This window comes from Camelus dromedarius, chromosome 32, assembly GCF_036321535.1.
Source record: "Camelus dromedarius isolate mCamDro1 chromosome 32, mCamDro1.pat, whole genome shotgun sequence".
In the NCBI taxonomy this organism is placed as follows: Eukaryota; Metazoa; Chordata; class Mammalia; order Artiodactyla; family Camelidae; genus Camelus; species Camelus dromedarius.
Genome location: NC_087467.1, coordinates 22,952,108 through 23,230,638, shown reverse-complemented (window position 1 = coordinate 23,230,638; position 278,531 = coordinate 22,952,108). Strand labels below are relative to the sequence as shown.

The 278,531-nt window shown below is 54.0% G+C and overlaps 9 protein-coding genes and 1 long non-coding RNA gene across 54 annotated transcripts in view; 4 read left to right on the top strand and 6 right to left on the bottom strand.

Moving 5' to 3' along the window:
• Nucleotides 1-32,788, top strand: part of SPIRE1 (spire type actin nucleation factor 1) — a 140,924-nt gene extending 108,136 nt beyond the window's left edge. For 2 of the 5 annotated variants that reach the window (XM_064481646.1, XM_064481648.1), the window contains 12 exons: nt 1,545-1,631; nt 2,741-2,870; nt 8,011-8,052; nt 12,790-12,962; nt 16,895-16,985; nt 20,209-20,351; nt 22,569-22,742; nt 26,449-26,586; nt 27,112-27,182; nt 27,702-27,729; nt 27,818-27,954; nt 29,497-32,788. In XM_064481646.1, the coding sequence (XP_064337716.1) occupies nt 1,545-1,631; nt 2,741-2,870; nt 8,011-8,052; nt 12,790-12,962; nt 16,895-16,985; nt 20,209-20,351; nt 22,569-22,742; nt 26,449-26,586; nt 27,112-27,182; nt 27,702-27,729; nt 27,818-27,954; nt 29,497-29,755 (1,473 nt within the window). In that variant the 3' untranslated portion in view covers nt 29,756-32,788. The remainder of the gene's footprint in view (nt 1-1,544; nt 1,632-2,740; nt 2,871-8,010; nt 8,053-12,789; nt 12,963-16,894; nt 16,986-20,208; nt 20,352-22,568; nt 22,743-26,448; nt 26,587-27,111; nt 27,183-27,701; nt 27,730-27,817; nt 27,955-29,496) is intronic. The other 3 variants (XM_031439240.2, XM_064481647.1, XM_031439241.2) reach the window with 3 other exon arrangements.
• Nucleotides 32,789-38,069: 5,281 nt separating this feature from the next.
• PRELID3A (PRELI domain containing 3A) lies at nt 38,070-84,181 on the bottom strand. 22 transcript variants are annotated; one of them, XM_064481652.1, is made up of 10 exons: nt 84,066-84,178; nt 72,595-72,923; nt 64,043-64,211; nt 63,459-63,548; nt 62,720-62,874; nt 62,291-62,393; nt 49,939-50,007; nt 49,655-49,718; nt 48,910-48,981; nt 38,070-46,724 (listed from the first exon to the last, which is right to left on the bottom strand). In XM_064481652.1, exons 2-10 carry the CDS (start codon nt 72,607-72,609, stop codon nt 46,712-46,714), a joined length of 750 nt encoding a protein of 249 aa, XP_064337722.1. In that variant the 5' UTR covers nt 72,610-72,923; nt 84,066-84,178; the 3' UTR covers nt 38,070-46,711. The 22 variants fall into 22 exon arrangements, 20 of the variants coding, with proteins under 20 accessions (XP_064337722.1, XP_064337719.1, XP_064337723.1 ...); XM_064481649.1 differs by having other exon boundaries at nt 38,070-46,822; nt 84,066-84,174; XM_064481653.1 differs by having other exon boundaries at nt 38,070-46,822; nt 62,720-62,790; nt 84,066-84,172.
• A 230-nt stretch (nt 84,182-84,411) lies between these two features.
• On the top strand, nt 84,412-108,241 carry AFG3L2 (AFG3 like matrix AAA peptidase subunit 2). Of its 2 annotated transcripts, XM_031439226.2 has the most exons (18): nt 84,412-84,639; nt 88,317-88,416; nt 88,959-89,027; nt 89,826-89,932; nt 90,066-90,218; nt 92,005-92,079; nt 93,237-93,361; nt 95,117-95,390; nt 96,521-96,658; nt 98,802-98,955; nt 99,897-100,004; nt 100,098-100,223; nt 100,891-101,001; nt 102,311-102,426; nt 103,624-103,824; nt 105,107-105,301; nt 106,699-106,780; nt 107,569-107,704. In XM_031439226.2, exons 1-17 carry the CDS (start codon nt 84,523-84,525, stop codon nt 106,765-106,767), a joined length of 2,238 nt encoding a protein of 745 aa, XP_031295086.2. In that variant the 5' UTR covers nt 84,412-84,522; the 3' UTR covers nt 106,768-106,780; nt 107,569-107,704. The 2 variants fall into 2 exon arrangements, with proteins under 2 accessions (XP_031295086.2, XP_031295083.2); XM_031439223.2 differs by lacking the exon at nt 106,699-106,780 and having other exon boundaries at nt 84,416-84,639; nt 107,569-108,241.
• A 1,724-nt stretch (nt 108,242-109,965) lies between these two features.
• On the bottom strand, nt 109,966-116,813 carry TUBB6 (tubulin beta 6 class V). Its single transcript, XM_031439227.2, has 4 exons — nt 116,685-116,813; nt 116,305-116,413; nt 114,795-114,905; nt 109,966-111,455 (listed from the first exon to the last, which is right to left on the bottom strand). The coding sequence occupies exons 1-4, from the start codon at nt 116,739-116,741 to the stop codon at nt 110,392-110,394; spliced, it is 1,341 nt and encodes a 446-aa protein (XP_031295087.2). The 5' UTR covers nt 116,742-116,813; the 3' UTR covers nt 109,966-110,391.
• A 1,346-nt stretch (nt 116,814-118,159) lies between these two features.
• LOC105086477 (uncharacterized) lies at nt 118,160-130,803 on the top strand. The gene is made up of 5 exons (XR_010378717.1): nt 118,160-122,283; nt 123,495-123,712; nt 124,315-124,486; nt 124,815-129,813; nt 129,971-130,803. It is a non-coding gene; the product is annotated as an uncharacterized LOC105086477 (long non-coding RNA).
• CIDEA (cell death inducing DFFA like effector a) lies at nt 127,505-141,908 on the bottom strand. Of its 5 annotated transcripts, none has more exons than XM_064481642.1 (6): nt 138,599-138,807; nt 138,285-138,495; nt 132,317-132,500; nt 131,214-131,360; nt 128,354-128,535; nt 127,505-127,652 (listed from the first exon to the last, which is right to left on the bottom strand). In XM_064481642.1, the coding sequence occupies exons 2-6, from the start codon at nt 138,299-138,301 to the stop codon at nt 127,505-127,507; spliced, it is 678 nt and encodes a 225-aa protein (XP_064337712.1). In that variant the 5' UTR covers nt 138,302-138,495; nt 138,599-138,807. The 5 variants fall into 5 exon arrangements, with proteins under 5 accessions (XP_064337712.1, XP_064337713.1, XP_064337714.1 ...); XM_064481643.1 differs by adding an exon at nt 135,591-135,811 and having other exon boundaries at nt 138,285-138,769; XM_064481644.1 differs by lacking the exons at nt 138,285-138,495; nt 138,599-138,807 and adding an exon at nt 141,098-141,908.
• Nucleotides 141,909-147,024: 5,116 nt separating this feature from the next.
• Nucleotides 147,025-177,116, bottom strand: IMPA2 (inositol monophosphatase 2). 3 transcript variants are annotated; one of them, XM_064481640.1, is made up of 11 exons: nt 176,894-177,116; nt 168,051-168,184; nt 163,266-163,370; nt 161,221-161,266; nt 159,340-159,448; nt 150,702-150,810; nt 150,014-150,165; nt 148,889-149,000; nt 148,663-148,726; nt 148,426-148,505; nt 147,025-147,427 (listed from the first exon to the last, which is right to left on the bottom strand). In XM_064481640.1, the coding sequence occupies exons 1-10, from the start codon at nt 176,987-176,989 to the stop codon at nt 148,431-148,433; spliced, it is 1,002 nt and encodes a 333-aa protein (XP_064337710.1). In that variant the 5' UTR covers nt 176,990-177,116; the 3' UTR covers nt 147,025-147,427; nt 148,426-148,430. The 3 variants fall into 3 exon arrangements, with proteins under 3 accessions (XP_064337710.1, XP_064337711.1, XP_031295097.1); XM_064481641.1 differs by lacking the exon at nt 147,025-147,427 and having other exon boundaries at nt 148,293-148,505; XM_031439237.2 differs by lacking the exons at nt 147,025-147,427; nt 148,426-148,505 and having other exon boundaries at nt 148,558-149,000; nt 176,894-177,114.
• Nucleotides 177,117-194,130: 17,014 nt separating this feature from the next.
• Nucleotides 194,131-209,229, top strand: MPPE1 (metallophosphoesterase 1). Of its 11 annotated transcripts, XM_064481628.1 has the most exons (14): nt 196,361-196,637; nt 197,407-197,470; nt 197,997-198,164; nt 199,286-199,409; nt 199,496-199,613; nt 200,530-200,640; nt 200,843-201,118; nt 202,792-202,900; nt 204,457-204,560; nt 205,057-205,131; nt 205,712-205,820; nt 205,958-206,026; nt 206,103-206,225; nt 206,800-207,225. In XM_064481628.1, the coding sequence occupies exons 6-14, from the start codon at nt 200,609-200,611 to the stop codon at nt 207,223-207,225; spliced, it is 1,323 nt and encodes a 440-aa protein (XP_064337698.1). In that variant the 5' UTR covers nt 196,361-196,637; nt 197,407-197,470; nt 197,997-198,164; nt 199,286-199,409; nt 199,496-199,613; nt 200,530-200,608. The 11 variants fall into 11 exon arrangements, with proteins under 11 accessions (XP_064337700.1, XP_064337701.1, XP_064337699.1 ...); XM_064481635.1 differs by lacking the exons at nt 197,997-198,164; nt 199,286-199,409 and adding an exon at nt 207,778-209,229 and having other exon boundaries at nt 196,364-196,637; nt 205,961-206,026; nt 206,800-206,940; XM_064481634.1 differs by lacking the exons at nt 197,997-198,164; nt 199,286-199,409 and adding an exon at nt 207,778-209,229 and having other exon boundaries at nt 196,365-196,637; nt 206,800-206,940.
• On the bottom strand, nt 206,931-278,179 carry GNAL (G protein subunit alpha L). 3 transcript variants are annotated; one of them, XM_064481638.1, is made up of 13 exons: nt 277,665-277,784; nt 261,138-261,379; nt 260,815-260,887; nt 260,085-260,139; nt 259,813-259,932; nt 233,670-233,767; nt 217,689-217,743; nt 216,320-216,393; nt 215,885-215,943; nt 215,460-215,580; nt 213,725-213,855; nt 212,397-212,464; nt 206,931-210,276 (listed from the first exon to the last, which is right to left on the bottom strand). In XM_064481638.1, the coding sequence occupies exons 2-13, from the start codon at nt 261,277-261,279 to the stop codon at nt 210,130-210,132; spliced, it is 1,143 nt and encodes a 380-aa protein (XP_064337708.1). In that variant the 5' UTR covers nt 261,280-261,379; nt 277,665-277,784; the 3' UTR covers nt 206,931-210,129. The 3 variants fall into 3 exon arrangements, with proteins under 3 accessions (XP_064337708.1, XP_031295079.1, XP_064337707.1); XM_031439219.2 differs by lacking the exon at nt 277,665-277,784 and adding an exon at nt 261,931-261,955 and having other exon boundaries at nt 261,138-261,382; XM_064481637.1 differs by lacking the exon at nt 261,138-261,379 and having other exon boundaries at nt 277,665-278,179.
• On the bottom strand, nt 223,136-225,360 carry CHMP1B (charged multivesicular body protein 1B). The gene has a single exon (XM_031439222.2). The coding sequence runs from the start codon at nt 225,224-225,226 to the stop codon at nt 224,627-224,629; it is 600 nt and encodes a 199-aa protein (XP_031295082.1). The 5' UTR covers nt 225,227-225,360; the 3' UTR covers nt 223,136-224,626.
• Nucleotides 278,180-278,531: the final 352 nt, after the last annotated feature.

Genomic DNA, 278,531 nt, shown 5'->3' with positions numbered 1-278,531 from the left:
ACTGCCTCACAAGTGCCTCGCGTGCCCCTGCAGCGGGGCCTCTGCTGTTCCCTCCCCCTGGGGCCTCTTCCCACACGTCTGCATAACTTGCCTCGACTTTCCAGGTCTCTGCTCAGATGTCTGCTCATTGGGAAGGTCTTTACCTGCGTGTGTCAATAGCTCACGTTGCCATGTATTTTCAAGTTTACTGTGTCCCTTACAAATGCAGGGACGTGGTGACAGTTGCTTCTTTGTGTTGCTCTTCTTGCTGAGTTTGTTAGCTCTGACAGTGCTCTCGATGTGCCGTTTAGGATACTTTATTTTACGTATATGCTCGTATCATCTGTGAAGAGAGGTACTTCTGCTTCTCCCTTTCCTACCTGGATGCCCTGATTGGAACCTGCGCTTCGTTGTTTAACAGGTGCTGCGAGAGCAGGCACCCAGCGTTGCTGGATCTCTGATCATGGGGGAGGAATCAGTCCCTCACTGCTGAGTGTGATGTTGGCTGTGGGTTTTCATAAATGACTTGATCACGCTGAGGACATTTTTTTCCAGTCCAAGTTTATAGCGTGTTTTTATCACGAAATTGTGTTGGGTTTTGTCAAATCCTTTTTCTGCATCAGTTAAGACAATCGTGAGTTCTTGTGCTTCATTCTGTGGATGTGGCACTGAGTGGTTTCTGTGTGTTAAACCACCCTTGTGTTTATGGGGTGAATCCCTCTAGGTCGTGATGTATAATCCTTTTACTACCCTGCTGGATTACTGGCTGGTACTTTGTTGAGGATTTTATATTCTTACTCAGAAGGGATTTGGCCTGCTGTTCTCTTGTGGCATCTTTGTCTGGCTTCGTATCAGGGTAATGCTGGGCTCAGAATGAATTGGGAAGTGTTACCTCGTTTTCTAATTTTTGAAATAGTTTGTGAAGGACTGGGGTTAACTCTTCTTTAAATGTTTGAGTTGAACTCACCGGTGGAGTCTTCTGGTCCTTGGCTTTTCTTTATTGGGGGGTTTTTGATTGCTGATTCGGTCTCTTTACCTGTTATAGGTCTGTTCAGATTTATTTCTTCCCTCCCCCCTCCTCAGGACTCTGCCAAACTCTTCTACTTACTAATTCTCTGAGTGTAGCAGGACCTCCTTGATCAGAGCCTGAGTTTGTCTCCAGAATGTGAATCATGTTCCCATTTCTTCTCATTACCCTGGTTTTGTACAAGGATGAAAATAAGAGGTAAAAGACTTTTTGGATTATGAAATAATTCAGTGTAGTATTATTTATTCCATTCATAGTCATTTTAGACACTCTCTGTTGGAAAATGTATCTCAACCGTAATTTCCCAAAATGATAGAGCTAAGTGGACTTGAATTTTCTTCAGTTCTACGTAGTTACTTCTGCTCTGAATCACTCAGTACTTAACTCTCCACTTTATTGCTTTGAAGTGTGTCCTTGGTGGAGCCAGATTACACTTCCATAGTTTTAAAGTGGCATACTTGACGTAACAGCTGAACCCAGGAATTTATAATGAGAATCCTGTAGTCACGTGAATCTTGCACTTTTTGTCTCCTTTCAGGTGAATGGTGATATTCCCCCTCGGCTAAAGAAAAGTGCTCATGAGATCATCCTGGACTTCATCAGATCAAGACCTCCTTTAAACCCAGTATGTCGTCCGGCATGTTCCCTGCGGCTGCAGAGCACCCCAGGAGGCCTTCTCCTCTGGCGAGTGGCCCCAGGATGCAGCTCTTACCGTAGTATTTACGGGGAGCTTTCCTTCTCAGAGTTCTGAAGCCCAGTGTATATGACATTCTTAAGTCAAAAAACACTGAAAATTACTCAATACAGTGCTATCTTACGATGTTTTAACTCAAAACAACCCGAGTTATGGCCAAAATCTGGCCAAGTACCTTCTAGAGTAACGGTTAAATATGATGCCAAATGGTTCCTGGTGTGGGCTGCCCACCATGTTTATGGGGCAAATACTCCACCTTGATTAAATTGTCGTTTTGATACTGTTTCACAGTCAGTCCACCCTGCCGTACCGCCCCCTTTGCCAGGGTTCTTTCTAGGGACTGTGGAGTTGGGGTGCCCTGATCTGGTGTGTGAATGTTGGTTTGTGTTTCCTCCGCTCTACTCTGACTCCCCTGGCTCCACAGCCAGCGCCTCCCAGCCTCTCAGGCTCAGTAACTAGAGTGGGAGGTGCTTCCTTCTCAGTTTGAGTGCGTCTAAAGCGTAATTAATGACCTCTCTCATAAGCCCTTTTAAGATAAGGGAACGGCCACGTTGAAAGGAATGGTACGAAGGCTGGTAGGTCACGGGAGGGAAGAGAGAGCCTGGAGTCAGAGGAGCCCGGGATCCGCACAGCAGCTCCACTGTTTGGTGGTCACGTATCTGAACAAGTTAATCGGCCTCCCTGAGCCTTCGTTTCCTCCTCTGTAGAGCAGATGATAACCTAAGGAGGCTGTGATGACTTACTCAGGAACAGTAATAGTAGCTGGTAACGCACAGTGTGCATCTCACCTGGTTGCCCGTCATGGTAGCCGATGGAGAACATGATTATATCTGAGGCAAAACTGACTCCTTAAAGTTAGTTGAGCATGTGGGACTGACCCACTGTGAAATCTGGTAATCTCCCTATTGCTCGAAAATAGTCTAAGTAGTGTTGTAATCAATAAAATATAGTTTCATGATACTCTACTGTGTGAATGGACTTCAGTAAAAACTAAGGGCAACTACTCAAGCGTCTTAATTGTTCCATTTCTTTTCCCCAAGGTCTCAGCCAGAAAACTGAAGCCAACTCCACCGCGGCCACGGAGCCTCCATGAAAGGATACTGGAAGAGATCAAAGCAGAAAGAAAGCTGCGGCCCGTCTCCCCAGAGGAGACCAGACGCAGCAGGTTAGGTGAGTGGACTGCTCGGTGCTCGCCTGGCCTCGGGTCACCCCTTGTAGACAGCGCTGCCGTGTGGCCGTCCCCCTGCAGAGCACCTTTCCTTGCTCTTCTTTCCCCCCATCCCCCTCACACAGCCTCACACTTGAAGATTATACTTGAAATCCATAGAATTCACGAGCGTGTCATGGTGTAATGGGAAGGACTGCCGGTCTCCAGACTGTGGTTTCAGGACAGTCTTTCCCTCTCTGAGCATCGGTTTCCTCATCAGCAGAAGGGGGATAAAAGTTCCTCCACACCTTTGTTCTGGCTTTCACCTAAGGAATTAAATAGGATTATGGTCAAAATACTTTATAAACTGTATGTGAACATGGGTGAGTTACTATGCTTTAGAAATGTAAACGACAGGTGCGTAGTTTTACTTCAGATGTCTCGTCTTAATTGTGGCTTAAAGATATGGTATTATCTGATGAGAGAATCAATTATTACTGATACCACTTAACTTCCTTTATGTTTATTGTATTTAATGATTTTTATAAGCACGCATTGATTTTCGTTTATAGCAAGACCATATTATGAAACGTAAGCATTTTTGTTGACACACCTCTCCTCCGATTTGTAGGATTAAAGATGCCCAAGGAGCTCAGGGAAACTTCCTTTAGGAAAACAGATTGCAGTGGCGCCTGAACAGGGAAGGAACCGGCTCTGTGACACCGTCTTCTGGTTTTCTCCTCTGGTCTCTCTTTCTACCTCTTTCGGGCTTTTCTTGGTCCTTCAGGATTCTGTCCCGGGCTCACTTCACCCTGAGCAATTACACCCTTTTCCATGGTCTCTGTTTCTGGCTAGAAATGTCTGCTCTATGGGGCCACCTCACCCCTGACATGCAAAGCAGGCCCATGGTGCCCACAGGTAACCTCACCTGCCTTCTCAAACTGTCTCCCCTGGCTCCCCATCTCAGTGTGACCAGGATGGAGGCCTCAGCATCACTTTTGACCCATACCCAGCGGCCAGGCCTGCTGATTTGACTTCTCCTGGGTCTTTCTAGTCATCCCTTCTTTGAGCCCCACAGTGGCGAGCGACCCTGGCCCCACCTCTCTTCTTATCTCCTGAGTCACATCCGCTCTGACCTCGCTGTCCGCCTCCCGTGACTCCCAGTCATCCCACACTGATGCGCTCCTGTTTGGCTCTCGGCTCAGTGCACCGTGACCCGGGCCAGCAAGACCCTGTTGTGCCCGGTCTCCACTGCAGGGCTGTAAGGAAAAGCGCTCCCGTAGGTGTTAAATAATTGAGTGTGTCTTCTGGTCACACAGCTGCAGAGTGTGCAGGGGCTGTGTGGGTTTATCCCTGCCTCATTCTTGTGGCAGTAAGTGTTTTCTCTTTAAAATGATGTTTAAAGCATGCTGAGTGACAAATCCATGGGAGTGAGCACTGATATAATAATGAGCTGGAACATTTAACCATGTGAACTGAGAGTTCTTATCCTAGGAGTCCCTGAGTGAGCCTGAGCAGGGTCTGTGAGTCCCCTGAAGTATAAAAAATGTGTGCATATTTCACAGAGGGTGTGCATGTGCATTTTTCTGGAGGGAGGTTCCATTGCTCTCCTCAGATTCCTAAAAGAGGGTCCACAGCCTCAAAAGAGTAAGAACTTACACTGTGGAAAAATAAGGAAGTGGTATCGTAGGATGGCAGCTGAAGACTATATTTTTAAAAAATTACTGTATTAGAGAAGGAATAATGGAGGTAATAAAAAAGACTTCAACAAAACTATAGGGCAGAACAAATATATTACCATGAGAAAAGTAAGCTTCAATATAAATAGACATTTCTCCAAAGAAGACATACAGATGGCCAGTAGGCACATGAAAAGATGCTCAGTATTGCTAATTAGAAGAGAAATGCAAATTGAAACTACAATGATGTATCACATCACTCTGATCAGAATGGCCATCATTAAAAAGTCTACAAATAATAAATGCTGGAGAAGGTGTGGAGAAAAGGGAACCCACCTACACTGTTGGTGGGAATTTAAATTGGTGCAGTCACTGTGGAGGACAGTATGGAGGTTTCTTAAAAAACTAAAACTAGAACCACCATATGGCCCAGCAATCCCGCTCCTAGGCATATATCCAGAGAAAACTTACGATTTGAAAAGACACATGCACCCCAGTGTTCATAGCAGCACTGTTTACAGCAGCCAAGACATGGAAGCAACCTAATTATCCATCAACAGATGAATGGATAAAGAATTTGTGGTGTGTGTGTGTGTGTGTGTATACATACACAATGGAATATTATTTAGCCATAAAAAATGAAATAATGCCATTTGCAGCAACATGGATGGACCTAGAGATTATTATGCTAAGTGAAGTCAATCACAAAGAGAAAGACAAATAAGCTATGATATCACTTGTATGTGGAATCTAAAAAAGGGATGCAAATGAACTTATTTACAAAAGTAAAATAGACTCACAGACATAGAAAACAAATGTTTGATTACCAAAGGGGAAAATGGGGGAGGGACAAATTAGGAGTTTGAGATTAGCAGATAGAAACTACTGTTTATAAAAATAGATAAACAAGTTCCTACTATATAACACAGGAAAGTATATTCAGTATCCTACAATAAACCATGAAGGAGAAGAATATGAAGTTCAGTTTTTTCTATGACTGAGTCACCACACTGTACGTCAGAAACAAAAAAGCACCGCAAATCAACTACACTTCAAAAAAAAAGGTAAAAAAAGGTAAGCTTCACAATTTGCAGGTGTAGAGAGCAGGGCTTATAAACTTCAGCGGAAGAGGGGGCGGGTCAGGCGTGCTTGTGTGGTTTCGGGTGATTTTTGACACACAGTTCCTTCATTTTTGTTACTGAAGTACAGGCAGGTTATATACTGTTATGTCAGTCTCTGGTGCAAGGTGTAATAGTTCAGCCATGCATACACACGCAGATTTCCCTTTTCATATTCCTTTTCATTGTAGGCTATTACGAGATACTGCATATAGTTCCTCGCGCTGTACAATTATAAACTTGTTATTTAAGTTCCTTCATTTTTACAAGTTTTTTTTTTAACCTTTATTTTCAGTTAGACAACTATGTCAGCAGTTGGGGTAGAGGGATGGGCATGGTGTATGTTCATTGCACGGTGGGTCCCCACCGGTGCAGCCACAGTGGGTCGGAAGGCGTTTGGGTGGCTGTGGAAGGAGTTTGCAGAGAGACCGGCAGTCCCTGGCACTGCCAAGGGGACACATTGCATGAAGGGTCCTCACAAACCTTTGTCATAGACATATTCTTCTGTTTCATTTTAAACAAATTAGATGCTGACTAACAGTAAACCTACTTTAGAGTAATTAAATACCAATTTTATGTTGAGTTTATCTTACTATATTTTAACCTTGTGAATTGGTGTTTCACAACAACCAGAATTGAGTTGTTACAGAAAGTGATTTTTCTATGACAGTCTTACCTTTAAAACTGATCTTGAACCTGAAGTGGAAAGGGAGGGATTTGTCTCACGTATTTTCTGCAGGTCTGCATCAGTTCTTACTATGCAGTTCTCTGCCTTGCGGAGTTGGATAAAGTTGGTAGAATTATCTTGAGGAGAAGTTTCCCTGAACAGCTTTATAACCTTTCACCTCCATGTCAGTGCAAGTAGAAGCCCCAGGAGACACTGGGGAGATGCGACAGTGTTTAAAGAAGAAATGTTACCCACAATTTCAGCAGCAGAGGTGTCTGCTGTCGGTGCTTGTGTGTGATGGAGACAGGACTTTGTGCAGTGTTCTTGCAACATTGTGTGTGGCGTCAGCACCTCCCCACAGCGTTAAACATGACCCAGAATTTTATTGATAAAGACATGATTCCTGACACTAACTCAGTTGTCTGTTATTCACCTACTTCCCTATTATTTTAGAGTTCCTTTTTTTCCACTATACTTAAATTTTTTAAAAAAGGGTAAATGATGTATAATGTGCGTGATGCATCAAAAGATAAGATGAATTAATGGCTAGACTGAATGAGTAAGTTGGACGAGATATGTCTGTTAAGCCTGTGTGTTAGAGCTCTGCTGGCAGTCTGCCTTGGAAACGTGGACTTGGGGGGGGGGCGCTCTGCCTGTCCGTGGCCCCGAGGTTCCCCTCTTCTGACTGTAAAGGCACCTGTCTTCCCTGAGCCCGGGTTGTAGAATAAGTGGTACTGGTGAGAATTTGGGGCTGCAGTGAAAAATACATTATTTCTCTCTCTTATGAATACCCAAATTCATCAAATCTTTGTAATAGCCTTTTTTAAAAACAGCTTTATTAAGATATAATTTACCTACCATAAAATTCATTCATTAAAGGTGTACAATTCAGTGTTTTTAGTATATGTAATAAAATTTTGAAAACAAGTGATTTCAACAGGAAATAAATGCTTATTTTTAAGAGATTATATTGATTAACTTTTACTATATGCTAAGCACTGTTCTGAACACTTTTTTTTTTTTTTGTATGGAAACATTTAATCTTCATAACAATCCCATGAAATAAGTACCATTGTTTCCATTTTACAGATGAAGTTACTGAAGCATAGAGAGGTTAGGTAACTCGCCCAGAACCACACTGCCTGTAAGCGGCAGAGCTGAGGTTCAGACTCGGACGCTCTGGGTCTGGAGGCTGCTCCTCAGCTGCAGGTGGCACTGCCTGCAGTAGATGGTACTGACACGTGATGTTGTACCTGAAGGAGACGTTTACAAAGTGTCTCACCTGCATGCAGAGAGCCGAGTTTCCATCCTGAAGTGAATTATTTAAGAACACATTTATTCTTAAACTTTAGAGATTTTGTATGTTCCGAAATCATGTTTTAAAACATGGCTACTTTTGATCTAATTTTTAAGTAAAAACTCCTGTACTATGATTCTAAAATGTTTCTATCTTTGTTTCACTTTTGACATGTTCTTTAAAAAGTTATTTTTTTCTTGTATTGTTTCTCCATTTCAAGTCCTGGTGATGTAACTGAAACTCAGCCTCATGGTTTTATTGCATTTCAGATTTACTTACTGCCTCCGCCTTAAACTCTGAGATGCGCCGCTGCAGGTCTTGAATCTTCTCCCTTCCTCGTCCTCCCTGTGTATTCCTAACAGCTGAATTATTTTCTTTTTATTGTTTGTTTTCTTTTTTCAGCAATGCGGCCACTTAGCATGTCTTACAGTTTTGACTTGTCAGGTAAAAAAAAAAAAGCACTGTCACACCTGACGTGGGTTTTGTGGTTTTGTGAAACACATTTCATGCGTCTGCTTGCTCAAACATGTCAAAAAAGAGAATTGAAAGGCTCTAGGCTGTGGTCAGTCAAATAAAACATTCTGCTGCTTTGAAAATAATCTTCCTGAGGAAAACGCAAACCCCAGTCACTCGGTTGCCTCCCGGGCGCTGTGGTCACGGGACGTGTGCCCTCCTGTGGGCGCCTCGCTCACCCGTGCGCTCGTGAGGCCGTGCCGGCGAGCCCAGCAGCTCTGCCTTTGGCGCATACCCAGCGATTTCAAGAAACAGTTTTGACACTTCTCTCTCAAGCGCTCAGCGTTTAAGTAGCTGAACGCAAAGCTGTCAGCTGCTTCAGAGTGCCGCTGCTCCTCAGCTGGAGGGCAGGAGCTGTCTTTTGTCCCCCAGTCTCCATGGTCCCAGAGCCTGTCCCGGGTGGTTCTGTGAGCTGGAAGGAGTCTCACAGCATGCGAGCGTTGTGATGGCTTTGGCTGTAAAATACAGTTATGTGTCCGGGGTTTGTAGGACGAGTTTAGACCCCTTTTGTTAAATAGCGGGGATTAACAGTGAAACAAGTAGCTCTGAATGACTAAGTTTGGTCTGTAATGTCAGCCTCCTTTTTAACCTGAGTTTTTAAACTGTGTATGTGTGAATTTTCAGAGTCAACTTAATCCCAATAAAATATATTGCAAGGTGGAATTTTTATTTTTGGAAGCTGCTATTTTGAATGTAAAATGAGATACAGTGTTGGCACCAATACTTCCTTCCAGAACATTCTTTTACATGCCATGGAACTGTTGGCATGCCTTTATACAAATTCATATTTAAAGAGCCAGAGAATTCTAGTCTCATGTCCTGTCTGTGAATATTTACTGAGTATCTTCCAACTACTACACTAGTTCCCAACTCCTTTTTTTAAAAATTTCAGTTTATATTTGTAGTCAGGCATGACTAATATTTGCACTTTCAAGAAACTCAGATAAATATTTGAGTCTTCACTTACTACTTTTGACTGACCACTGAAGGGCCTTTTCTATTCTCTTTATCCATTTGATGATTTTTATGTTGTCAACCATTTGCAGAGTGATTTTGTGGAAAGAAAAAAAAGTTGATCTGGAAAATAAGCTCAGAAATGTTTAGAGCACACGTGTCACCGCTGACCTACAGAGCTGGCAGCACGTGCTCCAGATGCTCTCTCTCCTGAGTCCCTGTGAGAGGCGTTCCTCTCAGGCGGACCGCGGGGGGCGGCTGGCTGCCTGCACACTGACTGCTGGCCGACGAGGCTCGGGCGCAGGGGTGGCTTAGACGGCGTGGCCCCCACACACGCTGCGTGCAGCTGTACCTTGTGCCTTAGCGCTTTTTGTGTCGGGAAGAAGGCTCTTGGTGCTTAGCCTCCTTGACGTAAAAGAGAAGCCAAAAAGTTTTGCTTTCCCTGCTTATCATTTGCCATAGTTGATTTTGTACCTGAGTCCACTTTGTGATTTCTACATGCTTCATTCTCGATTTCTTGTGCTACTTTCATGTTTTCATTGTTGCATTTTGACCAATCAATTTAAATGTCCCAGATTATAAAGGGAAAGATTGATCCATTCTTCTAACCTAAATGCAGAGATTGGAATGCATTTCTTCTCCAAGCTGAGAAATTAGCAAACTGAGAAGTAAATATTTAAACATGTAGTATAGAAAATGCCTCTGAACTTAAGTATAAAGTAAGATGTGTGTGTTCTGCTTCAGATATGTTTAGGCAATATTAATTTTTAATACTATTCAACAATAATTAAGGTGAGTATAATTTATTTTTCCAATGCAGATACCAAATATATAATCTGCATCCAGTCATATTTCCTCCAACTAAATATAGCAGCAGCTGCGTCTGTCTGACACACAATTACTAGACTGTGTAATGACAGGAGTTATTACATAAAGTATTTAATATCATGGTTCTGCAGTTGAGATTCTAAACATGAGGTGCATGACCTCTAAAGCTATATGTAGCTTCTTAAATATTTTGCTTACTCATAATTCCATCACCAGAAATTCTATGGTGTGGTTTCCTCACTGAATACATTGAAGTAATAATGATGTATTATTCATTTGAACAGAAAAGTATAAGTAATCAAACTACTTAAAAATATGTTCAGCTGGCCTTTTACAAATACATAGTATGAGGTCAGATCACACGTGGCAGTTAGCTTCACACGTGGAGATCGTTCTGAAACCTGACTGTGACGTAACAGCTTTCCACCAGCCCCGTCTAGTCCCGGAGCTTGGACTTAGGGCTGGGTGCTTATTCCAGCAGAGGCAGCCAGTGAGCTCAGGTGTGCAGGCCCCCTCCACACAGTGGGGGGCATTTAGAGAGCCGGGGGGTGATTTCTCAGACCCCCGCCCCGAGCATGAGGCCATCTCGCGGCGGCCGCCGTCCCCTCACAGTGTCCCCTGAACGTCAGTGGAGATGACGCCCTCGTGATTTCTACCAGCCTTGAGTGCCAAGGGTACCATTTAAACTTTTTAAATCTGCCGTAAGTGTCTTTTAAGCATTTCTTAAGCAAAGACATCCATAAAATCATGTGTCTGATACCGTAATTACACGTTTCCTGAAACGTCACTGTGAGTATGCAGCCACCGAAGTGTCCTGCACACGCCACTGGCGGCCTCGCCCTCAGGGCCGCTCTGACCTGCTGGGTGGGAGCTTGGGCCGCTCGGGTGGGAGGCGCGTGTCTTCACGAGGGCGGCTCTGGTTTTGGTTCCTCCACTCTGTGCTTCCTTGTGGAAGACTCACTGCTACCAAGACGTGAGCTTCAGTCTTCAGTAGGAAGTGCAGAAAATGAGATACACTGCAGACTGAGGCTTTTCAAGGTATACTTCCAGACCGTGTTTAAACATTAGCTTTTTCTTCAGTAGGAATGAACCAGTTAGCCCAACCGTTGCCTCCTCTGCTTTTTGGAAAATTTACTCTCTTAGGTGTGGCAGCCTACTGCTCTGCACGCCTCCTTATGAAGGATTATTTAAAGATTTTAGCCTTTATAATTTGTGTAAAAACTTGCTACTTTTGCCCTTCTGTCCCCTTCAGCACACCCTCTCCCCCAGTTGTATACTTGTCCCACCTCCTTAATACCTGGAAAGGTAATAACAAAATTAACTCCTGTGCTGTCAAGTTTTCTACTAAAAATATTATGTAAAATGATAAATGATTGAAAGACAAGTCTTCTTCCCTTTTTCCTTTCCTCCTTTCCTGCTTCCTCAGACCTTTTCTCCTAGTTCACAAGGCCAGTTCTGGTTCTGGCCTTCTTGATTTCTAAAAATGAGCAGAATTTGTAAATATTAAGAGTTACATATGTATCATTTATAATAATTTACATAATTCTTTTAAATAATGTCAAAGAAGACTGGACTAGAACACAATTTCATTCTGAATGTTTCCTGGAAGTCCTGTGCATCATATTGGGGGAACAGTGACAGACAGAACCCGCTTGCATTTGACAGCGACTCGGGTGCAGTGCCTCCCCCCGGAAGGAGCCCTCGCCTGACTTCTCACTCGCTGCTCCTTATCCCCTTCTCCCTGGTGAACGACAGGGCTTTCTCGGCCTGCTCCAGCGACAGAGACCAGTTCATGTGATGGTCTGCGCGTTAAATTATGCAGTGGCTACTTTTGTCACTTTTAAGTAGTCTACTTTAGTAGTTAGATATTAAAATTATTAGTTTCTGAAATGCTGAGGAAAATGAGTTCCACTTGCACGGGAAGGCGACGGGCTGCAGCGCAGCAGAAGGGGCCTCCAGCGCCAGGCCTGCCACACTGCCAAGCCTTCTCTTCCTCACACAGGGTGGCAGAAGTCAGAGTTAGTGGTCGCCATCCCTGACTGCACCGGTGCTCAGTGCTGGTGTGTGGCTGTCAGCCTGCTGACTCCTCACAGCAGGCCCACGACTGTGCGAGCCCCGTTTTACAGACAAGGAAATGGCATGTAGCTTGGCTCAGGGTCAGACAACCAGCAGCAGAGCTAGACTGTGAATCCAAACCGTCTGCACGTTGCTGTATGCCGGACACACTGACCTCTCTGCAGTGGGCTCTGTGCTCTGTGTGTTGTGCACTGTGTTCTCTGTACCCTGTCCTCTAGAGCTAGACGCCATGCCCTGCACTCGGCGCTGCCACATTCCTTTCACTGCCTTCCCGTCCAGACTTGAGCTGTGAGTAACTAGATCAGCTTTATCAGAGGGAATGTAGCCCAGACTCTTCGTGTCCATGTTCATATGTGTATAGAGTATTAGCTATTTTTATTTTTCAATCAAACCATTTTCAGATCTTACAGCCGTATCTTCATAAGGCTTTGTGCACCCCCTCGCTGTGAGCTGCTGACCACTAGCTCTTTAGAGGCTGAGAAGTGAAGCTGGCTTCTCTGGGCCTCTGGAGAATAAAGAGGTGGGAGTCCGTTACCGATGGGATTTCTTCCAGCTCTAAATTTTAATCTACAAATGTGAACATACAGTTACTCATTTGAAGGTTTTGCTCGAACCTGACATAATCTAATAGAAGTGTTTTGTATGCGTAGGCGGGACGGTGTCTGTCCTCTGCGTCGTATTTGTTCGACATAGAAATGCCAGGTCTCCTTGGGTGTGGTTCCAAGTGCAGGTACTTGGAAAAGTGCATTTGGTCCACTGATTACCTTTCTGGGCTCAAGAAAGGATAAGCTCTCACCTTTGTTTTACCAGATGTAACTACCCCTGAATGTCCAAAGAATGCTGTGGAATCATCAATGGTGAATGGAGGTGTAACGTCACAATCAAAAGAAGGTGGGTCGGGTGCCCGGCCGCAGGTGCCTGTGCAGCGGAAGAAGCTCCTCAAAGCTCCCACGCTGGCGGAGCTGGACAGCTCTGACTCCGAGGTGAGGCCCCAGGCTCAGGGTGCGGGCGCCCTCTGGCCTAGTTTACTAGTCTTGGTGCTCCATCTCTTCTCTCGCTCCCATTTTCCAGTCAGTAAAGTTAGGGCTGAAATTGACTTGTTTGGCAGGAAATGAAACAGTGGATTACTCACTGTTACTTAATACAGGCCAGTGTAGTGACTATAGTTTAAAAAATAGATTATGAACTCTGTATATTCTTAGATTGTAGTGGGGTTGAAGTCAGTCAGCAACTTTCAAACCTGTATTATCCTAAATACCTTTCCCTTTGTTTAGGTGAAGGAAAAAGAAAAAACGTATTTCTATGGAGCTTTCCCTCTCTAAACACACCCCCACCCCCACATCCCCCCATCCTAAAGCTTGTTCTTTCTGTAACGCAACAGACAAGCCTCTGAAGAGCACACTGTGCTGGTTTCCCACAGGGCCTTCCATGACCCCTAATCCAGCAGTATCAGTAATAACAGGTTTGCTGCTGAACATCTTTTGAATGTTGAAAATAATAAAGAAATGCCCCTGTTACTGCCCGACTTCAGTGCGTGCTCACTCTCATCTGTCATATCTCACCTATCTTCCTAGCTTCCCCAGTTCCATCTTGCAGATACCACCAGAGTCTTTGTCACTCCTCCTTGGAACCTTTGAAGGCTCCCTGCCACTTACAGGATTAAGTTCATACCCCTAAGAAGCGTCAGAGCTGTGCACTCCAGGGCCTGCAACCCTACTCCGTGCCTCGGTTTACCTTTCAGCCCTACCTGGCCCCTGTTCTTTCCTGTTCAGCCCTTATTCCTCCGCTCTGTGCATCTGCGTCTGCAGCCTGCCCAGCCCAGCTCTTCTTTTCCCCGACACCAGTGACCCAGCAAGACTCTTTCTCTGTGATTCCATCATAACCTTCCCATTGGCCTGTTATGTTAGAGCACGTGACCCTTTATAATAGAATTATCCACTCATCAGATAATAAATAGTAGTAGTTAAGTAATAAGCATTAACTGCAAGCTTGAGTTGTTGTCTTTTAAAAGTTTCTAGCTGTTAAACTGGGCTAGTAGCAGTGACCCAGAGACCGTGCACCCTGCTTCCGGCCGTGGGGGTGAGCTGGCGCTGCTCGTGTTTCTTACTGCACAAAATAGCATGAGCATTTTCCAATCTGATTAGTCCTTTTCCAGCATGATGCCTAGTATTTGTGTGATCTTCCATCATCATAATCTGCCATCTGTATTTAACCAGTCCCCCATTTTTGAACATTTAGGCCGTTCCCAGCTTTCCGTTACTCTAAATAACAATAGCGTTGTGAACATCCTCATGACACGTTTTTGCTTTGAATTATTCTTCAGAATATTTCTGGAAGAGTGTTGGCTAGGTGAGAGAATGTACATTTTTATAGATTTTGATACATGTTGCCAAGTTCCTCAAAGAAAGCTGTAGTGCCTACTTTTTATTGCGCTAACTCTGTGCTGAACTCTAGGTGTTACAAGTTCGTGTCTTCGCAAAGACCCTTGAAGCAGCTATATGCCCCTTTTATATAAAAGATAAGGAAACAGACGCACAGAAAGGTTTTATCTTTGAACTTTGACTGTTAAAGAGCTAGCAAATCACACAGTCGGATTTGAACCCCAAGCCTAACCTCAAAGCCTGCATATCGCATAAACTTTCTAGTATTCCAACTAGCAGCAATGGAGAATGCCCGAGTGAAAATAATTGACACTGGAGGGGGCCTTTGAAATCCTGTTCAGCATCATTACTTTTTGGTGAGAACACGAGCCCCTGGCAGAGAGAGAGACCTTAAAACCTCCCAGTAGCAGGGTCCCTGCGGAACGAGACCTCCCGACACCAGACATTTTTCCATCTTTTTTCCCTCTTCCTAGAACTTTAATTTCACTGCTTCTTGCTTATCTTCAGTAACCTCTGCTAGCCTATCCCAGGTAACATTTTAAACATCGAGATAAGCTTTGGTTGGAGCCATATGAAAGCTTTCAGTCAGAAAGCTGAGCAGATGAGCTGTGGCTGAGCCTCCACTGGGCTTCGTTTTGGGAGAAGGAGGCTTTCCTTCCTGTTACGTGAATGAGGTGCCCAGGCTGTGTCTGAGGTGATGCTGGCAACCCTCAGTGACGGTGCCGCCCTGGGAGCAAAGCCACGGGACTTCTGACGGCGACCTCTGTGCAGCCCAGACCTGGTTAAGAGTCACTGGTCAGGACAGAACTAGAAAAGGCCTAACTTAGTGAGTGTCGGAGACTAGTAACTGGGATCAGACAATACAAACAAGCATATTTCTACAGCCAGGCTGTGGAAATGGATGTTCCAGAGATGTCAGAGCCCCATCAAAGCCCCTCAGCCAGGCAGGCAATGTCTGGTCAGTGGGAGGAGACGTGGCAGGCAAGGTCCCTTCACTCCCTTCTGGGTGTCTCCGACTCCTCTGGGCCAGGAACTGAGCTTGAAAGTGGATACAGCTCCCTGAGGTGGGCATGCAGGGACGGGGGACCATCGACAGCTTCTGGGAGCAAGCCCCAAGAGGCCCTGAGCCACATCCCTGCCCCACAGTGGCCCTGTCCCCACGGCGGCCCTGCACACTGACCTGCGTCCGCCCTGCCTGCCCAGGACAGGTGCTTGGCTGTTCTCTGTGGGAGCAGCTCAGACCAGTAAGGAGGAGTGGAGTGCAAGGTGTGGGCAGGTCTCAGGCTTATGTGAAGTTCAGCTGTGAAAATGAGTGTGAGTGGGTGGGCTGAAGAACGTGATGGGGGAATGGTTTGCATCAGGGAAGCACCCGCTTCGTAATCACCGGCAAGTCCTGGGTATGACTTCTTTTCCTGTTCCTACAAGACACTCTTGGCCTCTGTGTCCTTCTGACCTTCCGTAAGCAGAAGGGTATCGTGCTAGCTCTCGCTGGCTTTTCTCGTGACTGTGTGGCCTGAAGCATGTCTGGGGTGAGGCTTTGTGTACACTGCGTGGTTGGTTCTCGTGGTGAGAACCAAGAGTGCAGGGACCTTCTCTGCCTGCACTGTGTGGTTCACATGGCCTTCCTTCTTCTCCTGTTCCTTGGCCAGATCCTTTGTCGTGAAGCTTGTTTGAAATTAATGCTTTCAGCAGTATGTTATAGTTGAGGCCAGTTTTTAGTGAATGGCTAGTTCCTGAAGTTGCCTTACCTAAGTATGTCAGAGAATTCTCACTAACAGTTTATCTCACATAGTCATAGATTAATATATTAACCTAATTTTTTTCTTCTATATTTAAAAATATTTCGCAGTGTTCTATAGATATCGTGGAAGTAAGTTGTCCTTTGTTTAGTGTGTGTCCCTATCATGTGTAAATAGTAAGTTTTTCATGAATAAATACTGTGCTTCATTTTGGTGTAACCTAAAGCAAATTAAGGTCTCTTCTCACTGGTAATAGGAATTTGAATTTTCTTTGGTACAAGACAGACATTTTTCTAGACTCATAACTCATTTCATGAAATGTTTATTTTCATCCATTCATTCAGCTAATACTTACTCTTTTCTTGGCAAGTCTCGTCTTTGGTAACAACAATAAACAAGACACACTGCATGCACCCTAGTTGTTTTTCCAGTCTGTTACTTTCATACATGCGTGAAATACTCCACTAATAATTTAATCACCGTTTATTGTGTGCCAGGTAATGTGTTAAGCATTTTAAATGTATTATCAGATCTATCCTTGTCACAACGCTGTGGAAATCATGAAACTAAGATGACAAACTTGCCCAGTGTCACGTCACTCTAATAAGGGACGAAGCCGGGACACAAACCCAGATATGTCTGATTTTAGAGACCTTCTAGTTTGTCTCTAGCTTGGCTTGAACCTTCGACGTGACAGTTCGGCGCCTCGTGTTAAAATGCACGTCTGCCAGTAAGTCTGAGCAGGTAGCAGGAGAGCACTGGTGTCTGAGGACGCTCTGCCTGTGCCGTTCTCAGGAGGAAGCCCTGCCCCGGTCGGCCAGCATCAGCGGCGCGTCTCCCCACTTCCCGGAGGGCCCATTCCTGGAGGCTGTGTCCATGAGGAAGGGTGAGTGTGTCAGGCACCTTACAACACACGTCTGACCTGAAGCGGGAACCCCAAAGTGCCTCCTGATGATTTGGGGTGACCCGTTAATCACAGAACTAGCCCTGGGATTTCACTAGTCAGGAGCAGAAATGCTCGGTTATTTTCCTACAATGACCTCAGAAGGTGGGGCTAGACTGGTGACTGTGTCCCAAATTCTCAACTTACAATAAATCAGTCACCTTTGGATTTACAAGTAATAGTTGTAGGGAACATGTCAACTGTGTGTAATTGTTAGATTAATTACCTCCTTATCTGATTTAAGCCAGAAGCCCTAAATAATCAGATTTGTTATCAGCCCCCGCCCCCCGCATATCCTTACCCACACATGTGTAGATAGTAAAAACACCTTTATAAGTCTTGAGACAATAGGTTCTGAACACAGAATCTAAAGGTAAGTGATTTCTTAAAATACTGTTAAGTAATCTTTTCATTTATGAGATTATTACAAAGGATTAAAAATTACATATTAAGGGGGAGGATCCTGGGAAGAAGGCAGAGTAGGAGCACCAGAAATTGGTCTTTGAACTTAGACAGTAACTGTACTGGCAGAGTCTATCTGATGGAACGATTTTTGCAACTCTTTGAGTCTGTTGAATGTTTACAACTTTCAGGGGAGACTTGGATGCTAAATTGTGGTTCGTTTCAGTAGATTTCAGCTCTTAGCTCAGTGGTGGCTACATCACCCCGCCAGCCACATGCCAGCGCTGTGTGCTGTTCTTGGAACAGCCTGCAGGAGCCGGGCCGGGCCGGGCCAGGAGGAGCCTGTCCTCTGGGCCCTGAGGGCCGATGACCACGCCTGGTTGCAGAGGCGCAGGCAGAGGCTGGCAGGCGTTGTTGTTGCACTGCCACCAGCCCCAGCCTCTCCTCTAGCTGAAGTGGTGCCTTTCCCCCAACCCCTTACCTTTTCACTTCTCCCCTTTTGGAGAGCAAAAACACAAGAACATTCAAAAGATGACTGCATCTACAGGCAAAGTTAGACAGGGACTCTGAGTGCCCGGGGGCGGCTCCTGAAAGACCCGAGGAGGTGCTGGGTTGCCCCTCAAGCTGATGTTCAGCACAGAAACGGCCTGCGACAGTTACAGAAAACAACGGAAGACAGCAAGCCCTGGGGGAGGGGGAGCGTCGGACTTCCAGAGTTAACGCAGCATGAGATTCCAGTGTCCAGTGTTCAGCGCACAAGCACGAGGCATATAAAGAAATGGGAAAGCAGGGCCCATGCAGAAGGAAAAAGTTAGTAACCAGGACCCGTCCCAGAAAAGGCCTGATGATAGACACAGTAGACAAAGACATTAAAACAGCCATTTTATTAAAGCATAGTATTTTACACCAACTACAGTTCAGTTTTAAAGAAAGAACTGCTTAGGAAGTAAGCACGGGAGTGAAGTCCTTGCTCACCGAAAACCGCAGAACGTCGCGGAGAGAAACAAAGGAGGCAGACAGATGGGAGCACATCTCATGCACGGATTGAATGCCTCAGTGTTGAAAAGTCAGCACTGCCCAAAGCGCTCTGCAGGTTTAGTGCAGTCCCTGTTCCAGTACCAGTGGCATTGTTTGCAGAAGTAGGAAGACCCATCCTAAATTCACACGGAATCTCAAGGGACTCTGAATATCCAAAACAGTCTTGAAAAAGAACAGAGCTGGGGGACTCACACTTCGTGATTTCAAACCTTACTACCAAGCTGCAGTCATCAAAGCAGCACGGTGCTGGCAGAGGACAGACATACAGGTCAGTGGAATAGAATGCAGAGCCCAGAGTAAACCCTCACAAAACAGATGGTTTCTCACAGGTGTGCCAGGGCTGTTCGGTGCAGAAGGAACAGTCTTCTCAACAATTGGCCCTGGGAAAACTGGATATCTGCCTGCGAAAGAGTGAAGGTAGACCCTCACCTTACACTATATACGAAAATTAACTCAGAGTCAACAGAGGACCTAAGTAAGATCTACAGTAATAAAACTTAGAAGAAAACATAGGACAAAAGCTTCACAACATTGGATTTGGCAGTGATTTCTTGGATGTGACACCAGAGGCACAGATAACAAAAGAAAAACTGGACAAATTGAAGTTCATGAAAAGTAAGAACTTTGTGCATAAAAAAACACTATCAGCAGAGAAGAAAAGCAACCCACAGAATGGGAGAAAACACTTGCAAATCACGTCTGCTGAGGCGTTTATAACCACAACATAGAAACTGTAGGAGCCGACCTTCGCTGTTACCTGTAATTGGTACCAGACCGAGCCCATTAAATTTATAGAGACAGTCAAGTCACATGATAGATTTCTGTACCTGTTCTTGATCACGGAAGTTGTGCCCTTTGTTTTCCCTCAGTGATCTCTAGGTAGGACAGTCCCGGTAGGAGGGTCACCCGTTACCTCTGTGCGTTTGCTGTTCCCGCCGGCGGCCCTGAGGCAGCCTGACCAAGCGCTGAGTAGCGCTCTGACGGCACAGTTCACTCCCGACGTCCCCCTCATGTTTCAGAGTGTGAATCGTACCTGGACACTCTCCTTTAAACCCTGTTCCAGACTGTTACTAGGCAGAGGGGCACTGGTAGACTATTCAGACATCAAAGCTGGAATTCGATTTTTGAAATTTAAATACAGCCTAATTTAAACCTGGGGATAAAATGTCTTGATCCACATCAGGAAGGAAGAGGTTTCCTATTTTATTTTAAAAAGGAGAATGTAAGCGGAGGGTGCACTTGAGAATTTGGGTGTGAGTCTGTAATTTTTACATGGTTTTAAAATAAAGCTCAAGATCTATTCCTTGAAATTTTTTTTTCCTTAAAATTGTTGAATACAAGGCTTTTGCTACCCCCTGATTTTTTTAATTTAAAAATTTTAGAATAAAGCCTGAGACTCTTCAACTGCAAAATTTTGTGGAAAATAGCATGTGATTTGTATGTACAAACCTGAGACCGTATTTATATTGTATTTTATGCATGAATTTGAATGAATATTAAAAACAGTTCTTTTCCTTTTTCCTTGCTATTTCTGCAGCAAGATTGTCTTACAAAGATTCTTCTGTAGCAGTCCTTACACTGTCCCTCTAAGGGCCTCTGACCCCAATATACCTCTCCAGCGAGACAAACACCTGATTTCTGAATTCAGTGTTTGTCACAGGTGATGTGAAATCTGAGGTTTTTGTTGTGGGAGTTGATCTCAGTTTGGTTAATTGCATTTCCTTAGCCCCTCCACAGTTCTTGCCCATGTCCTCCACGCCCCAGCCAGAGAGACGGCCGCCACCCCAGAGACGACACTCCATTGAAAAGGAGACGCCTACCACTGTGAGGCAGTTCCTGCCTCCGTCCAGGCAGAGCTCCCGCTCGCTCGTAAGTAACGGACTCACGGGCACTGCACGATAGCTTGCCATCAGTTAGAGGGTCTTGAATCGTTAGCTTTCTTGAGAAGCTTCCGAAAGCTGCAGTGAACTTAAATAACCTTACTTATTTCTAATAGCCAAAGAAAACCAACCCGAACAGTAACCTAAATGAAATCTGGCCATTATTTATTTGTTCAAGGTACTTTTTTCCCCAAAAGACTTATTAATGGTTAAAAGTATGGGTCTTTATTAAAGGAAGGCTTTCTTCCTTTCAGAGGACATTAAGACACTTAAAAATTGTTAAAAGCTAAGCAAAAAACTTAGCCAAGTCTGACGACACTAGACTCTTTAGTTGGAGCAGAAGTACAAGGGGGAGAACTTTGATCCGTGAAAATCCTTTGCTCATTGTTTCCAAGTGCATTTTATGATCCTGGAGCCAAAGCTTCTGTTTGGATGGGTTGACGGTTTTTGCTGTTTTCCAGAGACTTCCAGGTTCATGTGGTGGCTACTCATTCCTCAGACAGTGGGATGTAGTACCGAGACCCTTCCAGGAGGAAGGGCTGGATTTACCAGCCCGAGGAAGTCTGCAGAGATTCCTTTTGTCCCACTTGACTTCCAGTATGTTTGTAGGCGAGATGTAAGGCCTCCGTCAGTAATTCTGCCGGCAGCTAGCCCAGTGTCTAGCGTTTCTTCAGACGCTCAGGAGTGAAATGCTGGACTGCGTGTGGTCGACTTGTTCAGGCTGCAGTGATGCAGCAGGGACTCGGTGAAGCAGTAACAGGTCCTCCCTCCAGGCACAGGGAGGTGGTGTGGAGGGACGGGTTCGAGCTGAGCTCGCAGTGTTAAAGTGTGACCAGTCGTCTCTACTTCCAGATAATGCCACTGAAGGGCTAATGATTTTGTAGCGATTCCTATTGGATTTCTCCAGCCCCTAATTAATCACCAAATCCTGATACGTGTTGGACTACAGCTGAAAAACAGAACTCTGACCAGAGAGGTTCAAAACTTTGCCATCCAAAGGTTTTTGTTAGTGTAAGCTTATTTGCAAAATACAGTTATTGTCACAACTTAAAAAGATGTAAGAGGGAGCTTTTTTATGATTTTTTCCCACATGTCTGGTACTTAGGACATTGTTTTCTTCACACAGCTTTCCCTGACAGTCGGTTTATCTTTCAGCTGTGTGCCGGGCCTTGTGATCACGTGACATCGTTGTTAAGACTAGACTTGAATGAAATTTTAAAATTATCAATGTGAAGAAACTGTCAGATCAACTGCAGGAGCTTTTGGCTTGTGAATAGAAGCGTTACCCAGGAAGACACCCCCCTCCCATCGGGCTCACAAGGTGTACTTCCTGGTGAGGGGAGCGCAGGGGGTGCTCGGTCAGGATGTGAGTTGTTTTTGTGGAGGAGGAGAGCGAGATAAAACCAGTGTGCAGTCACGGAGCGGGTCTGTGAGCCTGCAGTGGGGCCTGTGGTCAGTGCTGGGGGCTCCGGATCCACGCAGGACTAGGCCCCCTGCAGTGCCTCCAGGTGGAAGTCAGGACTTTTCTTGCCAGACTTCTCTTGGGGATCCATAAAGTCACTACTTTCCTGGTGGTGTCCTCTAGCTTGGTAAGTATTGTTTTTAAAAGTATGATCGTTTAAAATGTTATCTGTACTTTAGGAAACATGGAATCACTTTGTATTTATAACCCCGCCACTAAAAATGGCAGAAATGTCTTTGTTATTCCTCATTGCATTTTTATTGTATGTCCCTCCCTTTCCTTCAGATGTTGAAAGTGCAGTTTTTTTTTTCAGCATTTGGTCGAATGGTTGAGGGTGCTCGCCATCGAGTGAGGACGGCTTGTCTTTAAGGACCTTCTGGGGCGGGGGCAGGGGGCAGCTGCTTGGTGTACACCCCCTCGCTTTCTGCGGTTGCCCCGCCCTGCACCCCGGCGAGCCCCGTGTGGGAGACTCAGTGCTCACAGCACAGCCGAGTTATAGAAGCTGGGTCTTTGCTGTGTGAACGCTGAGTCTCTAGGCATGACTTCACGGTCTGATTCCTGATTGATACATGCGGATACAGACGGACACGCGTGTGGAATCTACCGTTCATGTCCTCGTGGTGGTTTTGTTCTGTTTTGTTATTCTTCCGTGCTCTGTGATCACTGTTGGCAGGTCACTCACGTTGAGCATCGTTTTCTCCTTTCTTTTCCCCGCCGTCGTCCTCTCCCTTCTGTGTTGTTCAGGTTCCTGGGGTGACCAGAGCGTGGCCAAGGACGCCTTTCCGACCACTTTTCTCTGCCATACAAACAGCTTCTCTGCTCAGCTCTCATCCTTTGGAGGCAGCCGTGTTGGGGGTAGCAGGGGCTGTGTATTATCTGTGTGAGAGAGCTTTTACCAGCAGGTGGAGATCCGCAAAGGTTGGCCTCTTTCTGCTGGTTCTGGAATCATTTTCCTCTCTCTCTCTTTGGCAGTGATACCTCAGCCGCTGCACTCTGCAAAGATTAACAGCTTAAATGGACACTTGCTTCTGACTGTTGATTCCAATCTTTGGTAGGATGTGTGGGTCACACGTGATCCCGATTGACAGGGCAGTAGCTGAAAGGACAACAAACTCAGAATGCAGCATCGGATTAGAGCGGCCTGATGGAACAGCGGAAGGGGTGCCGTCCCCCGTCAGGGTCAGGGCGTGTCCCCCCAACGCCAGGCCTCCCCACCCTCAGGAGAGCGCGTGCTCGCACACCCAGCTGCCAGGCCTGCGGCCGCGGGGGACCCGCTCTCTCCTCCGGCAGCTTTAAAGCTGTGTTGTGATGGTCAGGATGCTACGTGGTTTTCGTGAAAACCCACTCTGCTTCTCTGTAGAGAGAAATCTGAAGTTGTCTTTTTATTGATGTGGTTATTTACAATACTTTAAAATTCTCATTTAGCATTTTTTTTGAGATTTTCGTACAGAATATATCTTTTAAAGAAAGCATAGTAATTCCGAAGCCTCAGTGGAATAAAAAGCCCCCGAACTGTACTGAGGCCCCCCTGCCCCGGGGCACGCGCTGCCGCCCCCCAGACCCTCCCAGCACGTGAGCCGGCAGCTGCTTCCCTCGTTCCTCTCTATGGCTGTCCTGGTGAGGAAAAGAGGCTCCGAATGTAAATGAGGCACAACACGTTCCGTTCTGTTTGCTGTGAAATGCAGGGTGAATCTTCATTCTTTTCTCATTTCAGATCTGGCCACGTGAGCACGTGGCCAGGCACTGGGGTGGCACTTTAACTCCTGCCCCTCCTCCTGCTGTTTCTGAAAATCTGCCAGCATTTTAAATTTAGTTGTCCCCAGTTTGTATATTAAGTCTACACATGACTTTAGACAAAGAATTCACTTTGAGTTTTAAAGTTGAACTTGAAAAAAGAAAATTGTAATTAAATTTAATATTTGCATTTTTATTTGAATCTGCCTTCCTTTTCTTTATTAAAAACTCATGAAAACCAATAGTTGTTTGGATAATTTTCAGATATCTGCTGTTGATTAATGAAGTTTTTGCTCATTGAGAACTCTGTATAAAATGTGGCTGTTTCCCTTTCCGGGGCTCAGTAACCAGATTGTACATCACGCTCAGGTCTGTGCTGCCTAACTCGGATTCCTACTGAATGGCAGATACAACCAGAATGTTAACCAGAACTCGGCGATGTTAGTGACACACACAAAAGCAAGTTCTGAAGGCACATCTGCTCCTGTAGCGTATGGTAACCTTTGTTAACACTCTCTAAGATTTAGCTCCGTTTCCTGAACTTGGGAGTCATGTGGACGCACAGAGCAGCCAGAGAGTCAGAGCTGGGCTGCCTGGCGCCTGGAGTCCACGCCCAGCTGAGACAGGGGGGTGCGCCGGCCCAGTAACGACGGGGCGGACCCTGCGTGCGCTCGCGTTTGGAGCGTCAGCATCTCAGCAGGAACTGCTGAGGTTTGGTTTGGCTTTGGGGATGTCGAATTAATGTTTTTTGTCAGTTGAAAAAATAATGAAAACTATTGTAGTAACCACTTACTACTTTTTTTCATGTTGCATTAAAGTTTTGTTGTCCTTGAGAAAACACCAGAATTAAACATTAGCATTTGACCTGATGGAACGTACTTTATGAAACGGTAATCTGCTTCAAATTTGAAAAAAGAACAAGAGCACAAACAAACAAAATCCACAGTGTCTTATAACATCCAGTGAAGCCCTGGATTTGTGCACGGTTCAAAGCTCTAACCCTTTAGTGACCTGCGACCAGGCGAGGGGCTGCAGGCTGCTGGGTTTGTGCTGTGTGCTGGTGCCCCGCCATGGGAGGAAGGGTTCCCGTGGGCCGAAATGCCCACCCGCGCAGGCCTAGGGAGGTGGTCGTGAGCCGTCTCCCTGTGTGCACAGCAGCACCTCTCAGGTGGTGCCCATCTGGTTCCTTGCTGGATCCATACGTAGCCTGTCCCAGCTCAGCCGCTTGTCACACGGTGAGCCATCAGAAGATGCAGTGCAGTCCCGCTCGTCACTGGTGGATAAAAATGAGCGCAGGGAAACTGCTCGTGGAGCATGTTACAGGCTGAGAGCAGTCGTTCAGACGTGCGCAGCCGACGGTGCTGTCGTGCACAGTCAAGTCCAGGGGCGAGCCTCGTTCCCAGTGGACGCCACGCTTCTCTCAGGGTTGAGCAAAGCACAGTAAGTGCTGGACACGTCAGCTTCATCCTGTTGTCTTTGAAAGCTCTTCCCATTGAAAGAAAAAACGATGTGATGGTGGTTTTGTCAAGTGTTTCAGACATCCTGGAGCACACGTTATACTCTTCCCGAGCATACTGTCCCCCCACCCTCCAAATTATAAGCTTTTCATCTTAAAAATTCAATTGCAGGACCTTTTCCAAAACATTTTTAGTAAATTTAACATTCCCTAATTCAGCTTGAAGAGAGATGGCTTTAAATTGATCATTAGGAAGAAGCAGTAGTTCTGCAGACTACTTTTTTTAGTAAATGCTAATGTTTGTCAAGTTTGCAAGCTAGATTTGTTTTTGTTTTTCTCTGATTGAAAGACAGAACTGAATGTTAAAACTGTAAACTGACAGCATTCATAGTCCTGTGCTCTGTCGTTTGGCTTGTGTGACCCCAGAATGCCTGGGAGCAGCGCTGTTGCGTGTGTGGGAGTGAACTGCAGTGTGTGCACCGAGAACACTGGGTTCGTGTCACTGCACCACAGTGGCCCTTGTGACGCCTGGCAGGGTGCGAGCGCCCAGGCCAGTTCTGTCTTTCTGTCGGACGCACCACCAATCAACGCAGGGCCGGGGCGGGGGGGCAGGCGGTGGGAGGCTCTTTACTCAGTGGGTCAGTTACACCCGCATCTTCCTCGGCTGTCGCTGGGGAGCCGTTAACCTAGGACAGCCAACCTGAGTTTCCCTGTCAAAGTCTCCTGAGCGTCTCCACGTCGCTCCAGTGCTGGCTGTGTGTTGCGCAGCTGTGTTAAGAGGAGTAACAGGCCTGGAGAGTGTGGGCCGGCCTGTGGCGGTTCCCTCCGGCTGCAGACTGCACCAGTAAATACTTCCACGTTCCGGTTCCACTTGCAGCACTAGGATTTTTCAGGGTGTGCCGATGTAACTTACCACTAAGTAACGCTTCTCAGATCAGTTACTAACCACCTTCTTCGGGCTGCTCTGGGCACCACAGGTCAGTTTTACAAACGGCACCAATGTTGTAGATTCGCTATTTATTATTAGCAGATACATACAACACAGAGATAACGTCTGTGTAGTCGTAGGAGAAACCTGACGTAAATCTGGTTTGGAGCAGCAAAATTTTTTCCCACGATTTTGGTGCAGAGACACACAGCTCCACGTACTGACCTAGAGATACCTGAGGCAAAACGTCTGAGCAAACGTGAGGAACTTCTACTGGTCAGAGATTTCAGTCAGCTCCAGGTTTCACGTGGTCCCCGAAGTCCCCTGTTGTCTGTCGCTGTCTTGGTGAAGCGAGGGGCGATGTGGTCCCCAGAGTGTGCCAGCCCTGCTCATGGTGGTGGGAACCCTCTTCTCTTCTCTGAAGCTACTAACAGGTGACAGATCTGATGGGAGGTGTCCCCGTGCCGAGGGGGAGTTTCTCGCTCATGTGGAGTCTTGAATTTCAGGAGGAGTTCTGCTACCCGGTGGAGTGCCTGGCGCTCACGGTGGAGGAGGTGATGCACATTCGTCAAGTCCTGGTGAAGGCAGAGCTGGAAAAGTACCAGCAGTACAGGGACATCTACACCGCTCTGAAGAAAGGAAAGGTAGCGTGTCGGCCGTGGGGCCGCGGCCAGTGCAGGCGTGCCCCCTGCGGGCGCTGTCTGCTAGCCGGCGGGGCCGGGCTCTGAGGGGCTCTAGGGGGTGAGAGGCTTACTCTCCGGCAGGCAGGCCCACAAAAGCGAGTATTTTTATTTCTCCCCTGGACAGTGAAAACTGGAAGGTTTAAGCCACCATCATAAATAACGGTATGCCTTCAGAAAGTGTCTTGCTTGCCCTTAGTTGTTACACTGTTAAAGGATTTGTAAAGAAAATGTATTTTGAGAAACAGGAGACTTTTTCAGAACCGCCTTCTGATTGCTTCCATGATGGTGAGACTCAGGTGACTCTACCTGTAAAAGTAGAATTATAACCAAAACCAGAGCCCAATTGTAATTATCACAGAGCCAGACTTAAGAGAAGGGTCTGTAAGTCCTCTCCCTTTGTCTGCTGAACTTCCGCACATACAACTTGCAGGTCAGGGACTCAGCTGTTGGCCTTGCTTTTCTCTCCTTTTAAACCTGTATTTTTAGCTCTGCTTTTGTTGCCGAACCAGGAGGTTCTCCTTCTTCACCTGGTCTCACACCTGCCAGTTCTGCAAGAGGTAAGGCCTCCTGTGACGGTGACGGTGGTGCTGCCATCGTGCTGCTGTTCTCATGGGGACGGTGTTGGGAACGGGCCAGTCTGTCACCCTGCTGTGCTGTGTTTGTGTGTTAGAGACACTGATTTTTTTCACGAGTGGCGTGAACAGTTGTTTGATACTGAGCCTGGAAAGTGTTTTTATGCGTGTATTTCTTCTGTGTATCCAAGATAGCTCTACTAATTATATGTCACGTTTGAACAGAAAGCAATAGATGTGACTGTTATGTGATCCCAGGATAGACAAGTAAGAGAAGTCCAGACACATGTCAGCTCTGCCTCCAGAGGGGACACAGTGTCAGAGCTAGGCTTGGCAGGCCGGCTGTCTTCTCGGCAGTCCACGTCGTACAGTCCGTTACACCAGGACAGAAGGCCCAGAGCGTTCGGGCCATTACTGTAGAATTCCCGACCGCGCAGCCCCGGCTTCTCTAGCTCTGCAGTCGCGTCTGTGTCGTGCTGGTAACACTTGTGATTTTGTGTGCAGGCCCGTGTGCTCGCAGTGCTGCAAAAAGGTAAGCAGGCCCCGACACTCCCCCTTGTGTCGAATTCAGAGACTCGGCCTCCAGCCGCGCTGCTCATTCTATTTTATTTGGGTAACAGATGCGGCTGCCCTCCAAGCCATACTCCACCCTTCCCATCTTCTCGCTGGGACCTTCAGCCTTGCGAAGAGGGGAAAGTTGTGTGAGGCCAGAGAAGCCCCCTGCTGGCCACCATCGGCCACTTCAGAGCATTGCCAGGTGGGCAGGGCCTGGGTCTCCTGAACATCCTTTGTGGAGGAGGACTGTGGTGATGTGGTGGGGTTTTGGCTCGAAGGGGTTTGGGTGGGGTTGGGTGGGTTGGCTCCTTGGTTTTAACATAGCTTTGACTTGCACACAGATCTCCAAACTTGCCAGAGGTAGCGTGCTAAGGGATAATGGCTAGGTCCTTGAAAGATACTTAATGTCATAGTTAAACTTTTTTTCTACTTTGGAAATAATTACTTCAATGTATCCTTTAAAAGTCATCTTTAAAACTGACCTTGTTTCCAGTGGAGTTGAAAACTTTAACGTTAACAGTCTAATGTTTCTTTCCTTCTTTAGTTTAAAAAGAAAATCTGTTTAATCCTGTGTGTGCAGTAGTCTGCAGAAGCTGCAGCTTACTTTACTACTGCAGAGGCAGAAATAAAGCTGTGTGCCAGGAGCTGGCAATTTAAATAAAGCATGTGCCTGAGTATCAATCACTTTGCGTTTAGTGCAGAGTAAGGTTAGTGTTGGTCCTTCAGGAAGACAGGGAGGGGTCAGGCCAGCTCAAGTCACACGCTGGCAGGGCCGAGAGGGTTGGGGTTTTATGCACTGGCCCCCCTCTCCCCGTTCTGGGAGGGACACTGGCCTTGGTGCCAAATGCTGGACAGTGGCCACTGCTGCGTGTCAAGGCCTGTGGGCAGTGAGGCAGGGAAGCTGTGATCCCAACAAGAAACTCATGCCCCTGGCCCCAGACTCCGCTGGGACGTTGCTGCCCCAGCAGGACCTCTGACCGTGGCTGTGTCCCTGGGCTCAGGGCCCGCAGGTCTGATGTTCTCTGCTGTACTTACTCTGAGCCTACGTTCCTGTCTGGTTTAATTAAAACAGGAAATGAGTAGATGATTCCTAGTTGTTTCCAAAAGTGACCAGAAACACTTGCTGTGATGTTGGTCTAGTTAACTCCAGCTCTGGGGAATCCAAATAGCCAGTCACCCAGATACAGAGAATCATTGTGAAGGGGTGGCTTTGATAAATACAAAAATGACAAGAAAGCTGGTCCAAAGACAATTTTCCCAGGTGTGTCATAGGATCAGGATAAACTTACTTCAGGTTCCTGTAGTCTGACCTGCCGTCTACAGCCGTGTTCAGTAGCCATGACACAGCGCCGTGGAGGAAGAACGCGAAGGTCTGCCTGCGTCATCAGCAGGCTGCCGGCAGCACGCACTTTACTTCATTTCAGCCGTTAGCGTTCAGGATCTCTATGTGCATAGTAATCAGGTGAATGAGCATCTGATTTCCAAAAATTCTAGATGGGTGCTAAGTTTTTAGCAGTATTATTTCTTAATAAAACATGCTTCTTGGTTTTTTAAAACTATTTTAAACATTGTTGCCAATTATAGCTTCCTCTTTAGAGGAGCATGACATGACTAAATCACTGGCTCATTCCATAATGATTTGGCAACAAGTTTACTTTTTCTGCTCGTATTTTCTTAGTATTACAGTAGAACTATAAGTAAACAATACTAGATGTTTGAAATGTTTGGGTTTTTTTTTTTCCAGATTGTCCTCAAAATCTAAGTCTGTAGACAAATCAGATGAAGAACTACAGTTTCCCAAAGAGCTCACAGAGGACTGGAGCGCTATGGAGGTGTGTGTGGACTGCAGAAAGTTCATTTCAGAGATCATCAGCTCCAGCCGGCACAGCCTGGTGTTGGCCAACAAAAGAGCCCGATTGAAAAGGAAAACCCAGTCTTTCTATCTGTCCTCAGCAGGCGCCTCGGAGTACTGCCCGTCCGAGAGGACCATCAGTGAGATCTGAGCCGCGCGCCGTTCGGTGGCTGTGTGTTCAGAGGCGAGGTGCGCGCGGGAGGACGCTGAGCTGGCTGTCTCTGCTTGCCGCGGTCTTAGTTAGTGGGCTTGAGTTTGCCTAGGTCAGGTCTTTGCTGCAGGACACCGTTCCGCAGACTGAACGCTGTGTTCATACTGAGGACATGCGGCAGGCCAGCCGTTTGCTCGTCTGCGCCGGGGGAGGACAGTAGTTTGAAACTTGCTTTTGTGTGCGTGTTGGTTTGGAGGTCGAAACTTTTTCCTTTGTTCAGTTCTTTACTGTTCCTCAGATAATTTTCTGACTGAGGCAGAAAGCTTCTTGTGTGAGATACCAGTCTAATACAGGCGTCGACATCAGCACAGCTCTGAGCAGTAAGTCACAGTGGCATTTCCACCCTACAGTGTTCCCACCTCGTGTACACAGTGATCTGGGCCCCGGAGGCTGGGCCCAGCAGCTGTTGCTCACAGCGCGAAACCTGCAAGGGTTTGTGCATGCCCTCAAACTGATGTTAAATTATTATTGCTCTGAGATAAAGACCATGGGGGGACCTTACGCCTGCACGCCAGTACAGACACCTGATCGAGCTGCCCCCCGGTGGGTGACCACCACCTCCGCATGGCCTTGTTTGCCCCAGTGCGGCCGAGCAGTGTCTCCTGAGGTGTTTTTGTTGCTTACCTTGAATGTATTATGGTTACTAGTAGTTTTATAATGGAGGACGAAGAATTAAAGTTTTGTGGAGTTTTGGGGTAAAGGGAGGCTAAAAGTTGGTCCAGAAGCTGAGTTTTTCAGCTGACTGTGGAAAAGGCTGCCCACCGCGGGGAGTGAGCCAGAGCTCCCGTGTTTCCAAGCACGGTTTTCATAACTTTATAGTCTCGCCATCACAACTAACTTAAGCCACAATTTGGTACCTAAGGTCTCAAGCTGAAATTTATTTATTTTTATAAATGAATTTTAAAAGAAAAACTATTGTCTAGTTCTTTTAAAATTACAAGAAAATTAACCTGCATGTGATAGGCTTTTTGGATGCTTTTTGCACACGTTTCCCTTGAAAGCAACTTGAATGAGTAGTGTGGGGTTTGATGCGGGTAGTTTGGAGGGCAGCGTCGTCACCTGTAACTTCCCGGTTCCCTTGGCCCGTTGCGTGGGCGGTCTTGTATCACTTCATGTGCTTGGCAGTGAGCAGCCAGTCCAGCTGCCACTCATGCTGGGACGGCCAGCTCATGCCCGCGCACGGCAATGTCCTAAATCCCCGGGCACATCTGTGGCCGCAGGACGGCGGCCCTTCTTCATGCCACACCGAGACATAGTGACGTTTCTGCAGTAAATTCACAGTAATACCTCAAAACTGCTCTGGTAGTGGTTGTAGTGATTGAGATTTATAAATCAGTAACTGGCTTAAAATTACTCATACTGATAAAATAAACTTTACCAACTGACTGAAGTACTCCACGTTAACAGTTTGTATTCGCACATGGAAGTGGGCCGCAGGGAGCCCTTACCGATTATGGAGATGTTTGCATTGTTTTCGAGACTCTTCTTTGAGAGCTTTAAACATTACACTGAGTGACTCTCATTTATAAAATTTTGAGAGGGACGATTTGAACCCTAGGCCCCAGGTGGTTTGGCAGGAGCCACACGCTTCGAAGGCCCCGGCTGAGCCTCTGAACCAGCTGCCAGGAGGGGAGCGAGGGAAAGGAGCTGGTGTGTGCACACGTGCACAGACCTGGCCCAGAAAGCGGGCCTTTTAAAATAATGACTAGCTTACAGTTGTTGTTAAAACACAAGCAACTAAACTCCTGAGTGAGAATCCGGTCCACATTCACGAGGCAGTCTTCGCCACCCCTTCCTCGGGTCTGTGATGTAGGGTAGCCAGTTGAGTGCCAGGAGCACCTCTCACCAGAGCCCTGGAAGGTGAATCCTTTCAGCAGCGCTGACGGGTTTGCCAAGTGCACTGGGGAGTTTGAGTGGGTGGTAGGTCTCCTTGGGACAGTCTGCAGAAAATGGAGGAGAAAAGGGCACAGAACACAGCTGCTGTTGTGGACAGCAGGTCAGCATCACTTTCCGCTGCCAAAACAAATCCCTGCTCTGGGCCCTCCCTTCTCGGTGGCATGTCCCCAGCCCCGCAGCCAGATAAGGCACTTCCCAGAGGGTTGTCGATGGCAGCTTGTGGAGCGTGCTTACAGTCCTCAGACTCGTGCGGTGATACCTTCGCAGCGTTCCTTTGTCCTGGTGTCCGCATGTACTTCTGGTCTGACAGCAACAAAAATGTCGTTGGCTGGCTGGTCTCGGTGGGAGCCCGGCGCACCCTGAAGTCCCTCCTGCGCGCACCCTGCCCTCCCACCCTCACTCCCTCTCAGCCTGTACCTCACGGACTCACCCTGCCAGGAGATCCCTGTTTCCTTTCTCACAGCTTAACTTTCTATCAGTGTCAGAACAGATGAGAATGTTTGTAAATACTGTAATATATTTATTAATATTTGAAAGGCATTCATTCATTCAGTGGACAGTGAGAATTAACTCTCCCAAGGCAAGTAAAGTTTAAATCAAGTAACTGATGTTTACATCAACTTAGCAGTTTTATTAGATTTCAAGTCTTAATTAAGCCTTTGAAATAAACCAGAAAGTTGTTATGTAGGAGTTTTTAAATGATCTTATGTTTCATGAAATCCCATAAACTTGCAAGCTCATACCATGTGATTCGCACCGTGAACTCATACCATGAAGTTTTTAAGGCTTTTATTTTTCTAACTGTGTTAATAAATGTAGGACTGGAGTTCAGGTGTCACAGAGGAAGCCTGACAAGTTTCAATGGTGTTGCTATTTGTTGAAGCAAGGTAGCAGACAGCTTTGCACAGGAGAACTGTTGAGGGCCTGTTTGTGGGGAATGTGTGTACTCTGACCTGGTTTCCTGTGTGTACGAAAGGCAAGGTGTTGCTGGCCTCCAGCATGACGTAACCGTTCTAGACCTTCTCCATTAGAGTCTTTTATTTTAAAACCGGGGGGAAAATAAATGACTTTCCATCATTCCTTCTGTGTGGAGTTCCTGCTGTAAAATGATGCTGCCTTTTGGTGACTAGCCTTAGAAACCACCTGGATGGGGAAGACAAGGTACATTTATGTAACATCTGCCGTTTTCGGTCCGTTTGGGAAGTGCAGTCAGCAGGGACCACACTGGGAGCACAGACGAAAGTGAAGCCACCACCGTAACTGCTGTCACCGCGCGGCCTGGCTCACCTCACCTCAGCCGGGTGGGAGCCAACATCTATGAACAGGGTGTAAGTTTCTCGTGGAGGAAGTCACATCTGTGGAGACAGATGACATGTAGACAGATGAAGCTTTTATTCCCTTTTTTCTGAATAGAATTCCTCAAAGGATATATTCTTGAAATGTCCCATGAAAGAAAACTTCTTGTTACCGCTCTCAAAGCCTTGAGAAAAAATGAGGACGAGTAAGCCCAGCATGAGTTTAGGAAAGTTCTTACGTTTTTACGTTGACTAAATGGAGAGCGTCTGGCCCTTCACAGTTCTTACACATTACATGACACTGAGTTTGTTATGAATTCATTAACACGACCTATTTCCTTATTTGCTAAATATATTCTAGGATCTTCTTCTGCTGAAGTTTCTCTGTGAGTGTGTGTTACGAGAGATCAGCTCATAATCCAAACGTTCACCAGCTTTCTGTGTCCAGGTCAGAGCCCTTGCCCCTGCCTCCTGGATTCCAGGCTCGGAAGCTAGATACCAGGAAGGGGAGAGCTCTGGGTAGCCCTGACTTAACCGTATCTGTCTTTTTCTTTGCCAGCTCCTGTTGAGGAAAAGCTGTCCTAGTACGCGTCGTCAGAGTCTAGGGTTTCACAGGGAAAACTTGCAGGAAAGGGCTCAGTTGCACACACGACGTGTTTCACGGCTCCAGTTCTCTCTGCAGAGTGTGTGTGTGCATGCACACACGTGTGCACGCAGACTCACTGGAATGCTCCTCCCCGCGTGGCAGCCTAACACCCATGTCTAGAGACAGCTCCCTTTGCCCATCCAAAAAAATGTTAGAGCTAAGAACCTACTTAATATAAAACGCTGCTTGCACTGATTGAATGCTCAGGTGCAGTCACTGGCAGACTGAATTCCCACTGCTGTTCTGGCTTGTCCGTTAAAGTGTGTGATGTATTTAGATTCGACTTTACTGTGTAAAGCATCCTGCAGCTTTGTTTCTGCTCTTGGACTTTGATGCTGGTGGCAAAACCTGGGCCCCTTCCATGTTACTGAAGGCTTCAGGCCTGACAGGACACAGTTCTTTAACAGTGGGCTCTTGAAAACTGGGCCATCGAGAAGTTCACTTATGTCCTTAGGACTTAAAAACTGAGGGGTGGCCTGGATGTTGGACACAACCCTGGGGGCCGGCCGCTGGCTCCTCTACCAGGACTGCTGTCAGAGCAACTGGATGTCAGTTTCTCCCATTTTAGAGCAAGGGTGTTGGACGAGGTGGTCCCAAGGTCACCTGTAATCAGGAGAGAGGGACGGCACACTGGATCCAGCCACCAGGCCTGCAGACACTCAGCAGTGACCGAGGGAGAGCCTGAGCCGGCTGCAGTGAGAGACGGAGGAAACACCTTTGCGCGTCGAGCCAGCCCTTCGACTGAGGAGAAGTGTGAAATGACTGGTGAGTCACTATTAGACAGTATCTCTGCTGATGGCAAACCCGATTATGTATATTATGTGCATGCAAGAAACAGTGCGAAATATGCTGCATTTATTTGAGACCTGGGGAGGCAAAGGCAAGTTCAGTTTTACTAATTGCTGTGGAAACCTAGTCCATCTCCCAAAATTTAAAAGAAAACACAAAGAGCAAAAACCAAACCAGCCCCTTTGCACCAGCCATTTAGTGTGACTGGCGGTTCACCTCTCAGCCCTGTGCCTCGGTGCGTCTGCCCCACGGCGTGCCGTGGGCTCCTCTGGGAGGTGTGGAGAGAAGCAAGGAGCTGGCGGCGACGTCACATAACAGTTTTAATTGCATTAAGTGGAAGCAGAAGTACAGACAACACTGCCTTCAGCTCAGTCAGAGAAGTAATTACACCGTCATGGGGGTCCCATATATAGACCTCCCCTGTGTAGTAACGGGGCCCGCGGCCAAGGAGCTTGTCTCTTGCCCCCTCTGTCCTGGAGACCCCATCCCTCTGAGCCCCTCCCCGCCAAGTCTGATCTCTCCCGTTGGCTCTAGGAGCTCAAAGTGACCCAAGGAGACGTGCAGTCCGCCTTCCGGCCAACGGCAGGCTCTCAGCCCTGGCTAAACACCTCCGGAGCAGGCAGCTCTTACTCTCTGCCGAGTTCCATCACTGAGCAGAGCCAGCAGTTGGGAAGTTCAGCCCTCGTTTGACCCCCTCCCATCGCTTTCTCCCCGGTTCTGCCTCGTGCGGCTCCACAGAATGAACCTCCCCGTCCGAGTGGCCGCTGTAAACAGCCCGCCATTCCCGAGTCTGCGGAGCTGCTGCTCCGCCTCCACTGCACTTACGCTGGTGCTCAGTAGGTACTTGCGGGGCGAATTGATGAATGAGCAGCTTCAGTATGGAAATCTGTGAGGAGTACACAGGTGGAACCATCACGATGTCTTCAGAACGAACTGGCGTGGGGCGCGGTCTGTGCTCGTTAACCCGGAAGTGCCGCCGCGCACAGCCTGTGCTGCTCCTGCAAGCCAGCAAGCCGTGCAGCCCTAAGGCGGCGGTGCCAGCAGCCCACGCAGACCCTGCCGCCGCCCTTGTGAACGGCCGTCTCCAGGCGGCGTCCACCTGCAGAGCCGCGGGGTGGAGCCGCCGCGCGCAGCTCTGCCCCCCGGGCGCCGCTTCGCCCACCTGCAGGCTGGCGGCCTGCGGCAAGCTGCCGCGAAAACGCCGGCGCGCCCCCCGCAGCCGGGAGCTCGTGTGCTACACGTTTCACCGCTTGCGCGTCTTAGGTGGGGCGCTTGACGCTCGCTAGTCACCAGAACGTTTTGATGGAAACCTACGTGCCAACTGGGCTGAAACTTAAAATTCTGAACTATTTAAACTTGTTGTATTGAAACAGTTTGGCCCAGAAGAGAGTAAGGGGAGAGGTAAAGGTAAGCTACGTGCGTGAGTCATTTTGTGCTGTGTCGCTGCCAGAACATGCAGCTATTTTGCTGGTTTTCAGTAGCCAACGGTGGCTGCCAGTTACTGCGCACGTCGGCAGACCACGCCGGGCTTCGTTCCCCTGACGCACAGTAGTCAGTCTGCTGGCCGCCGGTTGCGGTGAAGGCAAGCCCAGCATTTACGGCAAGGCGTCCGGCCTGGCGCCAGGCAAGGAGAATGGGCAGCTCACGATCAAAAGCCTGAAACTCCCGGTGGCTTTCGGGCACGGGTTTTAACAGCAGGGGTTGGGAAGGGGCTGCAGGGGCTGACCAGCCAGTGGACCTCCTTCTGCTGATGGCGTGGTGAGGGCAGCGGGAGTCAGCGTCATCCACCTGCTGGCTCCAGACACTCGGGGGTCCGCGTGCAGCCAGCGTCTCCGCCCGGCGGGGGTTTCAGCACCTGCAAAACGACTTGGGGATGTGGCTCGGGGTGCGTGCGCTCCACAGCCCTGAAGTGGAACCAGGGCCCTGATTTTGTTACATGGCTAAACTATTATTACTTTCCTCTGTTTTTGCATTTCTTCCTTCTCTAATTTGCTCATTGGAACTTGGGGAAAAAGCCTAGGAGGCTAACACTTTTCTACAAACAAGAGCCGAGGAGCACGGGGGCTCCATTCCCAGGAAAGCCCCGCAGGGTCCTGCGTGGTTTAAGTCCCTTTTCTTCGACAGTCCTCAGTCCTGAGGGGAGCCGGGGTGAAGGCTGCTCTGACTGCTTCCCACTGGATGGGGGCAAAGCCAGAGTTTCAGGATCAGAGGAGAGAAGGTCATTGAGTTTCTTATTTTTCAGTGAACTATGGTTGACTCACAATGTTTCAGGTGTACAGCAAAGTGATTCATATACACACACACATTTTTTTCCAATTCTTTTCCATTATAGATTATTACAAGACATCAAACATAGCTCATTGTGCTACATAGTAGGCCCTTTTTAATCTGTTTTATCTACAGTAGTGTGTATTTTTAATCACACATTCCTAATTTATCCCTCCCCTCACCTCTCCCCTTTGTTAACCATGGCTTGTTTTCAAAGTCAGCGATACTGTTTTGTTTTTTTTTTTGCCCATTGTTTTAAATCGAAGTGTAATTAATTTACAATGTTGTATTAATTCCCAGTTATACATATATATTTATTCTTTTTCAAAATTGTTCCATTATAGGTTATTACAAGACTTCGAGTTCCCTGTGCTATAAAGTAGGTCCTTGTTTATTTTATACATTGTAGTGTGTATATATTAATCCCAAACGCCTAATTTATCCCCTTCCCCCTACTTTCCCCTTGGGTAACCATAAGTTTGTTTTCTGTCTGTAAGTCTATTTTGCAAATAAGTCCATTTGTATCATTTCTTTTAGATTCCACATATAAGTGACAACATATTTGTCTGACATACTACACTTAACAAGACAAACTCCAGGTCCATCTATGTTGCTGCAAATGGCATTATTTTATTCTTTTTTAGGGCTGAGTAGTATTCCACTGTATAAATATACCACAGCTTCTTTATCCAGTCATCTGTCCATGGATGTTTAGATTGCTTCCATGTCTTGGCTACTGTAAACAGTGCTGCTATGAACATTGGGGTGCATGTATATTTTCAAATTGGAGTTTTCTACAGATACATGCCCAGGAGTGGGACTGCTGCATCATAGGGTAAGTCTATTTTTAGTTTTTTAAGGAACCTCCATAATGGCTTCACCAAATGACATTCTCACCAATAGTGTGGGAGGGCTCCCTTTTCTCCACATCCTCTCCAGCATTTACCGTTTGTGGACTTTTTGACGGCCATTCTGACTGGCTTGAGGTGATACCACTTTGTAGTTTTGATTTGCATTTCTCTAGTAATTAGCAGTGTTGAGCCTCTTTTAATGTGCCTGTTGGCCATCTGTATGTCTTCTGTGGAAAAATACCTATTTAGGTTTTCTCCCCATTTTTTGATTTTTTTTTTATATTAAGCTGTGTTAGCTGTTTGTATATTTTTGAAATCAATTCTGTGTTGGCAGCACCGTTTGCAAATATTTTCGTTTTGTTTATGGATTCCTTTGCTGTGCAAAAGCTTAAGGTTAATTAGGTGCCATTTGTTCATTTTTGCTTTTATTTCCATTACTCTAGGAGATGGACCCCCCAGATATACTGCAGTTTATGTAAGAGTGTTCTGCTTATGTTTTCCTCTAGGAGTTTTTTTTTTTTTTTTTTTTTTTTTAATTATTGGAGTGTAGTTGATTTACAATGTTGTATTAGTTTCTGGTGTACAGCATAGTCATTCAGTGATACGTGTATCTCTCCAATTTTGTCTGTATATCCTTTAATATCCTTTTTGATTACAGGTTACTACAGGCTGTTGAGTATATAGTTCCTGTGCTCTACAATAGGTCCTGGTTTATTCTGTATATAGTAGTTTCCGTCTGCTAATCCAGACTCCTTATTTATCCCTCTCCCCCCGTCCCTTTTGGTAACCGTAAGTCTGTTTTCCGTGTTTGTGAGTCTGTTTCTGTTTTGTAAGTTCATCTGTCTCAGTTTTAGATCCCACTGCATCACGCTATCTTAGGTCTTCAGCCCATTCTTTTTAATTGGGTTGTTTGTTGTGTGGTTCGCCCCACCCCCCCCTTCAGGAGAGTGTGTTCCCAGTGGGGCTTTTTATGGCAGACCCAGCCTCACTGCACACACCCCAGGTTCTTCCCATACCCCTGAGGCTGTCCCACGCAGGCAGCCCCAGTCCCCTCCCTGGGCCTGTCCTCTGAACCCGAGCTTCAGCAGCCGGTCTCGGCGCAGGCCCACAGGCTCCTGTCTGGGGCTGGGGCCGCGCAGACCCTTGACAGCTTCTCTCTGCTCTGCCTCCCCTTCTGTCTGGCTGATCTCCCCGCGGGTGAAGGGGCTTCCCAGGGTGGGGGCACTTTTCTTCTTTCACTGCTGCCCCCGGGCACAGCTCCCATCCCGGTGGTGGTTGTTTCTTCCTATCCAAGTGTGAGGAGACTTCTTGTAGCTCCGCTTGTGTAAGATCTTCTGCTGTTGTTCAGTAGTCATTCTGCGAGAATGAGTCCACGTGTAGAGGACCAGTCCACAGACGTACATTTTTGATGTTATTCGTGGGAGGGGTGAGCTCTGCACCCTCCTGTTCCACCACTTGAGCCCCTCCTCTCCTGGGAGGCTCATGGTGTCTGGCTCACACTTCGGTCTCTAATCCCTTCTCAGTTATGTTTGTGTGCGGCGTCAGAGAGTGTTCTAATTTCATCCTTTCACAGGTAGCTGCCCAGTCTTCCCAGGTCCACTTGTTGAAGAGACTCTCTTTTCTCTCTTGTGTATTTTTGCCTCCTTTGTCATAGATTAATCGACCATAAGTGCCTGGGTTTATTTCTGGACTTTCTATCTGTTGATCTGTGTGTCTGTTGTTGTGCCAGCACCAGACTGTTGTGATTGCTGTAGCTTTGTGGTGTGGTCTGAGTTAGTTCGGGGAACATGATTCTTCCAGCTCCCTTCTTCTTCCTCAAGATTGTTTTGGGTATTTGAAAATTTGTTTCTGTACAAATTTGAAAAGCTTCTGTTCTCCTTCTGTGAAAAAGGCCATTGGTATTTTGATAGGGGTTGCACTGAATCTGAAATTGCCTCTGTAATATGTTGGTCCTTTTTTTTTTTTTTTAAACCAGTATTGATTCTTCCAATCTAAGAACATGGTGAGTCTTTCCATCTGTTCGTGTCTCCTCCGACTTCTTTCACTTGTGTATTACAGGTTTTGGAGTGCAGGTCTTTTTGCTTCCTTAGGTAGGTTTATTCCTAGGTGTCTTATTCTTTTTGATGTGATGGTAAAGGGGACTGTTAACCTTCTCTCTCTTTTGATATTTCATTGTTAGTGTATAGAAATGCAACAGATTTCTGTGTATTAATTTTGTATCCTGCACCTTTACTTAATTCATTGATTTCAGAGCGCTAGTGGTTGCCTGGTGATGTCTGTAGGGTCTTCTCTGTATCATGTCATGTCCTTTACTAGCAGTTTTACTGATTCTTGTACAGTTTGGATTCCTTTATTCTTCTTCTCTGACTGATTTAATATAGTTTGGGAAGTGGTCAGAGTGGGTATTCTCGTCTCGTTCGGGATCTTAGAGGATCTTAGTGCTTTTAGGTTTTCACCACTGAGGAGGATGTTAGCTGTGGGTTTGTCAAAAAAGGCCTTTCTTAGGTAAAGTTATAGTCCCTCTAGGCCCACTTTCTGAAGAGTTTTTTTTTTATCATAAATGAATATTGAATTTTATCAAAAGCTTTTTCTGATTCTATTGAGATGATCATGTGGTTTTTATTCTTCAGTTTGTTAATGCGATGTATCACTGATTAGCAGATACTGAAAAACCCGTGCGTCCCTGGGAAAAATCCCACTTCACCATGGTGCATGATCCTTTTAATGTACTGTTGGAGTCAGTTTGCTAGTATTTTTGTTCAGGATTTTTGCATCTGTGCTCGTGATACTGGCCTGTAATGTTCTTTTTTTGTGATATCTTTGTCTGGTTTTGGTATCGGGGTGACGGTGGCCTCACAGAGTGAGGTTGGAAGTGCTCCTTCCTCCGCAGGTTTTTGGAATGGTTTCAGGAGGACAGGTGTTAACTCTTCTCTGCACGTTTGGTAGAGTTGACCTGTGAAGCCATCTGGACCTGGACTTTAGTTTCTTTGGTGAGTGTGGTCAAAGGTTTATCAGTTTTGTTTATTTGCTCAAAGAACCAGCTTTTAGTTTCACTGACCTTTTCCTTCATTTGTTTTTGCTTTGATCTGTGTGTCTTCCCTTCTTCCCTTTCCAGGTTTTGTCCTCTGTCCTGGCTCCTTTAGCTGTGAGGCTGGGCTCTGTGCTTGAGGTTGCCCTTGTCTCCTGCCTTGTTGTGTCCCAGGGGTTTGGATCGTCCTGTTCTCATTTTCACTGCCCCTGGGCACGGTTACGTCTCCTCTTGGACGTCTTCAGCGGTCCACCGGCTGCTCAGCGGCGTGTTGTCCGGTTTCCGTGTCTTTTTGTTTCTTCCAGTTTTCTTCTCGTAGCTGATTTCTAGTCTCTCGGAGTTGTGGTCAGAAAAGATGCTCGGCGTGACTTCACTTCTGCTAAATGTACTGATGCTTGCTGCATGGCCCCGCATGCGATCTGCCTTGGACAATGTTCTGTGTGCACTTGAAAAGAATGTGTATTCTGCTGCTTTCAGGTAGAATGTGCTGTAAATACCAATCAAAGCCATTTGGCCTAATGTGTTATTTAAGGCCTGTGTTTCCTTATTTTTTAAACTTTTTTTTATTGAGTTATAGTCAGTTTACAATGTTGTGTCAAATTCCAGTGTAGAGCACAATTTTTCAGTTATACATGAGCATACTTATATTCATTGTTGCATTCTTTTTCACTGTGAGCTGCCACAAGATCTTGTATATATTTCCCTGTGCTACGCAGTATAATCTTGTTTATCTATTCTGCACATGCCTGTCAGTATCTACAAATTTTGAACTCCCTGTCTATCCCCCCCCCCCCATTTCCTTACTGATTTTCTGTCTGGATGATCTGTCCATTGCTGTAAGTGGGGTGTTAAGGTCCCCACTGTTACCCTGTTACGGCCAGTTTCTCCCTTTACGTCCGTAACGTGTGCCTTGTGTGTTGAGGTGCTACTGTGTTGGGAGAGCTGCTTCTTGGGCTGATCCCTTGATCACTGTGTAGTGTCCTTCTTTATCTCCTGTAACAGTCTCTATTTTAAAGCCTATTTTGTCTGACTGTTGCTGCTCTGGCCTTCTGATTTCCATTTTCATGGAATACCTTTTTGCAACCCCCCTCATTCAGTCTGCATGGCTCTAGATTGGAAGTGAGTCTCCTATGGGTCTTTTTTTTTTTTCTTTTTTTTTTTTTTTAGTGTCCCTTTAGCCAATGTGTCTTCCAGTTGGAGCATTTAGTCCATTCACACTTAAGGTAATTGTTGGTGTGTGTGTTAGTGCCGTTTTGTCGATTGTTCTAGATTTGCATTTGTAGGTTTTTGTTCTCCCTTTCTTCTTCATTCTCTGCTCCTGTGACCTGATGGCTGTCACCAGTGCGATGTCTGGATTCCTTTTTCTGTCTTTGTGTTTATCTATTACTGACTTTTGCTTTGTGGTTACCATGTGTTTTTTTGTATGGCAGTCTCTCTGTATGTGATTGTTTTAAATTGCTAATCTCTTAATTTCAAATGCATGCTGGACACCCTGCATTTGTACTCTTCTCAGTTTCTTTTTTAGCTGAAGCACAGCTGGCTTACACCACTGTGTCAGTCTCTAGTGCACAGCATCATGTCTCAGTCATACATGTACATACGTGTATTCGTTTTCATTGTAAGTTACAAGATGTTGAATATAGTTCCCTGTGCTCTACAGTGGAAACTTGCTGTCTGTCTATTTTCTATACAGTACTTAGTATCTGCAAATCCCAAACTCCCAATTTATCCCTTACCAACCCCTTCCCTCCCTGGTAGCCGTAAGTTTGTTTGCTATGTCTGTGAGTCTGTTTCTGTTTTGCAAGTAAGCTCATTTTTAGATTCCACATATGAATGGTATCATGTGGTGGTTTTCTTTCTCTGTCTGGCTTACTTATTAGAACGATAGTCTCCAGGTCCATCCACGTTACTGCATCACATCTGTTTTTGATACCAGATTTTACATCGAATTGTTTTGTGTCCCTTACCTGCTTCCCGTGGACACGGATGGTGTTAGCACTCGCATCTTTTAACTTCCGTACCAGTGCTGTGCGCGTGATTCCTTACCTTCATGTTTGCCTCACCAGTGAGGTTTCCATTCCATCCTTCTCCTGTTTCTAGTTGTGACCTTTTATTTTTCACCTAAAGAAGTCCCTGAACATTTGTTGTAAAGCTGGCGTGATGGTGCTGACATTCTAGCTTTTGCTCGGCTGTAAAGCTGCTGATTTCACCATCAGCCCTGAACAGGAGCCTTGCTGGGCGAAGTAGGCTTGGTTGCAGGTTTTTCCCTTTCATCACATGAACTATATGGTGCAACTTCCTTCTGGCCTGCAGAGTTTCTGCTGGAAAAGCAGCTGGCAGCATCCCAGGAGTTCCCTGGCATGTTACTTGTTGCCTTCCTCGTTGCTTTTAGTGTCCTCTGCCTTCAGTTTTTATCACAGTGTCTTGGTGTGCTCCTCTTTGAGTGGATCCTGTGATGGACTCTGTGCGCTACCTGGACTTGGGTGACTGTTTCTATCCCTGGGTTAGGGAAGGTTTCAGCTATTTACTATTATCTCTCCAAATATTTCCTCAGGCCCTTTCTCTCCCTCTCTCTCTCCTCTTGCTGGGGCCCCTGTAATGCAAGCATTAGAGCACGTGGTGTTGTCCCACACATCCTTTAAACTGTCCCCATTCCCTGCACTCTTCCTTCTCCTCGGCGGCAGTGACTCCCGCCGCTCTACTCTGCCGCCTCTTTTGTGGTCTGCTGCTTGTGCGCTTCCCTTCTGTTTGGTTGTTCTTTGTATTTTCTAATTCTTTCTTTAAAACTTGTAAACTCCTCATCTGTGCATTCTTTCTCCTCCCAGGTTTTTTGATCATCTTTATAGTCATTACTCTGAAATCCTTCTTGGGTAGAGCGCCTGTCTCCACCTCACATAGTTTGTCTGTGGTCTTTGTCCTCTTTCTCTGAAACATCTTTCTGTCGCCTCATTTTGTCTAAGTTGCAGTTTGCATCTTGGTGTATGTGGTAGGTCAGTCATGTTTCTCAGCCTTGCAGAAGTGGCCTCTGTAGGAGGTGTCCTATGTACCCCAGAAGTGCTCTGCCCTCTGGGGACAGGCTGCTAGTGTGTTCGGTCCCTAGTCTGGTTGGTTGCTAGGCCCCATGTTGTGTGGACGCCCTTGGCTGATGTTTAGCAGGGCCTGGTCACCCCGTGGGTCCCGGGGCTCATGCTGGCTCACTGGTGGGCTGTTGCCCACCCACCGGCAGGTGAAGCCAGATTCGGGGGTCAGTGTCAGATTCCTGGCCAGCAGAGCTGGTTCGTGGAGTTTGGCTGCAGGGCCCAGGCATCCCAGGGCTTGTTTCAGGTGGTTGGGTATGAGTTCCGGGGTGTCCTGGAGGTTGTGCCGACCTGCTAGTGGGCAGGGCCAGGGCCCAGATGGTCCCAGGGTAGGGTCTGACCTGCACTGCAGGATCAGAGTTTTCTTGCTTCTAGGTCTGCTCCCCAGTGGACCAGACTCCTCTAGAGGTTGGTGCAGGCTTCTGGGTTGGCAGGCCCAGTGCCTGTCCCCCAGGGGGTGAAGCTGGGTCCTGGCGCTCTGGTGGGCTGGGCTGGGCTGGGCCTGAGGGAGGGTCCAGAGGCGGCCGTGAGGTCTTTAGTATCTAAGCAGCCTGTCTGCTGACAGGTGGGGCTCTGTTCCTGCCCCCTTACTTCTTTGGCCTTAAGTGTCCCTGCATTGGCACTTCCAGGGCGTGGGGTGGGGCCTGGTCTTGGTGCTAATGATCCAAGATGTCAGCCACCAGCCTCAGCAATGTTCTCAAATAGGTCTATCCCCAGGGTGAGCCCCCAACCCCTCTCCAGGAGACTCCAAGACCTGCACACATGTCTGGCCCAGGCTCCTATCAAAATTACTGCTTTTGCCCTGGGTCCCAGTGTGGGCCCTTTCAGAATGAAGTCTCTGTCTCCCCTGACCTGGGCTCCTGCAGTCAAGCCCTACTGGCCTTCAGTGCCACACGCCCTGGGCTCACCTTCCCAGTGCCAGACCCCCGGGCTGGGGAGCCTGACGTGGAGCTCAGCACTCTCACTCCTGCGGGAGCAGCTCTGGGACGTGACTGTTCTCCAGTGTGCGGGTCACCCACCCAGGGGCGTGGGGTTTTATCTTACCACGGTCTGCCCCTCTTACCTGTCTCCTTGTGGCCCCTTATGTATTTAGGTGTAGAAGAGCTTTTCTGGTGAATTCCAGTCTTTTTCATTGATGGTTTTCCTGCAAGGGCTGTGACTTTGCTTTGCTCACGAGAGGGGGTGAGCTGAAGGTCTTTCTACTCCACCATCTTGGCTGCCAAATCTCTCCTTCACTTTAATTGCAAAGAAATCTTGACTCTCAAGCTTAGCCTCAGTATTTTGTATTGTGAACCTATTACCTGTTTGATTGCTTTGTCATAGCACCCGGACAAACAGCTGAACATTAGTCATCATGTTAACAGTGAGGATAATGACCGAGGATTTCTAGTCAAGCTGGTGGAGCGGTAGGACCACGAGCTCGCCTCTCCTCACGACTACAACAAAACCACAACTGACTGCTAGACAACCATCGAAAAAGACAAACCTAGCAGAAAAGATTTTCTTCAACTGGAAACATAAAGAGGGAACCACAGCAGGACGGTAGGAGGGGCATGCTTGCGGTATAATCAGGCCCCACACCCCCGGGTGGGCGACCCACAAGCTGAACAACAGGCAGGCACCGGCATCCACGTGGAATCTAAAAAATACAACGACATAGTGAATATAACTGAAAAGAAACGGACTCACAGATGCAGAGAAGGGAGGAGTGGTTCCCAGTGGGCAGACGGAAGGGGGAGGGGCAAGATGGAGGGGAGGAGGAAGAGGTGCAAACTCTCAGGTATAAAGTAAGCCACAAGGATGTATGACAGCATGGGGAACGCAGCCCGGATTTTATAGCAACTACGAACGGAGTGTAGCCTTTAGAAATTGTGGGTCGCTGTGTTGTATACCTGTACCATATATTGTACATCAACTATACATCACATAAAAATACTGTGTTGTAAAATAAATACATAAAGTTAAAACTGGGGATAATAATCAAAATGCACTCACAGTATTCCCTGAAAGTGTCCTCCTATTCTAGACAGCAATCAGGAAAGGTAAGTTTTGAAGTGGGTCCGCTTTATGTATATTCTGTAACCTAGTGGCCTTTTAAATTATTCTATTTATTTGGGTTTCAGCTTTTCCAGGGGTATTTTGTACACAGCGGGGGCTACTGGCCATTACACATCTCTCTCCTTTTTTTTGCTGAGACCTGAAGCAACAGTACTGTCTGGTGTGATTCTGGCTGAAGAATCTAGTGCCTCCTGCGGGGCGGCCACGTCTTGAGGTGGTCTCACTTGCCATTACCGTCCCTAACGTGAGGGAGCAGTTTCACAGTTGCAGGAGGAGACCTTGAGCCCTTCAGGCTGGGGCTGCTGGCAGGCACCGCGTACAGCCGGCAGTGTCCTTGCGTCTGATGTAGCTCAGGGAATTCAGTGACACAGGAGCACGTCTGAAACCACAGCCACGGCGGACAGCCAGCTCCCTCTTAGGTGCCTGAACCACAGTTACTCCTTTCATTTTAAAAAGATGCGTTCTATTGCATGGTCACAGCAGATGCACAGTGCATGTCTGGTAGGCCCTAAGCAGGCTGTTTTGCTTAGTCTCAAGTTCCAGTTAAATCGCATTTAAGCCAGAGTGACCCCGCACCTCACCTTTTGCTTGCACATCTTTCTAGAAAGCACAGGTGATCAAAGTATTTGTCCCTGAGTGACACGGTGCTTGCTGCCTGCCCCGGGGCCACCACGTCCCTCAGTGCTGGGCCTGCTTCTGTATGCACACACACACGCCCAGTCCCCCACGACGGGGGAAGTAAAGCTCAGAGGCAGATTCGTGGGGAAACAGGCTGCGCATTTTTATCACCTGTACTGAACTGTCGCACGAACACTGTGCACGTCCTTCTAGCGGCAACGCCAGCAGCGATGCGTGTCTCGAGTGGTGGTGCTCTGTGACGGCCTTGTTAGAGACGTTTCTTTCCATTTTGATAAGGAGACAGACATCTGGTAAACAGTTTTGTGAGCTCTTCAGGGTTTCGATTAGAATTCTTTAATTTTTTACCAGCTCAGCAGTACGATCTGAAAGTTACCAGAAACCTGTGCTTGTCAAGAAATCCTTTCTGTGAATCACCTTGAAGATGAAGCAGTTTTGCAAAAACATCAGAGTGAAACAGTAACTGTGAATGACAGAAGACGTAAAAAGGTCTGGTTACAGATCTGATCACAAAGAAACTTAACCAAGTTGCCGTGACAGCATTTTAATGACTAGCGTTGACTGAAAAATACTAGGACATACTAAAATTTTAGGAACTGCATGTAATTTCTAGGCCACTTATCCATACAGTGCAACCTAAGAGTGCTCATCACCGCTCACGTGCCGGTGCTTCTCGTGTAATGTAACATACCAGAGAGTCCCCGTTAGTTTTTCTCGGAGACACTGTAGGGGCCCTTTGAAACACCCCAGCGTCAGCTACAGAAAGAAACTGATGAAGCATACGATCTGTTACCAAAAGCAGCTCAATATCCCAGGAAAACTTTGTTTTCCTAACAGAGAAAGCCAAACTGCAGTCTTGCACTAGCCTACTTTTGATAACAAAATTTAATTAAATTCAGTCTGATCTTAGCCAGTCTTGACCACAAACAAAACTCTTTTCTCAACGTTCCGTTTCCACAAACATTCCGTCATTTTCTATATCCGTCTCCGTTTGTCCCTTATTTTCTTTCCCGTCTGGAAAGAAACAGCTCTGGGATGAAATTACTTTTTTCCCTTAACAAAAATATCTCCGTTCCTTCATGCCTCCTCCCACCAACAACATGCACCTTTCTTTACAGAGTGAACGCTTCCCTTATTATTTTTAGTACTTTGCTTATGTATGTAACTTGTAACTGTTAAAAACCTTATTTTCTAGCAAAAACCAAGAAGTGTGCAATTGTGAACTGTTCGTTACGCCAGCATTTCCTGAGTGGCAAACTTAATAAACACATTTAGTAACCTTTAAAAACATACATTTTATCACAGCATAAGTTCTTTCTTTAATGTGGTACAAGATGTTTGTCTAACAAACCAAAGCTCTTCAGTTTTTCTCCCATAAGACAAAGGCCGGCGACTTAGACTTGCCCGGGAGTCAGCATCACAGTGCTGGTCTGGACAGTGAACCGTCGCTGTCTGCCCTGACTTAGTAACACTCTAAAATTTCAAGCTACCAATCTCTGGAGAAACTAAAACATAATTATCCCTAAAAAGTTCACCTAAAAGCTTCTATCCTGTTTATCTCCAGCTCATTACTGACGAAAAACATAATATGAACTTACTTGGCTTCTAGTAAACCTAGATACAGTAAAAGTATCAGACTTACTACTGATGCCTCTAAAGACATATCTGTATTAAATCAACAAATGTTAACTTTAATAACATTAATTCTGAATACTCCCCAGATCATGTGACAGTTTCTGCTGTATTTCTGAGAATTTATAAAGCATTTAATCTCCCTTAAGTAAATATAATAGAGCTCACTTATAAATGCAGTTTTACATATCCACCGAATCACAGCCCTCATAGCTTCATTTTAAATCTCAGTCGGGGGAGAGGGCACAGTTTAGTGGTAGAGTGTGCGCTTAGCAGGCACGGGGTCCTGGGTTCATCCTCGCCATTTAAAAAAAAAAAAAAACTATTAAGTAAATAGACTTCATTACCTCCCCCCCAAAACGAACAGCTTAGTCATGAATTAGACGTTATAAATTAATGAGTCTTACAATGTCTGATTCATAAGTAAGTTTTGTTTATTATAAATAACATGGAATAAGTTTAGTTTACGCCCTTGAATTTAAAGCCTCCTTTCCCTTTTTGTCTTTCAGTTTCAGGTTCTATTAAGTAACTGACCCAAGGCTGGAGTCTCAGGCCTTGTGGGCTGTATCTGCATTCTGAGGACATAAGAGTTATAAGTTCAAGCTTTCTCCTAGAAATACCTTTGTTCTCTCTGGGTCAGAATTTTGAAAAAAATCTTTTATCTAACTGAGCAATAAAAAGAACCAGCTTTGGAATTTTTCTGCAGAGTCTAAAGAACATTGTGGCCACACTGTCTCAGAAACACAGTCTTCTTTCTCTTCATAGGAGCAGAACCAAAGATCTGCCAGTTCTGCACAATACACCCCAGGGGCCCAGCAGCTGGAACAGGCGCCAGCTCCCCGCTTCCCTTTCATACGGCCGGCGCTACCAGTACCAGACCAGAGCCAGGCAGGCGTTGTCTTACCTGCAGTTTCTTACCTGCCGTTCCAGACGGGCGTCTGACGGAGTTCTCCAGGGGCTGCTCGGCCCGTCTGGAAGAGCGAGGTCCTCCTGGACCCAGAAGGGAAAATCTTGTTAAAGTGGCATCCCACTTAAAACCAGATGACAAGTTGGATGTCTTTCCCACCAAAAAGGAAAACTCCAATCAGGCCAGCCAGCAGGGAAGAACACTCCGGGGCAGGCACACAGGAGGGCCCACCACGTACCAGAGTTGCCTCACAGGCCAGACCAGACCAGGGCCAGAGCCTCGTCTCCTTCACTGTGGGACCAAGTGGGCCCTGGGCCAGCGGCTTCCAGTCAGTGGTAAGCACTGGGGCTGCCCCTGAGACGGGGCCCATAGGCAAGATGTCCCCTCGGGGTGGGAGGCCCATCTGGGTCATCAGAGTTGCCCCCAACTAACTTGGGTCCACTCATCCAATGAGAGTAAAGCCAACCCACTGACCTCGGGTTGTGGGGAAGGAAGGTGCAGCATTTACTGCAGGCGCCCACCACGGGCCAACCAAGGAGAATGGGCAGCTATTTCTCAAAATAACCCAACTCCCCAGTGGCTTTCAGACAAGGGTTTTTAAAGGCAGCATTAGGTGTGAAGCTTGCAGAGGGCCTGATCAGCTCGTGGACACCCCTGGATTGTGAGGGGTGAATAACTGGGGGAAGGCCACATCAGCCACTGGATCCAACCCGTCTGGGGTCTACGTGCTAACTGGCGGCACGCGGCCAACTTCACCTGGTGGGGGTTTCGCATCTGCAGAAAAGCTCAAGGATGTGGCTTAGGATGTGATCTGTAGCCCCTGCGGAGGAACGAAAGGTCCTTCAATTTGTTTTCACGGCTAAACTATTATTTGCTTGACTGTTCCCCTGTTTCTGCATTTCTCCTTTCTCTGATTAAACCTGCCCTCTGGAACTTGGGGGAGACTAACGCTTTTCTGTAAACGAGTGGTGGGGGACAAGGGAGTGGGGCGTCTGCCACCATGAAGGCCCAGCCTGGGCCTGCGGGTGTGAGGCACTCACCGTGCGAAGCACCGTCAGCCACATGGTCTCCTTTAATACTCAGCTCTGAAGTAGTGCCGTCCAGACCCCCTGTTACAGTGAAGTAGAACAGCAAGGTGACCTCTGCCCAAGGTCAGACCACAAGCCCAGCAGCACAGCTGAGGACGCCACTTCCTGTGCTGGGCCCGGGACCCTGCTGAGCGTCCACCTGCTTCTCCCCCCGAGGGCTGCGATTCTGAATACAGCCCTCAAGTCACCTGGTGCTCGGGGTCGGGCAGAGCTGTGCACGCAAAGTACAGGTCTCGTATTAGCTCATGAAGAACTCTCACTGGCCCAATGCTGACCTCGACAGTTAAAAGAAATAGTCCAAAGCAATATAAATCTCAAGGAATTTACAGTAAGTCATGAGCTGGTGTCAGTGAAGAACACCTTCGAGGAAGCAGACCTCGGCGTGGGTTCCGGGCGGGGGGACCCAGCACCCCCAGAGTGCAGTCTGACGCCACTCGCGTCAGGCTCGGCCGGACCAGGCCGAGGCCTCGGTTCTGACTTCCTCCAAAAACGAATGAGGAGGCTCTCTAGCTCTTTAATCAAGGGGATTTACGACAGGATTTTTTTTTTTTTTTTTGAGTAATTGGACAGTAAGTGGAGCAGAAAGAAAGGGAGGCCGGTTCAGAGGTGCCTGGAGTTAGCACACGGGGGCGCATCAGCTCGTAACAGCAGTATCAGTAACCGTGCCCTGCCTCGCGCTCCTGGGCGTCAGGAGGTCGGGAGCGCCGTCGCTGGGCGGGTCTGGTTCTGGCCTGGGTCTTTGCTGTGGTGGCGTCAGCTGGAGGCCTCACTGGGGCCGGCGGCTCAGCTTCCAAGACGGCAGCCGGCTGGCCCCCAAGCAGGTCTCCCTGACGGCCTGGGAAGTCACGCCCCGCACGGGCTGTCCTGCTCGGTGGAGGAGGACGCGTGCGGTGTGGGGGCTGCGTCAGTAAGCGCCTGAAACAGACTGGGGTGGTGGGAGTGAGGAGACACAGGACTGACCTTGAGACCCTTTAGAGCAAGACTCGGCTTCCAAATGGCTGCAGCGACAGGGAGGGGACAGAAGTCTCAAATAACTGAGATTCCGTATGTGGGAAATGGAAGTGGCACCAGTGAGAAATGGCGGGGGTAGTATGTCAGTGGAAAGACACACTGGGATTTTTAAGAAGGGGGCTGGCTTTATGGAAACTTCTCGTGCGAAGGGCCAGCCACTAAGTATTTCTCCGGCCTCTAATAGTCTCTGGTGCAGACTTGTCTGCGGGGAGGGGTTTACTGACAACTCCTTTAAAAATGGAGAAGCTAATCCCAGCTCACAGGTTTTAGTTGCCAACTCCTGCCCGAAGGAACTTCTCTGCACAGAGCGAAACACAAGCACAGATCTCGAGGAAGAATCTAGCCCAGAAAGCCCCTCAGCGCCCCGCAGGGTGGGCTCACTCCCTCCTGCCTGCCTTTTCCCTGTAAACTCTCACCAGTCATTGTAAACATTAAAGCCCCAATTAGGAAATAAGTAAAATAGAGATTTTTTTTAAAAAACAAACCAAGAGCTGTTTTTTTGAACGAGTCAAAAAAATTGACAAACCTCTGGCCAGGCTCGCCAAGAAGAAAAAAGAGAAGACACAATCAATAAAATAAGAAATGAAAATGGAAAAATTACAACCAACACCACAGAAACACAAAAAACCCTGAGAATGCCATGAACAACTATAGCAATAAATGGGACGACTTACAAGAAATGGACACGTTTCTAGAAACGCACAGTCCACCGAAACCGAATCAAGAAGTAAGATCACTTGAACAGTCCAGTCACTAGACATGAAACAGAATCAGCAAGAAAAAGCCTCCCTGCAAACAACAGTCCGGGACCAGACGGCTTCCCTGGGGAGTTCTACCCACCATGCAGCGAACTAGTGCCAGTCCTTCTCAAGCGCTCCCAGAGGACTGAAGGGGAGGGCACACTCCCAGACCCACTCTAGGAAGCCACCATCACCCTGACGCCAAATGCCAAAGGCTCCACCCAGAAAGGAAAGCACATCGGCGATGAGCAGGGATGCAGACGCCCTCGACAGCGTCAGCAGCACCAGCAGCACACGAAGGGCGCACAGCACAGTCAGGCCGGGCTCCTCCCAGCGGCACAAGGACGGCTCACCACACGCAAGTCAGTCAGTGTGGTACGTCACGTCCACAAGACCCAGGACGAGAATCACACGATCATCTCAATACCTGCAGAGAGCATTTGATAAAATTAGGCACCCACTCGTGATTTCAGAAAAAACGCTTACCAAAGTGGGCACAGCGGGATCATATCTCAACATAACAGAAGCTACTTATGACAAACCTGCAGCCAGCACAGTGCTCCACGGTGAAAGCCGAAAGCCTTCCCGCTGAAACTGGAACAGGACCAGGATGCCCACTGCCACCACCTGTATTCAGTACAGGACTGGACGTCCCAGCCACAGCAGTCAGACCAGAAAAAGACATAAAAAGGATCCAAATTGGAAGAGAAGAGGTAAAACTGTCACTACATGAAGATGACATGATCCTATATATAGAAAACCCCAAAGGTGCCACACAAAAGCCACTAGCGCTGGTAAAAGAATTTGGCAAGGTAGCAGGACCCAAGAGTCATGTGCAGAAATCACTCGCATTTCTTGACACTGACAACTGAATTAGCAGGAAAAGAAAGTAAAGGAACAATCTCTTTTAAAATTGCATCCAAAATAGCAAAATACTCAGGAATAAATGTGAACCAGGAGGTGAAAGACTTCCACAGGGAGAACTGCAAAACGTTGGTTAAGGAAATTATAGACGACTCAGAAATGGAGATAGCCCGTGCTCTTGGATTGGAAGAATCAGTATCGTTAAAATGGCCGTACTTCCCAAGGCAATCTACAGATTCAGTGCGATCCCCTAGCAAATCACCCAGGTCTTTGTTCACAGGACTAGAACCAACAATCCTAAAATTTATACGGAAACACAAAAGATCCAGAACTGCCAAAGCAATACTGAAGAAAAAGAACAAAGCTGGAGGAATAACCCTCCCAGACTTCAGACAGTGCTGCAGAGCTGCAGTCATCAAGACAGGGTGGCACTGGCATAAAACAGACATAATGGGTCAGTGGGACAGGATACAGCAACCAGAAATAAACCCACAGACCTCGGGTCAGTTAACCTTCAACAAAGGTGGCAAGAAGATACAGTGGAGAAAAGACAGTCCCTTCAGCACACGGTGCTGGGAAAACTGGACAGCAGCATGTAAGTCAGAGAAGCTAGAACACTCCATCACTCCATACACAAAAATAAACTCAGAATAGCTCTACGACTTAAATATGAGACAAGACATAAGAAATCTCCTAGAAGAAAACAGAGGCAAAACATTCTTTGATGTGAATCTTAGCCCTGTTCTCCTAGGGCCATCTACCCAGGCAACAGAAATAAAAGCAAAAATAAACAAATGGGACCTGATTAAACTGATAAGCTTCTGCACAGCAAAGGAAACCATAAGCAAAACAAAAAGACAGCCTACAGAATGGGAGAAAATACTTGCAAATGAAGTGACTGACAAAGGCTTAATTTCCAGAATATATAAAGAGCTAACAAAACTTGAAAGAAAAACAAACAACCCAATCCAAAAATGGGCAGAAGACCGAAACAAGCAATTCTCGAATGAAGACATACGAATGGCTAATAGGCACATGAAAAAAATGTTCAATGTCACTTATTATCAGAGAAATGCAAATCAAAACTACAATAAGGTATCACCTCACAGCAGCCAGAATGGCCATCGTTAAAATGTCCACAAATGACAAATGCTGGAGAGGCTGTGGAGAAAAAGGAACCCTCTGTCACTGCTGGTGGGAATGCAGTTTGGTGCAGCCACTGTGGAAAACAGCATGGGGATTCCTCAAAAAACTAAAAACAGACCTATCCTATATGATCCAGCAATCCCACTCCTGGGCATATATCCGGAGGGAACTGTAATTCGAAAAGTTACATGCACCCCAGTGTTCACAGCCGCACTATTTACAATAGCCAAGACATGGAAGCAACCTACATGTCCACCGACAGATGAATGCATAAAGAAGCTGTGGTATCTTTATACAATGGAATACTAGTCAGCCCTAAAAGAGAATAAAACAATGCCATTTGCAGCAACATGGATGGACCTGGAGATGGTCATTCTAAGTGAAGTAAGCCAGAAAGAGAAAGAAAAACACCACATGCTAAAGAAAAGGAAAAAAAAAAAGGACATTATGAACTCATCCACGAAACAGAAGCAGACTCACAGACACAGTAAACAATCCTGTGGTTACTGGGGAAAGGGGGTGGGAACGGATAAATTTGGGAGTTTGAGATTTACACATCAAAGCCACTAGAAATAAAAACAGATTAAAGAAATTTCTGCTGAACAGCACGGTGAGCTAGCTGTGTTCAGGATGTTGCAATAACCTTTAATGAAAAAAACGCAAACACATGTATGTACCTGCATGGCTGGGACACTGTGCTGTGCACCAGGCACTGACACGCTGTAACTGACGGTACTTCAATGAAGAAAATTTTTTAATTATTAAAAAAAACAAACAAAAAAATTATCAGACTCAGGTGGTTCTACTAGGAAATTTTATCAAATTTTTAAAGTATAGATTATTTCACTATAACTTACCTTGTTCTAGAACACAATAAAAACATCCTCTAAAAACTTTCACATAAATCAAACATGATACTGGCACCAAAACCCAGTGAGAATTGCCCCAAATAAGAGCACTGGCATAACCTCATTTATGAATACCAAGACAGAGCCAAACATTGTAAATACAGTGCAGAACACGAAGAATCATACTAGGAGTTTAAGGATGGTTCAGTATTCATTTATCACTGAGTATGGGGTTATGTTAAGAAAATCTAAAGGGGCAAATTACGTGATCATCTTAATAAATGGTAAATAAACATCTGACAAGATTCAATATATATTTTGATTTAAAACTCTTAAAAATAGATGAAAACTTCTTGAAAAAAATATAGAAAAAATCAATCGAACCAAGAGCTGGTTTTTTGAACGAGTGAACAAAACTGACAAACACTGACAACTGCCCTCGCCCTGAAGACGCTCCCTTCCTCCAGAACCTGCAGGAACCTCTGCAGAGCGCTCCCGGGAGTCTACCCGTCTGCACTCTCATCCCTGCTCCAAAAGTGTGGTTCCCACAGGCTCACGGACTCCGAGAGCCAATGGGAGGCTACCAGGGGGTCGGGCAGGGGTGGGGGCCAACACAGTGCCACATATAAGACAGACGCCACGAGGGTGTACTGTGTAGCACGGGACACAGTGTTTTATAGTAACGATAAATGGAATATAACCTTTAAAAATTGTGAATCACTGTGTTATGCACCTGAAACATACACTGTGGTAAAACAACTACATCTCAATAAAAACGTGTAGATTTTAAAGAATATTTACACGGTTTCCACAATGACAGATTTCCACGCCTCCCGCTAGAAGAGAACTCCCTCCATGACCAGTTTTAGGCCATTACCTCCAGGATTAGCTACCTAGAAGCTGTGGGACCAGAGTGTCACAGTGGGGAGGACGATGCTTCATGGGGTGTCAGTGGGAAGAGTGTCCCGGAAGCCCCCCCCTGCACGAAGGGACATGGGAACGCTCCTGGTACGCTCATCTCTAGAGACGGGACGGAGGGGACCACGTCTGGATGCAAGGACAGGATGGTATGACATACAGGGGTGACTCCGAGATTTAGAACAGTCCGCCCAGTTGACAGTTACCGAAGGAGCTGGAAGGTGAAGTCCGGGAAATCCCCCAGAGGGTGGAACAAAGAGGAAAGAAAACATAAGCATATTGCAAAATCAATCCAGACAGCTTAACATAAGACTAAGAGGGTGTCAGAAAAACGGGGAAGGGGGGACGGTGGGGAAATCAGCACCGAAATCATTACCAGAACCGCAGGGACCATCGAGTTCCCAGCACAGCGATGTTTTCTTAGATGTCTCAGCTTTATGAATGCTCACGTGTGTATTTATTTATATTTCCCCCTCTTTACTGAGGTGAAGTTCACAAAAGTTAACCATTTTATAAAGTGTACAGTTCAGTGGCTGTTGTGCACCCATCACCTTTATCCAGTTCCAAAGCATTCTCATCACCCCATTCTCATCACCTAAACGTTCTGATCACCCAGAACATTCTCATCACCCCATTTTCATCACCCAAAACATTCTCATCACCCAAAACATTCTCATCACCCAGAACATTCTCATCACCCAAAATATTCTCATCACCTAAATATTCTCATCACCCAAAACATTCTCATCACCCAGAACATTCTCATCACCCAGAACATTCTCATCACCCAGAACATTCTCATCACCCCAAAACAGTGTCATCACTCCAAAAGGAGATCCTGTGCCCATCCCCACCCTGCTACAACCCAGATGCCCTCTGTCTGTGTGGACTCACCCAGCACAGGCACTGCGTTCACGTAGACTCATACTGTACGGGGCCTTTTGTGTCTGGCTTCTGTCACTCGGCATGATGTTTCAGAGATCCATGCACACTGCAGCAGGTGTCAGTACTTCATCCCTTTTCATGGCTGAGTAATAGTCCACCATGTGTGGAGACCACATTCTGTTTATCCGTCATCACTTGAGAGACATGGGTTGTGTCCACCTGGCAGCTAGTGTGACAACTGCTGCTATCCTCATTCCACTACAAGTATTTGCACACTTGTTTTGAAACTTTTGGTTACAGAACTAAGAATGGAGTGGCTACACCGTATTACATTACCAGCAGCACGAATTCAGACTCCAGTCTCTCCACATTTTTGCCAATGCTTGTTACCTTCTGTATATTCTGTGGAGAAATGTCTGTTCAGATCCTTCGGCCATTTATCGATGGGCGTCTGTCTCTGCTGCGGAGCCCTGTGAGTTCTCACACATTCTGGACAGCTGACCCTTATCAGATGTGTGGTCTGCAGTTTTTCTCCCATTCTGTAGGCTGTCTTTTCACTTTCTGGAAACTGATGACGTCCTTTGATGCATGAAAGGTTTTAATTTGAATGTAGTCAAGTGTATCTGGTTTTTTTTTCATTGCTCACGCTTTCATTGTCATGAGCATCCACTGCCAAATCCAAAGTCATGAATATTTATCCCTGTGTTTTCTAAGTTTTACAATTTTCACTCCTACGTTTAAGCCTTGATCCCTCACGTTAGTTCTGTACGTGGTGTGAGTAGTAGTGTAACTTCATCTTCCTGTATGTTGGTCTCCACTTGGCCCAGCACCAGTTTTGAAGGCTGTTCTTTCCCCCAGTGAGTCATGCTGCACCCTGTTCAGGATCAGCTGACCACAGATACACGGGCTTACTTCTGGACCATCAGTTCTATTCTGCTGGTCGATATGTCTGTCTGTATGCCAGTCCCACAATGCTCTGATCGCTGTGGCTTTGTAAGAAGTTTTGAAATGGGGGAGTGAATTTCAGTCAAGATGGCAGCGTAGCGGGACCAGGAGCTCACCTCTCCTCGCCACTACAACAAAACCATCACTGACTGCTAAACAACCATCAAAAAAAAAAAGAAAACTGGAACGTAGCAAGAAAGATCTTTTTCAACTGGAAACACAAAGAGGGAACCACAGCGGGACGGTAGGAGGGATGTATTCACGGCATAATAGGGCCCCACACCCCCGGGGGGGCGGCCCACAAGCTGAAGAATTTGTCACAGAGGCTCTCCCACAGGACAGACTTCTGAGCCCCACGTCAGGCTCCCCAGCCCGGGGACCCGGCATCGGGAGGAGGAGGAGACCCCAGGACATCTGGTTTTGAAGGCCAGCGGGGTTTACCTCCAGGAGCCCCACAGGACTGGGGTAAACAGAGACTTCATTCTCTTGGGACGCAAGCAGAGTCTTGCATGCACCAGGTCCAAGGGCAGAGGCAGACCTGCCTGCTGGTTCTGGAAGTTCTCCTGGGGACATAGGGGGTGGCTGCGGCTCATTCAGCGGACAAAAAAGCTGGTGGGAGACATTCTGGGAGTGTTCATCTACATGAGCTTTCCTGGAGGCTGCCTGGATCATTAGCACCAAGACCCAGCCCCACCCAACAGCCTGTAGGGAAGCCTCAGGCTGAACAACATACAGGGTGGGGACACAGCCCCACCCATCGGCAGACTTCCTGAGCCACAAATGACACGGCCCTACCCAGCAGAGGTCCAGGACCAAGCTCCACCCAGCAGCGGGCAGGCACCGGCTCCTCCTGCCAGGAAACCTGCCTAAGCCTCTAGTCCAGCCTCATCCACCAGGGGCAGGTACCAGAAACAAGAAAATAGTAATCCCAAAGCCTGTGGAAGGAATCCACACACACACAGGCCAGACTCTACACTGGGACCAGCTGGACCCTGGCCCTTGGGTGGCGAGAGAGGAGTGCACTGCTGGGACGCACAGGACGTCTCCCACAGAGGGCCACCTCTCCAAGGTCGAGAAACGTAACCAACCTAAAAATACAAATACAATGACAGACAACATGAGGCAGCAGAGGACTCTCCCAGGCCAAGGCACAAGATAAAATCCCAGAAGAAACAAGTAATGAGGAGACAGGCAATTTATCTGAGGGTTTAGAGTAATTCTGGCAAAGATGTTCAGAGAACTCAAGAGTACAGATGCACAGAGCGAAGCTTTTAGCAAAGAGTTGGAAAATATAAAGAATACCCAGAGTTGCAGAATAAAATCACTGAAATGAGTAACACTAGAAGGAACCAAGAATAGACTAACTGAGGCAGAAGAGTGGATCAGTGAGCTAGAAGACATAGTGGAAATCACTGGAGAACAGAAAAAAGCCAGCCACCATATGGTGGCTCTGTCTTTAGGTATTTGAGAAGCCTCCATTCCGTTTTCCACAGTGGCTGCACTGATCTGCATTCCCACCAACTGTGTACAACCAAAGTTCCCTTTTCCCCACATCCTTGCCAACATCTGTTATTTGTGTTCTTTTCCACGATGGCCATTCTGACAGGCGTGAGATGGTGTCTCGCTGTGATTCTGATGTGCATTTCCCTGATACTAGTGATGCTGAGCAACTTTCCACATCCCTGTTGGCCACCTGCACTTCCTCTTTTGGAAAAGTGTCTGTTCAGTTCTTCTGTCCATGTTTTAAGTGGGTTGCTTGGTGGTTTGCTTTTTAACTGAAGCACAGCTGATTTACAATGTTGTATTAGTTTCTGGTGCACAGCACGGATGGACCTGGAGAGCGTTATGCTGAGTGAGATAGGTCAGAGAAAGACAAACACTGTAAGACATCACGCATACGTGGAATCTAAAAAAATACAACCAACCAGTGAATATAACTGAAAAGAAACGGACTCACAGATGCAGAGAAGGGAGGAGTGGTTCCCAGTGGGCAGACGGAAGGGGGAGGGGCAAGATGGAGGGGAGGAGGAAGAGGTGCAAACTCTCAGGTATAAAGTAAGCCACAAGGATGTATGACAGCATGGGGAACGCAGCCAGGGTTTTATAGTAACTATAAATGGAGTGTAACGTGTAAAAATTCATGAATCACTGCATTGTACACCTGTAACATGTAATACACACCAACTATACTTCAATTTTAAAAATATGATATTGTAAAATAAATAAATGGTTTTAAAAAATGGAAAAAAATGTTTTGAAACGGAAGTGTGAGCCCTCTCACTTTTTTCTTCTATTTCAATATTGTTTTGGTTATTCAGGGTCCCTATAATTCCATATGAATTTGAGGACTGAGTTTTCCATTTCAAAAAAAAAAAAAAGTTGTAGGAATTTTGACAGGGACTGCATTGACCCTGTACAAGGTTTTGGGTAGTACCTTAACAATATGAAGTCTTCCACTCTGCGAGCAAGGGATGTCTTTCCATTCATTTACATCTCCTTTCATTTCTTTCAGTATGTTTTGTAATTTTTAATGTACAAGTTCTCCATTGTCTTGATTTATTTCTATGTGTTTTATTCTTTTTAATTGAAGTCTAGTTGGTTTACATTGCTGTCAGTTTCTGGTGTACCGCACAGGGGTTCAGACACACACATTCTCTTCCACACGGTTTATGACAAGCTACTGAATGTAGTTCCCTGTGCTGTACAGCAGGACCTTGCTGTTTACCTGTTTTGTGTACAGTAGTTTGTATCTGTCTATGTGTTTCATTCTTCTGAATGCAGTTGTAAACTGGATGTTTAATCTCCTTCTCAGATCGTCCATGGCTACTTAGGAGACACACGAGTATTCACGTGTTGGTCCTGCACCCCGTGTTTGCCGACTCCCCTCATCAGCCTTCTTGTGGGGCTTCTGAGATCGTCCACACACAGGACGTCCTCCATGAAAAAGGCAGGAGTTTTACTTCCCTTCCAGTTTGGATGCCTATTTCTTTTCCTTTGTCCAGCTGATCTGGCCAGAACGCCCAGTCCAATGTTGAATAGCAGTGGTGACAGTGGGCATCCTCATCTTGTTCTTGATCTTAGAGGAATGTCAGCCTCCACCGCTGAGTAGGGTGTAAGCTGGGGGTTCTCCTAACTGCCCTTCATCACAGGGGGAAGTTCCTTTCCACTGCTCCTAGGATATTTCTAGAATTTCTCTTTCTACTGCCAAAATAGTGTTTTATCACACTCACCGCACCGCACAGACATGCAGCACACACCACTCACAACACACCCCCTCCACACACACCAGACACAACACACACCACACACACAAACCACGCACGGCGCACAAACCACACAACACGTGCACAAGCAGGGCGCTCAGCAGGCAGGCGCTCTGCCTGTTACCCTAGTGGTGCCTCCGAGGAAGAAGATGGTGACCTTGGGTTCAAGGTGAAGGCCTCTGGCAAAACTAGGCTCCAGCGGCTCAAGGAAAATCAGCAAGAAGTTCTTAAAGAGGGCTGACCCCGGAGGCCAAGTGTGCACACGTGCTGCAGACAGACAGACAGCGGAAGGAGGTGAAGGCAGGAGTATCCGCGTTCCCTGAACGAACGGAAGGAGCAGGAACCTCTGACCTTCTCAGGCGGCGGGGAGTCCGCGCTCACACTCCGGCCACTCGGCCTGGGAACCAGGGGCGTCCGTGAAGCTCGGGGAGAAGCCTTCCCGCTGCAGCCCCGACGTGCAGACCAGGCGGACACTCTGGACCGACGCCGGGTGACCAGCTCCCCGCGTCGGGCCGGCCCTTCACAGCGTCCGCTCCTACTCATCAGTCTCTCCGAGGCCCGGGCCCCGCGCGCCCCGCGCTGCGGACGCTCAGCTGCCTCACCTGCCGGACGAGACGGCGCAGGGGCGCAAGTCCTGCCGCCAACCGGCCGGCGAATCGGGAGGAGACGGGCCTCCAGGACGCCCTCCGGCGCCCTGCCCGCGGTCAGCGCCGCCCCGGGCCCGGCCCGAGTCCGCGCCTGGGGCTGCAGGCCTCGCTAGCTCACCGCGCGCTCGGGGTTCTCAATGATCCACTCGATGGCGGCCCAGCCCTGCAGCGACACAGCAGGGCCCGCGGTCAGAGGCCGGGTCCCGCCGCGGCTTCCGGGCCGCAGAAGTGAGGCGGCGCGGGGTCCGCCCAGCGTTCCCGCACCGGCTGGAGCCACGCGGGCCCGCCCCTCCCCGGGCCACCGCCGCCTCCCCTCCGCCCCCTCTCCAGGCCGCCGCTGCCCAGGCCCCCCCGCGGGCCCCCCACACGCCGCCCCTGAAATAAAGGGAAACGAAGGACCTTCTTTGGCCTGAGTTTCCCGACCTCTCTCAGGGAGGCGTGAGGCGACTCTGGCCTCACCGGGCTGCCTGCCTCCCAGGACGTTCCTTCCTCCCAGGGCTCAGACCCTGGCGCACCTGCCCGGGCTCGCGGTGTGGCCGAGGCGCGCGCCCCGACTCCCGGGGCCGAGCTACCGCCCCTCCTCTACCCGGCGCGCTCTAGAAACAGGCGGACGGCCAGCGACAGACCACGAGCCCACACGCCGCGCGAGGGGCTCCGGGCTTCGCCGGGACCCGAGTTGCGGGAGGGAGGCCGGACGGCGGAGGCGCCTTCCCACCGCCCCGCAGGGAGAGCCTCTTCTGACCAGAAATCGAGGTGGGGGCGCGGACAGCGGGCCGCCTGGACCCCCAGTCCTGACACCGCGCTCCCTCCGCCCGGCCCCTCCGCGGAGCTGCTCCCACGTCCCGCCCGAGGGAGGCCGCGGCCTCCAGGCAGACTCCGCGGGGAGAGGCCCGGCCGGAGCCACCCGACGCCGCTGAAACCCCGCGCGTCCTGCCCGCCTCGCGAACACCCGCCCTCGGACCGACGCGGGCGGCGCAGAGGCGGGTCCGGCCCGCACGGCCCTCCCCAGACGGACGCGCCGCGGCTGCGGGTCCTACCTTCTTTGCGTTGGACGCTATCGTGTTGACCATCAGGCCCTCCAGGTGGCTGCCGAGGCCGATGCCCCTCACGGTGATGACGGCTTCCTGTGTGAGCACCGTCCTGGGGGAGCGGGGAGCGGGAAGCGGGACTCAACCCACCCGCCCCTGGTCCGGGCCGCCCTCCCCCGCCCTGGGTCCCCTCACCCCGACCCTGGACCCCCTCCAGCCCAGGGCACCCCCGCCCTGGGTCCTCCCCGGCCCGGAACCCCCGCCACCGCCGACTCCGGAACCTCCCACGCCGACCACAGAGCACCCCCCGGAGGACCCCTCCCCGGCCAGGACCCCCTCCAGCCCCGGCCCCCACCCCTCCCCGCCCTGAGTCCCCCCCACCCTACACCAGAGCTCCCGCCCCCCGGCCCGGAGCTCCCCCAGCCCCCGCCCGCTTACCTTCCTGCGTTCTCCGGGTGGGGCGTGTACACCAGCCGCTCGCTCACCGACACCACGTTTGTGAGTGTGAGCTTCGGGAAGGAAACAGCGCTGCAGGTTCTGTCTCTTGCCTTTCTCCCCAGACCACTGCCCAAGTCTCCCATCTCCCGCACTGCCTGGAGCAGAGGACACACCAAGGCCCAGGGAGACGGGTCCGGCGCCCCGCGCGCCCCGCACGCCTGAGCCCGGCTGTCACTTTATGCCCCTAGCAGTGCTGTGAGGTTTTCCTCCTTTTTTTTGCCGAAGAGGCTCAGGAAAGGTCTTACGAGCGCCTCCGCCACGCCAGACCTCAGGGGCAGGAGACGCCAAGCTTCTGGAGGGAGGAGCCGGGGGAGGAGGCGAGCGAGCCGCGCGCGCGTCACGTGACGGGAATGGAGAAGCGGAAGCACCTGCGGGGCTTCCGGACTCGGTGCAGGTGGAGACCAGGAGCGCACGTGCTCCCAGCACGCGGTCTCTGAATTTGCATTCAGCCAATATACACCTTTTAACTGGGAGACGAGAGAGGAGGGAAGGGCAGGGCCTTTTTCCAGCGGCTGCTGGGAGCCGTGTTCACGTCCTCGTGTGCGTCTTCTACACATTTACTACGTGGGACTGAAAACGCAAGGAAGGCCCGCCTCCCCGTGAAACATGAAAGGCCCCTGAGACAGCGGGGCCGGAGGCGCGCTCGGAGCCCACGCGCGTCTCCGGGGCCGGCGCTTACATTGGCGGAACACAGCTCCATCCTCTTCTCTGCTGGGTCCACGACAGAGCGCTCCTGGACGTACGTCATGGTCCTGCCGGTCCCCAAAACCTGAAACAAAGCGACACTAGCACAGCGACACGCTTAAAGCGGCTTTTTACCCCACCGCCCCTCCCCATCAGGGGCTGTCTCTTCAACTGGGGGCGCAGGTGCGGCGCCTTCAGGCGCTTCTGCCGCAGGTGGGACGGATGGACAGAGGCGTGATGGAGCTTCGACCGAGGAGGAAGCCGGCCGGGGGGCAGGTCAGCTGCGGGTCGACCAGCCCCCGCCCCCCCTCCCCGCAGTGCGGAGTCACCTCTGGGCCGCACCTGGTCGCGCAGGAGTTGGGGGGGTCGTTGGGGGCGGCGGCCCCCCGCAGGTGGTTTAGGCGGCGTGCTGAACCGCGCAGGTGGATGATTAACTCAACTGACAGAGAAACAAACCATCTCTCGGGCTTCCCAGAAACTCCCAAACGGGAAGGTTGTCACTTCCTGCATATAGGTGCCAGCCTGGTGGCGGGTGTAGACCGGCCACACGGCTGTAGCCGGGCTCAGCTGCGGGCTCACCGCTCTCACGAGGCCGGGCAGCCCCCACTCGGTGCTGAGGAGGCGGAGACTGTGAAGCCGGCCCTGGGCGTCCACACTGCGCTCCAGCACATCCACGCCCACCACACAGGGGTTCATCGGATTCGGGTACTTCCTCATGGCAGCCTTGATGACCGTGTCCCACGGGTGGCTGGAGGGAAGCATGACCACCAGTATGACTGACCCAGGTCCCTGGTCCCTGGTCCTCCTGGGACCAGGGGGCGGTGGGGGGCAGACCAGGCTCAGGCCGTGCCCTCCCAGGGCTGTGCGCCCAGCTTGGCTGAGGCCCCCAGATCCTAAAGATGCAGAACTTTTGGTCTGGGGCTTCTGGGCAATGAGACAATGTCTGGCTCCCCTGCCAGTCACCGCCCGCACCCCTCTGCTCCACGGATGGAACACAGGGCGGTGACCGTTCCCACCTCCCACTGCAGTGGACGAAGGCGCGGCTGGCCCGCCCAACCGTGTCCTGACCCCCGTCACAACTGTGGCTCCTCCACAGGGCAGATGACACCCACCCGACACCCCAGCACTGATGTCCACAAGCTGCTACTTTGTTCCAGCTTCTAAGGGGTCTGTAACTTGAAGTGGCTACGTATTTTTCTGATTGTAAACAGTGTATTCAAACTTTGGGAAAATACGAAAAGCATGCAGAAAACAAAAGCGCCCACAATTCCACCCCCCGAAGACGGGTCTGTGGGAGTCCCCGGGGTGTCCTCGTGCTGGCCCTGGGCCCTGGAGGTGAGGGGTGGACACCGCTGTCCCTGTGTGCTGCCTGCCCTTGGGGAACTCACAGCTGGCCCTGCCTCCTGGACTCTGTGCCCTTTAGGCTGGAAGCCCGAGGCCGCCCGGGGCTCGGAGTCCGGGCACTCAGGGCACAGCTTCCTGAGTCTCCCTTCAGAGCTCGTGCTCCCAGGAGACGCCACACGGACCCCTGCAGAGTCTGTGTGTCTCAACACCACCATCCGTTGCCCAGACTGAACAGCAGTGCAGACACGCTTACAAGCTACACTGGGCTCCCGCTGCCCATGCCACTGACCGTCCACGTTGTGTAGTTCACAGACGGTGAACAGTTCCTGCAGCATGAGGCTGTCCTCAGAACTGTGATTCTAAGTAACCACACAGCAGGTCAGCCTGCAGGCGGGGATCTAACCAGTCCCTTCAGGCAGGTAATTCCAGTCACGGCCAACTTTCAGGGTAAATTTCTAAAGTGGAATTACTAAATTAAACAGCAAAGATTATGAACATATTGAAGGTTTTTGTTCCACGTTTGACGTTCTTCCCCATGTAAACTATTGACCATGAATTTACTTTATCCTCATAGACAGAATGCTCATCCTAGGTCAGAAAGTTAGCCACAAACCCCAGACTGGAGCCAGGCACCCAACCCCTCCTCCATTTCACATCCCACGGGCTCCCCCCACCCCCCTGTCAGCTCTAAAAGCCCTCTTTAACACAGAAATGCTTTCTCAAACCATGGAACCATGCCACTGAGCTGACGCATCGCATCCACTGGCTTTAACGCAGAGGGATAGAGGCACAGAGGAGGCTGGTCCTGCTAACGCTGCAGGGGACACGGAGCTGCCTTCTCTGGGGAAGAACTGTCAGGGCCTGGACAACCAGGGTCTAGGGAAGGAGAGAGCATCACATCCACAAGGGTGGGGTTGGGGGGTTGCTCAGCGAAATGAGCTGCGAGCTTTGCCAGTCGAGTTCCCCGGAGCAGTTTCCATAAAACCATTACTTCCAGCACAACAGGCTATGTCTTCTTAAAATCACTTAAAACCATCTAAGTTGACAAATATTTCTATTTAGCATATCTCACACCATACTGCTTTTATGTAGAAATCTTGCATCTTTCTGACAGATGATTTCAACTGAAAACAACCTACTTAAAACACATAAAAAATAATTCCAGACATCAAAAGAACCATGGAGAAAAAGTGCAAACAAGAACATTTTTGAAATTACAAGGCTCAAGCCCACAAGTCAGTATCACACTCTTCTTGCTTAAAGAAAACAGTCCGATACTCACTCGGCTGACGAAAGCCGAGAAGTCTGGTGCTGCCGGTGCTGGTGAGGGCCAGGGAGCGGGAAGCCAGGCCCACGGGTGGACATGAACTGCCCCCCACCGAGACCCTGTGTAAGGCAGAAGGGGACTTGCTGGAGACTCGTCCTCGGGATTCGGGTCCTGACGTTGACAGTGGTGACCTTGGCCGAGGCTCACAGTGGCCACGGTGTCCAGGGCTCGCCAATGAAGGGGCAGGAGGGGAGAGCAAGGCCACTCCCCACAAGGCCAGATGCCGGGTGTGGGAGGAGGAAGTGGCCTGAGGTCAGAGGGTGCCTTGTCCTGCTACGACCCCCCAGGGAAGGAGCAGCAGGCATGCGAGACCCCACAGCTGGGAGAGGGGCCTGGCCCTCGTTCCTCTGGTCTCCACTTCTGCAGGCTTTTGAAACAACCACAATAACGAGTTAAAAAAACAGTAAGATGAAGGCGAAGTGCCCAGACCTTCCGGGAGCTGTGCCTGGGGAGCTGCTGGCCCCGACACCCGAGAGCCTGTCCTCTCCCCAGAGCGGTCACTGCAGGAAGCCCACTGCCTCCAGGTCCATCCCAGCTGAGAAGGTAAAAGGACCCAAGTTCCTCTGCGCGAGGACATGGGGACATGAGGCCATGCTGGTCCGGAGCGCAGGGCGCAGACTGGTTACTCAGAGCAACCGGGCTCCTGCGCAAAGATGGAGGCGGGCCTGTCACTTGGTGGGAAACACCGCACATCTGCTGCCAAAGATAAAGCTGGAGCTTCCAGGTGAAAACTGGGTCCCAGGAAGCCTGCGTCACCGTCGGGGCCTGACGCTGGCCCGGCGGCACCCGGTGACCCACACATCCAAGTGACACTGCGGTCATCACAGATCACATAGGAGACTCACTCAGCTACAGCCCAGTCAGGCTGGTCCTCGTGGGTGTCAGATTCCACACCGCTATGACCTTGACAAGTCTGCGTGCTCTGCAGCAGTAGCGAAGAACTGCCTCGACTATTTACAAAGACCGCTGAAGTCCTCCCACGCTTCCCAGCCGGGCTTTATTCCCAGACCGCGGGAGGCTGGGTTTTAATCACTTACCTCAACAAAAACAACGGGCTGCAAACACTGAACGCAGAACAGACGTGGGCATCAAGTTATCTTCCATTCAGCCAACATCATAGAAATCGACAAAAAGTAAATAAAACAGTAGCACTCTGTTTGGTGGGGGTTGGAAACCACAGGCTTCCTAAGTTTAAAATAGTGTTCTCTGTTAATCTAAGGATTTATTATTGTTAATTTTGATGAATTAACAAATATTTTAAAATTTATCAGTTCTAATTTCTAATATGGTAAACACTAGTAGATTTAACCCACATAAACAAAAGTTATCTGGGGCCCCCGGTATTTCCTAAGAACGTAAAGAGGTTCTGAGGCTGGAGTTTGAGGATTTCTGGCCCAAGCAGGCCCCTGATTAAGCAGACCAGAAACATACACAGCAGTGGTCACTGCAGCGTGATGTGTAAGAAGGGGGAAACAATGTCCCTTCAATCAGAGAAGGGACTAACGGTGACATATTTATTCAATGGACTGTCACACAGCTGAGACACCAACGTGTGTGAACACACACGCACATCCCAGGAACACGCTGCTGAGAAGAAAGGGAGACAAGACGGTGCCACTAATCTCCGCTTAAACAACAAACAACATCGTGTTGTGTTTATGGATAGACACCACACGCAAGTGTCAAAGGACCTTCAAAGCACACAGCCTGAGGAGGCCACCGCCAAATTCATAATCACGACAGCCTGCGGGGAGAGTAGGGGACAGCAGGCACTTCAGCTCCTACCTGGAGGGTTCAATTTCTCATGTTTAAAAAAGGAGGGGCACTTTCCCTGCTCCTGGCCAGAAAGCAAGCCAGCCTTAGGGCGTCCTCTCCTCCAAACCTTTGCCTCCCTGAGGCGGACCCTGACCACTAGAGACCTTTCCTGGGAGCTGCTGGAATCCAAGCAGGGGATGTCCGGCCTTGACGCTGCAAGAAACACACACAGGTCGGCTCTGAAACTGGAGATTTTGTTACAGGTTCACCTGAAACCTCAGTCCATGCTTGCGGATGAGATTTATAAACCTGCACTTTTAAGCCTGTGAATTTTTAAGTGCCCCTTTATCTCTGTTTCAATTTCAGTCCTATGTTTTCCACTATTATTTAAACTACCTTAACCCCCGGCACACCCAGCTCAGACGGCCTTCCCATCTGTGGGAGTTGCTACTGTTCTCCACCGTGTCTGACCTCCAGTCCCCAGGACTTCTTCCGTGGGCGGACACTGGAGGAAAACTGGGTAAGATGGAAAGTTTTTATGACTGATTATTTTCTGGCTTTCAAGAGTAAATGTATTAATTTCCAATAAAATATTCAACAAGTATATAAAAAGAAAACAAGCACAGAAAGAGAAAGAAACTGTGTAGTCCTCAAAGAGAAAAACCCAGGGATTTCAAGGCACCAAGCAAGGGGACAACTCCACGGCTTCCAGCTCTGGCCTGGCCCCACCGGTGGAGCCCCCACACAGCATCGGTCACCTGGCCCTGCTGTGCCGCACAGTCCCCAGTTCTCATCAGGGAGCTTGGTCCTTGGCTTTTAAGTTCAAAAATCAGTGTCAGGGGGCCCATGCCTGGCCCATGGCAGCTCATTCTGAGCATCTGGTCCCCAGGACAGTCTTCAGACCCTCACTGAGCACCTGCTATGTGCCAGGGGACAAAAACGAATGAGGTGAGGACTAAAGTGGGGTGCACGCGGACACACGGACCAACTTCAACAATCACGCTGAGTGAGGGCAGCCAGCTAGAGACCATGTGGGGTAAGACTGCGCTTTCTTGGAATGTCCAGAACAGGCAAATGGAGAAACAGGAAGCAGGTCAGTGGTTGCCGGTGCTGGGGAGGGGAGTGGAGTGGCTGCAGGTGGGCACGAGGGATCTTCCTAGGATGAGGAAATGTTCTAAAGCAAGCCGTGGAGTTGTTGTACAACTCCGCAAATTTACTAAGTCATTGGATTGTACCCTTTAATTTAAATATGTGAATTTTATCCATAGTGACCTTTCACAGCTGACAATTCACTTCTGCTTGCCACCCGCCGTTTCGTGACTTCCTAGTGCGGTCCTCACCCCACCCCGACGCCAGCACCGGCCTAACGTCTCCTCTCTGCATCCAGAGGTGCCCGGTAGGTCGGTCCTCCCGAGAACTGATAACATCTCTGTAGTCAGTCTGGGAACCGAACCCCAGGTGAGAAAGGGTGCATGCTGAACAAAAATCGACATAAGTTGGATTCCATCAAGTCTAAAGATTTCATTAAAATTATTTCAGAGGTTTTAAACCCACTGATAATTACTATAATTTTACATAAAAAGGCCAAAGGATGACAACTCTATTTCATGCAGTATTTTTTTTTAACTCAAAACTGCAGTGCTATTTTAAGTGGGGTCAGGGAATTTAAATATCTTTGTTCCTTTAAAAATTAGGAATCTGAGGTCAAAATGTCACAGATGAAGTGACAAGAGAAGATGCCACTTGGGTCACGAGGGCATCTTTACTCAGCTGGACGCATTCCACGCGCACCGCGCTTTCGGGGCCAAAGACCCCCACGTGCCCACGCTGGCCCCCTCCCTAGCCGTGACCAGCCTCACGGAGGGTCTCGGCCCCCGCCCCGCGCGACTGCGGTACGCGAGGCGAGGCCAGGCCTGCGGGACCTCGGACCGCGTCCCCGCCGGCCCTGCGGCCCCGGAGGGATAGAGCCCGCCCTCTCGGAGGCGCGGCCCAGGCCCAGGCCGGTCCGGACCCACTGCAGCCGCAGCCGGCTCACCTGAACACGTGCTCTGAGCTCCAGACCCTCATCGCCGCCGCCGCCGCCGCCGCCGAGCGCGGGTTGGGGATGCTCGGCCCCGGGATGCTGCAGCCGGGATGCTCCGCTCCACGCGGGGCGGGGCGTGCGGACGCGAGGGGCGAGGCGGGCGGTCACGTGTGCGGCGGGCGGGGCCCCGCTGCGGGGACGGGGGCGGGGCTCGTCCGCGTTCCCGCGGCTCAGGCTGTCTGAACGCCCCCAACCCCCCTGCAGCCCGGCGGGTCCCCTGGGGGAAGGACAAAGGAAAGGTCGCCAGGAGTGGAAGAGGAGGGAACCGGTGTCGGTGGTGGGTAGGCCTGCTTTTGACCAGGGCGCACGCCCCGCACAGGACTGAAGGCCCAGGGAAGCCCACCCCTCGTGGACCAGGCGCTGCGACCCCCTCGTCCCCGCTCTCCGCGAGGGGCCGCGACAGCACCTGGTCGGCGCGCACCCTCAGTCCGCCTGGCAGTGGGCGCGGCCACGGGGTTCGCTACTGTTTCATCCACAGGGGAAATGGAGGCTGACGTTTCAAAGGGATGGCTCCCACGTCTTGGAGAGAAAACAATCCTGGGTTTGCAACTGGCAAAAGGCCTGCGCAGCCTTTACAAACGTTTACATCCGTCTCAAAAAGACAAGGAACTGACAAGTGTTGGAGAGTAGCTGCTCCAAGCCCGGGGAGGAGAGGCTCTTCCCCTTCTGCACCTGGGGAAGTCCTTTTTTCCTTGTTAGGCCTGTAACCCTGCGCTACCACAAAGCTGTCGAGTGCACTAAAGCGAGATGCTAGTTTGAGAACAGGGTGGCTCCTGCAGGGTGGCCTGCGGCAGGAGGCACAGACTCCATCAGCTGGCTACTGAGCCACTGCGCGACCCTGGGTGGGCGTGGGGAGCCCACCTGCGCGGGGAGTGAGTGAAGGGGAGACAGCAGGGGGCAGCCAGAGGCCTCACTGGCCGTTCCCACCCGTGACTCTAACCTCCTGGTGATCCTCTCAAGGTGCTGTACTAATGAGCAGGCGGGGTTCACGGGGCTGACACAGGCAGAGCTCACAGGAGGACCGCGTTTGTGAGGGTCCCCGTCACGGCCGTGCTGCAGTGACCAGCGGTGTGGCCAGGCCAGCTGTGGAACACACCCTGCGTGAGGCTCTGGGCTCAGGGCTGTCGTTTTGGTTTTAAAAAGCATCATTATATACAATAGGCATTTTGCACAAACACGTACTGAGCATGAGGCGGAAGAAATGGGGCAGGTGGTGAGGATCAGAGGACACTGGAGTGAGAGTCTGTGGGGAGGTGAGGCCCTGGCCAGGAACCTTCTCAGCGCAGACACTCCTCCGTGGCGGAGCCGGGGTCCCAGAGCAGGCGTGACTGAGGGTGGCCCCCAGTCTCGCTGTCCCTGGGCCTGCCATGCCTTCAGGTCTACCTGGCACACGGCTGTGGGGTCCGGCCAGCCACACCCGGCTCAGGTGTCAGCCTTCTGCGGTGACATCACCACTTGTACACGCCTCCCTCTGAGACTCACCCCCACGTGCTATGACCGCCAGGAACTTCCGAAATACAGCAGGCACACGTAACTGACTGCTGAGCAGTAACCCTGCCTCAAGTCCGGCACTGCCACCTCCATTTTCAGTCAAAGACCACCCTTCCCCGTGAGCAGCCACAGCATCTTGCGGGCTGCGCCCACTCCTCCTCTGCACCTGTCAGGGAGAGTCCGCACCTGCCCCTCCCACTGCCCTCTGCCGTCCACTCCACAGCCCACCTCCTCCCAGAGGAGGGCCTCCAGCCCCTCCCCCGGCCCGTGCTGCCTGAGAACTGCTGGGCACTCTCTCCTGGGAACTGCGCCCTCTCTGTTCCCCATCCTTCTCTTGTCTCCCTCTGTACCTTCTCCCTGAGCGGACTCACTGCGTGTCACAGTTTCCCCAGCTCCCCAGCCTGCACCTCCATCCCATCTCTCCCCACCTGCCCAGTTGCCCGCAGGCATCCCCTACGTTCCCCTCAAATGCATCATTGCCAAGCATCCCCGTCTTCCAGGATTCACTGTTCAGCTTCACGGCGTCACCCAGGCGCCCCGAGCTAGAGCAACCCTGACCCTCCATCCAACCAGTCATCCTTTGGGATTCACCTCTTACAGACTGTTTCAACCCATCCCTTATCCTAGATTCTGGAAGAGCCAGTATGATGTAACAGCTGTAGCTGAAGGTACGGGTTTGAAGAGGAACAAACCTGGGATCCAGTCCTGGCTCCCCTTCTGCAAACTGCTAACCTCCCCTGACGTGAGTCACCACCCATGACACGGGGACACTAATAGTAGGACCCTGTGGGACTTGTGGGAAAGAATGAGGGCGGACATAAAGTCCCGAGAGCAGTGGCAGGCGTCGCCATGACTGTGTGAGGACGCCAGCCCCACTCCAGCCACTGTCACCCCTCTCCAGGTTACCTGACAGCCTCCTAGCTGGCCCTTCAGTGGTGTCCCGCCAGCCTGACCCCCGAGCTTTGTCTGGCCATCCCCGGGGTGCCCTTGCTCCTCGGTCCTCCTGGGGCTGCTCCCCACACCCCCGCCGATGCTCCACGTGCTGTTCTAGCATCTCCGCACCTGTGTGTTCGTCTCTCCCACAGGCTAGAGCTCCTCAGGAGGCAGGTAAGAGCTGTGCCTCTCTCTTACCTTTGCAGTTGGCATCTCTGGGGTGAGATCCGGGATCAGGCTTTGTTAATGGGCAGCTGGGGCAATCCTGGGGCCATAAGGTCTGGAAAGACGCCCTGCACCAGACTGAGCTCTGGGAGGGACGGGCCTGGCTCAGTTCTGTGCGCCCAGGCTCTGTCTCAGCAGCTGGCAAACAGGATGCACTTGACAACCGCTTGCTCAGGGAGCCGAGGCTGGCTCCGAGGGTACCCGGGAGCGGCTCGGCCGGGGCGGGAGGGGCTCCACCCCTTGTCACCACTGCAGAACCACCTGGTTGAAGTCCAGGAAGCCCTGGTGCCTGCGGGGATCACCTGTGGGGTAAATCGAGAGGTTTTTCAACCAGCAGTCCTAATGTTTGTTTTTTTCTCTATTCGTGTTCTATGTACTAAGTTCTGTGTCCAAATTTCACTTTTACGAGTCTGCTGCTGAGAATAAGTAAGTTTGAAGACTACTGTAGCAGAATAGCTTTTTAATTTAGGGACAAAAATCCATTTCCCAGCAGGTAAGGGGCCCGGTCCTTACCCACTGTCAGCGAGCGGTGCTCTTCACTAGGCTCTTAGTTTGCTTGATCCTCAGATGCAGTGATCGGGAAGGTGTGCTTTCCAGGGACCCCCTCACCCCGCTGGCGGTCAGGGCCGGAGGGCAGGAGGCCCAGAGCCTAGGCAGGAACATTACTGGAATCCAGGGGCAAGTTCTCCAACCAAAGTCAGAACTATCCCGAACCTCAACACAGCCGAGACATTCTCACATTTTATTAAAACAGAGTACACTTCTGACCTTTTATTTTCTATGGCACGTGCTTCTATGTCCCAGCCTTACACACAGTTCCTGAAGCACAGCTCCAGCATACAGCCAGACTGTCACTCCTTATTTCTGCTCCTGGGCACTTTGTTCTGTCCAATCCCTTAATGCCTCTGGCATTGCAAAGACGGCTTATGACCAAGGGGACTGGTGTCCGAAACAGTTCTCATTTTTCTCGCAAGAAGATACAACTAGGAAAAATCTAGGAACTTTATGATTTTTGTGCACTACTGTGGCCAGCAGTTTTAGAAGAACACCTGATCACTGCCAAGTGATGACTGGGGGTACTCTGCCCTACCATGCGCGGAACTTGCATTGCTGGGGTCTGATTCACTCTGCTGCTCACTGTCACCTGGCAGGTAAGGACACTGCTCTCTCTAGGACCCTTCACTGGGGCACATTTCCCAGGCACGGCAGCACAAGGTCAGGCCAAGCGGGCCTTCGGCCTCCCTGCCCAGCCGCCTGTAACGGAGCAGAGCCCTTTGTGAACAAGCCTCCTTGACTTGGTGCCAGAGAGGCTCTCCGGGCAATGTATCTGGTTGGAGAACCCCAAGTCCCACTCGCCTTCACCCCGTCTCCAGGGACTGCTGAGAGCACCCCCTGCATCGGGACCTCCTACAGCCCCAGGGTGGGTCCAGGAATGTCTAACCACTGAGTTGGGGGGGCCCTTTAACTAAGGCCCTCTCAGACAGTGTCTCCCCTTCCAGCCCCCCGAAGACGGGGCCGCGCTTCAGTGAGCACGCCTAGACCACTTGGAAGCGGCCACCCTAGGAAGAGGCCGCTGGGAGGGTGAAGGCAGACCAGGGAGCCCGCCCGCCGCCTGCCAGGCCACGCTGAAATCCACAACAGGAGCAGCTCCGGGAAAGGACTCATCTTCCCCTGCAGGTTCACTCCTTTCCCAGCTGTCAACCTCTTGTCACAGACACAGCTGTTGTCTAGACGCTCTTTTTCAAAACCCAAATCCAAATCCAAACAAAGCCCACTAAGAAAGCAACAACAAGGAAGGAAGGAAGGAAGGAAGGAAGGAAGGAAGGAAGGAAGGAAGGAAGGAAGGAAAGAAGGAAAGAAGGAAAGAAAACAGACTAGAAATAAGGAGTCTATCCCAATAGCCAAGCCTCTAACCAGCAAATCTGCCACAAGCGTGCGCGGTCGGTGCCCGGAGCCCCGGGCCAGCACAGCCAACCTGCTTCCGTCCGCGTCACCGCGTGGCCAATACAAGCTGGCGGATGCAGAAAGCTGGCTAACCGACGGCTCCCTGAATTATAATATCACTTTTCACTTGGACCTCTGTCGCCAGCATTTGAGAAAATAGGAGGAGAGCCCTTCTACCCAGTTTTTCATGGTGCTTTGCCAAAACAAGGGCCTCGGTAAGAAATGCGAGGCTAGTTCAGATCTCACTCCCTGGTGCTGCGTCTCAGCCTGAGGGTCCTCTGACTTCCTCCCTCCCCCGGGGGCAGCCGCTTCCCCTTCCGATGGTTCACCCACATCTACCTGACCTCTCCTCCCTCACACGCACCTCCTCCCGACAGGAGGGCCCCTCCCCAGCTCTCCCACCCCCATCTCGGCACGGGGACAGGTCCAGCGCACCCCCACCCACAGCGGCGCTCAGCACCAGCCCTCTGGGGTCGGGAGGCCCCCAGTGGAGAGGTGGCTGGCCACTGTGCCCACGCCCTTCTCATCCTCAGATCTGTACGACTGGAAGGGTCCATCTGAGGGTTTGGGGTGGAGGGGAACCCGAGCGAGTCCTTGATTTAGACTGGGGAATATTGCACACCCATTTCCCCACTTGGGCGTGCGGCCTAACCCTCCTCAACATCCTGCTCTCCAGGGAAGAAAAGGCACTGATTATAAGTACTGCAAGGGAGGGACCTGAGAAAACAAATGGAAAAGGTCCAGGGCACGCTGCAGACCAGCCTGGAGGCCAGGTTGTTCCCGACACCGACACTGGGTGGGGCCATCGGGAAGAAAGCAGCGCCTCACACGTTTCAGACGTCTGACTCTCAAGGACAATCAGTCGGCCGGGAAGAAACCCTGAAGTTGGAGCAGGGTTCAGGGACCCAACCAAGGATGGAAGGAAAATCCCTCGGCCTTCCCCGAGAGCCCCAGGGAGTGCCTCCGGGTGTGCATGAACGTGAACCCAGAGTCAGCGGAAGGGCAGGCCATTCTTCAGTCCCGTTTCATTCCCAGAGCGCCCCAGACTTTAGGAGAAAGTTACAGAGGTTGGAGCTAGGGCCCAGCACACCCACTTCCTGGCTGATGGGGCCCCCACTCCTGCCACTGCAACATCGAGGAGTGTCCCCAGGATTCAGAGACCACACCTGCAGTGGAGAGAGGGCCTCAGAGCCATCAGTGTGCACACTGCACGCAGCAGGGCCACTGGCAGGGGCGTCTCCAGACATCCGAGAGGAAGCTAAGTGGACTGCGTGTCCCGGCCACCCTCACTGGTCTCGCACAAGGAAGAAGAGGAGGACTGGAGGGGCCCAGGGCCTCCTCGGAGAACCCTGGAACTTACCCCCGAGGAGCCTCGGCTGACCCTGACTACAGGGGGCGAGAAGGTTGGCCACCTCCTCGGTCTTGAACACCCGACGGCAGGATGTCCAAAGGTAAGTGTAAGACACAGGGAGTGGAAGAGAAGCCCCAGGGGCGCAGTTTTCTGGAGCCCCTTGAGTGCAACTTGGAAGGGAAAGTGTCATCTCACTCTCTTATGTGTCCCAAATGCCCGATTCCCCTAATAGGAAGAGACATTATACAAACTGGGAGCCACAACCTACCCCTAAGACAAAACCCTGACCATCAGAACACCCCACTCCCCTCCATCCTGCAGCCCCAGCGCTGCGCCCTCCACCAAGAGTAACAGTCCACGTAACCTTGAGGGGTCCGTCAGCGTCAGCGTGGGCCTGCGACACCACCGGGCGTAGGGCCAGGGGCACCACCAGTCGTAGTCAAGCTGTGACCCGGTCACCAGCACCCAGATAACAAACAAGAGGCCTTAAGCAAGGAGGCCCAGCAGGCATTAGCCCCAGAACAGAAAGCCTGCTCGAACCACGGCTCCTTAGACCCCCAGCCCTGTCGGCACTCCTGCCCCCAGGAAAGGAGCCAGTGGGAGAGCCAGCCAGCTCAGGACCTCCGGCCGAAACTGAAACCACTGAGGAGATTCACCCCCTGGTCCCCAGCCGCCCCCGGCTTTCCACCCGAGTCCCTGAGAGGACCTGGTACTCAGGGCTGGGTTTAAAGGACACCTTCTTTCGTGCGCCCTGAGCTCTGGAATATCCTCCCAAGGGGTGTAAAAAGCTCCCCGCCCTCTGAGGAAAGCTTTCAGCTGAGGGCTTTGATGGCCTGCAGTTAGAACAAGGTCCGTACCTCAGTACCTCAACGTGTGGAAGACATTCGAGCCCCCAGCCCTACCAGCAAGCTTTCTGAGCACAGCTGACCCCTTAAGCCATCCAGCTGAGGCGGGATATAATGTTTCGAAGGAAGAAGCCCTGCCCTCCCCCAGCAGGCAGGACGTCGGGCTCACCGCAGAGAGGGGCCCAGGGCGCTGCCAGGGAGAGGGAGGGGCTGGCTGCCAGCGGCAGCCCTTGGGCGCCACAGCAGCTCCGGGCTTCCCTGGGCCGCCGGGCTCTGCTGCCCACGGTTCCCCAACTTTGGCTTAAAGGCTAAGCCCTCGTATGAACAGCTAAAAGGGAAGGACCCTGACCCTTTCGCGTGGACCCCCAGTTGTGACTGGCCGCTCCTGGAACTGAAAGACCAGCTCGTGAGCCCCTGCGTTACCTTCACAGCCTGAGCCGCCCCTTCGTCTGCGTGGGGCTCACACAAAACTGGGGCCTCTGACTGGCGCCTGTCTTCCTAAGCAACCGGGCCAAGCGCTGAAGGAGGCCTCCGTGCTTGCGGCTGCAGCGGCTGCCTCCCAGCGCCTCCCAGAGGCCAACGAATTAGCTTTGGGACAGCCCCTGACTGTCCGGACCCCCGCCACCTCCAGCCCCTCATTAGGAGAGGGGCCAGACCAGTTGTCCCCTGGTCGAACCCTGCATGTCCAAGGTGTGCTTCTAGACACCCGTCTGTGACGTCCCTGCGACCCCAGACACGGCCAACACTGACGCGTGGCCGTGAGGGAGTCATGGAGCAGGTTCACGCCAGCAGGCCGCCCCAGAGAGCTCCCCTGTACAGAATGCAGAACTGAACAGTCCACCGACGGGAGTTGCTAAAGGCAGGATACAGGGTGGTTTCCGTCACGGAAGGGGGCTGCCTGTTCTGCCCGGGAGGCCAAGCTAACTGCTCTAATCAGGTCCCCAGAACTATCTGCATGGCTCTAAATGTGCCTGTTCAACACTATACTCGTAGGGCCATCTGCAGGGAGAGGGGAATGCTGACCTCAGGGCATAAACAGATTAAAAGCAGTGGGAAACCCATGTGGCTGCTGGAGGCTGTATTCCTGCCAAAGGAGGTTATCACTGCGGAGGCCGCCAAAAGCGAGAAGCAGAAACAACAACAGGAAACAACAGTACAGAGAGAGGCATACGTGCAGGTCCAGTCTAGCAAGCTGACTTTACAGTAATGCCCTGGGCGCAAGGAAGTTTCAGATACTTGCTGTTTTTGACAGCCGCTCCTGCTGGATGGAGGCACCCCCACCTGAACTGAGACTGTCTGGGGGTCTCTAAGGCCCCGCCCAAGGAAACAGCCCCTCAGCTTGGGCTCCCCAAGTCCATCCAGAGTGACAGCGGCCCAGCTTTGCTCCCCAAGTTACTAAGGGAGTCTCCAGAGCCCTAACAACAAACGGGGTGTGCATGCCGTGTAGAGACCACAACCCTCAGGAAAAGCAGCAAGAACACATCGAACCCTCAAAACAAACTCCAACAAACTACGTCAAGAGAGCCATCAGCCCCGGCTCTCCCTTCTGCCCACAGCACTTGGAGAACGTGGAGAGCCCCCATAGGAAAGCGCAGGCTCAGTCCACACGCGCTCATGTACGGAGAGCCACCCCCGAAGGACCAGCTGCACGGCCAGCCTCGGTGTGGGGGGGGCGACTGAAAGACGCCCACAGGAACCCGGAGCTGCCTTCCCCTCCTGATGCGATTTTACATCCTCTCTCCCCTGGGGTCTGGGTTTGGGAACATGGAAGGCTGGAAATCCACAGGACCAGGGAGACCCAGGTGGACAGGACCTTAACTAGTGATCCTGACTCCTCGTTCTGCCTTAAAATCACAGGGCATGACCCCCTGGGTGAAGACACTCGGTACACCTGGAACCTGTCACAGACCTTACGTTACTTTTCAAAAGGACAAACTTACCAGTAGCTGAGTCGCGTTGGGGACAGACTTAGCAGCTGGCCTTACTTGGCTTCTGCTGTTTTGCCAAACCCCCTCCCCCGTCCCTGCTGGGTGCTGGGGACATTAATACTGCGAGTAGTACACGTGGCCACTGCTGTCTGTTCTTCCTTATCTGCTCCCCCTCTTACAGCCACCAGGCGGAGAGGGGACTTAACACAACAGTAAATCACAGCCCACGGACAGAACCTGTTCCCGTGCTGGATCAGTCACCCCCACCCTCAAAGTGACATTTATGGATTAAAGTTGTTACGTTTTACCCTGAGAACAACCACCTCACTCTCACCTGGGCTGACAGGTCTGCTACACCTGTCCCTCCTATACCCCGTCCCTAATGCACCTGCCCTGCCCCCACCCAAGGTAGGGACCTGCAGGAACACCCTGGGGCTGCTCTGGACTCTGACCAGTGCCTCTTCCACTGTTAGAACTGGCACGTGGACAGACAGGAGCAGAGAAAGGAGCGTGGCCAGGCGGCAGGAAGCCACACATCTGCTGAACAGGGCTCCCTGGGCAGACAAAGAAAAGCAAGAACCTCCGGACTGACAAGACATCATATGTCATGAGGTGACAGGGGTCTCAGAGGCAGAAAAAGGTGGGAAAAGGCCAGAATCTCTGGTGTCCGAATGTAACCTTTTGCTCATTATGCCCTCATTTTAACACGATCAGCCTCCCAAACGAGAAGTGCCCATCATGTGCCAAGGCCGAGATACGTTCGATCCAGACTAAACAAGGACAGAAATCCCTCCTGGCCTCCCTTCCTCCAGAAGGTGCAGCGGGATGAAAATCAGGGAACACGACAGCAGGCCCCTCCATCCCCGTGAATATCCCCCCCCCCGTTCATTTTCCACCCCGTGTAACTCAGGGCAGCGGCTCACCACTCTGAGTGTGCTATCGCAATAAACCCTCACTCTGCTTTCTTCATCTCCACGTCTCGTCTCTGCATTCCTTCTGTGATGAGACAAAACCTTGCTCTCCGGTGACACCATCGCCCCTCGATTTATGTGCCCCCCAGGTTCACTCCCTCTGGACCAACTCACTGAATACGCACAGGAACCAGTCAGGAGGTGCGCTCAGTGGGGAGGGAAGACGCCAGCTGCCAGGTGTTTAGCATATGGCCCGCCTAAGGCCGGGGGGGGGCGGTAAAAGCCACTAGGCACGAATCCCCAGTGGCCCCGCTGTGCAGGCGGGCCTCTCTCCCCACACTGCAAGGACACTCCGCCTCGGGCTGGCTGCTTACGGAGGTGGTTCAGCTCCTCAGAAGTGCACCACGCCTGTACACCCCCCCCCCCCCGTGCCGGATCTTCTGCGGCCCGAGAGTGAACCAGCTGTCTCATCAGAACACCCCCAAGTCCTCTGTCCCTTCACCGGGACGGGCTCTGGCCTGTCCTTGCTTAGATAAAGCCCACTTTGTGCACAACGCACGCTGGGCCAGGCAAATTCCAGGAGCCCAGGTATGACCATTCATAATGTCACCCGGCCCTGACTTAAAGGGCACCAGGACCCAGCCTGGCAGGAGTGGGGTTGCTCTCAGACTGGGGGGAGGTTTCACAAACCATGAAACCACTCTACAGAATCTCACGCCAGACCTTGAGAAATTATCCAAAAATACGACGGATGCCTTGCAAGGACCCTATACTTCTCTGGCCTCACTAGCAAATTTCGTTCTCGACCACAGGCCAGACCTGGACCTTCTGGTTGTGCGGGGGTAGTACCCGCAGCTACTCACAAAACCCGCGGCACGACGTCAATGCCGCTGGTCAGACTGAGGTAACCACAGAAGCAGACAAGGAGGCTCCACAGTCACACAGGCACAACACACTGTGAAGGAAAAGCCCAGATGGGCTAACGAGCTAAGTCACAAATCTAAGTGTGGTAAGTGTCGGTTTACTGATATAAGTTCTGCCGGGCTAACTCGTAAATCTGAAGTTTAGTGTCCGTTTACTGGGCTAACAAGCTAACTCGTAAATCCAAGCTCAACAAGTGTCAGTAACGTGATCTGTTCCGAACTGATAAGCTTCAGTGTACTGATTCCTTGCTTTTTGTTGTTTGAACCTTATTGGCTAATAGCCCCACACTTGTAATTAACCCTATAAAACCTCATGCGCATGTCTTGGAGGTGCTCAGAGCTTCGGAGCAGAAGCCCCTCTGAGCCCGCCGGCGTAATAAATCTGAGTACTCCAACCCTCCGAGTGGTGCTTGTTTCTTGGCTGGCCTGTCATTTCCGTAACAACACAAGGTCCAGAGCCAACCTCCCTTTGCAATATGGTCACAAAGAGCCGCCCTGTTACCCCAGCATGTCTGGGGGCAGAAGTTTCTCTCAAGGCAAGGCTGACCCCACACAGTTTTACCTGCTGTGGGCCTGGCTCCTGACGTCACTACACACCCTCACCGTCAAAGTTCACAGCCTGCGTCCTCCCATCCCAGGGTCCTGATGTCACAGCTGCGTCCCCAGTCGCAGAGTCTCTGATGTCAGAGTGTGCGCCCTCCCTGCAACACGTTCCTAACGTCGCAGTCTGCACCCTCCTCATAATAGGGGTGGTGACATCACACACTTCACCCTCCCTGTCGCTGGGTTCCTGAGGTCACAGTCTTCGCCCTTATCTTCCTAGGCTTTCTGACGTCACAGCCTGCGCCTACTTGGTTACAGGGTTCTGTACGTCACAGTCTGCGTTCTAAGTCGCAGAGTCATGACGCCACCATCTGCATCCTCAGTCGCAGAGCCCCTGACATCACATTCAGCGCCCACCCGGTCTCAAGATTGTGTACGTCACAACCTGCGCCCTCAGTCGCAGAGTCCTTGACGTCACAGCCTGCGTCCTCAGTCGCAGAGTCCATGACATCACCACTACGTCCTCAGTCGCACAGTACCTGACATCACACCTGCCCCCACCCAGTCGCAGATGCCATGATGTCACAGCCTGCGCCCACCAGGTCGCAGAGTCCTTGACGTCAGAGTGTGCGCCCTCCCCGCAACATGTTCCTAACGTTGCAGTCTGCACCCTCCTCATAACAGGGTTCGTGACATCACACACTTCACCCTCCCTGTCGCTGGGTTCCTGAGGTCAGAGCCTGTGTCGTCAGTCAGAGACCCTGTTGTCACAGCTGCGACCTCAGTCGCAGACTCTATGACGTCATAGCCTTGCCCACCCAGCCGCAGAGCCCCTGACGTCACAGTGTGCGCCATCCCCGCAACATGTTCCTAACTGTTGCAGTCTGCACCCTCCTCATAACAGGGTTCATGACATCACACACTTTGCCCTTCCGGTCGCCCTCCTTGTCACAGCCTGCGTCCTCAGTCACAGAAGCCCTGACATCACAGCCTGCACCCACCTGGTTGCAGGATTGTGTATGTCACCACCTGCGCCCTCAGTCGCAGAGTCTCTGACATTACAGCCTGCGTCCTAAGTCACAGAGGCCCTGTAGTCACAGCTGCGTCCTCAGTAGCTGACTCCATGGCGTCATTGCCTGCGCCCGCTGGGTCGCAGGGCTCTGTACTCCACAAACTGAGCCACGTCGCACAGCCCATGACGTCACATCCTGAGCCCAATCTGTCGCGGTCATGACGTCACAGCATGCGCCGTCAGTCTCAGAGTCCATGACATCACAGTGTGCGCCCTCCCAGCAATACATTCCTAACGTCGCAGTCTGCACCCTCCTCATAACAGGGTTTGCAACATCACTCACTTCGCCCTCCCTGTCGCTGGGTTCCTCAGGTCACAGTCTTGGCCCTTCTCGGGTTTTCTGAGAGTCATAGGCGTCAGTGTGTGCCCTCCCGCAACACGTTCCTAACGTTGGAGTCTGCACCTGTTACAGAAACGACAGACCAGCCAAGAAACAAGCACCACTCGCAGGGTTGGAGTACTCAGATTTATTATGCCGTTGGGCTCAGAGGGGCTTTTGCTCCGAAGCTCTGAGTACCTCCAAAACGTGTGCATGAGGTTTTACAGGGTTAATTACAAGCTAGGGGTATTCAGCCAATAGGCATGGAACACCCTGAGCAGCATCATTATCACAAAAGCAGAGTCAGGGAGGCAGCAAACCGACATACCAAGGCCAGATATGTCTCTCTGAAAATTTAGCTGACTAGCAAAAAAAAAAAAAAACAGGAGCAGGGAATGAGCAAACCAACACACAGATTTATGAGTCAGGCCAGCAAAACTCAGGTCAGTAATCCGACACTTGTTAAACTTTGGTTTATGAGTAGGCCCAGCCCGGCTTTTCCTTCACACACCCTCATCATAACATGGTTCGTGACATCACTCTCTTTGCCCTCACTGTCACGGGGTTCCTGAGGTCACAACCTGAGTCCTCAGTCGCAGAGGCCCTGTTGTCACAGCTGCGTCCTCAGTCGCAGAGTCCCTGACATCACATTCAGCGCCCACCCGGTCTCAAGATTGTGTACGTCACAACCTGTGCCCTCAGTCGCTGAGTTCCTGAGGTCACAGTCTACACCCACCAGATCACAGAGTCCATGACGTCACAGCTGCCACCTCAGTCGCAGTCTCTGGCGTCACAGTGTGCGCCCTCCCCGCAACATGTTCCTAATGTCGCAGTCTGCACCATCCTCATAACAGGGTTCACGACACCACACACTTCGCCCTCTTTGTCGCTGGGTTCCCGAGGTCACAGTCTTCACCCTCCTCTTCCTGGGGTTTCTGACCTCACAGCCCGCGCCATCAGTCGCAGGGTTCCTGACGTCACTCTGCGCTCTCCCCATCACAGTCTACACCCGCCCCCATCGCAGTGTTCCTGATCTCAGTCTACACCCTCCCTGTGAAAGGGTTCCCAACATCACAGTCTATTCCTTCTCCATGGCCAGCTTTCTGATGTCACTCTACACCCGTCCAGTCGCAGGCCTCCTGACGTCACAGTCTGCGCCGTCCTATCTCAGGGTCCCTGACGTCATTGGCCACGCTCCATCCTCCCAGAGTCCCCGATGAAGGCCACGCCCCCCATCTCAGAATTGCTGGTGTCACTGGTGCGCCAGCCTCGTCTCAGGCTTCTTGACGTCACAGTCTGCGCCATCCCAGTCCCCAGGTCCATGACGTCAAGGCCTCGCCCTCCTCCCCCAGGGTCCCTACGTCACAGGCCACGCCCTCCCCGCTTCAGTGCTGTCGCTGTCAATGTCACTGTGTAAGCACGCCCCGTCGCAGGGCTCCTGACGGCCTCACTGTCTCCCTGGGCTCCGTGGTTGTGACACTTGCACTGCTTTCTGAGAGATCAGGGAGGTTCGTTCTCGGCTCTTCCAGAGCCTAGGACGGACGGAGCCTGCCACAGAGACGGCGCCAAGGAATGGACGCTCAATAAAGTATTTGACGAAGGACCTACCGAGAGAGACCGAAAGTGTGGAAGATGGCCTCCGCGCTGAAGGAGGAGTCATTTGTCGGGTCTCAAGCACCTCTGCATGGCCCTCCCGTGCTCCAGCCGTTCCAGCGCCGCCGCACGCGCCCGGCCCCGCCCCTCCCTTAGCCCCACCCTCAACTCCGCCCACATCCCCTCCAAGTCCCCCGCTAGGCCCGCCTCCAGCCTCGCCCTCGGCCTCTGAGCTCCTCCCCTTAGGCCCCGCCTCCGTCCCTGGCCAAGGGAGGACGCAGCGGAGGCGGACCCGCGTTCCTGCGCGCGGGGGCACGCCCCCGCGCGGCTGACGTCAGCGCGCCGGGGCGGGGCGGGCGCGAGGAGAGCGTGGGGTCGCGGGCGCGCCGTCCCGTGGGCACTGCTCCTAGCCTGCCCGGCGATCCGAGGCCGCCTGCTCGTCCGGCGCGGCCCGAGGAGGCCGCCGGCGGCCATGGCGCACCGCTGCCTGCTGCTGTGGGGCCGGGGCGCCTGCCGACCCCGCGGGCTGCCCCCGCTGCTCGTTTCCGGCGGCCGCGCGGGCCCCGCGGAGCGGCTTTGCATGCGGACGGTGAGTCCGGCGCGCGCGCCCCGCTTCCGGCCCGGCGCCGCGTCAAGGTCACCGGCCCGGCTCGCGGCGTCGGACCCCGGGCCCGTGGTCGGGCGGGTTGGAGCGCGCATCCGGACGGAGACGGGCCTCCGAGCGCCGGAGCACCCGGGGCCCGCGGCCTTCACCCGCCCCTCCGCCCGAGCCCCGCGTGCCCTGGGGGTGGGGCTACCGGCGCTCGGCCGACACCCTCACCTCGCGGCTCGTGGGCGTTGTCCGCTCCAGAGGCCGTCTGGTGGTGTGGCCGGCGGCCTCGGGCCCCGGGAGGGGGCGCCGTGCAGGCGCGCGGCGGGTGCGGTGGGATCCGGCCACACGGAGCCACGGGCGTCAGTCCCGGGACCTCCCTGGTCCGGCCTTGAGGAAGTGTTCTCAGCCGCTCCGCGGGGACAGCAGTGATAGTACCTGCGTTCCTGACGTTTGTTTGCTCCTCGAAGCCCTGCTGCAGCCTGGATGTCTCTGTCCGTCTCCCACTCCGTAATGCCCTACGCCACGCCTCTCTGCACTTTCTTCATTGCGTCCATTTCCCCGTCTTACCTTGCTCTGATCCCTCACCGTTTGTCCCTTCTGAATGTTGGACTCTGACGTGGAACGAGCGGGTGGGATCTGCTTTGTGAGTTTGTGAGGTTTTTTGTTTTGGGTTTTTTAAATTTTGGCCAGGAGTCTTACCTGAGCCCTTCATCCGAGTAGCACCGTAGTTCCTATGAAATCGTCGACGCTGAGGTGCAAGGACTAGCAGCTTGTTTGGGGGTCCGTGACACTTACTCCCTGCTACTGCCCTGAAGGTCTCCGTGGGGACACCGGGGCATTACTGTGCCACCTGCAAGGGACTCTGAAAGGACAGATTTTCCTCTCGAGCTGTGCTGCTGTTAAAAGCCTCTTCTAACAGTGAGGTTCCTGGGGGAAAGAGTTTGATGTGTGAGGTGTCCATTCTCAGGTATAACCCTCAAGAGGACTAAACAGATGATAAAGCAAGTGAAAAGTACTCACGTTGTCGAGTTAACAGCTAACCCTCTAAAATGAGGTGCTCTAAACTTAAACTTTGCAAATTGGTATGTTTTATATGTGTTTTTTCTTTGAATGGGCTTGGGTTGGATAAGCAGAGGGAAAAAAGTTCATTGATGGGTCTCCTGTAGACAACCGCGTCGGCATCCCTGCAGTCACAGGGGTTGTTGCTGCGGGTGTTCCGAGCCTAAAGGGAGCCTGTTAGTCCGCAAACTGGAAGTATTGAAACAAAAAGAAGTGGTGTTTACAGAGTACATACCTTGTACCCAGCTCTGTTCTGTATTGTCACACGCAGACTTGCTTTATGTGCTGATACGAAGAACCCTTGCTCTCAGATAGCTTTCAGGATGATTGGGAATGATCGTTTAAATGGCCGCAGCATTTTTAAAGTGCTTTTGCATTCACTTACGTTTGATCCCACGGTAGTACTCCTGGGAGCTGGTTGTCTTCTTCCACTGCAGGTGTGTGACTCTGAGGCTTCCAGTCTTGGGAGATAAGTCGAAGATCATCGTGCAAAAAATACACATTTCCAGCTTTACCAAAACGGGAAGTTCTGACACTGTTTGCCTGGTAAACCATAGGTCCTGCAGGTCCCAGGCTAGGCATCACTTCCCTTGCAACATCCCTGGTCCCTCAAACACGTACCTGCTTCTCTGCACCCCCTCTGTCCTTACACTAACACGTTTGTATTGCACGGAGGGTGCCATCCTGTGATTGATTTGTCCCCGGGACTCTCTTCCTCACTCTCCTGAGTTCTCTAGGGGCTGTGGTGGTTCTGGTCCCCCAGGGATCCCCCCCCCCCCCCACCGCTTGGCAGCCCTTGACCAGGAGCAGATACTCTAACTTGTCTGTCCAGCTGGGATAACAGGTTGTTGTAGTCCACACCCTTCGTGGATTTGGCACTGGAGAATGTGTAATCACTTATGACACACTCTTATCCAATATCAGCAGTTATTCATAGGCAGGAGTTCCCAGCTGCCAGAAAGGGCCTAACAGCAGAAGCTCCGAATTCTCTCAGACCTGCACTTGCTGTCAACCAAGAACAGTGTCAGTGTTTCTGTCCTATTTTGCTGTGTATTCGTTTGAAGTTAAATCAGCTTATCATTTTAATTGACATTTTAATTCAGATATCATAAAATCCATTGTTTTAAAATGCCCTGTTCCATGGTTTTTAGTGTAGTCATAAAGTTGTGCAGCCATCACCACTTTTCTAATTCCAGAACATTTTCATCACCCAAAGTAAGTCCCTCCCCACTTCTCCCCAACCATTCCCCAGCCTCAGGCACCTACTCACGTACAGTCTCTATTGATTTCGTATTTTGGACATTTCACATAAATGGAATCATATGTGAACTTTTGTGTCTGGTTTCTTTGACTTAAAATAATGTCGTCAAGGTTTCATGGTAGCAGGTGTCAGTGCTCCGTCCCTTTGTTACAGCTGAGTGTTCCATGGTATGCGTATACCACATTTTGTCTGTTCCTCGGTTGGTGGACATTTGGGCTGTTTCCACTTTTTGGCTACTGTGGATAATGCTGCTGTGAACATTACCGTACAAAGTTTTGGGTGGACATAGGTTTTCCATTTTGTTGGGTAGGAGTGGGCTTGCTGGGTCATGAGAATGCCAGGCTTCCCCATAGCGGCTGCACCAGGGCGCGTTGCCCCAGCGGTGCCCAGGGCTCCAGTGTCTGCACGTCCTCCCCGACACTGGCTGCTGTCTCTCTTTTTGGTTATGGTTGAACTAGTGCATGTGAAGTGGTTTATGTGGTTTTGTGATGTTTTATTCTTCTCATTGGACCATAAAGGAGGCCAGTGAGGATGGAAACTGATTCAGATGAACTTCACTTTAAACATTCCCGTTTGTGTGCAAGAGCTTGTCCTTGTGAAAAATGGTGGTAAATTTTCACTTTTCAAAAGGATAAGCTGACTTGAAGTTTTTTACTGTCAAGTTTGGATGTATCCCCTCAAAGCACCTTGCCATTGATTGCTTTTAATTGTGCAGCTAAATATTTAATACAGAGCATGTTCAGTTTGTTTACGTTGTACTCCCATTTATCAGGACTGTATTTACAAACAATTTTAGCAACATGTTATTTAAAGCAGAGATGTATCTGTAATGGGGCTTGCGTAATTGGAGTTGTCACCAGAATGACAATATCAGATATCTTCTGAAGATATCTGCTACTAGTATAAGGATTATATCAGTGATGTTGGACCATAACCTTCTTATCTGTGAACTGAGATCAACGTAGTTTAGTGGTCCCAGGCAGCACTGTTGTGTAATTTCGGGAGAAGGAGCTTGCAGTGTGATACACCCTGCAGGTGAGACAGCAGATGCCCGTGTCGGAGTTTGCAGGGCTAAGTACACGATGCCCGAGTGAGTGTGCTGGTGGGGAATTGTAATTAGGTGTGATCTGAGGTGCTCTTGTCTTCCGGATTGGGTCTGCGGTTCTTGCTGGACTGGAGCGGACAGGGCTGGACAACGTAGTCCTCCCTGCAGGGGCCATCCTGTGCTGGTCTGTAACCGCCTGTTGAAGGGAGAGACAGTCCATCCACCTTGCCATACTAGGAGATGAAGCTCTTCTTTTAATTCTTTATCTCGATGTAACCTTCGTGCTTTTATTTATATGTTGTGTTGCAGCTTTATCGATATGCTACAACTCAAGCAAGAACCAGCAGAAATTCTCTTCTGACAGATGTAATTGCTGCTTATCAGAGATTCTGTTCTCGGCCTCCAAAAGGTAAACACTCAGATGTGACCCCCATGTTCTTGTTTCAGAGACTCACTGTCAACAGGTGTTTACGGAGCAGGTGCGGAGGGGTCACTTCACTTGGTTCTTCACGTGTCGCCTCGTGTAACCCACCCCGCCTCCTGTCTGACCGCAGGGCTGACAGCATGTCACCGCGAATGCAGCACTTGTGCGGAATGGAAGCGGCTTGCCAGCTGGCTTTCTCCTCTAACCCCTCGGGGTTGTGAACTGTATGATCTGGACTTTGGTTTACTCCTGCACAAGCAGCCTTATGCTTTTTAGTGATGAGTCGGATGCTTTAAAAACAACACACACACACAAGACCTGATGAGGGAACTGTACGCAATACCTTGTAATAACCTTTAATGAAAAAAAAGAATATGAAAACGAACATGAGTACGTCCAGGCGTGCCTGGGACACTGCGCTGTAATCAGAGATTGACACACTGCAACTAACTGTGCTTTAAAAAAAAAAAAGCCTGACAAAACCTGATGAATGTTAGTTTGAGGATATTGTTTTTCTTTTCTAACAGGATTTGAAAAATACTTTCCTAATGGAAAAAAAGCCAGTGAACCCAAAGAAGTTACGGGAGAAAAAAAAGGTGCGTTTTCAACAGACTCTGTGGACTCGCTGTCCCCCGATGTGTGGTGCTGCTGGCAGCTTCCACCAAGCGAAGAAACCTTGTCTGAAGTCAGTTCTGAAACTGCAGGTTACAAGCACATACAGAATTCTGCGTGGCGTTTTCCCTTGATTTTCTGCCCTTATTTTTCCTTGTTATTTTTCAAATTGAATTAGTTGAAGGTCGCCTTATGGTACGGGTTGATCGATGTTAGTCGTACTAGTAATTAGTCATGTTTACCTGTATGTTTGGTAAATACGTTCGACATAATTCGACCCATAACAGCAACTAGTTTCAGATTCTTACAAATGAATTTTATGTGACCGAGGTGGGTTTATTGTTTGTTTTCTGCCAATGATCAGAATCAGGTTTTTCTTCCAGGAGAACCTGTCAGCAGTGCTCACTTCGCAAGGTGGGAGGGGGGACACGTTGTACCTTCAGGTGGGGCGCAGACACACACTGCAGCAAAACAAACCCTGCAGCACGTTGTCCCACAGGCCACTGAGGCCACAGCATCTTCATGCGGGGGCGGGCAGAGCGCTGTGTGGACGGTCACCGGGCTGCTGTGCAGCTGTTCTGGGCAGCGTGTGTGGTGCAGGCTTGCCCACTGGGTGCTCGGTCCTGTGTGTCTCCCCTGTGCTCCCGGACGCGTGTCAGTCACCAGCCAGCTGCTGCGATGTATTCTGCAGGAAGATTTGTATTAAAGTCGTAGTGAGAATGTTGTTGGAGACGAGGTTTCTGCTGAGCTGCTGCACACATAGGCTCTCTGTCTACACGCAGACTCAAAGCCCGCGGCTGCCCCGCGTCCTTCTGGAGGAGGAGCTGGTGGTGGTGGAAAACGGGGTGGCAGGAAGGATGACTCCCACTGGTGGTCCCGGTTCCAGAAGGTTCGTTAGTTTGGAGGCTCTGGGGTGGCCGGGGCGGCGGGGCTCACATGGCTGTGGGAGGGCTTAGTGTCCAGCAGGGCACAGAGCACGGGCGACATCTCGGGCCTCAGAGACACCCTCCTTCCTTGCGCAGGGTGACGTTCCGTGGGACGACAAGGAGTTCAGGATGTACTTTGTCTGGACTGCACTGTTCTGGGGCGGAGTCATGTTTTACTTCCTGTTCAGGACCTCGGGGCGGGAGATCACGTGGAAGGACTTTGTCAATAACTACCTCTCCAAAGGAGTGGTGAGTGTTTCCCAGGATCGCTGGCTATAGTGGTTCCGAGGGTGGAATTCAGATTAGACCGGTAAAGAGATAAACGGCCAGCAGGTTCCTGGGCCTGTTCATCAGAAAGTCACATACTGAATTTTTAGTGCCAGAAAGTCCCGCGGCCAAGGAGCTGCTTTGCTCTGACCCAGCAGCCCCCACGTTTGCTGCAGACCCCTTTCATTTCATGTCACTTCACGCCAGCACCTCCTGCTCCTGAGCTGCTCTGGTGCACTTGTGGCCTCGCCCCACTCCGGGTGCCCGCCTCCCTGGCTCCTGCCCTTCGTCACCTGTGGACTTTGACATGGGCGAATTAGGGACACTGTTGACGGGAAGCGGAGAGGGGCTCTGGGACTACGGATGGGTCTTTACCCCGTAGGGCCCTGCCCACTTCAGCGCATTTCCCGTGCTATCTCCTGTAGGACACACCTTGCTTGGTGTCTTACTAAGAAAGGTGTCAGCAGCTGCCAGTGAGACGATGTCCAGTGTATCCAGTTCCTGAGATGTTGAAATGTGACAAATGCCCTTCTCAGAACTGGTGACACAAAGTGACGGTGAGAGACCCAGAGTTAGGCCTGCTCTGTAACCTTGGGGACAGTACTTAACCTGTCAATACTGGATTTTTCATCAATGAAAGGAATGAGATAAGTTGAGGCACTATTACTTAGTGAAGAAAGATAAAGAATCCAGAATTACCTGTAAAGGTGGGAAGTGAGGTGAGCACGGACAGGATGGAAGTGACGGCCACTCAATGTTCTCTCATGACTGAGGCTGTCACGTGCACGGCCCCAGGCGTCGTGGGGAGCCTGCTTTCAGGGAAGTGACTCTTGTCCTTGGAGAGTGGCTGCAGGTCCTGAGCAGGGGGCTCTGTGGTCACATGTCCTGACCTGCTGGCTCATTGCAGTCAGTCTGCCGTTGCCCCAGCAGTGTCATGGGGTCGAGTCCTTCAGTTACTCCTTCACAGGCACTGCCTGCCCTGTTCCAGCTCCTCCGGAATGTTCCGGGCCTCCCTCACTCTGCATTTTGACTCGTGCAGATCAGATGTCCTGCCAGAGCGGAAGCAGGGACAGCAGGAGGGGGGCCTCCCCCAGGAGCACAGCAACTCCGAGCCAGTCAGACTCGGGACGGGCTTTATCTGTGTTCCTGAGGACCCTGTGCAGCTAGGCTGGAACCACTCTATGCCCTTGGGTTGGCGAAAACTAAAAATCTTACACTAGTAAGCGTGGATGCAGAGCACTGGGCGTGCCAGGCCAGGGCTGTGACTTGGGGCTGCTCTGGTGGCATTTGGGGACGGCCGGGAAGTGGAGGAAGGCACATGTCTGAGGCTGGTGAAGCTGTTCCCGGGAGCGTGCGGGCAGCCTGAGCGTCTGCCATCAGGATGCGTAACTGCCCAGCCTGTGCTTCTGAAACTGCGTCTCTGCAGAGTGGACGTCAGCAAAGACAGACCTGCGAAGTTGTAGAAGAACACGTGCCAGCGAGGCCATTTTTAACGCTTAGAAACAGGCAGAAGTGAGTGCGCATGTAGGGCCAGGTCTGTGCTGTGTCGGGGCCGGAGGCGCTCTGGGGCGCCCAGTGCTGAGGGCTACCCCTGGGGTTCCCGGTGCCTTGTTTCTCTAGCCAGCGGGGGACATGGAGTATCGTTACGTCCCCCCTTGTCCTCCTCTGTACGTCTGAAATATCATATTCATTTTTAAAGAGCTTAAAAGAATATCTCAAGTCTTTTCTGTACATTTATGTCTGAATGCTTGACTTTTTAAAATTCCAGGTAGACAGACTGGAAGTCGTCAACAAGCGTTTTGTTCGAGTGACTTTTACACCAGGAAAAACTCCCGTTGATGGGGTAAATGATTTTATTAATTGATGTGAATTAGCTGTATGTTACCTCCTCAGCTTTAAAACTGAACAGCAGACATTGCCTCCCGTGGTGGTAGTGAGACGGGTCAGGTGGGGCAGTGTGGCAGGGTGACCCTCGACACCGAGAACCACTGCTGCAGGACGTGATGAAACATGCTCCCCACCTCCAGGGTGCTGCTCCCGCTCAGTAACCCTGGCTGGGGAGGGCCCCGGGGAGGCCTGTTGCCCTCCTGGGTTTTATAGCATAGGTTTACTGTCTGGATAAAAAAAATCTATTTTTGTGAAGCGATCGTGGATTAGAGGAGAAACAGAGTCTTTCTGTGCCGTGCAGTGCAGGCTACTCGGGACAGGGTCCAGGGTGCGGTGACCCTTCATAGGTGTTTCCTGGTTGTGCTGGAAAGGCAGTGTGACGCTCGTGGTCATCACTGGCCCACACTGTCACTCCATGTGCGGCTGTGGGCGTGTGTGGCCACGCCGTGGTTTCCTCTTGTAGCAGGGGCGGTAGGCGTTGGGCTGACACCCAGCCCATGTGGAGTCATCACCCAGCCAACACAGCCATCGCCTCGAGCCTTCTGGTGTCCCTCCCTAGGGCCCCAGAAGCCCCCCAGGTCAAGTGAACAGGGAGCACCTGGCACGGCCAGGGGCTTCTGTCCCATGGGGTGTAGTGTCTTCCCTGACGGCCGGTGGGGCATCTCCTCTGAGGACCGGCGAGTCTCGGTGGATCCGGGGCTAGGACTTCGCTGACTCTGCAGGGGTGCCATCTTGGCTGCATGTTGGTTTTTAGTTTGGGACTCAGCAGCTGAGATATTCCTGGGAAATAGAGAAGAGGAAGAGGACGCGTGTTTTTTATGAAAAGGGGTGTCTTTTCCAGTAGATTTTTCATTCCCCTGAGTTGCTCACTTTAGAAGCACGAGGAACGCTGCTGGAGAGCCGTTACCTGCCGAGGCTCGCCAAGCGCTCTCACAGAGCGGGGCGCGATCACTGCCTCGTTGAAGCCAGTCTTAATGTTGTTGGGGTTTTCTAATTTGTAAATTTTCAGTATTTCTGGAAAGTTCTTAGAAAGCCGAACCTTATAGTGACGGGAACCGTTCGTCTCCTCCTCATGCCTGACAAAGTCAGCGCGTCTCTGTCTTGTCTTGGTAGCAGTACGTCTGGTTCAACATCGGCAGCGTGGACACCTTTGAGCGGAATCTGGAGACTTTACAGCAGGAGCTGGGCATAGAAGGGGAGAACCGGGTCCCCGTGGTCTACATCGCCGAAAGTGACGGGTAAGAAGCAGTGGAGACACGAGGGCCCTGCTCTGGGAGGGTCTCGAGTGTGCTGTCGCCAGGTGGCCACTGGTCCACGTTATGTTCTCCGTTTGGCTGGGGTTTTTATCCATTAGTAATGCCCGAGTTTGGGTGGGTGTCTGGTTGGACCGCCCCACGTGGACGTTTATCCTGATTAAGCAGTGGTTTGGGGCGCCGGTCCAGTGCACCATCTTTTAGTAGGGCCTTCGCACCGAGGGCCCTGTGTGGTCAGAGGGGCGCCTCCACCTTCCCTGCCCTCCCCGTTGCCGCTCAGTCTTCCAGGGCAAGTGAAGCAGGCCCTCCTCCTCCCTGTCAGAGCCACAGCTTCCCTTAGCACCTGTCTTCAGGGAGGCCGCATCGGGTCGGGGTCTCTCAGGAAGGGCCCATTGGTGTCAGGGGTGGTGACCTGGAGCTGACTCGGGCATCTGGCCTCTGGGATCTCGCCGTGCGCACGCAGGGAGACCTGGTGACCTCGTCCGCCTTCAGTGCAGAGGGCAGGCGGGCCTGGCTGTAGTCACCACGTGGAAGAGCAGGAAGATGGATCGCTGGCAAGTCAGTGAGCTGAGTCTCCCTCGGCTTCCGGAACTTCTTGAATCCTGCTTTGTGCAGACCTACAGTCTGCCTGCAGAAGTTAGGCCCACCTAGCCGTTGGCATGGCTTCACACGTGATGTGGTCCTCAGCCCCGAGGCTGTCACACGCTTCCGTTATGGGCTGGTGCTGAGACACCACACAGAGTTTTGTGATGCAGCATTTTTTAAACCTTTATTGTCAACATGGGTTTTTTCCCTCCAGAAATAAACCAAAGGTAGTTCTCTCCTGGTTTCTGCTGCCTGCTGTGGTGGCGTTTAAAATTTTAAATAGACGCAGGAGGAGGGTGTAGCTCAAGCAGCAGAGCGCATGCTCAGCACGTATGGGGTCCTGGGTTCAGTCTCCAATACCTGCTCTAAAAATAAACCAACCTAATTACCTCCGCCCCACCAAAATAAAATAATTATACTAAAATAGAGGAAAAATTAGAAAGCTAATCCTGTGGGGGTTTTTTTTTCTTGTTTGGTTTTGTTTTTCACCTGAACCAAGTACAAGATTCTGATCCAGAGTTCTTGGGGTGGGTTAAACTGCGCTGCATCGTATTACACAGCGCCCGTAGTTGTGCTGAAATTAACTTTACTAAGACAAACAAAGGGAAGGCAGAGGCTGTGGGTCACTCCTGAACCACTCCCCCTAGAACAGCCCGGGGTTGGGGGGGCACACTTGTCCCCTGAGGCGCCTGTGAGCCTGCCCGGCCACACAGACACAGCTTTTACTGTACGCTGTTAACTGAGTGAGGATTGGACATTTGGAAGATACCTGTTCAGAATAAATTGAGGGAGTCTAGTAAGAGAACTGGAATTTCTACCCAGGCTAACACCAGAATCTTGTTGAAGTTTTTAAGAGAGCACCTGGAAAGAGATTTCTCTGAAGCAGGTGTAATGAGAGTGAACCGCGGGTCCATGCGGGGCGCAGTGGAGGTTACTGGGGTAGAGGCGAGTCCCTGCCTGGCACAGCGGTGAGAGTGGCCGTTCTTGGGTGTCCCTCGCTGTGCTTCTGCTCCAGTGGTGGTGACATGGCACGGCCCTCCTGCGCCCCAGGGAGGGTGTTAGGACGGCCAGGTTTTGTGCGGAGGAAGTGCGCGCTGTGTCCAGCAGCCGCCCTGCGGGCCTCGGAGCACTGAGCCTTGCTGCGTGCGCCCGCAGCTCCTTCCTGCTGAGCATGCTGCCCACCGCGCTCATCATCGCCTTCCTTCTCTACACCATCCGGAGGGGGCCGGCCGGCATCGGCCGCTCGGGCCGCGGCATGGGCGGCCTCTTCAGTGTCGGGGAGACCACCGCCAAGGTGCTGAGGGACGAGATAGACGTGAAGTTCAAAGATGTGGCAGGCTGTGAGGAGGCCAAGCTGGAGATCATGGAGTTCGTGAATTTCCTGAAAAACCCAAAGCAGTACCAAGACCTGGGTGCAAAGATCCCAAAGGTAAAATGAGCTTTCAGAAGGTGATTGGCAGCTTGTTAACCTGAAAATCCTTTGAAGATTTCCTGACTCTGAAGTTATAATGTTACGCAGTTTGAGTACTTGTCATAAAGCAGCTGTTTCTCTCCTTCCTCCATCCTGACATAACTTGTCTCTGTAACCCGAGCGTCTGCTCAGGCCGCTGCTCTGTTCCTGCACGTGCTGTTTGCCCGAAAAATCGGTGCGCCTCCCCTTGGAAGCGGCCTCGGGCTGCCGTGTCTCTTTCTGTGACTCCATGCCCCTGTCCCCGCAGCTGCAGCCCCAGCGCGTTGCCACCTGCGGCAGCAGGTGCAGACGTCCGCCCGGGCCGGCATTCAGGCTCAGGGGAGGACGGGCGGGAGCACGAACTACCGTGCCCACCGCTGGCGACGGGCAGCCCTGAGACCTTTGCGTTCCCGGGGCCAGGCTCAGCCGGGAAGGGAAGACCCGAGGAGGAAACGTCTAATTCTTGTAAAGATCCGTCATCAGAGTCTCCTCCAAAGGAGCCTCTGTAGAGGCGAGCGGCATTTCCTTGCTTTCGGGTCTGGCCTGCCTGCAGGGTGGGAGGTCACGTGTTGTCATTTTGTAATTTGCTGTTACTCGTCTGAGTACCTGTTTACCTCTTACCCCGGCATCTCCACAGCCGAAGTAATAACAGTGCCTGAGAAGCGCGTGCTGTCCTTCTCAAGTTCACCGTGGTTACTGGGTATTTTACTTCATTTGAAATTTCAAAGGGGAGAAAATAAGCGAAGTGTGGTATTTGTTTCCCCTTGAATTATTGAAGTAACTCTCAGGTGGCTTTTATTAGGTTTGTAGCGTAAGTCACCCTTTATATACTGTTTGAAAGGTCTAAGAAGCAACATGAAAAATGTCATAAAATAAGGGACATATTTAAGATTTCACATTCCTGCCAAGTTACTTTAAACAAAGCAGTCTCTGATAACCCTTTTCTTACTCATACGAGAAGTGCTGTGCCATCGTTCACGTTAAGAGCTACGTAGCGTGTGTCACTGGAGTGTGCAGACACGCTTACGCCTTGCAGTGATTTATGGATACGCGATGTAGTTTTCTAAAGTCCTAGTTGAACGTACTTTTTTTTTTTTTTGTATCTGAAGGGTGCCATTCTCACTGGTCCTCCAGGCACTGGGAAAACACTGCTGGCCAAGGCCACAGCCGGGGAAGCCAACGTCCCTTTCATCACCGTCAGTGGCTCTGAGTTCTTGGAGATGTTTGTCGGTGTGGGTCCGGCTCGAGTAAGTCCAATGTCCTGTTCTGATGGTGCAGCCTCCTCCCCCTTCCCCCCAGGACCCCCCAAAGGGGAGCCTGGCAAAGATGGCCCTGTCGCCTGGAGTCCCGGGGAGCGTCCCTCACTGGTCAGCGCCTTGGCGGCCATGGCAGGGCAGAGCCTGCAGGAAGGCCTGTGACTTTGACCCCGCCACCCCGGTCCCAGTCGGCTAGTCGGGCGGATTTGCTGTTGCAGAGTTGTGCAAGTTCTTTGTATATTCCCGGTACTGACTCCTGATGGATGAACGTTTCAGGTGTTTTCTCCCATTCTGTGGGTTGTCTTTTCATTTTCTTGATAGTAAAACACAAGTTTTAAATTCTGATGAAGTCCAGTGTATCTGTTTTGTTTGTCTTAATGCTTGTGCTTTTAGTGTCGTGTTGAAGAACCAGTTGCCAAACCCAAGGTTACGCATAAGTACTCCTGTGTTCTTCTGCGGCTGTTAGAGTCCCCCCCTTTACGTTCAGATCTGTGATCCACTTTGAGTTAACATGGTGTGAGGTAAGGGTCCACCTTCCCTCTTTACACGTGTGGACCCAGTTTTCCCGGTGCCATTTGTTGAAAAGACCCTTCTTTCTCCCTTGAATGGTTTCGCAGCCTTGACCACAGATAGATACCTGGGTTTATTTCTGGACTTTGAATTCTGTCCTCTTGACTTGTGTCTGTCAGGACCACAGTTCTGACTGCTGTTTCTGTAGTAAGTTCAGAAATCAGGAAGTGTGAGTGTGGGTTAATAGTTAAAGAAACACTTCAGTTTTCACTCTTGTCTCACCAGTGTCTGAGGTGTGGACCTTGTAGAGCACTGCAGAGGTGCAGAGTGCTGTCCCAGGCGCTTCTCCAGGCGTCGGGATACAGCTGGCAGTCAGTGTGGAGCTTTGTGTTGTGGCAGGTTTGGCGGTGACTGTCTCATCCTCGGGGGGTCCTAGATGAGCTGTGCTGGGGGCGGGTGGAGCCCTGGCTTGTGAGGCACAGAAGCCTTGGAACACCGGGGACTGTGGAGCAGTTGAGTGTTGTAATGATGGACCATGGGCTCTCACGTGGGCGAGGGGGCTGGAGGCAGGAGAGGAGGTGTCAGGGCTGGGTGAGCGGGGCAGGAGCTGGGCCATAGATGGAGAGCGGGTTGTGGGAGGTGCCGGGCAACAGTGATCAGAGCAGGCCGCTCAAGGCTGCTTTTCTGGAGGGCTTCCTGGCCACGGCAGAGGCAGGTCAGGGGACTGAGGACGTAGCACCTGGCATGGGACCGTGGGCGCCAGAGGGTGGAGCGCCTGCCATGCGGGGAGCCCCAGCCGGCGGGGTCCGAGGTAGGGATGGGGTGTGAGGTGGACCCCAGCTGCAGCTGGCCTGGAGGGAGGGCTAGGAACCCCTTCAGGTGGAGAGCTCAGCGGGGCAGCCAGTTTCAGGTCAGGTGAGGTGAGGACAGTGTCCAGGGACAGGCTGGGGGGTCGATCGCAGGTGTGGAGCTCAGGGAGGGGTGCCGGATGCTGGGCTCCATCGTGAGGGGGCCGGTTCAGAGCCACGTGGGGCGGAAACCCAGGACCCAGGCCGGAAAGGGTGGTGGGGCGAGTGGACTCTGAGTAAAGTGACGGGAGACCAGGCCTCGGGGTGTGTCTCTGAGTCTCTCGAGGGCGGGCGATGGGGCATCTGAGGCCTGCTCCGCGGGCGGGAGGTGAGCGGGGGGGGTCCCGGGTGGGCTTGGGTGGGCCGTGCCTCTGCTGTGTGTACATGGGGCTGGGCTGGGGGTAAGTGTCTGCTTTGTTGACTGCCTCGGGCACCAAGGGGACCCGGAGGGGTTTGCTGCGAGCAAACTGAAAATGGGTGTAAACTGGACAGTTGTGCACTGTTACCTTTTGTTGGACAGAGGTGTGTCCTGTGAATCTGCTGATGTGTGTGGCTCATCATATAACAATAATTGGTGACAGTCTAGAAATAATATTTGCTCGCCTTACATCAGTTTCCCATCAAGTTATTCATCGTTCGCCACTTCACTTCTCTGCTGCTTTTGTGACTTCTGAAGTTCGCACTGTGCAGCATGGGACACCAGCCCGTCTCCCTGTGGGACAGGAAGCTGGGCGTCTGCTCACTTGTCAGGAGCTCAGAGTTGTGGTTTTCTTCAGGTCCGCGACCTCTTTGCCCTCGCTCGGAAGAACGCTCCTTGCATCCTCTTCATCGATGAGATAGATGCCGTGGGGAGGAAGAGAGGAAGGGGCAACTTCGGGGGACAGAGCGAGCAGGAGAACACCCTCAACCAGCTGCTGGTGGAGATGGACGGTGAGCAGCCGCGTCTGGTGTCTGCAGTTGTCTGCGCTGACATGGCAGCAGGCGGCCTTCTCTGACACAAACAGCCCCTTCTAAAGGCCCATGCAGAGAACAGCAGAACCGTCCTGCCTGGCGGCCTGCCGTCGCTCACACTGACGGTGATCTAGTGTTAGAACCTGGTGCTGAGTAAGAAAAACTGGTGACGTGTGTCCCTGAGGAATTAGTGTCATTCTCAGACCACCTGTGACTTTGGCAGATTGTGAACGCTGTACTGCATTAATGAGCTTTCCTGTTACGAGAGAGTTCTGGGGCAGGCAGGGTCCTTCCTCCCTGCTGTGAGGTGCCTGGATGCTGCCGGGCACAGAGCTGCCTGCCTTCCTGAGCCAGGCTTGGGGTCAGGCCCAAGAAGCTGGAGCCCCTCCTTGGCTCCTAGGCCTGGTGCACAGCACAGCCCACCCTGGGGCCCCTTCAGGGCCAGGGTCCTGGGGCCGCGGGCTCTGCTGCCGTCTGAGAAACAGCCGGTCAGGTGGAGGGAGCTGGGCCTGGAGGGGAGGGCAGGGAGGAGCAGGTTGGGGACCTGCCTGCAGAAGCTGGCAGGGGTCCTGCGGCCCAGGAAGCCTAGACTCGACCTTTGCAAATTTAATCTTAGTGATTGTAAAACTTTAAAGTTGTAAAGTTGACATCATCATCCAAGTCTCTTGTTACATAAATTAAAATCTTTAGTAATTTGTCTTTCGTAATTGGTTAGTAACTGATCCTTAAGGCTCTGAGTCTTACGTGTGACTTGTCAGGAAGGACAAGGTGAGTAGGAAGAAGCGTGCAAGTCGGCGGCTCTAAGCGCGCCGGCCGTGAACGGGCCGACGCGGCGGGTGGCGCCCCAAGGTCCTGGCGCGCACACTGCTGCCTCTGCCTCGCAGGATTTCATAACGCGGGCGCCTTTGGTGTCTTTCCAGGCTTTAACACGACCACAAACGTGGTCATTTTGGCGGGCACCAACCGGCCGGACATCCTGGACCCCGCGCTGATGCGGCCGGGCCGCTTCGACCGGCAGATCTTCATTGGTGAGACGGTTTCCCTGGGCCCAGTCCAGTTCCTGTGAGGAGAGGTGTCACTGCTTCCCTGTGATTTATTTTCCTGAAAAATACTTTCTCAAGGACCACCGGACATAAAAGGAAGAGCCTCTATTTTCAAAGTTCACCTCCGACCCCTGAAGCTGGATAGCGCCCTGGAAAAGGAGAAGCTGGCGAGGAAGCTCGCATCCCTGACTCCAGGGTTTTCAGGTGAGCGAGCGTAGCCCCATTCTCCTCGCCGGGTGGGATCCTTCCTTTCTCATTCGCTGTCTCCCTCCTTCCACCCTTGACGTGAAATAAAAAGGACCATCCGGAGCGTCTGGGAAGATGTATCTGCGGGCACGGGCACCTGCAGTGTCCCGGGGGCCTGACTTTTCATGGTAATTGAGCACATTGTGTTGTGGCTTTATGTGAAAGGGTAGCGCACAGGGACTGAAGGGTCTAGAGGGCACTTGGCAGGCTTCCCATGGCCGACCTCCGCTGTGTGACCGAGGCGCTGGGTCCCTGTGATTCTTCTTCCCACCGTATCCCCGCGTGTCCACGCCAGTCAGTCCCCGCGGCGGCGCTGAGCCCCCTGACGGGCACCTTCAGTGCCTTCCTGCTGGCACATTGTCCACGCCGTCTGTCTGGGTAGACGGCTCCTGTGGGGTCTGTCCACTGTGCACCCTCGCAGCTCAGTCCACAGGGCCAGGATTGTGCCGGGCGGGCCCTGCACCTGGAGTGGCTCGGGACGGTCACAATGCCACTGAGCCACACTGAGGTCGTCCAGGCAGCCTTCCGCTGTGGGAGGGGGACCGTGGCCCCTCACTCGCCATGTGCGACCGGCCAGCCTGGCTGTGTCTGGTGGGTGAGCTGTTGGTGTGTGTTGCTTTCACAGGAGCCGACGTTGCAAATGTCTGCAACGAGGCCGCTCTGATCGCCGCGAGGCACCTCTCGGATGCCATAAACCAGAAACACTTCGAGCAGGCGATTGAGCGGGTGATTGGTGGTAAGAACCCACGTCACAGGGCTGCATGGCGGGAGGCCCAGGGGCTCGGCCCCCCGCTGGGGCCTCCCCGGGACCTGCTGCCCCAAGCCTCTCTCCTCTGGCATCTGCCAGGGCCGGCAGTGCCGTGAGGTGCTGCCCCCGTCCCCCAGGCGGGGAGGCGTCTCCCTTGAGGTGCACGCACCAGTTTTTTGAAAACACTCCCAGTCTTACTGTTTCGAAAAACGTCATCATATGAGTTAAACATTCTGCGAGCCAGGCGTAGGTGACCAGTAGCCGTAACAGCTGTGGGACCAGGACACACTCGGCATGCGCCGGTGGCGGGTTCCTCACTTCCCAGAGCACGGATGGTTTAATACCGGTGCAGAGGTCACTGTGGGTCAGGAACGTGGGCTGGCAGGCTCCGCGGGAGCGGGGCTCGCCCAGGGTCGGCAGAGAGCGGTGTGGTGTGGGGTGGCGGGGACAGAAGCGGCTTGGAGGTGGCACTGTGATGCCGTGCCCGGGGGAGGAGGGCAGACTTGTCAGACTCGGGTCCCCCTGGAAGTGAGGCAGAGACAAAGCTGAGAAGCTCGGCTGACTCTAGGTTTTACAGAGCCTTGAATGTTAAGCTTAAGGGCTTCTGAAACGTGGTTCCGTGGTGAGACTGACCTAGCACGGGTCCCCGAGCCGCCGAGTGCCGTGATGCCAAGACAAGTGGTAGTTTCGGGATGTGCACCTCTGAGGAGGAGGGAGGCAGCTGCCGGCAGAGAACCCCGTGCTCCTTACCGAGCAATGGCAGACGGAGGCCGGGCAGGACGTGGTACTCGCTCTTCCAGACTCCTTAGTGTGTTACCAGTGGAGGGCTTCTCCCACATGAGTTACCTGGAGCACAGGAACACCATTGTCTCGCGTGTGATTTGTGTCTGAACAAACTACAGGACGGGGTCCTCCAACTCTGAGTGATGCAGGCGAGCGTGTCGTCTCAGGCCGCTGCGCTGGGGCTGCGGGTCCCAGGGCCTCTCCGGGCGGGCGTCTCCAGCCCTTCCCCAGCCCCGCTCCTTTCTCGGGGTCCTTGTTCCCAGTGTGTGTAAATTCCCAACGCCCAGACCATGCCTTTGTTTTCTGTGAGTTCTGTTTTGAATCGACCTGAGTGCTGAATTTTACTTGGCCATTCTGTTTATTTCCCAGAGCAAGCTAAGTGGCCCGGGACTGGGAGAGTAAGAGGAAAGTGGGCTGCGGGGTGGGGGGTGGCGTCACGGGTGAGGCAGTGTGCGGTAGCGTGGAACCCGCTCTTGACGTCACTGCCACTTAAGCGTGGGTTTTGTTCTGTCAGGCTTAGAGAAGAAAACCCAGGTCCTGCAGCCCGAGGAGAAGAAGACGGTGGCGTACCACGAGGCCGGCCACGCGGTTGCCGGCTGGTACCTGGAGCACGCCGACCCGCTCCTGAAGGTAAGGCCGTCAGTGCTGAGCAGAAGGCTGCCTGGCCGGCCGTGTGAGCCGCAGCTTGGGGAGGAGACACTCCCCGGAGGGCAGGCGTATGAGGAATCGTGGCAGAGACGTCTGCTGATGGTGGGGGTGGGGAAGAGGTCACGCAGACGAGCTAAAAGGTTTGGAAAGACAGTGTCCAGAAGGTGGAGGAGCATTCATCCTCCAAAGCAAGCAACCCCTAAAATAACAGGCAAGGTGTTTGCCCATGTACTGCCCCAAGGAGGAGGAACATGAGTTAGGCCCTGCAGTTACTGCTGCTGGAGTCGTCAGCCGTGACCAGGCACCGCTGCGGCCCCCTCAGTGCAGCCGGACTCATGGGCCTCGCTGATGGGACAGAACCTGGTGCAGCCACTTTGGAACATACCGTGGCAGTTTTTTAGAAAGATAACGAATGCTTCCGATCCAACCAAACGGTCCCACTCTGGTATTTACCCAAAAGAAATGAAAAACACGTCCACGAAAGACTGACTGCTCTATTCAAAGCAGCAGTAAGCTGGGAAGAGCCCTGAAGTTCCTCCAGAACGATGGGCGTGTGCTGCGTCTGCACGGCAGGTCGCCGTGCAGCGGTCAGAGCAAACGGGTGTTCCCTCAGCAGCAGCGAAGGCGAGTCTTGGGGACGGCGGCCGGGACCAGGCCCAGGGAGGCGGACGCCGCGGGAGGCCGTTCACGTGCCGTGCTGGTCACTGCAGCCGCCCCCGGGGCACGTCTGCAGCTGTCCGGGGCAGGAGGGCACGCAGGTGGCCCGGGGGGCAGCTCTGGGGAGAAGACGAGGTTTTCTTTGTCTTCCTTGTCGTAAGGGCCGTGTTTTGTCACGTATACACCATCCCCCAGCAAAGGCGATTTTTAGAGGTGAAAGGAATTGAGCTGGGAAAAGAGGACTAGAAAAGGAAGCCTGCTGGCTAGAGCCTGCGTCCTGGGAGCAGGCATGGACGGGGCTGGCGGTCAGGTCAGGGGGAGGGACGGTTCAGCTGAGTGTGACAGAGAGAATCCCTTCCCGGACTCTACGCTGCGTGTGTCCTGGGAGAAAGTTCTCTCCTGCCTGGTCCCGCTGGATCTCAAGGCACCCAGGCCAATGGGCCACCCGACCGGTGCATCTGGCTGTGGACACGGCGAGGATGCAGGGCTGGTGGCACCCACACCGCTGTGCTCCCCTGCCAGGTGTCCATCATCCCGCGGGGCAAGGGGCTGGGCTACGCGCAGTACCTGCCCCGGGAGCAGTACCTGTACACCCGGGAGCAGCTCCTGGACAGGATGTGCATGACGCTGGGCGGCCGCGTGGCCGAGGAGCTCTTCTTCGGCAGGATCACCACTGGCGCCCAGGACGACCTGCGCAAAGTGACTCAGAGCGCCTACGCCCAGGTGAGTGCGCGCGGGCCCATCCTGCCCCTGCGCTCCCCTGGGCTCCCCCAGCCCCGGGTGCCCCTGCTGAGCTTGCAGGGCTGAGGACGTGCAGGCCTGGCTTGGTTCTCGGGAAGGGTCCTCTCTAACAGCATCTGAGTTTCGGGGAAGAGGCCTTCTCCGTAGCAGCGATTTCTGACCAAGCGCGACTGAAGCCCGTGTGTGGTGTCGGTCCCGTTAGAAGCCCGTGGGTGCCCCGTGCACTCTGCCGTGCCTGCCCCTGCCGTCCTCGCGCACCACACGCGGCCCCGGGCAGACCTCGTGGGGACTCTGCTGGGTCCTGCGCTGCTCAGGGCCTGTCCGCCCACCTTTTTTCTAATGACTCATTTTTTTAATTTTTAAAAACTTGTTTTCTTCATGTTGTATCTTTCTTACGCGTTATTTGTTGTTGTTTGCTTATGTTCTTTCTACTTTAATCTTCACTTTTCAATATTTTTCCTGTGTGTCTAACTCTCCTGCCGTCTGGCACCTCAGGTGCGTTTCTCTGATCCTGACTAGTTCTCTGCTTTTTCCTTTACTTTCCTGGCGTGAGTAGGTGTTTCCGAGGCTGTGGTTACGGTTCTCATCTGTTCCACGGGCGTCTGTCCGTCCCACTTGCCTCATCTGTGGAGACGGGACTCTGGCTCCTTCCTTTCCTTTCATGCTCTTCTGTAGCCCGTTTCTACGTGGAGTTTGCTTTTCTGGTCTCTTGGGAAGGAGATGGGTCAGGACAGCTTTGCTAGTTTCATGGTTGTAGATTCTCCTTTTCTGTTGTTTTCATAAACGTTTGAAGAACGTGGTTTCTTCCTTTCTGAGCCAGTCCTGCTCCCCGCTTTTATCTGCACCTTCTCTTTTCTTATTAGTTTGGGTTTTACTCCCGGAAGCTTCTTAATGTGGGGCTAGTGTGGGCTCATTGGGTCCAGCCCAGCATGGCCCGCGGACGCAGGGACCGTGCACAGGCCCCTCCCAGGTCCTGGTGCCTGGGCGGCTTGGGGCCCCTCCACTTCCCCTCGGCTCCCCTCACTCGGAGGTGATGTCACGGGGTTTGTCCCGCCCGTCTGTCACCTGGTTTGGTGTGGGTGTCGTCTGTGGGCTTCTGGTTCTGTCCCCGCTGTGTCCGTCCACGCAGAAGGCCGGGCTGCCGGGTGCAGAGCAGTCTTGCAGTGAAGGGTGTGGAACAGGTGTCATTGTAAGGGCTTGTCGCCGCCGCATGGCAGCACGTGGGCCTGTGAGCAGGGCGGCTCACTCACGCGTTCTGGTCCAGATCGTGCAGTTCGGCATGAACGAGAAGGTCGGGCAGATCTCCTTCGACCTGCCACGCCAGGGGGACATGGTCCTGGAGAAGCCCTACAGCGAGGCTACCGCGAGGCTGATTGACGACGAGGTGCGGCTGCTCATCAGCGATGCCCACAAGAGGACGGTCGCCCTCCTGACGGAGAAGAAGGCGGACGTGGAGAAGGTAGGCACCTGCCGCGCGCCTCGTGCCGGTGCCGGCTCTGCTCCGAGTCGGGGAGGCGGGGGGTGTGGTGGGGGCTCACAAAGCCCTAACAGTGCCAGAGAGGCAGGGGGTCCGCACTCGCCCCAGAAGCACCTGAAGTGCAGAGCCCCAGCCCCGATTAGGGTCGACACTTGTTCTTCACCTTCGGGATGAAGATGCAGCCAGAGGGCAGCCAGAGGGACCAGCCAGCCTAGCTCAGCAAGAGTTGACGCGTGAAAACCAGCTGTGCTTTCACGACGCCCTCCCTGCTCTGTCTTTTCCTTCCTTGGGCCTCATTTGACAGCAGCTGCCAAAGGGAGCCGTCCTTTCTCATTCAGTCCTTCTCCTGCGTCTAGTAAAGCCTAATTATAATCTGTACAACTGAAAACAATTTTTTGCTTTTGCCCAGCCGGGCAGCAGCGACAGGTAGAGAGTCATTGCTCAGATGCAGAGAGTGAACAAGAAGAGGCCTCGGGGTGACTTCAGGCTCCTCCTGGTGGTGGACACCAGCCGGCCGGGAGGAAAGGGTCAGTCAGGACAGGCAGGGGCACCTGCTGCAGCTGGAGGGGGCAGGCGGCTGCCCTGGGCTGGTCACTGAGGAGGGAGTGAGCTGCGGACCTCAGCAGAGGGTGCAGGAGCACCCGGGAGCTCCCCGCTTACCCTGGGGTCCCCCCTTCCGAAGGTACAGCCCACCCGGCAGACAACGGACAGGAAACGTCTGCAGGAGACAGTTGGTTCCACAGAGAGCTGACTGCTGGGAGGGGTGCCTGCCGGGAGGGGGCGCTGCGCTGCTGAGACCCAGGTCACTGCTGTGGGAGCCCAGCTAGGCAGGGTGGCCTCGGGGCCAGGCCTCAGGAGAGCAGGTAACCGAGCGTGTTTCCCAGGTGCTGCCTGAGAGGTATGACTTCTCTGAAACCCCCGCAGCCTCCTGAGGTCACTTCCTTACCGTCCACGAGTTACAGGTGAAGAAACGAACACCCAGGGAGGTCTAGCAGCTTTGCGCAGGGGCACGTGGCTGGAAGGGGCGGGACCAGGATGCTGACCGGCCATTGACCTCTGACCAGGCCTTGCTGTCAGTTGGGCTTGGTCCGGACTGAGACGGGCTCTGAGCAGCGGGGTTTGAAGACTTGCCATGAAAACAAGAATGTCAAGTAGCTCACTAATAAGTTTATGTCTGTACATGTTGAAATACCAACGTTTTTGATCTCCTGGGCTACAGAACACGTTGTCACGGCTTTAGTGGTCGCCCCCCCTGCGGCTGTGGGCGGGCTGAGGGTCTTAAAGCCTGCTTCTTCAGTGCTTATAGACAAGCAGTGTACTCAACGTCAGGGGGTCTTAGTATTCTGGTCATGTTTTCTTAAAGAATCTTTATCCCTTAGAGACAAAAACTTACGGATAAAATGCTAAGGCATCTGGGATTTCCTTCAGGACAATCCGGGAGTAGATGAAACACAGATGGCTGTGAGTGGCTAGTTCTTGTTAGTTATCCATATTCTTTCTGTATATTTTTGGTACGTATTTGAAGTAATCCATAATAAAGCTTTTAAAAATTGAGAAGATAGAAAGGAACTGTTTTATCATTATCTATCTTTTAAAATATGGCATTTAATGTAGACTACAGGCAAGATAAATTTCTCCGCGGGGGGTTACGGGAGGAACCAAGTCTGCTTTCTGAGAGTTTACAACTTCACCTGCCTGCTAGCAGTCAGAGCTCTAACGTTACCACCCTGCCCTGCTGACGCTGCCACTCACCTCCACACTCGCCGTTGGCGGGGGTCCCTGTCAGATTTGTGGCTCAGCCTCCCTGGAGATCAAAACCTCAGGATGCGAGTGTTCCTGCTCCCCTCCTGCTGTGTTTTGTGTCTCTGCCTCATTTGTCCTTATTTTTTTCCACCAACTTCTAGAATTTCCTACTCACCCCATTTCCATCCTTCCCCCGCCCGACACTTGTGTTACGACCTCGTGCGTCCTCCCAGAATTTCCGCATGGTCCATCAGCACAGAGAGCCCCTCAGCCGGCTCTCCTCCCCGGGCACAGCCCAGCGTGAGCCCCGCCATCACGCATGTGCGGCCCGGAATGCGTGTCAGTCCAGTGTTTTTGCACACCTCATTCTGACACTGTGTGGCCATGAATAGCTCTTACTTCCCAGGGGCCTGGTGTCCTTTTCTGGGAGGGGGTGGGCTGTAAATCAGCGTCATCAACAGTGCGTGGACGCTGCTGGTAACGTTGAACCGCGCCCTTCTGTCCAGGTCGCTCTCCTGTTACTAGAAAAAGAAGTGCTGGACAAGAATGACATGGTTGAACTTCTGGGCCCCAGGCCATTCGCAGAGAAGTCTACCTACGAAGAATTTGTGGAAGGCACAGGCAGCCTGGACGAGGATACCTCGCTCCCGGAGGGCCTGAAGGAGTGGAGCAAAGAGCGGGAAGGGGCCCGTGAGGAGCCCGCGGGTGAGAAGGCCGCCAACCAGAGCTGAGGGGGGCGTTGCGGCACGTCTTGTGTCGCGGCCTCGGTGTGCACACGGCGTCAGCGCTGGCTCGCTGGAGGCCCTGCGACGTCGTGTCAGCCGGCTGCAGCCCAGGTGACAGGGAAGTCGGGGGCGGGGGACGTGCCCCGCCTCGGGCTCTCGGGCAGCAGCTGCGTCAGCGGGTCCCACGCCCCTGTCGGGGCCGGATTCGGGGGGCCTTATTCTCACCTCGCCCCTCTTCACTCCTTCAGGGTCTCCCTCTGTGATGGCTGTGAAATTAAACTGGAGTCCTGATAGAGTATTTTCATTTGATTTAATATTTTAGAGATTGAGTCCAGATCACATGTTGCTCTTTTGCGATAGAATGTTTTCCTACGGAGAGTGTAACATATTTAAAAAATGAATGTATTATGTAAATACAGCTTCTTTATGTTAAAAATAAAGTACAAACACTGCACTTCTTTCCTTGTGAACACACAGAGGGTCCCGGGTTACGCGTGGGATACTTTCAGAAAACATAATGGAAAGGAATGAAAAGTTGTTGCTTTTTAGGGAGGAATCCTTCAGCATCCAGGCTGGCGGGTCCTCAGCTCCAAGAGGCTCAGCCCCTTTGGATTTGTGCGTCCCACCCGGAAGGATGACTCTGGGTGTACAGAGCGTTGACACCAAGTGAGTCGGTGCCAGGTGACGATGGCGGTGGGTCGCGTCCTCACTCTGCGGGTCACAAGCAGGCCTTGGTCCCTCTACATGGTCTGGAAGCCGGTCTGTGACTGTCGTGGGCTGTCCGGGCCGCCCAGGATGGCAGAGCGGGGCCTTTCCCTGAGCTGGGGAGCCTACCCTCCTGCATGTCCCAGAGGTCCAGGCCGAGGTCCACGTTGTGAGCTCACTGGTCCCATTGGGGGAGTTGTGTGTGCCAGGCTGCAGAGACGCAGGGTCCACACGCCGCAGACCTCGGTCAGAACTGCCGCCTGAGGAGGCACAGGGAAGCTCCAGACGCTGCCGTTTGAACTTGGAGGCGCTGAACGTTGCTGCATTTTCTGCACTTTCTCAGCAGCCTCCTTTAGTGTTACTCCAGCTTGCCTTGTGTGTTCCTGATGCAGGTAAGTGTGTTGTGGGCCCGTGACTGTCAGACTTAAGGTGCAGCACGGGGCAGCGTCCCTGCAGGAGCCGACCAGTGGGCGGCAGGCGGCCCGGGCAGGCCCCTCCGTCCTGGGAGCCCGGGGCTTCAGGAGCCCCGTGTCCCCGCCTCCCTTCCTCAGAGCATGCAGTGGGGGGTCGGTCAGCGAAGCCCGTGGGTGAGGGCGACTTACTCCCTCTCTGTGGGAAGGGTGCCAGCCTGTGGGTCTCGGCGGATCCCCCAGGGTTGGGCCAGATGTGAGTCGGGCCTGTCTTGGCAGAACTGACAGCTGTGCGGGACTGCGGGCTGGGGGGTGACCCACGGCCCCCCGCGCGGGGAAGGCCTGCACGGCCAGCGGCCTACAGCCCAGAGCGCGAGCGTGTCAGGGCCTGACTAGCCTGACCCATCTGCTCCAAGGTCAGGCAGACCTAGTCCGTGTCCAGCTTAGACGGGGTGGCAGGATTCTTCTGCGTAGTCTGACAACCGTTCAGGTTTCTGCAAGAACAGAATCTGTTCCCACCTCAGTTCAAGCCGTGCTGCGTTCAGTGGTTCATTCTGTCTGGGGCGCCGTGGGGCGGGGGCTCAGCTCAGCAGAACTTTGGTGTCCCCACGAGGGGGTGGAGAGGCGAGCGGAGGGTCTAGCACTGGCATTAAAGTGCATCCACCTGGAGTGACTCCCCACCTATTACCTGGGAAAGAGCCCTTCCCCCCCTCCCCCTAGAAGGAAGCCGGCAGCTCCCGGGGCCGCCCCCGCCCAGCATCTTGGGCTGGAAGGTCATTTTCTGAGGCTCCTTCAGCGAACGTCAGCTGGACCTCAGCAGGGCTGTCAGGGAAGGCTGGGCGGACCAGCCAGGGCTGGACGCAGAGGTGAAGGATTCTGCGGGGGTGCGAGTGCTGGCTGCAATTGGGGACGCGGCTTTATCTGTGGGTGTGCTACTGTCACGCCAGAGGGCCTGGCCACTGTTAAAGACCCTCAGGCCAGCCCTCCCCCGCGCCGAGCGTTCTGCAGGGACAGCCCTCCTGAGGGGGGGGACCGTGGGGAAGCAGACGCTAGAGGAGACAAAGGCAGTGTAGGGTTTTATTAGGAGGGTTGTTTCCAAGTGCGGGGCCGCACATTGTGGGGCAGCACCTCACAGCGCCCGGTGTCCCCACAGGATGGACACACTGTTTCTAACTCCCCCTGATTCTCACCCCTGGTTGAACACTTAACAGAAGGTGAAGCTTTATTTCTCCAGCCCTTTATTTATGGCCCGTGCATTCTTTCAAGCCCTCGGGTGGAGATCTTTGGTCTGACGTCGTTGGGTAGGGCCGCCGGTCCCTGCTCTCTGGTGTCCTTTATCCCGGATGGTTGGCAGGGCAGTCCCGCCGCCTTCCCGAGGGGCCTGAACCCACGTACTCAGACCAGGGCTCCGCTCGGCCACCATGAGGTCACAACACACCGGAGCTGGAGGGAGGACGTCTGGGCCCGGGTGGTGGCGGCAGGGGCCACGCTACTCGTCGACCTCCTCGTCCTCGTCCTCAAAGGCCTCCTCGCCCTCGTCGGCCGTGGCGTCCTGGTACTGCTGGTACTCGGACACCAGGTCGTTCATGTTGCTCTCCGCCTCGGTGAACTCCATCTCGTCCATGCCCTCGCCCGTGAACCAGTGCAGGAAGGCCTTGCGCCGGAACATGGCCGTGAACTGCTCCGAGATGCGCTTGAACAGCTCCTGGATGGCCGTGCTGTTGCCGATGAAGGTGGCCGACATCTTGAGCCCGCGGGGCGGGATGTCGCACACGGCCGTCTTCACGTTGTTGGGGATCCACTCCACGAAGTAGCTGCTGTTCTTGTTCTGCACGTTCAGCATCTGCTCGTCCACCTCCTTCATGGACATGCGGCCCCGGAAGATGGCGGCCACGGTCAAGTAGCGGCCGTGGCGCGGGTCGCAGGCGGCCATCATGTTCTTGGCGTCGAACATCTGCTGGGTGAGCTCGGGCACCGTCAGCGCGCGGTACTGCTGGCTGCCCCGGGCGGTGAGTGGCGCGAAGCCGGGCATGAAGAAGTGCAGGCGGGGGAAGGGCACCATGTTCACGGCCAGCTTGCGCAGGTCGGCGTTGAGCTGGCCTGGGAAGCGCAGGGAGGTGGTGACGCCGCTCATGGTGGCCGACACCAGGTGGTTGAGGTCCCCGTAGGTGGGCGTGGTCAGCTTGAGGGTGCGGAAGCAGATGTCGTACAGCGCCTCGTTGTCGATGCAGTAGGTCTCGTCTGTGTTCTCCACCAGCTGGTGCACAGAGAGGGTGGCGTTGTAGGGCTCGACCACAGTGTCTGACACCTTGGGCGAGGGCATCACGCTGAAGGTGTTCATGATGCGGTCGGGGTACTCCTCCCGGATCTTGCTGATGAGGAGGGTCCCCATCCCCGACCCCGTGCCGCCCCCCAGCGAGTGGGTCAGCTGGAAGCCCTGCAGGCAGTCACAGTGCTCACACTCCTTCCGCACCACGTCCAGGACGGCGTCCACCAGCTCAGCGCCCTCCGTGTAGTGGCCCTTGGCCCAGTTGTTCCCGGCACCGGTCTGTCCTGGGACAGAGGAAGAGCAGACACTGTTCAGACAGGGCTACGGAGGGAACTGTGCGACGGAGAAGATTGGATAACGAGGAAATCAGGTAACAGGCTGAGGCTGAGCGACAGTGGGGCCGACGGCCCCAGCAGCTCTGCCAGGAGCGCTGAGAGAAGTGAAGTCCATCAGTGTTGAGATGGACATACCTTTGGACCTGGCAATTTTCCTTTCCTTTTTTTTTGAGGGGGGAGGTAATTTGGTTTATTAGATTAATCAAAGTAAATGATGCAGAAATCTATTTGGTAATAAATTATAAAGACAAGTCATTGCTGAATGGAATGTGCAGCTAAAATGATAAGCTGTTTAGGAAGCAAGGGAGGTTTTGAAAAGAAGAATCATGTATTCTTAAAAAATTAAAAAATAAATCCATCAGCTCCCTTATCAGATTCTCCCTGCTTATCCAACGAAACAGACCATCATGGTCCCACTGCTGGAGGTAGAGTGGGCAGGAGATTTGGCCACATCAGGTGGACACACGAGACAAGCAGAGCAGAGGTGCGGACCTCTCGCCGCTGATTCCAAGCTGGTGGCCACAATTCACCACTCACGCTCAAAGGCCGGCGTCTCTGCTGTGGGTGGGCAGGTCAGTACCTGTCGCTGTGCACCGATGGGGGACCCTGAGCTGGGGGCCGCCCCTTGAGACCCTCCCAGCACAACATCAGGAGGAAGCTGCTGGGGGGCGGGGTCTGCTCACGGACACCCCTGGACTCGGCAGCTGCTCCAGGGGCAGCCTCACACCAGAGGAAGGGGTCAGCTCAGATTGCTTTGGCGCTCCATAGCACTGATCAGCGCTGAGCACTGTTGTGTAAAAGTGCGAGTCTGGAAAACAACCCAAGTTCTGTGACCCTTCAGTGAGTTTAAGATGACTGTGAGTGATCCGTACCTCGTGCCGGGGGCGCCCCGTCTGAAGTATCCAGGGAGTCCCACAGATCAGTAAGGGCACCAGCAGCCTTTAGGGAGGGGGCGCACGGGGTAAACCCAGCTCACAGGGAGGGAGAAGAAAATGACCTACGTGGGGCTTACTTCTCAGAAGGCAAATGCAAACGCAAACAAGGAGCTTCCACTTCACCCCATAAAACTGACAGCTCAGAAAGCTCGGGACACCGTGCTGACAAGGGCCCGGGGTGAGGCCCCTCCACACGGAGCTGCCCAGGGCACAAGGAACCTGTGGAGGACAGTTTAGCCTCCTCGATCCAAATGGGCCCCCCAGACTCAGCAGCTCTACCCAGAACATGCAGAAACTCACGGAGAAGAGGGGACAACTCAAATGTCTAGTAACAGGAGTGCGTTGTATCAGACAGATGCTGCAAAGGAAGGCGGCCTCCATCAACCTCAGGGCCGCAATGGAAAGGCTCCAGGGTACTCTGCAGACGGGAAGACCCGAGGACCACAAGGTGCGTGGAGCTGGCTCTGTGTGCGTGACAGTGTGACTGCGCGTGGAGCCCGGGTGCCCCTGAAGGGATGCAGGGGACCTGCGGGGCTGAGCCGGGGAAGTAGAGCACGTTTTCACCGCACACTCTTGTTCCTCTTCAGCCCTGGACCACGCCCTGGCTTGCCCCTCGGCCCTGGAGGTGGGCGAGGTGTGCCGTCTCCTTGTCTAGGAACACAGACTCCCTTTCTTCCCGCTGGGCTGGCCTCCCTCTCGAGGTTCAAAAACGATCACCATCCTTCTTAGACCCCCATTCAGTCCCCACCACCTCCCACCCAAGCAGCAGGCGTCAGCCTCCCACTGGAGCCCGGAGCCCAGGGTAGAGCTGTTGCAGCTTTACAACTGTCACAAAGGGCCTAGGGATGGCTTCACTACACAGCTGGAAACCAACAACTGGCAGCCAGCGGCGCCCCTCTGTAAGTGCAGACCCTGCCTCAACCCTGCCTCCCGCCAGCCCACTGTCCACTTGGCTTCCTCAGCGTTTACAGCGTGATCAGCCACAAAGTTTTCTTGGCTCTCGGCAAAAGGGGGAAGCTGTTGACTTCTGAAAATATTTTTGCCACTGTCTCATAGCAACAGACGTTCCCAGTGAAATACTGGGGGTCAGGAGTTGAACATCTGCAGCTGCATCCCTAACTGTGCCTCCTTTGAATTTAGTTCAGGTTCAAGAAACCTTAGCTGTCCTCCCAGATTGAACCCTCAGGGGAAGAAATGAAGCAGAATTCCACATGGAATTCATGTATGGAGTAGGGGAGATGGGCCTGAACTTCAAATTGGGGACCCTCCCTTCCACAGACTGCAAAGCGGAAATGTGATAAAAGCAGCATGCGAGACCCTAGTCCTGGTCTGTTTGAAATATCAGTGCCATTGGTTGTGTGGGTCTTCACGGTGATGGGGAAAGGGATGATGCCTGCAGGCCTCGTAAACTCTGTGGACGTGTGCTCTGCTTAATCACCTTATCGCAGGTCGTCGCCTGACTCGAATACAAGGGACTTGATTACAGTACCAACAGAATCTCCCAGGAGTCTGTCTCCTCTTAAACGCTTTGCAGTAAACTTGACTTCTAAAAGCCACGCCTACCAGGTGAGGGAGGCTGGTCACACTAACAGTGCCGCTTAATTTAGTTTACTGTAATTTTCTTTAGGAGTTTGCAGAGAGACTGGCACTGCTATCATTTTTAAGGTGGAAGACAGGGGAAGGAAGATTTGCCCAAATCCAATAAAACTAAACCCATGGTACCAGCCTTTGGAAAGAAAGCAGAACAAGGGTCTACAGGTGATGGGAAACTACAGGTACTACAGGTGTGACAGACTGAAGTCAAATGATAAGCAACAGGAACCAAGGACAAATGACTATTATTATCACCATGTTATGATAGTTTATGAGGGGAGAAAACAATTAATGTCTGAAATTTTTTCAACTCAACTACCACTAGTAAGCATTGCATTTAGAAAATCAAAGGCTGACTTTCCCAAAGAAAAAGCCTAAAAGAGCCTGCCTGCGACAAGGCTGGGGACCACGAGTTTCCACCCTAAGCTTTTCTATGCCACGTGATGTTTTTAATCTTACACATAAAATAGCCTGATGTTTAAAACATAAAAGAGGTTGCAAATATTAACTACGATATATAAAAATAGGTAAAAAAAACAAGCTTCTTCTGTACAGCACAGGGAGCTATTGTCAATATCTTGTAATAACCCTTAATGAGAAAATATGAAAATGAATATACATATATATATGCATGACTGGGACACTGTGCTGTACACCAGAAATTGACACATTGTAACTGAACTTCAATTTTAAAAAATAATAAATTTTAAACAATAATAATAAAAGAGGGGAAGAAGAAAGCAGGAAAGATGGAACCTACCAAAAATGAAGTTGTCAGGCCGGAAGAGCTGCCCGAAAGGCCCGGACCGCACACTGTCCATGGTGCCCGGCTCCAAGTCCACCAGGGCGGCCCTGGGCACGTATTTCTGAGCTGGAAGAGAACAAAGCCCTCACGCTCTGGTTCCTAGAGCAGCACACCTCCCCAGACCGAGTCCCACCAGCACAGCTGCCGGGGACGGGCAAAGCAGGGTTTCTTCACAAGGAACCGGCTTGCTTAGAATCGCAGGATCTTAGCCCCAGGGGGGAGGGGAGCCCCAGAGAACACAGCCCACCCTTGAGTCCTGCAGACGAGGAAAGCAGCCCAGGCACCGGAAGCTCCGGGAGAGGGCAGGATGAGGCATGAGGGCTCTCGACTTCCTGCCTCCTGTATTTTTCCTGTTCTTTCCCGTGGGCATTTGGACTTTATTTGCTCCATGGAAATAAACGGAATCTATTGCGGCGAATTGCCGCGTTGTCGGGGCACTCTGGCGCCATGCCCCCTCGCACACACGTGAGCCCACCAGTGAGTCTGGCACCTGTTCCACCCGCGCCCATGCTGTTGCCGGGACTCTACGGCTCACGGACGAGTGTGGCTGCGCAAACTTTCCTCCCCGAGCCCAGGTCCACCCAGGAGGAAACCTCCCAGCGAGGGTGGGTCATTGCACGTGGGAGCTGCCCTACAGCTCATCCTGCCGTGCACACACCCAGGCTGAAGGATGGATGTCCCCACGCCCGGCCTGACGGGTAACAGCAAGTGCCAGGTATAGTGGAATTTTTTCAGTGCCATCCGGGAACCTCAGCATCCACGTCCTGCTGTTCCAGGCCTTTTGTCACAGCTGCTCAGGGACCAAAATGCACTTCTGTATCCTGCTCTCCCCAGCTGCTACGTGGACAAGCAGCAGTGACTCCAAAAAACAGTTATCTCTGGGGACACACGTCGTGCGTGCGGAGGGGCAGCGCCTGCCACTCTCTGGGTGGTCTTTAAAAAGTCTTTGTTTTTTGTTGTTTTGTGAAGAGAATATATGGCTTTTATAATAAAACTTGCCGCAGAAATAAGTTACACATGTAACCACAATATACATGTAACCCCCGGCTACCCGGGGCCGGGTGGGGGATGCTGTTCTCAAACGGATAAACCACAGCCTGGAATCTTCACTGACTCCACCAGAAATGACCCAGGACCGCCTGCAGCTGCAGCTGCCAGGGGCTGTAAGGTCTTTCTGGGGGTCTACAAAGGGCCAGAAAAGCCATTCGAGGGAGTGTTTTTCACATTTTTAGCCAAGAATCTTCATTAAGGAGTACATTTTAAGCGGGAAGACAGAGCCGTACACCCCCCACGAGGTTGATTTCCCAGCACTACTGGGGTCTGAACCCCGGAGAGCAAGGCTGTTTGAAATGAGCCGACGGCGGATTTCCCGCCCCAGGGGGAGCGAGGGAGGAGCCGGGCACCATCCGGGCGGGGCCGGCCGGGCTCCGGGAGGGGAAGGGAGCGGTCGCGCCGCGCCACTCACACGATGACTCATTGTAGTAGACGTTGATCCTCTCCAGCTGGAGCGCCGAGTCGCCCACGTAGCCTCCGGCCGGGTCGATGCCGTGTTCGTCGCTGATCACTTCCCAAAACTTGCAGAGGGCGGGGCGGGGAGTAGACGGTCAGCCCCCGGGCCCGGGCGCCCGCAGCTCCCCCAGGACCGGCCCGGCGGGCGGGGCGCGGGGAGCGGCCGCCGAATTCCAGGCGCGCCTGGGCGGCCGCCCCCGCGCAGTGGAGACCAGAGGCGGGGCTGGGGTCCCGCGGTGTCACCCTTCTCGGCCGCGCCGGTCTCGCGCTGCCCGCGGCCCGAGGGCAGGGGCGGGCCACCCACCCGCAGGGAAGCCCGGCCCGGCCCGCGCTCACCTTGGTGCCAATCTGGTTCCCGCATTGGCCGGCCTGGATGTGCACGATCTCCCTCATGGCGCGCGCTCGGACCGCAGGGCGACTGCGGGCCCCGCAGCTCCGGGCTCTTGACCCTGCGCACGGCGCCCCTCCCCGGCCCTCCCCCGGCCGCCCGGGCCAATGGCCGCGGTCCGCCCGCCCCCGGGCGCGCCCCCTCCGCCCCAGCCGCGTGCGCCTCCCCCTGCCCCTCCCCGCTCCCCTCACCGCCCCCCAGGCCTCTCTCTCCAGGCACCTCGCCGCCTGCGGGTGCCTGGCTCCCTATCCCCTGGCCGTTCTCCCGATGCCGCCTCGACGCTGCGCGGGAGTGGAGGGACCCCCCCTCGGGGGCCGGGCCGGGGAAGAGCCGGTCCCTGGAGCGCCCATTCGAGCGGGCCCGGGCGCAGACGCAGCTGGTGGGCGGCCGGCGGCCGGAAGGACTAGCGCCTCTCCCCGACTTGCCGCCCACCGGGGCGTGGGGGAGGGAGACTGGGGACCCCTCGGGCTCGGGAGCCGAGGGGCTGCGGTCCCGCCCCGAGCCGCCCTGCGCGGGTTCCGGGGCCGCGGGCCTGGGCGGTGCGCACGGTCCCCGCTGGGCCTCGGGTTCACGCCCAGCGGGTAGAGGGGCTGCGGGACACGGGAGTGGCGTTTTTCGGGGTGAGTCTGACCCTTGCCCCCCGACCCCGCCGCGGGCACGCGTTCCTGTGTCCCCTCGTGCTGCCTCTATCGGTACCATTCCGCTCTGCCGACCCGAACCGTCTGTGGTGGAGTCTGGTCAAAGGGAACCCACGGCCGGACCAGAAAACCAACACGCACGCCCTGCACGGGCGTCTACGCAGCCGCCCCAGCCCGAGTCACTGAGGAAGGCCTGCGGCCCGGGAGGGCGCAGGGGTGGGCTCTCGGCCCCGGTGCCGTCACGTCCCGTACGAGGGCGGCCGGGGACTCCTTTTTGCTGGGGGTGGGGGGGGTGCGGACGCGGACGGCCTGTGTGCGGGTAAGTACAGGGCCGGAGGAGTGAGGCCGCAGGAAGGAAGCCTTGGTCGTACGGGGCTGGGCTGCCTTCTCTCTCCGAGGGGATTCCCGGCGGAGTGAGCTCAGCCCTCCCGGGCCCGCAGGCCGTTCTGCTGTGTGACCCGAGGCTCTGCATTCCTAACATAACGCGGGGCGGCGCCGGGCTCGCCCATCGCCGAGTTTCCCCGACTGCCCCTCCATTAGGTAAACAGCCCTCACTCGGTAGCCGCCTGCGTCAGGCAGGCCCCCTGGGTTCTGGGCCCCCACCCTCCCTGCTCAGTTGGCCTCACTGCCCCCAGGGCCGGTTTGCCCCACGCAGCCCGGGCCCCTGCTGCCCGCCCCCCCCCCCCGGGCGAGCTCCACCCGGACACCCGGGGCTCCCTCCAGGGCCCCCGGGTGGCAGCCCCGGCCGGCCGGCCGGCCGGCCAGCTCGCTCGCTGGAGTGCTTCTGCGCAGCAGGTGTCCCCGTGTGCCGGGCGGTGAGGCAGAGCCACCTCTGGGTGGGAGTTAGTTCCTCCGGGAGCAGCAGCCCCCTTCTGGGCGGTCCTGTGGAATGACCACCGCGCGGTTAGTCGGGGTGACTTGATTTCAGGTCCTCCTCTGTTTCCGGTGAGCTGTGTCCCCACACGTCCTCTGCGCTTCGGTTTGCAAGTCTCTGAAATGGAAGGGTTGTCCTGGGGGACCTGAGTGTGTGTGTCCTCCCCAGAACACTTCCATGAGGGAGACTGAAACCAGGGGCTGCCCGGCCCCCCCCCCAAGTGGAAATGCCTGCCGATGAGGAAGCAGCTGTTCTGTGACTTACAGTTTCCTTTTAGATACGCGAAAACTCTGGGAAAATCCTAACGTGTGTGTGGTTGGAAAGAGGTGGAAAGCTTAGAAACATTCTTTCTTGGAGTTTTTCAAACATTCCCAATTTCAGGGCTTAATTTCTTTCAACTGGATCCCTGCCCCCCGCCCCTCACTGCTGCCACTTGGCCGCCCTGTAGGGCCTCACATCTCTGCTTACACGCAGGACGCCTGGGGAAGCAGGTGACCCGGTTGTGGCCCCGCCCATTCCCGTCCATCACGAACCAAGATGACCCAGTCTCCCGCTTCCCTCGTCCCATCGGCTCACCTCACTTGTTCAACTTAATGACTGACTCCAAGGAAATGCTCCCTTTATCTGAGGGCTGGTGTGGCGTCTGGGGCAGGGAGCTGGGGAGTGGAGGGCCTGTGGTTCCTGGAAGAGACTTCGCTCAGCGCTGATCACTCAGTCAGTCCAGCCCCTAAGGAGTTTAAAGAAGAGGGTCCATATTGGCAGCTTCAGGACTTTGCTGAAACAGCCACCTCTTCAGAGCTAGTCCTTCGGCAGAATTTGAGTCCAAGGTCTTTGCTGGAGCCAGAGAGTAGGTGTCAGTGTGGCCCCGGGGACACTGCTGTCACCTGGAATGGAGTGGATGGGGGAAGCTGATTTATACTTGAGTTTCTGATGGACACTCCCTGGTGACCACCCCAACCTGCCATCCACACCACGAGGAGGGAGGGTGGGTGACGAGGGCTCTTTGCTGGATGCTTTTGTACAGAATCTGCATGACAACCCTCCCAGGTAGGTGTCACTGCAGCTGGGGCGGGGGGCAGTGAGCGGCCCCCCACGAGCAGGGCTGAAGATGTAGCATCGCCAGTCGAGCTTGCAAAACCCAGAGTATGCGTTCTGCCCTCCTACCTCCACGACTCACCTTCCTGTCTGGAGAGCCAGTTCCAATGTAGGGTTCTCTGACTCCTTGGGATTTGCATCAGGGGTAGTGGAGGCAGAGGGCTGGCCTCCCTTCCTTGCCCGACCCACCCTGGGAAGCATCTCCCGTGCACACCCAGCCCACATGGCTGTCCCTGGGCCACATCCCTGTCATGGTCACTAGGTTCAGGGCTGTTCGGGCAGGGAGTCCTGAGGTCCTAGGGTGCAGGCAGTGCTGTGCACCCCGAGTGGGCATGTCCCAGGCCCTGCAGGGACGGGTGCAGCCCAGGGCCAGGTCTGGGTGGTGACAGAGTTCTAGGTCCTCGAGTCCTGTCTGTTCCCGCAGTCCCTTGCCCCCTCCTCTGTCCTCCATGGTCACCACTTGGAGTAAGATTTCTGGGGACTGCTCTGGTCTGGACACGGTATTGAAAAGCACCTCCAACCCAGGGGACAGGTGCTCACTCCTCCCTACATGTGTCTGAAGTGCACGGCAACAGAGGAGTTAGGTGCTTTTATGTGATGTGACTCCTGGTAAACGGAGGATGGTTCTTGGGGAGGGCGCGGCCACGCACCTGTGCCCTGTGCGGGGAGGGGCAGGTGCTGGGACTGGTTGTGGCTCTCCCGTCGCCAAGGTGAGTAGGCTCTGGCCACCACCTGGGATGAGCAGCTCCAAGCTGACTCTTGGGTTAGGATTTTCTGATGCCTAGCACTTTCAGCAAAGCAATTTGGAATCTGCCTGGCAGATGCGTTATTCTGTTTAAAGACAGACCAGCTCAGCACTTCCGAGGGCAGCAGGCACCTCTGGTTTTACTTTAAGATGCAAGAGCCTGCTTTCTCAGCAGCAAAGGTGGCCCCAAGTGAGGGCCTCTGAGGGGCTGCCTTCCTAGATGTGCAAGTCCAGAGGGGCAAGGCCTTCTATTCCTGTGTAAATCTAATTACAGAAGATCTGGGAAACTCAGAGAGTTCAGAATAAAGCCACAAAGATTGTTCAGGAAAAAAAAATGAGAGTAGAAGAGAACCATGAAGGAGACACACTGGCCCTGGTCGGACCCGGAGGGGAGCTGTCACTGTCACCGCTCACAGGCATTTGGAGAACAACTGGGGGAATTAGATGACGTCTAACTGGTGTTATTTTAAGTGTGGTGATGATGTGTAGGGGTCCAGGCAGCCTGCTTTCACGCGCTTCATAGAAGAGGTGGGTGTGTGTGCTCAGAGAGGAAGAAATGCAGCCACGTGGTCACAAAGCCGCATCCAGACCAGGGTGTGGCTGTGTGTTTTGCTGTGATACCATTCTTTAAGCTTGCCTGTACGTTTGGAAACTTTGCAAATGAAACAGTGATGGTGGATGAACTGAAAGATTTAGCCCAGAGGGTAGGGGACACAGCCAGCCAGCAATGGTCTCTGGGTTTTGTAGGTAAAAATCTTCGGCCAAGAGTGTGGTGATTGCCCTCTGACCCGGGACAGAGAAGGTCGGAGAGGCAGTGGCCAGGACGCCATCTCCCAAGGGCTTCCAAAGGCTGGAGGTCTTCAAAACAGGGCAAGTTTGTCCACAGGAGCCAAGTGCAAACCCTGTTCCTTCCAGAAGTCCGGGCTTTGGGGACATGATGGTCACGGGGCAGCAGGGGACACAGTTCCTTGAGATCTAACCCACCGGCTTGAGCTGTGTGTCTTTCGTGTGCCGGCCCCGTGCTGGCTGGGACACGGCCAGCTGCTTGGCTGTCTAACTAGGTTGAATAAGTAACAGCAAAGAACTGAGGAGATGGCCCCCTCCCTCGCAGCCCCAGCCCCCCCCTCCATTTCTGAGTTGAGCTCATTCGGACAGTGGTGATGGTCAGGTGACAGGCATGCCTCCCCTCACCCCACCTCGGCCACTTTTGTGCGGAGTTGGGAACAAAAATACAGACCCTGTTTCCTGTCTCTTTCCTAGACAAGGGTCAGACAGGTGGGGGACGTTTGACCATGAAGCAGTGCTGTGTTTGTGGAATTGTAACTCCCTGGAGAGCCAGGCGGTGGTAGAGGGGGGGCTGCAGCCTGTTTCGTTGGACTGGAAAGTGAACTGAAACACTAATGTGATACTTAAGCCCACCTTCTGGAAGTTTGGGTTCAGATAAAATCAGTCTGCCCGTTGGGCAGTGGGTGAGTGGGACCAGAGGGCCTCTAAATTCTCTCCCAGCTCTCACGTTCTGTGACTGGTCAACGTCCATCAGAGGAAACCCAGCTCACCTGAAGTGCAGCCGGATTGTGCCGTGTCACGTTCTTTGTTTGCTTGTTTTGGGTGGGGAGGGGGTAACTAGGTTTGTTTCTGTATTTAATGGGGTGCTGGGGACTGAACCCAGGGCCTCATGCGTGCTAAGCACATGCTCTACCACTGGGCCATACGTCCCCCTCCCCGGCCCCTCATCTTGAACACAAGTGGCAGGAGGTGCAGGACGAGGGCAGAGACAGCAGCCAGCTGGGACTGTGGAGGGGACACAAGCCGCGTGGGGTGAGGCGAGGTGGGGCTGCCCGGCGAGCTGGACTGGAGGGTCCCATCAGGGCCACGGCTGAGGGATGGGGGGGCGAGGCGGGCCTTCAGCAGGATTTTTTTTTAATTGAAGTGTAGTTGGTTTACAATGTTGTGTTAATTTCTGGTGTGCAGCATAGTGGTTCAGTTATATACATATATACCTTTTCATATTCTTTTTCATTACTGGCTGTTGTTATTTTATATTTTTAAAAGTAGTCTTTGTGTTATTTTTCCAGTAAAAACTGAAGGGCGAGTTTCACGAGATGAAAAGCTCTGGAGGTCTGTATGCAACACTGCGAATGAACCTAACATCACTGAACTGGATGGTTAAAAACGGCCACGATGCTGCGTTCTAGGTGACGAGCTTTTTACTGCAGTGCAAACTTTTTTTGGTAGGAGAGAAATAGATGAGCTTCATGGAAGTTCTAAAAGACTAAAGAGTATCAAAGGACGAACTCCCACCCCAGACGCCGCCGATTGCTTAGTGACACTTGGACCTGTCGCTCCCGTCTTCTCGGAGGCCGGCCAGCGGGAGGGAGGGAGGGAGGGGGGAGGGGCTCTCCCGTCGGCTCTGCCCAGAGCAGCCCTCCCACGAGACTGTCCCCACGGCTCCGTTTGCAAAGTGTTCTCTGCCCCGCTCTCCAAGACTCCTGCAGTGTCCTCTCCTGGGAACACTGGGGCACAGAACTCGCCTGCTAAGGAAGGTGGGGAGCCTGGAGGTCAGATGGGGAGGCTTCAATTCGGCTCTGCCACCTGTCCTGGAGCTGTAACTGCAGCCTTCCAGGGCCACCGGGCAGGTTTTGTGGGTCTGTAAAGAGTCCCTTCCCATGGGGTCTGGCACAGCAGGCACTGCACACCCCATAAACTCCTGTGGGGTTTGGCTGGGACCCCATAAGCGCCCCTCTCCGCCCCAGGGTGCTAGAAGACAGCCTTGCTCGCTTGGTCGAGACCACTGGGCTGTGAAAAATTAAGGTTACACTAAGCAGAGGAGAAACTGATCTAAGTGGTTATGTGATTTGGAAGGTAGATCTGTGTGTGTGTGTGTGTGATGGAGAAATACATACTCAGCTGCCTTTTATTTAAAATCAAGTGTTGACCTCGTTGACAGAAGAACAGTTACATCTTTTAGTCGGACAGGCGGGGAAGGGGAAGATGACACAGAGGGGGCAGGCAGAGCTCCGAGCACAGGGAAGACAGCTCGGACCTCAGACCCCGGCCTAGCTTGGTCCATCTCGGGGATTCCCCCACCCCCACTCCTGGCAAGAGACCCTCAGGCCACCTCCTCACCTCCCCAGGCACTCGGAGCCTGCCTGCCCCTCCCCTGCGCGTCTCTAGAGCCTTCGGACCTGGTCGGCTTTTTCCAGCCCTCCTTACCGCCGCCGGCTGGTGTGCGAGCAGAAGCTGTTGGGAAAGGCGATTACAGCTGTGCTTCTGCAACTGAAAGCTCTGAGGGGAATGTTCGGGGTTTGTTTGCTGCTTAAGCCTATGGATTGGATTAAATTAAGTTAATCTGTGCCACCCCCACCTGCAGCTGGGGTTACCTGATGTGCCCTTTTTCTGGTCCCAGATTCTGGCTGGACGTCACAGCGGCGTGTCAGAGCTGAACTTCCGTCTGCCCCCTGACACCCCCGTCTGTCTCAACCGCATCACCAGGCCCTTGTCCAGTGCGCTGCATCGAGGACGCTTGCCTCCTGGGCTAGACTGTAAACTCCCCCGCTTGGAGACCCGACCACCTGCGTGTTGCCCACAGCCCTCAGCACGTGACTTCACACGCAAATGCACTTAGTAAGTGACTGTGAAAGAAAAAAATAGAAAATGGCAAGTTCGCAGCATCCAAGGACTTTCCTCTTCCGAAAGGAGGACCCAGAATGTTTAATTTAAAATTTAATAATGCCTCCCTCAACAAAAAGGCTTCCACCAGAGTTTGCTCAGAATCAAATACAAATTCAGGCGATGCTTTTAAAAGAGTCAGAAGAGCTCACAACTGATTATGATCAGCCAGGTATTTGCCCGAGTCCTTTCCTGGTGGCTCCGGCTGGTCCCGCTGAGCTCAGGGTTTCCATCTGGCCTGCGGCCTGGCTGCTCTGTGCAGGGCAGGGATGTGCAGGGCGGGTGGGGAGGCATCCAGCCGCCCTGCCTCCTCTGAGGCTCTGAGGCGGGCCGCGCCGTCTCGGCTGACAGCCTTGCTCGGAGAGCACCTGGGATGCGGTAGGTGCAGATTCTTACTATTTCTCCGCAGGAAACCCTGGCCATTCGGAGATCGAATGCCGTTCAGGCGAGCACACCGCACAGCTGCCTCAGCTGTCCCGGGAATGCTGCGGCGGCCGCGCCCTCAGTTCCCAGCTGGCCCAGGATTCAGAAAGCATCTCTCCCGCCCATCCCCACAGCTCATCCTGCTTTCCTGCTAACGACCCCCGTGAGCCGCTCCCAGACGTCCGCTACGTGGATCACGCATGCACTCCCGGAGGCGCGAGCGGGTCCACCACGGTTACCCACCGCCCTACCCACCGCCCTACCCGAGGCAGGCGCCCTCCGTGTCTTCCCAGGCGAGGAAGCCAGGTAAACCGCCCTGGGCCACGCACCGAGACTCCAGCGTCTTTAACTGTTTAAACTTCATTTTATTGTGATGAGAACACATCTCCTGGTTCTCAGGTGTGCCCTGGGTAACTGCTGGCTCCAGGTGCAACCAGGAGATCTCCGGGGTGTACATAAACCGTAACCCCCGCTGCCCGGACCCCTGCTGCCCGGACCCGGCTCCCTGAGCTGGAGGCAGGCCGTGGGCTGTGGGGCTGTCGAGATGCATGTGCGTCAGACCTGTTCCCGCCCAGGTAGGACTGGTTGGAAACTGATCAACAGGGAGAACCGTTTTGTCTGGTGTTCATTCCAGGAAGAGCTGGGGGGCCACGAGCCTTTTCTCGCCGGTGAGGCCCCCACACCCCCACCATGCATCCACGCTGGACAGGATCCTCTGCCCAGGGCCCTCGCCGAGGCCGCCATCTCCACCCTCTCGTCTGGCTCCTGCTCAAGAGAACAGCTGGGGAGGTGGCACCTCGAGGCCCAAGACTATTTTTACATGGCCATCTGTCCCCGACCAGGCCTGGCCGGCAGCGACAGACCCAAGGAATCCCGCGGCAGGTGGGAGACGCCCGGACAGCTGAGGATGCACGGCCCGGCCCCAAGAGCTGTTCTGGGGAGGCTGGAAATGTGGTGTGAGGACAGGGAGGAGACGCGGGTGCCGTGACCGCGGCAGCTCGGGGCGATGGCTGCCTGGCCGCCTCCCCATCTCTGTGCAGCAGCGGCCAGGCCCACCTGCTCTGTCCGTGTCTGGGTGACGAGTCAGATGCTCCAGCCAGCTGCGGGCCTCGCCGCCACAGGGGAGGGGGTGCAGCAAGTGCTGTGCTGAGGACACACACTCAGAGCCGGGATCCCTGCCGCCCACCTGACTGAGAGCCCCCGGGGCAAAGTCCGGCTCCTTTGTAGAAACTAAGATCATCATAGAGGGAACCGGCGTCCCCAGAGAGGAGGGCGGCAGGAAGGAGAGGGCATGCATCCAAAGTCGTCTTTGCACACGATTTATCCATCACACTGCAGCTGGGGCAGGAGGCACAGGGCCCCACGTGGGAAGGACAGCAGTGAGCACGCAGGGCCCAGCCTCCTGGGGACAGCCACAGCCTCCCAGGTCTCGGGCGGGAAGGGAGGCGGCCCCGTCGTCCCCAGGAGGTGGCGTGCTCACCTCATTCCTGTGTGGGAAGGTGCTGCCCCACATTGGGGAGGGGCGGGGAGAGAGAGAGAGACAGAGACACAGAGAGAGAAGGAGAGACAGAGACAGAGAGACAGAGAGAGAGACAGAACTCTCTCCTTTGAGGATCCTTATCCAGCAAAGCGTTCAGAGATGCCCTTGACACGGGCCTGGGACAGCCGGGCAGCAGACGTCTGGGACTGGAATTCTGAATTCCTGGGCCAGCCCGTTTCAGTCCCCATTTCACACTGAAGGACAGGAGGCTGTTCCCAGCCGGGCGGTTTTAACAGTCTGAGTCTGTGTCTTTGGCCGGGAGGTAATAGCTGTGAACGTATTTCAACCCAAGGCCCCTAGTTTGCGCCAGGCCTGTCCCCTGAGTCCGCGGTGGACACGGGGTGTGGGGCCACCTCGTGTGCACCCCTGCTGGGGTAAGAAGTATGGGGTGCCCACAGACGTGGGGGCACAGGCGCCGAGCTACAGGGACGGCCCCCTTTTTTCAGAACTGTGATGCTAGAGATCAGTAAATAGCCCACCGAGGGCAACACAGAGACCCTGGGCCCTGGAAAGGGGCGCAGGCACCGAGCGGACCCTCTGGGGACCAGCTCCTGGCGAGCAGGGTCTGGTAGGCAGACGACACGCTGAGTCAGGGCGGCAGCTGGGTCCACGGGCTCCGGCACGTCGGTGAGAATGCCTTTTTTGGAAGCCAGGCAGTCAGTTCCCAGGACTCCCGAGTCCCTGGGAAGTGACGCAGCCCACGGTCAGCGAGAGAAAGGTGCCGGGAAGCCGCCTCGCCGGCGGAGGGCAGCCGGGCTCCCCCTCTGCCCCTCCCTGGCCCGCCCGGGAGCAGCTCCTTGTATGGGAAACGTTTACACAGGAGGCCCCTGTGGGGCTCTGTGAACCTCCTGCAGAGCAGAGAGGTGGGCGGGGGGATTCTCCGATGCCTGTGTTTTGCTGTGTTTGCAGGAGAGGCTGTGTTCTGGGGGCTGTGGGTGCAAACCCTCTGCTTTTGCCCTCCTGCCTGTGGCCTCGGCTCCCACCCCGCAGCTCCCCGTTGAAGGGCAGAGTGGGGGTCAGGCCAGAAGGGGCCCCGGGCTGTGGTCGATCATGGGCAGGACGAGCAGGGGCCCGGGGACTTCTGACTGCAGAGGCAGGAACCACGCAGGCGCTCTGGGCTTCTGGGACCACCTGAGGGGTCTTCCCGTGTCCTGCGCTGTTGGCCCGGATGCAGCGGGAAGGGGCAGGCCTCCTGGGTAGTGTCTCTTTGTAGTGCCCCTAGTCTAGTGTCAGCTTCCCCATTTCCTTGTGGGGAGCTGCCCCCACCCAGGCCGCGTGGTTGGTGCTTACCCTCCCTGCCCGTCTCGTGGCCACCGTTACTTTGTGTGGGCACCGTGGGGCATCCGCGGCCCCGGGCCCTCCCGCTGGGGCTGGGCTGACATCTGCTTCTTGGGGAGGAGGCCTCCCCGAAGACAGTGCCCCTCAGAGGGGAGCAGGACCAAGAGATGTGTCCCAATCCCACTGCGCCTGCCCACAGCCGCGTGCCCTCCTGGCATCATTCGCAGCCTGGGGTCCCGCCCCACGGTACGGGACTCCCGCCTGCCAGGCATTCTGGATCAGGTAACTCCTGCAACTGGTTTATTGCTGAAGGTCAGCCGCTGTAAGGCCATGCCCCGCCCCCACCTGCCCCTCCCTGCATCCAGGTGCGGCCAAGGCCCTTTGCTTCCCGAGCAGCAGTGCCCGCAGCCCACACGTGCAGTGGTGTGAACACGGTGTCTTCTGAGTTCATCACTGGAGATGGACGGGTCGGGTCAAGGGCTGGCCAAGCCCCTGGCTGAGCTGCCCTATCCGCTTGTGACCCCCTGCCTACAGCACGAGCCAGCCACCACCTGCTCTTCCGTGTCAGCCAGCACCTGGAGCATGTATGTGCCCGCGTAGACGAGAAACTGGCCAGTCACCTGGGCGGCGTGAGACAGGACCCGCAGCAGGCTCCTGCAAGAGAGGGGCGAGGGTCGTCGGGGGGTCCTCACCCCACCTCCAACACATGCCCACGTCCCCGTACTTTCGAGTTCGGGAAGCTGGGCTCTCAGGACCTGCAGCCCTGGGGGCTCGCTGAGATGCTGCGCTGATTCCCGGGGTTGAGTGGGGCCTGGACTCTGTTGCCAGCTTCTCCCGCTGCCCCGGGCCCGGGACCACCCTCCGCTGGCCTCCTCCAGTCGAGGTTTGTCCCTGAGTCACTAGAACGCCCGGGGGTCTGTCTGCTCACTCTGGCAGCCTTGTCGATATGTGGGGTTCGGTGCCGAAATCGGTCAAGTCCGGTCTGAAAGGGGCCCCAGGCTGAAGGAGTCCTAGCAGTCCTGCGGTCGTGACCCCACGACCCGGGGCTCTGAGCACGGGTGCGACACCCCGGCTTGACCCCATCGTGGCGTCTCAGTCCCAGGGCTGATGCGGCCTCTGTGCTGTTCTAAACGGAAACCGTGGCTCGAACTCGGGTCCTTACTCTCTACTTACTAGTTTTTCTTTCTATTTAGTATTTAATGGTCTTCGGGGGAAAAAATTTTGAACTCAAGACTGTGTCTTCCGAATAAGTCTGTGGCATAAGAACTTTTAGGACAACGTGAGGGCCGGGCTCTGGGTGCAGGGGAGCCGTCCCCCGCTGCCCGGCCCCCCAGGAAGGACCCGACGACCGTTACCTCAGCAGGGCCTTGAGCCCCATGCACCGGATGTCGTAGGACACGGAGTACATCTCGTACATGGTGGCTTTCACGTTGAGGCAGCCGACGACGTCCCTGGGGTTCAGCTTGTACAAGTCCAAGGTGACCCTCGCTATCCCCGATCTCCTCGGCGGCTGGCGGGCTGGGACACAGTTCCCACCCTAGGGCCATGGAGGGAGGGAGGCTTAGGCACCAACCCAACCGTCACCTGCGAACCCTGTGATTCTGGGTTTAGGCTGGTCTCCACTCTCCTGTCAGCTTAAAATCAGTTCATGACTAAGCTGCTAATTATCTGAGGAATGTCTGTCACAGACCAGTGTGCTCAGACTGCCGCAGGGCCAACCCCCTAAGCTGCCCTGTCTCATGCAGGAGATGCAGGAGACGTGGCCTTGGGCCTGGGTTTCAGGGTCCAGGGTTTGGTGGACAGTTGTGCCAGTGACCTGTGGTGGAGACGCACTCACCAGGGTCACCCAGGGCCATCTGGCGGACGTGGACTGGCCCGCAGCTGTGACACTGTCTGCCTGGAGACCGGTGGTCAGCGCTGTCCCGTGGCACAGGGACTCTGCTGGCGGGCGGGTCAGACCCCTCGGCGGGAGCGAAGGCCAGTGTGGGACCTGCCCTGGAGGGACGCCAACTTCCTGGGGACACTTGTGGGACCCACTCTCTGTCTACCCGAGACGTTGGGAGAGGGCAGAAACCCCTGTAAATCCTGGGTTTATAAACAATCTTCCCCACAAAAGCCCTGAAGAAACAGGACAGAGAAAGCTGTCCCAGGACACATGTGCTGGGCACACGTCCGTGGGGTTTGCCGCACACGCAGGCCTGCGGGGTCCAGGATTCAAACGGAGGCACAGCTATCGTGAACCTTAGGAGTTGGGAGTAGCTGAATGTTAAATTCACTGGCAAAAATCTACTAAATTTGAAGTTAAACCACACATCCCCCTAAAAGCACCCAAACCCTCCCTGCCAGAGCCCCCCCTCTGTGGACACACGACCAGAGATCCTAGTTTCAGCCCATCAACTCCCACACGCGATGGGGAGGGGGCTGCCTGTCCTTTAGAAAATGTTAAAAATTAAGACGACAGAGTTGGGGTGCGGGGGCTCCATCTGGGATCCTGCCCAGCTCTCTGACGCTGAGTTTTCATGTCGCTCCCCCAGCCTCCCCCTCAAGTCTTGGTCTCACGTCAACGTCAAGATGACCTCCCCAAGGTGGAGACCTAATGGGGTGTGGATTCCGTCATCCCCACCAAACCCCACCCCTGCCCCCCAGGGATCTGCTCTAGGTGTTTGCGTGGAAGCAGGGAGCCCCCTGGCGGCTGCTTCTCGGAAGTCCTCGTCCAGGTCAAACCACAGTGGCCTCGCTGAGAGGAACCCCTCCCGGGGGGCAGCACCTTCCCTCCCTGCAAGGAGCCCGTCCCCACCCTGAAGGACCGAGCCGGGTGAGACTCACGTCAGCCAGGCTGTCCCAGACCGAGGGGCCTCACACCCCTGGGACCCTCACATCTCGTCCCCAGCATCCTGTCGTCACCCTGTGCCCCAGCCCCGCACCTGCCACGCGAGGGCTTCAACCTGTTATGTGGGAACTGTCTCCCCCAGGGGGTAAACGAGCATCTCATTCACAAAGCAAACAGAAAATACCAGCCCCACCAGTTTCCTGGGTCTGCTGAGACACGTGGCCACCAGCTTAGTGCCTTAAAGACGGCGCAGATTTATGCTCAGACGGCTCGGTTCTGCAGGTGGGGCACCCTGAGGCACCACGGGCTGTCCTGCTGGGGCTGCCGGCCCTGCTCCTACATGCCGTGGCCCGTGGCCCGTCCCCTCATCACTCCTCCTCACCCGCCTCCTGCCCCCACGCTGACCCTCCCATGTCCCTCTTACAGGACGCTGTGGTGACACTGGCCCATGGATAATCCAGGACCATCACCCCATGTCGAGATCCTTCCCATATTGACGTCTGCCGAGTCCCCTTTGCCATGTAAAGTCGTGCGTCCCCAGGTTCTGGGGGGAGGCCGTGGTCCCTGGGGCTAGAGGGGGGGCCGGCTGGGTGCCGGGAACCCAGCGAGGGAACCTCCACTGACGCTTCCTCCAGGAGAGTCTGTGAGGGCAGAGCTGGAGCCCTGGGGCCCTGGGCCGGGGGAGCCCCCGCCTCAGCGTTCACTTTCCTCTCTGGATTCTGGTTCCCTTAAAAACCTCGGCCGCTGAGGATCTCCCTGTTTTGAAGGCCAGTGAGGCATATAAAAACATGTTTTAGGGGAAGAGGGTAATTGCGCAGGGGTAGAGCACATGCTTAGCATGTATGAGGTCCTGGGTTCAATCCCCAGTCTCTCCATTAAAAAAAAAAAAGATGTTTTAATATTTTGCTTTACATTTTTAGGTGTGTTATGGTGGGAGTGTTTCCCAAGATACATAATCTATCGTTTTGTCAGAAATAAAACCCTTTATTCTATCTCTTTGCTTTTCTAAATACTGCATTTACACACACACACACACACACACACACACATCCCCCTGGCTAATTTCACCAGCTATGTTAGCTCGCCACCTCTCAGGGTCACAGTGAGTGGTCACCAGGTCATCACCGCATGTTCTAAGGATCGGTAGTTACTCACTGGCCAAAGCCTGTCCCTCAGAATTACTGGCCTTAAATCATATAGCCCAAGTTCACAAAGATGCTAGGTTTCCTAGAAAAGCTTAAAAGACTCCCTTTGAGGACAGTGGATCCAGTGATGAAGTGAACACAAAGGAAAAGTTTAGAAAGCGGGCCGGTTGACACCGAGGTGGGGACCGCACTTCTGCAGGTGAGAAGCCTGCCCAGGAGCTGTCGGGTGACAGTGCTTACCGGCGTCCACTTCTGTCCTTTCTCCAAGGCCATGAAGTGCGTGTTATCCCCCAGCGTCTGGAAGAACTCCTCTGTGTCCACCACTGTGCCATCTTCCTCCAGCACCAGAGTGACCAGTCTGCTGGTGATCATCAGGGCGTCTAGGGTCTAGGTTGGACCAGGCGGAGTCACAGAGTGAAGGGAGACTCCACTGGGACCAGTCAAGGGGCCTGACTGGCTAAGTGATGGTTTCAGAAGTGTTGGCTGATTCTGAGAACATTTTAATGGCACAATGTCCTGGGACTCAGTCTCTGCTTTGAAAAAGAAAAGCTGAAAACCGTAACAGACCTGTGTTCCTCAGAGGCTAAGTGATGACACAGGATAATAGTCACAGGTTTGAAAATTACCTGCTTATCTGGACAAACAGAAAACGCCCCTGTGCACGTGGGACTTAAAGAGCCCACATGTTGGGCGGCATGTTCAAAGGTCTCTGTTCAGAGACTGCGTGCCGGGCACTCGCTTCTGGTCTCCGTGGGAGCCGATGGTTTGTCCCTGCTTGGTGCCCAAGGACACTTTCAGATGAAGGACTATTCTTTCCTCATCTTTATAACCAAAACCAGATTTCTGAAGTCTGCTGCCCTGGTACTCTTCTTCATCAAGGAAATGAAGCTACGTTAGGTTTTGGTCTCAGTACGTAAATCTTTTACGACACAGGGACACAGCGCTGTTCACTTTGATTCTTTACGCCTTCCCTTTAGCCCCTTAGAAGGCACCATCAACCCGTTTGTCTATTTTTTAATAATAATTACAGCTATAAATGCTGTATGTACACGTTACAAAATAAACACACTCTCTGTGTGCTAGGTATTCAATCACTTTTTGACCAAATGAAAATTTTAAAATGACATTACGATATATGTTTAATTTTCTCATGGATTTTCCTAAATTTTTGCAGTTTGGGGTTTTGATATTGATACCCCATCTATCAAAAATAAATATTTCAACCCAAATACTTAAAAGCAAAGAAGAAGGCTCCCTCCAACTTTCTGAAACCAAGACAGACGCTTCCTGCACCGGCTTGTCCCCGGGGCCCAGGGAGCCGCAGGCCACGCCGCGGGTGCTACCTTGCTGAGGAGCTCGCCCAGGCTGCCTGCCATCAGCCCGCGCCGGCTGCTGCGGTCGTGGCTGGAGACCCGGAAGGGGCGAGCGGGATGCTTCAGGGGAGCCAGCAGGACCTTCTTTGTTTGCGACCCCATGAATGTCAGGGGCCTGGAAACGGAGCAGAGGAATAAAACATCTTTGACGTTCCTTAAAAAAAAAAAAAAAAAAAGTTTTCAAAGAGAGGTTTGAGGGGCACATAAATGACAGAACGTTCATGTTTGCACCTAAAAGAAAGACATCCATTGGCTGAGGACTGTTAAAAACCATGCACGTGATCTCCAAGAAACAGACGAATTACACAGAAAATTTAAAGCACAACCACCACTGCATCTGTTTCACCAGAACACTCGAAGTCCTTGCAGTGACCATTTGAGAAGGAATGGTCCGGGCATCAAAGTCAATAAGCTAATGAGAGCTGTATTCTGCAAACGTGGGCTTTAGGGCTGAGAACCTAAGAAAAGATTTCTTGAGGCTGTGGGGTAGCTGAACCGAGATACAGAAACAGGCGCAGACACACATAGGCACACGTGCACAGAAAGGCGAGGCCGGGACTGTAAACGCCAGACGCTGGTCACTAGAGCGTCAGCCCGCTTTGGGGGCTCAGGATAAGCAGGGAACAGCCGAACATCGTCACCAGGGACGCTGCAAGAACAAGCACTCAGTCACTTGGCACTTTGGCGTGAGTTCCACGTTTATCAGAGAAGCAACTCAGAAACTCACCATAAAAGAGAACTAACACAGGAAAAGAGCCATGACAGCGAAGCCAAGTCAAGACTTAACTTTCTGAGGGAAAAATCTCACACTGGGAAGTTTTTGTTACCTCGCAACTACGGAGAAGCAGTAAATGAGGGCCAAACGAGAAACAGTCAAGGAGCTCCTTACGTCCACAGTTACTTAGCAAACATATTCTGCCTTACAAATATCACCTCACTCAATCCTCAGAAAACCCTGGTTTCCTCAATTTGCAGACAAGGAGACGCAGACGAGACAGCAGCCCCACGGCTCAGAGCCGGGGTTCGGCGCAGGCACGCGGTCTTTGCCTCTTCAGCGTGGTCTGGGGCCACACGCTAAGGATACTTACATGCATGTCACACACGTATATATACTTAGTGTGTGTGCACGCTAAGTACACCCACACACACGCATGTGTACGTACATACACAGCACACACGCCTGCATGTGTATATATACACATATTACACACACCCCCTCACACACACACAGTTATCTACGCTTCATTTTCCCAGTCAGACTGGAATTCCTTATGAACAAAGGTACCAACCTGGACTTGTGACTGGTGTCTGAGGTGCAGTGGGTGGGGAGGGGACAGTCTGGTGGGGCTGAGTCCTTAACCTGCGAAATCTGATGCTGTCTCTGGGCAGATGGTGTCCGAACTGAGTTGCGTTCTTGGACGGACACCCTGCTGGCATCTGAGGGAGGCTGGGGCGGGGGAAAGGCCCCCGCCCCAGCCTTATCTTTTGGACTTGGTACCACTACCCTTTTACCTAGAGCGTCAGCAAGAATTTGGTCTGAAGCACATCCAGCCGGCGTCACGTTGGTGCCTGGTGATGGGGGCATCTGAGCAGCTGCCCTGGCCGTGACGTGTCGGCTCCTACGGCATCAGCCGACTCTATCTCAGCCGTACATGGAAGTGTGACCCCAAGTCTCAGATGAGAAAGTGAGGCTCAGAGTGGTTTCTCAGTGTCACCCAGTTAATCAGAACTATCTCTGAACTTCACAGCCCAGGCGACAAGCTGCAGCTGGAGGCGGTGAGGGGGCACTGGCTGGAGGGACGGCAGTCCCCACTCAACCTGGCTCCTCTCCAGGGTACCACCCAGCCTGTTTCCAGTGGGGCAGCTGCAGGGGACTGAGCCGGTCGGTGGCCTCTGACGCGGGACCCACCAGAGCCAGGGAGCCCGACAGAGTAAGTCCCAGCCTGAACCCACACAGCAGCGAACCTGGCCCCTGGCCCCTGCACCTCTGCCCTGGTTACACCAGCCTCCCCAGTTACACGACACGATGAGCCGGGGCCCGCGTTCTGCTGAGCCGATGCTCGGTCCCTTCCCTGGTGACCTGGCAGACGGGGCATCGAGGATTCTCCACATGAGGCTTCGCAGCTAGAGCCTGGCTTTGCTCTCCACCTCACTGCAGCATCTGAAACTTGAGCTGGCCATGAGGAGGACCCGATAAGAACAGGGTGAGAATGTGTACTGGGTCCCTCAGAGGCTCAGGCTGCGGAGCGGTGGCCAGCGTCAGAGTGACCCTCCTCTGGGGCTGGGGAGCCCTGGACCCACCAGCAAGAGCCTTCCCCTCCCCAGAGCAGGTCATTCCTGCGTGTCCACTCTTCACCTCCTTGAGTAGACACAGGCTATGGCTTACCCAGAGCAACAGGACTAAGTTCACGTCTTGGACCCTAGGCCCTGGCCCTGGCGGTCCGTGACAGACTGTGGGCATGAACAGCTTTGACCCAGTTCGGTCTGGTCCCAGCTGGGGACACTCATGCCTCCGTGAGCACCGGTGCCCCGGTGACCTGGCCCGCCCGTCACTAAGCGCCCACTGTTGCTAACATCTGACCCAGTTTGTGCTGGTAGTCACTCCTGGTCCTCCCTCCCCGCTGCCCTGGAGACAGCCCTGCTGATAAAGAAGGACATCTGGTGTGTCGTTCCTCCTACCGCTGCGCTTCCCCGTGGAGAGCCGGGCCACTGCTGGGGAGAAGGCTGGTGACCCCTGCGGATGTGGGCACTACGCTCTGCCCTTCTTTTCAGGGAACAGGACGAGTGACGTGCCGTATCAATATAAGATCAAGACCATCTTGAAGATAATATAAAAAGGGGCTAAATGAAGTTTTAGGCACACTAAACCTACTTAATACATCCCGCGTACTTGCTGCGCTCCTGCTAAATGAACCAAGCACAGATTAATCCGGCTCACTCCTGAACAGGATAGTCATGTCACCAGCCACCAAAACAAGGCTGGGAGTGTGTTCCTAGTCTCCTTCAGTGACTCACGACATTGAAGTTGACCCCAGAGCACCGAGAAGTCTTAGAGTTTGGCTTTTAGATACACATCACCTTGGTGACCCTCAGTGCCGTCACTTGGAGTGGGAAGAGAAACATCTCATTACGTGGAAAAACACAAGGAAACAGGCTGTTCAAGGAAACAGATTGTTTTCAGGGAAATCAAGATAAGGGAAGTCAGACTTGATAGAACATTCTTGAAAATTGTGAAGGGGTGTACCTCCCAGAAGTGAGGGAACAGGGAAGTCTCTGCGTTGCTCCCCGAGGGGGTGAGGAGATTCAACTCGTAAGTGTGAAATCAAGGTGCAGGTGTGGGCCGACAGTGGCTGTGAGCCCGCCCGGGGAGATGGAGCTGGCCCCACAGGTCATCTTTCCATGCCACCCTCTGGACTGATGTTTCCTCTGGACATCTGGATGGAAAGGCAGGCTTGGGCACAGGACCTGTGTCGTCAGGTGGACAGGAGGGTTCATACGAAGAATTAAAGGGCAGACAGGTGGAGGACGTATGTCCCAGAGGACTGTGCCAGAGCCGGTGACAAGGACAGTGCAGGAAAGGGAAACGGTGACCCCAGCCACAGGCGTGCAGAGAGATGGGGCAGGGCTCAGAGAGCACTCATCCGGCCTGGCAGGGCCTCCGAGACCGTGGGATAGTGGCTGTGGGGACAGTGGCGGGAGTGGCAGGGGCTCACCCAGGGCGGGAAGCAGAGGGGGCTCTGGCTTAGTGAGGTTCGGGCTCAGCAGCGCCCGGCCCGGGAGAGGCAACACAGGGGGCGTGTCAGCCCCACGGGGAGCAGCCTGTCGGCCTGTGACAGCTCGCGGCTGTGCCTTGACCGACCCAGCAAAATGCCTGGCGCAGAAAGAGTGTTCAAGTAGGAACGTGAAGCCTTTAAACACTTTGTTACTAAAACAAGAGTTTAGACCACGAAGGTGTAAGCACCAGGAACCTGGGACAGTTACTCAGAAAACACAGTTCCTTGCTTGCATCACTAACAAGGCTGGTAAAACGTGTGCTGAAAGGCCAGGTATACAAATCCCAGAGCTCCTCCTTCAAGGAAAGGACAAAGGAGCTAATGAGCTGCAAAAGCAGCCCCTTTGCACCGAGTGTAACAGAGCAGCTCTGTGACAGCCGCAGGGGCAGCAGGACAAGAAGTCGGAGTAGCCTTCGGCTGCGAGACACGCGCTGCGTGGACTCCCTGGGTGTTCAGAGCTGAGCGGGGAGATCTCGGCGGCTTCTGCTAGGACCCAGGCCTCGTGATCATAGACGAGGAACAAGCAAACGACGGGGGTCGAGGTTTTATAACTGCACACATGCATCGATCTTAAAAAACAGACGTGTACTCTGAATGAGTCCCTGCCTTGGCAAATGCAGGTATGTGCTGATAAAGGACAGAGTGAGCAACATCCCTAATTATCAGAGAAACGCAGATTGCAGCTACACTGAGGTAACACCTCACAGCAGCCAGAATGGCCATCATTCAAAAGTCCACAAACAATAAATGCTGGAGAGGCTGTGGAGAAAGGGAACCCTCCTACACCACTGGTGGGAATGCAGTTTGGTGCAGCCACTGTGGAAAACAGTATGGAGGTTCTTCAAAAAACTAAGGACAGAATTACCATATGACCCAGGAATCTCGCTCCTGGGCACATATCCAGAGGGAACTCTAATTTGAAAAGAGACATGCCCAGTGTTCACAGCAGCACTACATACAACAGCCAAGACACGGAAGCAACCTACATGTCCATCAACAGATGATGGGTAAAGAACGTGTGGTACATTTATACAGTGGAATACTACTCAGCCATAAACAATTATGAAATAATGCTGTTTGCAGCAACATGGATGGACCTGGAGAATGTCACAAAGACCAGTATCACATGAGATCACTTATATCTGGAATCTAAAAAAATGACACAAATGAACTTATTTACAAAATAGAAACAGACTCACAGACACGGAAAACAAACTTACGGTTACCAGGAAGGAGGGAGATGGGGGAGAGACACACTGGGGGTTCAGGATTTGCAGATACTAACCACTATATATAAGGTAGGTAAACATCAAGTTTCTACTGTACAGCACGGGGAACTATATTCACTATCTTGTAATAACCTAAAATGAAAAGGAATATATGTACGTACACGTATGACTGAAACATGATGCTGTGCACCAGAAATTGACACAACATTGTAAACTGACTGTACTTCAATTTAAGAAATAGGAAGAAAAGAAAAAGACAGCAGGACACACTCTACCAGCCAGTTTACATTAAGGACCACTGAGAGGAGACGGAACTCGCCATCACCTTGCCTATGGCTCCCGTGGGTCTGCGGCCTGGATGTGGCTTTAAAGAAGATGGAAGACATTTTCCCCTTCAGCAAATATTACAGGTTGTGTGGAAGAAAGCAGAGTCCCAGGGATGACGGCAGCTCAGCTTGAAAGCAGGAGCTGGACACCGTGTGCCCCCAACAAACAGCCCCTCACTCCTAGAGCCGCCGTGCTCAGAGGGACTGTCCAAGCAGAACAGATGCCCCCGTGCTGATTTGCCAAAACCTCACCGGTCGTTTCCTGCTGGCCCAGTGGAACGGTCTCACAGAGGCACTCTGGGTTGGGGATGGTGCTGCAGGTCAGGTGCAGGGCCGGGCAGCCTTAGCGCTGCAGGCCTTGCCGCCCCTGCTCCAGCCGCACCGGCCAGGAGTCAGTGTCCGTCTACCATCCTTACGACTCAGCCCACCAGTGCAACGCTGGGAGGAGCTCGGGGAGTTTCCGGGGAGAAACTTAACTGCAGCCCCTGGAAGTAGCACTGAGGGGTGAGTGGGGCTGGAGGGAGGGGGAGAAACCAGGAAAGACACCAAGCGCCCTTCCTTCAGGTGTAAACCAAGCCAGCGAAGATGCAGAAACAAGTCTGCTTCTCACCTTGCTGGGGGTCCCATCGCTGACTTCCGTTTTCTGTTTTCATTTGTTTTTAAAGAGAAAGGGGGAGCATCAGACAGACCCCACTGCCTTCCGGCGGCTGACCTTGAGCCTTGAACGTTCCACACAGACCCCTCTCGGAGCCCAAGTTCAGGAGCTTACGGATCACACCCCTTCTGTAAAATGGCCCTTCACTCCTGACACCTTGGAAAACCTGTATTTAAGGGAATTCAGAGGCTTCTCTGTCCCTTTTGAACTGCTTTGAAGATCTCCAGAGAAACCCGATCCCTCCCTTAAATCTAGCAAGTTGCCACCACCTGGTGTTTTTAGGACTTCACCGGTCAGGATTGGTTTGCTATGTGAAGCCGAACCCAAAAGGGGAAAAGGCGATTCTGGGCCTTCTCACGGTCTCGCGGCGTGGAGGGGGCGAGGAGGGGGCGGGGTCCGCGGGCCCCTCTGTCTCGCACCCCGGTCCGGGCAGCGTCACCACCTTCCCCCAGGTTCCGCCTTACAAGCCCGGGGGCCCAGCCAGCGCGCCTGGTCGGCCCATCTGCGCTGCCCTGAGGGGTGATCTGGTCGCCCCGAGGCCGCCCAGCTTCCCCACCAGCACCCCTCCCCTCGCCCCAGCACCCCCCACCCCGCGGTCCAGGACCCCGAGAAACCGGTCCCCGCGCGCCGCAGGGCTGTCGCCCAGCCCCCTCTCCGGGGCGGCCGCGTCCACAGGCCGCAGCGGCAGAGAAGCGCCGGCTCCTGCTCATCACGGTCACCTGTTCCGCGGACGCCCGCACACCTCAGGAGCCACACCTGGCGCGGGCGGCCAGCTGGCGGAGGGCTCGGGCTGGGGCGCGTGGGCGCAGGGGACGCGGGGACGCCGGGCCCCGGGAGTGGCGGGGCGCGTGGGAACGCAGGGAGGTGCCAGGCGCACAGGGACGGGGGTCAGAGGGGCACAAGGGGCTCGGGGGAAGGGGGTGCCGATCCCGGCCGGCGTGGCACTCGCCTGAGGAGGGCTCCAGCGCAGTCCCGGGCCGCCTCCATCGCTCGGGTCCCCGGCCAGCTCGGCCTCCTCGCGCGCCAGCGCCGCCTCTTAAAGCGCCGCCGCCCGCCCCGCCCGCGTCCACGCCCCTCGGGCTCCAGCGGCCCAGGACGAGCCAGCGTCCCCACCACCCGGCCCGATGCTCTGCGGGCCCTCGGTGGTGGCTGGTCGGCCTGTTGGAGGCTGGGGCAGTCGGGCATCATCACGCCAGCAGATGGCCTCGGCCGAAGAACGGCGGTGTGTGGCTTTAAACGGGGGTGGTTCAGAGGGGCAGTGAGGCCGGGATGCGTGCAGGCCCCCCAGCGGCTCCCCGACGGGCGGTCTAGCAGCTCTCAGGGGCTCTGGGAACGGGGTAAGGGTTGGGGAAGGACCTGAGGGGTTCACTGACAATCCTTCAGCTACAGGGACGCGACTTTCTCAGAGTGAGGGGGGCGAGAGGCGGTGGGACCTACCCAGGTCCTGCTTGCACAAACCTCCCTATGGGAAGATGCAGTTCGGTGTGTTTCCGACCTCAGAAGGGCGGGGGCTGTCAGGGGCTGAATGCAACTCTTAATTGTGAACTTGAAGCAGACTCTCTTGAGCACGTTAAGGAGCGGGGCCTCCCCCGATCCGGGCAGTTTAAAACACGACTGGCCAGCATGCGGTCCTGCACTCCACAGTGGTCGGTGATCCGCTCTCCAGTTATCAGCTGCGGGGGGCCCTACTGGGAGCTGTGTTTCCAAAGAGCTGTAGCCTGACCTATGCCTCCGTCCCCTGACTCACTTGACCAGCACATCTGGCCCTGCTGCCCGCCTCCTCCTTCCAGTCACGGAAACAAACACGTCTTCCCCCGAGGGTCACTGGTACCAGCCAGATGAGTCTTGGAGCCAAGAGAGATTTCCTTCCAGAGTCCTGGACTCCCCAGGGTCTGCCAGGAGCTCCCCAGCCCAGGGCACAGGGTGTTCCTGCCCAGGGCACGGGTGGCGGAGGCGGGAAGCAGACTGGCCCTTAGGGGATTTTACGGCCCCTCTCCCACACCCTGCTATGGCCTGGATGTCTGTGCCTACCCGCCACCCCCACCTCTCCCATTCATATGCTGAAACCCTAAAGCCCAGTGCGGACCTATTGGAAGGTGGCGCCTTTGGGAGGTGCTTGGGTTTTGAGGGTGGAGCCCACATGATGGGGTTAATGCCTATAAAAGAGACCTCGGGGAGCTTCCTCTGTAGCAAGAGGATGGCCAGCTGTGGACCAGGAAGAGGCCACCCCAGGGTGTCCCCAGGACAGCCCGATGGTGCCTCCTCTCGGCTTTCCAGTCTCCGGCATCCTGTCAGAGCCCACCCCCCCAGACATACCCCCAATTTCAGAGGAGAAAACCAGTCCAGTCAATTCAAGTCAACTCACCTTTGAAGACATTTTCTATTGTGTACATTTTCAAGTATGAAGACGCAGAACAGGAGCACGACGCCAGCACCCTTACACCTCGTGCCGGGCCCCAGTCTCCCTTAGTGCTCTGACACATGTGCTGGGTTTCATCTGCAGTTTTAGTTGAACTCCTTTCTTTGAAACCCTTTAGCATGCAACTCTGAGGAAGCAGGAACATGGCCGTCCTTACCTTAGTGACGTCGTCTTCCCTAAGTGATCGCCATGTACGGCCGGGCCTGCAGTCCAGCTCCCAGCCCGTCAGATCATGACGGCTCGCGCACACGGCACCGTCCCGTGGAGGACAGACATACAAGTGTATCAGCTCATCCTGGAGCCTGGCACGGGCCGTAACCAGCCAGGGCGGCAGGTGTGAATCACTTACCCGTTTCAGGCCTCTTGGAGTGCAGGCTCATCCGTGAATGAATGAATGAATGGATGAGTGAATGAGGTGCTGTGTTCCCAGGGACACACGAGGGCCAACTGCAAAGGGAACAAAGGAATGAATTCTGCCCAAAGGTGCCCCTAGAGGGACACTGGGACTGGGGTTTGGAGGATGGGTGAGGCAGTGGTGTGTGGGTCAGTTTCAGGAAGGTTCGGGAAGGGCAGACGCCCAGTGGGACGGGAGCATTGTATCAGGCAGTCCTGGGGGTGTTTGGGGGCTGGGGGGCACGGGAGTTCCTTGGGGAGAGTCTGCACAGCCCTGAGCACTCAGTGGGTCCCAGCAGAGATGGGGGTGACGTGCTCAGATGCAGATTTGAGAGGACACTCTGGGGTGGCCCGGAGGCTGGACTGGCCCAGGGGAGCCCGTGGGTGATGTCGGGGGTGACCTGGGCTGATATTGGGCATGGTGGGGGCAGGAGCATCTTGCTGGATGTGGTGAGGAACACGAGGGGAGCAGCTGCAGGTGATGCCCAGTCTGGCTGGTGCCCTGAGTGAGAAACACAGGAGGGGAGCACGTCTGTAGCTGAGGCTGAGATTATACTGAACCCCGTGGGTCTGGGGACACACTGGACGGGGACATGGGGGAGGACGTGGGCCCAGGGGCCACACTCTGGGAGGACGGGCAGGAAGTCAGGCTGGCTGCCCCTGCTGCTCCAGTGGCATCTGTGACACACGAGCAGGTGTGTAGAGAGGGCAGAGGGCAGGGGGCAGTGGGGGCACTGTGCTCCGAAGGGCGTGGCCACCAAGAAGCTGGAGAAGGAGGTGCTGGGTGTGAGGTGCAGGGCGGTGGGGCGGCGGGGCCCGGCTGGCACAGCCACCCCCCTCCCCTCCCCACATTCTCCCTCGGCATCACTTACCACATCTCCACTCAGCACGGGCCCTGTTCCAGTGCAGCCCAGGTTAGACGTCAGAGGCACGGAGGGTGGTGGGGGCGGGGAGCAGAAGCATATGGATGGAGTGGAAGCTTATGGATGGAGGGAAGCCTTTGCGAATCTCAGGAGCGTGGTTCTGATGGGAAAACTCAGTCTCCTGAGGGCAGGTGTGGAAGGTGTGATGGGGGCTTGTACATGAGGTCTGGCCTGGGCACCGCACATCCACCAGCGTACGTCTGGGTTCCAGTGCCTCTGAGACCATGTCACAAACACGCAGGATTATGCCTTGGTCATGAGCAGAGTAATAAAAATTCGAGGTGAATTTTCACAAAATTGGGGAGCACTGTGGTCGACTAAGCTATCTTTTCCAGCAGGAGATCAGGAATCACACTTAGGAAGGAGGAATAGAGGTCTGGTGTGGGGGTGATTATAGTCAGGACAGCGGGGCTATGGACAGGGCATCAGTCCCATGGTGAGGAAGGGGTGTCGGGGAGGCTGGAAATTCCACACACACAATAACCACAGCCAGGAGGGGTGGAGGGTGCACCGGGGTGTGTGTGGGAGAGCTGGACCTGAGTGCTGGCCCTGCTACTGCCTGGGGTGAGACCCTGGACAGCCTACCCAGTCTGCCCGAGGCTTCGCGGAGAGACATGCAGAACAGGCTGCCTGGAGCGTGCACCCCTGCTCTCCCTGGCACCTCCACTTCCACTCTGCGGGGCTGTCCCTCCTCTGACCTGCCCAGCTGGGTAGCCCCGGCTGGACACTGCCTTCCTCTTCCTTGGCAAAGTTCAGTGTCTGGGGCCTGGTGGCGAGGAGGCTGCACACACCTTGGCTCCTGCACCTCCTGGGACTCAGGGGTGCCCCTAGGAGGACCACGGCAGGGCTCAGCCTTCAGCACCTTTGTTCCAGGGTTGGTCAAACTCCTAGGACAGACATTGCTTGCTTCCTGGGTGGGGCAGCCCAAGCTCTGCCTGCAGCACCAGGGCCAGGACAAAAAGGACTTGTGTGAAAGGGAAAGTTTTGACCGCGCAGCAGGATTTATATTAGAGCAATCAATGGGGCATGTGTTTCCAGCTCTCACTTTGTGAATTAGTAAGCATCGTCGTGAAATGATGTGTCTGGATTCAGTGACCAAGAATTCAGAAAGAGGGCAGCTTAGAGAAGAAAGGAAATTGTCTCAATGGGCCTGGATCCTTTTCGCCTCTTTACTGGAACACCCGGGACCAGCCTAGAGGCAGGCAGCTCTCACGTGCTTCTTTATAACCAAAGCCGATTTGCAACAGTGGAATCCCGGGGCTCACGCGCACAGATAAGCACTTCAAGGAGGGAAGGAAAGCAGGCACCAGTGGTCCACAAGCTGCATTCACTAGTGACACACTGCACGCAGTATTTTTCGCTTTTAAGCGAAACGTACCCTAATTATTATTGGCTTCCTAAGCCCCTCCACTTTTTTTCCTATTAAATTTGCAATTTTGACCCTTGTTTGGTATATGGGTCTGCTGAGTTGGTCAATAAATATTGTCAAAATAGGAAGAACAGTGCTGCTGTGAACACTGGTGCAGACAGGGCATCATGTTTCTTAAAAATATAGAACCAGGGTGGCCAGACTGATTTGTCACCTTTCCCTTCCTTTGCTACATTGGCCTTGCTGCTGACCAGAAATTTGTTGAAGCCGGTGCGGTAACAGAATGACATCCATGCAGCGACCAAGTGAGCAGAAACCTGGGCTTTTCTCAAAGGCTACGAAGAAACACAGTTGGAGGTTATTCTGAGCCAAGAGACAGCAAAGGTCGTGCTATGTGCCCAGGGACGAGCCCTCTAGACCACCAGGAGTGGTGGCTCCACACCTTGACTGCAGGCCCAACTGGCCCACCTCCAACTCACGTGGCCGCCACCCCCCGGGAGAGGGACCTGCCGCCAGCCGCAAGGTGCCCATAAACGAGCCCCACTCTGGCCTGAGACCTGGCCGCTGGGCATCGGTCTGCTCTGCCTGCTGTCTGTCCTCTTTCCCCGTCTCTCTCCCCTCATTTCGGATTCTGTGCTTTGCAATAAACTCCCCAGCCAAGGCTGTCCATGGGCGACCGGGGGACACCACTGGGGATGTCTGTTGGTTTGTGAGCTCTGGAGAGGAGCAGCTTTGTCCTCTTCACAGGCCCCACACATGCCCAAGGCAGCTCCGGCCTCGTGGGTCCCGGTGCAACACCTCCCAAGTCTGGGGGCGCTGCGATCCCTCTCAGGGGCGCTGCACGTAGTGAGGCTGGGGGCTGGGTACTTGGCTTCCACCGCAAACACCACTTCCTCCAGGTCCACACGACAAAGCTGGGACGCACCTGCCCTCACCTGCCCTCCAGCCACGGCCTCAGGTGGCTCCGTCCCATCACGTCCTCCCACTGCCTCAGGAGAAGGCCCCACCTTCAGATGCTCTGTGCTTTTATGTTCAACTCTGCGAAGCTGTGGTCCTTACTAGAGAGGAGCTGCTTCCCAAGTTCCATAGTTGCTGATCGTGCCTTGGGTCTTCAGTGTTGTCCCTACCCCCTGCCTCCAGGTGCTAGCTGGGTTTGGACTACGTCTTTACCAAGATGTCTATTTTACTTCCTTTGTACCTGTCCAGGACTTGCCTCCAGACATGCTCATTTAATTCGACAGGTGTTTGCCCAGGGCCTGCTGCGCACCCCACCTTTCTGCAAATCGGGATGTGCTTAGGTGTCTTCAAGATGCCTAGCGGTCTGTGCCACAAATCAGAGAGTCTCTCGCGAGGTTCTTAGACCCGGTGACCTTCATCTGTTGTGCTGGCCCTGAGTGGACCCTTCACCACAGCTACTGACCATGGCTGTTTCTGGGGCCTCGTTCCTGGCCGCCCCGCCCGGCGGAAATGCTCTCTCTCTGTGGGTCTAACGGCCGACTCTGCAGGGACGTGGCCACGGAGACAGGTCTTGACAGCAGCACATGGTAAGGGCTTTCCAGTTTTTGTTGTTAAAAACTGAGCAAGAAAAAGTGTACTCCCGCCATGTGTGTGACTTCACGCTATTAATCTCCTAGGGAGACTTGCTTTTCCACGGCGGAGAGGCTGCAGACCTGGCCACCTGGGCCAGGTGGGGCCTCCGTGAGGGCGGGGCAGGGGTCCTGGGCCATCCTGGGACCGTCCCGCAGAGACATGGAGAACCAGATGTCAGCACATGGAGCCACTTCTTGCAGCAACGGTTCGAGACCAAAACCCAGAGCAAGGATGAAAGGGCACTGCGTCCTCCGAACCTGTCTTGAGATGGTTTCTGGTGGATCTTGTCCAGGCACCAGTGTGCACTTGGGGGTGAAAAGTGAGGCCACCGCAGGGGACATGGAGGAGCCAGGGGACAGGCCCAGTGGAGCCAGGCCTCATCCCCACCCCACTGGCTGTCTGGACCCAGGGAGTGGTAGTGAGGTCGCATCCCACCTGCCCTGAGCTACTCACGGCCTCACTCAGCCTCCTCCCAGCGGTAGAAGGGAGTCAATTAACTGGTACCAACGCTTCCCTAGTGGGGAATGTGTCAGAGACCCTGTAGGCCAGTGACTGGGTGATCATCACCAGGTGATTGCGCCCCCAAGACCCCTCTGTTCAGTTGAAGGCATTGTCAGAGCCCCACAGAATTACCATTTTCCTTCTGAAGACGATGACCTCCTGCATGGCTAGTGGATGGGGACACTGCCCAGTGGAATCCTCTCTTCTGCCTGGGGGCCCTTTCCTCTCTCTGTCCCCGCTCCCCTAGTCTTCCTGTGGCACGTCTGTGAGGTGCACACGTGTGTGCACACACTGCCTGACCCAGGAGGAGCACGTCCCTACCCGTTCACAGGAGGCCCAGAGAGGCTGTGTCAGTAGCTCCAGGTCACCTGCGGGGGAGGGGCTGCCCTTCCCACCATCCACGGAGAGCCCAGGTGCTGGTGCAAAGGGCCTGGGGCTTCTGGAGATCACCTGAGCTTTCAGCCATTGATCTGGTTCTCAGTTTAGACTTTTAAAAGTCTGCTCCACTTAGGCCTCACCCCCACAAAGACTAAAACATGAAGACCAGTGCGTGTCACATACTTGAATGCGAATACTGAGGGAGGCCACAGCAGCTGTTTTCTGAGGCTGCCCTGAGGCTCAGGTGCAGAACAGTGGCCGCACTGGCTGCCATGCACTGTGATCCGACTGGATGTCTCCAGTTTCCTCCAGGACGTGCACCCAGGCACGTGCGTGGCCCTGGCTCTTGGTCATCTAGGGGAAGGAACTTTGGACACTGGAGGTCCTGGACCTGGAGAGGAGCTGGCATGCAGGAGCCTCCATGCAGGCAGGCTCTCAGCAAACACCCCAGGCTGCCCCTGAGGCCAGGGAAGAGGAAGCTTGAGTTAGAGCCCATCTGTGCAACCGATGGCCAGCCTCCTGGTGGTGGAAACACCCAATGGGGTAAGAGCCAGGCCTTCCAGCCAGTTCTAGAGAAGACCTGGGGCTAACCCCCAACCCACAGCCACTCTCCCAGCCCCACCACGACCAAGGCACAGCCCGTACCTGCCACTTTCCCTCTAAAGCTGTCCTAATCACAGACTCAGGGCATCGGCTGCAGCTCCAGGACTCTAACCTGGTTCCACCTTCCTGATAACACGGCTCATAGCTGTCCTAGCTCCAGCCCCACTCGGGCCTCTCAACCCGGCTCCACGCCCCAAGCAAGTTACAGCATGGTGGCCAAGACCACTGGGAGCCTTGGGGACTGGAGACTGACAAGCACTGCTCTGGTGTCCAGAAACCAGGGGAAAATGCAGATTCCACAAAACACAGGCTGGAGGGCTAGACAAAATAATCCGTATTTCCAAGCAGACAATGAAAGCATATCTCTGGGCAGCAATCAGACGCCGAGGTGGTGGGAACACCTGTGCTTTATCTGCACCGCCCAGCGCGGCAGCCGGAACCACATGTGGTCCTGAGCACGTGGAGCGTGGCTTGTGCAACCAAGGAACTGAGTTTTAAATGTACATTGATCTCAGTTACTTTAGCTCCCGCAGCCACGTGAGGCTAGCGGCTGGGGCATCAGCACAGCACGGCATGGTGACTCCAGACTCCCACGAGACAGGTGGCGAGAGCCCACACAGCCCTGTGGGCCGACGGCGCTACCATCAAACGTGCTCACAAGCGGCGCGAACGGCCACCCCAGGGCGGGGAGTGGGGTCCCCAGAGCCTGAAAGTTCTGGGAGGAGGTGCTGGGGGATTGTGCTGGTCACGACCCCACCCACATCTCCCCCATCCAGAGACTGTCCTCACGCTGGAAGAAAGATGGGAGCCCCCAGGCCCCGATGGGCTGCAGCCCCAGGCTAAAGGTGACGAGGTGAAACGCAGCTCAGACAAAACACCGTCCTACGTGTGTCTCCACAGCCCAATGGCCAGGACAGCGGTGCTGTGGCAGGTGAAAATCAGAGGGGATGGACGTCATCAGGGACACGCTTTGTCTAGGAAAAGCGAACATCCCAATATGCTGAAGGACCCTGGTGTGGGGGTGGTTGCCGGAGGACACTGTGCCTTCACCGGGGGTCATTGAGGGGCTGGACACTGACTGGCGGGGCAGGGGAGACTCGAGGCCCCAGGGACAGCGGGGGCAGCACGTGGCCACCAAGGCCCCCCCCGCACGCAGTCTGAGGGCTTCCGTGGGTGCCAGGTGGGCCCACGTGCATGGGGTGGTGTGTGTCAGACTCCTTAGGCCCAGAGGAGACCCCAGTCCTCACGTGTCTGGGCCTCGGACCTGTGTGCCTTTTGGGGTTCATGAGGCACCCCATTCAGATCAGAAAAGGAAACTCCTTCCTAAAGACAGCGAATGTATCCACTCGTGACCCCAGGGTAAGTAGAGGCAAGGCACCAGGTAATCTACTTGGGGGGGTAGTCCTCTGGGAGCCCCTGAGGTCCGCTACGTGTGTGAGCCAGCCCTGTGTGCACCTGCCCTGAAGGGGGCGGATGGCATGGGACAGTCAACTGTGACGAGTGCTGGGGCCCAGCAGCCTCCGAGAGGAAAGAGGGGCCCCTCCAGGCTTGTGGGACTCCCCGGGGGCATGGCCCGGTGAGAATGCCCAGGTCATCGTAGGAGCCAACCCCTGGAGTTTAGGAACCGGGAGGGCAGAAGCTGGGTGCCTCTAAGCACTTCGTAATTCTAATTATTGTTGTCGGCGAATTAGGAACACGAGGGAGAAAGTTAAGCAGGGCTGGAATCTCCTGTCTTAAGACTGGCTTTCTCAATTCTTAAACTTCAGAAAAAACTCCTGGCCACTCAGTGAACGTCCTCAGGGGAGTTATTCTTATGAAACCGATCACAAAAACAACAGCATTTTAGAGACTTGGTTTTGGTGAGTTTTTCTTCCCCCTCTGAGCTGTGTCTTGGATTTTAAATACTAATGCGGTAATTACCAAAGTCACTTCAACAGTGGCATCAGAGGTGGTGGACACACAGCAGACACGTCGACTTCGGGCTGTAACACGCAAGCTCCCTAAAGGGGCGGTTTGGGGAAACAGGCAATGTGCACGTAGAGGGAAACCGGGCAGAGCGTCACTATTTGATTTATTGCGTGACCGTGGCGGGGACGGGGGGCGGGGGGGGCGGCAGTGAGCACAAGCTGCTTAATGGCAGTTCTAAAGCCTGATTACCTGAGATTTGCATTCTGGAAAAAAGTCAAGACTGCATGTTATCAGTACATGCGTCCAGTGAGACCTGAAAAAGGCTCCGTGAGATTAGAGAGCACGCAGCCCAGCCCGACCCCGGGAGAGACGGGCGCCAGAGCGCCGCGGCTCCCCCAGGCTGACGAGGCCCGAGCCTCCCGGTGTCAGGGGAAGGCGCAGTCCAGGCAGGCGCGTCTCCGTGCTTCGGCCTCACCTCTCGTCATCCCGCCCGTAGTTAATCGTCTGGAGGGCCTGAGCCACAAGCATCGCCACTTCCCGTGTGCCTGCAGCAACCACTCTGCAAGACATGAGGTCGAGCGGCCCACCTGGGGACAGAGGAGAGGATGCCTGGGTCAGGGAGGGGACGGCACAACCCCCAGCAGCCCAGCACACACCCAGCTCGGCATGGACGGGACTGGGGTGCTCAGGCCCTGTTCTGACCCCACCTGGGTGTGTCCTTCCCCTGCCAAGCAACCAGCACTGTCTCAGAGGAACGTGGCTTAAGGTCCAGCGTTCAGGACTGAGCCTCAGACGATGTGAGGCCAGGGCAGGGAGCGGTTCTCAGACTCTGTGCTGCACGGGGGCTCGGGCACCCAGCAGGTCTGGGTGGCGCCTGGGCGGCCTTCCTGACCGGCCCTGAGGCAGCTGCTCTGGGGACCCAGGATCTGGGGCAGGACAAAGGCTGCCTCCTCTTGAAGGTGTCACCAGCCCCTCTGGGGACCTCGGTGCACACATGTGCACGTGTGGTCACATCCAGAGTAGGGCACAGCTTTTATGTGAGATGGGCCAGCCTGGCCCCGACACCTGAGGCCACCTCCCTTCACTTCACACCTTTCCGGAAGCTCAACCTGGCCTCTCAGAGGAGGAGTGAAAGAGGAGTGGGAGAGGGACGAAGGACCCACCGCTGTCCATTGTGGAATCCCAGTGGGCTATGGGCTGAAACTGGGAGGGAAAAGGACAAAAGCGGGTTCTGATGTCAGATGAAGCCAGGTGGATGTCTGGGGGCCGGTCACTGGGCACAGTGACCCTGCGGCAGAGGAATGGGTCACCTGTCGGATTCATGCTCTTAAACCTTGTGATTGATCAGGGAGCATGTGGCCTGCTCTGTGGTCTCAGTGGACTTGGTGGGGCCGGGACATGAGCGCTAAGAAAACTGTCGAACATCATGTAAACACAGGTGGTGCCGTCACTGCCCAGCCACCTGTCCTGGTGCTGACCCTGGGTCTAGAGGCACAGGGCAGTGGGAAGAGCTGGGCGGCCTGGGCCCACTGCCCTCCAACACGCTCGGTGTCTCTGTCAGCAGAGGATGGGGACGCTCCGTGTGGGGCCAGGGGCTCACCCGACGTGTCCATCACCACGCCACCTGCTTCCCGGATGATGACGGTGGCGGCAGCCAGGTCCCAGCAGTGCAGGCCAAACTGGTAGTAGGCATCGGCAGCGCCTGAGGCCAGGTGGCAGAGCGCCAAGGTGGAGCTGCCAATCACGCGGACCCTGGGGGTGGGGGGGCAGACACTGACTTAGCCCCAGGCACCTCCTCTGTGGGCAGCCTGGGAACTAAACGGCAGCCACTGGGCCTTCCTTCCCAGCCCCATATCCCTGGGCCCAGAGCAGCGCGGCCCAACAGAACCTTCTGTGGTGATGAGGCGCCCAGCGCCAAGGAGCCACCAGCACCTGGGCCTTGGCCCTTGAAGTGTGGCTGGTGCAACGGAGGAGGCCACGTGTGGGTCTGCGGGACTGTAAGGATCTTAGATCCAAGCACCTGGTGTGGCTGCAGTCACAGCACAGACCTGGGGAGCACGGGATGGACAGGAGTCTCCTGGACCCGACGGGGCACTGGGGCACCACCCACACGCCTTCATGAGGGCGCTGAGCACGGGGTGCGTCTCCGGGCTCACAGGGCCCCTGCGCCTCCTGACGGCCGCCCAAGCTCCCCGCTGGGGCCGGGGCCCAGCACGTGATGCCCGGCTCCCGCCTGGCCTCCAGCCCCGGGAGCTGGAGCGGGGCGGGCTTCAGAAGGAGGCTCATACCCGTGGGCCCTGGCGCGGAGCAGCCTCTCCATGTTGCTCAGGAACAACTTCAGCGTCGCGGGATCACGTCTGGGCCCGATTTCCGTCAGAACCAGGGCCCTGGAGAGCTCTGTGAGGGAGAGGATCCCAAGTCAGGAAACCTGGCCTCGGTTCCCACTGAAGAGTTGGGGTTTTCCCGAGGGACCCACACACCGGCCGCCCGGCCCTGCTGAGTCCGCGCGGTCTTTGACGGGTAACGCAGTGACGGTTCCCAACGGCTGCGCTGAAGAAGGAAGGACGGTGAGGAGAGAGGAGGCCCACCCCCGGCTCCACGTCACATCCTCGTCCTGGGTCACGAGCTGCGTCAGATGCAGTGGGAGCCAACCTCCCAGCTCTCCCTTTCCTGGGACACTTAGCACCAAGAACTCGAGGGGCTTGGTGGCCCATGACACCAACCTCATTCAATCACAAAGAAAACACAAAATGACTCTCAACCGGGAACGTCCCGTGTTCGGAGGGGGAAAAAAGCCTCATCAAGTGAAATCTGTCCTTAAAAACCTTCCCCCACTGCCGACAAAGAGGTACCATCCCTGTGGAGGAAGCAGCTTCTAAGCGCGATGTCTCTGGAAAGGGTGTCCTTATGAGTAACCCTTCAGCACAAGGTAGTGGCCGCTGTGTGGCCACCTCAGTGCCCAGAGGGGAGGCACCCTCTCTGGGCACAGCTTGCCGCCAGGGGAGCCCCGTGCCTGGGCCAGGAAGCCACTCTGGGCTCAGGGACGTGCCAGGCTCCCTGCCATGCTGGCGCACTGCCGGGGATCACAGCGCCTGGCCTTGCCTGGCCACACACCCAAACATCCAGATCTGGTATCCTGACTCCCCAGGCCTCGACGCTCGGGCAGATCGGCTGCAGCAGTGCGTCTGTTTCAGAGAACAAAGCCTCTCCACAGGGATGATACCTCTGTCTCATCCCCCCTCCTCCTACCCTGGAGGTGCCCATTTTACACTGTAAACACTGAGACCCTCTGGGTCCCACACCGAGCTCCCTGCCTAGAGGAGGCTTGCCTCCTCCCTGCCAGGCACACCCCACACCGCAGCTGAGCTGACCACGTGCCTCCCGTGTGTCCCGTGTGGGTGCGGAGCTCTGCCCATACGAGGGGTGTTGGGCTGGGCGGCCCCATGGTCTCCGAGCACAGGACCCAGTCACCCCAGCCTGAGCCCATCCCCCAACCCGCCCTCACTGGGCCACCAGCCGACACAGTACTTTTCCAGGGAAAAAGAGACACCCACAGGGCAGGTGCAGCAGGTACCCCATAAACAGTGTCCGGAGGAGTGAACACTTTCCCTCAGAAACCAGCATTAAGGAAACATTCCTAAGAGCCTCCCTGTTGGGGTTGGTTTCTTACATTACTAGTATTTTTAAGTCTACGGGAGGAATTTCTGAGTTAGGTAGAATTCGGTTGGCTAGCCTAAGACTCTACGCATTGTGCACAACACTAATTTGGGGGAGAAGTGGATTCTGAATGACGGATGTGCTAAAACACTCTCTGAAAGATAGCATTTGTAATTTGGAGAGCTGGCTAAATTAAAATTTAAAAAGAAACTGGATGGTGTGCACATTATCTTATCCACAGAAGCAAGGAAGAAGGGGGTGCAGTCCCAGAGGAGGCAGGGGAGAGGACAGAGCAAAGCGGCCGGTGGCATCTGGCCCATCTTACCTCTGATCTCCTCTGACCTCAGACCTGACCCCCAGGCGCGCACACAGACATGGTGCTTTTCAAGAGCTCTGCAGCCCCTGTCCCTTCTCTCTTGCTGTAACGCCTCCTCGCGCACACCTCTCCCCGCGGAAGCACTGCCGTGGGCTTAACCACCCACCATGGAAGGACACGTCCACGTCTTGTTGTTGGAACAACGCTCTTTTCTGCACAGGTCTGTGCAGTCATGATAGTGCCATTTCCAGGGTGGAAGCGGGACTTCTGAATCAATGAGTGTGCATATGTTAGATGTGGATCATTTTTTCCAAATGCCCCCCCCAAAAAGCTGTAAAAGCTGCGTCCACTTTACCACTGCCCCCCACCCCACTTGGGGAGGACCTGTACTATTTACTTTCCAGTCCCTAATAGGTATCCATCCCTTACTCCAGGATTCACACTTTTCTCTGACAGCTAAGATCAAGAGAATAGCCCTGCCAGAAGTGCATTCCCTGGCTCTGGGATCTTGGTCACCTGGGAAGACACTAAGAAAGACTGAAGATTTCCCCCAGGAACTAGCACGCTGGACAATTTCTGCGGGGAGATAAGCTCCTACGTTTAACCAGGTTCACAAGACGCACGCCCGGATGTTAACTGGACTTAGTCTGGGATCATTTCACATGTACGAATGTTGAGTCATCGTGTTCTACATCTGGAGCTAATAGAACATTACATGGCAGTTGCACCTCAACTAAATAAAAAGCCGTGACTCCTCTTCCAGGCCCAACCTGCCCTTATCAGAGAGACGCGCCGCAGGGAGTGGAGAGGAAGTCGCTGGAGCGCCAGCCTGGACGAGAAGACACCCGCACGGCGCGGGTGCCAGAGGGCTACTCCTCAAAGCGGAGGTAAGCCAGGTGCGGAAACAGCCATCGCTCATGTTTACGGGTCCTTACGCTCTCCTGAGGCGAAGCTCTTCCCATGCACAACTTCAACCCTCCATCACGCTCCGGATACACTGACTCCATCCCTCCCTCGCTCTCGGGTACAGCGACCCCGCCCCTCCCTCGCGCTCGCGTACAGTGACTCCGCCCCCCCTCGCGCCCGCTCCGGTACACAGACCCCGCCCCTCCCTCGCGCTCGCTCGGGTACACAGACTCCGCCCCTCCCTCGCGCTCGGGTACACCGACCCCGCCCCTCCCTCGCGCTCGCGTACAGTGACCCCGCCCCTCCCTCGCGCTCGCTCGGGTACACAGACTCCGCCCCTCCCTCGCGCTCGGGTACACAGACCCCGCCCCTCCCTCGCGCTCGCGTACAGTGACCCCGCCCCTCCCTCGCGCTCGCTCGGGTACACAGACTCCGCCCCTCCCTCGCGCTCGGGTACACAGACCCCGCCCCTCCCTCGCGATCCGGCACACCGACTCCGCTCTCCCCACGCCCACTCTTCCACTGCACTCATTTCTCAGACGGGAGCTTGAGCCCAGAGATGGGGCCTGCTGGAGGTCGAGTAGCCCTTACTTCTAGGGAGGCCCAGACGTAAACATAGGCTGCCTGGTGACCACGCGACAGAAAGTTTCTTCCCGCAGTTTTTACTTCGTGAGATGATGTCTCCTACCCAGTGCCTTCCTCTCCCAGCTGCCATGTACCGTCCTTTCTCGCGCACTTGCTAATGTAGCTTTTTCCCTAAAGGAAACCAAGAAGAGCAAGATGGAAGTCTGCAGTCGGCCACCTCAGGCAAAATGCTTTCTACTGTTTCATTTTGCCCCAGGTAAGGAAACAAAGGTAAAAGTCACAATCCCTTCTGCTTAATACTGTCTTATGGTTATTTGTGACCAGCTATCCACAATTACTACGGTTCATGCATTTTATTACCCTTTATTCTATATTTATCATAATAGTTTCGCTCTTGATCAAATACTATTTTAATTTAAAATATTCTATGACATCATGGGGTGGGGGTGGGGAGCTACTGCTTCATGGGTACAGAGTTTCTGTTTCGCATGATAAACATTTTGGAAACAGAGGTGATAGTTGCACACTGTGAATGAAATTAATGTCACTGAATTATACCCTTTTAATGGTTAAAGTGGCAATTATTATATATATTTTACCACAATAAAAAACGGAATAGATTTTGAAGTGGGGCTTCTCTGTATACCCTTTCCATAAACAGATTTTAGGGTGCAAAAAAATAGCCTGTGACTTCCATCACTTTGAAAACCCTTTCTCTGGTTGAGCAAAGTTAAGACACCCAGAGGATCCGCGCACTGTTATCTTAAGAGCAATGTTACAGCTTAGAGGTAAGAAGCAAGTCATCCGTATCCACGGAAACATGAACTTGGGAGAAAGAGGCAACTGTGCCTTCAAGTCTGGAGAGCGTCCCCTCGGGGCGCCTGAGGCAGCGCTCAGACCAGCGTGTGTTCACACACACGTCCTGACGCTCAGGCTTCTTATAGGTCGTCAACAGCTACTGATGTGGAAACTGACTTTCTCGGTGTTTAACTGAAGACCCCAAGTACTGGACATCAGGGAGGCTGGGGGCTGGGGTCCACCTTGGAGCCACCCAAGCACACGGCACCATGAACGTGCTGACTGGCCCTGAGGCGCTCACTTCACACTGGTTAATTTTATCAGACTTTCACCTCAATACACTATTTTCAAAAACAAACAAGTAATTGGGGGCCGGTAGGGGGAGCACTGTTTAGAATCCTGGGAAAGACTGCAGTGGAGAGCTGTGCAGCAGCCACGCAGTTGTAACCTCTTCCAAATCCCCTCTGATAAAAACAATGCCGCTGGAGACCAAAACCACAGCCGCCACCTGCAAAAAGTCTCCATCCACAAGGCACATCCAAGCCCCAAACACCAGCGGGTGGGCGAACCTCCAAGAGCTACCAGACCCTGCAGCCCCGGGAGGGAGAGCGTTGAGCGTCCAGTGGACCCCGAACAGGAGAATCTCAGAATCTCCCACAGCCGCTCCTGGGAGCCAGACTGGGGGAACCAAGGGAGCCTCTGGTGGATGGCAAGGTCTGAAGGAGGGGGGCCTCAACGGCCCCAGGACCTCTCATACCTGACCTTTCAGTACTTCTCACGGCAGGACCCACTGAGCACAAATGTGCGGGACTGAACCCCAAATTCACAGGATGGGAATCACAGGGCAATGGAGAGAGAAGGTCCAGGGAACAGAGAAGGAGGAGCAGAGCCCCAGAATCTAAGGACGAGGCCTACTTGGTGAGCACTTCCCACAACCAACAGGAGGGGGAGCGCTAGAGCCACGGAACGGCCAAAACCGTCCTGACCTTGACCCCGCCCCCACCCCAGCCACCAAAGTTCAGGAACACAGATTTCAACTGGAAATAACCTAAAAGAACGATGATTGGATCCCACACCGATTATTATAAGAAAAAAGTGCAGGAGGCAGACTAACGCGTTTCTAGTCAAGCAAAGGTTGCCAGAAGGTTTGTCCACAAAACAGAAGTGGGTTTAACAAAACAAATGAAGACTACGTGGATGGGCAGAGCAGCGAAACCCAGAAGCAGAGGGCGGAGAGCCGATGAAGAGCTGGAGAAGGCTCAGCTGAAAGAATATGCCAACACAACAGACTGTGCTTGACCAGGAGTGGAGGGTGAAACGCAGGACAGCTTTGACCACGTAAACCTCGGTGGAAAAGGTGAACGGGATGGAGAGAAAGTGGCAGACGAGCTAAGCAGAGAAGACCCAACACCCCTGTGACAGGGACGCGGAGGACAAAGAAAGCAGCAGCAGAATTTGGACGTGAACATATACTAAATGCAATAATTCAAGAAAACTCTTTCAAAATTTAAAAAAAAAAAAAAAAAAAACAACCCAGGACCTGAGGTTACATCCTGAAAGGGGAAAACTGGCTGAGAAGAAGCCGCGCTGAGACAGCCTGTTAGAATTACTGAGTTCTAAAGAAAAAGAAAAGAAAAAAAAAAACTGGGCAACAGGCAAAAAAAAGCCCCTTACAAGGAAAGGAAATCAAATGCTTTCTGACTTTCCAACAAGAGGCATTTGTGGACAGTGACAGAGTTGATTCCACACAAGGACGCGTGAGCCTGCATTTTATCCCCAGGAAAGTGGACTTTCAGTGTGAAGCCCACTGACACGTGAGACCTCGGGCATTGCTCCCGTGAGCCTCCCAGAGAAGTCAGCTGGAGGAGAGGTGCTCAAAGACGGCCCCGAGCCTCCTTCACCACCACCGAGGGGCGTGGCTCGTCCCCCAGCGTCCTGTCTGCCGCACTCCGCACGGGGCGATGCCCTGGTGCCAAGCGACTGGGCTGAATCTCCAGCGCCACGTGCACGCTGCCTGAAGACCCTGTGAGGACTCGGATGAGCGAGTCTCCACCAGTTACCTACAGGGTGAAGAGGGCAAGGATGGGGCTAGACTGCTCTGACAGACTTGATTTTAGATTCGATCTCAAAACAATGTCCATTTAAAAAGGTAATTACAAAATAAAACCCATTTTTTAAAAAGTTATCCTAAATGAAAAATAAAGTGGAACAGACGCGTCTAAGTGATCATCCCCGCCTGCTGGTGGGACCCAAAGGAACCACTTCAAAGCCTCTCCAGGGCACCCGCCTGCAGACTGAGGGGGTCTTCACCAAGGATGAAAAGAACGCCAGAAACTGAACGGGACGCTCACCCCGCACCTGCGGGTCGCCTGCTGGTGCTGCCATCCTGAAGCTCACGAGGTTAAGCTCCCCTCTTCTGGTGCCTCCGGGCCCTGGGCTCCAGGCCTGGCTGAGCGTGAGTTTGGATGGAGAACTCCAGGCTGACTGTGATGAGTCTTACATTTGAAAAACAACTTGCCTCTCAGCTCTGGCCACCGAAAAGGCCCAGCAGCACTGGCAGACCCAGGGGCCACCAGGATCCCAGGGCCCAGAGAGAGGCTGTTCCCCACCAGACGAGACAAGCAGAAGTTTGACCACTGACCAGACAGGCATGATTCTAGGAACAACTGTTGATGTTTGGAGGGGGGGTGTCTGTGTGTTTTAGAGACACACATGCCCAAACATTGGTGTCCTTATGCCTGGGGTCTGTGTCAGGGGGCTGCTCAGGGTGGCGGGAGGTGGCGGGGCGTGGGTGAAGCAGGTTGGCCACAGGTGACAATGCCGGAGCTGAGTGATGGGTCACGTGGGTTCCCTGCACTTTTTCTGTCTCCTCTGTACACATGTGAGGTTCTGCAAGCAGGAATCTGAAGGGAAAGCTACTACTGAAATCCTGGCCTCATCGAATCCTTTGCCCCAGTGAAATGCAGTCTTTGTTTTGCTTTTGTGAGTTGCAGACACCCCAGAAAGGTGCACCGAGAGAGACAAGTGCTGGTCGTTTCTGCGGCTGTTTCCTCCAGAACACGCCCCAGTCTTAACAACCGTGCGAAGACCCAAGTTCCTTCTTTGATAATGACTCTGTTCTGGGTACCACGCACCAGGGTACCACGCACCACTCCTGAGTGCTTTCCGAATGTAATGTAGTTTCCCCCTCACAGCTGTCACCACGGTCACCTGCTGCACATGCGAACATGAGTCACAGCCCTGGGAGGTGGCAGAATCGGGGTTGGAAGCCGGCATTCCGTCACCTCTGGTGGAAACCTAGTCACCTGGCAGACAGAAGACCACCAGGCTGAAGATAGCACTCCAACGTTCCAAGTCAGCATTAAGCATTGCCAGCGAGCTTGGGAGCATTAGAAATCTTGAGAAGTTGGGGTTCCAGGTTGCAGGGGGGTTGATGGCACGTTTGAGCTAGGAGGATGGGGGATGAAGGGCTGAGGATGGGCCAGGTCCCCCGCGCAGCGTGAGACCGTGCTCAGGAGCCTGCAGCTCATCTGGAGGGCGGCAGGAGGGAGGCGAGCCTTCCCCCGGAGTCAGTGAAATGTGGAGCAAAGTTCGCCCGGCGAGTTAATAACTGCCTCCTCACCACCGAGTTACACAAGCGCCTGGCAAGGTCACCCCTGGCGTGTGTGGCTGTGATTAACGCTGCTCCTTCCTCAGCCAAACCAAACACTCCTGGGGCGGGAGCCGGGCTGGGCAGAGGCCCCACCTCTGTCCGTAGCCCTGAGGCTGCTCCTCCCCCACCCTGGGGCTCTGCCTCTCCGGGCCTCCCGCCTCCCCCAGTCCTGCCCTTCACACAGCCCCTCCCTGGGGCTGTGATGGGCTCCTCTCACAGGATCTCACCGGATCTGACCTTGGCCCCCCAGCCACACTCACCTCCAGCCCCGTCTCCTCACCGGCTGAGAGTGGCTGAGGGGCAGGAGGCCATCCAGGGACACGCTGTTTGAGTCTAACAGCAGCCCCTTTACAAAAGCCACCAGTGTCTTCGAGGTCCTGCCTTAGGAATGACAACGGCAGGGTCACACACACGGCTCTCCCATGGCCACCAAGTTCTTCCAGAAACTGCACCTGAGGGACACCACTGGGTGACACACCCAGGTGACAACAGGATGACTGAGAGGCTCTGAGGGCCAGAGCACGCCTCTGACTCTGCCCTTGGACCTGGCACTGGCCCGCCCACCCTGGCCGGCTGGAGATCACATGGTAACTGGAGTCAGGGTTGCTTTCTGAATTAAAGGTGGAAGGTGAGTGCAAAATAGAAGGGGCCTGGGGGAGGGCGTAGCTCAGGGCTAGAGCGCGTGCCTAGCCTGCGCGAGGTCCTGGGTTCAGTCCCCCAGCACCTCCAGTAAAACAAGTTAATAAACCTAATTACACCTCAACCAAAAACCAAAACAGTGAAAATGCTTTAAAAGAAAAAAATAAAATAAAAAAGAAGGGGCCCCTATGGAAGGGTCCTGGCCGCATCCACGAAAACACGAAGATACATACGGGCCCCACGCCCCGTACCCCAGGGACACGCTGTCCCTGACGAGGTCGGACCCTCAGCAGGAGAGTCCCACCGCCGCCTTGCGGCATGGTGACTTTTCCATTAACACCTTTCAGGGCGAAATGAGCTGCGCAAGGCCCACCTGTCTCCGTGGACACGTGCAGTCGCTGGCCGTTGCAGAAGGCGCCGCGACCCCTCCGGCCGGTGTACAGCCGCTCCTCTGTGCAGTCGTGAATCACCCCGAACTCCAGCTGTGGGCGCGGGCAGGGCAGACACACAGAACAGGACACAGTGACTGGGGGCCATGGAGCCCCAGGTCCACGACTGGCCAGGGGACGGGATGGAGACCACCTCTCAGCGGGGGGCTGACAAGTCAGTCTGCGTTCAAGACCAGACCTGCATGTGGTTCTGTTTCAGAGTAACTATATTCAAAGATACATTTAAGGGGATAAAATGTCGTAAAAATTGACACCATCCTCAATAACTAGAAAGTTATTGAAAAAGCTTCATTTCTCAGAAAGACCTCTTTTGCTTTTTCCTAGGAGAGCAAAAAAAGGCCGCTTGTGACTTTAACCAAACCCTCCGAGAAACCCCCCAAATTGCCAATGTGGGAAGAATGAAGGAGGCATCCGTAGAGCCTGCCTGGGGCAGCCCAGGAAGAGACACACTCGCCAGAGGGGAATCTGAGCAGGTGGGGGCTGAGCGGTGCCCTCCCACCGCGCACAGGGCAGGTGACCAGGGCCTGGACGGCAGCCCCCCAGCAAGGGAGAGCGGGCCTGGCGGAGACCCACCTCCCCTGGTGCCTCGGCTGCCTTTCCCCCCAGACTCCCCTGCTCAGGGCTGACAAAAGCAAGGGGCCAGCCTGGGGATCAGCCGAGGAAGTGAGAAAGTGAGGAGGGACCCTGGCCAACGGCCCGAGGAGAGCCTGGGCCGGCAGTAAAAGGGTTCATTTCCGGGGAGCCTGGGCCGCCCAGCGGCAAGAACTGTCCACCCCCTTCCCACGAACTTGGCCTTTGAGGGCTTCCTAAATCCAGGTCAGTCCTAGAACCGGGTGGCCTCTGAAAACCCAGGCCGGGCAGGTGGGCCGGCGGCCTCTGCTGGCTGGAGGGAGGGCAGACATGCCCCTTGATGGGGCCTCCAAGACGAGGCCGGACCACCGGGGCACAGCCACGTACCCGGGACCCCCATGGGCCCAGCCTGGCCCGTCAGAGACCCCGCTGCGGGCACGTGTGCCCCCACCCCAGTTGCTGGCACTCGGACAGGAGGGTCACCCTCTGGGCTTACTGCCCACCCTACTCAGTCTCAATGACAACGTCTAACAGAGCAACAAGTGAGTGACTAACTCCTTGACAGGTTCCAACAGTGAAGTTCTTGCTTATCCTCAGGGTAAGGTCTTCACTCAGACACAGCCCCTCCGCTCCCTGCCGGGGACCCTGCGCCACGTGGGCTGGGGTGAGACGCGCTCTGCAGGGGGGCTGCTCCTGCAAGCCCCAGCCCCTGGCCTGTTCTCCCGAATCTGTGCTAACGACAAAGGAAGCAGGGCCTGTCCTCAGCGTGACTGCTGAAGCTGCTTCACAAAGGGTGAGCTTGGGTCCCAGGACTCCGCTCAGTCCCAGGGTCTGTGGGAACCTGAACTGGCCGCTCTGTCCGGCAGCGAGAGGAAGACGGAGAACTGACAGACTATTGGGATCAGAAGTGTCCTCCCAAAATAGCAGTTTCTTTTGTGTGTGACCAGATTACACGCCCCAGGGGTCAGTCTGAGGCTCACTGGGAACATGTGCCCGGAACTTCCCTCCAAAAAGGGCCACTGAGGTGGGGGGAGGGGGGAGGGCCGGCCTGGAGCTGAAACCTACACACCCCAAACCGGTTTTCATTTGTTTACTTTCTTGGATTTGAAAAGCACATGCTTGGATTTACTGGTCACGATTAAGGCACAGGACGAGGTGAGGAAAACAGGAGTGCAGAACAGGACGGCAGTAAACAACACACAGGGGTTCGGCTGGCCCACCCACCCGCCACGTACCTCCTGGTCCACGGCAAACCCGATGCTCACGGCCACGGTCGGGAATCTGCAGAGAACACAGAGGGTTGACACTGTGAGCTGCAAACGCCCGGGAGTGTGGTCATCGCCTCTGTGTGGCTGGAGCGCACAGGACCTGTCCGCAGTGTGACCAGGTTTGTTTTTCTGAAAACCACTTCGCACTGTTTCACTGACTGCTTCCAAGACAAGCAGGCCCAGCTGACAGGCTGGAGCACAGCTGACCTTGAAACAAGGCCGCGTCCTGACAGTCGTCACAACAGACAGGATTCAACGGTGACCACGGAGGACCCGGTTGAGATTTTAATAATCAGCTTTGTGGTTCTCAGAGACCGAAGGGCAGCAGAAATCTCCGTCCCCCCAGCTTAGGCCAGACCCACGTCCCAGGGGGGCGTGCAGGGAACCGGCCACAGGTCCACCGAGGGCCCAGCTCCAAGACAACGAGGTCCCTCCTGGCCTGACCGCTGGGGGAGCTTCTGTGCAGGACAGGAGGGGCGGCTGCAGTGTGGAAGGCGGGTGGTGGCCTCACTGTCTACCTGCGGCTTACATCTCCAAAGCAGCCTCTCCTTTATGTGAAGACCGGCAGAGCCTGGCAAGCAGGAACGAGGAAGAGCTGGTTCTAGCTCACAGGAGACTCCGAGGCCAGCGGCACAGCCCGCCCACCCCAGCTGCTGCCCGGCCCGCCCAGGCTGCCGTCCCCGCCGGCCGGCTCCCACGGCGGGCCGTGTGCCTCCTCGGCTGTGGGCCCCGCTCTCAGGAGGCCCTTCCCCACTGGCTGTGGGGCACAAGCGGGAACAGGTCCTGTCCGAGCGTTGGGGCCAAAGGCTTCCGAGAGCCTTTAGGCCGCGAGAGTCACCACGGCCTTCGGGGCCCTCGACAGCATCCTGAACGTGCTGGCCAGCCCCGGGGCTGGTCTTCTGCAGGCTCCCTCTGGCCCCGGCGTGTGGTCTCTGTCCACAGTGGGGCTTGGCCTGTCCCCACCGCCTGCACACGGGCCCCGCTCAGTGACATGCACCCTGGAGGGGGATCCTGCGGTCCCACACGGACTCTGCAGGGGTGTCACGCTCTAGAGTCTTGTGACACTTGCAAGTGTCACCAGATGGCTCTGTTCCACTCTCTCCAGAGGGCCACCTGTGTGGGCATGACTGAATTCTCAAGATGACCCAGGATAAGAAAAGGGCCACGTGGAATCACTTTATACACTTACCCATAAATATTCCACCTGAGATTAAACAGAGGGGTTGGCACCAGGAGGAGACCCCACACGTGGGACTGTGAGTGAGGAAGCGGGCGTCTCAGGTCATCTACAGAGTGGGCCCTCCCTGTGAGGTCCAGCTGGTGAGGAACGCAGGTCCAGGGCCGCCCCACCTGCTGCATGGGGACGCGGGACCGGCCGAGAGCCTGTGTCAACCAGCTCTCCACACGTGTCATGGCAGAGAACCACCCTCCACGGAAACCACATGGCCCTCGGTGCCCTTGGGTCCTTGGACCAAGGGTACAGCCCAGCCCCCCATCAGCGCTTCTGGGGCAGGACATGTGTGTCACCTCCCGGGGCTCACTCCCCTCCCCTGGGGCTTCTGACCTCCCTGAAACTTGCTGCTTTGGGCTATTTGCCCAGTCCGATTATTTGCCCAGTCCTGGCTGGCTCCTCATTCCCCAAGGCTGCCATCCACACCTCATGTTCCCCCGGAGGCTGGACCAGACACCTGCTGTTATTTACAACCCTGCCCGTCTCTCCAGGGGGCCTCCTTAAGGGTCTTTCTCAAATCCACCCAACATTTAAATGCGACACACAGAACAGTTTTTAAGCAAGTGACAATTTCCTACGTGCCCTGAAGGTATCTCACAAATAGAAGACGGCTTGTTGGAAAAGTATCAAGACTTTATCCCCTTTGAAATGAGACTGCAAACCCAACAGAGGTTTGCTTATACACTCCTGCCTCCAAAAACGCCGCTTTGGAAAAGGCAAAGTCTGGGAGGAGAGGACAGGTCAGGGCTGGGGTGAGTGCAGGGGCAGGGGGCACACTCACCTGTGCACGAAGTTGCAGGTGCCGTCAATGGGGTCCACAATCCAGGTGGGGCTGGCGGTGAGCACGCACTTGGCCCCAGCGGCCACAGCCTCTTCTGCGATGAACCTGTGGTGTGCAGAGCTCGGCCTGAGAAGACGCCAGACCCAGGACAAAGCTCTCCAAACCCCAGGACTGCCAGGGACCATACAGACACGGTGAGATTTCACCCGGGTTCCTCCGGGCCAAACAGGGCAGAGTCTGGGAGGGACCGTCTGCGTTTCGCTCTGTCTGATATTCTACCCCTCGGCAGGGCCCCAAAACACTACGTGACACCTCGATGGAGGCTGCCAGGATGCACCAGGGTGCAGCAGGCCTGGGGGTCCAAGGATGGACACCAGGAAGAGCTGAAGGAGTGAAACTGGACTCTGCCATGACTTTGGTCTGCAGGACAGAGACGGTGAAGGGCCTGAGGACGTGGCAGGGGCCTGGCCTGGCCTGGCACCCCCCATGGCAGTGCAGTGGCTGGGGCAGGTGTGAAGTGTCACCTACAGCTGACAACACCCCCCGCCCCAGTCTGCACCCAGCCTGGCCTCCCTGAAGCGCAGACGGTGACAAGGCCCCCGTCCACCACATGGCAATGGAGCTGACGCGTCTCCATGGAGCCCCCTCCCCACTCCCCTCACGCCCTGAACCCCCTCCTGCAGGAACACTTGGGCCACGCACCACAGGCCCCACGTCCCTGCCTGTCCTCTGTACTCAAGCCTCCTGGAAGCGTCCCCTCCGAGCGGCCTCCTACTCCCGTCAGCCTCCCAAAAGAGACGACGTCCCCAAGACTCCTGGTTGGTCTGTCTCAGTGAAGGCGCCGCCGGGAACCGGCCATTCGGCGGAAAACGTAGATGGAGCCCTCATGTTTCCCTCTTGTGCCCCCTCCAAGTTGGCTCAGAGCAGCTCAGGGAGGGTCCCCTGGGCAGTGTCTGAGCCCCTGCCTCCTGGAGCCATCTTCCAAAGCCCCCAGGCCGGCGCCCAACCCAGGTTCCCAACTGTCCCCAGCAGGTCGGGTTCACCTGGCGCTGCAGAAGGCGCCCCGCTAGGTCCTCGCACCACATCCGGGTCTGAACTGTGTCGTCTTCAAGGGCACTTGAAGACGACACAGTTCTGCCAACGAGGAAAAACAAGCGAAAAGCAAGAAACACTGCACGTCCCCCCGCCAGGCGAGGTCAGCCCCAAAGGGGGCAGGGCGCTGGGCCGGCCGGCCCGGAAGCACTTCCCAGAGGCACCATGTGCCCCAAGACTTGGCTTCAGTGAAGTGGACCTCGTCGTAATGGCCCCCCTGGCACGGAGAACGCAGGAGTCAGCGCCTTAGTCTCACTAGACCCTCGGGCCAGAGGCTATCAGCACGGACGTGCAGAGCAGGCACTCCCGTCTCTGCGGGATGCACTCCGGCTGGCGTGTCCTGGGCGGTCACGCTGTGGGGTCAGAGCAGTGCCCCGTGTTCCAGGGTCACGGCAGATCGACACACTGCTGTCACCAGCGCCATCACTCAGCAGGGCCCCTACCTCTGGGCCATCATTTCTGTCTCACAGGTTGTGGAATTCATGCTCTCTGTGAGCAGAGGCGTCCAGACACAAGTGATCTGAAACATGTCTGTGCACACGATGAGGGGACAGTGTCATTTTCTGGTTGCTGCTTCCACCCTGCCCACCGCTGTTCCCTGGAGAGACCCACACGTGAGCAGGCAAAGCCCTGTGTTTGGGGAACTCGGGGCAGAGAAAGCCTGGGGCACCATCAGGGTCCAGAGGGCAGACCGGACACAGTGGGACCGCTCCTGGCTCCAGGCCCCGTCCCTCCTCCTGTGGGGAACCGCCCCCCGTCACCACTCCCCTCTGAGGGGTTTCGGATCGTTTGGATCAGGTGACCCTGGCTGGCGCGGCTAGATGAAGAATGTCGTGGCGACAGTGTCAGAGGGGGCAAGCCTGGCCGGGCAGCGGGGCTGTCGGACCCCTGAGGCCGGACCTCACCCGGCAGAGGTGAGGCATTAGCTTTGCCAGTTTTCTGAGCCAAAGACAAGGAATTAAATCTGTCTTCAGTGTCTTCTGCAGCTGTGTGATTCTCCTCCGCTGCAGCAGCCTGAGATCATGTTTTAAAGCAAGCGGACCACAGACACACGTAAGAACCAGATGCCAGAGTGTGAGCCGGCGGGAGGCCCAGGAGGCAGCGAGAAGACATCACTGAGCTCAAGGGTGGGCGTGGCCACGGTGAAACTGGCCCCAGGACACTGGGGAGGGCCGTGGAATCTTCCTTTTCAGACTGATTTTCAGCGGGAGGCTGGCTGGAGGAAGTCGCTGGCCCAGGGGAAGAAGGGAGGCCGACGTCTTGCGTGTGCCAGAGCACAGCCTGCGGCCGGCGGGTCCCTCATGACTTGCAGGGCCATGCGGTCTGTCAGTCCATCAGCAAACATGTGGGCCGCGGTCTCCGGGCTCCCCCAGCAGCTCCCACGATGCTCCTGTCCACACGGCTCTCGTACTGTTGGGCGTCTCTGGTGAGAATCACTCAAGGTAATCGTACCAAGGCCTGGCGTCTCTTAGCACCGACCGTTCACGCCTAGGTCCCCCACTCTTTACCAGGCAGCATGCGTCATGACCACGGAGGGCCTGGGGCAGGACTTGGGACATGCACCACCTTCTGAGGCATGAAGATGCCTCCCTGGTCTGTGGGGAAGGGCATGGAGTTACATTCCCTGAATCCAATTCTCTCCGTGCGGGAAGGCGGCTCCTGGGGTGAGCACCCCGCAGCTCCTTCGGGGCGGGGAGGGGGGTAACTCACTGACCTGGACAGACACCCTCACGGAGGTGCTGGGACGCCTACACAAAACCCACAACACAGACAGAAAACAACACAGACTAAATTCAGGGCCGCTTCCCACAGCCTCCGGACACACAGAGGGAAGTGGGATTCAGAGCTTGGGGACAAATGGGGATAAAACATCCTGCTTTGTTTTTTCCCTCAAGGTTGTAACAAATCTTCCTTGTGAGTCAGACGGCCAGGTGTGCCCAGGCCTTTTCTTCCTGGCCAGTCTGTTTCCTCCGTGACAAGGTCAGGCTCACCTTCAGTCCACTAGGGAGCCAGCAGCTGGGCCACACTGGCTTGTGGCCCAAGTTCTGGGGCACTGACTCCTGCGCTGGGGGGAGGCACCCGTGTCCCCAGGGCTTTGTCAGCCGTGGGCCTGACGCACCCCTTGTGGGGCCCGCCGCGCGGGGTCGCCAGTCTCCCAAGGGGGCTTCGGAGGCTGAGGCTCACCTGTGTGAGGCGCGTCATCCTGGGATTTGCCATGGTATGTGCCATGAGTACTTACACCACGTTGGGCAAGCAGAGACCACGCCCCAGTCCCTCAACAGTGGAGCCAAACCCCCAGCATGCGGAGTGTGCTGTTGGAAGTCCACCTATCGGAGTGATCTGACTGATGAAGCCCTGGTGACACCCTCACGCCGAGCCCTGCAGCCCCACAGTGAGCCGGGGCCTTGACCTGGACCCCAGGACCCCAGGACCCTCACGGCACAGCCCTCCTCCCTCTTGTTGCAGCCGCCTGGATGACACACCAACTTGACAACGGAAAGGCCTCCTCAGCGCAAAACAGCCGCACTTCCTCCAGCCAGCACCCCCAGGGAGTAAAACTGCCCTGAACACCAAGGGGGTCTGGGGCGCCACCCTCCCCACAGGTGAACGCCGGCCCTCAGCATGGGCGGTGTCACTGCTGAGAAAATCCGCGCACACACGGACCCGCGTGGCTCAGACCTGTGTTGTTCGAGGCTCAGCTTCCAACACTGCTATTTATTTTAGATTTTTAGAAGTCAGAAAACCATAAAGGTTTCAGAGCTCTTGTAGCTGTTGTAATAGATGCCGGGGTCCTGACTTTATGCCCAGCAGGGAAACAGGACGTGACAGTCATTGGATCAGAAGGGCTGTCACCAGCTGCACACACAGCTGCACACATACACATGTGCACACACACACACACAGACATACATATACACACACACATATACACACACAGACACATAACACAGACACAAAGACACATACACACATGCACATATACATACATACACACATACACACACAAGACACACACAGACACACACAGACTCATACAGACATGCAGACACATACACACGTGCACACATACATACACACATACATACATACATATATATACACACAGATACACACACAGACACAAACACACAAAGAAAGAAGTGGCAGGAAGAAGGGGTCAGTGTGGGCCCCTGCCCTCCCCTCCCCATGGTCACTCGCAGGCGGCTGTGGAGGGAGCCCCCTCACCGGCTCAGACAGACGTGGGGCCTGACCGACACTGACACTCACCGCTGTCCACACCGGGAACCCAGTACCCGGGTTCCCTAAGGGAGGAAAGGGGCCCTCCCTGCAAGGAGCCCCAGGAACAAGGGGCCCCTCCTCGGGTCCTCGCTCGCTGGGTGCTAGGTGCCCGGGGCTGGTGATGCTGGGCTCCCAGGGAAAAGGTTAACAGGTTGCATCATAGTCTCCAGCCGGTGACCCCAAAGGGTCAGGACTTCTGCTCCAGAGAGAGGGTGGCCCTGGGGAGGACAGTGGCCTTCCCTGCACAGGCTTGACCAGGATGGGAGGACGCGACACTGACCCCTACAGGTGATGGCTCTGGCCCCGGGGGGGACAGTGACACTTAGGGACCGGTCCTCGGGGAGTGCAGGAGGGGCGCCGAGCGGGCCGTGCAGCCCCGCGGGGTCTGTGGTGACACACGAGCAGCTCGCCCACCTGTGTGAGGGGAAGCGCTGGTGCAGCTCCGAGAGGATCAGGTCCTCCACGACCTGGTCCGTCTCCGTCACCAGGTCCGCCGCGGACGTTTTCGTTGACACGCGTTTTTCCTCAGAAAGGGCTTTCCTGACAATCTGAAGAGAAAGAGGGGAGGTGAGTGAGCTGGGCTGACCCCTGAGAGGGCATGGACCGCGGGCAGGGCTGGGCCCCCTCCCCCGCGCAGGCAGACAGACAGACAGATGGCTCCCCTTGGGGACCGCGGTCCAGGGAGTCCTGGACAGTGAGACGGTCTCTCTTCGGAAGGAAGGAAACGTGGTCCTGAGGGTGGGAAGCTGCACACTGAGGCCCCAGAGGCCCTGAGAGCGGATCTGGAGATTTCGGAGTGAGACCTGCTCCTCCCTCACCTCCTACGCGAGTGTGCTGGTGAATCCAGATCATAGGTGCTCCCACCTGAAAGCCGGAGAAGCTAAACAAAATGTCTGTGGAGAACAGGAGGGCGGGGCCCTGCTCACAGGGTCGCAGGTTCAAGCCTCCGAGGGGCAGGAGCTGTTCGGGGCCCAGCGGCCCAGCAGGGCGGCCAGCATGTCCAGCCCAAACCCACCAGCTCAACGTGCCCAGAATGGGGGGCCCGAGCCCCAGGGCCTTCTGCTGACCCAACCTGGTTCTGGGGACCCTGGGACCCAAACAGGAGGTTCGGGGGGTTACTCAGTCATGGGAACGGAGCCCCAGTCCTGTTCAGGACTGTCCTGTCCCCTCTGCCCAAGTCACAGCTCCAGGCCTCCCACCGTGTTGACAGGCCCCCAAAACGACCTCTGACCTGTCCTCCAACACCAGCTGCACCCCGGGTCCTGCAGCTCTTTCAAGGCACCCCCCCCAACCTGACACTGACCTCCAACCCTGGATGAGTGCTTCCGGAGTGCCGGGAGGAGGAGGCAGGACTTCCCAGAAAAAGCAGGACACGACCCCCTATGCCGAGCCCAGACAGGCCTTGTTCGGGTTTCTCATCTTGGCTGCAAAGACAACACGCAGCTAACAGAGAACCCGGAGCGGGGTGCTGTTTGTAAACAACACAGAGGACAGGGGCACGGCAGTCGTGCGCCAGGCCGTGACCATGGACAGCCCGGCTCACTGCCCTGTGCCACCCGGGGCCTTCCTGCACCTTCCATCCGCCGCGTCCAGCTTATCGCTGCCAGGCTGGGCTCCTTCCAACACCAGTTTGCACACAGCAGCTCCCACCAAGTGACTCTCTCAGGTTCCTTGTTTACCAATTTCTAACTGACAGCCAGCAACTGTCACACCTGCCCCGACTTCAGGAACCCCTAGGATTTGAGCTGGCCTAGACCTCCCGTCCACAGGTCACATGGCGCAGCCAGAAGCGCTCGCAGAGCCCTGGCTGTGGTCTGGCTCTCCCCAGCATAAAGCACCTGGTGGCTCCTGGCCCCTCAAGGATGACATCACAGCGCCTGTGGCCCCCCCCCACAGCAGCCCCGTCCTCCTTCCGGTCACAGAGCCACGGGGGTCTGCACACGGGCCTCCTGAGCAGGCAGGTGTGGCCGCAGGACTCGGTCTGCCCAAGGGACAGGAGGGGAGCGGCACGAGCAGCCCCTGAGCCCTGCCCTTGGAGGCCGCTGTTCACACTGCCCCCCAAGCTCTTCTGCTCTGTCACCAGACGTGGTGTGGGTGTTGGGGAGAGACCAGCTCTGGTCACCTCGGAAGAGCGCTGGGTCAGAGCCACCAGGCCCCGAGCAACTACGGGGGCGGAGTGCCAGCCCACAGGCTCCACCTGGACCTGGACAGGGGAGGAAGCACCTGCCCCGATTCAGCGCCCCCCACCCGCACTCCCAGACTCCACAGGGTGGGGGCCGTCTGCACCCACGGCTGTCACATTTTCGCCAGCTCACATACGTGACACTGGATGAGGCCTTCTAATGAGCCAGACTCCCAGGGAACCGCGTGCTGCCTGTTCACAGCGCTCCACAGTTCCCACCTGCTAATACATCACAAGTGACCGCAGAGCCTCAGGCCCAGGAGAGATGGGGAGCGCTGAGGGCAGGGGTGGGCCCAGGGTGCCAGGCTCCCCGGGTCCTGGCACCAGAAGGTCTCAGACCGACCAGGGTGACAACACCCCTCTCAGCTTCCCGGCTGTCTCCTCAAACTTGCCTTCTCTGCTTCCTAACCCCACACCACCTTCCCTACGCCCCCAGAATGACTCTGAACTGCCCGGCCTCCTCCCAGGCCAAGTCCAGGGGTGACGCTGCACCCCCATCTCAGCTGCCTTCTCTGTGTCATCTGAGACCACTGCCCTCCCCAGTGCTTCTGTCAGCTGGCCCACCCGCAGGGGACGCCCGCCTGCTGCCCCTGCCTGGGTGGGGCCACGCGCCGAGGCCTCGCGCTGTCCCAGCACTGTTCACAGGGCAGCTCACTTAACCCCACGACAACTCTGAGACATCACCATTAATCCTGGGGTAACGGGCAGGGGACTAGGCACACAGAGCTCAGCAAAGCCGCCCAAGGCCACACAGCCGCGAAGCACGGCCGAAGAGGCCCAGCGCAGGCTGCAAATCTCCCAGCACGAAACGGAGCTGCAGTTACGGTGACGGAGGACTTCCGAATCCCCATCCGGCCCAGAGTTCTCCCTAAAGCCACGTCTTCACCCCCAGGTCTCCTCCAACTTAACAAGTATCACACGTGCACCCAACACACAGTCACTCATCGAGATGCACCTTGTCAGCCTCAAGCACGGCCCACCTGTGGCCTGCTCTGCCCCGAGGCCCCCTCGTGTCCCCGCCTTCTCCCACTGAGGCCTGGACTCGAAACTCCCCTTTTCTCTCCAAACCTCGGGTTCCGGGGCCGGAGCTCCCCACCTGAGGGCTCAGGAGGAGGGAGGGCCTGGAGCTCACTAGCCCCGTACCCAACTCGGGCTAAGGGTACAACTCCATCCATCCCCTCCCCACCCCCGCCCTGTCCCCAGAGGCAGTAACTCCACTGGGTGTGCCTCACGCGGGTCAGCAGTGAGCATCTCAGGCCCACAGACCCTATTCGCCCTCATGCGGCAGGTGACACCAGCCTCCCTTCTACCCTCCAGTGAAGCCCCCGCCTCTCACTGACTCACCCCCGCGAGGCCAGACAGCAGGGCTGGAGGACCCACTGTGCATGCAGGTGCCTCTGAAAAAAGGGCCCCTTTTCATTTTCGTCCAGCAGCTTCATCAGCAGACGGGGTGCAAGACACATGCCGCTGTCCTGACCACGACGAATGAGGAAAGGGCAGCTGGCCTTGCCCACCCATCAGGGGACGGCGGGCCCAGGACCCTCGGCTCATGCGTGCCAGCGGGTCTGCCCTGCGCCTGCCCTTGTCTCCCAAGTTCTGTTTTGGCTGAGGCTTCAAATGTTGGTGACAGTGTTACAACTGTGGATGCAGATGACCCCTCCCTGCAGAAGCTTGGGGTGGGGGTGTGGGGGGGCGCTGGCGAGGCTCGGACCGATCACCACGCATCAGCCTCCCCAGGTGGGACGGCAGGGGGATATTTTCTGAAGAACCGAGCGAGTGACCCAAGACCTCCACATCCTGAGAGGTGGGGATCTTCCAGAGGAGAGGCTGGGAGCTTGAACTGAGATTCACCCACGGCACAGCCCAGGGCAGACAAGCCTGCCCGCTCCCTGTCCCAGGTCCCGACTTCAGGCCCCAGCCCAGGCTGACAGCTCCCACAGCACTGTCTCCACCCTCAGCCTCTCCCATGAACGCTGCATCCAAATGCCTCCACTCAGAGATCCACAGGCAATTCAAGGTCCACAGCCCAGAACACAAGGCTCGGCTTCTACCTCCAAACCTGTTCCCCCTGCCGGTGCAGCAAATCCTTTCAACCAGTTTTTCAGGCCTGAACCTCGCAGGCACTGTGAGCTCCTCTCTCGCCCCAGGCCCCCAAAACAGCAGCAAATCTGGCAGCTCCGCCCTTGAGGTGCGTCTGCTTTACCGCCTTCGTCATTCCCTGCAGTCAGATCCACCCTCATGCCTCACTTAGACGGGTCCCTGGCCCCCACTGCGGCCGGGGTGGTCTCCCGATCGCAAAGGACCCTGCCCCAACCTCAGTCACACTCAGAGCAAAGGTTAAAGTCCTTTCCAGAATTACTCAACATTTGTTGAGTGAATGAATGCATTTCTAATCAGTTTTAGTGCCACCAAACGGAGGAGCTCCAGGAGGGCCAGTAAACACACAAAAAGGCACTCATGTTGTCTCAGACACGCAAACGTAAGCCACCGTGAAGCACCACCCCCACCCCCTGCGAGAAGTGCTGAAACAGGAAGACAGACACTATCAAGTCTGGTCCCAGGTGTGAGGCCACAGGAGCCACGCCTGCTGCCGGAGAAGCGTGAATCCGTGCAGCCGCCTTGGAAAACCAGCTGGCAGAACGTCACACCTGGTGACACAGCAGTTTCACTCCTGCGGTTAACCTCTCCCCAGCAGAGACCCATCCGTAGGTCCGCGAAAGACACGAGCATGGGCCACACTCTCAGTAACTCCAAACTGGACACTATCTGCAGTTTCCTCCGGAGCCGAACGAATGAGCTGTCCCACTGTCACTTGACAAAATGCTACCCAGCAGTGGCTCTCGACGGACGTGCTGCCCCTAGACCGGCAGCATCCCCTGGGCACCTGGTCCAAGTGCTCACTGCTGTCCCCTCCAGACCTAGGGAGTCTGAACTCGGCCTGCCGCGAAAGCCCTCCAGGGGCATCTGGTGCTCAGGAAGGTGTGAGGACCCCGTCTCCCCGGCCGGGAGCCCCACGAGGGTCCACACCACGGAGACCTTCACAAATTCCGTCGGGAAGTCGGAAGAGGGCTATTGGTCTGTACGCAGAAAACTAAGCAAATGAAAATACTTCTTTTTAAAACTTTCAGGAAAACACAGATTGTACAAGAAAGAGAACACATAATACAGCCGTGCTCCCCAGCCAGACGTGCACCACACGTGGTCACAGGACATGAGTGTGGACAACAGGGCGTCCAACACGGACGACCCAGGGGAGGGCTGTTGTTCGGAACACAGGTGTAACCATCAGAAACCTGAGAACAATGGCCTCTGAGGAGAAGGGTGAGGATGACAGGGGACAGGGCGCTGCTGGTTCCACAACACTCCCTCAAGCGGTATTTCACTGGTGACCGTCCCCGTGTGAGCAACAGATAAACAAGAGAATCACAAATCAAAACAGCACCTGTGGGCAATGGGGGTGCTGGGTCAGAGCCCCGCCATGTCCCCTCTGCTCTGGGCGGCCAGAGGCAGGCGGGGGGCATCCCCCCCATCATGGGGCAAGCACACTGACCAGTCCAGGGGCAAACACAGCTGGGAAGAGGCACAGGAGGGACAGAAAGGTCACATGGGAAGTCCTGTGAAGGAAGGGGCTTGGGAGCTGGGCCTAGGGGAGAGTTTGGTTTTCAGGGGGTGTGGGCCAGCAGGCAGGTGGGAACAGGCCGGGCGTGCCTAGAGAACGCCAAGGAGTTCAGTTCAGCTGCCAGAGGGTTGGCCATGCAGGGCTGTGGAGACAACAGACAGGCTTTGGGAAGCATAACCCACAAGGGTGTGTAGGCCAACCCCAGGGCCAGGAGCCTGGAGGATGAGTGCGGGGGAGTCCTGGGCCGTGTCACTAGTAAAGAGACGAGTTCACACCCAGCCACCTCCCGGCCCTTCCCTCCAGCGAGCTTCTGCTGGGAAACCTAGCACAGTTCCCTCGGTCACACAGGAGCAGCTTTTGTAAGGTCACAAAAGTTGGCTCTTCTGACTGCAGACAGGGCTGCTGTCAAGTTCCACTGTGACCTCCCCTCCACCATATTCTGCGTCAGGGGGCACTGGAATGGCAGGGGGATTCGGGGCTAAAAGGAAGAAAAGCGGAGGTGAATTTCCGCTGGGTTTTGCGGGACAGACTCGTGGGGTGTGCAGTCATGTTTGTACGTCACTGTCAGCCATCCTCCGTACGAATGGCTTCCAGAAACGCCAGTACCGTGCATGCAGGCAGACTTGGCAAGGTGACACGAATGCAGGAGCAGAGGAGCAAGCGGGCGTGTGCAGGGGCAGCTGGCACGTGGGATCATGGAAAGAAACAGGCTTCAACTGCCCAGGGCCAGAAGCTAACCTGGACAATTCTTTCCCACCTCATGACTGATATGCGAAAAACCCCGACAGGATTCTCACATTTGATGGCAATCCTAAAAATGTACACGACCCTACCAATCACAAGTGTGAAGCCTAACTGAACTTCCCTATCAGTAAGCCATTAGCCATCCTACAGGAAAGCCTGAATTTCTCTTTCTAGTCTCTCTATAGAAAACACTACAAAATCATTGTCACCCAAAGACACAAAGAGAGAAAGCCAAAAATGTGGAAAAAATTATTAGAGAAGATTGAGAAGTGCTTAAAAATTATTTTATGTATTTTGCTCTATTTGTTAGCACCTAAAAATGTATACTGTTGTGATCTTATTCTAAATAAACAATTTTTATATCTAGTGTTGAATTTGTAATTTTGTGGGGTTTTTTTCTTAAAGAGGGTCCCTACATTTTCTAAACCTCAGGCTCAACAAAACCTGGACCTACCCCTGCAGGTTAATTTAAAAAGCATAGTTTCCTGGGGCGGGGGGAAGGGATAGACTGGGAGTTCAAAATTTGTAGATACTGACAGGCATATGTAGAATAGATAAACAAGATTATACTGTATAGCACAGAGAAATATATACAAGATCTTGTGGTAGCTCACGGTGAAAAAAAATGTGACAATGAATATATGTATGTTCATGTATAACTGAAAAATTGTGCTCTACACTGGGATTTGACGCAACATCGTAAAATGACTATAACTCAATAAAAAAAGTTTAAAAAAAGCATAGTTTTCTAAGGTAGTTTTGTTTCACATCACAGAAAAGATGATAAACACTCATTTCAATGAATATTGCTCTTTGTATGGGTGGTGGTGATGGAGTGGGCTGACCTCACCCCCTACAAAGCCCAGGAACAAGGGAGGGGCTCCTGCAGTGGTCTGGGTGGTCGGCACTGGACTGGACAGATGCCTCCCAGAGGCACAGAGGCGTCTCTGGAGCAGCTGAGAGCAGCAAACTTACTAAAATAGGACAGGGCGGGTGGGCACGCCAGGACGCAGGGTATACCCTGTACTCCTCTGGCTAAGAGGAGGATTCCCCACTCACCCGCCTTCATTCCTCTCGGGGCGATCTGGCCAGGATTCCTCCAGTCAGCACCCTGTCACCGTGAGACCATCTCTAAGACAATCTGTCCCTCTTTACACAGGCTGGGACGCCCCAGCCACAGACCGTTCTGGCCGCCCTCCCTGCCAGTGCCCAGCAGGCAGGAAGCATCAGCATTAATGCCCAAGAGGGAACCTGGAGTCCTGGGCTCCCTGACCAGACCCTTCATGGCAGAATCCTTGTTTCACCCTTCCCCAACTCTCAAAAAAAGCTGCTTTTGTTGTTGCTGGCAAACTGCAAAAGCATAAGAGATCCTTAAATAAGTCACAATTCCTAAGACCCTTAGAATCGTGGCTGCTATGAGGCAAATTTTATGTAAGCATTTGCAAATACGTTTTTTAAAAGTTTCAAAAACTCTTCTGTTTCCTCAAGGATCTAAATTTGAAAAGCCACAGAAAACCATAACAACTCACCAGAGTTTACATAGTAGTGTCTGAATCCTAAATAGGCTTCTCTTAAAAAGTTTTACGGTGGAACCTAAAAGTTCCCAAATGCCCCGAGGACGCTCACTCTGGGGAGGAAGTGAGGGACTGGGGAGGGGGGACGGCAAGTGCGCCCGCTGCACGGTGGACCCGCTTTCCAGGAAGACCGTGTGCCCTGCAGCTGCAGGCTTCGTCAGTGTAGCGGGCAAGGTTGGGGTCCTCCGCTTTCCCAGGGATCAAGTCTCTCAACGCCCCCTCGCCCCCTTTTAAGTCGTGCGTTCCTTACGGTCTGTCCCGGGTCTTTCAAACGGCAGTGGGCGGGTGCGCCAACACCGACGGTGTCCGCTCGTGTTGAAGGCTAACTTTTCAGGGGCTTAGCGGGTTCACAGCGAGGTACCGCCGACTCCCCGTGCCCGTGGGGACTCACTTCTAATGCAGGACTGGTGACAGCCTGGTGTTAACCTGTGGAGCGCTTTCTGACTGAAAAGGAGCTGCTGTTCGGGGGCAGGAAGCCCGACTGCGGGCAGCGCTCCCCCTCCGGTCCGCCCTCCGGCTCCGGGTCGCCAGGGCGCAGCCCTGCGCCTTCCCGCCAGGCGGGAGCCGGCCGCCCCTCCGCCCGCCTCCCCCGAGCCCAGGCCGTCCCGGGAGGGCGGCGCCCCCATTCGCCGCCGCACGTGGCCTGCGGAGCCCCAGGTGTCAGGCACCGAGGAAACAGGGGAACAAAACACACGAAAGGGAGAAGAGAGGGGCTGCCCTCCGCCGGTTTCGTCAGCTCGGCGGCCGGACCTTCATCCTTCCGGTGAGGGAGCAGTTCCTCTAACGCGGAGTGGAACCCACTACACTCGGGACGCGGAAAGACAGGCCATAGCCCCGACGTCCACGCGGCGGAGTTCGAACCCGCGGCAGTCCTGCCCATTGGATCAACTCCAAGGCAACCCTCGGGCCCTGACGTGCCCGCTACCGCCAGGCCGCCCTGCGCCCTGAGCCCGCCCACGCCTCCAGCCCGAGAGACCCAGGGCGCCCGTCCAGGTGCGGGGGCGGTAGGTGTGTAGGTGTGCGGGAGGCCGCACGGAAGCCCTCGGAGTTCGGCCGCGGGGTCTCCCTCCGCCCACGCCCTGCGCCCGCTCTGCCCCCAGTCCGAGTGCGGGCGCCGTGCGCCCCGGGCCGCGCTCACCTGTCCCGCCCGCAGCGCCAGCTGCACGGCCGCCTCGAAGCACTCCTCCCAAGGGTCCCCGGCCTGCGCCTCCCGGTCCTCGCCGCTCGGCTTCATCGCAGCCTCCGGGCGCGCCAGCGCTCCCACATCCAACACCAGGCTCCGCTCTCGCCCCGCGCCTCCCGTGGCTCCGCGCCCGGACCGCGCCCGCCGGCAGTTGTGCGGTCCGGCGGTGGCAGCGAGCGGGCGGGGAGCGGGCGGGGAGCGGGCGGGGCCCAGGCAGCCCGGCCCCGCCCCTCCCAGTGCCTGGCCCCGCCCTCCTCCCCGAACCCCGCCCCGCGCCGTCGAGCCCCGCTCCTTTCCGCGGTGCGTGTCTCCCCACGCCCGGCCCGCGGCGGGCCCCGCCCCCGCGGCCCCGGGCCCCGCCCTCCTCCTCGAGCCCCGCCCGGGCCCCGCCGCCCCGGACGCGCGGGGTACCGAGGGTAGGAAGCGCAGGAAGCGGCGGGGCTCGCCCGGCGGGAGAGGGGCTGGGCCTGGAATCCCCGCGGAGCACAGCACCGGTCTCGGGGGGTGTGGGCGCGAGCGGGAGCGGCCCCCGACCCCGCGCAGACCCTGCGGGGCAGCCTTGGCTCCCGCGTGGGCTGGCCCCCCGGGCCGCTGCAGCCGTGGGGCGGCCTCCAGCGACCCCGGCCACGGGCCCCGCCCACCACCAGTCCCGGTCGCCTCCGGGAGTTTGAGGTCGTGAGCTGCGGCCTGCCCGCTGGACAGGGGCTGACCCACGTGGAGCGGCCCTGCAGCCCCGGGTCTGGGAGAGCCTCGGGAGCGGTGCACGCACCCCAACAGCGGCCTGTTTACACGGCAGCCTTCGTCCGTGACCCCCACCCCCCTTGTAGGGAAGCTTTGGGTGTACGTGCCAGCCAGATGAAAATTACGAACCACAAGCGGGGATTAGGGGGCCAGAGCGGGCCAGGGCTGTGGTCTCGCGTCCTGCCTCCTCGCCTTACTCGTCCAGCCTGCTCGCCCTACACGTGGGAGAACTAAACGGCGAATTGCCTCGGGTGCCCCCACTCACCGCCCCGGAATCTGGGGCAGCTGAGGGCAGGTTTCCTTCCTGTTCACGTTTTTCATGATTTTCAAGCAGGGAGTTGGTTTCTGAAAACGCTTGAGACTGCTCTGAATGCTGCATTTCAGAATTAGATGTATTCCACTGTTGATCTTCCTGGCAGGTTATCATTAGAGATAGGTCGCAACACTTGACAGAACTGGGAAATTAAGACATGTCTCTCTGGCCTCTTCTCAGCTCGCTTTCTGAACACTTCCCCTCCACTCCCTGTTGGGGACAGCTAGAGAAGTTGCCTCTGTAACTTTCTTACCTAACTTCCAAATCTCTTAAGACAGAATCACGTAGTTTTAACCACTAACTTCTGGTTTACCTAGTGTGAAGTCTGCAGCCCCCAGATTGTCCTGAGTTAAAATATTGGCCTCATTCTCTCCCCGCTGTGTGCATTTGAGCAAGCTACAAGTAGCCCCTTTTGCCTCAGTTCCCTCAGCTGTAAAAGGGCTCTGTAACTAGCATGTGGGTTCATATACACATGCTTGGCCTGTGCGTTTGCTGCCATTATCAGAGACGTGCCCACCAGTGCACCCTTCCGGGAACAGGTGCTAAATGAATACCAGTTAACCACTGAATACCAAAAATCAGCCTTTTCTAGTGGATTATCCAAATCTCCCCCCGCGCTAGTGGTGACTCTCCGTGGAAACGGCAGATAGCTCTTCACTGTAAGGCCCTGTGCACTGGTCCGCTGGCTGCCTCTCTCCCTGGGGAACCGCAGTAAGTTTGGTAGCCCCGAGAGCACTGGACTTGGCCTGAAGAACAACTTCCTAACTGCCCCCTCCCACCCCCACCCGAGGGTGCAGGCTGGGTGGCGCTCTGGTCACCAGGGAGCAGCATGCACGTGCCCTCCTGGGGACAGAGGAGGGGCACAGACGGTCTCCTTTGCTCCTCCCCCTCTTGTCCTTGGTAATCTGGGGCTTTCCCCCCTCGTGTCCTCTCTGGGACAAGGCAGAGTCTAACGAAACAAAACGCCAAACGAAGTTTCTGTTTCTCCTACCTCTGCCTTAGCTTCCCTGATTACTTTGAAACCTGACCCTGTTCCCCAGGGCCAAGACGGCTGATCTGGGCGTTGGGCGAGTGTGCTGTTTGCTTCCTCTCATCTGAACCCCAGTCGTGGGCCTGGGACGATGTCTGGTCATTCTTAGCCTCATGTGTGGAAAGCTGGCGTGTGTGACCTGAACTGTGTGTGAATGCCCCGGGAAGGTGGCTGTATGTGGCCTTTAGAGGGTGACAAAGTTAAAGTGGGCTGTTAGGGTGGGCCTGGTGTCCTTACAAGAAGAGGGAAGGCAGGCGCTGACACGCAGCGGGAGAAGCCACTGTGGGGAGAACGGAGCCACTGCCGGACATCCGGTGCCCAGAGCTGGGCCGCGCCGCCCCGCGCGCAGCGCCCCTGTGGTGTTATGTGAGTGTGACTTGCCCTACGCAAGTGCACTGGTTGGCCGCAGGTCGTAGGTGGCTTTGTCAGCCTTGATGTATAAGGGACTTGCCACCACCGCTGCCATTGAGCCTGTGTGCTCCCCGGCAGTAAAGGCACGTCAGAGATGCCCACGGCCCTGCGAGTGCTCTCTGTCTGCCTGAAACCCGAGCGGATCTGCCAGCCTCGAGTGCCTGCAGCACAGCCATCTACAAGCCAGGGAGAGGACCCTCAGGGGAAACCCATCCTGCGGACACCTTGATCTCAGACTTCCAGTCTCCAGCGCCGTGAGCCTCTGGGACTGGTCACGGCAGCCCTGATACCACTGGGAGCTGAGAAGGTGCCCTGTGCACCCCCACACTTAGGAGCTCTTCAGAGCCAAGAGCCTTGTAGAGGATGGTCAGGAGGGGCCCTCCAGGACAGGACAGCAAGAGAAGCCTTCTGCCCACCACCCAGCCCCTGGCCAGCTGCTCAGGGTCACTCACGCCCTAAATGGAATTAGCCAGAGCCACACCTGCCCCTGAACTGTCAGACAGCTGATGACCCACAGGGGCTGGGTATTTAAAGAGCACCCAGCACGTGTGGGCCCTGCAACAAAGAACATCCCATGAGTCCCCGCGAAGCCTGGCTCCAGCAGGGGTGTCTGTCCAACGTCCCTGCAGGCCTACTTCGTCGGTTTCCACTGTGAAACTGGGGGTGCTCTTTCCTGCTGGGGGAACACCTCGCGAGCACAGCAGGACTGCCCATTGCGGAAGGGGTTAACGTGGTGGTCACCGCCCCTCCTGCTGAGTGTGGCCGCAGGGACGCTCCCTCAGAATCCAGAAGCTGTGCTGCCTTCAGAACGTGACAAGGCTCTTCCAGGACTCCTCTGCTCTTTGCTACACCCTCCGCTCACTCCTTCCCGCAGTTCTGTGCAGGTGGATGCCACAGTCGCAGATTTTGGAGACAGTGAAATTGGACATCGATCGTGGGAGCCACCTTCGTTCTCTCAGACTCTCACCTGCCAGGCCTCAGTCATAAACTAAAGTTCTGCTGTTTTTAATTCTGAGCATCTGACAGTCTTCGTGGTGACCTTCCTGAGATGAGCGATACCCGGAGAGCAGACGGTGTTTCGCAATCCGAGACTCCGAGGTACTGCCTGCAATGCTCTCTTTCCCCATAACCGAATTCTGTCTGGCTTCCCCTCCTGCCTGATGGTAGAAAACTGAATCTACTTAGTTCCAGGACGGCTCAGACCTGTGGGTGATTTTTCCAACATTTCAAGTTTAAGATTCAATCAGTGCAGCTTTGGGCTGTCCCCCTTCCCCTAGGCGGGGCCATGCAGAGGGGGCATGGCCTTGGGAGGGGCCCCTGGCCCCTGGACCTTGCCCGTGCTGCCCTGATTGATGCTGAGATGAGGGGCCGGCCCTGCTGGCCTCTCCTGCTTGTTTCTCCCTCCACCTCAGGCCCCTCCAGGTCTCAGCACCGTTGGCTCTGGGACGCTCCCAGCCTGGTCTTCTCCTTGGCTGGTGACCCTTCCTCAAGCTGGTGTCTTGCAGAAGAAAACCTGCAGGCAGGGGCCCGGGCTTCCTACAGGTTCCCAGGAGGAGACGGGGTTCCAGGCACCTCTCTGTGCTCACAGGCCCGTCTGTAAACTGGATGTAACACCAGCTTCACGGGTTGTTCGGGGGAGGTAAGTGAAAAACGAGTGAAATCCGGACGCACAGGGTGTGCACGTTCACTGTCACTTCCCGACTTCCTCCAGTGAGCCTTTCCCCTCCCCTCACGCTGCCCCCTGTTTCACTAGAGGCTGACCCTCCTCCCTGCACCTGGTCACACAGCGCCTTCCCGGACCCATGCCCTGGAGTTTCGGGGGCAGGGGCGCTGCTCCTCCTGTGTGCCCCGGCCGGTCCCTGGATTCTCCTCCAGGCCTGACTTCATCAGTGGCCTCCGTCCCTAGGGTGTCTGCTCCCCACAGCACCCCCACGACTGTTCCTCCCTTCCTGCTCCCCTGTCAGCACGCTGCCCTCTCTCTCCTTAAATGTCCCTGGTTGACCCTGCTCCCGGCAGGTCACCACCGTTCCCACCTGGTCTGACTCCTTGCAAGGGTCCTCACCTCCGTCACCCACTAAACTGCGCCCCACGTGTCGCCAGCACCTTCCGAAAGCTGCCCTCGGGGGATGTTTCCATCATTTCCCTGCTTGGATTCTCAGCGCTGCTTCTCTTGGGAAGGCTCTTCTGCTGGTTTCCAGGCCCTGCGTTTCCCTCAGCCCCAGTTCTTGTCCCCCGTCGTGTAGAGCCACTGTCCTCTGCGTTGACCGTGTGCCGATTAAGCACCAGAGCGATGTGTGGCAGAGAGTCTGAGGCAGTCGTAGCGGAAGCGTGTGTTCAGTGCACAAGCCGTGCGAAAGGCAGGGTGGGCTCTGGGGGTGGGTGCAGGGCGACTGGGGTGGGCTTCCTAGAGGAGCCACAAACGGAAAAGGAGAGAAAGTGGTCTCAGGCAGAGGAGACCCTCCCAGGGTGATGCCAAAAACACAGAAGTAGATTGACACGCACAGAATTCTGAGCAGCTGGGGTTCCTCTGCCTCCGTGTCATTGACCAGGCGGTGCTGCCCCCAGGGGACATTTGGCAACATCTGGAGACACTTTGGGCTGTCACAGCTTCTACCTCCTGGTGGATGCTGGCAGGGAAACTGCCAAACGTCCCCCAGTGCACAGGACCCCACGCCCTGACACCAGAGCAAATGATTGTCCAATCCCAAATGACAATAACGCTGAGGGTGAGAAATCCTGTCCCATTTTAACTCTAGTCCGAGGAGTCTGGCTTCCAGGCCAGAAATCCACGTGTGATGTTTCAGACCTGGCCTCCCGAGGGTGGGGTGTGCCCTCCCCGCATTAGACCTGCGCAGCCAGCCAGCAAGCACAGGGCTGTTTTCTGGAGGGAGTTCAGTCCAAGACTCAGACAACTCCCCACCTCCCAGCCGTGCTCTGGGGCACGTTTGGTGTCTGGCCCACCTGCACCTCCACCCCAGGCCTCCTTTTGCAGGGAGGTGCCTCCAGTGCGGACTTTCTTGAGGCATCTGCCAAGACCACCTTGTCCAGGGGCCTTGAAGACGCCCTTCTCCACTCTGACTCAGCATCCAGTACTTTTCCACGCGGGCCCCTCCTCCATCCCCCGGCCCTCCCCAGCCCCCGGGCCCAGCACGCCCACTGGATGCAGACCAAGTCACATTGTGCAATGATTCGCTGTTCTTTGTCTTTGAATCTAGGAGGCACGTGATGATTTTAGAAGCACGTGTCAGTTTTGAGATGCCAAAGCCAAGAGGTAGTTCACGGTGGCTGACAGACTGAGGCCTCCAGGAGTCTTGTGGACGGCTTGGGGGAGGAAGATGTGACTGGGGTCAGTGTAAACCCCTCCCCTGTGGTCTGAGAGAGAGTGACGCACGGGTGTGGAGCGCGGCCGGGGCTGATGAGCGTGGGTCAGACGCCCTGACATTTGGGGCCGCGTGGGTTGTCATCCAGCTGTGCTCCGGGGTGTCCTGTTCTGCTGTTGGCACGCTCTGGAAGTTATTTACTTCAGCATGTGATTGACGGCATCTCTGAGCTCCACAGAGGGCACGTGCCGCCCACTGTGCCTCTTGGAGCGGCTCACATTCACACACTGCTGTTTAGGGGGGTCACCTACAGCCCAGAACACATCCAAGGACACAAGTGGCTGAGTCGAGGATGCTTGTCGTGGAGAAGGGAGGACCTCTCTGCGTGGTGGGGGACGAGGAGACATGGAGGACCCTCAGGAGAAGGGGGATTTGCTCTAATCGGACAGAAGCTTCCGCCCCCCCCCCAGGCCTCCTCAAAGCCGTCAACCTAATCTCGTGTTCGTCGGAACTGTTATTCTTACTTCCTGAAAGAGAGCCCCCCAGACCGAGTGCTGTTATCACTGCTAATCCTGGACCCTCCGCGGAGCTAGAATTAGCCTACGGAGCTCTCGGGACGAAACTGGAACCAATGGTAGGAAGTTACCATGAGGCGAGTGTGCTCAAAATCTGGAAGTTCTCCCAGTCCAAGCTCCTGTCCACTGGGATGGGCCACGGAGGAAGGCACACCTCCGGGGGCCCGGAGCCCACGCGGCTGGCCGCCTGCCGGCGAGGGGGCCCAAGGTCGCGTCCCACTCCAAGCATCAGCCTGTGGGACCAGCTCTGGAGGAGACGCGTTCAGCTGCATTTCATAGCAGGCACCCCGAGCCCAGACGCACGCTAGTTTTCTGGCTTTCCGTTGCTACATTACAGTGAAGTAATAAAGTGCACGTTCAGAGGCATTTGGTATTTCAGAATGGCCTTTCTCACACACACTCAAGCTGGAAGGAAAGTGCTGATCAGTTTGCAGGAAACATAATCTCCACTCCTCTAGTCAGGCCCTCGGATGCTGGATTCCTTCTCCAACACGCCTGCAGGCCTGGTCGTGCTCCTGCAGGAAGGAACCCGCCCACCACTGGGAATGTTTGTTGCTGCTGGAACAGTCACGGGCCATGGCCACGCCAGTGGACGCCTCACAGCAAATGGGGTGACCATCGAAGAGCGACACCTCCGTGGGCCATGGGCCACATGTGGGCCACGTCTGGTCTGCAAGGAGCTGGCCCTGCGTTCAAGGTCCCACACACACGTGTCAGTCCCGCCCGCAGCCTGGGATCATCACACCCAGCCTGATGTCAGTCACGTCGGGTCAGGACCACAGACACAGCCCCGGGTGTTTCAATGGGGAGAATTGAATATAAGAAATTGGCTAAGCAGATGAAAAGGCAGAAGCAGAAAACGGAGGCAGCAGAGGTGGTGAGGGCAGGAGTGCGCCCACCCTCGGGGCTGGGGGGACCGGCAGAGGCTGGGGTGGCCGCACCCGCCAGCTGGGAGGGGTGCCGTGGGGCTGGGGGCCCAGCGGGCCCTGGAGGCCAGGCTGCTGCCTGCCGGTGCGGCCACCTCTGCCACCCCGGGGAGGGGAGAAGAGCTGGAGTGACGTGGACAAGAACAGCTGGTAAGCGGCCCGCTCCCTCCTCCGGCCTCGGGTCTCCTCCCCGCGCTCCCCCTGGCAGAGCTGACCCGGAGCCAGCTGGCCAAGGGAGCCATGTCCGCAGGGCGCCCGCCTCGGCATCGCGTGGAGAGTGCATGTGGTCTGAGAGTAGGAGGTGTTTTTATACGTGGAAAGTGCTTTTTCGCATTTTCTTTGGGAAACATGATGGACACAGGGCGATCCCACTAAGTGTCCTCCCAGGAACGCACAGTGGGCCTTCTCTTTCTGGACTAGGGCACTCCCCTCCCCGCTGGTCCCTGCAGAAGGGAGGGGCGATGTCTTTGGGCTTGTGATTGGCCCTGTGACAACTCTGGAGGCAAAAGTGATGCTGACTTACTACTAATTTGAAAGGAACATTAGTCAAGGAGCACAGATGCTTTGAAGAGATTGAGGCCAAGACTTCTGCCCACTTGGAGGCAAGGAGGCCAGGCAGCCGGGGCTGGACTGGTGGAGGTGGACGGAGGAGCAGGGCCACTGTGCCTGACGGGCAGTGGGAGACGGGGCCCGGCCGTGTGGGCACAGCGTCGGCGCCGGTGTGATGGGGCAGGACCGCCGCACACAGCCTAGTCCTGGGCCATCATCCCTGGCTGGGCACTGGTCTGCCCGCAGAGACAGTCACACCCACACCGGAGTAACACGGACGAATCGGGGAGATTTCCACTCAGCTAAGTGTATTTCCTGTAAAAAAGTGCCCTGAGCCGAAGTCACATCCTTTCTGCATTTTGATGTCAAAATGTCATTTCTGTAATAAAATGATTCTGATGGGAGGTGGCAGGTTTTTTGTTTTTCCCTCTCACTTGGCCACGTAAATGGTTGACAAATCTATGTAGGTCAGGTCACCAAAAAAAATTTTTTTGAGCCACTGCCAATATGTGGAATCCAGGAATGTGGGAACCACGGCAAAGGGCTGGTCCCAGGGGGGCCTGTCATGAGCCTGCGCTTGACAAAGACTGGAAGAATTGGGGGGGTCCAGGGAGGGCGGCCCTTCATCCTTGCCTGAGGGGAGGAGAAAAACAAGTCGTTGGTAAGAAGCCCCAGAACTTCCAAGACTCATGAGCTTTTCCAAGAACTGAAGATCACGCTCAAGACGCCCCTTTACGGGGGAGAACACCCACTGGAGAACACTGTTGTCCCATGAATACTTCACAAGTTGTCCTCATCAGGAAGCGACCACGCAGCTGTTAGGAAGAAGGAGCTTTGGCTTCTCCGTGGCTGGAGGGAGGGCCTGCATTTCCTAATCTGTGGCCAGAGGCCCGTCCATCAGTGTTTGGTGGGGAGTGGGCAGTATGCTCAGAAAAGGAAAGAAGCTTGTGGCTTTTAACAACACTTACTGAACTAAAGTTATAAAATTCAAAACTAAATGTTCTTCAACCTTTACGTTCAGGGTATAAATCTTGCTCATCTACTCAAACGCCTGATGTTAGAAAGTCAACTACCCTGCGTCTGTGACTAGTGGTCCCCTTGTGTGTGGATGTGACAGGTTAAGTTCCCTCAAACAGCGGTATTTCTAATCTTGACTAAATGACCTTAGTTCGAGCTGTAATTACAAATGTCATAGCTAATTCTTTCAAACACTTCTACTGGGCACGTTTATGATCCTTGCGGGCAAAATCCCGCCGTCCCTGGGACGTTTTCGTCCATCTGATAAATCAGACTCCAAAACCAGCAAATCAGGAGCCCTGACCACACCAAACATCCCAACAGCAGTCAAAGCAGACAAAAAACAGCACAGTGACTGGAACACTTGTTACCACGGCTACGTAAACACAATGTACTCTAGTCCCATACGATTCAGGCTTGACTGCTTTCTTCATCTCAGAGTTAAAAACGTGCTCACCCAGCCCAGGGACAGGGCCCTGCACCCAGGCCCCGGGCCTGCAGAGAGCAGGAGTGAGGTCTCCGCGCTGGAGCAGAGGCCCAGCAGGCGAGGCCGGGACCCCCCAGCCCCCAAGGAAGAAACTCCTTGCCACCTGGTAACTCATTCTTTTTTCTCCGATTCTTTTTCTCTGATTACAGTTAACCCCCACCCCGCCCGTACCGCCCGCTCCTGGTGGCCCGTCCCCAGGAGCCCAGCATCACTGCTGTACATGCAAACCATCTCTCCATGACGTTACTGTCAAACAAGACTCGCAGCTGGCATGCACTCAGGGGTGATCCACATGCGCCATTTCCCAAAGTTATTATTGGAACTTTCCACGCAGCTTGCCTTTAGCGCAGCTCGTTGTGAGGCCACGAGAGAGGGGTGGATTTCCACACAGTGATTATTCTCTTTTTAATGCAAAATTGTCGCGGTTTAGCCCACGGGAGCCCCTTGTTTAAGCTGGGTGCTTGAACTATCCCATATCTTTCACAGCAAAGCAAGTGGTCGGCTGACTTTTATTTGCCCCAAGATACAGAATCAACTGCTACGAGTGACCTCAGTTGAGGCACCCTGGGGAGGTGACACTGATTTATGCCATTTTAGTAAATACCCTGAGTTCAAGTTTTATCTAATTTACCCGTCTTTACTGACTGTGCTTTTCGTTTAAAGCAGTCTTGATCTATTTCCCTCATTTTCTGCTGCCAGCTTCTAGCTTGTCTGACAAACCCCATCCTCTCTCCACCTTTTATTTGTTTGTTTGTTTAATGGGGGTGCTGGGGATGGAACCCAGGACCTCGTGCACGCTGAGCATGGACTCTGCCACGGAGCGATTCCCTCCCTTCTCGCCAACTTTGATGTGCCACATTGTAGGTTACTTTCCCAAACCATTCCATCACATCACACCACCTAGTCTTTCTGTTACACAAAGGTGCCCCTGCCTCCTCCTGGACTCCTCCGCTGGGCTGCAGTCTTATGCCAGCTCTTCAAAATCCTTATTTGCCTCATCGGCCACTGTTCAGGGTTCATCTGCCAACAACCACACTCTGTTTGGTTAGAGATGGGAAATCGACTGTGTAACTGCGCTGTAAGTCTGCCCTAGCATCAAAGTCAACAAGAGGTTCAGGACTATCAGGCGTGAGTGTCAAACTGTTCACCAGTGGCAGTAACCCACCCTGTACTGCCTGACACTTTGCTTTTTGTCTTGGCATTGTCAGTGCTGTAGTGTCTGCGCCCTGGGGGTGGAGGGGACAGCTGGTCCAGGCCCTCCCGGTCACTTTGGGCTCAGCTCATGGGGAAACGTCAGTTCCAGGAGCTTGTGAGCCAGGCTCTGTGCCGGGCCCCAGGAGCCCCGCCCCTCGGGAATTGCATTCCAGTGCCAGCAGGACGCCGGTTGCTCTCAGGGCCTGGTGTCAGCACTGACTATTCCTGAGCTGACCCGGGAGCAGAAGAGGCCCCCTCCTCCGCGTAACCCTGACCGGAGTGTTGTAGCCAGAACCCCAACAGGGAGAACACCTGCGACGGAGGGCAGGGACCTGGGACACAGTGAGCATCGAATGGCTACGAATGATTTTCCGTTGAAATAGAAATGCTATCGTGCCCACCTTTGCTGGAGGATGAGAAAGCAGGAATGTGCTCAGAATGGACGGGTTGGGGGTGCTCCAAGCCCGAGAGATGGGGCAGCTTACAGGAGGGCCGAGGCCACCTGAGCTGGTCAGCCCCTCCAAGCACACCTGGGTGGCTTCCCGAGCGCACATGTCCCTGGGACTGCGGGAGCTGCACTCTGTTCCTCCCCAAGGCTTAGTTTCTGAGAACTTTCTATGAAGTACAGTCAGAAAAGTACACGTAACCCGACGGAGAACTCACTGAATTCCCACCAACTGAACGTGCTCCCGCAGCCAGTCCCAGATGAAAAAGCAAGATTTCATTTCTAAAATTTGAACAATTTTGCATGTGACATGAAATCCTAAAGGCAAACTGGCATGTGTGTGATAAGCCTGCCCCGGCCCCATGTCCCCTGCCCCGTGTCCCTTCCCCCCATCTCCCCCGTGGCCCCTACCCCTCCCCTGTGGCCCCTCCCCTGTGGCCCCTGCCCCGTGTCCCCTCCCCATGGCCCCTCCCTCCCAGTGGCACCTCCCCCTGTGGCCCCTCCCCCACGGCTCCTCCCCCGCGTTCTCCTTCCTGGAGAAAACGCATTGTTGGTAGTTTCTTCACCAACAGGTTTTAAGTCCGACTTTGTGCCATTGGTGAGATCTATGCCTGGGGGCTGCCTGGAAGCTGCTCGTGGGCCCGTCCGGGTGGCAGCTGGCCTGGGCTACCCAGGGCTGTGGTCCAAGGCGGCAGCTGACCCCAGGGCCCTGGGTGGGTGACCAACTGGGGAGGGGGGACAGACGCCGGGAATCCCATAGGCAAGTCTTGTGAGCCCTCGGCCCATAATGGGGAAGCCACCAGGCAGACCCTGGCCCTGAGCGAGGCCACAGGCCACTCAGTCCTGGGGAGGGGCCGCCTCTCCCAGGAGATTGGGAGATTGCGGGAGGAAGGTGGCAAGGCCAGGCCTAGAGGAATTGAACTGGGCTTGGTGGGAGCGGCCCCTTTGTGGTCTGGGGGTGGTCCTCTCCTCCCGGGTCTGGGGCAGGCAGGAACCGGGCTGAGGTGGCCGATCCCCCCCATACACTTAGTTTGGGGCTCTCCAAGAGGAGAGAATTTTAAAATAGCCTGGCTGGCACAGGCAGGGCGACTTACAGTACCCCGCACCCCTCACACTCGCAGTGCCCTCCAGCAGCATTCCAGTTGAGTCTAGTTTGTGATTTTCCCCCAACACTCTCAGAAGCAGCCTCAGAGCACCCAAGACACCCGTCCCAGACCCTCCTCCGACCTCCTAAATATCAGGAGGCCCAACTTTTTTCTTTTGTTCCAAGGAGCAGCTCTTGCTGACATCTGGTCATCCAGTGAACATCTTTCCTAGTGAATGATTCTTTGTATCACAGTCTGTCCGTTGGAGTGACTGGTGTGGCTTCTCTCCTGGCAGAATCCTGACCAGAGGGTGATTCAGGGCTAATTCCTCTGTGTCGGCCTCTTTCCCGTCTCCACAGCGACAGCAGATCTTGAAATGTCAGACTTCTAAGTTGGCTATCGTGGTGTCTGTGTGGGGGCATCTTAGAAGGTATCCATTTCTGCATAACAAATTGTCCCCAACTTGGGTGACATAAAAACTTTGTTATTTGGAAGTTTCTGTGGCCACCATCTTTTTGAGGTAAGGGTGGGGGCAGGTCAGCTATTCACTGGAAATTAGTCACAGACCTGAACACTCCCAAGTCCCATTTCTTTGGAAACTTGTGAGGACAGATGTGCAAGAACTTGATTAACAGACTTCTACTTTCTGTCCCAGATTTTGAAGATGATTCCAATGATAACATACCATGTCCCCTGCCTTCCCCAGGAGGGTTATCTCCTGCCCAGAGACATAAATGCTTTCCATGCCGCTGTTGGTCGTGCAGTAAAACCGCATAGCCTCGAGCCCAGACCGTCAGCAGGAGGCTCGGGTGCTCGCAAGGGACCGGCGCGGCGCCGCAGAACCGCAGATCCCGGCGCCCCCCAGCAACGCCCCCTTTCCTGAGGTGTCCTTGGGGTGTTGGGGGAAGGTTTTCTCGGTGAAGAGCCCTTCGGCCGTCATCCTGCCACCTAACAAAAACGACTTCAGACGTCCTGATTCCTGGTACTTTGTTGTCCTTCAGGACTTAATTTAAAACTCTGTCTTGGAAGAATTCTTAACTTTTTCAGAGCCCAAAATGATGTCAATGGAACAATATTATTGGTGAGGTCAAAGCACAATTTTAAACAGTTTAACATGAGAAGTAAGTTTAAAGGCCTGCAGCTTTTGTCTTCCCTCCGGGGCTCCTGAGCAGCTTCTCTCCTGCCCCCACCCCTTCCCTGGTTCCGGTCTCCTGTTTCCACCATCAGATGAAGGGGAAGCCTTCGTTGATACTGAACGGAGCCCAGGGTGAGAAGTCTCATCTCAGCAGAGGGCAGCTCGCGCCACCTGCTGGGGACATTGGGAATAGTCCTTCCATCCCTTTGTGAGCTAATTGGCCCGAGTCTGGTTAGCTCACAACCTGGGCACTTTTACTACTTCTTTAAAAAAAAAAAAAGTTGATTTTTCAAAGTTCCCTGATGGTTGTTGCTGAGGTGCGTCCTGCAGTTATAATTAAGAACCCCTCTTCCCTCCACAACACTGCTGTCCAGCGGCGACGCTGACCCTGGTCAGGGAGATGTCTGTGGGGGCTGCCGCAGGCAGGATGGGCCCAGGTGAGCGCCCCCTGGATTCCTAGCCAGCAACGTCACTATCGATAGACTGAAACCAGCTCAACACACACCATGTCACAATTTTTAGAGGCCTGTTTCTTTAGAGTACAAATTTTCAATGGGACAAAATAGCATGTAGTAACAGAGCCAAATATCTTTCGATTATTTCTAAAAATAAGAAATCAAAAGTAGGTAAGTTAAACTTTTAGGTTTAGTAGTTAATATTCAAATATTTTATCTTATTTAGGAATGATCTAGATAGTCAACAAATGTCTACCATTTAACCTAGTATAACTTTAAGGTTTTAAGGTGCCAAAAAGGTTTTGAAAACTATTTTTAAGCAGGCAGATTATAAAACCCAATTATCATTGAAAATTTCATTTAGAGACTTTTATCCCACTTACGTCTATTTAGTGCACATGTTACGAACAATTATGTTGGGATTGCTCATGAAAAATTTGTGAGACGTTAAAAAGCTAGCTATCATCTTCAGTTACTTTTTGTTACTGTTGACAAATTTTGTAACATATGCATGTCTGGCAAATATAAAAAAATCATAGAAGTGAAGAAACAAAAAGCTAAATGTATGACTCTCTTTTTTTATTGCTGGGGTTGGCATGCACCAAACAATTCATTTTATTCTACATTTTGTTCCTAGGATGAATTACAATTTTATAATTTTTTGAAAGATAACTGGGGCATATTACAAAATTTATGAGTTTATTTGAGAAAAGTCTACCTGAATGGGTCAGAAGTGGTTACAAGAGCTCCCCACCCCCACAGGAAGCGGGGATGAGGGGGTTGGGGGGTGAAGGGGTGGACTGTGGGTGTGTGGCGGGGAGGCTGGGGAGGAAGGCAAAGTGAGGACATTACTGACTGGCTGAAGCCTAAAGCCTGTTTTGACTGGTTGTCCTCAGGCTTCAGTTTCGTAGCCCTGAGGCTTTTCCAGGCTTGCATTTCCTCCACCTCGGTCAGGGGCCAAGGGCCTTGGAGCCACTTCAGTCTGATGACCTCCTGTCAATTAACTCAACAATATTAAACAGCTGGTAGATATAATACTAGCCTACCTGACTAGTAAACCCAGGGAGAGTAAAACCTGTCTGTCTGTATTATACTAAATGCTGACAGTTCTGAAGCCATCCCATCTTTATCAAGCTGACAATGTTAAATGAGCCTCATTTACCAAAGATGATCCAGATCACGTGAACTGAAAAACTACTTTGGATGAGTTCGTGTTTTTTTTAGTTTTTAGGAATACCTCATTTCTATAAGTGCTGGTGTTTCTAAGCTAATTAAAATAGATCTCTTTTATGGGGCTTTATGAATTAATGTTGGCAATACTATGGGGAGGTTGAAAATACATTTACGTGTGAAATGTACACAGACAGATACAGACACAAACAGAAGACTTATGGTTCTCATCCTAAAATTTTGGCCATGAGTCAGGAAAACATAGTCATTCAAAACTCACTAGTTTATATAAAACAGCTGGATACACTGTGTTTCTGTGCAGATGGGATGGGTTCAGTTTACCTGCTCGGTGAAGGCTAAATTTTCTACCAATATTTGTGGAGGAGACTTTTAAGATTTTCACTTGCTCTGATATGTAATCTTATGGACGCTGTGGACTAAATTTGGGTTGAGAGACTTTTTGGAAATATCAACTGGCTGTCTGGGTATTTTAAACTCTCATATGAATTAATAAAATATCCAGTTTATTTTCAAGAAGTTAGAGTCAGATGTCCTTCAGCCTGGGAGCCAAGAGTTACTTATGTCCTTGGAAGTCTGCACGTCAAAGAGATGGCTCTCAAGTTCTTGAGAGGACAGTTCCTGTTAGCAGGGGGTTAGGGTCATTACTAACTTAGTTTCCTCCTTTTTTTTCTTATGTGCACGGCAATTCCATTTCCGATGTCCTGACCCTCTGCAATATCTGCAAGTGGCTCGAGATGAACACAGGGGATCTGAGAACTGGTAAAACGGAAGGGTGGACCTTAAATTACTTCTAGAGCCTCATTTTCTGTTTTGGTAAAGACTCAATTAGAAAGACAGGTTCCGTTGCTTTTAATTCCTCAAAGAATCGGGCCACCTCAAGGGTAACGCCAAGGGGCTGACCCACGCATCCAACTACAGTCTTGACTTGGTTTCTTTACACCAGGAAGATTTCCAGCTGAGCTGGAAGAGTCCTAAATCCTGGATTTAGAGCTGTGTGCCTTTGGAATGATTTTATAAGTCTTTCCACAAAGGCTTGAGGATGTTTCTCTCCTTCTGGGCACTTAGTTCCATTTTAGCCCATTATTCATAGGTGAGAAGGCCTTACAAATAGCTCCCATCAGGGCCTAAACATTGGCCTCTGATTGTGCCAACTTCTGACCAGACAGCTCTTTTTAAAAATCCTGCCAAGCATCTCCTTATCAGGTTTGTCTGGGACCAGCAGTAAATTTCCCTGAAGGTACTGACTCTCCCACCTTTGTTTTCCTCCTCTTTCAACATGACTTGAAACCACGATCAGTGGGCTTAACCAGGCATGCAAGAGGCATCTCCAGAGAGGGTACAGGAGATGCAGCCCACATGATCCAGAGTCACTCCCAAAGACAGCCAAGAGAAAGGAGGACTGAGACGAGGTCCCTGAGAGTGGGCCGCTGTCAGTAGCATGTCATTTGCAACGGGTGCAACCCACATTTCTGTCCACTGACTACAAACTTCTGGGGCCCCCCAGCAAGCTGGCTGGCTGCCTGCAGATGCAGGCCTGGCTACCTGGGCCCCCCCAGCAGGCAGAAAGTCAAGCCAAGTTTTCAGGACACAAAACAAGACACACAGGAAAGCAAAGGATCAATAACCAATAAGCAGAGGCTCAATTACCAATGAGTCATCAAAACCAAGAGCCACCCACGGGTGATACCCCTGAACTCACTCCTCCACTAATCTAAATGCAGACAAGTAAGAGAGGCTTACTGCCCTCATCCCATTGGACCCCAAGCAGAAATCTGAGAGGCTGACTTGGAAGAACTTTTACTTATTACCAGGTTTGTCAGATGCCCTGAGTTCTCAGCTACAACTTCCAAAATGATTGGGGTGTCCCAGCAGCCCTTTTGTGATTGCCAAAACTCTCTGAGATTGGTCCTTGGGGCCTGTGAATTAAAGCCACGAAAGACAGATAACAGGAGAAAGGGTTTATTACATGTGCATACAGGGGATTCCTGGGGGAAAAAAGTGAAAACCTAGAGAAGCAGTTAGGCATACTCCCACCAGGGCTGATTCCGAGCGATGTTACCAGCGTCACGACACTGCACGTGGCACTGGGAGAAACAAGAAAGACACAAGACAAAACATGGAACCCACAGGCAAACCCAAAAAACACCCCCGCGGAGCCTACTTTTATAGGGAAAAGGGCTGGTGGGGGGGGCTGGCTTAACTGAAAGTTCATTGGAGGAAAGAAGGAGGGCAGGCTGGTAATGGCTTCTCATTGGCTGAACGTCAATGTTTCTCATTGGCTGGGCTGTAACTGAACGAGAAGAAATTCTTCCGCAAGAAGAGTAAAATAGTGCACTTCCTGTTTGGGAGAGGACGGTAGCTTCTTCCCGTGGGGCACGGAGATAAAGGTTAGTGCATGCAAATGACGGTGAGTGACAGCGCGTGAGCGCTCCCTCTGCAGGCCATTCTCGACTCTGCTCGCCAATTTCAGTGCGAAGTCCTTTACTGACTGTCAAGTCCTTGTCAGCTTGCATCTCTCTGACCCTCTACTATGTCTTAGTGTTTGTGCCCCCCCCCCATGTGTATGTTAAATCCTAACGCCAGGTTTGATGGTGTTTGGGGACGGGGCCTTTGGAAGGTGCTCGGGTCGTGAGAGGGAGCCTTCATGAGTGGGATTAGTGTCCCTATAAAGGTGACCCCACAGAGCTCCCTGGCCCCTGCCCTGCGTGCGTCTGCGGACACAGTGAGAAGCTGCCTTGGGGAGAGGCTCTCCCGCGACACGAGCACAACCGCTGTCCTTTACAAGCCACCCGGTCTGCAGTGTTTTGTATGATGACGGCGGCCGGAGCCGACTGGGACACCTTCCTTTTGAGGTTCTTTGGGCCTCTGACTCTCATACCGTCGGGAAGGGTCCCCGACTTGTAAGGACAAGTGATTGGACTGGGCCCGCTGGGATAGTCCGGGATAGTGTCTCCGTCTCAAGGTCCTGAACCTCCATCACATCTTCAAGGTCCCTTTTGCCCAGTAAGGGAACGTGCCCATCGGTCCGGAAATGAGGGTGTGGACATCTTTGGGGCCATTAATCAGCCAACCGCTGGGTCGTACACCCACCTCCTGCGTCAACAGTAGCAACGTTTTGCCGATACTGCTTTTTCTCCTATTTCCCTACTTTAAATTTTCTCTGGAGTATTAAAGAAAATTCCAGAAATCATATAATTTACCTATAATTACTTTAGTATGTTTCTCTAGTCTTAAAATAATACAATCACTTAATAGCATGCTATAGCAAAATTATCAATAATTCTTTAGTATCACCTAACATCCCTTCCATGTCTGTTTCCCAGTCTTTTAAAAGACGGCTTTTTTAAAAAGCTACTTTGTTCTGATTGTGGCCCAACCCAGACCACGAGCTGCATTTGGCTGACGCAGCTTTGCAACAGCAGATCTGCCTTTTGTTGTGATGTTACTTATTTGTGGAGTAAAGAAACTGGGGGATTTGGTCTGCAGACTTCCCCACATAGTGGATTCTGCGGATGGCTTCCTGCTGGTGCAACATAGCATGTTCGTTTGGTCCCCGTATTCCTTTAATCTTGTTCTAGGCTTAACCAGATTTCATCTTTCCCCTCCTCTTTTCAGTTGGCGGTAACAGTTTGGCAATGATGCCGTATACCTCCTGTTGCATCATACCACTGTTCACAGACAGGCCGGTTGTGCCAGTCTGGGTGGGTAAAATTGTTCCTCTGGGCGTATTCGAAACCATTACAATATCCTTGATAACAGTAATTACCACTTACTGCTTCCTTACATCAACCAGGCATTTCGCCGATTGCTTTTTTCTGCGATTTCTCAAGTCACGTCGCAGTATGCTCACAGATTTGCAAAAACACACCGGAATTGGTTGTTCGGTAGGCACTGAATTACTGCTCTGAGCTTCAGTTTTTTTTTTTTTTTAACAGTGATTCTTGCTCTTAGGTTATTCTGAGGATTTTTTTTAAGTAATGATGTGACGCTTTTTGAAAAGTAATATGCCCTGCTCTACTGCTGTTAAAAATAACAATAAAAGGAAAACCCCAAATAAACAGTCACTGTCGTCGCCTGTCTCATTGGTTCCTCACGAGTTTACTGAAGGCGCTGAGCCAGGCCCTGCGGGCGAAGATGGAAGCCGCCCGGTGCCGGCGCCCCCGCAGCGGGTGCGGCGGGGACTGAGGGGAGCAGGGCGCACGGCCGCCCCCGCGCGCGCCCGGGTCTGCGCGCCCCGGAAAAGCAGCGGAGCCGGCCCAGCGCCGCGCGGCGCCCGCCCGCAGCCCCGCTTCCCTAACCCGGTACCACCCCCAGCGCGGCGCCCCGCCCCGCGCCCCTAGCCGGGTACGACCCCCGCCGGGTACGACCCCAGCGCCCCGCCCCGCCCCGCTCCGCCCCGCCCCGCCCCGCTCCGCCCCGCGCCGCCCCGCGCCTGCGCGCCCTCCGCCCCGCGCCTGCGCGCCCTCCGCCCCGCGCCTGCGCGCCCTCCGCCCCGCGCCTGCGCGCCCTCCGCCCCGCGCCTGCGCGCCCTCCGCCCCGCGCCTGCGCGCCCTCCGCCCCGCGCGCTCCCAGAAAGAGTCCCGGGAGCCGACCCACGGCCGCAAGTCCTGTTCACCGCGTGCGCCGCGCCGCTCTCCCGCGCCCCCAGCCCGGCGCGCCTTCCCGTACGACCCGCCGGCCCAGGGTCCCGTCCCTTCCCTGCGGCCCGCGCTCCCCTCCCCTCGCTGCCCCGGGCTCGCCGTCCCTCGCGCTCGCCGCCTGCCGCCCGCCGGGTCCCGGGCCGCGGGAAGGTCGGGGACCCAAGAGCGCGCGGGCGGACCCGCCGGTGAGTCCGGGCCGCGAGGCCGACGCCGGGCTGGGGCCTCCGGGCCCCCGGGTCTGCCCGCCGGGCCAGAGTCCCGCGTCCCCCTGCGGCCTTTGTGCTGCTGCTGGTCGCTGTTCCCAGCCCCGCGAGCTGCTCCCCCACCCTTCCGGGGCACAGGTTCACCGACGGAACAACTAGAATGCCAGGAATTACTCATATGCTGGGAAACCGTGATCACCTAAGGCCTGTGTATTAAATAGCAGGGGCCTCTCCCTTCCTAGTTTACTGATGTAGCTTTCAAAAACCGTCTTCTTTAAAAATATCATTTAAGATGGAAAATTGAACATGCAGAACAGCTACAGATGATATTGTGGTAACAATACATGTGAATTTAACATAATGGACAAATGTTAAACATTTTTAATGCTGTTTTTTTTGGGGGGGGGTTAGATATTCGGTGATGGCTTTGAAGGTAAAAACCAGCCAATGGAGGGAATATTCTGCTGCTAGTTGTGGGCTGCAGCTGCTAGTCTGGTGTGCCTGGCAGCACAGAACAACGCTGTTTGTGTGTTTTAGATGTACGTACTTATGCTGTAATTAAAAGCGGCTGTTAAGGACCAGGGACAGCGTGTGGGTCATATTCTCAGCTGTGTGGTTCTCTGCCTCTTCCGTTAGCCGGGGCTCAGGCTCCTCTGGGTGCCCTCTAGGAAGTGATGTATTTCCTGCTTGGTGATAGTTATCTGAATGAAAGATTATTCAGCCACAAAACACGTTTTCTGTTTTATTTCAGGCGAAGGCGCTCTGGTTTTGGGGAGCACAAGCCGGCCTTGTCAACTGGTTGCACTCCTGAAAAGGTGAGAAAGTGACTCAGTGACAGTCCCCTAAATCCAGGCTCCTGGGACTTTTTTTTTTAAAATATAAAAGTAGTAAATTTAAATCGTAAAAGGAAGCCTTTGTCATAGGACATTGTTAACTTACAGGGTCTTCTGTGTGTGTGTGTTTGTGTTCCTTTTAAAAAAATTGTGGTGAAGCTTACATAACAAAATGTACCTTTTTTTTTTTGATGGGGGGTAGGTAATTAGGTTTTATTTTTACACTGATCTTAGCCAAAAGGCGAAGAAGAGATAGGTTTTATTTTTAGAGGAGGAGCTGGGGACTGAACCCAGGACCTCATGTGTGCTAAGCTCATGCTCTACCCCTGAGCTGTGTCCTCCTCCCTGTTTCTTTATGGAATTAAGAACATGGAAGCCGGCAGGAAGGGCCAGGGCTCCTGGCCTCTGGTCTGTCTACGGGACATCCTTATCGAGGGAGACGCTGGCCCACGCAGAGGGCGGCATGGGCACAGCTCGGTTACACCCCAGCCTCTGCGTGTCTCTGCAGCATCCTGCTCTCTTGGTCTGGTTTGGTGACCCACCTGGGCTGACTGGCCAGGGCCTCGCCTCCCTGTCTCAGAAGAGGTTCTCTGACTCAGCGCAGTGGGCATGGAGGGCAGTTTGAACTTGTCCTTCAGGTTTTCACGTTGGGAAACTGGGAACCCAAGGATCAAAGGTTTGCAGAGCTGCCGCCGGCTGGGCTCGCCCTTCCCAGTCCTCGTCCCTCTGTGGGGAGGGGCTTCCAGCTGCTGTTTTGGCCTTAGCTTTTGGGATTTTGGGGGGTTTGCGGCCTGGGAAAAGAAAACGAGACAGGCAGGTCAAATGGGTGCGTTTGATCTGTTTGAGCCCCAGCAGAGGAGGTCCCGTGTGCAGGGACAGAGTCGTTACTCCTCTCCTGTTTTATCCGCAAGGGGAGAGTCACACGGGTGGGTGGTTGCTGGTGATATCCATCCACATGCTGAGGCTTGGCTGTGATGGGTGGACGGCAGCAGAGAGGAGTCGCCCTTTGTCCTGGGCTGGCCTCGCGGGGCCGAGTCACACTGGGTGACAGCGTTTACCGTCAGGGCCACTCTTCCCTCTCCGAGGTGGTCCCGTTGGCATAGAAGGTGTAAGCGATGCTGGTTCAGCCTTTGGGAGAACAGGTTGTAGGCGAGGGGGAAGGCCTGGCCCAGACCTGGTGACTGAGGTTCTGTCCGTCGTCCCGGCAGAATTCCTGAGAGCAGGTGGTCCCAGACGGGGCACGTGCACGGCTGCTTTGACCTCTGTGCGTCTAGCAATGGGGTCCTGCCCCGCTCTCATCAGGCACTTAAGGCGGACGGTGCCTTCCCCGTGCAGGCGGGGACGGGAGGCGGGGGCACCGTCCCGTCAGGTCCTCTTGGCTAAGAAGCCGCCCTGGAAGTGAGTCCTCGCACCGCCCGACACCGGCAGCACGGCTTCACCAGCCGTGAGGGGGTTCCCTCGTTTCTCAGCTTCTGGGGGTGTTTTCAGTTCCGGGGTTACGTTTTGCACTTTTGACAATGGCTCAGAAAATGCGTTTGCCCCTGCTCACTGTCAGGGCAGGTTTAGTTGTTCTGCGCTTCAGCGGTTGCTTGCTACATGACCCCTCTGCAGAACAGGCTGACTTACGGGACTCGGGCTCGGGGTGGACTCTGCAGACGCTGGTCCAGGCCCTCCGGGAGTGAGTGTCTTCTTCCCCTTGGCTGTCAACCCTAAGAAGGCTCCTAGACGCATCCTGGAAAATCCTCTCCCTGGGGAGGGTTTTCCGTATTTATTGGCTCCATTTGGACCCATGGTTAGTGTCTGCGCAGCCCCCGCCCTCTGCAAGCCTCCTGGAGCGCCTCCCGTATCTGCGTCCTCTGTGGCCTCCGGCCCACCTCCTGTCCTAAGAGTCTCACCTTGAGCGTCATTCGGGGGGCCTCAGGTAGGACGCCCCTCCCAGAGCCTGTCTCAGGGGCTCCTGTCCTCAGCTGCCCTTCAGGTGTGTCAGGACGGATGCTTTCCCTACAGGACGTGAAGTGCTACGACTCAGACGCGTCCCCAAACACTGGGAGGGCTCCCAGAGGGAAGCCACTGCATGTGAAGGTCTTACAGTGGAAGCTGCCCAGAGTGGAAGGCTGATTTGCAGGTGAAAACCCGCATTTGTGAACAGGTGCATAATCACAGGGCGGAGTTCATGACTGCGGCTGTCGGACCCCAGCTCAGCCAGCGAGGAAGCCCCTTGTCTGTGAATGTTCTCTTCTTTTATGGAAAAGCCATTTAGAAAAGTGATGAATTTGCATTAAAGGGTGGCGGGGGGCAGGGGGGCACTTATGGCCTTTGATTTTTAAGGAGGGGGTGGTGGTGAATCCCGGGGGGAGCCAAGTGGCATTTACTTTCTATTCCCTGAGTTTTCCTGTCATGCTCCCTACCCTAACACACATCCTTCCCCAGACTGCCGATCAGTGACTTCCAAAGTGATACAGGAAAAAAATGGGGCAACGTCGTAAGAGGAGGGGCGCGAGAGAGGATGGCAGCGTCCTGGGTCCCAGACGAGTCCCTCGGACGCGCCCCGCCAAGTGTGGGCCCTTGGCTTCATGCAGGAAAGAATTCAGGAGCGAGCCACAGTTGAGCAAAAGTAGATTTATTGAGAGAGATGTGCACTCCGTGCACCGAGTGTAGGCCGTCAGAAGCCACGGGGCGGGAAGGGGTGGCTAGCTTTTACGTGCTCGGTGACGCCACATGCTAATGAGTAGGAGGACCGCTCCGACTGTTTAGGGGAAGGAGCAGGATTCCCAGGCACTGGGCCACCACCTTTGTTTTGGCCTTTTATGGTCAGCCTTGGAACTGTTGTGGCACCTGTGGAGTGCCATTTCCCACGGTAATACATTACAGTGAGCACGAGGTCACTGGAGGTCAAATCTTCCACCATCTGGGGCCTCCAGGTCTATTGAGCGTTGACTATTCTGCCATCTTGGTGCTAATTACTGTGTCATTCCTTTAATGGTTGTGCCCTGCCCCCTTCCCTTCTGTCTGAAAGGTAGTGACCAAACTTTGTCCCTTAGTGGGAAGATCATTCTGGTCGTGCCATCCTGGGGATGCCTAGAAAGCCGTGATCAGTAGGCAGTCGGATGCAGTGTCTTTATGAAAGCAGGACAGTCCTGTTTGTTCGGGAGGTAGGTGGTATTCTGTAACTAGTCCCTTGATGGAGGGAGGTGGTGATCGCGCCGTATTAAGGACCGTAAATGGTCCAGTCCTTCTCTTCCCTGCAGCACGTGGCCCCAACCTGGACGCCGCCTGCACCTCCCCCAGCCTGGTTTCCTCGCGGTGACCTGTTGCCAGTGTTGTTGGTATGGATTTGACTCTTGGCTCCTCCAGGCACACCATGGCCGTGATCAGGCTGGGGTCTGGCAGACCGCCGACGAGGAGGGCTTTCTTGCTGCTGAAACTCACGGCTGTCACCTTGTCGGTGCTTCTGTTCTGTGAATTTCTGATCTATTATGGTGTGATCGTCCGGTGTCACTGGCCTGAGGTGGAAACTCCAGCGGACAGCAGGGGCCGGGGCCCCCCCGAGCCTGCACTGCGAGCCATGTTTTTGGCGGATACCCACCTGCTCGGGGCAGTGAGAGGCCACTGGCTGGACAAATTACGAAGGTAGGAGGGGGAACAGGGAGAGTTCTGCAGGCCTGTAGGCAGGAGGGTCCGGCCGCACGGCTTCAGGGACTCATTTATTTGTTATTTTCCCCTCAAAGAAGGACATTTGGGGCATCTGACTTTTCCTTTAACTTACGATTTACTGCGTACCTGTCATGGACAAGGACCCAGAATTGTGAGTGGGGCGTGTGTTTGAGTCCTGTGACTCCGGACAGAGTTCAGGCCCTCCGAGCCCGTTTGCCTCCCCGTCTAGGTGGGTTCGCACGGGAAACCTCATGGGCCGTGTGAGGAAGGATGCCCGGCGCCTGAGTGGGGTCCGCGGGGGCGCCCTCTCCCCTGGGCAGCGTTGGCAGGCCCCCTTCGCTGTCCCTGGTGTGCCCCGAGTCCCTGGGTTTGCCCCTCCAGGCGGCCGGAGGAGCTGAGCAGGTGGGGGGACAACTTCGACCGGCACAGCTTATTCTGTTTTCTCACTGGAAGGCTTAAAAAAAATTTTTTTTAATTAAAAAAAATTATGTTAAAATAGAAATGCATGCAGTTGGCCACCTCAGCCGCTTTCAGCAGAGCGCCCATGGCATTAAGAACGCTCGCGCTGCTGTGCGGCCACCGCCGTCCGCCCCAGAGCTCTCTCCTCCTCCAGCCTGGGGCTCCCCCGGCTCCGGAGCCTCATGCGTGGCCAGTCCCGCGGGCGGTCTGCCCTGCCCTCCTGCTGCTGTTTCTGCCTGCTTTCTTCTCTGGGGTGAATAACACTAAATCGAGACAAACTGAGAAGCGTATGTGTGAGACGCCGAGTGAGGAGATGTCCACGCTGAGCTTCACGTGGGCCTCAGAGGCTCCTCTGACCAAAAGTTACCTTCCAGAGAGCTTTCTTTTTTGGCTTTATTTAATTTTTTTGGGGGGGTGGGGGAGGCAATCAGGTGTATTTATTGATTGATTTTAATGGAGGCGCTGGGGATTGAACCCAGGACCTCGTGCACGCTAGGTTCCCCTCTTCACCTGCCCTCGGACGTAGCCCCCCTCCTGTAGGGGAGGCAGCTGGGAGCCTTAGGACGGTGGCCGAGGTGGCGTTGGCTGGGCAGACACTGATGGTCTAGGATCCCTACTGTGTGCCCTTGTGTTCCGTCCCAGGACTGTCCTGTGAGAGCAGGGCTCACTGTCTCCATTTACCAACAAACTAGGAACCCAGGGAGTGGGCAGCATTCTTGAGGTGACTGCTGGCCAGTGGGGGGCGGGCACATTGGGCCTGGCCTGCGTGTGAGGTGCCAGACCCGAGGCTCTGTTCTGTGCTGGTCCGACTCTGGGCTGAGCGTTTGTACGTCTGGGGTCTGCAGGACTCCCAGGTCTCATGCTGGCCAGTCTGTTTCTCGTTGGTCTCCCCCCAACTCTGAAGGCCTGAAGGAGGTCGAGTTTCTTTTGAGAAGCGAGGTGCTGGCATCTCCTTGGTGTGGCGCAAAGTCAGTCCACTTTGGGCATCTTGGGCAGGTGGATTCGGCCCTCAGGCCTGGGGTGTGAAGTGTGTGGGAGGGCAGCCCGGGTGTCCCCCGGCCCCTTTCCCCCTCAGTGAGGCAGACGGGGACTCTGGCTCTTCCAAGCAGGGGGCCACGGGACGTCTTGGTCCACTTTTAAATGGCCCAGAAGACGGGCTGAGCTTGCTTTTCCTGTCTGTCGGCCTCCAGGGAGTGGCAGATGGAGAGAGCCTTCCAGACGGCGCTGTGGCTGCTGCAGCCGGAGGTCGTCTTCATCCTGGGGGACGTCTTCGATGAAGGGAAGTGGAGCTCCTCCCAGGTGGGTGGGACCCTGCCAGCCAGGCGCCCTGGCCCTGCCCCGGGGGTCCAGCACGGGATGCCCAGGGGACCCGTGGAGCCGTGTCACGAGGGTTGGAAGTACTGACGTCCACAGTGGATAGTCTGTCTTGAAGATCTTAGGTTCTGTGTCAGGGCCAGTCTTGAGTTAGGTTGGCCAGTCTTACACCTGTCTATGTAGGAAGTATGCAGATTAGCTGGACGCCGTGTTCCCATGAACCTCTCGGAAGGGGTCGGGCAGGCAGGAGGGGTGCTACTTCAGCTGTCTCTGGAATTAGAGAATAAATGTTGAAGTGTAGTCTGACTGTCCCCGCTTCCTTAACAGCTGCGTTAGGAGCTTGTGCCACAAGGTTACCTGTTACTGTCCCCTGATGTTCCTTCTTCTGAGGGGGGTTGGGAGGGACCCAGGCTTGGTGTGAGGGGGTCTCAGGGGCCTGAGACCAGGTGACGTCAGCCTTCCCACAAACCAAAGGGAAAGCCTGTTCTCACCTCGGCTGTCAGAATGCTTTGCTCAGTACAGTCTTGGGATTAATGAAAGAAAAAAATACAAGAAGCTGTTCTTCCTCCTTAGTTAAAGATGTTCAGTCACTAATGGTTTTGGAAGATATTAAAAAAAATTCATTGAAATTTCCCAGGACAATCTAAAAGCTGTACGAAGAAAGTCTTGGTCTAGGTCTGATAGGAACCCGCACTGCAGGGCCGCAGAGTCTGCTGCCGTCCTGTCCGCGGTGACTCTCGGGCTGTGGACACGCCACGGCTAAAAGCCATGAGTTAGCAAATGAGGTTGGACGTAGATGTTGCCTTTGCAAATTACAGGGAACATTTTCTGTTTTTCTCATTTTATGTTATTCTGATGTTAGGTTATTCTAACTTTAAATATTACTTGTCAAAGTCTTGGTAAATGTATTGGAGGACCCTCTAGCCAGCATATTTCCCTAGGCTGGGCCGAATTTAAAACTTGAAGGATAAAGGTGACTACTATTCAATGAGGTGTTGTCCAACCTAGAGTGTTTGCCCCGTTTTTGTTTTTAGGCTTAATAAAAATAAGAATTAAATGGACATCGTTCTCAAGCTTTCACAGTTAAAGCCAAAGTCAGAAACATCCTGAGAGATTTACTGGGCTTTTGTCTTTCTTTCCGCCCCGTCCTGCCGTCCAGCCACCAGGGGAGGGCCGGTCCCTGTCCCGTGGGAGAGCACACAGTACTGGACACCTCAGTGGCCTCAGAGCCTGTTCTTAGGACCAGTCTGGATGCAAAGGGATCCTCAGCCCAGGGTCTGCACGTGGTCGTCAGGGGACCGGGAAATAGTGGGTTTGGGGGAGTGCCAGTTAATGTTTTAAGATGGAGAGATACCATTTCATTAAAATTTGGCTTCAGATTAAATAGTTACAGTAACTAGTGCGTGTTGGAAAAAGAGGTGGGACTTGGGTTAGAATTCTGCATGCTGGCCTCAGGAACACCCATCTGGATGGGGTCACCTTCTCCCCGTCCAGTCGGGGCAGGGCAGGTGCCCGGGTCTCAGCAGGACCCCTACCCACAGGCCTGGGCGGACGACGTGGGGAGGTTCCAGACCATGTTCCGACACCCTGCTCACGTGCAGCTGAGGGTGGTCGCCGGCAACCACGATGTTGGCTTCCACTACCAGTGAGTGACCCGGCGTCACGGCTGCGGGGGCTGCGACTTCCCCACTGCGGGCGCCGCCCTGGGGCGAGAGGAGGCAGCTGGGGTGGGGGAGGCGCCCAGGGCTCTGGCAGCGGACAGGTGATTGAGGTGCCCGTGAGTGACTCTAACTTGACTCTTACATCTCGTGGTCGCTTACGTTTTCCTTGGGTGTCAGAGAACAAGACGACGTGGGCTGTAATAGCTGATACTTACACAGAGCGTATCTTTTATTTTACTTCTTAGGTTTATTATGTTACCATTGGGCCTGTTCTTTTGCCCTTTGTGCCAGGGAGGAAGCCGAGGCCTGAGGACTAAGTCACTGGCCCGGCCCCCAGCTTGCTCAGCAGTGCGACCAGTGGGAGCTCAGAAGGGCTGGCACCCCAATCCGGAAAGTGACTTTTCCGTGTTCATGATAATTCTTAAGAGGTTTCAAGATGGCTTGTTTTGAAAAACTGCTTCTTTTTGCAATTGAATGTAGGATGAACACATACAAGATAAAACGATTTGAGAAAGTTTTCAACCCCGAAAGGCTGTTTTCTTGGAAAGGAATTAAGTGAGTATTACTATTTTTGTAATATACACATTTTTTTAAATTGAAGTCTAGTCAGTTTACAATGTTGCATCGTTTCTGGTGCACAGCAGCATGTCCCGGGCACACACACAGATACTCCTTTTCGTATCTTTCACTAAAGGTTGTTACAAGACACTGAATTTAATTCCCTGTGCTCTAGAGTAGGGCCTTTTTATTATATATAGTACTTTGAGTGAGTATTATTTGTGAATTCTTATGGAGGCCCCTCGCCCCTGGAAACTTTTTCAGAGGGGACTGCGTGCTGGGTCAGACCCACGTCCTGTCCGGCCTGGTTTACAGCCGAGGCCCAAGGTGCTAAGACACAGGCCCAGGGACAAGGTCAGGTGCGGAGTGTCTGGGACCGTCACAAGTTCAGGGTGGAGCCTCCTTGACCCTGACTTGGACGCCACGCCCAGAAAGGCTGTTCTGTTCTCTTAATGTCAGCTTGGCACGTGCTCACAGCCTGGCTGAGCAGAGACTTAAAGCTTCCTTCCCCTGGGGATGCGTGTCCCGGGTGGACAAGGCAGGCGGCCCGTGGCCTGACTCCCTGCCCTTTCTGCAGTTTCGTGCTGGTCAACAGCGTGGCCATGGAAGGAGATGGCTGTGACATCTGCTCTGGAGCTGAGGCTGAGCTCCTGGAGATCTCCCGGCAGCTGAACTGCTCCCGGGAGGTAGGACAGCCTGCGGGGCCCAGCGCCTCCGGTCTCCCTCTGCCCTGCCCACCATCCAGCCACCCGACCCAGCACCCGTACCCTGGGTTGCCTCTGTCCCTCCCACCGTCCAGTGAACGCAGGGTTTCTCTGACCAGCAGGAGCATCACCCCGGCAGGTGTGGAGACGGAGGGCCGCTGCCAGCCTCGGCCCCAGTCCTTCTGCAGGTGAGGGTGCCTGCCCGAGTGCAGTGGATGCGCCCAGGGCCTTACTGTCCCCTGACTCTTCTCTGGTTCTGGACAGCACTTCCCGCTTTACCGGAGAAGCGACGCCCACTGCTCCGGGGAGGACGCTGCGCCCCCAGCCGAGAGGGGCATCCCCTTCCAGGAGCGGTACGACGTGCTCTCCCGGGAGGCCTCCAGGAAGGTTTGTGCCCGGTGGGGCATGGAGTCAGACTTCCTGGGGCGGGCGGCGACACCGGGCGGGGTGGGCAGTGTCCCGGATGGTCATTCCATCGCGTGTCCCCTCCCTCGCCCTGCGCCGGCCCAGGAAACCCACCTCCCTCCCCTAACGTCTGGTTACTGAAACCCTTGGGGGGAGAGGGTACAGCTCAGCTGTAGAGCAAGGTCCTGGGTTCAATCCCTAGTACCTCCGTAAAAAGGAAAAAAATTAGTACTCCTAACTGTTCTTTATTCTGTTTTCCCGCCAAGTTACATGTATTTGGGGGTGCGAATGAGACTTAGTTACCTCTTTGGGGGGAGGTAATCAGATTTATTTATTTATTTAATGGGGGTACTGGGGAGGGAACCCAGGACCCTGTGCTCGGCCCCTGAGCTCCACCCTCCCTGCCCTGAGCTCATTTTTGATGGAGTCTGAGCAGACAGAAGGCTTTGGAGGGCTGAGTGCAGGGGGGCCCTTGGACGGGGCGGGGTGGGTGGTGGTGGCCCTGTCCCTGCAGGGAGGTGGCCACGCCCTCACCGCCTCTGCCGTCCCCGGGCAGCTGCTGTGGTGGCTCCGGCCGCGCCTGGTCCTGAGCGGCCACACGCACCATGCTTGCGAGGTCCTCCACGGGGCCGGCGTCCTGGAGGTCAGTGTGCCGTCGTTCAGTTGGAGGAACAGAAATGACCCCAGTTTCATCATGGTAGGTGAACATTTATTTTCGTCTCAAAGCTTCCGTACGTATTTAAATCAACACAGCGATCAACTATGTACTTACTGCAATCTGTGGAAATACACAAAAGCCGCACGCAAGCGCCCCTCTCCCCAGACACACCAGCGTGGACACCTCTCTGGGGATGGTTGTTCCGGGGGGGGACCTCACAGTGTCTTACCCTGCAGGGACGGCAGTGCCAGCTCAGCCTGTTCAATTCTCCAAGGAAGCAGGGTCATTTTCCTTCATTCGCTGCACCCAGTCACCTCGCCTTAGCTTCCAAATATGCCCATTTGCTCCAGCAGAAAAATGGGCCAGCCCTTGCTTGTTTACTGCAGATGGTAACTAGTGACCCCCTGTGGATCGGCTCTTCTCTCTGACCCAGGAGTCCAGCATCCGGGTCACAGTGCTTTTATGTCAGGTGCCTTTACTTCATAAAAAGATGGGGGAAACCTCCTGTTTCCAAATTCAGAGTCAGTGAACATTCCCCACTGTCACTCCGCACGGCAAGAGTGTCCACCAAAATACACTGCCCACCAGGCTGCCCCCAGCACACGCATTCCAGCATCGAGTGGCATGAAAAGCTGCCATGCCCTGCCTGCTCCTTGTTGACCGTTGATCTAAGTCCCCTGCCTCTCTGATCCCCTCTCTTGCCTGTCCCCGGGTTTCGGAGGAACCAGGAGCTAGCTTCATTGAGGGGGGTCAGCTCCCGGACCACCTGCACTCAGCACACTCAGGCCCAGGGCTTGGGGTCGGGGTGGTGTGGGCTGGAGCCCGTGCCCTTGGTCTGAAGGCCCGGCTGCCTGCCTGTCCTCGCTTCCTTCCCAGGGCAGCTTTACGCCCACAGACTACGTCCTGGCCAAGTGCCCCCTGCCCCGCGAGGACACAGTCCTGACCACGTACTGCGGAGCGGCCGGGTGCCTCGTGGTCCTCACGCTAGTCCACATGAGGCTGCTGGCCTCACCTTTGCACGTGGGTTGGAACCTGCTCAGAAAATTTAAGACCACGTGAGTAACAGGCATCAAGACCAGAGGAGCTGACCTGCGGGCGGTGCTCCAGCGAGTGAGACTGAGCGCTGCTTGGGAGCTAGACCCCTGGGCCGATCCCCGCGGGGTGAGGGTGAGCTGCTGGTGCTGTTCCCATGCTGTCACAATGGAGCGTGCACTCTCCAGAGTCTGTTTTCTCACTTCATCAAAGATGTGTGTAATCACGGATTGTATCTACAGCTCGCAGAAGCTGCGGGCGTCACTGGCGTGCATGCGACAGCCTGCGTTCCCCAGTCAGCACCGGCAGGCTTGGGGTGAGGTGACACCACCAGTGGTCCTGCGGGTGGTTCTCAAGTTCCTACCTGTGCTAGTCAGATGCTTCAAATAAACCCAGATGCTACAAGCAGGAATAGCTGTTCCCGCAGACTCCTGTGTGTCCGCGCTAACTGGTTGGAATCGGGTTTTTAGATGAGTGTCATTTTCTCTCCAGCAGACCCGACTGTTAAATCAGGATCAAAAGCCCGTCAGTGAGCAAAAGAAACTTGAAAAGTAGCCTCCAGGAAGAGGCATTTGGTGTTTAAAAACAAGTATGCCTTGGTAATTTTAAGCCAGGTAAAGTGGATTCTTTTTGCATTTTTTCCTTGAGAGTCTGGCTCCTCAGTCAGACCTTTAAATAGGAAGTTCACTTACAGGGGATTGCTGAGTGATGCGGAGAACAACATACAACTCTTGTTTTTTGTGTATATGTGTTGGGTTGTATCTCTTCATGTTTTCTTCATGTTTTACTTCGAAAATGCAATGGAAATGGAAAATCATTTCTACTTCATCTGTCTCCGTTCACCTGAGAGTTTTATGAAACAGGCAAGGATGGGAGAGGCAGGAACTGGGTGATAATGAGATAAAAAACGTGATGGTGTGTTGTCTTTGACGTCGCCATCCTGTATTTTGTGTAAAAGTCGTATTTAGCCGTGGATGAGTTTACAGAGGATTACAAGATGCTGGTTTACAGAGCAAACTTGAAACTATCAAAGACTAAATGAAGTCGATGAAGTCACGTAGGCTGGGCTGCCTCCTCTCTGCTTTGTGTGGTTGGAGTAGAACCTCGGACATCTTCACAGACTGCCTGACCTGGGGAAGCCACCCTCAGGGCCGTGGCCAAGCATGAGGGGCTTTCTGGGTCTCGTACTGGAGCCATCTTGCGAGGCTGCATCTGCAAATCTCTCAAGTTTGAGAAATAGCCATGTATTTTGACTTGGTATTTCAGTAAAGGTTTTGTAATGTTTCTTCTTCAAAAGGCAAGTAAGAGTCCCTCCTTCGATTCTCCACGGCCAGGCACAAGCCTGAACCCTTGTCTTTTTCCTGCTATTTGTTTACGATGGAACCTGGGGTCAAGTAAGTGGTTCTAAAGCTTTGACTAACAGTTTTCAAAGAGCGAAATAATGGAGACACATTGTCTAGAGAAAAATACCACCCCTGGGTCCCTGGAAGAAGCTGTGGCGTGGGTGCAGCGTTTTGTGAGGTGCGGGTGACTACGTGTATAGTTTATATTTATATAAATTTATATGGGCATATATTTTTTATCCAGAAGTATTGTAAAAAGTACCAAACTGGTAAAGTGTCCTAAATTCTAATACACCATTCATTCCTGTTTTCAGAGCAAGCGGCAGGGAATGTTGACAGCTGTTCAGCACAACAAAAACACATTTGTTCTATGGGGGTAGCCGTTACCAAGGCACAGAGCTCTACAGGGATTTCCTTGAGTAGTTGTACAAAATAGTATTAGATTCTGTGGTCTGTACAGTATAATAAACCAGCAATAAAACAACAGAAGGAACCTGGGGAAGGAGCCCGTGCCCGAGCAGGTGAGTCCAGGGACCCCTGGAGCCCGACCGCGGCCCGAGCGCACGTGGGGTCTCTGTGAGAGGCCGGCCGCCACTGGAGATGGGCCTGAACGGGCCCTGTCCCCTCGGCGGCCGAAGGGTCTGGGCCAGGTCGTGGGCCAAGGCGGGCAGGAGGGCGGCCCCCACGCGTCGGCCACTCCCCACGTCCGCCCGGGTGCCTCCCCAAGTGCCACCCCCGGGAGGGCGGGGGTCTGCAGCCACGCGGGGGGGGGCGTGGCCAGCGGGGCGGGGACCCGAGCCCCAGGGGCGGGGCTGGGGAAACTCACTGCTCCGCCCCGGGGGAGGGGCGGGGCTCACAGCAGCTCGTACTGCTTCAGGTGCATCCTCTGGATGATGTCCCTGCAGTCGTTGAAGACGCGGCGGATGTTCTCCGTGTCCACGGCGCACGTGAAGTGGGGGTAGCAGTAGTGCTTGCCGTCCCCCGTGGCCGTGCTGATCCTCTGGGGGAGAGCGCGCCGTGAGCCCGGGCCGGGGCGGCGCCCCAGCGGGGCCCAGCGTGCGGTTCGGGGCGGACCGCCCGGGAGCGAACCTCCCAGCACCTCCCGGCGGTGGGGGAGACGCCTCGCAGCTGAGGCCCAGGACACCGGGCCCTGGTCACTGTCAACACACATGTCGGCGCGGAGCCCTAACCCCCAGCACCTGAGTGTGACGATCTGGGGCGGGGTCTTTAAAGAGGCACTGACGTTAAATGGGGTCACGAGAGTGGCCTTCATCCAACATGACCTGTTCTCCCAAGAGGAGATCAGGTCACAGACACAGAGGCCAGGCGAGGGTGCAGGCAGGTCATGCTGTCCTCACGCCTTAGGAGGACCAGCCCTGCGACACCTGGGTCTGACGCCTGCAGAGTCCCGTGGGGCTCTTTCCACGGGTGCCCCTCTGACCCCTACTCCTTTCTCTGCAAAGCATCTGTGGAAACAGCCCCACCAGGACCCCTGCACCCCCAAGGTTCCACAAGAGGCTTGGAGGTAAGAACCTGGCCGGGCTGCCCGTCTGCAGTCACACAGATCTCAGGGGTGGGGTCCCTGCGAAGGCAAACTTCAAACAGCCTCAACTCTCCTAACATGCTGATTGTCCCTCAAATGGACCGACCCGAGCCTCTCAGGGCCCCGGGCAGGTCCTGCCTCAGCCGGCTCGCCTGGCTGCCTCCCTCCCCCTGGCGGCAGAGTTCAGGGTCAGGGAGTGTGAGGGTGCCGGACAATGCTAGGAAGATGGCCCCTCGCTGACCATCAGCGTTAAGAGGGCTCTGGCGCCGGGCTGGACTCCACCTACAACCTTCTCCTGCCTCCTCTCAGGCCTGTGTTCCACCGGCAATGCTCCTGTCCAGACTAAACATGGTAAATGACTGACTCTGCAGTCTGCCCTGCTGCCTCATCAGGCCGGGTCGTGGGCTCCAAGCCCCGCCGCCCTGGACGCCCCTCTGCCCCAGGCAAACTCCACAAGAAAAAAGTTACGTCGACACCCCCGGGCCCTGACTTCCCCGCCACGCAAACTGGGTACAAGGCAGACACTGTCCACCGTCAGGGACCAGAAGGCTCGCCCAGGTCTGCACGGGGTGGTGGGGGCATTCATATCGGGGAACGCCCAGCTCAGTTTCTAGTCCTTAAATGCCTGATTTCCACACTAACTTCTAGTTCTCGTTAGAAGCGTGTTGTGGGTTTCACACTTTATGATCCTCAGAAGGGCGCCCTGACAGGGACAATCTCGGTCGGCGCAGCAGAGGTGCCCGCTGTCGGGCTGTGGGGGACGCTAGCTTGAGCTGCCCTGGGGCTCCCCTAACCGCCCTGGGGGACTTGGGGGACGTGACGTCTCACTGTCGATACCGTCTCAGCACGAGATTCGAGAGGCAGCCCTCGGGTGTGGTGGGCAGAGGGTAGAGAGGGGGCTCCCAGGAGTCAGGCGAGGGTCTGATGCCCCGGAAAGGCGGGCAGTCCGGGGGGACACACACCAAGTGCTGTCGGGGTCTCTGTGGGCCAGCCTGTCAGTGTGTCTGGGCGTCCGCTAGGTTCAAGCCAAGGACGCTCACGGCCAGCGGCATACCGTACTTTATGCCAGAGGAAAACAGTATGTAGGTAGACGCGGCAGACACGGCAAGATTTTGCCAACTGGCCCGTCTGGGTGAGGAGTATGTGGGAATTCTTTGTGCAGTCCTTTCACTGTTTATATAAGTGTGAAATTATCTCACAATAAAACGCTTTTTTCAAAAAGGGGGATGTCTGCCGGTCAGCTTCCACGTTAACCCAGAGCCTCCGCGTATTGGACTCAGGAAGTCACGCCCTGTCCTGGGTGCTGGTGGTTCAGACTCTGCTGAAGGGCTCTTTCCTTTTAAGAAATTGCAAGCCCTGGCTGCCTGTCTTTGCTGTGAAGCTGTGTGACCTGAAGTCAGAATCTGACCTCTGAGCCTCGGTGTGCTTGGCTGTGAGATGAAGGAACGACACCCTCTGTCAACTCTCATCATCTTGGGGGAGAATAAATGAGGTCAGGAAAGGTTAAGTAATCTGCCAGCTGCAGAGAACAGGGCACCCTAAGGTGGCAGGGAGACGGAGGTACGGAAACCGCTTACCAGGAACAGGTCGCGGATGAAGAATTTAGCTCTTGTGACTTTGGGATCTTCTCCTGCATCTGGTGTCGCTGTAGAAGACCAAAGGGAGTTTTGTGTAAGTGACGAGAAGCCGATGCAGCTCGATGGGACGGCCGGGAGCAGGCGGGGGCCGAGGCTGACGGCGGGAACGGGCCTTTCAGCTCTTCTCCCTCACTGATTTTAGCCACTGTCTGTGGCTCTGATGAAACTTTGTTTTGGCGGTGGGGGGGCAACTTCCAGTTAAGTACAGTGAAAGCAGCTCAGTGACCGGGAAGCCGTCCCCCGGCCCTCGCAGCTTGTCCCGCTGGCCTGGTCCCTGGGGGCCCCTTTCACGCCCACTACGGACTCGGGCACCTGCAGCCCCACTGCCATCACTCTGACTGCCCCCTGTCCTCACACCTTCCCAGGGAGAGAGTGGACTGGACGGGGCGAGGGGGTAGGGGCTGGTTCCCAGGAAAAGTGAGGGCAGCCCGGGCCTGCGAGGCGGACGGTGGTCCAGCAACCGAGGGGCAGCCACCCGGGCCTGGGACGTGCCCCAAGGCTGGCCGAGGTCAGGGCCAAGACCGTGACGGGCCTCTTCACTTCTTACCTGCAGTTTCTGGGAAGGCCCCTTTCCTCCCGCTTGTCTAGCTTGGGATTAACCTCGAGGTGTGGGGTTACACTTTGCCGTCAGCACACTCTGGTGGCCCCGGTGAACTCAAAACCCAAGAGAAGCCACTGGAAATGGGTTCACAGCTCCGCCGGGCCTGCCGGATGGGACCTTCCCAGCTCGTGGAAGTCCCATGTCCCAGGCCCCATAGTCTCCCGGGATGGCTGGTCACCCGATAAAGGCATCATGCTGTGGCCAAAGTCATCGCTGGAGACAGAGGCCTCCACATGGTGGCCGGCAGCGGGCAGCTGAGGACAGAGGTCGGCTGCTGCCTGGTCCTCGTGGGCCCTGCCTGAGTGGCTCGGACAAGCGGCGTCCCCTCCCTCGGAGGGCCAGCAGGCAGGTCCACGTGGAGACTGACCCAGGGCCAGTTCAGTGCAGACCTGCCCAGGGCCCCACGAGGCAGAGCTTCCCCCGCAAACCCCAGTTCACACCGAGCTGCCCCTCCTCCTGCTCAGTGTGGATGAAGGCACAATGACATTTCTACAGATGGACTGTCCAGGGCATTTCAGTACCCGAGGACCTTAGGGTGAGGCAGGAGTTGAGAGAACAGTTCTAAACTGAATTTCCTCGATTCACCAGAACTGTTGGAATGACAGTCATGGGGCTATTGAGAACGATTCTTCTCTTTGATCGCCAGGTGCTTCTTTTGGAATCTTACCGTCTTCAGGAACAGTGTAATTTGCATACTCTGGAAAATAATCTTCGATTTTTGATTTCCCTGCCAAGACTTTTTCCGCCAGCATGTCCTGCTTGTTCAAGAACAAGATGATGGAGATGGTCCGTAACCACCTGGGAAGGGGGAGGAAACACACGTGGGTCCGCAGGATGAGAAGGCACCTCCAGTGCAGGTGTCACCCATGAGCACAACAGCGCAGCCGCCCTGCTGACGAGGTCCAGGGTGTGGAGTCACGTGCTGCACCAGCACTGCAGGCCCCACTCCACTGGCAGGAGGAACGTCAGCTCCACTGGGAGGCACCTTTCCTGGCACCAAAGCCAAGGTTCACGTAATGAGTAAATGCACCCGGATTTCTGTGGGGTAATTTACTAATCAAAGGTCAGACAAGCAGGAGGACTTCAAGCTCTAACAACAGACAACGCAGCATCTGACAGCCCGAGTGCTGGGGTCGCTGAGTTCTCCCTCCGCTGCCTCCGAGCAGGCGGGGGGGGGCCCTCGGGACCGAGCGGGGGTTCAGGGTCCAGGTCAGGGACTGTCACCTCGGAAGACAAGCCGAGGGAGGGTCTGAGCATGTCCCCTTTAAGGGGAAGCAGATAGACGTTGAGAACCAGTGTGAGACGAGGTTGCCTGTGCAAACCAGCACATTCTAGCCCATTACGTCAAAGGAGCCAGTGGTCAGGGGAACCTGTCACTTCGGAGTTAGGCTGACACGTGGTCGGGGAACTTACTACGAACTAGAAACACCATCCACTTCCTCCCCAGTGGAAACGGCCTGTTTCTTCTAGTTATAAAATACCCCTTGTGAAAATGAATCTTTACTTGTAGAAAATACACAGAAAAAAGTCAAATGTAATCATACCCAGAGATACTATTTGAATTTTTATGTTTTTACTTACAGGTCTTTTTTCTATCCTCACATATATTTACAAAACTAAGATCATGGTGTTTTTAAATTTCCTTTCTCATTTACCAACACGGTGGCCATTTTCCCCAAGTGACTGCATACATGTATGTGTGTGTACGTGGGTGTGTGGACATCCATGCAAGTATGTATGTGTTATACACATAAATGCATGCGCTTCTAATGACTCCAGAGCATTTCCCTGAGTTCCTCGTATTTCTTGACACACTTTCTTTACCATTAACTGTCTTGATGCTGTAGAGCTGAGAACAGCTCCTGAACGTTTGTTAGAGAAATATGTTTCTGATAATCCAAACCCCCTGCAAGAACAGCTGCGGTTTCCTGTGCTCCTTGGTGACACTTCAGAGGGAACTCTGACCTCCACCTGCACAGGGAGGCACTGCGTGTGTGTCTGGCGGACAGTAACTAACAGGCGCCATCGCTGCTGCCACCTTCACACACAGTGACCCTAGACTGTGAAGGGTCTCGGGACAATCTGGTTATTCGTGGAAGTTTCGAGGGGCACTTCCTAAATTTTAAAAACCAAACAAAACTAACTTTGAACCCTATGTGATCTCAGGCTCCCCAAACTGAGATATGGATTCTCTTGACAAAGCAGGATCAGAGCTACATCAGAGAACAGCCCCACCCTCGGTGAATCTGCACATGAGACGGACTGTAGACGTTACCACCAGGAAGGAAGGCGTCTGGAGGACGGAAGTGAAAGTGAGTGGTGTGGTGTGCACGTCAGACCCGGAGGGACCCAGGCGCGCGCACGTCGGACCTGGAGGGACCCAGGCCTCATGGTTTCGTCACCTGTTGTTCCAGATGCTTTCGAAGAGGTCCAGGGACTCGCGCAGCCTGTTGGTGTTGTTGTCCTCGCGGATGACCATGTTGTAGCTGCTGCAGGCCGCCACGTAGATGATGGCGGTGACATCTGGTGGGGAGGGGGGAGGGAGGCAGGGCGGTTAGAGCGGATCCGGGAGAGAGCCCGCCCCGTGCACACGTGTCCAGGGACCTTGCCCCTCGGGGACCACGAGACAAAAAGGGTTTCCGGAAGGCGGGTGCCCCTGGGCCTCCCAGACTAGCAAAGGTGAGCGCGAGCTCCGGGCGCTCGGCTCGCGTATCTGGGGGCTCATGCTCAGGGCGTCTCACGGGGGAGCAGACTGAAAGCTATGTAAGCACAGTGGCAGGATGGAGTGTGCACATCCCCATTTCTAGAGATGGAGCGTGGAAATCACCGTTGAAGCACTGAATCCATTTTCTTCTCTCGTCCCTCTGGCCTCCGACATCAAACATGCTGCGGGGGACACGGGGGTCAATTACCCGGGGAGGGAGGGGCTGCCTTCTTCGCTCCCCAGGGGACCTCGCAGACTGGGGCCCATACCCCGAAACTTCCCCAGGCCTGACCCTTGCCCTGAAGTCCGCAGCCTGTGGGCGCCCCTCTCCTCCCACTGGCCCGGAGGCCCCCCGCTGCCTGGCCTCCGCGTGTCCAGCTCAGACGCCTCCCGCCCGCATCCTGTTGGGACTTCAGGATGGGCACGCAGTCTGGGCGTGGCAGTGATGTCTGTCCCGGCTTCCCTGGTGCCCAGGCCGATCCCCTGACCCCACGCCTGGGGCCCCGCAAGAAGGGCCCTGCCCGCATCCCCGCAGAGGCTCCTCCACCACACACTTACTGAAAGTTGACTTTATCCACTTGGAATCGAGTCTCAAAAATCCCTGACGTCAGAACTCTGCACCTGAGAAGGTCCTGGGGGCAGGAAGAAAAGCAAACCCGGTGACCCCGATCCAGAGGGGCAGGCCGGGGGCCGTGGGTCATCGGGAGTTCAAGTCATACTCCCTTCCGCGCAAAAGAGACAGTAAAAACTCAGACGGGGCCGTCCCAGTCCCCAGAGGAAGACACGCGGACCACATGGCCCCGGAGACCAGCGGCCGCGCCGCCATCCTCTGTGGGGGTTTCTCCGAGCCGCTCAGGACCGCTTCCCACTGCTGCACGTCCCGACCACCAGCCGCCGCTGCGCCCGGACGCCGCCCACTCGGGGTCGCACTCTTGGGTGAGAAGCCACAGAAGCGACCCTCTGCGCTCAGGGGCCGTGAGCTTCCTGAGCGGGATGCTGGCTGCCTGTGGATGGGCCCCCCTGTTCTGCCTGTGCCTGCTCCTGAGGGAAAGGCCGAGGTGCTCCTGAGGCGGGAGAGCCGTAGCTTCACGAAGCTGACCACGCTGCACGCTTGTCACGTGTCACCTAACCCAGCGGGATGTTAACCTCCCTCCGCCCCCACAATGCTTCCAGCAGTGGGGAGGGGCCGCTCCTCTCAGCCTGAAGTGTTCTGACGGACCAGCACGACCAGCTCAAGATCGGGAAGTCCCGACAGCTCCATCAGCTGGGTGCTTCTGAGCTCCCGGGGCCACCTCCCAGAGGGATGGACTCAGGGGACAGCAAGGAGCTCGGACCCCTGGGGGCAGAGAGCCTCCAGGAGGGGCCCCACCAGGCCCCCCAGGGGACAGGGACACTGGGAGTGTTGGAGGGTCAGTTTGAGCAGAGACTCTAACCTCCTTGGGGTTCACTAGCTCGAGGGGCGTCTGGGGGCTTCGGAGCTGAACCAGGCAGGCTTCTCCAAGTCCCTGTAGGCACCTGGGGGTCAGAGGTTGCGGGGACACAGGAGGTCCCCCTCTGCTGCTGACACACGTGCCGTGGGCGTTTTTCTCCGCCTCACCCCAAGTGGGACGTGGCCCACAGTGTGTTTGGGGTCTGTGACCCTGGACTGAACAGTTTCTGAGCTGGGAACCACGGTTAGTCTCTCTGTGGATGGCTCCAGGAGGAAGGGGAGGGCGGCTTCCCTCTGCACAGATACAATCATCTCGATGCTGGCAGTCTGGAAGTCTGAGGGCAACAGGTCGGGGGGCAAGACGCAGGGTGCAGTGACCATACCGCGCGCTCACGCAAGCCCTGCACAGACAGCCTGCAAGGAGAGGTGGCACGGAGGACCTCCCCCCGAGCATGCTGTCAGATGAGCGCCGGGCGTGCCAGGGCCCTGGCCTCCTACCTGGTCGGTGGGCGTGTAGTCCACCAGGCTGACGCTGTCGATTCTCTCCAGGAAGCTGAAAAGAAAGCCAGAGCTGCTCACAGGTGCCCGAGACGTCCTTCCGGGCTGTGGGGCAGGTACAGAGGACGGGGCAGCACAGGCCCCCGGAGTTCCCGCCTTGTGTCCTGGGTGTGCGTCTCCCTGGCAGGTCAGCGTCCTGATGAGGGGCCGGACCTCAGGCTGCCCTCCTCCCTCTCCCATTGCGCAGACCCTGGGAGGGACGGGCCTCCTCGCGGGGCTGCTCCACAAGGAGGCCATGTGGGGATGAGGCACAACGTGGGAGGCGGGAGATGGTCCTTCAGTGCAAGACCGTCCCAGGAGGACGCAGAGCTGAGTGTGAGCCGAGCCCGGTGCACAGGCCTGGCGGAGGCTGTGAGTGTGCGGCTGGTCCCCGGCGGCCTGGTGTGTCACCGACACAGGGAGGGAGGGAAGGACACGGGTCTGTAGGAGCCTGGCCCCGCTGATGCTCGCTCTCCGCCTGCAGAGAGGCCGCGTCCACCTTGTCTCAAAGGCCCTCCTCCTCCTGTCAAGCCTGCTCTCTTTCTCTTCCCAGCGCTTCCCATGGCCTGACGAGCTTCACACGCAGTTGTTTATCTGTTTCTTATCTGTGATTAAAGAAGGGTTCACATATTGCGGTGCAGGGAAGTCATTTTGGCTCAAACACGAGTTAACTTGAATTTGATGCTAACTAGAACAGCCTGTCTGTGGCCCATCAGACGTACATTGTACATCTGCTTTAGCTACTATAGAAAAGAGCACGCTGGCCAGAAGTGAAGAAGGTCCACGTTAAAAATACAGATTAAACGCTGCCCTTCCCGGGACGCCAGTGCTGGTCCTCCTTTGATGATGAGACTCCCTCCCCGGGTGCCGAGGGCACGCTGCTGGTCTGTTCTGTTCTGTTTTTTTCTTTTTTATTAACCTTGAAGAAATGTAACCCCGACTTGTTTAATGTTCTTTGTTCTGACCAGACATAAAACTGCTGAAACCCTGTTTCTCTGGAGCAGTTCCTCACAGTGATCTGGGAAGTGGGCTTCTGGGCTAGTCCTCAGTTTGGCTCACATAAAACTCTCCTATTCTTATTATTGGTTGTTTACTGATTTTTTGTCAATATCTGTCTCTTCCTCCAAACGCGAGGCCCCCAGGGCGGGTCTGCCTTGTTGGCCCAGGTTCCCGGCACCTGGTGCGGCCGGCCCCCACGTAGCTGTGGGATGAACGCTGTCCACGCCCTCCTCCTCCCGCAGCTGAGAGCAGGCATGAGCAGGCGGCTGAGAGGCACGCCCACCACGGACACAGAGGCCCGGGGCTGTGAGCAGAGGACCACTTCCCGGGGGGTGGCAGGGGCTTCAGGAGGGGATGCACGTGAGGACCAGGAGGCTCCAAGTGACCTGTGCCCACCTGGACGGGGTGTCCCTGTGGTCAGGGGGGGTCCGGCCTGGGGACAGTGAACATGACACAGGCCAGAGGGACATGGCCCGCCTCCCCACCCAGATGCTGTGCTGTCCACCACAGGTGTCTGAAGTGACGCGCTGCTGGTCCTCGCTCCCAGCCCGGTGCCTGTGAGCTTCCACACCACAGACGTGGGGGCCACCTCCCACCGGCACACGATCCCCTCCCCCGCCGGCACCGCAGCCTGAAATGCAGGGGCAGGGGTGTCACAGACCCAGCAAGACCGCCTCCCGCCCTGGCCAGGGCGCTGCGTCCCACCGCAGAGCTGAGGCAGGGCCGCACAACTTACAGCGGGGGGAGCTCGCTCCCACCGGGCACCAGAAGAAAAGCAGCTGAACGCGACATACTTCGGCTTTGTTCACTGTCTCCCGCCACAGCTGGGGAGGTTAGCATTTGCAGAAGTGTTTTCATCCTCACCCGCCTTGCTTGAGATGGACTCGGAGCATTTCGCACGTCTGCTCCCCCACTGCAGTCAGGGCCCCTGCGGCCGGGGCGGGGCCGGGCCGGGGCCGTGACCGCGGGAAGATGGAACTACTCTGTTTAACGCCTTTAAACACCTGGGTCTGAAGAAAAGCACCGGCGAAATTTCATTAGGATGCACTTTAAATGATTTCTTTTGTGAAAAATGCCATAAGCTGGAGCTCTGTCAAGGCAGGTAAAAAACTTCTCAGCGTGGTCTTGGGGTTTACTGCATGACGCTTACTTCCTTGATATAAAGATACAAGGGAAGTGTTACCAAGAGTGACAGAGCACCAGGCCGTCCCCACGCGCAGCGGGGCCGAGGTCCAGGCAGCGTCAGAGGTGTCCTCAGACCAGGACTGGCCTCTGCAGACCCCCGGCACCACGCTGTACACCTGAGCCCCCGCCCCGCAGCCCTGGGGGATGAGCCTGCTCCGGGAAGCACTATGCCGCCTCCTCCCCGCCCGAGGCTGTCCTCTCGGTCACCTGGACGGGACACCCGATGACTCACGTCCTGCTCCTCCCCTCAGGGTACAGTCCACCCTGAATCCGGTCTCCAAGCCCTTGGCAATCTGTCCCACCTCTTCCTCATTCTTTTTGACGCCAAACCCTCAATTCCACTCAGATCCCCATGGAGTTTTCGGCTTTTCAGGCCTTCGTGTAATTTCCAGTTTTTTTTTCTTGGAAGCCCCAGATTGAACCCTCTCTCCCTGTTCTAAGAAGCCAATTCTATGGAACAGAATTGAAAGCCCAGAATAAACCTGCACATATATGGACAATTAACTGATGACAAAGGAGCAAAGAACATACACTGGACGAGGGGCAGGCTCTGGGGAAGCTGGACAGCCACATGCAGGAGAACCAAAGCAGACCACGCTCAAAAGTCCACTCGGAACGGATGCAAGACCTGAATGTGAGACCTGAACCCACACAGCTCCTAGAAAGCACAGGCAGTGCGCTCTTGGACACTGGTCTTTCTTGGACAATGTCTTTCCAGAGGTGTCTCCTCAGGCAACAGAAAGAAAATTAGAAGTAAACAAATGGGACTACATCAAACTAGAAAGCTTCCGCACAGCAAAGGAGACTGCCAGCCAAGCGAACAGCCTGCTGAACGGGAGAAGACATTTGGAAACCATGTATCTGATCAGGGGCTAGTATCCAAAATACATGAAGAACTCATGCAACCCAGCAATAAAAGAACAAACAACTGATTTAAAAATGGGCAGGAGAGCCAAATAGACACTTTTCCAGAGAAAACATACAGATGGCCAACAGGTACGTGGAAAGAGGTTCAACCCTGCTACTCATCAGGGAAGTGCAAACAGAACCACAGTGAGATGTCCCCTCACAGCCGTCAGACTGCTATCACCAAAGAGAACACAAGTATCAACGTGGGCGAGGATGTGGAGAAAAGGGAGCCCCCGTGCACTGCTGGTGGGACTGTAAATTAGTGCAGCCCCTGTGGAAGAGTATGGAGGTTCCTCAAACTAAAAACTGAGCTACTGTACGCCAGCAATGCCACTCTGGGGAAGATACCCAAAGGAAATGAAAACACCTATTTGAAAAGATACCTGCACCCCTGTTCACTGCAGCACTGTTTACAGGAGCCAAGACGTACGTATACAGTGGAATAATATTTAGTCACGAAAAGGATGAAACCTTGCCATTTGTGACATGGATAACCTTGAGGGTATTACGCCAAGTAAAACAAATCAGATGGAGAAAGACAAATATCATATGATTTCATTCACGTGTGGAACACAAAACACAAACAAAAATAAATGAGCAAACCAAACACGTAGATACAGAGAACAGAGTCGTGGTTACCAGAGGGGGAGAGGGGAGGGAAATGGGTGAAGGGAGTCAACTAACTACATGGTGACAGACGGAAAGTACACTTTTGGTGGTGTGCTCAATGCAGATGTAGAAATATAATAAAAAATAAGAGAAGGCAAACAAGCCAGTTCTAACCACCAGGGAGGCTATAATCCCCCCGTGCAGTTACTGGTTCACGGCTGGATTAGCGCCGTCCACGCCCTCTGCTGTGATCTACCCCCTTTATAGGTCGAGGTCTAACACGCGGTGTGCAAGGAGCACCCAACTAAGTGTTCGTCTCAACTCTTCCACACCTGCACACACCTCTGCATTTTCCTGTTTGCCTAGGCCTCGCCTAACTCCACCGAGGGCCGTTTATCACAGAAGCACGTCTTTTATTTCTGGAAGGAAGCCCAGAGAGCCAGCACCTGATAGACTTTAGTCTAAATCTTGTGCTGTATTCGGCAGTTCTGGGTAAAGACTCTTTGGGAGGGAGGCTTACAGATGGGAAAAGCGGGTGCAGACATGGATTTGGAGGAACGCTGAGCAGGAAAAGGACTCGGGCTCCCGAGGGCACACTGGGCTCTGCCCAGTGCCCACCGCACCCTCCGTGCACTCACGGAGGGAGGGCGCCCAGGGCAGGTGGGCATCCATGCTGGAGACCCAGCCTGGAGCCCGCTGAGCTGGGCCCCCCGACCAGGCCCAGGAATCGTGACTCCGACACCCTGATCCTGCTCCAGATGGAATGTACCACCTAGTTGTAGGGAAAGGAACCCAGGAAAACCAGGCAGGAATTCTGCTCATTCCAATCAGTTGATTAAAAGAGAAAGAAAGACAAGACAGGAGCCTGTTTGGTTAATGTCTGAGGGCTCTCATTTTTTTGCCAAACCCCTCAAGGCCCTGAGCTCTGGGTTTTGGCCACAGAAACACCTCCATGAGGGTGTCATGCTCACTGCAGATGAGATCTGGGACACGCAGTGCCTCCCCTCTGCTAACAATGTGAGCATGGCTGACCTGAGGCCACGTTCAGTTAATAAGATTGTCAGGATGGGGCTCAGTCCAGGTGGCTCTCCAAATCAAAGACCGCAGGGGGCCCCCACCTGAGAGGTGAACGCGCATCGACACTCCTTCAGGAGCAGCAGCTTCAGTAAGAAAGCCCTCCAGTAGTGCACTCACCATGTGGCCTGAGACAAACTCAACAGTCCACGGCACAGACTAAAAGTACGCTCTAAATCCATCTGGAAACCGCATTTGAAGGCAGAAAAATAAAAAGAGAAGGTAAGAGTAAACACTGCACCAGTGGTTGCATGGAAGATGAACCATCTCTTTGGATCCTCAGTAAATTCTCTCCTTAGCCTGGAAGTATCAATGTGAGGAAGAATCCTGTTCTCGTGAAGAAACAAACTATTACAGCAAAGAAATAACAACTTAGGCGTCTAAAATATGCATGTAAATACCGTGCCAACCAGACAGACATTCCGGTTGCTAAGGGTGAGTCTGGGAATCCACCACGATTTCTGAACCAAATCTACCTCTGAATTCTTATTCCTTCAATAGCTTTTTAAACAGGATGTGCACTCATGTGCAGTAACATGCAATGTAAAATGACCTATTTGACAAAGTTCTATGGCTTCCATTTCAGCATTTCAACAACTGCAAAAGTGAGGAAATAACTCGTGGGCTTGGTATGCTTTTGAAAATATTTATGTTTCATAGAAAGGTACATTCATATAGTTTGAAATGAACATATTTAAGAAAGTCCAAGCATATACAAGCTTTGTTTAACCTCACAAAATAGATTAGTTTTGTTGGGAGTATCTGCGCTATAAAAGGGTCCTCGATTTACCAAACGATCAACACTAAGCTAATTTTTAGGTTGTAATTATTTTTTTCCAGTCTGAAGAGGGGGTGGGGCTCACGCTGTATTCACACACAGCTGTCTCCGTGCAACCATGTGAATCACAGGAGACACCAAAAAAGGACAAGTTTTAGAAAGATTTGCGGCTGACATCTGACAGGTGTGCCTTACGGAAAACTCTGGAACAGCATCCAGTCAGAATGACACTTAGTATGAGGCTCGGTCAGCATCTGCACAAACCTCTTCGTTTTCTCCCCCTTAAACACGCGCACTAACACAGGAGAGTGTTATAATGGTGAATACTTGGTGACGAATCTCTCAAAGGACTTGGAGGAATATTTTTAATTATCTGAAATAATTCTCTCATGGAGAAATCTTCCAGTGAAGGAAAGGTTTTAAAAGTGTTGCTTTAAGACAAAATAAGAAATGCAAATAATTAGGCCCTAAAATGCAGTTCTAATTTTATTTCTATTTTTGATTAAGATCAAAACAAAACCTATGCGCACACACAGTCCCAGGGCTTCCTCAATCAACAGCTCTTTGGCAATGTTAAAGTGAGTAACATGACTGCCATGCTAAGCAGCGTACCTTATAAGAAGCCCAATTAAAGTATTAAATAGGAAAATAACTAGAAACTTATTAGAAAAGTTCCCTTGAAAAAAAAGTCCCATGTTAAACTTTGTAAATCTTAACATAAATGAATAATTTCCTCTTATAATAAGTGGATGTTACATGGCATTTCCCCCGTTATTAAAATGACAACTACCACATGAAGAATTTATATAACGCAGACAGTAAGAGAGTATTATGCAAGAAAGTCCTAGGGTAATTTTAGTGTAAGTTATGAGAACAGATTAATAGTCAACTGTACTCTCGATTTGATGCCAAAAAAGAAAAGATGCGCAGAATAGCACTGTCCTTAAATAAGGTCGCGGATGAGGTGTTGACAGCCCTGTAGTCAATCTAAGTAATCACCACCTGTCAACTCTAGATATTATCAGTTATAATACACACACACACACTCACACACACCCCTTCAATTTTTATAATTCGGGCAGAAAACTGAATTCCCAGGAATTAGAGTTTTGACCAAATTTTGGAGAAACATTCATACACACCAAGTTAACTAGTTCTGTTAGAAGGCAGCTATAAAAATACAGGTCATCACAAGCTATACAGAACTTCAGAATCCCGTCAGGAGAGGAGAGAGCCTGGGTAGAACAGTCTTCAGTAGAGGGCAGTTCAGCATTCCGGCACGCTGCGAATTTCTGGTGTAGGGTGTCTCTTCCGATGCGCCGCGGCCTCAGCGCGGGTCCTGCGGTCACACCTGGTCCCGCAGGCGGGCCAGTCTCTGGGACAGCTCGTCCTGCTCGGCCGAGGCCACGCTGGTGCCCACCGAGCCGGTCTGGCCCTGCGGCAGCTCCATGTTGAGGTCGAGGCCGGCCTCGTCGGCCATCTCCTGCAGCAGCATGTCCACCTGGTTCTGGGGGGTGGTCAGCGTCGTCGTGCTGCTCATCGTGTCTTCCATCTGCTGCGTCTGCACGTCCAGCGTCTCAAACTGGTGCTCGAACTTGTCCATCAGGGCGGAGATCTTCTCCAGATTCATGGTCTTCAGCGTCGCGTCCATCGACTTCACCACACCGGCCATCGACTTGGTCACCTTGCCCATCGTCACGGCCGTCTGGACCCTGGCGGCCACCGCATCGACCCGCGCACTCATTCTCAGGAAATTCACCGCCTGGTTCTTCTGGCGAATCGCATTCTCGGCGTGAATCCTCGCAACTTCCATGTTGCCCTTCTGAATGGCCTTCTTAATTTTGGCCTTCTCAGCCTTTTCCTCCTTGTCGCATTTTTTGGCACTCCTGCTTAGTTCTTTGGCCGCGAACTTCAGGTTGAACAGGTGTTTCTCCATGTTGGACATGGTCGGACGGCTCCTCGGGGTCGTCGGCCAGGGCCGAGGTGGGCGCGGAAGGAGGAAGGAACCGGGAGTTCGCTTCTGGCCGCCGCTCCTTTGTTTTGGTCCCACTTCCTGCTTCTCCTGGGCGAGGCGCGGGAGGTGACGTCATCTCCCGGCGCCTGGGCGAGGGCCACGTGACACGCGGAGCTGGGGCGGGGCTCCACGGGACGCCCGGCGCTGGGGCGGGGCCCGCGGGGCGCACGGCACCCGGGGCGGGGCCCGCGGGACGCACAGCGCCGGGGGCGGGGCTCCGGCCGCCCCGCGCGGACCTGCGCGCCGCCGCGCGGACGCTGGCGCGCGGACGCGGACGCTGGCGCGCGGACCCGGACGCGCGCTGTCCTGGCCGAGTTCCCCGCGGTGGTTACGGTACTGAAACATGAGTAAACGCACAGAGAGGCGTGTCCGCACACCTCCTTAGACACGGAAGGATGGTCCGGCGCTGCTCATAAAAAGTGCCCAAAGTCAGACCTTGGCGGCCTGAGTGTCCGCCCCCAGGTGTGCGGACCGCAGCCCTCTCCGTCCGCACTGGCGACGTCCGCTTTCCGGGGAACCTGGGCCCTTCATGCGTTAACAACGAAGCAGAACGAAGGCTGATCGCTGACCGGCCTCGCGGTCTTTGAGGACAGGTGGGCTGCAGGGGGTGAAAGTACCTCCCCGACGGCGGACTGGTGAAAAGACACTTACACCGCGGCGATTCGGCTTGTGGGTGACTTGCCAGCAACCGCCATCCAAAAATCCTCCACTGAATCCTTAGTAAAAAGACATCTTTTGCCGATAGGACTCTGGTGTTTTATAACTATCCAAGGACCCTGATTCCCATTTCAGTCTGACAGGCTGATCTGTCAGGCTGCGTTACGCAGGCAGAGGCTGGGAGGCACCAGGCCGGCGCCCGCTGCCACTGCGCCGGGCACCCCTCAGCGTGCGGGCCCTCGCCTTCTAGAAACATTCCTCCCGAAGAGCAGTAACGGCATATAAAGGCCCAGCCCGCCCCAGTGAGCTGGGCTGAACATGAATTCTGAGCGTAATTTTGTTTGCTGTAGTTTTAACGCAGTTTCCCCGTCCCTCTGGGTCTCCTGTGATAATTCGCCAGTGGTGCTGTTGTCACCTGCGTTTCCATAAAGCACAGTTCTCGTTGTAGCACTCTCTTCCTCTAAAACCTGGGCAGAAAGGCACCTGGCAGACACGGCTCCCACCCTCCCTTTTCTGCCCCTCCCCTGGTGCCAGTCAAGCCAGACGGAAGCATCGTTTGTGTCACTTTGTCACCGTGGATGAGACGGGATGGTCCTCCCTCTGCACACTGTCCTGCTGCTTGGGCTCTACCTCGCGAACCTCTGCCTACTGAATCCTATGTCTGCTCAAAAGCTGCCTCCTCCGTGAAGCCTCCCAGGACTCCCTCCTCCACACTGCCCCTGCAGGCACGTCTGCACGGCACACAGGGCAGGCCGCCTGGCACCGCCCGCGGGTACCTGTTATGTGAGCCACGTGGCAGCAGAGAACAGTCTTATTCCCTTCCCGCTGTGTAACCAGCAAGCCCTCCACATGCAGCAGGCATGTGTATTGTATCCACTGAAGCTTGGCTGCACTGACCTGTGGCCAAGGCGCCAGGACAGGACCCTAGTTAGATGCTTCGCCAAGATTACTTTCTTACCCTAAAGCAGAACTCTTTCTTCACATGAGACATTTCTAGAAACAGAATATAAAAAAACCAAGAGAGGGAAGAAATCTGTCTGAAGTGGAGCTCAGAGGGCCTACAGCCCCTGTGCGGCTCACCTGCCACCTGAGCCACCCTTTCTTTTGGGCCCCTGGCCTCGTCCAGTTTCGCTTCGTGACAAAGTCTAATTGGGTGAGAGGGTCTGACAGACTGTGAGGGCAGCGACAACTACGTTTATTCAGTGTGGGCGTGCTGGCTTGTTCTGGGCGCTTCCCGTGAACCCATCACGTCCTCACAAGCCCCAGGGGGTAGATACTATCAGCAGCTCCAGCTCACAGGCAGGAAGACTGAAGCACCAGACCTGAGCCATTGGCCAGGGCCACACCTGCTGAGTGTGTGGAGCAGGCTCCATGGATGCGGCGGGACCAGTAATAAAACAACGGGGGCCAGTCAGTTAACAGGGACAGAAGACCAGTCCTCTCTGGCTTTTCTCTGAGCCCAGCGTACCTGTGGGCCCCCTGACCCTGGAGAGCTGGGGGCAAGGCCTCCTCCCCCGACTGCGCTGTCCTCCCCAAGACCTCCTACTCACTAAACAGCAGCACCTCCGCACCAAGTTCTTCCTTTGGATTCTTAGGACTCAGCCTCTTTCCTGCACCCACACCCTGCCTTCCGCTGAGGGCCACGCTTCAGGGTCAGGTCAGAGTGTCCTGCTTCCAGGGGGAGGGCACAGCTCAGCGGCTCGGCGGCACAGCGCCTGCTTACCAGGCAGGAGGTGCGGGCTTCAGCGCCTAGTACCCCCTTTAGGAACAATGAAAACACGCAAACAGGATTATGGTTCCCTTTTCGTGTCTCTAGGAAAGGGGAGACTGCTTTGGGAGCATGCAAGGTTATCAAGGGAGACTTTGGTCCCATGACCAGTCTGGTGGCACAGAAGAACCTCTGGTCTCTCTTCATGGTGTGAAAAAGAGCATACAGCCCATTGCCAAAGTAGAAAGGTTTTGTTTTTAGGACTGTCAGAACGTTTTTAGTGAAGTGCAGACGGTTCTAGAAAGCTGCAAGTCCAACTGGTTAGTTAGTTATATCATAAAATGGTGGAAGAAAAATATGCTACAATTTGGTACCTGTGGCCTATTCGTTCCTACCTTTCTTTAAATCAACACAAAAGGTGAAACTGGAGATACTTACGGAGGACCTGTGGCTTGAATTCACTGGAAAAGAATCATTTGCTAAACGTAAAGGCAAAAAAAAGCAGACAAGAAAATTACTTTATTGCGTGTTAAAATATTACTGAATTCTTATAGGCAGCTTTCTAGGGGTTTTGAAATGTTTTGCCCCAGTTTCTCTTTCAGCGCTCCCCCTCACTTCCCACGTTTATATCTGTGTATTTATTTGTGTTGATCTGCTCAGTAGCTGTCTGTCCCTTCCGACTGTCCAGGTGACATTTTGAAAGTTCGCTACTTTGCACCTAGTCTCAAAATAGTGTGCCTTGGCGAAGACGTGAAACTACGAAGAAGCTCACACATGACTGGTGGGAGTGTCGGTGACAGCAGCTCTCCTTTTTACCTAATAATGTTAAAGTGTGCATCATGGGCAGCGGCTCCACCTCGATTATCCGCCCCAGAGGAATCTTAGAAGATATATTTAGCCACTGCATACGTCTTAGCAGAGTCATGGCAGAGCGGTTTCTTTCTTAGCCCTGGGGAGCTGGTACGATGAATCTTTCATCCCCTCTTCGCAGAAATAATGCCCAACACTCGAGGGTCACCCCGACACATGACAGAGCAGGAAACCCTGGCCCGCCGTGCGCTGAACCGCTGTCCTAGGAATGAAACTGTCAGGGAGCAGACGGAACCTGGATCTCCTCAGGTACGTGCACACAAGCACAGAACGAAGCCTGGATCTGAAAGGCAGCTCTCCGTTGATATCATGGGGTCTAACTATTATGTAACCAGCGGAGTCCCGCGTGAGGAAGGGATTTAACTCTCACCACTGGCGCCTGTACTAACCTACGGCAGGCTGTGCTTTCTCCCTTTTTTGAAAGCTTTCTTTGATGTGAAATCACCAAAGGGCACCCTCCTTACTTCCTCAATCCTGTTTTAAAGGCTTTAATTACACTTCCTGATGTGTGAACACGTCCTCGCCGTTTACTGGGAGGAGGGGAGAGCTTGTGTACCGTTCGGTTTACTGCGGCAGTTTTCTCTGAGTGAAGACTCCTGCTGGAAGGGAGGCCACGCAGGGCCAGGACCCGGAGCTCCGTTCTGTGAAGGCTGCGTGGGGGTCCGCCCGCCGCGCGGACAGACACGCTGCGTCTCCCAGACGTCACACGGTGGACGCTGGCGTTGTTTCCGCTTTCTGGCTGTTTTGAATAACACTGCTGTGAACACGTACTGTGTCTGTATCTGAGCTTTGTAGAGAGATTAATCCGTATACGTGAGGATGGCAGACTGGAAACAGTAGACAGAGCAGGGAAAGAACAGGTATGACCTAAAAGTCTGTTGGTTTCAGAGGCTTTTTGAACACCTACTGTGTGCGGGGCTGTGTTCCAGGCACAGCGGTGGACACTGATGCCCCGTGACCATCCAGCCGTGGAACAGGCACCCGTCTGGAATGGAGAGCTGGAACAGCCTGATGAGACTCAGCTACTCATCAGCAACTGTCTGATGAGACGCCACCGTGTCAGGCACTTCCTGGGGGAGAGCAGCTCTGGGTCCGAGGGAACTAACAGCTATAACGTTACCTGCTAGTTTCCATAAAGACGACTGTTCAGCGAGATTAAAACATACGGGAATTCTATTTTGAATCAGCATTTTTGTTTTTCCTTTTCTCCCCTCTTCTCTTTAAGCTGATTTTAAAAAGGAAAGTGAGACTGCGAAATCTGAAATCATGTGCTTCTCATGCTGGATGGCCTCCGCAGCATTGTCTTGAAGTTTCGGGGGGGGGTAGATTATGTTTTCAGTTAGTTCTCTTGGGTACACACCGAGGGACCGCCGTGTCACATGGTAATCCTAGGTTTAACTTTTCCAGGAACCACCAGGCTGTCTTCCACAAGGGCTGCACCATTTCACATTCCCACCAGAAGTGTATGAGCGCCCCAGTTTTACCTTGTCCTCGCCAACATCTGTTTATCCCTGACTTTTTGAGTCTAGCCATCCTGGTGGCTGTGAAGTGGTGCCTCACCAGGGTTTCGGTTTGCGTTTCCCCAGCAGCTGACGGTGCCGAACGTCTTTTCAGGCTTGTTGGTAACTTTCGTATCTTACTGGGGAAATGTCTCTTCTGATCCTCTGCTCGCCTGAAAACTGGATTATTTATCTTTTTATTATTGCTTTGTAAGAGAGTTCTTTATATATTCTAGATACAAGTAACTTATCAGATACATGATTTACAAACATTCTCCCTCTTCTGTGATTTATCCTGATGTGTCCTGACCCTTGAGGCATTCTGTGCAGAACCAAGCTGTCCTGCCTGTCACTTGCAAACCGGGTTCATGAGACGAATTAGACAGAAATGGAAAGTTGAAGAGAGTGACTTCAGAATCTGAGAAAATGGGTGGCCTTGTGAAAATTCACTTTTTATAAACTTGGAGCCACTGTCATCTTCAAAATCTACTGTGTGGCAGTGCCTGGCACACATCTGAAGCTCACATAATGTTTGTTAAACTTTTCTTTTCAATTTTAACTTATTTATTATTATTTTTTTAAAATGGAAGTATAGTTGATTTACAATGCTGTGCCAGTTTCTGGTGTACAGCATAGTAACTCAGCTATATATGTATATTCCTTTTCATGTTCTTTTTCATTATTGGCTATTGTAAGGCCCTGAATACAGTTCCCTGTGCTGTACAGTGGGACCATGCTGTTCGTCTGTTTTACACACAGTAGTTAGTAGCTGCAAATCTCGAACTCCCAGTTTATCTGGACTGTCCTGACAGCTCAGGTTCAAGGACTGGGGAGCTGTGAGACTCAGACCGGGGTGAGAGGAAGGACGTGGCCCCCACGCTTCTGCCGGCAGCAGAGGGCAGCTGTGGGGCGTGCTGGGAGTCACTTCGCCTTTGCCCTGCTCCTCTCTTTTCTGGCATGTTCTCTCCCTCAGGGAGTGTCTTCTACTCCCATTATGTAAACAGAGGTACCCTGACGGTGAGGATCACGGAGACACACGTGTGCGTGTGCGCAGCAGCAGAACCCACCCTCTGAGCTACAGTTTCAAGTCAGATTAAGCCAAGTCTGATTGTACCATCCTGCGCTAAAGATCCAATTTTCTCCGACTTCCCTTCTCCCAAAATAGCTGTTTCCATGACTACAGAATCACGCATTATTAGGACTTAGAGGAAGTGCATTTGGGGGATAACGCAGCTAGGGTTGTTCTCAATTTTCGCAGTGGGAACGGGATGAAATACAGTCTCTGGTCATGTGCTCAGCTTGTTTGATGCCTCAGAGACACTCATTTTTACCAAAAGCGCAACACATAAAGCTCACAATAGTGACTGTTCCCACGCTCCTCCAGCCAGCTCAGCGGTGGCGTTGGACCGGGCAGTGCCCACGCCCTCCCCGCAGCCCCTGCTCAGGGATGCAGAGGGGCCGCTGACTGTGCCGTGTGGCGGGGACAAGGCTGGATGGGGACCAGGCTGCCTGGCTGTTAGCAAACCCATCCGCCCCGTTTCCCTGGGTCTGGCCTGCGGATTACGGAGCAGCCGGCTGGGCAGCGACAGGGGTGAGAGGTGGTAGCGCCTGGCAGCAGGAACAGGAGGGCTGGTGCTTCTGACTCAAGAGTTGCTTCAGAGACTCCAGCTCTGAAAAATCCCTTTTTTTAAAAAAAATTTATCTTTAAAATTTTTTTTTTAAAGTGGCAGTTTCTATTCATTTATCTGTTTGTTTTAATGGCGGTACTAGGGACGGAACCCAGGACCTTGTGCCTGCTAAGCACGCACTCTACCCTGGAGCTACACCTGCCCACCTCCAAACGCTGTTCTGGTTAATTAGACTCTTCTTAGTAAAGGGTGTCTTTAGGGGAGGATCGCCGAGGCGCTCGGTGGTCATCGGGGTGTGTGGGGCAGGTCGGGGCGCGTCTCGGCCGCAGCTCCCCGGGGCCTGCGGGCTGAGGGGCTGTGGCCAGTCCTGGGCCGTGGAGAGGAGGAGGGGAGGTCGAGTCCTCCCAAGACCACCTGGGCCCAGAGGGCCTCTTGCCCCCTCCGCAGGGCTCCCTCCCCACACACTGCTCCTGAAACCGCCTCCTGGGGCTGAGGGTCCGGGCTCGGCGCCCTCTTCTCCCTCTCCTCCCGCCTGCTGTGTTCCCACATCTCAAGGCTCCATCCCATCACTGGGCGGGTACCATCCACACCTGTGTCGCCACTGTGTCTGAGCTCCCGGCTCCCACATCCAACTGCTTGACCCCTCTCAGCGACCCCTGTCAGCTCAACTCGGCTTCTCCGCACCAGAGCTTGGTCTCTTCCTCTGTCCTCCTGTCAACACCGTCTCCTGGGTTCCAGCCTCACTCGACAGCACCGTGACGTACCCCCTCGTCACCCTTGACCCCTCTCCTCCACCTCCCTCACCCCACTTACCACCCGTGTCCCTGTGTCCCCACGGCTCACCTCCACGGCCGCCACTGCACCCACGGGTCCTGCCGCCTCCACTCACCCTCCACGCAGAGCCACAGTGACCCCGACAACTCCCCCTTCCAGCCCACAACCACAGGCTGCCTTTGGAGGAAAAGCCAGGTTCCCCGGTGGGGCTTCAGCCACTGACCTCTCCCACCTGTCAGTGCTGGGGACACGCCTGGGACCCCTACCCCATCCCACTCGGGTCCTCGCCTGTCACAGGCAACGGAGCCTGAGCCCCCCTAATGAGCAAGGGCCGGGGGCCACCAGTGCCCCCACCTGCAGTCAGCATTGCGGCGCAGCGTCAGCCCCCCGCACTGCAGACCTGCCTCCCAGCGTCACGAAGCCCGGGTCTGACGCGCGCGGAGCCTCTTCCACGAGTGGGACCGTTTGGGGTTTACAGACTTAGGGTGTAAAATAGCTTATTTCTTGCTGCCTGAAGAGTCACGTACGACGTGGACTTAACTACGGCTATTGCTGCCAGTAGAGCAAACACAGGGAGAACGCCCCACGAACATTTCTCTGGGGACCGCTGCTCTCTCACAGGGGTGAGATGGAGTCCAAGACGGCAAGAGGAAACAGGAAAGCGGGCGTTTCACGGAAAACCTGCACCGGCCTAGGCACCAGAGCCCTGTCCTTACTTCTCGTCTCTCAGGTTTTCATCAGACGCTTGCTATTATGTTAATGCAGCACGTGGATGTATGTGGCGTGTGCAAGTACTGCAACGTGCTAGGGTGCGCTGGGGCTCTAGGCTGCCTTGCGTGTGGGCTGGCCTCATTGCTTCAAGCAAGAGCTTGGCTTGACTGGAGATGTTGCTATTATTTTAAATTGTAACTTGAAAGCCCCTGCTCCCAAATAAAAAATAACAACGAACACCTAAGTTCACCGCAATTTACAAATACACCTGGAACTCTGCAGAAGGCAAACCACGAACAGGCCTGCAAACAGAGACCCGGGTGCACCGGGCACAGCCGTTTCCGGGTCCTCCCCGAGAAGGACCGCTGCTGGGCTCTCGGCTCCCCTCTACGAGACACGTCTCACTCTGAAAGTTATTTCTCTCGGGAGCTGCTCCCTGTTCGTTCCCCGCACCCAGGAAACTTCGGGAATCCGGGGGGGCGGCACAGGCAGGGCGCGGCCCCTGCCGGGGTCGGGGGCAGACTCACTACTGAGCGCAGTCGATGAGCTGGTACTCGTTGGACCTCTCAAAGCACGCCTTCACGCCTTCGTCATCCCACAGTTTCTTCACGTGATCGAAGAATTCCTGAAATGTGAAAAAGTGACAACTAAGAACACACGTGTGTTTCCATCTCCTGAAAGTTAAATGTACAAGGAAGCTGCCAAAAATCTGCAGGGAACATGTGAATCCTCTTCTTGGTGGAGGTCGCCCTCCACACGGTGCCAGGCCTGCATCTCATCGCTCGACCGACTGCTCACTCCTGTCATGCCAGGAAGTTCTCCAGAATGAAACGACAGCTCATAGGTTAATGACAGGGGTCAACTGTAAACACAAGTAGGAATCTAGACTTCTCGGTGCTCAGCAACTCAACTGGCAGAACGGACGCCTCAGCCGTGAATACACACACTTGTTACACACTCAGTTCCGTCTTGGCCACTGTCTTTTACATTTTCTAGGTGAGCCGTGATTATGAATAGACATGTTGACAAATCTGGCCCAGAAGCGCTAAGAACACAAGAAAGAAACCTTCAAAACTACACTCGTTAGGGATAGTGATTTGCTGCGAAGAGTTTAGAAACTAAGTGCGAGCCAGGATTTTGGTTTGCACACGGTGCTCAGCTCCATCCAGTGCGGCCCCAGCAGCCTTTGAAAAGGGAACTCACCCATCTCTGTAAAGGTGGCTTGATGAAGGCACACTCCCAAAATTACCCAAATCAGCGTCACAGTGCTGTGGCAGCAGATGACTCTACCTTAGCGGCTAAACAGAGAAGAAGTGACGTATGTTTTCACAAAGCGCTTTGTCAGAGGACGTACACCCCTTCCCACCCCGGGAAGCACCCGCTTCTATCCCTGGTCTGCGCGGAGGGGTCTGGGGTGCCCCCTCCAGGAAACAGCCGATGCCCCCTCCCAAGAATCAGAGGAGACTTTGCCGGGAAAGAAACTGGAGTTGGCGCTTTTCTTAGAGACTCACGATTCCTTCTAAGGATGGACCCAAGTACTGTGGGGCCTGATGCTTGTATAAGTGGGGGGGCTTCTCTGAAAAAAGGAAAAAGGAACTGTGAGTACCGATGAGGAGTTCTCAGACCTTCGTGGGGATTTCCCGGGACGCGGCTGCGCTTGCTTGCTTTTCATTCGGGAAAACATGACATTTGCAGGAGCAGAGAGGTAACTGCCCCTGCCCGGGACTCACGGGGTGGCTTCCACGTTTAGCAAGGCAGGGCCATTTCTTTTCTTTTGACCATTTTCTTTTAACTGAACCTCATGCCCTTGTCTCTCGCCTTCGTTATTTTACAGCAGCTGACACCACACTGTTTTATTTCAACATGTTTCTAAATGATAAACGCTTTTTAAAAGTCACAGCCACCATACCATTGTCTCAAACAAAGATACACACGCAAGTAAAGAAATGATCAGGTGAAATCTTAACTGCCCAGTCAGCCAGGACAGCTTCTCTAGCTGGAGCTCAGCACTCGGCCCGAGCCTGGCTAGAATTTGCATAGGCTTGCTAAAAGAACTGGGAAATAAATACGAGGAATAATTTTAGTCTGCCTCCATTAGCAACGGAGATGGATAACACTAAATAAAAATAATTTCAGTGTTGTGTGCGTGCGTGCGTGTGTCTGAAAGGAAAGGGTTAGTCCCAGTGAAGGTTCTGACATCCAAGACTGCCGCGACGTGGAGGGCGTACAAAGAAAAGTCCTGAGTGACGTCTCGCAAGCTCCCCTGTACCGCTGAGGAGGGGGTCACCCTGGGATCGCCATGCATTTCAGCCACTGCGATACACGGACACGAACGTTACTCTTACGCAAGGAGTCTGCGTTGTGTTACAGAAAGTAAAAGTTGTAATGACACCAGACCAAACCTACCTTCGAAAAGCAAGGCTCTACATTTTTACAGCATATTTTTGATTTTTAAATCAAAATTTAAACTAAAATTTAAAAAATTAAATACTAGCTCGTCCTTTTTATATTAAAGCACTTTCCCTCTGGTTCTGTTGTTCAAACCTTCCTGCAGATGTAAAGGGCGCTCAGAGCCAGCCTGGAGTTCTCAGGAGACACAATGTTTTGTTTTGTTTTGTTCTTGCTTTTAAATTCCTTACAACTGCTTTAGAATAGAAATAAAGGCATGACAGTAAGAAACGTAAAAAAACTCCTGCATGATTTCTCTGCGAATAGAATACAATAAAACAACTCTGGCTATACTGACACTTAGGATAAATTTTTAATTTTTTTTTAAAGCCTCCCCAGCCTGAGGTCACAGCCTGAGTTGAATTCCACAAAGGACTGCTTTTTTTTTCAATTTTATTTAACTTAATTTACTTCTTTGGCGGGGAGGTAATTAGGCTTATTTATTTATTTTTAAACGTTGGTGCCGGGGACTGAACCCAGGACCTCGTGCAGGCTAGGCACACACTCCAGCCCTGAGCTCTACCCTCCCTTCCATTTTTCCTTTCTGAAATAAAATCAAAAGCATAATATTTCTCAGCTCATGAAATGGATGCTGTCCAGTGGTTTGCACGGCACCCAGGTCTCAGGTGGAGCTCCCTGCCCACGAGCTGCCCTGTCCTGAGGCTGCTGGAAACCGTCACTGAGTTGAGCGAAAAAATGGTATTCCCTATGCTCCATGTTCTTCCTAGGATGACTTCTGGAAGACATTCCTGTTTAACTTTAGTATCAGGAAGGTGTTTTGCATTTCTCAAGCAACTGCTTTTTAAGTTTTATTTTGAATTTTTCATCCTGTGGGCCCTGTGACGTCTTTTCCACTTACGTCACTGAGCTGACTGCTCGGGACCCTGGAAGTCTGGCTTGGGGGTGGGTTCTACACTCTGGGTACTGACCTCAATTCTGCTCCCACGTAACTTACTTTCCTGCCCCAGCCTCATTCTGCTGTGCTTTTCAGTGTTTTTATTAACTTGCATTACAACTTTGTGAGTGGCACTAGGAACCAGTTGAAGCAAAAGTAAATATTAGTGGAACCTTCCACGGTAACTTCCTGAACAAGGGCCACCACCCTCATCCAATGGGCTTAGAAATAAACAGGCGGTTTCGGTTACACGAGTAGCCACTTAGATGGAATTTTCTGAAGCTCAAGTTTCGGTCTGACCCATTAAAAACGCACCTACGGAACTGAATCCCTCAGAGAGCAGAAGGCTCTCGGAGGTTTCCGCCATTCCTTTTTATCTGGTGGATATCAAGGGGAAAGTCTGTGCGGGATCTAGTTAGCACTAGGATTTTGTTGTTCATAATCTCTGTCCACCCTCAGGTCTAATGTAAATATGGTGTGCTGAAAACTCTAGTCAGGGACAGCTTTCAGAACCTGTGCCAAAAAACCCAAACGAACTACAGACAGTCGTCAGGAGTCTTTCCAGGCGCGAAGCACGGCTCCGGGGGTGACAACCACAGCAAGCAACCACACGTGAAGCGGGGCTCGCTCCTGGCCTCTCCCGAGGGCCCCGTGTGTCCCAGGCAATGTCCCGAGGGTCTCCCAGCCAAGGTCCCATCAGACTCTGATACCCGGCCCCGTAGGTGATTTAGCCCCCGTGTTACAGACGGCAAGATGAGAAGGACCCCGCGTCCTTTATGGCTGCTCGCGCTCGCTGGACCAGGAAGCGATCACCCTGGACTCACACGCAGGCTCGGGATGGGGCCGGCCTCCTCCTCCCCTGCCGAGGGGAGTTCCCTGCGGCTGGAGGCCAGAGGGGGCCAACGAAGCCTACAGCACACACCAGCCTCGTCTATTTCCCCTCTCAGGACTGCCCACTTTTCTCTTAGAATCGTTTCTGACAGCTTTTTGGGGTGTATTTCATGTGCCAGAAAATTCACCCATTTATTTATCCAGCCACGCACCCACCAACACAGCCAAGTGGTGGAACACCTCCCCCTGGCCCCTCCCCCACCTCGGGCAGCTGTCAGTCCACTTCGCTAGGTCTCTAGAGTTTTGCCTTTTCTAGAAATTGCACATGAATGAAGTCATGCAGCGCTTTGTGTCTGGCTGCTTTCACTTATGTGGTATTTCTGACACTCGCCCATTTCGTTCTGTGGATTAGCAGCTTCTGAAAACAATTGCTGAGTTCTACTCCGTTGTGTGGACCGAGCACCTTTTGTGCATCATTCGCCAGTGGGTGGATGTGTGGGTTACTTCTGGTTTGGGGCCGTTATGAGTGACGCTGCTGGGAATATCTGCGTGCCAGGCTTTGTACGGACTTTCGTTTTCATCTCTTTTGGCTCAATACCCAGGAGTGGAATTGCTGGGTTACACGGCAGGTGCATGTTTAACTTTAAAAAGCTACTAAATTGTTTTCCAAAGTGGCCGTTGCATTCCCATCATCAACAGTGAGGTCTAGGGGTTCTTGTTCCTCCAAACCTCACCAATACTTGGTTTTGTCAGTCCTTTAATTTTAATGACTCCCAAGGGTGTACAGTGGCATCCAGCTTCCCTGCTGGCCAGTGATGTCACGCATCTTTTCATGTGACTGTTGGCTGCTTGCATGTCTTCTTTTGGAAGTGTCTGTTGAAGTATTTTTCCCATGAAAAACCGGGTTGTATGTCTTCTTAAGTTTTAATTTTTAAGAGTCAGAGATTTTAAAAGATTGTGTGGATTCAAACCTTTGTCAGTTACAGGTTTTGCAAATACTTTCTCCCAAAATGTGGCTTGTATTTTAATCTTCCCAAGCATGTTTTGATGAGCAAAGCTATTAATTTTGATGATGTGCATTTAAGTAATTTTTCCTTTTCACTTTTATGCTTTTTTGTGTTCTAAGGAATCTCTGCCTAACCCAAAGTGATAAGGTTTTCCTTCAAGTTTTCTTAAAGTTCTACATTTTTAGCTGTTACCTTTAGGTCTGTGATCCATCTGCGTTAATTCTGGGGTCAACGAGAGGGAAGAGCCAGCTTTCACTTTTTTCCACATGGATATCCAGCCTCCCCGGCACACGTACTGAGAAGACCACCCTCTCTCCACTGACTGCCTCAGTGCCTTGGCTGAAGCTGACCATATACACGTGGGTCTGCTCCTGGACGTGACTCTGTTCACTGACCTGCACGTCCATCCTTGTGCCGACTCCATCTGTCCCGATTCCTGCAGCTCTGGAGTCAGTCTTAAAGTTGGATGTTAAATCCTCCAACTTTGTTGTTTTTCAGCATCATTCTGACCATTCGTGGTCTTCTGAATTTCCACATACATCTGAGAACTGGCTTGTCAATTTCTATGGAGAAGCCTGCTGGTATTTTGGTTGGAATTGCATTGAGTCTCAGGGTTACTTTGGGGAGAAGTACCATCTTAACAACAATGAGTTCTCCAATCCATGAACATGGTATATCTATTAATTTATGTCGTTTAAATTCTCTCAATAATGCTTGCTCGTTCTCAGTGTACACATCTTTCATATTGTTTGTTAGATTGTTTTTCCTAAGTAATTTTTTTGAATGTTATTTTGAAGGTACATGTTCCTAAAATTTCTTTTTTTGCAAGTTTTCATTCTTAGTACTTAGGAAAGCAGTTGATTTCTGTCTTTGAACCTGTATCCTGCAACCTTGTTCCTTTCATGTATTAGTTCTTCCCGGCTTTAAATTCCTTCCCGTATAGCTGAGCACAGAAATAGTTAACTACGTAGTTCTGACCTCTCTCTCTTTTCTCCCTAAAACAAGATCCATAAGGCCTGGGGCAGAATCAGAATTCCCTGTGGTCCCACAGAGCGGGGGCAGGCAGACTGAGCCAAGGGGCCCTCCCTGCACCCCCCCCCCCCCCGGGCCAGCCTGCATGGGTTCCGCTGCTCTTACACCTAGGTTTTAAAAAATATGTTCAAAGATCCAGGAAGGTCTGCCTAGGGACTCCGCCTTTTACCTCCAAGTGATAGTCTCAGAAAACAATGGATAAGTATAAAGTTTTAGTAATCAGATCCACGACCCTTAAATAAATCTACCCCATTGCGATGGGGACATATAGTTTTCCTTAAGTGTCTCTTCTCCACAAAATTAATGCCTTAGCTTTTGATTTTCTCTTTCACAATACTCCCACTCTCATACCTAAGATTCTCTCTTTAAAACCCTAGTTCTCTGACAGAACTGTGCACTGGGTGCGTGCAAAAGAGACTCACAGGAGAAACTTATTTGTGTGGGAACAGAAATAAAACAATTAGGTATTTTTATTAGGGATAAGAGGCTCAAAGAATCACGACTTTAGCCTTTGCTTCCAGACAGCCTCTGTCAAGTTGCCTGACAAAAGTTCTCGCGGCATGTCAAGTCTGATTATGTAACACTCAAAGGTATTATTCTCGGTCCTCTTAGTCACTCTGGGTCTTGTCTGTTTTATGTGCAAATAAAGGCAAAATGGAGGGAGGAGGCCCTCTTTTCAGGAATAGGTTAGATTTACAGCAAATGTCCGTGAAAGCGGGTTTGCTATATTCCCACTGACAACGGCTGTAGAATTAGATGCGTATTTCTTTGGGAAAATTTTAGTGTAAAACACACTGGAGGTGCCTAGCGAGGAATCCCAGGACAGAATTTATGGTTTGAGCTTAGATCTGGGGATCTGAGTGTCTGGGCTCACATCCCAGCCAGGGCCTTCTTAACTCCGACCACTGTGCCCTGTTCCCCAGGACAGAACTGTTCTGGGCAGAGGCTGGCCCGCAGGCCACAGTGATGAGTCCTGGGCGGAAGGGTGGAGGTGGTGGGTGAGGACACGGAGGTGTGACAGGTGGGGGCAGGACAGACAAAATCCAAAGTGGCATGGGGTGGCATCAGGGAGGGCCAACCGGTCTAAGGGCAGCTGAGAGCTCAAGGACCGACCATGTGACAGGCTGGTCAGGGGTGAGGGTCTGGAGAGTCCTTTGGCTTGGGACACAGGGATGGTGCGGGGACCCGGTATGGCAGCTCTGGAAGGACTGGGCAAGGCTGGCCTGGTTCCAACAGGCCCGGAAGGACACACGTGGCGAGGGAATGGGTGTCCTGTGCAGGATTGAGAACTGAATTCCGGAAGGAGCTACAGAGCCCAGGCGCCGGGTGGAGGGAGAACGCGTGGGGCTAGGGACAGGGGGAGAGGGACCAACTCCGGTCACCTGCACGAGGTGGGTTGTGGCGGCAGAGAGCAGACACCAGGGACTGGAGCCCCGTGGGCGCTGCCATAGGTGCAGAGCGGTACCCGAGCTTCCAATCCTGGGCTCGCCCCTGGCTCCCAGGCCCTCCAGAAAGGCCCCGGGACTCCTGCACTTACTGACGGGGAGGGAGGCAAACAGAACTGCGCTGCTTACGAGGAACAAGGCCAACCACGCCGACACCTGCCTGGATGACTGGTGCTGTAAGCCAGCCTCCAAGTCCCGGCACGGGGAGTTGGGTGGGGGGTGCCTGGGGCACCCCCAGCTCGGCCTGCAGGGCAGCTGGGGGTGGGGATGAAGCCAGGGCGCTCAGGCTGACGAGCCCCGAATTGCTAAGGGGCCGCTGCATGGACCCAATACCTGAAACTTAGCTGGTGGTGTCCTCGGTGGGGACGTGCACCTGCCGAGACGTAACCGAGGGCCACGAGGAAGCACGGCCCCTGCGGGCACGTTCGCTGGGGGTATTAGGGGATCCACGCTTCCCTGGAATAACAGGTTTCAAAGGTGCTGCCACCTCTGTGATCCCGCAGCGGCTGCGAGGCCCGGCGGAAGTGCGGGGGAAGAGCACCGCCCTCACGCCTCGATACTCCACCCCCGCGCTCAGCCGGCCGCACCGTCCCTTCCCCTCCGGGCTCTCTTGACTTCAAGTTTTCCATTTTCCCTCTTTCCGTTTCTTCCGTCACCGTTCGACTAGATACAGTTCATTCACCACACAGGTCACCTGTTTAAAGCGTGCCGTTCAGTGGCTTTTGGTGGATTCTGAGAGCTGTGCAACCGTCACCACCGTCGCCTTCAGAACACTCCTGTCACCCCCCAAAGAAACCTCAAGCATCGCGTCTCACTCCCAGCGCCCTCCGGACACTTCATCGAAGTCACACGGCATGTGGCCTTTTGTGCGGCTTCCTTCCCTGAGCACAATCTTCTCGAGGCTCATCCACGTGTAGTGGGTGTCGGTGCTTCATTCATTCTTGCGGCCACATGAGATCTGGCCGCATGGACCAACCACCCGTCCTCTGACGGGGTTGGGTTGCTGGCCTTTCCGGGGACTGTGAACGGTGCTGCTGTGGACGCTCATTCACGTATCTGTGTAAATGTCTGTTTTTAACTCTCCTGGGCACATACCTAGCAGAGGGTCACCTTTCCCGAGAGAGACATCTGGAACCACCTGTCAAGAGTTACTAGCTGGAATTTCTGATTCAAACACTGACTTCCTCTCAGCGTTTCGTCACTTTATTAAGTGCTCATTTATCCTAGAGGACGGGGACGGCGTGCAGATGTCCCAAGAGGTGGATGCCACCCAGCACGTGAGTGCGTTTGTGACTTAAGCCCGAGCACAGAGGGACCCGAGTTCCTGTGACATTTCCCATAAACAGGGAGTCCTCCCCCTGGGCCTCCCGGGCCACCCACCTGTCTCCTAAGCTCACTCTGGCCATGACGAGCAGAAACAGCGGAGACCAGTGAAAGGATTCTTCTCCTTTGAACTGAAGTGACCAAGCGGGTGTCTGGGGTGGGGTGGGGGTCATTCCTCCCCCACCGCGGACTCACCCGGAGCTGCCAGTCCCTGATCTGCACAGACTCTCGAGGGCCGGGGATGGGCAGGACTTGTGAGGGGACAGTAAGAGCAAAGAGAGTTAATAACAGTTTAACAATAGGAGGCAGGGCTGGCAAGGAAGCAGGGGCTCCTCCTGCGGGCCCTGATGCAGGGCGAGGTCTCCAGGCTGCTGGGTTCGGGGGCGGGTCCCTGTTCCCGTCCTGATGCCCCGCTCACTGCAGCATCGGACACAGCTGGCCACGCCCTCCCCCGGACCACGTGCTCTCGGTTTCCTGGTCTGCCTCCTCTCCCGCGGTCAACCTACGTTCCTGGCTGAAGCCATCACCTGGGACCAGCAGGCGTGGTCACAGACCGCCACCCCACCTCTGTGTCCCTCTTCCTCCCAAGTCTTCTCAGCACAGGAGCTGGTGACTCCTGGAGAACGTTAAGTCAGACACATCACAAGTGGGCTCAGCAGTCTAATGCTAACAACCCAGTGTCCATCGACGGACACGTGGAGAACCAAAGTGGTCTACCCACAGGGCGGAACAGCATTCAGCCCCCAAAAGGAGGACATTCTGAGACAGGCTGCAGCGTGGGTGGGCCTGGAGCACGTGACGGTGAGTGAAACCAGCCAGTCAAAGAGGGTCCAGGGTGGCAAACTGCCAACCTGTTTACGTTCCCCCCAGCAGTACATGAGGGTCTAATTTCTCCACGTCCTCACCACACTTGGTATTTTCGGGTTTTTTTAAAAAAATGGTAGCGATCCTAGTAGCTGTGACACTGTGTCTCTCTGTGGTCTTGATCTGCAGAGCTAATGACGGTGGGCGTTTTCTCATGTGCGTCCTGACCACCTGAATGTCTTCTTTGGAGAAATGTCTGTTCAAGTCCTTTGCTCATGTTTAAATTGAGCTGTTTGTCCTTTTTGTTGCTGAGCTGGAAGAGTTCTTTACATATTCTGGATATTAGACCCTTATCAGATATATTATTAGCAAATATTTCTCCCATTCTGTGGGTTCCTTTGATGCACAAACAATTTAAGTTTTGATCAAGTCCAATGTATTTACTTTTTCTTTTGTTGCCTGAGGTTTTGGTGTCAAATCCAAGAAATCACCACCAAATCCAAGGTCATGAAGACCTAATCCTTTACTTTCTCCTCAGCATTTCAGTTTTAACTCAAATTCAGGTCATCGATCCATTTCGGATTAAGTTTTGTGTAGGGTATGAGGTTATTTATAGAGTCAGAGAGTCAGTTCAATCTAGATTATTTCTCAAATTCACAGGAATTTTGGTTGCAAAATGACACATTTCAATGCTATAATGAGGCCATATTACATAAACATGCCTAATCTTATGAAAATGTTTGCAGTGCCCTCTTTCCACAAATGGGACAGGAAGAATCTCACATGAAAGTTTCACCATGTCATCATAATGGTAGTTTCTTAGACATTTAAAAAAAAGGAGGACCTTCTCCCTCAAAACCTGTCGTCAATGCTACATATGCCCCAAGTGCCAATAACCAACCAATTGTTCAAAAGGGACTCACTGAGTTCCAGCTCTGCGCTAGGCACTGTGTCCAGAGCTAAGGTGACCACAGTGGGTAAGGGGGACGTCGTCCCTGTCCTCAAGGAGTGTGAAATTCTGCAGGTTATGCTCCCAGCACAGGGTGAGGCGCTGGAGAGAGGGGCCACCAGTATAAGCCACGATTGCTGGTCTCAAGAAATTACTGCTTTACGTAGGGAGACCATGGCTGAGATTTACCAAATAATTAGGGGACAGTGAAGGGCGGTAAGGACTGGATGGGACGAGGACTGACACCAGAGTGCCACCTGGGAAGCCACAGGAAGTAAAGCTGCAGGGACCTGGGGAAGGGGGAGACATCACCCAGCTTCAGACAAGCTGGGAAGGTCTCCAGAGGAGGATCAGCAGGATGTGAGCGATGAAGGAGCCTCGGACAGACCAGCTTAACTTCTTGGGTGGAGACATGACACCAGGGCCCTAAGGTGAGGCTGGTGGGGTTGCGGTGGAGGCACCGGTGAGACCCTGCACCCCGGAGCAGGGCAGACGTGGACACGGGAAGCGACTGAGTCTACAGTCCTCTGTCTCGCTCTCCTCTGCGTCCTCGTCACTAGACCTCACGGAGTGGAAAGCCCCCCAGTGCCCTCGGCTGCCACAGCCGAGTCCAGGCTGACGCCACCAAGCCAGGCTGCTTCCCGTCTACCAGTGTCTTCCCTAAACGCACCGCATGCACCAGGAGGCTGGCTTTCCTGGGGGAGGGGATGCTACATGGGCAGAGTATCTTATTTCCATTGTGTGGAGTTGGTTGCAGGGTTTTTTTTTTTTCTTCTTGAAAGCTTTTAAAATGTTCGTGGTTTTTTTTTTGGGGGGGGTTAGGTTTATTTATTTATTTCAGTTTTTTTAGCAGAGGGACTGAGGACTGAACCCAGGACCTCTTGCATGCTAAGCACGTGCTCTACCACTGAGCTCTGCCCTCCCCCGCTTTTAAAATGTTTTACCCAGAAAAACACCCAGGAGAGAAATCAGCTCATTTCTTTCAAACAAACAAGTGTGATCTCTTGATGATCAGCCTTCTGTTGAGAAGGCAGACAGGGTCCCTCTGGTCTCCCCTCCCGCTGGGTGTCTCTCGGCCCGACAAGGAAGCCCGTTCTGCTGTGACAACAGGAAAGCACGCACTGGTTTCGCTCCAGTGCCAGCAGCTCTCCTGAGAGCCGCAGCGCCACCTCCCCGGCGGCCTTCACCAGGGCCCCGGCCACGGCCCTGAGCCCACAGGCTCCGCCGCACGGAGCCCCCCTGCCCGGGACTGCAGGGGCTGGAGGGACGGCTTCCAGGAGCGCCTTCCTTCCCCAGTCAGGGCGTCTGCTCTGTCGCTTCTGAGCAGAAGCTTTTCTCTTTGTCTAAGTACTGAAACAGGTTTGATAGGAAAATCAACGGCTGCAAACCACAGAATTTTACATGAGATTAAACACCCGAGGGTCTCAGACATCAGGGGTCTCAGAGATCCAGAGCAAAGGCAGGGAGAGGGGGCACGTATCGCACCCTCCCCCAGCCCGGCATCAGGGTGCGTCTACACTGCAGGGTGGATCCACGCTCGCTGGTAAACAAGCCCCTCTGAGGTCTTGGTGGCGTCAGCGTGGGATGTTAGGGAGTTGCAATGCAGGAACAAACGCCCTCGGGGCCCAGTCCCAGCAGGGGGGGTTGAGGGCGGGTAGGGCCCAGGGCTTCGAGCCCCCCCAAGAGACCTGGCATCCCGCTCCTGGGAGGAATGGCTTGAGCAAGTCTATTTACACCACGAAAAACCAGACCCCACTTTAATTTTTGCTTTGCGTGTATCTGGTCTCTAGGTACTTATTGTTTTGAATTTTTAATTCTTCTGGAAGTGTAGTGGGTTTACAGTGTCAGTTTCAGGTGCACAGCAGTGATTCAGCCAGGCGTCCTGTGACTTTCAGAAAGAGCACCTTCCATGGGCCCTCGGGCAATCTCTAGAACACGGAGGCCTTGAGCGTGGCTTCCCAGAATTTTCTCATTTTCACACCAGTGACCTGAGCCTTTCCTTCCTCGTGACTTCCTTATTTACTGTCCACGTGGTTCAGCTATGACCCACACAGGACAGTACGTGAGTCCCAGGCATACAGCGTGCTGATTCGGTGTTTGTGTAGGTGCAAGCGAGCCGCCCCCTCTCCAGGTGCGTAGCCTGCGTCCATGCAGTCAGCTGTGTGCTGTGCCTCCCGCAGAACAGGGACTTTCACTTCAAACAGAACTCAGGCTCTGAGGCTTCTACTCTGAGACACTGTGGCGAGGGAGGTGCACCTCAGAACAAGGCTGTCGTAGAGCTTCTGGGTCTAAACTCTCCACGCCCCTCCTCAAAGCCAGATGAGCACTGTTTGCATAAATAATGGGTACAACTCCCAACGGGAGACGGTTTCCAAACCATGGGCACAAATGCCAAGAAAAAAGTGGGCATAAAACGTAAGCAGGAAAGAAGTGGACGCAGGGAGCTTTAGAAACACCCAGTGAGACAGGGAGATTGGTCTGTGTTTGTGATCCGCGAGGCGCACAGCCGCACCGTGTGACCCAGGGTCCGGCTGTCTCTGTCGACTTCCCCCTAAACGTGCTTTGCAGGTGCCCCCCACCCTGCCGCACGTGGGGTGAGCGGCGGAGCTGTGAGAAGATGTGGAAGTGGGCCAGCAGACCGTCTTCAGCAAGGGGACGTGGAGGGACTCCCCTACCTCTGGAGCACCTCCCGGGGCTGGAACCCCTAACCCCATTCTAAGCCTATTTCATCACTCATTGCTCCCCGTAGGAACACACAGACCCCCCCCTCAGCATTTCCCACGACCCCAGGGCTGCCACCACACCGTTCCCCGTGGGAACACATAGACCCCCCCCCCAGCATTTCCCACGACCCCAGGGCTGCCACCACCACCTTCTCAGCCAGCAAAGCAACTCCTCCCCCCTGCCCCCCTATCGATGCCTGCAGTGAGAGCTTCTGGCCAAACCCGCTCCAGCCCCCCCTTGGTCCCTGCAGGCCTGGTGGGGGGTGGTGGGAGCAGAAGGACAGGCCGAGGGCACACCTGGCACCCGGCGCGGAGCTGGCCGACCAGCTAGAGGGGTCTGACTGAGGACGGCGGTCAGTCCTCTTTCCAACCCACCATTTACATTTAATCCATCATCCACATTCTGTTCTTAAGCAAAAATCCTGTCAAGTCACTCTTAATGACTCGAGACTTATCTTGAACTGTAACTATGAAAACAGCTACAGGAAAGCACAACCGTTACTGTGAACGGCAGCCTTGCGTTTGTCCGTAACCCACACCGGGTCACTGCGGGCACTGCAAGCCCACGGCCGCAGCCCAGCCTGGCCGGTGCTGAGACCCGACCCCGGGAGCTTCCAGAACAGACTCCTGCAGCCTTCCCCCCAGAGCTCCTGACTCAGACGTCTCAGGGCAGCCCGAGTGATCTGCTTTGAAAGCTCCCCATACGACTGAGGCGCGGCCTGGTTTGGGAATAAGGCGTTGACCCCGGGGCTGAGAAGCTCTCGGGGCTGCTTCTGATGCGGAAGCCTGACTGCGGGAAGGGCCCGGGTCTGAGCAGGACTAGTTCACCGGGGCAGCAGGCAGGAAAGAAGGCAGGTCTGGGGCTGGAGTGGGAGACTGGCCATGTCAATGACACAGCCGTCGAACCCACCGTGGGCCTCTCCCTTCCCCAGGCCCAGCCGGTGCCCGGCTCCCACCAGCCCCGCGAACAGACATCCCCCAAACACGCGAAAACGCCGCACGGTAAAAACGGCCCACCAGTCACGGACACCGGGCTGTAAGCTGAATCAAGCCCTCAGAGGGCGGACGGGACACACGCCATTCTCCGGATTCTGAGTCAGCTCTGCCCGCTTCTGCTGCCCTCCCCACGGGTCCAGGATGACAGAAGAGGGCCAGAACCCATTCTTCTGTCTCCTGAGAGCGGGGAACACTCATTTTCTTTCACTTTAATAACTTTCTCCCCTGAGAGAGGAACTAAAACGTCTCTCGCCCGGCAGGAGAGTGGGCGGAGGTGGGTGGGAATCTGTGAAGACATCGGTGACAGCTCTGACACGGGAGCCGGGGGGCTGGCGCGGTAACCCCTTCAGCACCGAGGTGGCCTCTGCACTCTGCTGGAGCGGGGACGGAAGCAGGTCTCGGGTCAGAACGACCCCTGTGGCCTCACGTACAACGGGCAGGACCCAATTTAGGAAAGACACGTGGCAAACAAAACAGAGTAAACCAAAAACAATGCAATCGGTGGGAAGCTCACTGGCACTGACCTCTTTTACCTGAGAGAATTAATTACATGCTAGAGAGAAAAACAAAAGCCTCGGGAAGGCTGGACAGGGCGCCCCTGGGACCGAGGCTCGCCGCAGTCTCACCGGCCCGGGCCAGGGCAGAAGCACCGTCTTCCTGGGCGCTGGCCCCTCTGAACGCCGCCCAACATCCTTGTTTCCTCGAATTGTCAGAGCTTACAGTGGACCTTTTCCATCTGCTCTACTTGTTGGGGCTCAAGGTGAACAGACCCCCCCCTCCCCCGCCCTGCGTGCGCCCACGGCACAGTCCCGAGGGATGCCATCCCGGGGAGCGGGCGGAATCCAGGTCCCCCTACCCAGGCTCTGTCCCTCTCACCTCTCTAGACTTGATTTCCAAATTCCCCTGGGCCGAACCTGGCAACAAGAAATGTCTAGAAGACTTTTGTGGACTGAAGCAGGGGAAGGAAGGTGCCCCTTCCCAGTGGCCGCGAGGGGACAAGACTAAGCATGGGATCGACAGAAAGTGTGAATCACAGCGATTCCAGCCTCGGAGAAACTAACAAAGTTCCAACACCCTGTCTTCAGGCACCACTGTGCCCCCTGCCCCCTGCCCCCGGCTTTAAATAGGAGTGGCTGAGTAATGCCTCGGCGCTCGTCCCGCCTGTCCGCACTCGAGTTCTCTGTACACGCGAGTTACTCATCTCCGCCCACTTCTCTGGCTCCCTCGTGCACGGACACCCGGGCCGCTCAGCGAGCTGCTTTAAGGCTCAGGACTCAGGCACTGGCTCCCCCCGAGCCCCCCTCCCCCGCCACTGAGCCGAAAAAGAATCTTTTCCCCCATGTCTCCTATTCAGTCACAGTACAGTCTTCTTAAACACACAGTCTAGAGCCAGCTTCTTGGCTCAGAAGGAAAACGCTCATTTGTATGTTTTCAGGGAATTACTAAATGCTCTAAAAAGCGCATTCATGGAAGAAAATGAAAAGATGAAGTGACGCGCTCTGCCTCTGCTCACGCCGTGCACACCGTGCGGCCTTTCTGGGAGGAGGCGGCCAGAAAATACGTGTAAAACACACCGCTTTCAGTCACGACGGGCGTCTCCGGGGAGGCGTGGCAGGCGAACCCTTGCAGGCACACCCGCTGTGCACAGAGGGCGGGGACGTCAGTGATGCCACCTACAGATTTGGGATGGGGCCACGGGGTGGACTCAGCCCCAGTGTCGTGCCAGCGACACGACACGGGAGACGGAGGAGGGCTCCTGCCAAGCGGTGGACACCTCACCCACTGGCCCGGAGGCAGGACAGGGTGGCAGAGAAGGTTCTAGAAGAACAAGAGGTTCTCATCAGCACTGGGAGGGCAGATGAGCATGCCTGGCCCCTGAGAGCGGGAGCATGGCTCCGGGCCCCCTCCTCAGTGGACGGACGTCCCCTCCACTGCAACCCAGGCTCAGAGGGCCGCCTAGACGCCAGGGACCAGTGCGGGCTCAGAGAGGCACGGCGAATACCCACAAAGAGCCCCTCCCACCTGGCCTGCACCTGTCACCGTCACTAACGCTCAGGCTGCGGCGGAAGCAGAAACCATTATTTCCTCTGTCCCCACCCTCCGGTCCAGCCCCAGCCGGCTGAAGCGGCACCCACTAGTGACAGGTGGCTTTTGAGCACCTGGCGTGGGGCTTCCTCACCTTGAGATATGCTGGCGTGTAAAATGCACAACGGATTTTGAAGACTGATTAAGAAAAAAGATTATCAGACAGCTCAGTGACATCTAGAAATCACGTGTTGAAATAATACAATGGGCAAATTGTGATGAATAAAATATATCATTAAGTTTAACTTAATAATTAAACTTACTTTTGAAATCATCATAATCCCTGTCCATCTGGCAGGAGCCAGAAACCTAGGTTTTCCTCAAAAGACGGAGGAAAGAAGACTGGGCACTGTGATGATTCTGTTGTGCGCAACTTAGAATTTCCTGTCCACGTGACTCACCAAATACAAATTTCAGTCCCTTTAATTGTACACATATAATATACACATCACAAAAGACAAGGTTTATCTTCAAAGAACTCAGTAGCCTGCTCCTTACGTAAAATGATGTTTTTTAAGAATTATGCGATTCGCCAAGTAAATGTCTACAACGAACGGCTCTTTCCTTTATGTGAAGCGATATGATGTTTCCTTTCCCACAAAACGCTGTATTTCCTTCATTCTGGATGTAGTACTGTTTTAACAATAGACCTGGGGGAGGGGGAGGGGGTGTATGGGAGGGGAGCGCTGCCCCGCGAAATGTGCGTGTCTCCTGCAGGGCGCATGGCAGGTTCAGAAGAGCCACACTTCTCAAAGGTGAAGGGCAATGAGGTGCTCTCGGTCCTGGGGGGGGCGTCCTGGCCTGGGCGACGCGGGAGCCTCCGAGTGGCTCAGAGCGGCGGCTCGGGGGTCGGGTGTGTCTGAGCCCAGCTTTGTGGGAGGTTAGGGAAGGCTTTATTTGCAGTGACTGTGGATGTGGCATGCCAGAAAGGTGCCTGTGAGAATAAACGTTTTAGGGAAAAATAAAACTTACCTTCCCTCCAGGGAAGTTTTAATCTGGAAGAGCCATAAAAAGCACTGACGGGTTTCAGGCGTTCATCGGCGGATACCGGAAAGTTCACTTGTAGACTACCAGCCCTGTGACCCCAGGCTCCGGGCCTAAACAAAAGACTCTTGGGGGGAGGGCGCCTGTCGTCAGCCACCCACACCTGCAGGTGACTGAGGCCTTCCCGGAGAGGGAGGGGGCTGGCAGCAAAGCGCACGTCAAATTGTGTTTCCTGCTAAGTTTTCTTGTAATTCAAGTCCCTTTCTGATTCTAGTATCTGAACTTGGCCAACAGAAATGGCAGGAATAATTCATGGCCAGTCTGTTCCTTAAATGACCAAGCTTTCTCATGGGATCTAATTCATTCCCCCAGAACCACCCTACAAAGCATGAAGCTCTGTCCCCATTTTACAGATGGGAAAACTCAAAGGCAAGCTGGCTAAGAGAGTGTGTGTGTGGCCAAGCGCGGATTCCAGTCCTTAAATCTTGGGCTCGTTCTGCTGCACCCACTTCACTGGAGTGACTGTGGAAACGGTTTGGAGGCCGGCCCCGTCCTGCAAGTTGCAGCTGTAATATTTTATTGTAAAGAGGCAAAGAGGTTCCCATAGGCATTTAAACATCTAAAGATTCAGAGTTAGCACCGCTTAAATTTGACAGAAACACATCCCTTTTAAAGTAAAAGGGACAGAACATAAATCTTTAGATGTTTTCTCTGGAAGATGGGCTTACGAAATAGGATGCAAACACGTGCCCAGTCCACAAAGGCAGACTCCTGGACAGCGGAGCGCGTCCTGCCTGGGCACCAGTCCTCCGCGTCAGGTCCCAGACAGTAAGTGCAGGTAACAGAACATGAAAAGAAGTCAAAAAAATGAAAAAGAGAATATCATCAGGAGATACTTTCACGCTACATCCCAGAAATGTCCACCTGAGACGCGGAGGAAGAGGAAGGACATAGACCTCAGCTGGGGAGAGGCGCTAACGGGGCTGGTGACCCCGCTCCTGCGGGCTGTTCCGCACAGCGGACTGTCAGGGACGTCTCTCACGGGCTCATGGAAACAGCATCCCTGGTTGATATTTTCTATCTGGATTCCTGTTAACGACCGCACAGTGGAATGTTTACAGCATGACGCAAGGAACTGAACAGAGCCACGAGAGTTTTCAGGTGAAAAAGGCTGACTTGCAGCAAAGGTTTGGTGGATCAACTGTCCTTTGAGGCAGGGCTGTGTCTCAGGCACTGTGACATTCCAGCTGCCAGACCACCCTGGACTTCACCCAGGAGGTGCTCAGGAAACTCGACCTGCATGAGTGAATGATTCCAAGAATTCCCAGACTTTCATGTTCATCCACTTGCATTTCTGCTCCTAAAAGGATGCAGTGGCTCCCAGGTCTGACTGTTCACAGAGCAGCTGGAGGCGGACTGCAGTGGCCTGAGACGACACCCTGTGGTTTCGGGCAATTCTCCCTTTTCAGGCCGCTCCGTGGGGCTGAACCCTGCCACACAGCCTGGCCAGCCGTAGCCCCCTGCAGCTGGAACCAGGCTGACCCGGTGCGTGGGTTGGACCGGTGATTCCTGAGACCAGGAAGGCCATGTGGCAGACCCCGAAGTCAGACTACCCGGGCTCCAGCCCTGAGCGCCTGCTCCCAGCTCCTACCTCCGACCCTGGGCGGGTCTGTCACCCGCTCTGAGCTCCTGTCCCCTCACATGTGCAGTGAGGACAGTGGACAGCGCTGGACTTGACTCAGGACGGGGCTTGGCCTGAGCGCTGTCAGAGCAGGAGGCATTATAGTCATTGGGATCAAACCAACTGACCAACATCACCAAAATAAGATGAAAAGTAGGAATAGAAAAAATTTCCTACAGGCTCTTATGTATTTTAAAATCCTAATTTTGGTTTCCTTTATATGTTTCTCTGCACTATATAATCTATTCCAGATCAAAATCTTTCCTGCAAAAAATATATATAAAATGGAATCACTCTGCTGTACACTTGAAACTAACACAATATTGTAAATATGTTAATAAAAAAGAGTAATCCATAAAAAACCTTTTCCTGCAGAATACAGGATTTTTGACCCTTTCCATGCAAAGCAAGCCTTGAAAAGCTTCAGAAGAGAGAGGGTCCCCTGCAGACACCACGCTGGACCCTTTATTCAGAGCCAGGCTTGTTCCCAGGCCTCTCCAACAAGTGTCATCAAACCGCAGCCGGCCTGCAGCCCGGGCATCTGACGGCGGAGGGTTGGGCCCCATCCCTTCTCTCTGCCTGCCCACCCGCCCTTGCCCTCTGCCGCGGGCCCTGCTGGTCTCAGGAATTCAGCAAGGGTACCAAGAGCTCTCTGCCTCCCTCAGGAGAGCGGGAGGGTCCCACCTCTCCCTCCGCGAGCCTCGAGGCGCTCAGCACGTATTTGATGGCAAACCTCCTACAGGAAGATTCCGCAGCTTCAGCACGTGCTAACATCTCAAAAGGCAAGCTTTACAAACGTCATGTTACGGGGCACCTAGGGTGGCAGCAACACTGGCTGGATGTTTCCAGGGTCCAGGCAGAGCACCAAGCCCTCAGATGTATTACTGCGTTTAATTCTCATCACAGTCTCACACGACAGGCGCTATCATTACTGCCCCCATTTCATAGATGAGGAAACTGAGCCCAGAGGTGTTCCTGAACTCACCCAAGGCTGTACAGATAGCAGGAAGCGGAGAGGAGGTGGGGACCACAAAGCCTGCATCCTTAGCCATCGCACTGAGGAAGCCTTAGCCACTGAAACGACCAGATCAGCTGTTTTTATGTCATTACAGAAGCAGAGCTATTGCTGCTACACTCTTGGTGCCATTCTGCTTCTTATCTTTTCAGAAACGAGCCTCAGGAAAGGAGGCCAGTTTATTTCAGAAACAGGTTCCCCGGAGAGCCAGCCCGTTCCTCTCCCACCTCCTCACATACTGAGACTCTCTGGGGCGACTGCACACACAATCCTTCACACAGGCTGCTGGACCCTGCAGCTGGGGCGGCCGCAGGGCAGCCAACGTGTCACGTGCTCAGCCACCAAACACGTGGTGCTTTGGCCAAACAGGCACTGAAGAAGCAGGAATCGGACTCCCCAGGCGGGGACCGGGACGCAGTGCCTGGCTTTGGGGGATCTGCCACCTCTCGTGTCTCGGTCGGGAGGCTCCCCGGACAGACGGCAGGTTGCCAGGTTTCCGCGCAAACATCTGAGAGACTCAGGGTGTGAGGGGGTGGAAGCTGCCAGAGGGAAGGGCGGAGCCTGTGGACCAAGCAGGAAAGAGCAGCCGTCCTGGGGACACAGGCGGGGCCGGGGCGTCTTGTCTCAGCGCCAGCAGGCTCCATACGGTTCACTTTAATGCTGATTTTTATTTGACAGACGAGTTTACTTGGCAATTCAGGCCAGATGTTTTCTCCATAAATAAGATGAAGTGTGACTGCATTTCTAGTTGGCTATTTGCTATGACAGAAAAATACGTTTAAAAGATTGCTCTCTGAGGACCCTAAGTCAGTTTTCTGCCACCTTGGCTCTCTCTGCGGACGAGACCTGGGTGCCTGGGGGCAGGAGAGAGACAGGGACCTTTCACTCTTTTCCATCTTTTGGATTTGGTGCCATACACAAATACTTCCTCTTCAAACAAATACAAACACAGCTTAAAAAGTGCAATGGCTTTATGACGCACAGAGCTGATTTAAGTCAGTCTGTACGCCCTGATATGGGACAGGATAAAAAAAGCGTGGGATTATTTTAGAAGGTGAAGAAAGAACCCATGTACTCATGGAGGGTTCATGTGATCAAAAATTACAGAGCCAGTGTTTCAAAGGCATCTTTGCATTTTTCTGCCTCTGAAAGCCCCGTGTACCTGCGTCGTATACCACGTGTGTTGACTCACTCAAGCCTCCATCTGACAAAAGAATATCAACTCATTCTCCTCCCTCCTCCATTTCCCAAGAGACAGGTGAACAGTTAAAAGTGCGTTCCCTCGGAGTAACATAAAACTGCAGGGGTAAGGACCCCATGCCCCATTCCTAAGGTTTTTTTTCTTTTTTTTTAAATTGAAGTACAGTCAGGTACAGTGTGTCAATGTCTGGTGTGCAGCACAGTGTCCCAGTCATGCATGTACACACATATATTCATTTTCATATTCTTTTTCATTAAAGGTTATTACAAGATACTGCATATAGTTCCCTGTGCTGCACAGCAGAAACTTTTTAAAAAATATATTGTTATATCTAGTGGCTAATATTCGCAAATCTCAAACTCCCAAATGCATCCCTTCCCAGCCTCCTGAGGTGTTTCTGAAGTCAAATGCTTCTGAAAAGCGCAAGTGCCCTGAGAAACGAACTGGGCTTTCGTAAGCCCAGTGCTCAGCCTCCAGTATGTCCACCTTTGAGGGGCACCCTGACAATGACAGTCTCAAACTTTCAGAGCATCTGAAGTTGCAATGACATCTTATCCAACGAATTGAAAAAAAATGCTGCCTTACTTTGTGATCTTAGGATGTGTCTCCTATGAGGAAAAATACTCCAGGGAAAGTGTGTCTTAGGGCTCCAGCCCAGGTCTCCCAGCGTGCGGGTGTAGACGAGGGGTCTCTGCTCTGGGTGAGCCTCACAGGGTTCCGTTAGCAGCACAAAGGACACACTTTACATATGTAAAGTGGCAGCAGGCCTCAGCCTCTATTTACCCTTCATTACAGCCTTCAGAAAGAGCAGAAAAGTTTCCCAGCAGCTTTCCCTCATTTACTGGGGATAAAACACCCTGGTGTGCTGTATTGACAGTGTGGACGGAAAGAACCAGGTGTTTACACAGACTTGACGGACATTCCCAAACACACGTGAATTACAAGGGGAAGGGTACCTTCAGTGGGGGGTACAAGGCAGACCCCGCCTTCACTCCTTCCCTCCGTGACCAGAGTTAACACCCCCTGACCACCAGGAAGGCAGCAGACCCTGGACTGGATTCCTGACCAGATTTATCAACAGCATGATCATTATTATCATAATTTCACTGTGATTATTGAGACAATTGGTGAAATTTGAATAGATGTTGTATTAACGCTAAGTCCCCTAATTTCGGTAACCGTGCTCTGGTTACACAAGCGGACGGCTGTGTTCGTAGGAAACACACGCGTAAATACACACAGGGGGCGCCAGGGCCACAACCAGCCCAGAGCAGCGCGTGTCCGTGGAGATGGATGTCAGCTCCTGACGGACCTGGGGAACGGGCTGGACTTCTCGGCACCACTTTTGCCTTTGGCGGGTAAGTTTAAAACTGTTTCACGATAAACAGTCATTAAGAAGATGGCATTTTAAAAAAGTCTCTTCAGCAAGGTCCCAGTGTGGTCAGTGATCTACCTGGAAAGTTCTCCTAAAGGGACAGCCGCGCCTTTACCAGCACACGGGCTGTGGGGACAGAGCCCTGGGTCCCCTTCCCCCACCGCGGCAGGCCAGTTCCTTTCAGAGAAAACGGCATTTCCTGACCCTCAGACCTGGGCTGGGGGGCGCCCACCCCTGCGGGCGGCACACAGGCTCCCCAGCTGCCTGGCGCTCAGGGCGTCAGTGGTCTGTCCACCCATCCCCCGCTCCCTGCCTCTGCAGGTCCTGGAAGGTGCCCCCTGGGCTCTGTGCCCCCTTCTGCCCTTAACCTGACACCCAAGGACGTCTCGGCTCAGCCTGTGGCGGGTTGGGTGGGGTCCCCAGGTGCTCCCAACAGCCCCCTGTGAACACCTCTAAGTGGCTTCGACTCTGCGTCTACGCTCCCTTGGATGACACGCTCTTTGCGGAGGGCAGTGCCCACTCCCCCTGGTGCCACAGACCTTTGCTACATTTGCAGAGTCGGAGCCAGAGAAGCCAAAGGAGATAAGGGAGACCCCTCTCCCGCGTCCCTTGCCTCCCTGGGCGGTGCCTTCACACTCTATTTTGGCAGGAAAAGCCTAGGGTGGGGGGGCATCACCAGCCACCAAAAACCACTGCACAGTCCCCTCTGCTCCAGAAACCTCTCACTGGACAGACACAGTCAGCTGGGTGCATGGCCGGGAAACCTGCAAACCCCAGGTCGGCCTCCATGTCGGCAGCCTGGTGGCTGCGGACCTGGTCAGGGCGGCCAGGACCCGGGGAGGGTGTGCTGGGCAAGGCCCCACCACGTCCACGGCAGTGACCTGTCTATTAATGACACCTGAGAATACCGAAGATGATGCTTTTCTCTTTGATCCGGATAGAAAATCCCTGAGGACAGCAGATGGAGGCGAGCACACAGACGCAGACCCCACTCTCACACCTGCCAACGACCCCCGTGAGGATGCACACGAAGCCTCACCCACGCCCACCCCCGTCATTGCTGACGGTGCCCAGTGGGGCCGCAGGCTTGCTGAGGGCAGAGCGCAGGTGCTGGGGGCCCGTGTGGAGGCTGCAGCCTGGGGCTCCTGCCTGGTTTACACTGTGGGCTTCAGAGGATTTCTGGGTGGTGTGGGTGGGGGCGAGAGGGTTCAGCTGGTTAAAAAAATCACAAGGAAAACCTCCAACCTGGATGGTGCGACCTTGAGGCCGGCACACACTCCCGGGTGCCGCAGGCAGGCAGGAGCAGCCGCGAGCCCCCTTGGGCCGCACGGCTCAGCCCACACCCTCCTAAGAGCAGCGCCAGGAAGCCCTGCCCCATAAAAATCTTGCAAATCATGTTTTAGAAAGCGCTAATACAGCGTGCACCTATTAAGAAAGAAAAAACCAAGCAAACAAATTAAGACCCTAATTCACCCGTGATTTTGTCTGGCGTCATGCTAAGAGTCTTTGGGAGGTGGGGGAACCACAATATTTGCCCACTGTGTAAATGATCACGTGGCATGCGTTCTATCACAGTCATCAGCAAGGGCTGTGTCTTCCATCGCCCCCCGCGCAGGGAGAGGGACACCCAGACGTGGCCCAGGTGGCACCCAGTCCAGAGCCCAGGCGGGAGAGAAAGCTGCAAATGGTACCGATCAGGCCCAAGAGGCCCGTGAGCTCTGGCCCCTGTGTTCGCCCTGAACCGCCCCCGCACCCTTCGCTGGGTGGGCCACACTAGCCTCACTCTCCTTCCTGTTCCAATGCAACTTTCGTACAATTCAACTTAAACTCAAGTGTAAGGTAACTGGAAGTGAGACGTTCTCAGAGGAAATTTTACGGTACCTCTAAAACACAGTATTCATTACAGCAATCTCATGCAGAATCTCAAATTCTTAATAATAAAGAAGGATCTTAAACATTCTTCTCACTTTTTTTTTTCTTAAAGAACTCAGAAATTAATTTTTAATGATAGGATATATTTGGTTCAAAAATTGTTCTATATCTACAGGAAGATAAACTTAAGACCCTCAAGGAATTGGATTGTGACACAGAAAGGCTTTCTCAAGGATTTAATCCCAAAAAAGTACTAATTTCATAACTTTGTTATGTGTACTATTAAATACTTAAATTAGCTATGCTTTCATGATTTTTACAACAGCAGACATTTTCTTTAAACAAAAGTTAACTGTCTCAAGTGCACCACGTGTAATTAGTACACAAGTCAGAGGTTTGTCTTAACATCGCTCTTCCGAGGATCAAAATGCAAATTCCAGAATTACTCAGTCTGACACCATGAGTGCTGCATGTTTCAGAGCACTGTGGGATAACTGGTGCTGAAAGCTGTGTGCACGTCAAAGTAAAGCACAGAATTTTCATAAGGAAAGTTACACACTTAGAAATTAATTTCCTCATTTAAGTTTAGGCTCAGTTATAAACACAATCTCATCTGAAACACAGATGGCAACAGAATGCCGGCTTAAAAACTACCAAAAAAGATGACCTCTGGAAGAGCCTAAGTGCATTTGCACCTGCGGGCGCCCAGTTCTCTTCTGCTCTGTTGACAGTTAATTACAGCTCCTGACAGTCGCCTTCAGCCTCAGCATATCCATACGAAAACACATGCCGTCCATGGAAATGGTTTCTTGAATTTTATCTTTTTTATTGAAACTATTCATGATCTAGCTCAAAAAACACATGTGCACCTGCTTTGGATTCCCTAGTGATTACGCGGGAGTCACTGTTTCTGCATTTCAGACTGAATCTGGGCTCGCTTATCAGGTATGAGTTCATCAGAAAGAGGAGAGAGAAGCTGCATGACCGATGGACACGTCTGGATCCTAATTTCTTGTCAGATGCTAAGACTAACTTTTTTTCTTCATCAGAACCACAGAGGAGATGTCTTATGACAGCTTTTAGGCAAACGTGTGGAACAACATTGAGAACTCAAAAAAAAATGTCTCTTAAGTGTGTCAACCTGAAACCACATGAGAACAACCTGATTTCAGCTAGGACCTTGCAGTCTGGGGTGACTTTTCCAGGGTGTGAACTGTCACAGAGGTCCGGGAGGACACGGAGCTCCAGCTGGCTGAGGCCCTGGCTTTGGCTCCCCCGTGCCATCATCTCCTTACGCCTTCCAGCCATCCAGCTGAAGACATGCTCTCCTTTGAAACATGCTTAATCAAATCACCCCATAACAGTGTTTTAAAGAAACGTGTACCCACCAAACAAGAGAAAACTAACTTTCCTAAAACCCTTTTGCATAAGCAATACTGCCACCCGAGTGGTGAGGGACCAAGTCCTAAATCCTGCAGAAGTGAAGCAAGCCACGTCTTCCCAGGAGACAGTGAACGTTCAGGAGTGACCACGCAGTATCTGCAACTGGCACGCTATGCTCCTTGGAGCTGAAGGACGCACATCTTAAGAGTAAACTGGATTCCGATCTTTCTATTGATCACAAAGAGGCAGTCACGTACCATAAAGCACTTCTCTCTGCTAATGGAATTTCTACTCTTCTGCCATCCGGCTACCTGCTTAATTGTTAACTTAGAAATACACGTAGGGAAAAGTACTGTCAATAATTCTTAGAAGTATGCGGCCTTCCTGATTTCCACCCTTACCTATACATTCATGACAGCGCTTCTTATAACCTATGGTCTCTAATATTTTAAAGACATGTTAATATTCTGGTATGGAGGAAAGCACCTCTCTTAAGCGGACAGCTGCATTTTGAAGAAGGTCAGTAATGAAATAATATGAACGTTGGTTCTCAGGAAGCCACCTCGTTAAAAATCGTCTCATCTTGCTCCAGTTACAGTATCTCAGTAAGGATGTACTTACCTGGGAATATTCAAAGTCAGTGATGGGGGCTATGCTCTTGATATAGTCTGACCGAAACTGGTTTTCTGGGTTGGCCAGCGGGACCGGCGGAATTATAGTGCTCATTGCTGAAACAATTGTCTGCAGTGGAAAGAAGGAAAAATACACACGGGTAAAGAAAACGGTTCGGCTCCAGGTCTGATAATCTAAAGTATAACTTCCACCTATGCAGTTTTAGGGAGCAGAGGACGCACCCTTTGTACTTAACAGACATTAAAAAAAAAAATTCTTACCACAATAGCGTCCTTCACGTTCTTCCTGATGTCCAGGATTTTCTGTTTCTTTTCCCTGCAGTAAAAGAGAATGGTTTCAAATTTACCTTCGGCACTGCCTTCAATTGGTGAGACTTCAAATTTCCAGCTGCAGTGGGGCTAGAATGGTCCTACTCGAGGTCAACACCAGGCCCCGGACCACAGTGCAGACTTTTTATTTGGGAGAGGAAAATATCCCTCTTTTCTGGTCTGGACTCTGAACAAACTTGAATGCACACATCACAATCTCTGGCTCTAAATAGCCACACGGGTTACACACATTCTGGCAAAATCGTTCTGAGTAGTGTGTGTGAGAACTACACAGCTACATTTGTAGATATATTTTGTCTGAATCTATCCATGTGTCTATAGTTATAAACTGAAATAGACGCGGACAAGGGATGTAGAGAAAAGCATACATTGGCACACTGGATAAATGTGCTCAGAGCAATACCGGCAAAGCAGGTCAATACCTCAGAATACCTAATGAGTCGTATTTTGTTAAGTTATTCTGTTTTGCTCTAGGCACCACCAGAGGAAGGGTTTGCCTAAATACCCCCAATTCAGCAACACACCACTATGCTTTCCTCCCTCAAAGGCAGACTCCAAGATCCAAGCAACTGTTTAGAGAAAGCACTGTGGGAAGGCCGGCAGAGAAGCGGCCAAGTCTGCGTGCGGTTTGGAAGCAAAGCCGAAATCGGTCGTTCCTTACTCGGGATTAAATCCGTTCACGTGCAGGATCCTCATCTGTTTGACGATCGTGCTTTTCCCAGACTCACCAGCGCCTGCAAACAAACAGAGAGAATGCTGTGATCCGCGGCCCGAGACCGTTGCCATCTCTCACTCCAACCCAGACTGAGCAGGTGTCCTGCCCTGCGCGCAGGTGCGCGCAGGTGCGCGCCGGCTGTCGGCGGGGGCGTCGGCCCTGGTTGCCCGCCGGGGTGCGCGTCCCCGGCCCTGCCCGCCCGGCCCTCTCCGCGCTCCGGGCCGGGCGCTCCGCTGGGGCCGGGCGCCGCCGCGCGCCCCGCGCCTTACCCAGCAGCAGCAGGCGGTGAGTCGCCTTGTAAGCCAGGCGCTCCTTCTGCAGCTGCTTCTCGATCTTCTTGTTGGCCTCGCGTCGTTCCTTTTCATCGACGCCCTGGTCTTCCGAGGTCTTGCTGTTGCCCAGACACCCCATGCCTGACCGCAGCGTGGACGCCGAGGCACAGTTAGGAATTTGCACAAGAGAGCGGGGAGTCGCAGGCGTGTGTGGATCCTACGACGGCCTCTCTTCCTCGCTGCTGAAAGAGACGTCCTGGTCTCTCGGTGTTTCCGATCAGAACAGGCGTTTCTCCCCCCGCCCCCCGCCCGCCGCGAGCTCCCAACTCCAAAGGACGGAAGGAAGACACGCGGAGCCGAAGCCTTTTTAAAAAGAATAGTTTAGAATGATCTGCTGGACAAACCGCACAGTCTGCGGAGACGGGGCCGCGAGCGCTGGGTCTGCCGGAGCGAGCCCAGTGGCGCTGGCCCGCCCCGCTCCCCGCGCGCCCCGCTCCCCGTGCCTGAGTGCGCGGCCCGGGAGCGCCCAGGGGGACCCCAAGCAGGCACGCTCGGCCCGGGGCGGCCCCGCCGGTGGCGGTCGAGCGCGGCGCGGAGGGACCGAACGCATCAGATCCCCGCCGGGTTACCTCGGGCACCTGCCGGCCACCCGCGCGCCCTCCCGGGTCCGCGCGGCCCGGAAGGGGACCGGGCTTGGGGCGGCCTGGCCGCGGGTCTCGGGGTCTTGGAGGGGCGCTGACGCTGCGAGAGGGGTGGCGGCCGCCCTCGAAGGGCTCCGGCGGAGGCTCACCCGCGTGCGGTCCGGACGCGGCGCGCGGCTCCCTCGCAGCCCGAGCGGGACTGGGTCTGGGCGTGCGCTCCCGCGGCCCCGCGCCGCCTCCGGCTCCGGGCGGGCGAGGCCTCGCGCAGGATCATGCATATTCTATCAGGGGGAGGGTCTGTGCCGGGCTTGGGCACCCCGCCTTCCCGTTCCTGTTCTAGACGGTTCCAGCGCCCCCACGCCGCCTCCCGCAGCCTCTTGCCGTGCCTCCCGCCCCCGGCTCTCCTCTGCCGCGCTCCGAGCAGCTTCGCTACTTTTCTGGAAGATGCTGTGGCCTTGAGCCTGGCACCGCATTGGGAACCAAGGAGGGCGGCTGCCCGGTTCCCACTTGTTGCGCCGGCGCTCTGCCTTCCCGCTGCCCGACGCGGGAGGAGGCCAGCAGGCGGGCCTGGGGGTCGTCTCCGGGTGCGTTGCTAGTGCAAGTATCGGGTCTTCAGGCTGGGGGGCTCTGGCACCTTGCGCCGGGTCTTCGCGTGGCTTCGCTCAGCTCTGCCGTCCAGTCCCCACGTCCCTCCAGCCCCACGATGTCCCCTTGCTTTCAGTGCGGCCTGGCTTCTTTCATGGACAGCGGGCTTCGCTGGCGGTCTCCGCGCTCCGCCGCCCTGGGACCCGTGGGCCTCACCTGGGTCCCCTCTCCCTTCCCATCCCGATTCTTGGTACAAAACACGTTCAACCCTGTCCCCTTTAACACCGACGGCCCCTCCTGCCCACCGGCTCCAAGTGCAAACCGGGATCTGCCTTCGCCTGTCCGTCCTCACCTCCTGTTCACACTCCAGCCCCTGGCACCGGGCCCAGTCTCGTCACTAAAAATACTCTCACCGGGGTTAGCGACCTCCAGGGGTCGAACTTCCGTGACCTGTGGCCTTTACCTTTGACTCAGTGGAGCTGGCTCTGACCCTCCCGGAGACCCCAGGTCCTCTGACTTTGACCACAAGGCCCTCTGAATTTCCTGCTCACCCTTCACCCAGAGGAGGGGCCTCAGACGCAGCACAGCTTTTGTCCGCTTAGGCTCCCCCAGGGAGCTGACTGCACCTTCACCCGCAGCACACCCAGCTGACTAGTCCGACCGCAGCAGGCCTCCAGGCCGGCCCACCCGACTGTCCATCGCTGTCCCCAGGCACACCTCCCAGGATCTCCAGCTCAACCGGCCAAGTCCTGAGCTCAGCCCCATACCCCCACCCCCCACTCCAACCTGCTCCTTTCTCTGGGAATAAGGCCCCTGGTTTTCCAAACCAGAACGTGGGGCGCATGCCTGACTCCTTTCCTTCTCGCAGACCCAGACAGTTGCCCTGTTCCTTTGGGTCTGTTTTCTGAACATCGTTCCTGTTCTTTCCTCCCCATCTGCCATTTCACAGTCACTCACCCAACTTGGATGTGGGCAGTGGCCTCCTGCTCACTTATTCTCGTGCACCTGCACTGGTGCCACACTGACCACACAAATCTGGCCACGTCACTGCCTCCACCACCTCCAAGCCCCAGCTGCCGTCCATGAGTCAGTGGAAGCTCCGCAGCTTCAGACCTTGTGTCTTTCCTCTTCCCAGGGCTCCCCCAGCCCCCTTCTGACCACCTGCACTCCCTGAACACCCGAGTCCATTGCTTGGGTGCCCAGTTGACTCTGTCTGGGAGACGTGCGGCCCCTTCTCCACTTGGCCAACTCTCCATTGCCCTTCCAGCCTCGAAGCTGCCTCCACAGAGTCAGGCCCCCTTCTCTGTGCTCCCTTGTCTCACCAGCACCTTACGTTGTAATGGTTTGTTTACTGCTCTTTCAAAACGCCACGGGACTCCGGGTTCGGTGAGGGCCAGGGCTGAGTCCCCACCGCACCTGTGCCTAGTTCAGTGCCTGGCCCAGGGGAGATGCCCCGTGAATCTTTAAGGCGTGGATGAATGAGTTCACTAAAGCCAGATCTGACTCCTCCTGCAGTGCCAGTTCTCATGAAAGGAATTTCACCATCAGATTTTAAATTCATAAACTACTTGTCCAGTTTAGTACTATATCAAAATAAGAATACTCTTTAAAGGAAACCCATAACCTTAAAAATATAGCAAAACGTTTTCACTTGTTCAAATTTAGGAGCTAGGGTTAAAACAACTTTTTATATGTGGAATTTTATAGAGGTTAGATAAACAGATATGACAGAAATGCCATAATATACATGGGAAGTTAATATATCAATAACAGTAATAATCCTTTGGGTTTGCACTCTAAAATCGTTTCTACGAGTTATTCAGTGATTGTTGGCACTGGACTAAATCCTTTCCATGGAACAATTTATTAGTATTTGCAATAACCCTAAAAGGAATGGTTGTGACCATTATTCTGTAGAACATTCGAGGGTAAGAGGTGTGTCTGGCAGCCTCGCTGCAGTGCCTGCACTACACGTCTTGCAGTGTGTTCCCCAGAACACTGCTAACCAGTCTAAAATGTAAAGGCAACACGTTCACACACGATGCAACACTTCTGATGAGAAATGCAAAGCCCATCTTTACAAAGTCTGTTATCAGGTAGGAGTTCAAGGCACTTAAAAAAAAACAAAACACCTAGTCACCTGGCCTCTTCCTTGGACCGGGGAAACGGATCCTCATTCGAGTTTTGAACCCTGGGATCAGAATCCAGAGCCCCCGCTGGTTCACCTGGGGCGCGGGAGCTGCGCTGCTGGGGAGCTCAGGGAGCAGCCTGGAGCCGGCAGGCATCGGTCGCTAGGCAACGGCAGCGCAGCATCAGCACCCGCACCCAGCAAGCGCACGCCCACCTGCGGAGATGAAGGCCGCTGTGCTGCGCGGCGCCGGCATGGGGGGCGGCCTGGTGGGGAGATGCTGTGCGGGGGAGGCCCTGGGCGGCCGGGAGGAGTGGGAACGCGAGGAGCTTGGGGCCAAAGGGCAAAGGTAAAACAAAGTGATATGTTTTCCTGCCTCTTGTTGACGTTAGGACAGGGTATCTCGGAAGTCTTACTGCATTTGAGAGTTTCGTTACTTAAACTCCTCCATACTTAGTTTTGTGAATTCTGGGCGATTTTGAAATTTATTTTTGTTTTGGTCGCTCTGACTGACCTTGGCAAATGTCGAAAAGATGGCACCCGTTCCCTGGTTAGCTGCACACACGTCCCCGACAGCAACGAGAGCAAAATTTGCCTCCCATCCTAAGGAGGCTCCACACAGAAATCTGAGTAACAACGAGATGAAAACACCCAAAGAAACTCTTCCATGCCACAAAAGGCCTGGATCCAGGGTGTGCTGAGCTAGTCTGAAAAGTGACCAGAGTGCTGGGTGCCGATCGACTAAATTTAATTTAAAAAAAAATCAGTATTTTAAAAGTTAACAGCTGGTCTATCGTGTTACACTTCCGAGGTTACTAAAGGTTAAAACGGCACTCTAAGACATCCAGAGCAGGTATGTGGAAAGATTTAAAAGAGGAGAAACGAAGTGTGGGCGAGGGAACAGGCACCGAGGGTGCCGGACCCTGGAAGCCGCAGCGCGTTTTGCAGACAAGCCGCGGGGCACGTGCCACGTTCGCCTTTGTGCCCCTCAACACCTGGCAGCTGTTGTCCCTCTGTCCTTTCTCAGTGTCTTGGAAATAGTCCGTGTGGGTTATTTTCATTCTCAGCAGCGGAGCTCGCTCCCCGGTCTCATCACAGCGCTCTTAAAAAAAATCTCGCGGTCTAAACAGCAAGGACTGCGGTGCAGCACAGGAACTCGACTCAGTGTCTTGTAACGAGTCGCAATGGAAAAGAATGTATGTACACATGTATACATATATGTACATGTATAACTGAATCGCTTCGCTGTACACCTGAAACGAACATTGTAAACCAACTACACTTCCATTAAAATAAAAAAAATTCTTGGGGCCAGTTGCTTACATTATTTATCAGAGAAGGAGGGAAACATTTTCAGCGTTTCCTTTCTGCACACCTTCATCGTGACCGTGGTGGGAGAGAGCGAGCCTTCTCTCAGGTGGCTGCAGGGTACTTGTTTTGACACTTAGGAGTCAGCTGACTTCAATTCCTTGTTTACAAACATGCAGTTACAGTTTCTTACCAGCAGGCGGCAACGTGGAGCCGGGACAAAAGGAGGCTCCAAGGACGCTGGAAACCAGGCGTTTTCATCGTTTATTCACCGTAAAGCATTTTTTGAATCCTACACACACATATCCTTGAGATTACAAGGATGAATTTGACCTTGCCCCGGATCTCCAGCAGTTTAGTCTCTGGTAAGAGGGGCCGACACGCAACCAAGCCCTCGGGGTTCTGTGGAGATCATCGTAGAAGCACAGGGGGCATGTGGGGCCAACTATAAAAGTGAAGGGAAATGTCCCTTCCTTTCCTGGAGTGACGTGTGCTAACCTCTGCAAGTCACTCTTCGCCTTATTTTTACAAGATGCTGAAAGGTGCTCTCTCTCCAGAGGCTCTGACCATCACAACAGCCAGAGGTCATCCCCAGTTTGCAGATCAGACTGTGGGTCTGAAGGTCCCCCAGGAGCCCGAAAGGAGTGGAGCCCTGTCTGATCTCAAAGCCTGAGCCTTTCCAGAAGGAACTCGAAGGCCTTGCCAGGTGGAAGAAACCGCACCATTCTCTCCTCCAAAAAGAATGATGATCAAACAAGCCCACCTCCGTTCTAACTCCGGCAGATTAATCTGCATATAATGACTGATGAATTAATTAACTCTTTGCTCAGTTGCCTTAGCAACTGGTTTCTTTTAGAATTTGGCTGAGTTACAGAGCCTAAAGCAACAGTATTCCTTGTGATAGGATGTCAGCTTGTGTATGAAATTAAACAGAACATGAACTCCTCTGATCACAGGTGGGAACTGTGTTCCTTTCTCTGCAAAGTTGGAATGGCTCTTCCTGAAGCTGGCAGGCTGTTGAACAGGATGGCAGCCCAGTGTCTGTATTTGCCATTTGTGGTTTGTTTATTTTGTCTTTAAATAGGAACCATTTGATGAACTTAAACTACAGGTAAATTAAAGACTGACATTCAAAAGGGAGACTCTGAGTGCAGACAAACCCCAAACCACTGAGTGTATGAGTGACAGGACAGAGCGGATGGAGAGATGTATCGAGGGGTTGCTGAGAACCAGGATTTTCAGGAGGGAGGTGATGTACAAATACGAATGGGGAAAGGCAAGAAGCCTGTGGGGTGGACAGGGGGGTTGCAGCAATCGGAATTCCTATAGTATGTACCTACGTGTTTGTGATTATGTGCACCTGTGTGTGTGTGCGCACAGACATTCCCTCATTCTGTCTCTGAAAAGACCCAGACATGAGACACACCAGTATCAGTGAGCGCACCCAGTGGCCGGATGTGGTCCTCAGTATCACCTACCACCAAAAGGAGCCAGGGTGCCTCCGAGAAGCAGCAGATCCCAGGGTGCGGGTGGGTGTGGGGGGCACTACAAGATAAACCTGGGATGTGGTTAAGCCAGAAAGTAGAAAACCGCTTTAAAATATTGGTGGCAGGTCAAGAGAACACAAGAGCCAGACTGAAGGAGCTTTCATCTGGTCAAATCTGGGATGATTTCAGCACCAAAATATTTAAGTACAGCAGTCACTTTTTTTTAAATTTTATTTTTTATTTTTAGGGGGGAGGTAATTAGGTTTGCTTGTTTTATTTATTTTTGGAGGAGGTACTGGGGATTGAACCCAGCACCTTGTGTATGCTCAGCATGCACTCTACTACTTGAGCTATACCCTTCCCGCCCCAGCAGTGACTTCTAAGCCACTGAAAAGTACAGGCATACCACTTGTCCACGCCGGTAACAAGCAGGTAAGTAAGTAAAGGGGTGGGGGGAGGGACCCACCATCAGTCACCCCGAAACAAGAACCACTCTCACTCAGTTCTTCCGTCCCTTGCCTTCCTCCTTGCTGCCTACTTGGGCTGTTTACGTGGAGTTTATCGTCGGTCTCCCCAAGTCTTTATGGGCCGCACGCCTGGTGTCCCCCAAGGAGTCAGGACTCACACTCTCAGGCTGTGGGTTCTGTTAAGGATTATTCTTTATCCCGAGGACGCGGGAAGTCAGAGTTGTCAGAAGCAGGGCAGTGCCGGGGAGTTTTACGGGGGAACTGATCACGTAGGCGTCAGGAAGCCTGTGTCTGCTCCAGGACAGAGGTGATGGTCACAGCAGTGCAGGGTGGACAGGTGCCCAACCTGTCCCGGGATGCACAGAATCACCCGAGCACACAAGTCCTCCTGGGCTTGGAGGTTCTCTAACACAAACACTTACTCCTAGAAGAGAAAAAAGGGACCACACAGAGGAGGGGCCGCTTTCACTACCACTGGAGAATGCTGCTGCGTGCAGATGTGTGCAGGTAAGGGCCTCGCCAGCGGGGCGCCCCTCCGGGCCCAGCTCCGCCACCGGCCGGGCACCTGTCACTTTCACCTCTCGCCCAGCACCACCATTCACACCTGGAGCGCGGTACAAGCTGGTTTCCCGACTCAACCCCCGGGTGGTCGGTGGGGACCGAGTGTCCGGGCACAGCGCCGCCCGTCAACTCCGAGGCAGCACCACCTGGCGGCCGCCGGAGGAACGACCGGCCGAGAGCGGCTCCCGAGCCTCCCGACGCCCTGGGTCCCGCCGGGCTGGTACCCACCCACCCGCTCCGCATCCTTCCCCGCGGCTTCTCTCTCCCTTTCTGTTCGCTATTTCTCTTACGTCAGCTAATCAGAGAACAGAAAGTGCCTACTTCAAAATTCCCAGCATCCCCTGCCCATTTCCTCCCTCCCGTCTTCCCAAGGCCCCTCCCTCTTTTCCACCCCCCGACGTCCCTGTAATTCTGTTACTGCTGATAAATCGTCGCGTTCATCATCCATCATTCGGTTCTGCTGACTCAACAGTGCCGTTGATATAAAGGTGTTTCAAGTATACCGACGTCTTAAGTTGTTTAGAAAATTACACACGTTCCCCCTAAGTTTGTAAATGTTGGTAAGATTTGTATTTACAAACTTGGAATTAAGACTCTTGACATTGCTAAACTACAAGGCAATTACGATGATAAAAACAGAGGCAAAACCAACACTGTTCATTACTGAACAGATATCCTGAAGGTTAGGACAGACTTACGTGTGGTTACGAACAGAAGCCTCTAGCATCCAGAATAGTTGAGAAATTACAACACAATAATAGAAAGACAAATAACCCAATTAAAAAAGGAGCAAAGTATCCGAATAGACCTTTCTCCGAGGAAGATACACAAGTGGCCAGTCAGCACACAGAAAGACGCTCCACAGCAGTCACCAGGGAAATGCGAGTCAAAAGCAAAGTGGATACCATTTCACACCCACTAGGGTGGCTGTGACAAAAAATAAAAGAGAGACAGTAACAAGTGTTGACGAGGATGTGGAAAAATCAGAACCCTCACATGTTGCTGGTGGAAATGAAAAACCACCCAGCTGCTTTTGGACAACAGTCCGGTGGTTCCTCAAAAAGTTAAACATTGAGTTACCATATGATCCAGCAATTCCACTACAGATGCATGCTCAAGAGAAGCGAAAACACATGTCCAGATGGTAACTTGCACGTGAACATTCATGGCAGCATTATTCATAACAGCTAAAAGGTGAAAACATCCCAAATGTCCACCAACTAAACAAATGTAAATAAAATGTGGCCATTCCATGCAGGGAACTATTATTTGTCCTTAAAAAATGAAGTACTGACCCACATCACATGGATGAAAACACTGTGCTAAGTGGAAGGAGCCAGGCATAGAAGACTACACATGTATGACTATTTATGTGAAATGTCCAGAACAATTCCATAAAGTCAGAAAATAGATTAGTGGCTGTCAGGGGTGGGGAGGGACGCAGCGAGGAGTCACTGCTAACAGGTGGGGGGCTTCCTTTTGGAAAGACGAAAATGTTCTGGAATTAGGTAGTGGTGATGGTTCCACAATCCTGTGACTACACTAAAAACCTACCAAGTTGTACAGTTTTTTAAAAAGGCGAACTTCATGGTCCGTGAATTATATTTCATCGAAGAAATAAAGAACAGAAGGCAATCTTTCTGGGTTGGAATTTCCATGTTCTCATCTCTGTTTTGTCAGAGATAACTTCCCATTTATTTTATGGCAGACTTGGTCAAGTGTCCAGGGAGACAGGGGTGAATCAGTGTGGACATGACCCTCGTAGGATGTAGTCTGATCATGGACTTCAACTTCTGGATGTCTACAGGTAAAAAGGGATTCTAAGGTAAACACAAGGTCCTGCTGTACAGCACAGGGAACCATGTTCAATACCTTGTAATAACCTGAAATGAAAAAGGACATGAAAAGAAATATACGTATATACGTATGACTGAATCACTGTGCTGTGCACCTGAAATTAACAACATTGCAAACTGAGTACACTTCAATAAAAATAAAAAGGCATTTTAAGGGAGTTACACATAAAATGAGTGGAGACCAGGGGCAGCTGTGATGGAACAGGTGGAGGTGTCTGGTGGTGGCTCCTGGGAAAAGGAGTGTTTACAGAAAGGGTGGGGGGAACGAAAACCTGAGCCTCACTTACTTTTGTGATTCTGTGTAGCTGCTGGTCCCAGAGGAGCCCCTCAAAAGTCCCACATTCCGGCTGTCCCTTTAGGTGATACCTGGGCTTTGCCCCGTCACCGTAAGTTCCTGGGCAGAACATGCCAGCGGAGACCGCAAACAGAAACGGACGGCAGCTCGCCGATGCGGACATCCAGATTTGACCACAAGCTGTGCTCACCAGCCCCAGGGCCGGCCTCCTCTTTGTGGCCACCGGCCCAGGGGCCCAGGGAATCAGACCACTCCCTCCAGCAACGGGTCCAGCCAGCCGGACAATAACCCCTCTGACGCTTGGCCCCGCGTGTCCACGACCTGGCTGGTAATTGACGGCTTCCCTGAGTTCACCCCCGCCTCCAACTTAGGCCCAACCAGAAGAGGGCAAATGATGCACCCATACCAGCCAGACAGGACGCCCCAAACCCAGTGAGCCCGCCTGTAGCCTCCTGAAGTCAGTGGCCTCCACGCAGGGCCTTGGCCTGTTCCCTTCCGTGGTCTTTGTTGATTTCCATGCAGAGCCAGCTGAAGGCTCCCCTTTCCCCTAAAAGCTTTCCCACCAGGTCTGGGACGGTGGCCGATGCCCTGGATAGCCAGTCTCCGCCCCTCTTTGGGTGGTCCTCGGTTGCCCGCTGCGCTCGCAGAAGGAGCTGCACGTGTGTGCGCGCGGTGGACGCTCGTGGCTGATAATTGCTCCTGGTGGGCGTGAAGGACGAGGTCTTCGTGTTGCGCAGCCGCCCACGCGCAGGTCCACGGCCGCCGCCGAGACCTGGGGTACAGGCCCGGCCCCTCCTCCGAGCTCTCACCTCTCGGCCCCGCCCTGGGAGGGCGCTTCAGGGGGGGGTGCAGGGAAGAGGACAGGGGGCCGGAGGCTCTGACAGGCAGCTTGCGGTCGCCGTGGAAAGTCCGTCCACCTCGCGGATGCGTTCCTGGATCCCGACCAGGCGCAGCTGCGTTCGCCTCTCCCCCCCCCAGCTCCACCTGGCACCGGGGGGCACACTTGTTACGATGGCGGAATAATCACACCATCACGCCACGTCCTGAGTTTATGCCAGGGCTCACTCTGGGTGCTGGACCATCTGCGGGGTGTGGACAAATGTGTAATGACGTGTATCCAACACAGCAGGGTCACACAGTATTTCCCCTGCCCTAAAATTCCTCTGTGCCTGGCCCCCCTCAGTGAGGGGATTTTAAAATAATTAAAAGTGGGACAACTTTCACATCACCCTAAATACGATGAGAGTTATTGTTTCAGCTGAAAGGGTCTAATTCTCTTTTTTTCCCTTCTTTTTTCAGTAAAAGAGCTTGTTTCATTTTGAAACCAAACAACCAATCAAAAAAAAAAACAAACAAAAAACAAAAAAACAAACCCTAAGTATTAATACATTTAGGCATGAGGTAAATTATTCTGGGTGCTGTGAGGCACAATTTTTTTCGTTTTTGAGTTTTGTTAAATTTAATGGAGGCACTGGGGATGGAACCCAGGACCTCGTGCACGCTAAGCATGCGCCCACCACCCTCCCCGCTCCTGGTGGTCACTTCGTGTCCTGAGCTGATCTTAGACCGTGGTCATTGGGTCTCACCATTGAAGGTGCTTATGCTTGTAAACTTCACAGCCTGAGTTAGCTAGAGAATTTGCTGAATCTTTCGGGTCTTGGCTCCACTGAAAAATCTGCTTGCCGTTGAAGAATTTCACCCTAAATTACAAACATGTCTGACAGTGTCAACAGGAAGTTACCGTGTGGAGGGCCCGAGGTTGGGTCCACACATCTGAGTGCTTAAACAGCAGACTCAGGACCAGTGCCCAACAAGCCAGTGCCTCACGAAATTGGGTAATCCCTGTCCCAGCCTCTTACCTGTCACCAGAGGCAACACCATCATAGCTGTGAAGTGCCATTCATGTCCTTCCAAACTGCTTCCACGAGATCCAGTTTGAAAGGTGTGGCCACAGCTGCTCTGTCCTGTTACAGCCCAAGTCGCCCCCAAAACAGGCCCCATGACGGCCCCACGTTTCCGCATCCTTTTCAGGCGTCAGGCTCCTGCCCCTGCCGCTCCGTGACCCGGGATCTGCTGGATTCCTTTTCCTTATCATCCTGGAGCTCCCGTCTTCCCGAGACCCCCTCCAACCCGGGCGTCTCCCAGCTCCTTTGTTCTTCCTTTCTTCCTCTTCTGGAAGGCTGGGGCCTGCATTCTTCTGCCCCAGGCCCTCCTCTCTTCTCATTCTGCATGGTCCCCAGGGTGGCTGCCCACTTGCCTAAGACCCATTCCCGGTGGCTTCCACTGCTCAGCAAGTTCCCCGAGCTCTGGACACATGGGGGACGCCACCTGCTTCCCAGATGAGCCCACTGGACTCTCCTGGCATCTGGTCCCCAGCATGCCCCAGTGCGGTCACTGCTCTCTCCTCACATCACTGCCTCTTCCTCTTCGATGCCTTGCTTTGGGGGGTGCCATCACCATTCTACCTTGGCTGGAAAACTGAGAGTTCACGAGACTCCTCCCCTCCACCCCGCCCTGCTCACTTCCTCCTCCGTGTCTTCTGCCTGGACATTTGCCACCATCTCCAGCTGGCCCCGCAGCCAACCACCAGCTCTGGCAGTGACACCGGGGTGCCTGGGTCCGTGACAGGGTAGCCATGGGGCCTGGAACGGGATTCGCCTTTTAAGGCTGTGTGATCTCATGTTACCCCTGAGTTTACAATTCAGAGTCCTGGTATCATGGAGAGAAGTGTTCAGCAGAAGCTCAGGGACCACGCTGACTCAGGCTTACCACGTGCTAAACTCTGCACTAGGCAAGTTCCATCCCTTCTTCCAATTCGTTTCACTTAATCCTCTCTAAGCGTGTGGCTACCAGATTATTACTGGTGATGGAGACAAGGTCAGAGAGGCTTACCCAGGGCCATGTAGCCGCTAAATGGGGGTCCTGGGACTTCAAATAAGGCCTGTTTGACGCCAATGTTTATAACCACCAAACTCCTTCTGCATCTTTTAGTGGGTCATAAGTACATCCCCAAGTTTCCAGAGTATTCATAAAATTACTGTCCATTCCAGTGACACACTGAACTACCAGGGGTTGACATCCAGCTTGAGTCCCTTTTCAGGGCCAGTAATAACCATCCCTACAAACAAATGGTTTGCAAGTTGCTCTGGACTGAACTATGTCCCCTTGAAGTTCATATGTTGAAGACTTCTTCCCTGGTGGACTGCACTTGGAGATAGGGACTTTAGGAGGCAATTAAGGTTAAGTGAAGCCATAAGGGGGGGGGCCCTGTAGGGTTGCTAACCTCGTAAGACGAGAAACACAGCCCAGAGCTTTCTCTTTTCACTGTGCGAGGAAACATCAGGAGGGGGCTGGCCAGCCAGGAAGAGGGCTCTCCACTGACACCAAACACTGCAGGGCCTCGGTCTTGGATGCTCCAGCCTCTGGAATGTCTGTTGTTCAAGCCAGGCAGCCCGTGGGGACCTGTCACCGCAGGCTGAGCAGAGACACCGATTGAGGAGTGCACCTTCGACAGAGTTCACAGGTCAAAGAACAGCCTGGATTCCTGGGATGAAACTCGCCTCCTGGCAAACAATGGCAGCTCGGAGTCCACAAGGTTGCAGGTGACAGATGACACACTACAACGAGGAGAAGGTGTCCCCGAAACGCCACGCTGCTCTGCACCCTCCTCTGAGGCGGTGGGCAAGTGTGTGTGTGAGTTTGGAAAAGCTAAGGCGCAGCTGAAGCATGTGACATTTCTCCTGACTTTAAAAGCCACGGTGTCCTGGGAGGCGGGGGCAAGATGGAGGCTCTGGGGAGCACACACAGCTCACGTGACCACCTGACTCGAGCACCGCCATCCTGGACGCTGTACGCAGTACCATTAATTAAGGAAAAAAAGGACACTTATCTGAAAAAAAAGTGATCAAAACCCCCCAGGTGGAGAACATTCTGGTTTCCTGTGACGGCACAAAGTACGTCCACTCAGAGGCATTGGGTGGAGGTCACGCCAGAGTTCCGTTTCCACCAACAGCCAAATACAAGGGAAAGGCAGCAACTGTCCCAGACAGATCGCTTCCTTCTCGAAAGACGTATTCCTGGCGGAGAAGTACCAAACACACAGGAAAACAGCAGGAAATAACTGAAGAAAGCAAAAAGCAGGAATCCTACCCACAGCTGGCCATTTTTGAGTTGAACCATTACCTGGAAAAAGCAGCTATCAAACGAATCATTTTCCAACCAAAATGTGCTGAACGGGAACTGACAGTGCTGGCTGTATGTGTTCACAGGTTAAATCTTTTGAACCTGCGCCCAGTCTTGTCAACTGTGCTTTTGCTGCTGTTGGCCTGGGGCTGCCACCCCTGGGGTCCAGCGTCTGGCCTGAGGAAGTGTCCCTGTGGCTTGGGAGACGTCCCAGGTGAGACCTGGAGGTCCCAGGTGAGGCTTGGTGGCCCCTGGATGGTACCAGGCAAGCAGATTGTGTTTTATTAATTTGAGCCAATTGTTAAACGTAAGGTGGTTTCAGAGGAAAATGGGCATCTCCCTCTTATTCTGGAAATCCAAGACCTGGCCACACTGGGCCTCCATTCTCACAAGACAATAGCTGGATGAAGTGAGGAAGCAGCTGCCCGTTAGACGGACATCTGGTCTGGACCGAAGGCCCACCTGGTACAACAGTCTGGGCTGCACTGTTGATGCCACTGGTTGGAAGACACAGGGCACTTTCCGCTGAGCCTGTGAGTCATGGGACTCAACGTCACATCAGATGTTACGCTGGACACAAGCTGCATCACGCTGTGACGGTGTCTTTAAAGGGACAGTCTTGAACGTGTGTTTTGAGAAACTGCTCACTGTTCCAGTCTTCAGATCTTACCTCTCAGGACCTTTTCACAGAATCATGTTTAAAAAGCTTTATATAAAATATCAAACTCTTCTGCTTCACAGATCCTTTTAGATATTTCTGTCCAGCTGCACGATTACATTAAGACAACATCATGCTGCCAGAACTCTAGGCCTAATTTATTTCTCTCCTATTTCTTGAGAGCACAATTCTTTTTAACAGAAATTTGGCTGGAGTAATTTCTAATTGATTTTCTTCCAGAAAAATATGTGGCTTGGTGATAGACTTTGAGCACCTGTATATCTGAAACCTATGTTCCCCTCACACAGACACAGCGGTTAACGAGGTATGAAGTTCTAGGATTGCCAGCCTGTATTTTCATACCTCTGGAAACACTGCTCTGTCCTGTTCCAGGCGCTGGCATCGTGGGTGAGACCTCTGCTTCTGACGTGTCCTCTTCCCTTTCAGGTAACTGGTTCCTTGATTTATATATTTTTCGTTCGTTTCTCAGGAAAAATGTCTCATTATGGTAGAATTCAGACCTTTCACCAGGATACAGCAGCTAGGCCTGTGCTGCTTCAGTTACTCATTCTCGTAACGGTGAGCCCTTCCAAACTGAAGTATAGTTGGTTTAAAATGTGTTAACTTCTGGTGCACAACATAGTGATTCACTTACACATATACATATATATAGATTCCTCTTCACATTCTTTTCCACTACAGGTTACTACAAGGGACTGAATACAGTTCCCTGTGCTCCACAGTATAAACTTGTTTACCTACGTTATATATAGTAGTTAGTACCTGCAAATCCTGAACTCCCAGTGCATCCCTTCCCATCCCCTCTCCCCTTCTGGTAACCGTAAGTTTGTTTTCTATGTCCGTGCATCTGTTCCTGTTTTGTAAATAAGTTCACTTGTGTCATTTTAAAAGATTCCACGTATAAATGAGGCCATATGGTATTTTTCCTTTCTTTTTCTGGCTTACTTGGTATGATAATCTCTGGGTCCATCATGTTGCTGCAAATGGCATGATTTTATTCTTTTTTAAGGCTGAGTTGTATTTCATTGTATAAATATACCACAACTTTTTCATCCAGTCATCTGTCCACGGGCACTTTGGTTGCATCCACGTCTTGGCTATTGCAAACAGTGCAGCCATGAACATCGGGGTGCATGTATTTACAATGGTCTCATTCATTTATAAGCAGGGATCTTCCTCCATTCGTGGACAGGGCTCTTTGGGCACAGCAGGGCACAGAACTCAACAACTATTCTTTTTTATTGTTTGTGGGGAAGGGGGAGGTAATTAGGTTTACTTATTTCATTACTGTTTTATTTATTTATTTTTAACATTTTTAAAATTGAGTTATAGGCAGTTTACAATGCTGTGTCAAATTCCAGTGTAGAGCACAGTTTTTCAGTCCTACATGAACATGCATATATTCACTGTCACATTGTTTTCACTGTGAGCTACCACAAGATCTGGGATATACCTCCCTGTGCTGTACCGTGTAAGCTTGTTTATCTATTCTGCATATACCAGTCGGTATCTACAAATTTCGAACTCCCTTTCTGGGGGTGGGAAGGGATTTTTTATTGTAATGGAGGGACTGGGGCCTGAACCCAGGACCTCGTGCATGCGAAGCATGCGCTCTACCCTCTCCCCTATTCTGTTTAATACCTCACAAAATTGGGTTAAGAGCCCACCTTTCTGGGGGGGCTTCAACTTGAAAAGCAAGCGAGTAGCGTCGGGAACCTCTCACGGGGTCCTCTCCGAGAGAGCGGCCGCAGGGCCCGCAGGCCGGACTGCAGCGCCGGCTGCCGCCGCGCACCGGCCCGCGCGCACGTGGCGCAGGCGGACGGCTCCGCGCGGGGCTCTCGCGCCAGCGAGCGCCTTCTCCTCGCGGGACAAGCCCCACCCACCCCGACCCCGCTCTCCCGCGCTAGCGAAACGAGGCGCGCGCAGCCTGAGGAGAGGGGGCGAGGCTCAGCCGCGCCCCGGGCCGCACGCTGTGGGAGCGAACCCACGGAGGCCGCGCTCACGGGGAGCCTCGTCAGTCAGGCCTGAGTGAGCGAGCGGCCCGAGCGCCAGGTGCGGAAAGGCGCAGCATCCCGGGCGGGCGGCGCGGCCGCGGCCCAGTCACCCCAGGGAGCGCCCTCAGGGTAAGAAGCGCTCCGCAGCCCCGGGACCGACCCGCGGAGCCCCGTGCGCCCGGCCGCGCGCCCCCTCAATCTGGCTCGGCCCCCCCCCCGCGCCCTGTTCTCGTGCGCCTGGCCCCGCCCCCATGCACCCCTGGTCCCGCGCTCCTGCACCCCAGTTCCGTGAGCCCCGCCCCGCGACCCCCGCACCCCGGTTCCGCGCGCCCCGCACCCACCGAGCAGCAGCAGCCGGTGCGTCCGCCGCAGGTCGCGCTTCTGCTCGCGGAGCCTCCGGTCGATGCTCCTGCTGACCCGCCGGGCCTCGCGCTCCTCCGCGAGCAGCCGTTCCGTGTACCGCCGCCTTTCCTGCGGCGGGTCTCGCGCTGTCCCTGCTCCCGCTGGGGTCCGGGTCAGGGGCCGGTCCGGGGTCGGGTCCGGGCCGGACCGCTCGCCCTCCGCGGGCGGCTCCGGGTCCCCGAAGAGCAGCGGCCGGAGGCTGTAGCACAGACCCATGTGGGCGCGGGACGCGGGCACGGGCGCAGGGCTCAGGCCGGGGCCCCCGCCGACGGGCGGGAGGGGGCTGCACGGGGACCCAGCGCGGCGCTGCGGCCCGCGGGCTTTGGGGCAGGGGTGCGGCGGGCCCCCGGCCCCTCAACGCCCCCGAGGGCCATTCTGCGCTCTCCGCTGCTGCAGGGGGCGGCGGCCGCCTCGGCCGGAGATCACCTGACCACGCGGACCTCCGGCCGGACGCACCTCCGCGGCCCGGCCCCCAATACAGTTAAGTACCGCCGCCCCGCCCGCCTCCTTACCGTAAATACCGCCGCCCGGCCTCGTTGCCGTAAGTCCCGCCTTCTGCTCTCTTACTGTAAACACCGCCGCTCGGCCCGGCCCCCTCTACCGTAAGTACCGCCGCCCAGCCGTGCGCGCAGCTGTGTACAGTGTGGCAGGGGTCGTGCCCGGAGCTATCTTGTTTTTTTATTTTTACATTTTTTATTGCATTACAGTCAATTTACAGTGTTGTGTCAATTTCCAGTGTAGAGCACAATTTTTCTGTTACACATGAACATACATACATTCATTGTCAACATTTTTTTTTCTGCTGT

Bases quoted from the DNA above. Each gene is read 5' to 3' on its own strand.
- MPPE1 (XM_064481630.1), top strand. From the start codon at position 200,609: ATGAAAGCAGGACAGTCCTGTTTGTTCGGGAG. The intron at 202,901-204,456 runs GTGGGTGGGACC...CCCTACCCACAG, and splicing joins GGAAGTGGAGCTCCTCCCAG to GCCTGGGCGGACGACGTGGG. The intron at 206,226-206,799 runs GTTTGTGCCCGG...GTCCCCGGGCAG, and splicing joins CCCGGGAGGCCTCCAGGAAG to CTGCTGTGGTGGCTCCGGCC.
- AFG3L2 (XM_031439223.2), top strand. From the start codon at position 84,523: ATGGCGCACCGCTGCCTGCTGCTGTGGGGCCGGGGCGCCTGCCGACCC. The intron at 93,362-95,116 runs GTAAGAAGCAGT...GTGCGCCCGCAG, and splicing joins TACATCGCCGAAAGTGACGG to CTCCTTCCTGCTGAGCATGC. The intron at 95,391-96,520 runs GTAAAATGAGCT...TTGTATCTGAAG, and splicing joins TGGGTGCAAAGATCCCAAAG to GGTGCCATTCTCACTGGTCC.
- PRELID3A (XM_064481649.1), bottom strand. The intron at 49,719-49,938 runs GTGAGTGCCTCA...GTTCCTCCGCAG, and splicing joins GGCTGACGGTGCTTCGCACG to GGGCTACAGATCACATCCTA. The intron at 48,982-49,654 runs GTGAAGTTGGCC...TTCTGGGTCCAG, and splicing joins AGATGCGAAACCCCCACCAG to GAGGACCTCGCTCTTCCAGA.
- CHMP1B (XM_031439222.2), bottom strand. From the start codon at position 225,226: ATGTCCAACATGGAGAAACACCTGTTCAACCTGAAGTTCGCGGCCAAA.
- CIDEA (XM_031439231.2), bottom strand. From the start codon at position 139,316: ATGGAGGCGGCCCGGGACTGCGCTGGAGCCCTCCTCAG. The intron at 132,501-139,278 runs GCGAGTGCCACG...TTTTTTTTTAAG, and splicing joins TGCGCTGGAGCCCTCCTCAG to GAACGTCAAAGATGTTTTAT. The intron at 127,653-128,353 runs GTAACGGTCGTC...CCTCTCTTGCAG, and splicing joins GGGCTCAAGGCCCTGCTGAG to GAGCCTGCTGCGGGTCCTGT.
- TUBB6 (XM_031439227.2), bottom strand. From the start codon at position 116,741: ATGAGGGAGATCGTGCACATCCAGGCCGGCCAATGCGGGAACCAGATT. The intron at 116,414-116,684 runs GTGAGCGCGGGC...GCCCTCTGCAAG, and splicing joins GGAACCAGATTGGCACCAAG to TTTTGGGAAGTGATCAGCGA. The intron at 114,906-116,304 runs GTGAGTGGCGCG...GTTCTCTTCCAG, and splicing joins CTACTACAATGAGTCATCGT to CTCAGAAATACGTGCCCAGG.
- IMPA2 (XM_064481640.1), bottom strand. From the start codon at position 176,989: ATGAAGCCGAGCGGCGAGGACCGGGAGGCGCAGGCCGGGGACCCTTGG. The intron at 161,267-163,265 runs GTGAGTGTGCCC...TGTTCTCTGCAG, and splicing joins ACCTGCAACTTCGTGCACAG to ATTCCCGACCGTGGCCGTGA. The intron at 149,001-150,013 runs GTGAGCCCCTGG...CTCTGTCCCCAG, and splicing joins CGTGGTGATGGACACGTCGG to GTGGGCCGCTCGACCTCATG.
- GNAL (XM_064481637.1), bottom strand. From the start codon at position 277,941: ATGGGTCTGTGCTACAGCCTCCGGCCGCTGCTCTTCGGGGACCCGGAG. The intron at 259,933-260,084 runs GTAAGAATTTTT...TTTCCACTGCAG, and splicing joins ACGTGAAGGACGCTATTGTG to ACAATTGTTTCAGCAATGAG. The intron at 210,277-212,396 runs GTAAGCGGTTTC...GCTCTCCCCCAG, and splicing joins TCATCCGCGACCTGTTCCTG to AGGATCAGCACGGCCACGGG.